The sequence below is a fragment of the Mirounga angustirostris genome, unplaced genomic scaffold (assembly GCF_029215605.1).
Source record: "Mirounga angustirostris isolate CCGP_5_RB_7025 unplaced genomic scaffold, mMirAng1.0.hap1 SCAF_14, whole genome shotgun sequence".
Lineage (NCBI taxonomy): Eukaryota > Metazoa > Chordata > Mammalia > Carnivora > Phocidae > Mirounga > Mirounga angustirostris.
The window spans coordinates 56123471-56411828 of record NW_026991722.1 but is presented as its reverse complement, the minus strand read 5'-3'; the positions used below and the strand labels follow the sequence as shown (position 1 = coordinate 56411828).

The 288358-nt window shown below is 41.8% G+C and overlaps 2 protein-coding genes across 10 annotated transcripts in view; one reads left to right on the top strand and one right to left on the bottom strand.

The window, feature by feature from the left end:
- The first annotated feature begins 51000 nt into the window (after positions 1-51000).
- Positions 51001-215226, top strand: LAMA1 (laminin subunit alpha 1). The gene is made up of 63 exons (XM_064578796.1): positions 51001-51076; positions 80686-80856; positions 81050-81162; positions 106273-106515; positions 107941-108120; positions 110524-110613; positions 114138-114255; positions 115370-115548; positions 116230-116335; positions 118332-118492; positions 119435-119575; positions 120748-120921; positions 122629-122730; positions 123916-124127; positions 124912-125023; positions 127490-127600; positions 133855-133982; positions 135389-135475; positions 136162-136373; positions 142577-142683; positions 142996-143176; positions 143776-143912; positions 144568-144804; positions 146155-146298; positions 146834-147013; positions 148218-148403; positions 148930-149057; positions 149699-149819; positions 151914-152051; positions 156603-156724; positions 158776-158862; positions 159157-159350; positions 159856-159998; positions 161906-161995; positions 163815-163926; positions 165384-165546; positions 170612-170822; positions 171017-171133; positions 171237-171400; positions 173250-173376; positions 174115-174208; positions 175806-175922; positions 177614-177796; positions 178442-178596; positions 180062-180205; positions 187202-187335; positions 188165-188315; positions 189063-189187; positions 194709-194859; positions 195494-195636; positions 196363-196506; positions 198903-199017; positions 199218-199388; positions 201622-201785; positions 202523-202708; positions 204095-204230; positions 205356-205468; positions 208644-208833; positions 209367-209525; positions 210272-210425; positions 211637-211770; positions 214078-214300; positions 214877-215226. Exons 1-63 carry the CDS (start codon positions 51001-51003, stop codon positions 215035-215037), a joined length of 9252 nt encoding a protein of 3083 aa, XP_064434866.1. The 3' UTR covers positions 215038-215226.
- A 57189-nt stretch (positions 215227-272415) lies between these two features.
- Positions 272416-288358, bottom strand: part of ARHGAP28 (Rho GTPase activating protein 28) — a 225329-nt gene continuing 209386 nt past the window's right edge. For 5 of the 9 annotated variants that reach the window (XM_064577897.1, XM_064577899.1, XM_064577903.1 and 2 more), the window contains 2 exons: positions 281508-281572; positions 272416-279403 (listed from right to left, as the gene is read on the bottom strand). In XM_064577897.1, coding sequence (XP_064433967.1) covers positions 279279-279403; positions 281508-281572 — 190 coding nt within the window. In that variant the 3' untranslated portion in view covers positions 272416-279278. Of the gene's footprint in view, positions 279404-281507; positions 281573-282673; positions 287561-288358 lie in introns of those variants that run through there. The other 4 variants (XM_064577898.1, XM_045887022.3, XM_064577900.1 and 1 more) reach the window with 3 other exon arrangements.

The window sequence follows — 288358 nt, the reverse complement described above, 5'->3', positions numbered from 1 at the left end:
CCTTGAACTGAGATGGGTGATGGCCAAGGGTGCAGTCTCCTTCAGGAGCGAAGTTGGGCTCACACCACCAGGTAAGCCACCAGGTCATAGGTGCTTGGGTAGACGGGTAACGCAAGGAAGGAGAGAAGATTCCTACCCTTATGGATCTTATATTTCAGTGTGTGTGAGAGAGAACTCGAGGGAGAAACGACAAACAGTAGATACAATAAATAAGCAAATTAAACAGTATGCTAGTGAGGAGTAGGAGGGAAATGAGAACAATGGAGCGGGGTAATGAGGTCAGGAGTGAGGGATGGAGTGGAGAGGGATTTGCAATATCAAACAGGGTGGGTCTCATAGACAAGGGGACACGTGAGCAAATCTTGAAGACCATGAAGGCTTAGTCCTGTTGCTGTCTGAGGGAAGAGCGTTCAAGGCAAAGGAAACTACAAGCGCATTGCAGAAGGCAGGAGTGTGCCTGGAACTCCAGGAAGAGGAAGGAGCCCGGTGGGGAGGACGGGAGATGAAGTCAGAGCAGCCGGGGCAGAGAGGAGCAGGGGGAGTGGGTCATGGGGGGCCTTTGTAAGGACAGTCGTGAAGCCCTTGGCTCTTACTCCACGTCGAAATGGGAAGCCATTTCAGGTTTTTGAGCAGAGGACTGTTAGGATCGGACTTAACGTTTTGAAACGATTACCTTGACACTGTAGGAGAAACAGAATCTAAATGCTAGTGGTAGAAGTGGAGAAACAGGAGCCTACCGCAGTAATCCAGGTGAGAAGCAATGCGGGCTCAGAGCAGGATGTTAGCAGTGGGACGTAGAGAAGGTGGTCTGGAAACAGCTTTAAGAGAGTCACCTAGTCTTCCTGATAAACTGAAGAAGGGGTGTTTGTATTAAGCAAGTGACAGGATGGGGTTGTAATCACAGGAGATGGGAAAGCTTGCAAGCAGAATCAGGGCTGTTTGGGGGTTTCGGAGGGATGCAGATGATGAATTACCTTTTGGACACAGTAAATTTGGGTTATCTAGTAGACATCCAAGAAGAGATGTCAAATAAGCAAATAAGACTCCAGTCTGCCCTGGAGTGCTGGGCAGACCAAATATTGGAGCCTTTGGCATATGGGTGGCATATAGTGGTCATGCCAGAAATTTTGATATATTATTTAACTTCACCAAGTTTAAAGTCAGTGGATATCTTTATGGGTTTTTTTAAAATGATACAAGGAATTTGAAACACTATAATTTTGCTTACTCCTTTTGTAGTGCATTTTTTCCTTATTTTTGTTTAATCCTACAGCATTTATTACGATTATTTTATACAGCTTATGTAGATGTATCTTTTCTCAGCATCCATTCTTTACATCTCAGATCTACACCTCGGGTCATTTGCCTTTTCCTGAAATGCATCCTTCAGAATCTCCTTAACAAAGGTTGGTTTATATCAGCCTGAAAATGATTTTATTTTACATACATTTCTGATAGATAATTTTTGCCAATTCTAAGAATACAATTCTAAATTGACATCTATTTTCTCTGAGCATGGTAAAAATACCATTTCATGTACCGGGCCGCCCACTGTTGCCTGTGGAAAAATCAGATCTCAGACGAAATGTCATTCAACTGTAGTTGGTCCGTGTTTTCTCTCTAGCTTTTCCAAAGAAGTGTTCTTCTCACCACGATACAATAAATGTGCATGTCTTTTTCTTCCTCTCTTAATTGTACTTGGAAATTTTTGGGTTTAGTCTGTGAATTGAAGGTTTGTATCAGCCTTGGAGAAATCCACAGCTATTCGCTCATCAAATATTGCCTGGGACGTGTTCCTACAGTGGACCTTGACCTTCTAGCCACCAGGTCTCTCTTAACCTCTCCGTCAGACGTGGCAGCAGGTGCTGGTCCCAGGAGCTGAACTCTGGATAATGTCTTCAGAATTAGCTTCCATTTTGCTGTCTCTTTAGAGATACACTGCTGCTAACCCAGTCAACTGTTTTCATGTCAATTATTATACATATCTTGTCTAGAAATTATTCAGTTACTTTTAAAACTGCTTTTTTATTATTATTTTAAGCTCTCACTTGTATTTTTTTTAGAACATATTAAACATTCTTACGTTACATTCTGTAGCTGATAATTCCAATAACTTGCTCTCTGGCGGGTCTGGTTCTGCTGTCTTTGTTTTTGCCGGCTCTCAATCATGGCACGGTGACACCTTGTGTGTTTGGTGATTTTTAATGTTGAGTCATATTTTCTGGAATCTTCTTTGAGGGAATTCTTGGAGGCCTCACTTAAAGGTAAATGCTTCCAAAGATCGCTTCAGTCTGCTTTTGCCCATTATCTCAGGCCATCAACCGCCCTGGATGACTATAAATTAAATTATGGTTCAAAAAATTCTGGACCACTGAAACGGAGTGAATCCAAGGTGCAAACCAGTGTAAGGCAACCTGGTAGTGATCATTTTTCAGGAAGATTTGTTCCCCTCTCTAGCTCAGGATTCAAGCTAGTCAGTTGGCTTTGCCATCCCCTGGGGGTTGGGGGTCAGTACTTTTAGTCCATACTAACATCACGTGGGTTATTGTTTGAGGTTCCAGCTTAGTACAAGGGGTTCCCCTGTTACATTTTTCTTCTTGGACCAGCCGTGAAAACCAAAGACCAAGGCACCAGGTTTGGCAAATGTACTCGGGGCTAAAATCTGACTCCTGTCTACTTTCTATTTCAGGGTCCACTTTCACTTCGTTTTTGGCCTGTTTGCCTGAGCTGCTTGTGGGTCTATCAGTACATTATAGTTACCTCGTAGCCTAGCATTTTCAGCATACGTGAGCAGAAAAATTGGTCAGGGTATCTGTTCCCAGACTGTTGGAATCCCAAAATCACAAACTCTCTATTGTCTTTTCGCCTTATTGTTAACAATTGTTGTATTATGTCAACATAGTCTCATTTACAATGATTGAAAAGATGCTAGCTTTGCAAAACACACTTCTTTTTATCATTATTATGATTATTATTTTGTCCTCATAGCTAAGTTTTGGAGAGCATATATGGAGGGAGAGGAAAAAAAAAAAAAACAGAATAAAAAAGACAAGGTCACTAAGGAGACACAGAAGGTTTTAAAAACAGGCAAATGGGAGTTAGGATCTCCTGCTTCCTTTTTTTTTTTTTTTATTTATTTGAGACAGAGAGAATGAGATGGAGAGAGCATGAGAGGGGGGAGGGTCAGAGGGAGAAGCAGACTCCCCGCCGAGCAGGGAGCCCGATGCGGGACTCGATCCCGGGACTCCAGGATCATGACCTGAGCCGAAGGCAGTCGCTTAACCGACTGAGCCACCCAAGCGCCCGATCTCCTGCTTCCTAAGCCAGAAGGAGTGAGCTCAGCTCCTGTCCATGCGGTTCTGTGGTTGGGACAGGTGCACATGAAGAGGCCTGAGAGGGATAGATCATTCCAAATAACACTGCTGGACAAAACCAGGCCTTTACATTTAGATCCCATCCCAGAAATTATACACATGAAGACATGTTGGGTTTTGACCCATCAGGTTCTGTTAATGAAAACTGATTTCTCTGAAACTCATTTTTCTAGGTATTTATATCAGAAGCTCTGTAACTGACCATGAACTATTAGATTTGGATTTTCTGCCTGGAAACCCAAACAACTTTGAGTGTTTCACTTCCTGGTTCAAAGCTTGATCTTCTCTTTGTTCATTTTATTAAATACAAAAAAAAAAAATATGGGTTTATATTAAATGTTAACCAGCTCTATGTGGCTTACATTTTATTTTTATTTTTTTTGTTTTTTGTTTTGTTTTGTTTTGTTTTTAATTTTTTTATTCTTATATTATCCCCATACATTGCATCATTAGTTTTAGATGTAGTGTTCCATGATGCATTGTTTGTGCATAACACCCAGTGCTCCATGCAGAATGTGCCCTCCTCAATACCCATCACCAGGCTAACCCATCCTCCCACTCCCCTCCCCTCTAGAACCCTCAGTTTGTTTTTCAGAGTCCATCGTCTCTCATGGTTCATCTACCCCTCTGATTCCCCCCCTTCATTCTTCCCCTCCTGCTACCTTCTTCTTCTTCTTATTTTTTTTTCTTAACATATATTGCATTATTTGTTTCAGAGGTATAGATCTGAGATTCAACAGTCTTGCACAATTCACAGCGCTTACCAGAACACATACCCTCCCCAGTGTCTATCACCCAGTCACCCCATCCCTCCCACCCCACCCCCCACTCCAGCAAACCTCAGTTTGTTTCCTGAGATTAAGAATTCCTCATATCAGTGAGGTCATATGATACATGTCTTTCTGTTTGACTTATTTCGCTCAACATAATACCCTCCAGTTCCATCCACGTCGTTGCAAATGGCAAGATCTCATTCCTTTTGATGGCTGCATAATATTCCATTGTATACATATACCACATCTTCTTTATCCATTCATCTGTTGATGGACATCTTGGCTCTTTCCACAGTTTGGCTATTGTGGACATTGCTGCTATAAACATCGGGGTGCACATACCCCTTCGGGTTCCTACATTTGTATCTTTGGGGTAAATACCCAGTAGTGCAATTGCTGGATCATATGGTAGCTCTATTTTCAACTTTTTGAGGAACCTCCATACTGTTTTCCAGAGTGGTTGCACCAGCTTGCATTCCCACCAACAGTGTAGGAGGGTTCCCCTTTCTCCACATCCCCGCCAACATCTGTCGTTTCCTGACTTGTTAATTTTAGCCATTCTGACTGGTGTGAGGTGGTATCTCATTGAGGTTTTGATTTGGATATGTGGCTTACATTTTAAAACTTAATTTGATATTGCTTGCCTCTAACCATAAGTGAATGCAATTAGACTGTGAATGAATACCACCAAAACGTGTTCATATTCAATGACCAGGAGAGTCTGAAAGAAGTGATTTCTTCTGAAAGAAGATTTCTCTTCTGTCAAGCCTTTTCCATTAGATTATCAAATCTTATATTTGATTTCTCTATGCAGTTTGTGGTTCTGTGTAACTTTGGCCTTTGGGTCTCTTTCATTTAATTTTCAAAATCTTCTGGGAATCTCTTCTCTCTCAGTGTACATTAACTTAAAATTATGCAGAATAATTCTCCATTTAGCTGAATGAGGCAACTAGAAAAGACAGTAATAAAGGTCACCAATCTCTACTAAGTATTGTTCACACTTGGAGAAAATTCTGAAAAGAAAAATTAAATATATATATTTCTTTCTTGGCAGTTTAGAATTTTCCCCAAATTCTAACTTAACCATATTTGTTAATTTCTCACAAAATAGGACCATATTTGTTCATTTCTCACAAAAATCCAGTCAAAATATTAGTCTTACCAATTGTAATGCAGTATCTGCTCCTTTTAATAAATCCTTATGATTATGTTTTGATAAGCTAAGATGAATGATTGTTCTGAGATAATCAGATTCACTTTTATCTGTGATTTTCCAGCTTTAAGAGTATTTAAACAAATCCATCGTATCATAAAGTCTTTGAGTGACAGAAAGAATAATTGATATATTGTTTAACTTACTCCTAACTGATAATTAGGATTTTCTCTTTTTTAAGATTTTATTTATTTATTTTTGAGAGAGAGAGAAGGCATGAAAGGGGGAGAAGGGTAGAGGGAGAAGCCGGCTGCCCGCTGAGCAGGGAGCCGGATGCGGGACTCGACCCCAGGACCCCGGAATCATGACCTGAGCCGAAGGCAGATGCTTAACCAAGCAAGCCACCCAAGTGCCCTGATAATTAGAATTTATCTTACAGCTTTTGATTCCCCTTGTGAAAATCTGCAATAAAATGAGGCTTACACCTGCATTTGGGCTGACTGGAGTTCCGGTTAGTGGGCATAAACATTCAGTAGCTCTATTACTTCACTAGGGGGAGTTGTTGGTCCTTCCTTACTCAGGAAACCAGCAATGGCATCTCCCATGTCTGTAGAGCTCCTTTCTGATTAGGAGTGTTTCATTATCACTTCAAGCTCAGCACAATTTTGAAAGAACTCTCTAATCATTCAGAGAGGCAGCAAAGAAGCTATGAAAGAGAAGCTGATAAACTCAATCAGATACCTTGAAAACTTCTAAAGAATGTTCAGCTGGCTTCAGGTTCAACATCAAATACTGACAACTACTCTAATACAGAAAGTAAAATTATAAAAATTCCACACTAAGAAACACATTTCATTAAAGTTGAAAGGGACTGTATGTCAAAAGTTACATGATAAGTAGTCTCAAAACTACTTATTTAAGAACAAACAGCCAAAGGGCGTCTGGGTGGCTCAGTTGATTGAGCGGCTGCCTTCAGCTCAGGTCATGATCCTGGAGTCACTGGATCGAGTCCCGCATCAGGCTCCCTGCTCAGCAGGGAGTCTGCTTCTCCCTCTGACCCTCCCCCATCTCATATGCTCTCTCTCTCAAATAAATAAATAAAATCTTAAAAAAAAAAAAAAAAGAACAAACGGCCATGAAAATGTTGTCAATTAACCAGGACTTCCTTTCTTTCTCTCTCTCTCTTTTTTTTTTTTAACTTTTTTCTTTTTCAATCCAATTCCAAGAATCTGGGTATTCCTAGCCCTCATGGCTTGAGGGTACAAAAGAAGTCCTATTATCACCAAGATCTAAATGTTTGTTAGCTTGCTAAACCCACTTTGTCACTGTAAAATCTTGGCCCTGTTTAGAAGTCTTCCCTTTGTTCTGGAATTTCAGAGCCCCAGGGAGGCTCTCCAGTGGGGAAAAGGCTCCTTCTTTTATGGTTCTGGCTTTTACTGGGGTCCGAATGGTTGGAGAGTCAGGGAGCAAACTCTCTCAGATGGTACAGGGTCTTTCTTTCCCAAGATGTAAAGGTTGAGGACACAGTCTCATGGCATCCCTGGGCCCTGGTCAGCCCGTTGTACACACACCCTTCCTTTCTGGAGGCATCCGGGCTCACAGGTGCCTTCATGGTCCTTCTGCAAGTCAATTTTTTCTACCTCCTTTCCTCAACCAGTTTGTCAGCCTTATCCATAACCTCCACATAAAGGTAAGGAAGATAATACTTTGAAAATATTAAACTAATGGATTTCTCCTTTCTTTGCCTTGGAAATTGTGTCCCATAGTAGGATTTTTGCCATTTCAGAAGGGGAGAAGGTAAACAAGAAAGGGAAAACAGGAAAATCCCCATCTGGAAAGGAAAAGGAAGTGAATAGCTGGGGCTTCTGGCCCCTGGGAATTGCACAAAGAACAGAATGGAGCAGGTGGGACACAGCAGAGAAGAGCCTTGGGATGGACTGAATTGTGTCCCCTCACCTCCCTGTGGCCCCAAATTTCCTATGTGGAAGTCCTAACCCCCGATGCCTCGGACTGTGGCTGTCTTTGGAGATCGGGCCTCTAAAGAAGTAATTAAGGTGAAATGAGGTCATATGGGTGGGCTCTAATCCAATGTGAGTGGCGTTTTTACAAGAATAAGAGTTTAGTATGCAGACTGGCACAGAAGGAAGACCATGTAAAGACACAGGCAAAAGCCAGTCATCTGCAAGCCAACTAGAGAGCCCTCCAAAGAAACCAACCCTTCTGACAACCTTGATCTTCAACTTCCAGCCCTCTAGAACTATGAGACAAGATACTTCTGTTGGCCAAGTCCCCCAGTCTGTGGTGTTTGGTTACAGCAGCCCTGCCTCTTTGGGCTGATTGATGTTTGGAGAAGGGTTGATGTGTGAAGAGGTTGAAGGGACATGGAAAGCAGATCTTCAGCCCTACAGCCCATGCAGGATTCCGGGCAGAAAACATCGCAGAGTCCTTGATCCAACATGGGGTGTCCTGTCTGTGTGCAATGAGTTGCGAAGTTGGGCACGGAAGGACAAATGCCTGGGAGGTCATTCACACCTGTGTGGGCCTCAGGGATGGTGCAAAAGGTCACTCACATGTCAGAGGGCTCCCTGGGTGGACAGCGGCTGCTGTGGAGGAGAACTCTGGACCTGGCAGGTAAGCCCGCATACTGTGCTCCCTGCCGGGGAGTGAGTGGGGGTCACAGTCAGACCCTGTCCTTTGGAGAGAGAGATGAGGCAAAGCCAGCAGGGCGCATCACCAAGCCCAGCTGAAGTGGCCAGTAAGTGGGGAGTAGCCCTTGCTGAGAGGCCACGGGTACCCTGAATGCTGCCCGGAGGGCTCAGTATTGTCTCACCTGGACACCATCTTGGGAAGGGAATGACAGGTGGGCTGTAGAATCTGAAACACTGAACTTTTCCTGAAAGGACAATGAAACTGAAACACCATTTTTTTTTTTTAAAGATTTTATTTATTTATTTGACAGAGAGAGAGTCAGTGAGAGAGGGAACACAAGCAAGGGGAGTGTGAGAGGGAGAAGCAGGCTTCCCACGGAGCAGGGAGCCCGATGCGGGGCTCGATCCCAGGACCCTGGGATATGACCTGAGCCGAAGGCAGACGCTTAACGACTGAGCCACCCAGGCGCCCCTGAAACACCATTCTTTAGCAAATGTAACCTTCCCTGCAACCCAGGGGTTGGGAACCAAGTTTACAACCCGCGTAGGCATGAGAGCAGGGGATTTAACCCCAGCAGGACACATAGCGGGCCACTATTTCTCCCACTGTACGCGCAAGTCTCATGTACCATGTGGGTGCTGGGCCCTGAAATTCCCTACTGCTGCATGATGACATTACTTGTCCCCAGTGAATGTCTCTTCTCTTTCACCTCATTTTTTTCTGTTACCAAATTCCAGCTCCCTGAAAGTACTACCCAAACAATCTGCTGATTTACAAACGAAGCTTGTGTTTACCCTGTGCTGAGGGAGGAGACTCCTAGGGAGGAGGCCAAAGCCTGGAATCTTCACCGGGATTCTGCAGTCTGGCTTAAGGTTGGTTTTCAAGTGCAGGGACCTTGATTAGGACGGCGTAACATCAATAAGGCAACGGTTAGGACTGGTGGGCACGGCAAGGCAGTGATTTTGAAACAGAGGTGTAAACCATCTATGATGCTTTCTATTGAAAAGCTGATGGGTCCTTCAGGAAGATTCTGGAATGACAAAGTAATTTGCAACCTTCTGGACAAGAGTTTTCTGGAAGAGCACAGTTACCTGAAGGAAGACAGTGGAGCGGCGAAGTCACGATAAGGCAGACAGCGAGCTGTGCTGCCGTGTGTAGGCGATCGGGCGGTAGTCTGCGGAAGGCCTCTGCAGGGAACAGCATACACACGGGCAGGGCCCCGCGGTTCTGCGCATGCGCCCTGCCGCCCTGCCGCCGGTATAAGGGATTTGGGGCGAGAACCAGGGAGATAGAAAGTTCTTTCTATTCATTTTATCAAAATCTCTACTCAGCCCTCAGCATCCATAGACATATCAGATATGCACACAAATGGGCGTTAACCCCTCAAATGGAAGCCAGGGTGGGGCGTAGGGATTTCTAGCAGCTCTAGGAAGCAATGGCCAGTGAGCTGAGCTATACAGAAAGAGGAGAAGGTGGGACATGGTGGGGCGTGTCTTCGCGTGTTTTGGGATTCACCGCTGCCTGCCCCGCTCTGCCTTCTTTCCTCAATGGCCTGTCATGTTAAGCTCCAACTAAGCCCCCGATGGACACATATTTGCAACCCTGCTCCTTCCCAAATGCAGTCACCTGATAAAATAGGAAAAGCAGCAGATGCGGAGCAAGTAGCCCTGGGCTCACCTCCCGGCAGGTTCTGGCATCACAGCTGAGAGCACGTGCCCTGGGGCAAGCAGGTCGTTGACCCTCCAGTCTCTCATTTCTCAGCTGTGCCAGCTCTTCTGGGCACTTCTGACACAACATTCACAGTCAGTTCTACAGCACTCTGCTCATGAGAGCATTCGGTGGGGGCCTGCCCTGCAATTCGCCCCCTCTCCTCTCCCCACATACCTCAAGCACCCCCTGCAAAATGCATTCTCCTTACCTCCGCCAGCCCCTTACCCCAATACTCCAACACCCACCCCGACTGTTTACCCTTCCAGTAGCTCTGGCTCCCGTCCAGGCTAAAATCTTTGTCTTAGGCCTACATGTGTCTAGTTTCAGCTCTAGTTCCAGCAAATACTAAACAAGCTTCGCGTATATACAGAAACCCCAAGGGGCCATGGGAAGATCTTTGCTTTGGAAGGGAGGGGAGTGGGGTGCTCAACTTGGGCACAAAATTTAAGGGGGCATCAAAAAACTCACCAGTCAAGATAAATCATATTTTGATGCAGTATTTTTTTAAAATCGTATCAGCAGACTATGGCCACCCAGGCTGGCTGCTTTGTTCTGTAAATAGTCTGTTATTACAGAGCTGAGATCAGGGTGAGGTGAGTGAGGCCAGGTGGTATAAGGACAGGGTCGAATCCTGTCTTTATTGACAATTTTAATATTTTTGTCCATCCTGAATTTGTATGCTCATTTTTTATTTTGGCATGATTGCATTAAGACGCAGGCTGTCTTGATGACTAAGTGTTTGGGGCGCTCCCTTTCATGTTGTACCTGGGTGAGTGCTCACTTGCCCCATCCTGGTCCCAGCCCTGCCACCACTTCTGCACTGTGTGGTCTCTGCAAAGTTGCTTGCATTCTCTGCATCTCAGTTTCCTCCTGCCTCAAATGGGGGCAGCAGTCACAGCACCAATCTCACAGAGTTATAGGGAAGATCAAATACGTTGTAAGTGTGAAGTATTTATACAAGTGGCCGAGTACTCACTAAGAGTATTTTCCTCCGGGGTGTCCTGCGCATGATGTGACTTCTTCCACTGCCTTGCATCAATCCCTTGCTTCATTCACTCACCTACTCAACCAGCATCCCTTCAGCATCTAATCTATAAATGATAGTCCACTAGGTGCTGTGCAGAATTGAATAATGTGCAAGACGTGGCCCTACACATTTATAATCTAGTCCACTGATACAGTTAGGCTGATTTCAGCTGCAAATCGCAAAACACATGATGAAAACATTACTTAGGAAATAGGGATTTATTTTTTTACAGAACAGGGAGTCTGGAGACAGGGAGAGATAGAAGATCGGTAGCATCGGGGCTCAGGGGGCAGCTTCCTGAGGGCTGCACCATGGTAGCGAAGCTTCCAAACACAGCCGCGGCTGCCAGCATCCAAAAGCAGGAGGAACAGGGTGGTGTGTGTGCGCATCATTGTATGTGTGATCTGTGCACTGTGAATTATGTGTGCACATATATATGGTCTGTGTGGTCTGTGTGGTATATATTGTGCTGTTGTATATGCGTGTTTGTGTGCGGTGTGTTTTGTGTGTGGCACGTATGTTCTGTGTAGATGTATGTGTGGTGTGTGGTATGTGTTGTATATATGTGTGCTGCATGTGTGGCGTGTTGTGTGTGTGTATTGTGTGCTGTGTCTGGGGTATGTGTTGTATGGGTGTTGTATTTGGTGTGTGTTAGGTGTGTGGTCTGTGTGGTGTGTATTGTGTGTGGCATGTGTGATGTAGATGTGTTGTGCGCGTGGTGTGGATTATGTCTGTGGTATGTGTGTTGTATATGGTGTGTGTGGTCTATGTGGTATGTGTCGTATGGATTGTGTTGCTGTGTGTACGTGTGTGCGTTGGGGGTGGGGTAGACTGCCTTCTCTGAGTGTCCCTCTTACTGGGGAACACGGCCATTCTCCAAGAGCTTCCATCAGCTTCCACCCCTGCCCCCACTCCCCTGCCCACCACTGCAGTCCTTTGCCAGAACTACCCTGAGAGGGTAGGTGGGGGGACGGGGTCCCTCCCTGCCCTTTGCCAGGGCACATTGGCATCCTGCTACAGTGAAGGAGGGGACAGGCTGTCAGGTGGGCCAGGAACAGTTCCTCCTACCGTAAGAAATGTTTCCCAGGTAGATTTTTATAATCTTCCAGAAGTTTTGTTGTTTTTTTTTTAAAGATTTTATTTATTTATTTGACAGAGAGACACAACGAGAGAGGGAACACAAGCAGGGGGAGTGGGAGAGAGAGAAGCAGGCTTCCCGCTGAGCAGGGAGCCCTATGCAGGGCTTGATCCCAGGACCCCGGGATCATGACCTGAGCCAAAGGCAGACGCTTAACGACTGAGCCACCCAGGTGCCCCTAGTAGGGACATTTTAAGAAAGGATTGCCCGAAGCAGAGAGAAGATTCATTAGTTCAGCATTTTTAGCTTCACTGATTGATATCATCAGTGTCTCTCCGAGCTCAGTTCCCACCTGGGTTAAACGCAGCCAGCAAGGCCCTGCTCAGTAGGGAATGAGGAGGAACACAGGCAGCTGTGGTAAGAGGGCAGCGTTCAGAGAGTCTCTGTCTTTGCTGTGGGCAGCCTTCCTCTACACTGGCTAACCTTCTTTAAGGCAGCAGCTATGAACCACGGGATGTACTGGTGAGCACTCCCTGCAAAGGAGGAAGGAAAGAGGACTTTCAGCAGACTGGACCAAAGGAGGCCTAGTGGGAGGGCCTGTGATCCAGGTGGGCTTCAGAGGGGGAAGATGTGGACCTGGGAGGGGTGGGGGGGAGTGTGGACCTGGGAAGGGTGGGGAGGGGAGGATATGGACCTGGGAAGGGTGGGGAGGGGAGGATATGGACTGGGAGGGGTGAGGAGGGGAGAAGGGGACCTGGGAGGGGTGGGGAGGGGAGACCTTAGACCTGGGAGGGGTGGGGAGGGGAGATGGGGACCTGGGAGGGGTAGGGGGGTGTGGACCTGGGAAGGGTGGGGAGGGGAGGATATGGACCTGGGAAGGGTGGGGAGGGGAGGATATGGACCTGGGAGGGGTGGGGAAGGGAGAATATGGACCTGGGAGGGGTGGGGAGGGGAGATATGGACTGGGGAGGGGTAGGAGGGGGGATATGAATCTGGGTGGGCTTAAATCCAGTCTAGGAGTCAGAGTCGTAAGCATCTTTGCTGAATGATTTAAAGATACTCAGTTCAGCTACAGAAAATAAGAAAAACAAGCAAAGAAGGATGAAGCTGAACGTGGAAGCAAGCCGTTTAGGAGGCACAGGTAGACATGAAGCATTGCAGGCCTGTGTGTTCAAAGCAGAGCGGGAAGAGGCCGAGGGCCAGGTGGGCACTGTCATTCCCGAGGCTCCTTTTGCATCAAGAGGCTCCATGGTCAGGAGGTGTATTGGGCCCACAGGTCTCCACCGCCCTCTGCCCAAGCGGCTTTGCCTGTGTCTCTGTCAAGCAGCAAGTGCGGGTTGGCTCCCAACTCTGCTCTGGCCCCAGAACCACATGACCTACAATGCCCCCCCCCCCGAAAAGGGAGCAGTGGGGTGGTGGGAGCAAGGGGGCAGGGGTTGGGTGGCTGGCTCTCCACCCCACTTGCGCCCGTCCTCAGGGTACTTCCCTACCCCTCTCTGTTTTCTCCCTGCTCTTTGTCCTGGGTGTAAAACCGATGTAGCCTCGTGTAGCCAGGGAGCCTTTCTGTTCCTTGGTCTCTGTAACATCTGCCTGGTGATAAACTTGGAAGTCATCCCATAGGATGACTTTATTCAGCAGGATTCGGTTGATCCGGGACCTTCCTTGTTTTAGCTCTGCCTGGATACACAGACCGTCAGGAAAGGCCAAGAATGTATTGATTCAATGCTAAAATATAGCAACAGATCTTAAAACAAAACATTGCTCTTCTTCCTTTCCTCCTCCTCCTCCCCCGTCGCATTCAAGATTATAAACCATTGCTGTGAGCCCTGCCCTGCCTTCTGTCCCCCTCTCCCCCAGTGGTGCAGGGGTGAGGTGGGGTGGGTAGACCCCAAATATATATCGGCCCCTAAGTTTCCTCCTTTATTATTAGGAAGCAGAAAAACCCAAACTGGCACCACGAATAAGAACATGCTTGTATTTCCTCTTTCCTTATTTTCACAACATCCCACCAATCACCAAGAGCTTTTGTTTGTACAGAAACTTTAATCGTATGAATCATTTTCATAACAACTTCTACCCTGCTTTGGTTTCAAAACGTCCATTTCATGTGGGAGATCAGTATTGCCGTTGTCATGTAACTGCTGATGAAAAATAAGTCTCTGAAATGCGAAGTGATTTGTATCCTATCACGTGAGAGGGTAGCAGATCAGAAATTTGCATCCAGGCTGCAAACCCCTCATGGGTGGCCTAAACAGATTTTTAGATCTCTCATCTGAAAAAAACATTTTTCTAAAGGAAAAAATTCAAAAGACAGAGAACACACATATAGGAGCCAGGCCGTAGTCAGTAAGGGGGCCACGCAGAGGTTTAGGGTCACAGGCTCAGGCTGGGACCCATGTGTTTTAGCCCAACTGGCTCATTTGAGTTTACCAAGCCTTCAGATCACACTGCCCATGTGGAAACGCCCAGGGTGGGGAGCGAAGTATCTCCATGGAGTGACCCCCCCCCAGACACATCCTGGGGGGACATTCAACAGGACCCCTGACAGGGCCGCTCCATATTCTAAGTTAAAAGAGAGCTAGGGAACATCAGAACCGGGTGTAGTGAGCATGCTCAGATCGGGCCTGGGTCAGGAGAAATTGGCTATGAGGGACATTTGGGTTCACTCGGGAAGTCGGCATACAGAAAGGTGGTGGTCAAGGTGACAGTCCCTGGAGAGGTAGTGACTGTTCGTTGAGAAGAGCAGGTCACAAAATGGCATGGACAAAACCAGCTCATGTGGGTAAAAAATCGATGTCCGTAGAAAGGACATACGCTAGAGCATTAACAGTAGGAACCCGGATTGGTGTAAACTTGGCATTTTATTTCCTTGTTTCTGCTTATTTATTCCTTATTTCTGTGTTTTCTAATATATATGTATGTATTAGAAATATATATAAACATTCTAATACATATATATAAATAATAACAACGTGTGTGTGTGTGTGTGTGTGTATGCCTTTGTAACAGTAAAAGGCTATCTTATTTAAAAAATAATAATAATTGCCTGGGATGCCTGGGTGGCTCAGTCGGTTAAGCGTCTGCCTTCGGCTCAGGTCATGATCCCAGGGTCTGGGATTGAGCCCCGCATCGGGCTCCCTGCTCAGTGGGGAGCCTGCTTCTCCATCTCCCTCTGCCCCACCCCCAACTCGTGCTCTCTCTCTCAAATAAATAAATAAAATCTTTAAAAATAATAATAATAATAATTTCCCTTAAGAGAATGAGGGAGTTTCTTGTACCAGTGCACCCATCTGCATGGGTGCTGACCTTGGGGACCCCAGGCCCCCTTCCAGCCTCCCTCCCTCCTGCTCTCCCCTCCCAGGACTCTGTATGGCCGCACTGCACTCAGCCCACATTCCCCAAATCCAAAGTCACCTCACAGGGCCGCCTACAAAGCTGCCCTTCTCCAGGCCTCAGGCTGCCAATGGTCTAATAAGCACCCTGAAGGGCTCCTGTTGTATTACCATTTCATTTTCTTTTTGACCCAAAGAGTGAAACTTTAGTGGTTCACTCAGCCATCACACACACACACACACAATCCACTGTCAGTTGTTGCAAGAAGCTAAGTGTCAGGGAGGGTCCCAGGATCCTGCCTCCCGGGCATCGCACACCTAAGCCCCCCTCTTGTTTGGGGCCAGTGGTGGGATGCCGATCTCAATATTTCATGTTAGCTGAATGATTTCTAAGAGCCCTCCCCTCCTTAACCAGAGTATCAAAGAACTCAGAGCCTATTAGCTACAGTACTATGTCAACAGGATTCGCCCCAAACTGATCTGGGCTCCAAAAGATTTTATCCTTTAAAATAATGGAATATTCCAAAAGGCAACTTGGCTTTATCTTTTCCCCCAAAGCTTTCTGAACCTGGGAAATATTAAGCTGATGCTTTAATTTCCCCTGAGAGCTTATATGCACCTTCCCTTCCCACCCACAAAGTTTCTAGAGGGTGGGTCTCATTCTCCAGCAAAGTTAGAGGCTTGAAAGCCAAACTATTGTCTTGAGAGAGGAGTTTCCAAATTCCTCAGCTCTGTCTTAGCACAGAACCAGGAGGGAGCCTGCACCACTTAGAGCAGTCCCCTGGGTTTGTGAGTTGGGAGGACAGTGGGAGATGGGCTGGGCTACTGTGCCTGGGTTTCTTCATCCACAGAAAGGGGATGATATTAAATCACCTGATAAAATATCTGTGAAGGTTAAATGAGTTACTCTACATTGTCCAGTGAGCACTTAATAAATGTCAGCCCTCATTACATGAGGTAGGGGGAGAGCTACAGTTTATTCCAAGGGGAGCTAGTAGAGAGACATCTAGAAAGAAGCAAAAAGACATCTCCTAATTTCCTCTGTCAGGGAAGCTCAGAAAGCAAAGAAAGGCACTGTTGCTCTCTACCCAACACCCACCCCTGCCCCTCAGAGGGAGAGTTCCAGAAAAGCATGTACAGGAAAGCATTAACGGGGGTAATCTCCAGATTAGTATGGCCGTGGTGGCAGTTCTGGACAAGGATCCAGGCAGTCTGCCCAAGAGGCTTGCCATGGGCTTGGTGCAGAGCAATGAGATCTCCCATAGGGGTCTGGAGGAGGGGTGCCTAGGAGACATGCTGGTGGAGAGAGGCTCAACTGTGTGTGTGTGTGTGTGGAGGAGGTGGGGGCTGATGATGCCAGGGCACTGGGGCAATCCCCAAGCTCAACAAGGCAGGCTGTGTGGGCATCAGGCACCCCAGCACCCAGGGACAGTGCCTGAGGGGCGGTGCCCACCAAGAACCAGCCTGAGGCAGAGGTTCTTCCAATACCTCACACTTGTATCCCCTGAACCCAGAACAGCTCAACTCTGCCTTAGTTGGGTCCCAAAATGCTCACAGCCTCCCCAGTACCACCTGACCCAAAGAAAGTTCTGGAAAGGACAAGTTGGAATGAAAAGATAAGATGGTTTGACCCACTGCATCTTAATCCTGTCCACCGGCTATGCCATTTATGGCCATGTGGAGATATTATAGAGTCCCTCTGCGGCCTTACAAGGGGCCTGAGTGAGGAGCTTGAGTTCCATTCGTCTCCAGGGACGTCCTCCTATGTTGGAAGGGACAAAAGCATAAAGGGAAGCTGGGGAAATGATGAATTTCCTCCCAATTACATCTCGGCTCAATTCTATTAGACTTTAGATACATTTTCTGTGTAGAGGAAGGATTAACCACTTTCTCTGAAATATAAAGCAGATAGTAAAAAGCCACATATTGATAAATTAAAGCTCACTTATAAAATCCTCATCATCAACAATTAGATTTTGAAGCAGGTTAAAAAAATACAATTTATCTTCAAACATTAAATTGGAAATGATGTGTGCAGAATATGAACTTTAATCTCTGCAACCTTGGAGCTTTACATTCTTAATCTAGTTGTCGCCTGTTTTCTTAATCTTTCTGACCTTTCATCAATGAGCAGTTTATTGCTATAGGTTTTTTGCTTTATGGTGTAATTTTTTGTTGTTGCTGTTGTTTTTAACTATTCTGGGATTACATTGTAGAGAATATCTCCTAATGGTTTTAGAGCACAATCTTTGGCAAAATAAAGTCACTGCAGGTTGATTAAGAAATTTAGAAAATTGGGGCGCCTGGGTGGCTCAGTCGTTAAGCGTCTGCCTTCGGCTCAGGTCATGATCCCAGGGTCCTGGGATCGAGCCCCGCATCGGGCTCCCTGCTCCGCGGGAAGCCTGCTTCTCCCTCTCCCACTCCCCCTGCTTGTGTTCCCTCTCTCGCTGTGTCTCTCTCTGTCAAAATAAATGAATAAAATCTTTAAAAAAAAAAAAAAGAAATTTAGAAAATTCTTCCACAGACAAGTCTGTGTTCCTGAGAGGAAAGTTTATAATTAAGATAGAGTCGGTGTCATTAGGATCATTTAAAATGCCAACTCTTCAAGAACTGAAGATAATCAAGTCAGTAGGGAGAGAACACTCTATGTGTTTACCTGGTTTTTTGGATGAGCTGACCTTGTGAGGAACAAGGTATTTTTCGCCCCCCACCGTCTCTACACCTGTACGGTTTGATCTCTATTTCCAAGGCCCGAAAGATGCCTTAAGCCTTCACTTAAGCCTATCACTTTGAAGGATTAGAACCATCTCATTTTCAGACCTTGCAAAGTCCAGACCCTCATGACTCAAAAGGCACATCTCTCGTCCAATCGGAGCTTCCCAGGGCTCAGGCCTGACACAGGTTCCGTAATGCCCCGGGGCAGGTGCGAGGAGTTAGGATGGAGACAGAAGGCTGAAGGGCGCTGCTTGTGTGGTATCAGGGGCCTGCCCCGCTTGTGGGTTCTTCAGGTACATGCCCGCCCAGCCGGGGACATCCCACACTGCTGCTCTCTGGAGGGGGCAATGACGAGGCAGGCTTTGAGTCAGTCCTTGAAGCATGGGTGGGAAGGGCCCAACAAGGGGAGGGCCAGGGTGTGGCTTCCAGGCCAGGCTCAGGTGGCTCCAACAGGACAAGTCAGGGGCAAGGAAGGACCTCCTATTACTTTCCTAGGGCTCCTGTAACAAAGCACCACAGACTGGGGGGCTTAAAACAATGGAAATGGATTGTCTCATAGTTCTAGAGGCCAGAAGTCCAAAATCAAGGTTTCGGACGGTTTATGTGTAGGAGGCCCTAGTCTCGAAGCTCCAGTGGTTGAGGTTGACATCTTTGGTGTCCCTTGGCTCTTGGCTACATAACTCCAGTCTCTGCCTCTGTGGTCACATGGCATTCTCTTGTGTGCCTGTCTCTTCTCTTATGAGGACACCAACCATGTTGCCTTAGGGGCCGCGCTGCCCCAGTATGACCTCATCTTACCGTAACCAATCACACCTGCAATGACCTTTGTTCCCAATAAGGTCGCACTCACTGAGGTTCAGACTTCATTTCTTTTTGGGGAGACACAGTTCAACCCATAACACCTGCAAAACCTTTGTTTCATGTTTCAAGTCTAAGTATCAGCAGGGCATCCATGGTATCTCACGGTCTATGCTCAGCTATCCCTTCCAGGCTTATGGTCAGCCAATGTCCTACTCACTCTATGCTCAAGCTTTGTGAACTTCTCAGTCGGGGGCACATGATGGTCTCTGTGGGCCTCTCCGTGCCTCCCTACCCCCTCAGCTGGATAAACTCTTTGTATTTCAAGCTCCAAATCACTTCCTCTGTAGGACCTCCTTCAGCCTTCGACCATCAGGAAGAAGGAACCACCTCTGCTCCGCTATATTTTCTCCAGAGCTCCACTGTAGCACTCAACATGTAATCCTCCTTAACTAGCTGCAGTCCCTTTGTACTCTGGTAATCAGTCCCTATAGATTTGGGGCTCCCTAGATGAGAGGATTGTTAGGATTGGTGGCTGTAGTCTCCACAAGCTCCTCCCTGGTCTAGTTGTAAAACACTGCATTTGGCAACTGGCCAAACAATGTTTTCTGAAAGAAGATTTGAACACCTCCCTCCAATGTGGTAAAGAGAAGGAGCTGACCTCCAGCACCACGTCTCTGATGATGGCTTCCAGAGTTAGGGCAGGGTTAGCAAGTAGGGTCTGGCAGGTAGCCAATGAAAAGTGTGGGTCCCTGAAATGAGAGATCAAGGGTTCTGGCTACTTTAGAACAATAGGGCTGTGAGGAAGAAGGAGGTAGATGGGAAAGAAGGCAGAGAAGGAAATTCTAGGTGTCTGCTATTGGAGGGAAGAGGAGCCTTTTTGTTCCTACTGTTTTCCTGGAATCCTTAGAAGGACTCAAGGAGGGAATGGAATTTGATGGATGGTTGAGCATGTTCTAAGTGTGCTACACATAATCCGGAGATAGTGTTGTTTGGTTAGTGATAGTCAGAGTATTTACAAAGACAAATGAAATGGCAGAATCACTGTATGATTCCCTATAGGAATTCACACTTGTCACTTTTGAATAGGAGGTTTGGAAACTAGCTCATCCAAGAGCAGATTTTCCTGCTGTATGGATAAGCAGCGCCATCTAGTGGCACTCTGAGCAAACAGTTGGTGGTCTGGGACACGAAGAGCCAAGTCCTTGTTCACATCAAAAACTCCATTTTGTAGGTGTTTGATATAATTTATTCCAGGCTAGGATAAAATTTGAATGAGAAAATACTTTTTGCATGGCTATAATGCCTTCAATTTAAAACTTTGAATGAGTGAAAGGAGGAAACAATATCTTTAGCTCCAACAACATTTTATCATTTGACAAATATTACCAGTTACCTACCGTGGCACTGGGCCCTGGACACACCCGGGGGTCAGCGTGGGCACAACCCTGCCCTCATGGGATGCAGTATGGGATGTTCAGAGTCATTTGTGCACACCAATATTTTAGAGAATGTTTCACACATGGGTACTCTAAGAAATTTCAGGGAGAGAAGCTTGAGATCATACAACTGTCTAGAACATTCAAAAATCTGTTTTTTGATAGATGAGAAACTTCTTATTTTTGATTTTTAAATTTTGAGGTATTGGTAAACATTACCTCTGTCTTCCCAATGGCAGGCTCATTCCTGTTCCTCCCTCCTCTCCTTGACTACAGGTACCCCCTTGGGGACTTTCCTCAGTCCTTGTCCCTCAAGCCCCATGACTAACTGTTGGGTCTAGGTTGAGGACTCATATATCTGCATCTCCTCCCCGATCTCGCATCTTACTTGCAAATCCACATTTCCAGATGCCTATCATTCATCCCCTAGATGACCTGCAGGCACCTAAAACTCAACATGCCCAAACCAAATTCATTTTCTTCTTAAATCTGTTCCTCCTCCGTTTTTTCTTTTGGTTTATGGTGTAGTGTCCACCATCTCCCTTGAGCCCAGAGATCCTGGCCCTGTTCATCCTTAACTTGTTTCCCTTCTACAACCATTAGGCACAGTCCTGGGACCTCAGGGAATGCAAAGTCTCACACAAATAATTCAGGATTCCAGCCGGTGTGTTTGCTGAAAACAACAACAACAAAGTTATTTCAAAATAGAAACAAATAAATGTGTAAATGATTACCAAACTTAGATCACATTAACTTCAAAAATTGTTATATTTAGGATTCATAAATATTTGATTACGTTAACATTGTAAGTTAGTTCTTCTTAATAGTTTCTTTGTAAGAATTCCTAAATATGGGGGATGATTTGTGAGGGATTGAGTGGATTACAAATTAAGTGAATGAATCGTTGTCAAGTAATTTCAAAAGTAATGTAATAGAACACAGTTTCTCAATTTTTACAGTAGAAAAAATGTGGATATCTTTAATGTGGGCGGCAACACAGGGGAAAAGAGAGAGGTGTTACCTAGGTTGCCAACTTCAATAGATGAGCGGAAGCTGTGTAGTACTCGGTGTTGGCGAGGGTTCTGAGGCTGAGGTCCCCTTACGTGAGTAACTGAGCTCAGTGAGTTGCATTGTCCTTTTTGGAAAGGGGGAGAAGTATATATTCAGTGTGCTGAAGCTGGCTCAAGCTGGAAATTTGCAAGCCAGTTGTTAAACGTGACCCTTATTAAAAATTAAACTATATAAGCTTAAAATTGGATAAATCCCACTAAAAACAAAGATACTAAATACTCACAACTTATCATTTCCTAATGTATTATCTACACACTTGGAGTTACTGTGTCTACTGCATTGTGTGGTAGAAGGTGGCGCTGAGCATCTCCTCTCGATTCTGCGTCTAGTGACATCATGCTGGTGGCCTGAAATCAGTCATTGTGGGAACATTTGCATCATGAAAATTGGCAGACCCTACAGATCAGGGCTTTCTCCTCAACTTCCCAGAGATAATTTCCAGAAGCAGGGTACTCCCGGTGGGAATAATGAAATAAGAGCTAACACTCACATGGTGGGTTTTATGTGGCAGGCACTGTTCTAACAGTGGTATAAAAACTATATAAATGTATTGGCTCATTTAATTTAATCATATTCTCACTACAAGTCTGAGCTAAGTACTATTAATTTGACCAGTTTATAGATGAGGAAACAGAGGCACAGAGGTGTTAAGAAACTTAATTAAAATTTCACTGGATGGGGTGCCTGGGTGATTCAGTCAGTTAAGCTGCCAACTCTTGGTTTAGGCTCAGGTCATGATTTCAGAGTCATGGGATCGAGCCCCATATTAGTCTCAGGCTCCTTGCTCAGCAGAGAGTCTGCTTATCCCTCTCCCACCCCCTCTGCTCCTCTCCTCATTCTCTCTCTCTGTCTCAAATAAATAAATAAAATAGTTTTTTAAAAAATATTCATTGGATGGTCAGGTAAAAATATATACCTGCTCCTTCGTAGGAGCTAACAGTTGTAGAAGGTAGGCAGACATGCAAAGAACAACAAAGAGTTTCCACCTTTCCCCAATGCCAGGTGTGTGTATGGGCTGCTGCCGTATTTATTTCCAGCCTGGTTAGGGGGCATGGCATTCAAGGCAGGGACAAACAATCCCAAGTCTTAGTGACATACCACAATAAGGGTTTGTTTCCATCCACACTTCCTGTCCAACACAGGGCATCTGGGGCTCAGCTCACTGCCATCTCTCAGAGTTCTGGCTGCTGTAGTTTCCATCTCAATGCATAAGTTCACAGTCACCACAGCGGGGATGAGCAGATCTAGCAACTCATGCATGGCTTCTTCAAACATCCACCTGGAAGTGAGACAGTAAATTCTGCCATGTTTCATTGCCCACATCAAGGAGATAAAGAATCGTAATCCTACCGTACCCCTGAAGAAGAAGAAATGGAATATGGGTGAACTGCCCTTAATGACTCCCGTGGTTAGAGACTGAAAATGTGTTCCCCTAGGATGGGGGACACATGACTGGTGTCAGACAAATGACTGGTGTCTGACACAGGCCTGAAAACCTAGGCACCTTGGCAGCAGGATTGAGGCTGTGGTGAGGTTGGTGTGCCTTCCCACAGTGTCCAGATAAGGAATGATGATGGTAGACAGCAGTAAGCAGCACTGAGCTTGCTCTTACCATGTGCCCGTCACTGTGCTAAGTGCTGTCCATACATGAACTCATGTCAGCCCAGACCTATCGCCCTAATCACTGGAGAGCTACAGCCTCCTTCAGAAGAAACCTGCTTGGATGGTTTCTAGTATCTATGCCTTTCCAGAATGTTGTGCAAGTTGTTGAAATGCTGAATGCCCCCAGCAAGATTCATAGACTGAGTAACCATTCTTTTGTAACAGAGCATCTTAGATGAGTGGGACCTTCCTCTACTCCCATTTTCCTCCGATTTCCAATTTTGTAGTACAGCTTCTAAAAGAGTGAGGTTGGCCAGCATTCTGTCTCCAGGACAAACGTTTGCACCCCCGTATTTGCAAAGTAGCCACAGAGCCACCTGGCCAAAGTACTTGAACTTAACCATCATTGGAGTTCAAACTTAGACAAAATTGTCTGATGGGCTGAGTGGGCTTTGATGGAGACTAGAGTGTAGAAGGAACAGTGGGATCCCAAGAGAGAACACATACTCAGCACCTGAGCATGGTGGTGGAGAGGAATGGTTTAGGGGGCCAGGTATCTAGCCTGATGGATAAGGCTTATATGAAATGCTATAACTCTTTGGGGCCACAGTGAGGGTTTCAGAGCTCCAGCTAGGGAGCAGCATCTTCATGGAAGTCTTTTGGCTTGGCCTCTCGAAGCTAAGAGAGGCCTGTAGCATCATCATCGTGATTAACACGTAGAGAGCTATGCACAGCTCTAAATCCTTCATGTACACTCACCACCACCACCATGTGAAGTAGGTACTGTTATTATATGCATTTTCTGGATGAAGACCCCAAGGCACAGAAAAATAAAATGATTTGCAGAGGTCACACAGACAAGAAGTGGGAGAGTCACATTCCAACCCAGTCAGTCTGTTTCCAGACAGTGGAGAGCTATAAATATAAAAGACAAAATGAATGGAACTACATTCTAAAGAGCAAAGAACCCCATCTGTGTAGGCTGAGATTGTCGCATTTTCTTAACAGGGTACATTGTTAAGTCTGGGCACAGGATTGGCCAAGGCAGAGGGACTTACTGAGGGAAAGGAAATGAAGCAGTGTTTATGGCCGTTTGAGTTGGCTTGACAGATGTAGACCTGGAGAGAACACAATGAATGGCAGATTTTCCATTTCCTGAAGTGTGAGGCTGGCATGTGAGGCTAGAGGGCTGAGCAGGAAAGGCAGAGCAAACTCTCCCACAGTCTCACTTTGCTTGGGAGACAGGTTCCACTGGGAGGGAGAGCCTTGCAAGGAATGTGCAACATATCTCAACCTGGAAACATCTGAAACCAGAGGTGCCTAGAGTCTAATACAGTAAATACATTTCTTTTAAAGAGAGACAGTTATGGCCAAAATTGAAAATCCTCAACAGAGAATCCAGATTTATAAAAAATTAAGTGGGCATTTTAGAACTAAAAAAAACTGCAATGAATAACTCATTGGGTAGGATTAATAAGCAACTGGACATAACAAATGATAGGAGTCTTCAAACTTGCAGAAAGGTAAGCAGAAAATATCTAAATTGAAACATAACAAGAAACAAGAGTAGAAATAACAGAATAAAGCATGAGAAACATGGGGACATAGTCAAATGGTCTAAAATAATGTGTAATTAGATTTCTAGATGGAGAAGAGAGAGACTGGGAGAGAAGAAATATTCAAAGAAATAACATCTGAGAATTTTCTAAAACTAAGGAAAATATCAACCAAGAGTCAAGTAACTCAATGGACCACAAATATAAGGAGATACACAGATAGCAATAAGCATATGAAAGGATGCTCAACATCACTCATCGTTAGGGAAACACAAAACAATAACGAGCTATCACAACATTCCTATTAGAATGGCTAAAATCCACAAAACTGACAATACTAAATGCTAACAAAGATGCAAAGCAACAAGAACTCTGAATCCTTCCTTAGGGAAGGCAAAATGGCACAATCACTATGGAAGACAGTTTGGCAGTTTCTTCAAATGCTAGACATGCTCAGGGTGCCTGGGTGGCTCAGTTGGTTAAGCAACCGACTCTTGGTTTTGGCTCAGGTCACGATCTCAGGGTCCTGAGGTCCTGAGATCGGACCCTGTGTTGGGTTCCCCCCCTCAGCAGGCAGTCTGCTCCCCCTCTCACCCCCTCTGCCCCTCCCCCCTCGTGTATGCTCTCTCACTCTCTCTCTCTCTAAAATAAATTTAAAAATCTTTTAAAAAATGCTCCTCCCATCATGGGCCCAGGCATTTACCCAACTCATTTGAAAGTGAATGTTCACCCAAAAACTAGAACCAAATACCCAGTGAAGAAAAAGCACACTCAAAACAGCAGGAAACTCTGTGGGATTTTTTTATTGCCCCTGCCCAATTCCCTGCCCAGCAGAGGGCAACACACTTAGAAGGGAGCTTCCCAGTTCCTGTGTCCTTCCCCCTCAGGAAAGAAGGAAGAGAGTTGCACTTGTTTGCAAAGTTCAGGCTTCTCAGGGAGCCTCTGGAGGAACTGGTTTCTACTTTCACTGACTCTGAGAAGAAAGGGCAACAGTGGCATTGTTCAGATATCAGTTTGGAGGCCGCTAAAAGCGTGGTGAGCACCTGGGCACCTGAAAACCACGGGAGCACTGCAGACACACAGGCCCCTGGGGGCAAGAGATTTTGCAGGCAGAGGAACACAAGGACACGGGAGGCCCTGAGAAGAAACAGGGCCAAGCTTTCCCCTTCCGTCCTCCTCCAGCCCCTAGCCACCCCCATTCAACTTTCTGCCTCTATGAATCTGACTCCTCAACGTACTTGATAGAAATAGATCCATGTAATATTTGTCCTTCTGCGTCTGGCTGGGACTTCCCTTAGCATAGTATCTTCGAGGTTCATCCATGCTGTGGCATGTGTCAGAATTTCCTTCCTTTTTAAGTCTCAGAAATGTCCCCCTGTATGTAGAGACCACATATTGTTTATGCATCCATCCGTCAGTGGACATTTGGGTTGTTTTCAAACTTGAGGAAACTGGCGGGTATGGGGAGTGAGGGCAGTCTTATGGAGGATGGTTCCCTTAAGCTTTGCAGTTTGGCCTAATTCCGGGTACTGCTGTACTTTATTATTTAATGCAGTCATTTTATTGTCTTTTAGTTTTATTTTTGGTAAGCAGTTAGGTATTCGGGATTGACATATAATGAGAAATATGCGAATAATGAGAAATTTGTTCCTGGTTCGCATTTCCTTGCAAACATTTAAATTTCAGGTATAGATTACCCCTGAGTAACTTGTATTTGGAAAAGTCTGTAAATATAGTGTTTAGGGATGTTCATCATAGACTCTTTTAAGATGTAAGTCTTGGAAACAATCTACATGTCCATTCATGGGAGCGTAGACAAACAGTGGCTTTTGAAGAAATGCAAATAGCAAGCCCATCTCTAGAGGATCCTGAACATAAAGATACATTTCCAGGTGAAAAGGACTATAGAAGAAGCTCCTTTATTTTCTAAAGTTTGGGTTCCTCCGTTAAGGGAAAAGGAGAATTTTTTCCTCTCCATCCACCTGTCTGTCTACCCCTTTCCTCGAAGAACAGAAAATGGTAATCCCATAGGTGAAGGCATTGGTGAGGTCACATATGTTGGTCAGTAGAGACACTGGGCATTAAAAGGGCCTATACTTATGAGGGATTGAGCTGTTAAAATTATTTAGGGAAGACCCAGCTAGCTCTTGCTCTCTCTCCTCTCTCTCTCTTTTTTACTTGGCCTTCTCTTCTGCTAATTCTCCTCTATAATCTCTCTGCTTAGTCCATCAGCAAGCTAATCCAAGCCTAGGTGTCCTCAAGTACTGGTCAATTCTCTCTTCCTCTTTCTTATCCCAATCGGAGCGTGCTCATCCTTGTGGCAGGCAGAGTTCTAAGAATAATCCTCAGTGACTGTTGTTCCTGCTGGTGGAAAAATAAATATGATGAAATATTATTCCTGTGATAATAATATGTTATATCACCATAGAGAGATTACCTGGGTGAGCCTAATCTAATCACACAAGTTCTTGAAAGTAGAGTTTCAGGGCATCTGGGTGACTCGGTCAGTTGAGCCTCTGACTCTTGATTATGGCTCAGGTTGTGATCTCAGTGTCGTGGGATTGAGCCCCATGACGGGTTCCTGGCTCAGCAAGGAGTTTGCTGGTGATTATCTCTCTCCCTCTCCCTCTCCCCTTCCCCATCTCTCTCTCTTTCTCTCTCTCACAAATAAATAAAAAGTAAATCTTTAAAAAAATTAAAAATAGAGTTTCCTCAAGCTGGACATAGAAGGGGAAATCAGAGGGATCTGCAGCATGAAAATGGTGCACAGTTGCTGGCTTGAAAATGGAAGAGACTATGTGTGAGGACCAGAGAGTGGCTTATGGCACTAAAAGCGACCCCAAGCCAATGTCCAGCATGGAAAAGGGGACCTCAGCCCTGCAGCCACATAAACCTGAATTCTGCCAATGACTGAATGAGCCTGGGAGTGGATTCTACCCCCCCGCCCCGAGTTTCCAAAGAGTAGCCCAGCCTGGCCAGCACCTCAATTACAGCCTTTGGGACCCTATGCAGAGAATCCACTGGAACCCATCAAGACTTCTGACCTACAGAACTGTGACTTAAATGAGTGTTGTTTTAAGCTGCGAAGTTTATGATAATGAGTTACACAGCAATAGAAAACTAATACAATGATCTTACCATCCAAAGAGCATACGCTGGTGGGATTCCACTAAGACTGTTTTCTCATCTACCAAATAGAGACGATGATGCCAGATGGGTTTGTTGTGGCTTAAAAGAGATAGTGCATATGGGGAAAACTTTGTATTTTGCAAAGCACTACATAAAAATGTGAATATCTTTGTTGACATTACTGAGCACGTACTTGAACTGGGCCAGATGGCCTGGTGTCGACTCTTTTCCAAGGAAGAAACATGTCTATGGATGTGTGTTAGATGATGTGGAGAATGTGACAGGAAAATAACCAGAGTCAAAAGCTAAATGGGACTATCTCTGAACAGTGTGAAGACTGTAGAGGTGAGGGACGACCGATCCTGCATTTTCATTCCTCTTTGCTATTTCCAAAGTCAGACCGTCCTTCTAGGTATTTGGAATGTAAATCATATCAGAGAATGAGAGCATCTTTGGCAAGTACACTGTTCTCAACTGTTTGTCTTTTCCCCTCAAAAAAAAAAAAAATGTAGGAGGGAGATTGTCCTGCTCCTTGCACTTTAATTGTCTATGTGTCGGAGATGATCTTTCAAGGCCATCTACTTCCGTGTGCTCTGTGGCATTACTGCCCGAATCGCCTGCTTCGGCCAGCACCAGGCCTTCTTATGTCTCAATCCAGGGTCCCCTGGGTTTCATGGCTATTAGTTACTCTTCCTCCTTGCCCTGAGGTGTTCAGAGATAGTCCCATTTAACTTTTGACTCTGGTTATTTTCCTGTCACATTCTCCACATCATCTAACACACATCCATAGACATGTTTCGACCAGTTGTACGCATAAGTGGGACAAAAAGCAGCATTGTTACAAATAGGTTCTCAGGACAAGCAAAGTCCAACTCCTGCACATTTGTTAGGCAGATTTTTTTTCCAAAAAAGGAATTCATTACATGCTTGACCATACCTAATTTAGGAAACAATAGGGTAACAGTAATATCTTCTGAAATAAAGATGTGTATACTTGCTTCCAAAAAGTGAAGGATCTCTTGAGGATTTTTCCATCAATTGAAAAAAAAAAAAAAAGGTAGGAGCAGCAGCAGAAGGAAACATATTTGAACCAGATCTCTCTCTCTCTCTCTTGCCCTCTCTCCCTCCCTTTCTCTCTCTCTGTATATAGATAGAGATAGATGATAGATGATAGCTAGATATCTGCCTTTATCTATATAGATATTTCAATCTATTATTAAGCAAATATTTGAAGTGAAAATATATTATTATGATGACTATACTTATTATTTGGGGAAACTTTGCTCTTTTGTTTCATTTTGCTCCCTCATCAAATTTAAATATGCACAGTATTTAATAGAATGTGCCAGATAACACAGGAGGGGCCTTGTTAGAAGTTAGGTCAATTAATGTCACCTAACATTTTGACCCATGCAGACAATCCTGAAAACTCAACTGGATTCGTTTAGCTATTCACTCAAAAGGTTTATTTACCACTTCCTTTATTTTTTTCTCCTTTAATGACATGTATTCTACTGTTCCTTTAGTGTAGATCCTACTTTGTTACCTTGCTTTTTCCTGTACAAGGAAATAAGTGCCTTGAAGGTGGGGACCAGGTCATACTTATTTCTGCACCTCTTACGATTCTTGGCACAGTGTCTCACTCAATAGATCCTTATTCGGTTCAGTATTAAAAAAAAAAAAAAATCAAAATCACCAAACCACCTAAAGGAACCAGGCTGGCAAAAATCTGGCGATACATATATTTAAAAGAACGTGTCAGTCAAGATGGTTTTGACAGCATGCAACAGAAAAGACAACTAAAATTTGTTTCAATGATTTTCAGAAATGGATCTCAGAGGGCAAGCGGTCTGGAAGTAGCTGGCTCCAGGTCGTTTAATTCAGTAACCCAGCAACATCATCAAGGACTCAGACTCTGCCTATTTCTATTTGCTTTCCTTAGTGCGTCAGCCCTGGCGGTCACAGGATGGCTACGCAATTCGAGGTACCGTATGCTCACACAGTAATGTCTAAAAGCCTTCCTTCTGTCCCTTTTTTTTACTCCTGAGGAAAACCAGGTTAAACTTATGGCAGATCTTTCCTTGTGTCTCGGCCAGAATTCAGGATTTCTGTTTCTGGCCATGATCTAGTAAGAGAGACTAGATGTAACTTCCCACATCAAGCACCTGGGAAACTGGTCAAAATATGTGAAATGACATTTTTAGACATTAAACAATAGGCAATGCGGAACTGAAATCCTTGAGGGGAGGGAGATAAATGAAGTGAGCCCTCTGTATGCTCAAGATTAGTGCATGGAGATAGTTTCCAGGACAAGGCACAGGAAGACGACTGAAATGGGGTCTGCTGGCCTCGCCGACTTGAGGAGACTGACATTGGGGTGTAGATGCCAGGCCTGCCAGGATTTGTGGGATAGTGTTCTAGACAGGAGGAGGCGAGCATTACTCCAATGCCACAACCATAAAAATCTTCTACAGTCAAAGAACACTACCCACTGATGTCCCTTGAAAGTATAGATACAAAAGTCCTCAGCAAATTTCAGCAAACTAAATCCAGTAATAGATAAAATGTGACACATTAGCTAAGACGTTGTAACTATATGGAGTTTCTCCCAGGAATGCAAGGTCAGTTTAATACAGTGGAAGATTTAAAAAAAAAAAAGAAAAGAAAAGAAAGAAAATCCATATGATCACCTCAATAGTTACAGTAAAAGTATTTCAGAATAATCAACATCTATATGATCAAAACTCTCAACACACTAGGAGAAAGAAACTTCCTCAATGTGACAAAGTACTTCTACAAAAATCACTCTCAATGGTGAAAGATGCATTGCTTTCCCAATCTGATTATGAAGAAGGCAAAGATGTCCACTCTCATCACTTCTATTAAACATCATACTAGAGCTTTTAACCTGGGCAACAAGACAAGAAAAAGAAATGACAGGCTTTAAGATGGAAACAGAGAAGCAAAACTCTTTTTTTTTTTAAGATGACATGACTGTTTATGTAGAAAATCCTATGGAATCTGCAAAAAGCTACTAGTATTAATAAGTGAGTTTAGAAAAGTCACGAAATACAAGGTTAATAGACAAAAATCATATGTGCTCCTAGTAATAAATAGTTTGAAATTAACAAAAAAACATTTACAATAGCATTGAAAAACCACGGCATAGTTGGTGATAAACTCAACCAAAAACAGTATGTGCAAAACTTATACATTGAAACTATAAAACGTTGCTCCAAGAAATCACAGAAGACCTTTGTAAATAGAGAGAGATAGGCTGCTTCATGCATTGGAAGACTTAATTTTATAAATGTTAATTGTCTTACAACTAATCTATAGATCCATGCATTCCCAATTAAAATCCCTGTAGGCTTTTGTGTGTGGTAATTGACCAACATGTTCTAAAATGTATATGGAAATGTCAAGGACTTAGAACGGTCAAAACAAATTTGAAAATGGAGAATAAATTCACAAAATATATTCCATCTGATGGCAAAACTTAATATAAAGCTATGGTAATCAAGACAGTGTGAGATTTGCATAAGGATAGAGATATGGACCAATAGAATAAGATAAAATATCCATAAATAGGCTCATCCATATATGGCCAATTGATTTTCAAAAAGGTTCCAAGGTAATTCAATGAAGAAAGAATATTCTCTTCAACAAACAGTGCTAGAACAATTAAACATCCAGATTTTTAAAAATGCATCTCAACTCTTACCTCATAAAATACACAAGATGTGGGCGCCTGAGTGGCTCAGTTGGTTAAGCAACTGCCTTCAGCTCAGGTCATGATCCTGGAGTCCCGGGATCGAGTCCCGCATCAGGCTCCCTGCTCAGCAGGAAGTCTGCTTCTCCCTCTGACGCTCCCCCCTCTCATGCTCTCTCTGTCTCTATCTCATTCTCTCTCTCAAATATATAAATAAAATCTTTAAAAAAATAAAATAAAATAAAATAAAATACACAAGATGTAACTTTAAATGGGTCACAAACCCCAGGAAATTCAGGAAATAAAACTATTAAACTAAAAACAAAGCATAGGAAAAACTTTGTGACCTTGGGTTAAGCATGATGTCATAGGCAGGACACAAAAAGCTCAAACTGTAAGAGAAAGAAAATTGACAATTTGAACTTTGTTGGAAGTTAGAACTTTTGCTCTTCAAAAGTCGCTATTATGATAAAAGTATTCTGTATTATATAGTAATGATGGATTTGTGAAAATCCATTAGGCACTTGTGAAAACCCATACAATTGTATAACACAAGGGGTGAACCTTAGTTTGTAAACATTTTAAATAATTCTTTAGTAGGTTGGGGGATTCTGAGAAAGAATACAGACTGTGTGTGACAAGAGAATCAAATGTACTATATAGGTATGAAACAACTTCATTGAGGGGGTGGAAACAAAGGTGCTGACCTAAGTAACTTTGGACAGGAATGTCGTCTAAGACAAGGTTGAAAGGAGCTTCATACAAACTCTAGTTGATACAGTTATTTCCCATGGAGGTAGGACTTAACAGTTCCGATACTGCTGATACACGAATACATTCTGACACAGGTATACTGGAGTTGGACAGTGAAGCAAAGAAATGGTAAATGGTGGTAGCCAGGTTTCTAACTGTTGGAGTATGAATTTGGGGAGAATCATAGGGAGAAAGCTAGAATGATCCATCTGGTAATGGATTAAAATTGGGCACACTGGTAAGAACTCATATTTAACCTGACATAAGTATAGATGTTTGCACATAGAAATATTTATAGATTTGCATATATACACAGGTTAGTATCTTGGTTTCTAATACCATTCTCCAATAAAAGGAACTAGGACTCCTTGGAGAAATTGCTCATGTTAGGTCTGAGTCAGGAAATCTATGAGATGAGCCCTGAGCACCTTGTACTGCCAGAAAGTAAGCAAATGCTCAAAGAACAAAACAAAACAAAACAACAAACCCACCATGATGTATGCCAAAGGAGCCAACTGAAAGAGCTCTCAGTGGCCAAAGCTGGGGAAAAAAACATTAATAAATAAAATAAATAAAGTGCTGGATTATAACCTAAAGAATAACATACTGATACTCTACAGAAGGGGGAGCATAATCCTACCCTGAAAGTGTAGGCTGTGTGGAATGTCTTGCAAAGACTACAACATGGAAAGGGGAAAGAGAATAACTTTACTTGGAGAAACCCTACAAACACTCCTTCAGCCAGCTGATTAAAGTCAACCTTAAAACAGTCATCAATCATGTACATATATAATATCATCATATGATGTGATATGATAAAAATGGCACTTTACCTCCATGCTCTTCCTCCCCAAGACCCATAACTGCAATCTAATCATGAGAAAAACATCAAATTCCAATGGAAAATATCCTACAAAATTCCTGACTAGTCCTCCTCAAAACTGTTAAGGTCATGAAAAACAAGGAAATTCTTTCACAGCCTAAGGAGACATGATAACTAAGTATAATGTGTCATATTGAATAGGATCATAGAATAGAAAAAAAGACATTAGGTAAAAACTAGAGAAATCTGAATAAAGTATGGACTGTAGTTAATAATAATATGTTGGGTGCCTGGGTGGCTCAGTTGGTTAAGCTACTGCCTTCGGATCAGGTCATGATCCTGGAGTCCCAGAATCGAGTCCTGCATCGGGCTCCCTGCTCAGCAGAGAGTCTGCTTCTCCCTCTGACCCTCCCCCCTCTCATGTGCTCTCTCTCTCTCTCTCATTCTCTCTCTCTCAAATAAATAAATAAAATCTTTAAAATAATAATAATAATATGTTAATATTGGTTAATTAATTTCAACAAATATGCCACACTAATGTAAGATGTTAAGATGAAAAAGCAAACTACCAAATGGGAGAAAATATTTACAAATCAAATATCTGATAAGATATTAATATCCAAAATATATAAAGAGCTCTTAAAACTCAATAGCAAAAAAAAAAAAATACAATTTGAAAAATGAGCAGATGATCTGAATAGACATTTTTCCAGAGAAAACATGCAGATGGCCAACAGTACATGAAAAGGTGTTCAACATTACTAATCATCAGGGAAATGCAAATCGAAATATGTACAATTAAGGAAATCCTGCCATTTGTGACAACATGGATGGCCTTTGAGGGTATTATGCCGAGTGAAATAAGTCAAACCAGAGAAACACAAATACCATATGATTTCACATATATGTGGAATCTAAAAAACAACAAAACAAATAAAATCAAAACAAAAAACCAAGTTCAGAGATACGGAAAACAGATTGGTGGTTGCCAGAGAAGGGGGACAGAGAGTGAGTAAAATGAGTGAAGGGGGTCAACGGGTACAAATTTCCAGTTACAAAATAAATAAGTCATAGGATGTAATGTACAGCATGGCAACTATAGTTAATGATACTTTATTGCATATTTTAAAGTAGCTAAGAGAGTGGATCTTGAAAGTTCTCACCACAAGAAAAAAAAATTATTGTAAATGTGTATGGTAATGGATGTTAACAAGACTTATTGTGGTGATCATTTTGCAATCTATACAAATGTTGAATCATTATGTTGTGCACCTGAAACTAATAAAATGTTATATGACAATTCTACCTCAGTTTTTTTTAAAAAAAGAAAAGAAAATCAAAAGGCAAGCATAAGCTGGTAAAAATATTTTTAAAACATATATGATAAAGGATTTATATCCAGAATATATAAAGGGCTGATACAACTCAATATTAAGAAGACAAAAACTGAATTTTAAAAAAAGGCAAGAGAACAAACACACTTTGCCAAAGAAGATATAAAAATGGCAAATAAACACACAAAAAGATGCTCATTATCATATCCGATCATTTGTTATCATTGGTAAATATAAATTAAACTACACAGAGATAGCACTACTAGAAGTGTTGGTATTAAGCAGGATGACAATACCAGATGTAAGTGAGGAGGGTGGAGCAACTGGAAAGCTTGGAAATCTTACATATTATTGATGGGAATGCTGCTTTGAAAAGCATTTTTGCAGCTTCTAAAAGCTTATATATACTTACCGTATGACTCAGAAACCCCACTCCTAGGTGTTTATTTAAGAAAAAGACAACACCGTAAGAGACTCTTAAGCATAGGAAACAAACTGAGGGCTGCTGGAGGGGAGTGGGGTGGGAGGATGGGGTAACTGGGTGATGGGCATGAAGGAGGACACGTGATGGAATGAGCACTGGGTGTTATAGAAGACTGATGAATCACTGACCTCTACCTCTGAAACTAGTAATACACTATATGCTAATTAATTGAATTTAAACAAATTTAAAAAGAAGAAAAAAGAAAACGACAACACAAAGATTTTTACTTGAATGTTCAGCAACTTTATGCATAGGAGTCAAAATCTGTAAGTCATCCAAATGGATACATTGGTTGTGCTGTACCCACACGATGGAAAGCCATTGGGCTAAAAAGGCCCAGACTGCTGAATCACTCAACAACATAGACGAATCTCAAGTGTGTTATGTTAAACGAAAGAAGATAAACACAAAGACTACACACTGTATAATTTAATTTATATAAAAACTTAGAAAAGGCTGATCTGTAGTGAAAGCAAGCAGAACAGTTGTTTCCAGAAAGTAGGGGAAGGAAATGACGGCAAAAAGACAGCAGCAAACTTTTGGGGGTGAGGAAACGTTTTCTGTCATGAGTGTGGTGGAGGTTACGTGACTGTTTACATCCGTCTGTCTTACCAGATTGTACACTTAAAATTGCTGGATTTTATTTCGCAGTTAAATATACTTAAGTAATGCTGATGAAGAAAAAACAGAGTCAAGAGCCTGACTCCAAGCCAATCTCTGGCAATCAGAATAGAATTAACCTGCTCAATCTGCATCTATCAAGGTTCACCTTTGGGTGGGAAAGAGCCACCTTCTGTCAAGCATGGACCATCTTAAACCTGGGTGACATGGGGGTTTGTTAGCAAGAAGAAAGGTGGCATTACATCTAGCAGCTTCTCCTACCCAGGGTCATATATACGGGCTTTGGAGAACACTAACGTCCTTATTTAAAGGAATCATAAATAATCCTCATTCTGTGATTAAAATCCAGCCTTCCATGAATAGTAATTACCTGTTGAACCATTCCTGATGACCAAAACTGTGTAAAATGTTACTGAAAAATAGTTATTCAATTAAAAGACACATATCAAACAAAACTTCCAAGCTCCATGAGCTGGTGATTTAGGGACAAGTAGATGGAGCTGTCCCTTGAACGCTCTGTGACATTGTGACCAGCCACATGTGCTATGTGACCTTTCAACTCCTCTTTTCCATCCCTTCATATGGGTTATTTTGTTTTCAGTCCTTGGCTGCTTCGCTTGTCCTTCTGGCTTTGAAGGGAGGACGTTTTTGGCCGAACCCCCAGAGAGGGAAGACGGGTGCTGCACTGCTCTTGAAATCTGTTTATTTTTCCCCACTACACATGTTTGGCTTCCTTCTCTAATGTCTGTGCTGAAATGTAAGACGTCTGCCTTGCGCCCGTGGTTCTCATTAAAATAGGCCTGGGCTGGTGTCCCTGTTTCTATCTCGATTTCAGGACCATAGCTTTTTATGGGTGAGTTAGAGAGCCCTGCACAACTCGTCTTCTGCTGTTTGTGATGGGTTGCCAATAGTTGTGAGAGAGTTCAGGCAGAAATTGACAGGTCGGGTACAAGCTCTCTTGAAACATCTGATATTTAAGTAAGACAATCAAGTGGAAAAGAGATCAGTGCCTTCTTCTGGATTCTTTAGGTCCTAAATACCTTAGGGATGTAGGTAATCAAAAAGCAAACAAACTTGAGCTCATTATCTCCATAACCTTTCCCTTCAAAACAGCCCTGCCTCAGTTACAGATGGGAGGCTGTGCCCTGAGCTCTCAAGAAGGTTAATAGAAGACTTTGTTGGAATAGCACTGGCTTTTAAAAAACCGTAACTAAATATATTGTCCATTATGTTCTAAAATTCACAAACAATCCATCAATGCTTTCTTTATACTTAAATGTCCATCTCTGCAGATTTCTTTTATTAGAAAACAAAAACTATGTAGCCGTTGGCACTTTCATTTTTGTCTTAGGAAACGTAAAAGCTACACTTTCAGAAGAACTGTAGTGATCAGCCTAATTTAGATACCTATTAATAGCTGGGATACTTGGTTTTTCGAAGGGTGGCGGTCAGAGCCACTGCCCAGAGCCCATGCCCAGCTACAGACAGCCCAGCCCTGGGGACAACTCCACCCAGGTCTCTGCTGTTCCTTAAGGCCTTTCTTGCCTCCAGTGAAGTTCTCATTCTACCCCTTGAATCAGTAGTGCTGTGTCCCAGGACAGACTCGGACAAAGTCCAGGCCAGAAGAAGAAGAGCCTCCCCATCCTAGCATGGAATTAATGGAGTTTCCTGGATTGGGGGTGTCTCTCACAATAAGCTTCCCTATTTACAGCATCCTCCATCTGCACAACCCCCTTCTGGGGAGCAATCCTAGCTGTGCTTTAGACCCTAACCTGACCTCACCACCCATCTCTGGCTTTCTCGCTTTCCATTTCATTTACACGCTCAGCTGGGATCCCTATACCCGTGTTCTTGTTTCTAGGTGTCTGCCCACCGTGTCTTAGAATACTATATAAGAATTTCTCTGTGGTTGTCGTTAGCACTATTTCTCCCAAAATTTCTGGTTCTCCTCCACTTATAGGCACACTATAGGATCCCACTGAAGTGAGGCATGGCCAGATGACTTGCCTTGGCCAATGGAATATAAAGGGAAAATTTAAGCATCAGTGTGTGGTTTACTTCTTTTGCTGCCTCAGTGAGTGTGGGAGCATGTGTTGAAGTGAGCCTCCATCAAGCTCCGGCCCCTGAGTTACAAAAATGAACAGAGCCCACTGCTAACCCATAATGATCAAGAGAGACACCTCTGTTGTTTGAAGCTTCTGAGGTTTGGGAGTTGTTTGTTATTGCAACATAACCTAGCGTATCCTGATGCTATGTCCTCTCTGTGACTGTGTTTTATTTCTTTGTTTTAGTATTGTACAACCTTTTTATGTCCTGTGTTTCACTGGAGCTTTTAGGACTTGGTTTACATTCTTTTTATTTTATGCCTTATTATCCCCTATTATTCTCATTGACTTCAACACCCATGTTTATGACCTGTAGTGCCTGCCCTCCTGGTCTTTAGAGCTTTTTTTCTTTATAATAGTCAGCATCCCGCAGGATTGTATCCTGGAGCTCGTTATCATAAGGTATCCACACCAAGACTGAGATCACTAAATCCAGCCTTTCTCCCAAATTCCAAACCCCTAATCCCTCTACCTGGATTTATCTTGGTCAAGCTACTTAAGTATTTTGTGTTTGGTTCTGCATTGAAAAATAAACTAAGAACCATCCCTATCTCACAGGGTTGTTATGATTAGGTGAGATAATGCACAAAAGGCCTCAGAGCAGTCAGAACCCAGCCCATTGGAAAGCCCCGTGGCAATTAGCTCTAACAATAGCCATTGTGATGTGCTGTGGGCTAGTGCTCACTACCACTCATTAGATTTGCCCTCCAATCCTGTTATTTTAAGTATTTTGTTCTAATTCTGATTTCGTTCTAATTCCTAATACACTGACTCCAATAGATCCTTTGACACTGGGGGACTCCTGTGTTTTAACTCCAAACCTCCCAGCTGTGGCATCTCCTACATCCCCCACTTTCTTGACCTGAAGTTGACTACAGACACATGAATGGGCCCAGAGAGGGCCAGCAGAAAAAGCCCTGAGCTGAGCCAGTCGAACTTCCAGCCCACAGAATCACCTCACGGACAAGAATGATTATTGCTCTAAGCCATTAAGTTTGGGTGATTTATGACATAGCAAAAACCGATTCATCTTCTAGCTGTGTGATTTTGAGCAAGTCACTTAATCTCTCTGAGTCTCTATCATTTTACTGGTAAAATAGAGATACTATTTTTTTTTCATAAGACATTATTTTTATTAAAGAAGTCATTTATTATTAGAACATATATTTCTTCCATGGTACTCCTTTCTTTAGTGGTTCACTAAAAAAGTAGTCTTTATGTATTTCATTATTGAGATACTATTTATCTTGCAGATGAGGATTAAGCAGCCAGCATAGTAAATGCTCAGTAAAGTGAGTGTGGCTCCCTATAACTTCCTGGAGTTGTCACCATTATTTCACTCTTTGACCTGACTCACTCTTACTGTCAACGGATCAGTTGTGCACCTCCTCTTCACAGAAGGCTTCCCCCACCTGCCAGTAGCTCTTTCCTTGCCTGGTTTTCTCTCTGAGCTGTAGCACTTACGTCTGGGACTTTGTGATCAAGCAGAGAAGACTCAGGTTTGGGCTCTCTGTCCTGCATTTCCTGCTGTTTCTCTCACATCTCCACTTGACTATTTGGTAAAGTCTGAACTCCAACAATCCACTGCCCTCATTATTTCCTCTCCCACTGGCTCACCTTCCCATCTAATCTGTGGTTTGTTTGTTTTCATTCTCACAAATTTTTAAATCCCCAATTTCCTTTATTGTCTGTATCCAATTAGTTACTAAGTCATGTTTCTTCCTTTGAAATCTCATTTTATTCTTTCTTCTCCGTTCCCACTGCCAGTCCTCTGTTCTATGTCCTCCCCACCTCGACCCGCATTACTATCCTAGTCACCTCCTTCCACGTCCCTTGATTCCATTCTTTCTGCTAACTGCCAGCAGATAGATTTTTCTAAGATTTTGGTCTTGCTGTTTTGTTTCTCTGCTTAAGAACCTGTAATTCAGGGACACCTGGGTGGCTCAGTCGGTTAAGCATCTGACTTCAGCTCAGGTCATGATCTCAGGGTCCTGGGGTCGAGCCCGGTGTCGGGCTCCCTGCTCCATGGGAAGCCTGCTTGTCCCTCTGCCACTGTGCCCTGTCTCTCCCTCAAATAAAGAAATAAAATCTTTAAAACACACACACTCAAAAAAAAAAAAGAACCTATAATTCACACCACCTGTGCTTCAAGATCAGATTCCTACACATTGTGGCCTCACTACAGCATCTAAACCCCCATCCCACCCCCACTAATGGCTCCATCCAAGAGTGGCTGGTATGAGCACCATCTCCCACAAACGGACACTGGCAAAGGTGAAAATGCTGATGCTTTATTTGAAAAGTGAAATCCATGGATGGCAAGAGAGAAGAGGAGGATGCAGAAAGAAGGAGGGGAGAGACAAGCAAAGCAGAGTGAGGCATTAGGTGCTGGTTCTGTTTCATGATGAACCAAAAGGAGCTCACAAGGGGCTTGGCAGGTGTATCTGCACGCTGGACTCCTCTGGACCAGCATCGAGGAGGGGTTGGGCCTTCAAGCAGCGCATGGGAGAAACAGGAGGAATTTCAGTCTGGCTCCTTTGTTTTCTATTTCTTATCCATCAGAATTGCCCCCACAGGGAGTAAAGTGCCCCCCACTTCTGGGTTTCATCTTCTGTCCCATTCATGAGCTGTTTGGGGGCCAGATCCGGCACAGTGCCATATGGTTTCTGCCAAGGCCATGTCTGAGGAGGAGCTGGAACTCTACCAGAGTGGAGGGTCCAAAGCCATGATCAGGGCCTGGCTGGTCCAGCATGGAGGGGATCTGAGGAGACCCACCAGCTTGTGTCCCCTACAGTTTGCCGGTGGCCCCACCCATCCAAACATATCCAACCCTGACGCCATCTCCTCGCTTAGGCTACTCTCCACCATCTTTTACTTTCTGTTCAGCCTCTCTGAGTCATACTGTTTCTTCTGCAACTGATTAAGTTCCACTCTCCATAAAGCTCTTCCAGACTGCCTGTAGAAGACATTTGCTATTTTGTTTTTTGTCTATTTTCTTAGGTCTCGGTTCTCTCCTTGGGTGGGGGTGATTTCCTATTGTGTAAGATGTTCTTCCCCCTTCCTCACTCCCAGTTCCTACCATGGAATGGAAGAGAAGGGGTCGATGCCTCTTCTACCCCCACTTTGGACACACGATTTAAGCTCAGTCCGTCAGTTACTGGCTCCCCAGGCTTTGGACTTGGAGCTAGTGAAACAAAGATGAAGTGAACATCTGAGGATCAGATGGCTCCCCATGCTGTAGTCTGCTTCAGCTCTACTGTTTGGGTGGATGACCTTGGCTGCAGTTCCGCTGCCTAGCATCTGGAACTCTTGGTTACTGTGTGTTCTCCAAGCCTTGTTTTCCGTGTTCCCGTGGATTCTGTGAATCCCATTCTCCCAGCCCAACTGATATCTCTCCAATTTCCTTGACTGTTTTAAAAGTGGCCAATGTCAACTTTTGTTGCTTATAACTCAGAACCTTGTTTATACCTAGTAGCTGATGTTAACTTCTGCCACCTTGGGATGTTTACAGCACTTGAGATAATTTATGTCATATGTTTAGCATATACACAAGAACGGCAACCATGTTATTACATATGTTGACTACAACAACATTATTACATACTGTTGAATACCACATTCTTGTCGTACTCAACAAATATTTGTCAAGTTTCAGGCACTGTGGGAAGTGTTAAGACAGAAGAAAATGAAAAGGGCCATGAGTTCCTTGTTTATTTATTTATTTTTAAAGATTTTATTTATTTGACAGAGAGAGAGAGAAAGCGGGCACAAGCTGGGGGAGCAGCAGAGGGAGAGGGAGAAGCAGGCTCTCCATTGAGCAGGAAACCCCATGCGTGGGGCTCGATCCCAGGACCCCAAGATCATAACCTGAGCTGAAGGCAGACGCTTAACTGACTGAGCCACCCAGGTGCCGAGTTCCTTGTTTAGTGTGAAAAATATGTTAATAAAATCAATGGAACAGTTACAACAGAGACTGTAGTGCAAAGTACGTTCACAGCACAAAGGAGCGAGCAGCCCAAGTACTGGAACAATCATGGAAGACCACCTAGGGAAGGAGATATTTGAACTGGGTCTTGAAGGAGGACCAGGAATTCAACAGGTGGGAAGAGGGAGGGATGGACATCCTTGGCGGAGGGAGCTATAGCTGCACTCTGAAATGGTGGGCTGCTCCGTGGAGAGTGAACAGTTTGGAGCAGGTAGTATGACTGCCAGGCAATTCGAAAGGCCAACTTTAATGAGTGTGGGCATGAGTTGAAGAGAGTCTGATCAACATGGTTCTCCAGCCTCATTCAGATGCCATGATGCAGTTCTGGGAGAGGGGGAGCTGGAGATTTAAGTAGAATAAATGTGATAACAGTTGTACTATATATTTTCAAGATTCAACACATAGCAGCTATTACTATTATTACCGTCATCACCACTTCTAGTAAGAGATGCTCTTATTCAGATTTTATAGAGGAGGAACACAGAGGCTCAGAGAATTGATCCATCCTGAGAGTCAGGTAGATGGTATTTTCTAGAAACACAATTTTAATCTCAGGTCTCCTAATTTCCTGATATCCAACATTGCCTTCCTGGACTAACTACTGTATCCCTGAAAGGCTCTTTTGATAAAAGAATGCTGTCCATTCCTACACCAAATCCTATTTCTTAGTAATGTCTTCTTCCGTAAATTTGAATATTATCTCTACCACTAAACCATAGTCAGGTTTACAAGTTATTTGATTATAAATTGGCTTCTTGATGAAAAGTCTGGAGAAGGTGTGAAAATGACAACAGATGGGAATCTGGAGGCAGACATGGAGAAAAAAAAGGTGTGGAAAACTGAAAATGTAGACTAGTGTAGAATGTTTGCCTCTATCCAGAGTGAAGAGAAGGAGAACTTAATAAAAAAAAAAAAACAGAAGGAAGCATCATTAACAGTGTTGGTTTGTAAGTATCTTCTTCCAAGCTGGGCAGATGAAAATGACACAGTGACAAGTCTGTTTATAAACATCTATTTCTTACTTTTCAGATAATTAGTGTCCAGCTATAAATTTCCTGTGTGCTGCTATCATTGAAAACCCTGATTTCAAAGTCTAACCTTCCTGTTGAAGGGTTTTATTGTTACAAATACCCAGCAGGCAAGGACATCCTGTGGGGTCCCAGGGACAAATGCTGCTTACTTGTCCTTGTGAACAGCTGTCTTCCAGACTCTCCCCAATTTGGCTTCCTCTTACACTTGCCAAGTTCCCTAATACCTGATTCCCTGCCAAAATATATTTTTTTTACTCTTTTCGGGTTTTGCTAGATCTTTTGGGGTTTGGGGCTGCTACTTTATTTTAATCTCTATCTACTACTTGGGTTTCAGGAAGATGTCCTCTTCTGGTTTGCATTTCCCCTCAGGGTCTGCTGTGCTTCTTCCATAGAAATAAGGAGGTGAATGCTGGTATATCTCTTCGCATGTGTCTAGCTGCCTTTTATAAACATGTGCTGACAAATCTGCTCATCTTTATTATGGTCTCACAGTAGCTGTACAATATTGCTTCCTAATCCATGTGTGATGATGATGATCATCATCGAAGAAAATAATTACTGGATACTTACTTGATGCCAGGCAGTATGCTAAGAATCTTGATTCTCACTTTTTGGTGTAGGTCTTATTTTTTTTTTCCCATTTTGCAAATGAGGACAGTGAGGACAGGAAAGTTGAGTAATTTTCCAAAGATCACCCAGTGAGTAAATGTGAGAGCTGGTATTTGGTCCCACTCTGATTCCTTCATTGTTTTGCCACTACTATTTCTTCTGTGAAACCCTTGTTAAATTCTACTTAAGTGTATTTTTTTGAGTAATGCTCTGGAAACTTAGACTTGGGAATATAAAACACTCTAAGTTCTTTAAGAAACCATTAAGCATCAGAAAGCAGATGCTACCCAACATTCTCTGTGACCAGTAATGGAAAGTATATCAATAAAAAAGCATGGATTAAGACTCAGTTTTTTTTAAAAAAGATTTTATTTATTTATTTGACGAGAGAGAGAGCACACAAGCAGGGAGAGCAGGAGAAGGAGAGGGAGAAGCAGGCTCCCTGCCGAGCAGGGAGCCCAACGCGGGACTCAATCCCAGGACCCTGGGATCATGACCTGAGCTGAAGGCAGATGCTTAACCATCTGAGCCACCCAGGCGCTCCAAGACTCAGTTTTAAGTGGCAAAATCTCAACTTAAAATGATTAAAGAAAGAGGAAAGTTAATTGGCACATGGATGTAAGGAAGGTTGAAAAGCCGAGATGGTGGCAAGTGTCAGGTGCGCCACCTACATAGGGTCTTAGATAATGACTGTGATGAGCCAACCCACAGAGGGTGGTGGCCTGGGTTTGGGTGGGGTAAGAGAGGTCACCTGGTGCAAATTGGGTCTTTTTGTGGTCGCCACAGAGCCACGGAAAGGTAATTCTCAGAAAGTATGTGGGTTAGAGATGTCCTGTACAATGGAGAAGCTAAGAAGTCTCCTTAAGAAATGATTTCTAAGAAATGTTGTCAAAGGTAAGGCCTGAACTGAATGGTGAGAAATGTTCTCATTTGACAAGGCAGTTCTGGGCAAGGCATGCTAGACTCCTGACATCAGTCATCATTTTACTTGCATGGGTCTGTGCTCTTACAAATAGTAGCAATAGGATTTTGAATAGTAAAAAATTTCCCTGACCTGGAAGCAGATATAAGACAGAATGTTTGAGGGGAAAAAAAAAGAGAAAAAATCATGTTTAACAAAAAAAAAAGAAAAAGAAAACTCTTGTGAGAAATATTGAAGCAAGGACATGAAATGTGAACCAAAATTAATAAAAAGTTAAATTCAAAATGAGAAAGATGTGTTCTACTCAGGCCTGGAGGACTCTCAGGGTAAGATTCGGCTCTGAGGCAGTATTTATTTGATTTTATTTTGACACCGACTCTTGTGGAGAAGCTACTTCATTAATCAGCTAAGCCATCTTAATAAGTTTCTATTTTTAATTTCAAAATAATCTGGTGCGAGTCATGATAATCTACTTCTATTAACTGCACAGAGGAGAGCCTGGTTATTCAGGTTATAGGATATATTAGGGGAAGACTAAGTTGCCTTTATAAAGGACTCCAAAATAGAATGGCTTAACTTAGACAATATTGTATTTCTTTCTCCCGTAATGCAGTCCAGGCAGCAGAGTGGCTCTGTTTCATAAAATACTTACTTAGCCTCTGTCTCATTGCTTCGCCATCCTCCATGAGTGGTTCACACCTATGGGACTGAAGCTGCATGGTGGAACATGTGAGCTGAAGCTGGCCAAAAGGGGACAGACCCAGCATGCAGGGAAGGAGGCCTTCTTCCATGGGAAAAGGCCTGAAGTTGCACACTTCACCTCTGTTCACATCCTGTTGGCCTGGACTTCTCAGAGTCTATTGTGGATGGAATATTTCTGTCCCCTCAAAATTCACATGTTGAGCCTCTAACCCTAAAGTGTGACTGTATTTGGAGGTGAGACCTCTAAAAAAGTAATTAAGGTTCACTGAGTCCTAAGGGTGAGGCCCTGACCTAATAGAAGTAGTGTCCTTATAAGAAGATACCAGAGAGATTTCTCTCTGTCTCTGTGCACACAGAGGAGAAAGGCCATCAGTGGGAAGGCAGCTGTCTGAAAGTCAGGAAGAGAACGGACTAGGCGGGAACCTCGATCTTGGACTTCCAGCCTCCAGAACTGTGAGAAAATAAATTTCTCTTTCTTAAGCCACCTAGTCTATTTTGTCATAGCGGCTCACACAGACTAATACAGATTCATGTCTTGCAGCAAGAAAGACCAGAAATGCAGGCCCCAGCTGGGGGATCAAGTGCTCAGAAGGAAAGAAGCCTGGATTCCAGGAGGCAACTAGCCGTGTGTCGCCTAGAGCCATAAACAGAGTCCTGCCTCTCTCTTTATAGCTGCTTTGCCCAGTTGGTTGCAGGGTTTATAGCACACCAATCCTCGCAAGAAGACCAAAGCTTAGAAACCTCTCAGTCCTTCAGAATCCCAATCCTGTCCCACCCCAGGCCCCAGTTCTCCTCTACCACTGCTCTCTGAGCCCTTCTGTTCTTCTCCTTCTCCTTAATAATTCACATCATTTCTTCAAATTCTTTCTTTTCCTGACCTTCCTTTACTACTAACACAAGGTGAATCTTCAGGATCTACTTAGAATGTAATATAGCTACTTATTATTTTCCCCCCAATACCATCTCCACTTGATTTTTGGGAGACGGTTGTTAATCTAACACACTAGTTCCCTACTGTTGCTGTGGCAAATTACCTCAAACTTACTGGCTTTAAACAACACGCATTTATTATCCGACAGTTCTGGAGGTCAGAATTCCACCATGGCCTTTCATTGGCTGAAATCAAGATAGTCTCAGTGCTGGCTCTTTCTGGAGACTCTAGGGAAGTATCTGTCTCCCTGCCTTTCCATATCTAGAAGCCTCCACATTCCTTGACCAACCGCCCCCATCCCTCTGTCTTCAAAACCAGCAATGGCAGTTTGAATCCTTTGCAACCAAATGCCTTAGGCTCTCCCGCTTTCTTACTTTGTTATAAGGGTCTCTGGGATTACATTGTGCCCACCCAGATAATCCAGAAGAATTGCCTCACCTCAAGGTCCTAGGGGTGCCTGGGTGGCTCAGTCAGTTAAGCGTCTGACCTTTAGGTCAGGTCATGATCCCGGTGACCTGGGATGGAGCCCTGCATCAGGATCCCTGCTCAGTGGGGAGCCTGCTTCTCCCTCTCCCCCTGCAGCTCTCTTGTGCGCTTGCTCTCAAATAAATAAAATCTTAAAGAAAAATACAGAAAGGTCCTAAATCTATATAATTGAATGAATCTTGGTAAATGTTTATTTTTTTTTTTAAAGATTTTATTTATTTTTTGACAGAGAGAGAGACGGTGAGAGAGGGAACACAAGCAGGGGGGAGTGGGAGAGGGAGAAGCAGGCTTCCCGCAGAGCAGGGAGTCCCATGTAGGGCTCAATCCCAGGACCTTGGGTTCATGACCAGAGCCGAAGGCAGACGCTTAACGACAGAGCCACCCAGGCGCCCCTTGGTAAATGTTTAAACCCATGCAGCAAACACCCCATTCAGGACACAAAACATTTCCTTTACCCCAGCTTCCCTTCTGTCCCCTTCCAATCAACGTTCACGCTCTCCATAGGCAGCCACTGTTTTCCTTTGACTAGTTTTGCCTGTTGCTACACTTAACATAAATGGAATTATACAGTACCTCTTGTGTCTGACTCCTTTCACTTAACATAATGTTCTTGAAATTCATTCCTGTTGTGTGAGTCAGTGGTTCATTCTGTTTTATTGCCAAGTAATATTCCATTGTAAAATATACCACAGTTTTGAAATCCATTCTATTGACAGACACATCACATGGCTTGGTTCTAGTTTGGGACTATGAATGAAGACATATAAATAGTTATGAAAAAAATCCTTATTTAATCACATCTATGAAGTCCATTTTGTCATATAATGTAACGTATTCCCAGGTTCCCACCATTAGCATGTGCACATCTTTGGGGCACCACTATTCTGCCTACTACTCCTAATTTGCCTCCTTTGTCTCCTTGTCCTGCCACATCTCAACCATGCCTAAGGCTGGGTCTCTTGATCACCTTATCTCTTGCCATGGACCCTTAAGGAGCTTAGCTTGTACTCAGCCTCTTTAGCTTTGTCCTGGATCAGACTCTGACACCATAACCCAATTTTAGTAACTGACCTCTCACCTCTTTCCTTGGAACCAAGCTCCCAGCTCTGTACTCCAGGCCTACTTCCTGGATCCTGGCATGACGCTCCTGGGCCCAAGTCCCTGCCTGGAACCTCAATTCCTTTAGAGCTAAAGGACAGTCGGGCTTATAGCAAGCCTCCCGAGAAACAGTCCTGCCCCATATTCTGGACATCATGGCTGGGTCTCTGCTATGTGGATATCAGGCCAAGCAGGAAAAACACTTGCCAGGCCGGGCTTCCTCCTCTTGCCTGGGACCATCCTCCAGTGGGCCCAGCCACCAATAATCAGACCGGGATTGCCTTTCATGCCAAAGTGGGTCAAATCTAGCTCAGGGTTTCTCAAATTTTGTTCCAGGAGATTAGGATTACCTGGAGAGCCTTAAAATATCTAGATATCAAGACTGCACCAATTGAATCAGAATCTCTGGGGAGTATGAACCAGCATATTTTTAAAAACTCCATCAATTCCATTTTGCAGGCAAGATCAAGGACAAGTGAACCAGCAATTTACTGCTCAAAGTGTGCTCTGCCTACCAGCAGATCAACATCACCTGGGAGCTTTCAAGAATACAGAAACTAAAATCTCCAACCTCAGACCTACTGCATGAGCATCTGCATTTCAACAGTATTCCTCAAGTGGTTTTGAAAAGCTCTGATCTAGCCCATCCCACTCTTTCTGAGCTCTCATTCTGAAAATGTTCATAATTGAGCTTTTTTCCTTTTAATTGAAAAATATAATAGTATTAGAAAAAAATTGAAATAATTCATCTTTATTGAGCATTTAACATGAGCTAGGCAAAGTGCTGGTGATTTAAGTACATTGGCCCATTCAATCTTTTTTTTAAAATATTTTTTTTATCTATCTATCTATTTATTTATTTATTTATTTGACAGAGACAGAAAGAGGGAGAGAGAGCACACAAGCAGGCAGAGAGGCAGGTAGAGGCAGAGAGAAGCAGACTCCCCGCTGAGCATGAGTCCTGACAGGGGGCTCCACAGGGGGCTCAATCCCAGGACCCTGAGATCAGGACTCGGCCGCTGAACCCACTGTGCCACCCAGGCACCCTAGCCCATTCAGTCTTTGGGACGGACCTCAGTAAAACCTTCCCAAGTTGCTCAGTCAATGCTTGATTCCCCATTCTATCTCTCTGCAATTTGATGTTTCTTTATATAACTTATTTTATATATTTTTTTCTTTACTTTTTTCTGTCTTAACTGCCAGGCTGAATGTTCCACAAACAAAGATGAGGACTATAATATGTCTGTCTTCTATTATCTCTACTTTGCAGATGAGGGAACTTGCCCAAGATGTTGCTTCCAATAAGTGAGGGGGAAGAATCTTGAGCCTCCTTCTGAGCCCAGTCCAAATCCTCCATCACCTCTACCCCCCACACCACCACTCACCCTCTTATCAGCTGAACACAACTCTGTTTTCTGTATGCTGCCTTCCAGGTTCTTGTTTGCACAAGTGACTATTTTATATAATGGCAATTAGAATGCCCATATTGTCTAGAATTTTGCTTTCCTCACTTAACATATCACAATGCTTTTTGCAAACTTTAAGTCTTATATTTTAAAAATGCCTATGCAATAGCCTATCACATTGATTTGCTATAAACTACTTAACCACTTAACTATTGCTTAGCATTTAGGCATTTTCACTGGTCATTTTTTGTAGGTGATTTTGAACCACACATCTTCGTGCGCCTACTTGAACTGAATTTCTACTTTCTCACAAAACATAAACATTCTTATCTCATTTTCACCTTGAACGGGCCATCCCTGAACTTTGATGGTGTGGTAGCTAATTTATCCAAGCATGCTAAAGAATGGGAAAATTTGTACTACGGTTGTTTTTTATTTTTATAAGACACATAGAATTGTGACATTTTTACTGTTCCATCTTATCTAAGCTTGTTCATTCAATCGGCTTTGGAAATTCTTTTTTCCCTTAATTACTTCTGCTTAATTTTGAGGAATGACCAATTGTGCCAACTTGCAAATTTTGACGTTTCCTATTCACTCCCCAGGTGTGCGGACCCTTTGCTTCCTCAAATCACAAGTGAGTTCCTTATCTGCAGTTCAAAGGTAAAGTCTGGCTGGAGTCTGAACTGAATTTCTAGGAGCCCAGGACATTAGGGAGACAGATGACGCCTTATGATTCCTCCTGCTGCATTTGACCTCATCCTCCGTGGTCTCAGTGCAATGATGTAGAGAAGTCTGGACCAGAAAGCAGACCTGGGGTCTTGCTCTCGACTGGACATTTGCTCACATTGGGACCTTAACCCCCTGAGTTCATTTCCTCAGCTCACAGGATGTTGCTTCCAGTAAGTGAGGGGAAGAATGTTGAGCCTCCTCTGAGCCCACTTCGGCCCCGCTGCGGCTCTACAGAATCTCACAAAATTGGTATCACAAAAGATAACCAATGTGAATGTGCTTGAGACACTCTAAAAGACATACATGTATGTGTGTAATGTCTGTGTGCATGAAGTTGTTTCAGTGCAGAAATACTTACAATTTTTATTTAATATTTAAAGGTTTGACACTTGATTAGTTATTAGATACTGATTTACTGAATCAGTTGATACTTAATACTTTGATACTTAAATATTCTAATAGTTAAAAAAACTGTATTTTAAATTTGACACTGTGATAAACATTTTCTCACTCAACCATATTGCATCCTTTTAAAAAAAAATGTTTTTTTGAAGTAATCTCCATATCCAACACGAGGATCAAACTCATAACCCCAAGATCAAGAGTCACATGCTCTACCAACTGAGCCAACCAGGCAACCCACAGCAAATCCTCTTGAAAGGCCCCAATTCTACCTTTTTGTTCTTCTATGATTTTTTTTAAAAATAATTGCTAACATAATAATATTTTATTCATTAAGTGTTTAAGGAAGTATCTTTAGAAAAACTGGAATTGCTAGAGTTGTCAAATTGATTGACACAATGAGATAAAATTATCTCCCTACCGAGCAAAAAAAAAAACAAAATGAAGACGTGGGTAGGTACTAAGTGGCTTTTAGTATGTCTTATGTTTACATTGTGAGAAAATGAGATCTACAAAGTGTTATGAATACTTTTAATAGAAAAAAAATCAGAGGAAATTAAAAATTATTTAACAGGGACCAGATGTAGTTTTAAAAAAAAGAACAAAGCAGTTGAACTCTCGTGTTAAGACTAATTTCCAAAAAAAACCCTCTTCCTCCAGCTGTAAGTAAGCTAATAATTAAGTCCAAGTGACCCTTCTTGCCTTCCTTAGATAAAGTGAGAAACAAGTTGCAACTCATTTTCAGAAGAAAAATCTTTACAAAATCCTCTGCCAACAGCCAAGGGGGAGAAGCTGGTCAGCTAAGCCCCGAGTCCCGTCCTGAGACGCGAGGCTGGCTGCCAGGAGGCAGGAGGCCCGGCCACTTTCCGAGGGAGAGGGACCCTGGTCAGCTACACCCTGGTCCCATTCCGAAGGCGGAGGCTGGCGGCCGGCCGGGGAGCGCCAGGGGCGCGACGGGCGCGGGCTGGGAACTGCAGCGGGTGTAGGCAGCCGCGGGTCCTCCAGGCTCCCGGGGCCCGGCGATGGGCGCAGAGCCGCCGTGGGACCGGAAGGGGTCAACAGGGCAAACGCTTTCTCGGAATTCACCAGCTCGCGCCAACTTCAGCAGATTTTCTCCTTCCCAGCCGCTTTCTCCGCCCACCCCCGCCCCCGCCGCCCCGACTCGGAGCGGGTCACCCCCGCCACAGCCCCCCCGAGTCGGGGACGCTCTGAGCACCGGCTGGGCGGGCGGCCAGCTGGAGTGGCGGGTCCCCGCGGGTCGCAGGGGCCGAGCGAGGGGCCCCGCGGGGGAGGGGTCGGGGCGGGGAGGGGCGGGCGCGGTGGAGGTCGGGGGGGTGTGTCCGAGGGGCCGGCTGGCTGGAGGCCGGCGCCCGGCGGGGAAGCGCAGACTCGCGCTCTGCGGAGAGGCCCCGCGCCTGGCCGTGCCTTTCTTCCCAGAGCCCAAGCGGCGGCGGCGAGATGCGTGGCGGCGGCGGCGCGGGGGTCGTGCTCCTGGCCTCGCTGCTCTGGGTCGCCGCGCGGTGCCAGCAGAGAGGTGAGCCCCGGTCCCCAGTATTCCCGGCGGGCGGCGGCAGCTGCGGGACAAAGCCGGCCGCTTTGCCGCTTCTTCGGTCGGGGCGCGCATCTTGGTTCACCTCGGACGGGGGGAATCGCACACGTGGGTCTCCCGCGCGGCCCCTGGGAAGCGTCTCCCGGGCCGGGCGGGAGAGGACTGGGGACACCACCCGCTCATCCGACCCTTGGGCTTGAAACTCCTCGGGCTCAGGGGTGGGGGGTTGTGGGGTGGGGGTGGGGGGTTCCACTCCGTTTTTTGCGATCCCGAGCGCGAGCGGCGCGGGGGGGCGGTGCGGGGGTCGGGGGCTGCGGGAGGGGCGTTGCGACCCCGCAGCGGTCCCCAGCTTGCAGTCCCCCGGCTGCGGCGGGCGGGGGTGCGGGCGGCTGACCCGGCGCGGGGAATGAATGGGAAAGGCGTCCTCTCGAGTCGCCCTCATTGTCCTGCGGTGGAAAGCCCGCTCGTCCACGGCGGGAAAAGGGCGGGCTCCTCGGGGCCGCTCGCGGCCCGGGGGGGGCTAGTGGGGACAGACCATGGTGAGAAGCGCGCCCCTGCCCGACTGTCCTGAGCCGTGGGTACTCGCCCGCGCGACCCCCCGCAGGCGGCGTCCCGGCCACAGATGCGCCTTCTGAAAGGGCACTCTGTGCAGCCCCCGAAGTGGCCAAACCGGCTCATTCCCCGTGCAGGTTTAGACCGCGGTCACCCCGGGGTGATAGAGCCAGCGGCGAAGGGACGACTTTGCACGCTTGCTCGCTGCACGGGTGCAGTGGTTCTCCTGGCAAGGTTTGGGGAGAACGGAAACCCCAAGCGAATTCTCAAGGCTTCTCTCAATGCCAGGAGAGAATGCTCCTTTCTGCGGAGCACTCCATTCCCCACTCGACTAATTGGAGACTCGGTGAAGTCTTGCCGCCGTCGCTTCTAGTTGGCTAGGGGGTCACAGTACTTGTTGACTGCATCGTCATATGTGCAACATATGACCATGGGCACATTCCCACAAATACACATTTGATTAAAAAAAAAATTCAGGTCAAAAGTAGGTAGGCGGAATGCGCAATACCCTCGTGGGAAAAATGTGTGTTTGGGCATTGTGCTGAGTTGTGAACTCTACAGCGACGTGTCCGGCTCATTCACGCAGGCATTCGTGATGAACGCACTGGACCGCAGCTGGCCACACAGCTTTGAACACCCGGCGCCGGCTCAGCGCGGACTAGGGCTGGGACGTAGAGGGAATTTACATAGTTATGCGTGCGAGAGAGGAGCCGGCCTTTCGGAGGCGAGGCTTTGGCGCTGCACGCCCAACTCCTTTCTCTCGGGTTGCTGAAAGTGAACAAGTCCCAGTTTCCCACAGGGTGGGGAGAGAGCCGCTTGGCTCAGCTTTATTGTTCTAAGAAATTAAAAGTCCTAGATTGAGGAGATGCCCCGAATGTTTTTCTTGCCCCTAGGAGCTGAGCACTTGGCGTGGGAGGTTATGAATGGTGTTTGGAGAAAGTGGGACCACATGGGGCTTTCCTGCTTAAGATGCTGTGGAAAACCACCCACCGCGGGAGTCTTTGAATCTTTCACACCGCCTTCCATATTTGCCAGTCCCCACCCCATCAGCCAACACCATGCTTCCTAAGGAGCACCTCTGAGGGAGTTTTCATTTTAAAAAATAATTTGTGTTCTACATGTATAGCGTAAATGATTAGTGAAATGATATGATATGGTCATAATAAAATCATCCTGACCCGTAGCACCGCTGAGTTGGCTATCTGGTGCCTACATTTTTTAAAAAGATCGTTATCTAACAGCACTCAGCTAATAGCAGTTCTCTATGCTGTGTCTCTCTGGATTACCTTACAACTCACAGTATAGGATCCAGTGGCTCACTAACCTTGAAATATAACCTGTTTAAAGTGAGTTATTCCTAGGTTAGAATAAGAGGTGGTATGTTTCTTAAAATAGTGCTAAGTCCACAGCTAGCCATTACATAGAATTATAATTGCTTCACAGATTGGCTCGTCAGCTTTTCTGTTTTAAATCGTCCTTTCTGGGCGCCTGAGTGGCTCAGTTGGTTAAGCGACTGCCTTCGGCTCAGGTCATGATCCTGGAGTCCCGGGATCGAGTCCCACATCGGGCTCCCTGCTCAGCGGGGGGTCTGCTTCTCCCTCTGACCCTCTTCCCTCTCCTGCTCTCTGTCTCCCATTCTCTCTGTCTCAAATAAATAAATAAAATCTTAAAAATAAATAAATAAATAAATAAATAAATAAATCGTCCTTTCTTTTTAAAAGTAAAAATAGATAGTTCCAAGTATAGAGAAAACAAATCTATTGTATGAACAGAAGAACATTTACTTCGTTCTAAACATGGCATAGTATTCAAATTTAGCATGTCTGTACTCCACAGTAGAGTATGTGTGCCTGAAGGGATTTCAAAGGCACATTTTTCTCTTCTGTAAGCTGTATTGCCACGTAAGGGCCAATAAAAAATATTGATCTTAGCAGTTGGAAACAAGGATAAGTGTAATAAAAACATCACTGCCTACCTTCTGCATATCCTGGACTTTGGCCCGCTCCTTTTCCCTTCCTCTTTTCCAGGCATTAAATATGAAGCCTACCACTGTAGTTAATAGAACATCATAAAGAATTCAGATGCCATAGAGATATGAAGTAAACATACATACTGTTTGTAATGTCTTGTGCCACTCTTAGAATTGCACTGCTACATAAGCAAGTATCATCAAATGTTTATATACCCACTCATTTCAAGGTAATCCTCCTTGAAACACTCTACCGCTTTATAAAATTCGTTCATAAAGCCCCGTGGATATTCATTATCGTCTCTGGTAAATTTGGGGGAGGGGTGACAAGCTATATCTTTAAGCTTTAGATGTTTATTCTCTGGCCTTACTAGCTGGGGGAAATTGGGCAAGTTAATTTTCCTGTGCTTTGGTGTCAGCAGCAGCAAACTGGGAACAATAATGGGGCCTCCCTGGAGAGGCAGTTAACGATGGGATGAAACAATGCAAGAAAAGTGTTAGAACAGTGTCTAGTACAGGGTTAGCCCTCAAAATATATTATCTAGGAGCATCATTGTTACTATTTTACACAGAACTTTGGGGGAAGCCCTCTTCTGAGCTATAGTCTCTGGGATGCCTAATTGTTTCAAAATTTGGAGTCTGGACTTGGAATCAAATAGTCTTGGACTTAAATACCAGGCCTGTCCCTCTGATGAGCCATGACATTGGTTAACACCTTAACAGCTCTGAATGTCAGTCTTCCTGTCTATAAAATGGGTAGGATTCACATGGCATGGTGTTGGGCAGGACATAGCGTCACAGGCATAGGATCCGTGGCGATGGCCCTTACTATTACACCTGTCATGTGCGCTCACCATCCTGGGTACCCCTACCTTTCTCATTGCCCACATTCATTCCGTCATGAAGGCTTAATGATTTTACCTCCTGGAAATCTGTGTGATCTGTCTCCACTTTTTCGTCCCCACTGCTGACTAGGCTCAGGAATTGTTTGTTTTTCCCATGAAATATTGTGATGGTTCTCTCACCAAACCTCCTTCGTCCCCTGTTCTCCCTTCTCAGCACTGCTGCCTCTGTGATTTTTCTAGAAACACCACCATATGGGCTCAGACTGGTGCCACCCACACCCCTCACTTTTTTACATGTATTCACAAAATAACAATGACGTGCATCACACTGGGGGTAAACCAAGGAGGCTATCCCAGAGCTGAGGGGCATTATTTTAGGCACATGTGTACCTACTCGTCGGCAACCAGTATTTGCACGCAGGCTGTGAAGTGCCAGACAAGTCTGCTGTTTAGGTTCTAAGGCCCTGGAAAACCTTCCTGGTCCCCTGATGCTGAAGTATTTATTAGGTATTTATTAGGTGCTCTTCCCTAAACTCCTGGGGGCCTCTCCACTTAATGCTCTTGTCATACGTATCCACTTATCATGGTGGCGTGAACAATTGGCTGGCCAATCTGTCTCGCCCACTGACTTGGGCAGGGACCGTTTTATCCATATCTGCATGGTCATTGTTTTGCAATGTTCCCAGCAGTGAATAGCCACCTGTCTTTGTTGAGTCAAATTGAAATGAATTTCTTTGGTTATGAATCAAGTAACTTCAAAACATTTTGTTGTATAGGTAACCCATGCCTATGGTACAAAAGTCAAAGGGTACTACTAAAGGGTCTGTAGAAAAAGGTTAAGTCTTGACTTTTGTCGCCTTCTTTTGAGGCAACCACTACTTTCGGTTTCTTGTGTATTCTTCCTTAGATGTCTCTTTGTGGAACTCTTAAAAGCAAGTTACTTCATGGAAACTACTTCTTCTGTAACAGTATAAAGAAGGCCCCAGTTGTTTCCTGACAAAACATGGAACAGTATTCCTCTCTCCACTGCCTCTTCCCCATTCTAACACTTCAGTGGACCCGTTGCAGGGAATTAATACATCATTTAATGAACGTACATACTTGTAAACTTGTCACCTTCAACTTGTCCCTTCCAACATGGTCTTTGACAGAAAGGTATTAGAGCAGTGTTTCCTAGATTTTATGGAATTTAAGAACTAGGTCACCAATTGATTTCATGACCTTGTACTCATTCTGAAAGTCTTGTTTACCGTGCATTAAGAAGCTATTCTTTATGCAGTAGATACTTTTTAAAAATATATTTTAGGAGATTTATGATATACAGAAGTCAAGTTTGAGAATAATTCTATTAGAAGTTTAGGATAGTGTGTTATTTATTTTACCAACTAAGTATGATTTGTTACTAGAACACCTATGGCAGACACAGAAAAATTTAATTTTTAAAAATAATTCCCAATGAATGAAGTTAAGCTTACACTTCAAATACAGAGATTAACTGGAGACAAACAGAGAGAACTCTCCATCTTAGACCTTAGATGATGTTTTTAGTTACATTCCTTAGAAATTTTTGGACAACCAAGAGAAACTATAGTTTCCTAAGAAAGATGTCTGTAACTTATTTACATGCTTGCAGATAGTTCTTTTGCTTTTTTTGTTTCCCCAATACTAATATGTCTCCATGGACAATTGGGTAAATAAATAAAGGCATTTCAAAATTAATGAGAGAAAAAAAAATCCTTTATAAGAAGTAATTGAGTTAAGGTCATGAACTTGGTCTCTGTTGGAACATGCCAGCCAGGGAGCTGTTTCAGCCCGAAGCCCCCCGCGTGACAGCAACAGCGACAGCTGGGTTCACTGCATTTTCTTGTCCTTCATGCTGGGGGTGACAGTCGGTGCCCAGAGTAACCATTTCCTAGCACAGAATCCCTCCACTTGAGTCTTTGTGTTTTCAAGGCTGGATCAGGAGAGCTTTCTTTGGGTTAACTTGTTCCCAGAGATTATGTGTCTTGCTCGGGGGCAGGAGACAGACAATGGAGGCAGTGAGAATCCCAATCAGCCCGATGGATGACATTCTTGCCTAGGTAAGCATTTATCTCAGAGTGTTCATCCAGAAACTGCGGTGTGTGGAAATACATTAAGATCCTGGCTTCAGCTTGTATGCACCTTTTTTTTTTCTTTTCTGAATTTGCTATTTGAAGTTTGCATCTCTTCATTCCTGAAGTATCTTTGAAGTCTGAAGGCAGAGTGGCTGAAATTCTTGTGCCCGAGAGCCTCCTGCGCGGCTGGTGGGAATGTCAAATTTAGATCCATGAGCATGTATAGAAAATGCCCTCGTTCCCCATTCCCTGAAGCATTTCCTGCATTTTGTTCCATTGCTCCTTAACTTCCTGCCAGAACCTCAGGAAATTCTCTATGACAATAAAGAAGATGCTGCAGTGTAGCAGATTATTTGTAGTTTAAAGAGAACATGTAGGGGGAAAAAAACCCTCACATAACAATGCTGATTATTATATAGCACACATTTAAATGTCTTCCAACCTTTTTGTAGTGACAGAGTTTTACTAACAGAAGTGATTATCTTGTTACCTGGGGGCCCAGCACTGGAACCAGCTCCAATGTCTTCCCTCCGATTTCCCCCAGTTCATGCATTCTTTCTGTTCCCTTGGTTTCATCTTCCTTTACTTTTTTTGTCCCCTTATCCAAATTGTCCCCCTGAATTTTTGTTCCTTCCTTTAAAAAAATTCCCTGATTTTTAAAAATTTTTGTTTCTCCCTATTACCATGCAAATAGTCACCTGCTGTCTGAATTGACTATTAACCAGCCACTTTTTTGTTTGTTTGTTTTTAGAGAGAGAAAGGGGGAGGGGCAGAAAGAGAGGGAGAGAGAGAATCTTACTTAAGCAGGCTCCATGCCCAGTGCAGAGCCCTCCGCAGGGCTTGATCCCAGGACCCCAAGATCATGACCTGAGCTGAAACCAAGAGTTGGACACTTAACCGACTGAGCCACCCAGACGCCCATATAACCGGCCACTTGTAATAAGTGTCTGATGCTCACACACTTTCTCCTAATCTGGTCTAACACTGTACTTAGGCTCATGCTGCTGGAGCCCTGCCTTCATCACATGCCCCCTGCTTCATCCAGTTCCAATCCTGCCCCAGCCCAGTGGCCCTCCATAATCCCTCCGGTCATTCAGGACTACGGAGGCTTAACCACACCTTTCTCTATCCTGGGCGCCTCCTTCCTCTCTGACTGCAAGTGGTATATTGACTTCCAACTGCGTGCTTTGTCCATGTTACTCCCTTATTTGAATTGCACCCCCATTTCTTACCTAAAATCTAGCCTGACCACCCATGCACGGCCTGCAGCTTACTGCCCTAGTTATTATAGCCTCAACCAACTGGCCTGTTTCTGTATTTTCTGTATTTGCACTGTTTTTTTATGATAAGTCAGGGATTGAAGTTTGCATCTCTTCATTCCTGAAGTATCTTTGAAGTCTGAACTGTCTGCCTAGCAGGCAGAGTGGCTCAAATTCTTGTGCCCGAGAGCCTCCTGCGTGGCTGGTGGGAATGTCAAATTTAGATCCATGAGCATGTATAGAAAATGCCCTCGTTCTCCATTCCCTGAAGTATTTCCTGCATTTTGTTCCATTGCTCCTTAACTTCCGGCCAGAAAAATTCTCAGGAAAATTCTCTATAACAATAAAAAAGATGCTGTCTGGTCCTGTTTTGGATGGCTTGTCTAGAGTTCTGTAAGTCAAGGTCCAAAAGAAGGGTTTTTTTTTTTCCTGCAAAGATCAAATCCTTAGCTACCAGCATTTCTTTCAATACACAGGTAACTTAAGGGTAGAGGGTTCTTGTGCTCAGACCTGAGCCTTTGGCAGTGGGAGGGTGGCGCCACCCACAAATGCTCCAGAGCTTAACAACCATAAAACCCTTACCCAGCCCCTGGATTGCCACTCCAGCCCTGAGTCCTGGCCCTGTTCTGGGCATGAGTTCCCCTAGCCCCCTATATTTCATTTCACCCAGGGGGACTAGCATTTGCAGGGCAGCAGGGGATCTGGAATCTGGAATCTGTTTCAATAAAACCTTATTCCCATTTTGGCATCCAGAGGCACCAGGACTTGAAAGGTCCACTTTCCAGTTGGTCTTCAAGCCAACTCTTTTGGGTTTCTAGTTTAAATAGGTATTTCCACAACTTTCTCTGCCACTTGGCTTTCCTTCTGTCCCAATTACTGTGTCCTGTGGTGGGCTAGCACTCTTTTCCTACCCTCAAAATTCCCCTGTCTAGCCTTCCAGCCCCTTTATTCTGAATCTTTAATTCTGGCATTTTTTTTTCAACTGAGGTATAACTGACATATTACATTATATTAGTTTCTGGTGCACAACATAATGATTCGATATTTGTATATATTGCAAAATGATCACCATGATAAGTGTAGTTAACATTCATTCCCATATATAGTTACACATTTTTTTCTTGTGATGAGAACTTTTACGATTTACTCTTTAAGCACCTTTCAAATATGCAACACGGTATTATTAACTGTGGTCACCATTCTGCACATTACCTCCCCAGGACTTGTGTATATAGTTATATGTACTAAATATATGATACTTACAGCTGGAAGTTTGTGCCTTCTGACCTCCTTCACCCAAACACTATCTTTGTCTTTGTACACCATCTAGTTTTCCCAATTCTTTACAACCACACTCCTGGATTCATGGGCATTCTCTTGTTCTGGAAGTGTGGGGTGGAGGGAGTTCGAGATATTCACTAACATGTGAAATGCCTTTGGAAGCTTCCATTGCTTTTCTTAAAGGCAGTTGGCATTTTAAATAGTTAATACCTTCTTGGAGTAGGGAATAATATTTTCTTGTGAGACTGTTTCTATTTCATGTTTCTAATTTTTGTTCCTCTGTTTGCTCATTCATTCATTCATTCATGCAGGGAACATATCTTGGGACCCTGAATCAGGAATGTACAAAGGCTAGAGTATCTTGAGGACCCCATTCTCACCTGCATTCCTTGCTATGATTCCAGGCATTTCTTGACATTCTTGGTGGACCTGTTTTTGAAGTCCACAGAATTGAAAAGTGCATAAAAAAACAAAACAAAACACAAAACGTCCTCCATGAGAAATAATGGGCAGAGCAGAAATAGAAGGATCAAAGTCTCAATCATGGATATTACCATCTATATTTTGTTTACTTAGAGTCATGTCGGTTCACATTGACCTGACTAGGCCAAGTCATGGGGCAGGGAAAAGCGGGAGATGGGGAGGCCGAGAGGTGGTCAGCATTAGCTGGAGTGACAGGAGCAGCTTCTACACGAAACACCCTGTTAGGTGACGTCTGTTTCCCTGGGCTTCCTTTCTTTTCTGGGAAACTCAGATCTCACCTGCTGGACTAGCGTGCTCCAGGTGAAGAGACACAGCACAGAAGTTTTCTCTCCGGGCTGCACATTAGATTTTAATAACATCAATGCGCAGGTCCTACCCCCAGGGAGTATAATTTATGTGGTCTGCGGTGGTGCCCAGTCATCTATACTTTAAAAATGCTCCACAGGAGGGACGCCTGGGTGGCACAGTCGGCTGAACATCTGACTCTTGGTTTTGGCTCAGGTCATGATCTCAGGGTCCTATGATCAAGCCCCTTGTCGGGCTCCAGGCTTGGTGCAGAGTCTGCCTGGGTTTCTCTCTCCTTCTCCCTCTGCCCTTATCCCCTATGTGCTCTCTCTCTCAAATAAATAAATCTTAAAAAAAAAAAAGTTTATAAAAATGCTCCATAGGTGATTTCGCTGTGCAGCAGGATTGAGAGCCATTAAATTAACTTTGTAAATTTTGCTGTACCAGTGAATGCGATCACACAGCAATGCAGGCTTGGAAAAGGGGTGCAGTACCTGGTAGTAGCCCCTACCTTATCCAAGGGGGCAGATCAGGGGCACTGACCCCACTGAGCCTGCCATCGCCTGGAGGCTAATGCCTTGTGCAGATACCAAGTGCTCAGACCCAAGCACCCTCCTTGCTCGCCTCATGTCTGTTTCATGCGATTCCCACTCCTCTGGGAAGCGGGGATGATACTAAGCACCTGAAAGTTGTGAGGGATCCCTGCACTCACAACCTGTGTCATTGACATTTGAAATATGAAATATGAATGAAATATGACATTTAGAGTCCTTCCCATCTGGGTATAAGTTCTGGCCTAGTAGGGCTGGGTAGTGGATTGATTGGATTACTGTTTCATTCTTTAAATAATTCATCCAGGGGCGCCTGGGTGGCTCAGTCAGTTAAGTGGCTGCCTTTGGCTCGGGTCGTGATCCTGGTGTCCTGGGATTGAGCCCCACGTCCGGCTCTCTGCTCAGCAGCGAGCCTGCTTCTCCCTCTCCCTCTGCCTGCCACTCTGCCTAATTGTGCTCTCTCTCTCTCTGTCAAATAATAAATAAAATCTTAAAAAAAAAATAATTCATCCAAAATTTAGTCAATCCATTCCATATATAGGCATTATCTGGTGCCATATCCCTCCCTCCCAACCCCATTAAATGGACAAGCCATAGGTACGTTTTTCTCTGGATTTATCTGGGCTGCCTCCTTCTCTCCAGATCCAATCTTCACCTTCTCATGTCGGGTGACTACAAAGTCTAGCTGTCTTTATCCATGTACTTCTCCTATCATTCTCCGATCTTGTCTTTGATGATCCATTGTACACTTGCTTTTCCTGCCTTCCTTCAGAAGTTGTTCCCCCTGCAATGTTTAGCTTATTATTTCCCTTCTAGCTCCACCCCCCAAAATAAGAGCCATTCTGCCTTCTATATCCCGCCCCCCCCCCCCCCGACCACCACACATTACACTCCCTCCACACATATCCCACATATACTGCATGGCAAACCCACACCCCTGTACTGACCTTGCAGACCAGGTCCCAGCTCAGGGTACCTGGAGAGGTAGTGTACTAACTAACCCCAGACTGCCAGAACCAGAGTCTGGACCTGGGTCCATCTCTGTGGGGGTGGGCGGGGAAGGCAAATTCTGCTGGAAGCGCCAGCCCAGCTGCAGGTGCTGAGTTGAAGTCTCATGTGGCCAATAAGAGCCCAGAAACTATTGGCATCCAGCATCCCGGTGAATTTAAGGACCATGAAGTTGACCGTGTCACCCACCCCTGTTGAATGGCTTCTCACTCTCTGTGAGCAGGACTTCCAGGGCCCCCTGTGCTCAGACCCCTCAGTGGCTTCTTCTCCCACTGCCAACCCTATTTTGGCCATTCTGAGATATCCGGTTCTCACAATGTGACGCGGTGGCTCGCATCAGTGACCTTGAACACACTGTCCATGGAAAGTCGTTTCTTTCACCTGTGGCCGTCTGGTATGCTCTGCCCCACCCCATCATTCAGGCTTTCCACCTGCTTGTTGCCATAGCAATTTGTTTCTACACCTGAAGCATGGTGTTTTGTAACTGTTAACTTGCCTGTCTCTCCTGGGGGGCAGAGAGTTTTTTTTCTTATTTCTGATCTCCAGCACAGTGCCTAGCATTTCATGTCAATTCTGTGAATACTAGTTGGGTGCATGTGGAAGGCCCAGTGCAGACAAGCAACAGGAGCAAAAGGGAATCCAGTGGGCATTGTTTAAGGATCCGGCGGATGGGTAGTTGGGATCAGGGAAGTCACTAAGCAGAGTGATCATCTCCTGGGAAACAGAGGCAGAGAAGGAACAGGGGCCAGCTCAAGAAGGCTGGGCGACAGGATTCCAGGACCAGGAACGAGTAAGAATTCAGGTAATTAAACAAGGGTAGAGGGTGGACCAACATTCTGGGGACCAAAACCTTAGCTCACATTCTGAACCAGAACACGTGATCAGGGACCACCTAGCGGCGGAAATGAGAAGTCCAGATGCTTTCGTGCTCACAGAGAGCATCCAAATATGGAGAGAGAAGAGCCACAGAATCTGGTAATCAGGAGGGGCTGAAAACTTGAGGGGATTATTGATTTTTTTTTCCATCTACAATTCAGCACAAAGAAAACATGGATTACATTTTTGTAATTAAAATAATGGCTGATGATGAATATTCAATACAGATTTAAAACTCTGATTTTATTTAACATGATCTTATTTCTAGATTTGGAGCCAGTAACGTCTAAGCATCTCAAGACAGTATAGTATTCACGCACTCAATCAACAAGTACTTACATTTCTAGAATGTTCCACACACTGGTGACCAGTGGTTTTGCATCCCCAGTGCTTGTAGTCAAATGAGCTTGAGAAATACTCAAAGAATCCTACTGAGTGTGTTCACAGTTCTGATCTGGGAGAGATTTTTGCTTCTGAAGGCCTCAACACCAATACAAGTTCACTTGCTGCTTTAGAATAATATCGCTAGAAACAGAAGGAGGACTCTGATTCACCTCTACATTTCTACTGCAATAGGGTTTCCATGTAAATAAAGTGTGTGACTTCAGGACACTCGACGGTGCATGACTTTAGCCTTGTTGGCATTTGTTAACTAGCTCTTGTAGTTATATTTTCATAATTGAGGTGTTTTTTAAAGGAACTCTACCTGCCTGCCATTGGAGCACTTTGTTTAAGTGGAAGAACAGCTGTTCTCCTCCGGGCATTCTGAGCTAAGCCATCCTTCTCTTCTCAGGAACAGAACAAAGGCATACAGAATTTATGTCACAGACGGATTTTTGTTTGGTAAAAATCACTTATTACTGAATGAAAGAATGGCCTATTCTCCTTAGAAATATGAGCATAACATCTCCCGTGTCTTTAGTGGTTTCCAACTTTGTTGGTTTCTTTTTCATTATTAGAATTGACTGAATTAAGATATGCCTCATTTAGGTGCTCAAACTTCCCTGAAAATTTGCTCATAAGACAGTCCTCTGTAAATGAAATAATTTCAAATTGAATAGGAAAATATTTCCAAAATGATATTTGAAGGAATTCGCTAGTAAAGAAAATAAACATCACTTTGGTTTCTGTTACCAACTGACCTAAGCCAATTTTGTTATACAAAATGCTTAGGTTCTTTTTCGGTGAATGATGGTACCCACTGAGAGGTTCGAGGTGCATGAGGATTCACTGCTCCCCAACAGCCTAACCCACTAGATGATGTCAAGTGCATAGCTTACACATTAAACATTATTAACATACCTTAATTAGGGCGCCTGGGTGGCTCAGATGGTTAAGTGTCTGCCTTCGGCTCAGGTCATGATCCCAGGGTCCTGGGATCGAGCCCCGCATCAGGCTCCTGGCTCAGTGGGGAGCCTGCTTCTCCCTCTCCCTCTGCTTCTCTCCCTGCTCATGCTCTCTCTCTCTCTATCTCTGTGTCTCAAATGAATAATAAAATCTTAAAAAAAAATAGTATGTTTAAAAACAAAACAAAACAAAACATACCTTAATTAGCGATCAGGTCCAAAACAGGTCATAGGCCATATGCAATGAATTTGATAGAATTTTAGCTTTCTGTCCTTTCAGGTGTGCAGACTTCTCCCTTGAATCAGCATCAAGCAATATGCACCCTTCCTTAAACACTGTCTGGATCCAGGACATCTGAGGGATCAACCCTCAGGTGGCATCCCCATCCTTCAGAATAAAGGCTACAGACTGCATGATTTTATACCCTGTACTTTGCAAGGGTGAGGAGAAACTCCGACATGTTTTAACAGTTTTATCGGGGTATAATTTACATGCCACGAAATCCTACCAATTGGATGTGTACTGCACAATGGTTTTTAATAAATTTAGAGTGTTGTACAGTTGTCCCTACAATCTGGTGTGGAATATTTCCAAGATCTCAAAAGGCTTCCTCATGCTCATTTGCACTCAGTCCCCACCTCCACCCTCCCCTCAGCCCCAACCAATCATCTGCTTTCTTTTTTTTTTTTTTAAAGATTTTATTTATTTATTTGAGAGAGCGAGAATGAGAGAGAGTACATGAGAGGGGGGAGGGTCAGAGGGAGAAGCAGGCTCCTCGCTGAGCAGGGAGCCCGATGCGGGACTCGATCCCAGGACTCCAGGATCATGACCTGAGCCGAAGGCAGTTGCTTAACCAACTGAGCCACCCAGGCGCCCTCATCTGCTTTCTGTACTTTTAGATTTGCCCTTTCTGGAAATTTCATATGCATGGAGTCATGCAGTATGTATTCTTTTGTGTCTATCTTCTTTCTCTTAACATAATATTTTCTAGGTTCATCTAGGTCGTGGCATGTATCTGGAGTTTGTTATACTTTATTGCTGAATATTATTCCATTGTGTAGATAGCCAATTTTTTTTTTTTTTTTGTAGATAGCCAATTTTTTTAGCTAGTCATCAGTTGATGGACATTTTGATTGTTTCCATCCTGGGGCTATTAGGAATAATGCTATCAACACTTGCATTCAGGTCTTCCTGTTTCATTCCTCTTGAGTGAAATTCCTAAGATTGGAATAGAGGGCATATAGTAAATTTGTGTTAATTTTCTTTTTTTCAGATTTTATTTATTTATTTATTTATTTATTTATTTATTTATTTATTTATTTTAGAGAGATAGAGGGAGAGAGCCGGGAGAGAGGAGGGACAGAGGCACAGGGATAGAATCTCAAGCAGACTCTGCCCTGAGCACAGAGCCCGACACGTGGCTCAATCTCATGACCCTGAGATCATGACCTGAGCTGAAATCAAGAGTGAGATGCATACCCCACTGAGCCACCCAGGAACCCCTTATGTTAATTTTTTTAAAGAGACTTTGAGATTCTTTTCCAAAGTGGCTGTACAATTTTACATTCCTACCAGCAGCCTATGACCATTCACGCCACATCTTTACCAACACTACATACTGTCTTTCTGATTGTAGTCACAGTGGCTGTGAAGTGGTGTTTCGTGTTTTAACTTGAATTTCCCTGATAATTTATTGAACATATTTCATGTGCTAACTAGCTATTCATGTATCTTCTGTGGTAAAAGTATCTATTCCAGGGGCACCCGGGTAGCTCAGTCAGTTAAGTGTCCAACTCTTGGTTTCGGCTCAGCTCATGATCTCATGGGTCCTGGGATCGAGCATGGTGTCAGGCTCCCTGCTCAGCAGGGAGCCTGCTTCTCCCTCTCCCCTGCCCCTCTCCCCTCCCCCCCACTCGTGCTCTCTCTCTTTCTCTGAAATAAATAAATAAATAAATCTTTAAAAAAATATCTATTCCAACATTTTTGCCTGGTTTTTATTGGGTTTTCTGTCTTTTGAGTATTGAGTTATAAGAGTTCTTCATATTTTCTTGATACAAGTCTTGTATCAGAAATATGATTTGAAAGTATTTTCTCTCAGTTTATGGCTTGTCTTTAGATTTTCTTTTCTTTTTATTTTTAATATTTTATTTTTATTTTTAAGTAATCTCTACACCCAATATGGGGCTCAAACTTACAACCCCAAATCAAGAGTCACACGGTATACCAACTAAGCCAGCCCTAGATTTTCTTAACAGTGTATTTTGTAGCACCGAAGTTTTTTTATTTTAAGTCCATTTTATCAAGTTTTTTTTTCCTCTTTTGGTGTCATCTTTAAGAATTCTTTGCCTAATCAAGGTTACAAAGATTTTCTCCTCTATCCTCTATTTTCTTCTAGAAGTTTTCAAGTTTGGCGCTTACATTTAGGTCGGTGATCCATGTTGAGCTAACTTTTATGCATGATGAGGAGGCAGGGTCTAAATTTGTTTTTTGTGTGTGGATATACAATGGTCCCAGACATTGGTTGGAAAGACAAAACTGCCTCAGCATTTTGCCAAAAATCAATTTGCCATAAATATAAGTGTATATTTCTGGGTTCTATTTTGTTCCATTGACTCATATGTATTCTCTCATGCAAACACCATGCTGTCTGGATTCCTTTGGTTTTATAGTAAGTTTTAAAATCTGTAGTTTAAGACATTCAATTTTGTTTACTTTTTTCTAAATTGCTTTGACAGTTCCAAGTCCTTTGCATTTCCATTAGTATCAGCTTGTCAATTTCTACAAAAGATGCCAACTGAGATTTTGATAGGACAGAGACTGAATCTAAAAACAGTGCAGGGAGAATTGCTGTCTATTAGTACTGGGTCTTCCTTCCTATGAAAAAATATATCTCTTCATTCATGTAGGTCTTTCTCTCAGAAGTGTTTTGTAGTTTTCAGTGTGTTGGTCTTAATTCTTCTGCTAAATTCTTTTCTGAAGTGTTTTCTTCTTTTCCAATAAAAGAAGTCGGGGACCTATGGAGAGCTGATCAAGCCCTTCTTTGGCGCGCATGTTTCCAGGACATCGCTGTTATGTGTTTGGCTTGTCAGCTGTCTGTAGCTTGCCCTTCTGGGACTGCAACCTCAGGCCATCAGAGCCTTAAGCGATCCCCATTCATTTATTCATTTATTTGTTTTCTACTGAATTTACTACTTTTACAACAACATCATTGTGTTTCCACTCTCTGCTCCAAATGGAGCCGGCGGTCAGGCCCCAGCACTGAAGCTGCTGATGCCCATGCTTGAACTGCCTTGGTAATCCACCGCGGTGGCGAGGAGCTGGGTGAGGGTGGGGCAGCCCAGACAGCAGGCGGATCTTACCCACTGGTCTTACGTGAAACTCTGGCAGCTTTGCCTAAGGAAGAGCGTCTCAATTTGTTGTTGGTCTTTGGTTGATTTCAGAGTCCTGAAATGGTTATTTTTAAGCATTTTGTCCAATTACGTAATTTTTTTTTCAGGGGAGGATTTGTCAACCTCTTTTCTATGCTATGGCCAGAAGTCTCTCTAAGAGATTTTAACGGATATAGGTACTTTGACCACCATGAATTTCTCTAGTGAGAGACCAGTTGTATTACCTATTATGCCATTAACAACCCACTGATTTTCCTAATAACCCATTTCTGATACTCACCCTACTAATTAGCAAAATGCCAGCGTTGATGGAGACAGGTAACAGACAGCATGGTGGGCACGTCTGGAATATGAGCAGTCTTCCTGACTGGAGTACCAGTGACTCTCCCTCGGAGGTACCTCACCAGTTTTAACACTAGCGGCATCTGGGTAGTTTAATCTAAGATACAGACACACACACAACTATCATACCTTATACTCAAGTATCTTAAAGTAAATTTCAGATATTATACTAGTTACCGTTTATACTTAAGCAGATGTTCATCGTGAGTCAAACCTCAGGGGACATCCTCAGTCTGACTGATTGTCAGCACAGGCAAGCGAAAGGGAACTCTGTGGGAAATGCAGTCCCCGCAAGGCAATGAACACATTTAAAGGAGTACTGTGTTGGCAGCCTGGGAGCGTGGTCCCAGAAGTTGGAAGAAGGGCTGACATTCTCCTGGAAACAAATGAGGTCCCTAAACTTGCCAACTTCTTTGGGGCGAGAGCCAGAGGAGTGGGGGAAACACAGAGGGAGGTCTGTGCTAAGGTGCGGGAAGGGGAGGGAAGGGCAGGCGAGGGAGGGCTCAGGAAGGGGAAAATAATCTGAGTGGAACCTGCAACCTGAAGTCGAACCAAAAAACTTAGAATGGGCAATGTGTGCAAACTCTAGTGGAGAGTGTAGTAAAGACGGGCCATCGGGTTTTTACTGGTTTGTTCTAAATGAAAATGTGCTACGGAAGATTTATGTCAGTGTGGTTTATTTGAGAGTCATCTGTTAATGTGGTTCAGTCTGGGTTCTGATTTCTTCATTACTAACATGTGGAAATCAAATAAACTTCCCTTGCCTAGATTATCATAATAAAATATAATATAGGGAAAAACTTAAAAAGTAAAAGGATAATAATATTAAAAATCTTATTTTAATAAGGCAAAAAAAGAAAGTGAGAGCATCAGGGGTACTGCTGTGGTGATGAACTGTGTCTCCTCACCCTGCCTCACCTCTCTCCAGCTCTTTTCTTCACCAGACCGGGGAGCTGGCCCCACCTTCTGTGAATGGCCCTGCTTTTGCCTTCAGAGACGCTCTGCAAACTCTTCCTTCTCCTTCTGTCACCTACACCCTCTCCTGGAAGCTCAAATGCAAGGTTCGGAGGGAGCCAGGGAAGAGATGTCAGACTGTGCTCTCCAGTCCACCTCTCCCCACCTTGAGCAAAGCCCCGCAGGCCTCTGAAGACACTGGTCAGAATGCCCGCCGCCTGCAGGACTCAGGCTTAAAGGGAGACTCTCTGTCAGAATTAGCCTGTGCTACGTAAATATCCTTCTCTTAAACTTTAACATTATGTTGTAAGCATTTCACCATGTCTTCAACAACATCATTTTCACCATGAGTGAACCAGGCTGGCGGCAGCATCATTCAGGTGTAACAGGGCTAAGGAATCAAACCACTGGTTTGCTTTAATAGATTTCCCTGGTTGATGCTCAGTTAACCTTGCTCCTCTAGTATGTCTTTAATTTTGGAACTCTTAAAGGTTTTCCCCCACTTTCCAGTAAGCCCAAAGCCTCAGTTTCACTGAAGCACCCCATTCCCTCTGGAAATAGTTGCCCAGTGTCTCTAAGACTTGAATGCAGGAGGGGAGTCTGAAGTTCTGGTTAAATAGCGACAGAGAAGTGCTGGGGGAGATGTGATCTTACTAATAAGCCTGCTGATCTTTGTGCCAAGGCTTGGCTGAATTAGCCAACCCCAGGGTGTTTGAGCTAGAAACAACCCAAGAGATCATTTAATCTTTCAAATCCAAAATGGCAGTCCCTAGGAGATGCTCCGTCCCAGCCCCACCTCAGACCCGCAGTCAGAATCTGCATTTTTAACAAGATCTCCAGGTGATCTGTTCATGGAAAAGTTGGAGAAGTACTGTTGTGATTCTCAACAGTTGGGTGCAGAATGGCTTTTGAATATCTTGTGCAGAGCTCAATAATAATGATCAAATTTGTGGATGCTAAACATCATCTTCTTTCTTGGATAGCATGGCATTATTAATTCAACCTTAAATCAGGATAGCTTTTTTTCATAGTACTGTTTTCATATTGTGTACACCTATCACAAGGGACCATAATATCTTTTCTACCTTCACCAAGATTAGGCTGTGATTTGCCGATGGATTTGGGGGGGGGGTAAGTGGAGGGTCCCCCATCTATCCCTGTTAAACTTCTGCTGGTTTTATTTTGGCCATGCTGGGATTCCACTAATTCCACAACCCCATGTATTCATGCCCCATACATGTGATGCCTTTTTATATCATATCTAAATTAGGATTAATAATATTGAACAAGGAAGCACTGAACACATGAGGTAGAAAACTCAAGTTCCTGTCCTCAGTTCAATATACTTTAGGTTGCTTCTCTTGTTTTTCAAGATAACTTTTTGGGAAAGTACACTGCTTCCCCCTTTTCCCCAACAGAATGCACCGGGGCCATCTTGGGCTTTCCATAGGAAATCAGTTCCTATGGGGACATCTAGGATAACCAGCAGAGAGTGACCCAGTTACTGTGACAGAGGGAGAACTGAGGGTCTGTAGAAGGATGGAGGCCAAAAGAAGGTAGGATTTAAGGAAGCGAGAAAGGTCAGTTTTGATAAAAGCTCCTGCAAGGTCAAGTAAACTGAAGGTGAATTGCAGGTTGGGTTGGGCAACATGGAAGTTGATGCCCTTGAAAAGGGCATTTTTAGTGACTTAAAGGATCAGAATCCCAGTTGAAGTTGAGTGAAGAGCAGATGTAAGGCAAGGAACTGGAAAGACAATGAATGAAATTCTTATATACACCCTCCACGTAGTAACAGCTTTTTGGGGAAAAAAATAGAGAAATGATTGCATTAAATGTATATATCTATTGAAAGAGGTAGCCTGATTTCAGAAACAATGGTACTGAAACCGAGAAAATACAGTATTATCAATCCCAGTGAGAATGCTACCAAGATAATTTAAGTCTGTGTACTTTTGATTGGAGTGTTTACTCTAGTTGTTAAATGTATTTGTCTACAGTCGGTCTCCAAGGTGAGAGCTATCTCAAATGGTTTCTTTGTTAGCAAGATGTTCATGTAGGAATGTATTGGGATAAAAGGAGCTGTAATCTGGTGGATCCAGCCACTGTGGAGTGATCGTCCTGGTTGGTGTTCAGTTACAGGTGGTAACTTGAATGCCGAATGATTTGATCAGAGGCACATGGACCCTTGGGAGGACAGTCGTCGATTGAAGCCACTACTAGGCAGATGAAGAACTAATGCAAAATGAAAATAGGGAGCCCTCTGTTCAAATTATGAAAACTTTGAGGACAGTTTCAACAGAGCATTAAACCAAGGGTGAGGCCACTGGTCTGACACCCTTGAAGTGGCCGTGGGCACATTCTTCAACAGGGAGGCCAAAGTTTTAAAGCAGAAGCAAGTAAAATCTATATAATGGAGCACAGGCAGAAGAAAGAGAAAGAAAAAAGTAAGATCTTGAAGGGCTTGTAGAAAAGTTGATCGTTTTTGGAAGTGTTTGGCCAGTTAGAGAAATGTTGAATTAATTGACATTTTTAGGTATTTAAACAAATGGTATAAGCATTGTACACATTATACATGGTGTAAGAGGCTCCGTAGCTCAGGGGTTAGAGCACTGGTCTCGTATACATGGTATAAGCAAAATATGATATGACTGCATTTTAATTCAACAGGCTGTCAATATTCAACTTAAAGGCCATACTTGCTTTTTTGACTTTCCTTTAAGTTAGTTCACTCCTGTGAGGATGTGGAAGGAGGGAGGAGGGGTCGTGCATTTCCAGGGCAGTGGGAATGATACAAAATTTTCAAAATATGTGCATATGTTGAGGAGCTTTTGTGTTTGCCTAAATGCAGTAATGTTTTCAATAGGTATTTAAATTGTTGCCCTTGGCAACAAAAGAGAAAAATACTTCCTGATGAATGAATTATAGTTTTTGTCTCTGCAACTAAACTTTTATGCTGAATCCAAACCCAGGATGTCATGGAATATAAGCATTAAACAAGCCTTTGTGGGAGGAGTAGGTGGATCCTGACGAGGTGCTGTTTTCTGCTGACAGTAGTTGTCGCTAGCTGGTTCATTCTGCTTATTCATCTTACAGTGAAAACCTCTGTCTTTGTCAAGGGCACCTTGGGTCCATTGCTATGGAAATGGAACTCGGCAAAACCCTGTGAAGGTCTTTTGCTCACCACCTCCTCTGGTTTTCCTGAGATTAAACTTCTCTTCATCTTCCCACATGAGACAAAAAAAAAAGTCAACTGTGTTAAATGTCAAACTCCTGGGAGTTTGGATTTGACTTTTCCCTTACTGATTATGTGGGATCTTTCTTTCTCTCTCCTTCTCTGCACTCCTCCCCACCTTTTCCCCCACTGTGCTAGAAAGGGCCTTGGAATCTCTAGAATATCTTAAAGCTTTTCTTTTACTAACAGCCATCAATGATTAAATTGGTTTAGCCCCAAAACCAAGTATTTGCTTTTGAGGGAGGAGGAGTGGTGGGGGGGGAGCCTTTCTCTCCCTGGTGCTGGGTTTCTGCCTTGAGCTAAAAGGGCTCCAAGCTAGAGAGGACCCCAAGTTGTCTGCATTTAAAAACGCTCCCAAGTGTTAGATTTTTGAGAAATAAAATAACTCACTGGTAACTTTTGATTCATTCTCATTGGAAACAAAAACCCTGTTTAACACTAAGCAAGCAAGCCTTTTGTATATTTCAACATTAGCCTTGATCGTATATTATTTAAACATTCTGAGAATGATGGTATTTGCTATACAAAGCAAGTTCACTTACTAGTGATTAAAATGATTTTTAGGTTATGACAAATGACTTGAAATAGGGTTGCTTTAAATGGCGCGCTCCTGTTATGATAACATGGTTGCAGGTTTCTCCCGGGAAAGGAACAGAAGAAGGTTGTCGCAAAGAGCCTCTGTCAATTGCTGGTCAGTCAGAAGTAAAAGTGGGAAAACAGTTTCTTTTGTGCTTATTTTTCACGTACACCTAATTCATAATATGCAGGTATGTTTGTGTTGTTTTCTAGAAGAAAAAAAACAAACAACATTTGAGGTAAGATGCATTTTGCCACAACTTGTAAGCAGCCTCCTGAACAAATTTTAGGGATTGGGGATATGCCCCTGTAAGTACATGGTCAGGTCACTTGGGACTGCACCTGAGCAGGACATTAACTCTTGGCTTGGCCGGGGCCCCTCTCACTCACCTTCACGACCCGCCTGGATCAGAAGGTCAGGGCCCTCCTGGCTTTCTTTGTCCAGGGATGAACTAGATTCCTGGAAGCGGAGGTGGGGGGAAAGGAGACCAGCAGTCCCCTATGCCATCAGCTCCCGATTCACAATACTTTAGATGGAGCACTTTCTCTTCCTGGGTTCTTGACCTTTTGGTACCAATGGACCCCTTTGGCAAAGCTCACAGACCCATTCTTAGCATGTTTTTAAGTGCATAAAAAATATGTTACAAAGAAAACCGAATATATTAAAATATAGGGCTGCCCCTGCATGGCTAACTCTTCGTTTTTTGTGTAACTATTCAAATGTCACCTTCTCCGAGATGTCTTCCCTTGTCACCTCAGAGGACAATGAGAGAAGATTGTGATTTACAAATGGGCACCTAACTTACAGGGATTTATAAGCACACAGTGTTGCAAAGGCAACATCAAAAAGAACAATCAGAGAAGAAGAGAGGGAGGAGGCAGGGCAGGAGGGAAGGGGGTCAAGTGTGAATAAAGTGAGCAGTCCTGCTTAGCTTTCTGCTCAGTGAGTCCCTGCCTTGGAGGGTCTGGGTTTCCTCCATGCCTCTTTCCTGATGCACATCACTCTGGGCGGAGGGTGTCTCTTCTGTTGAAAGGTAGATACTTTCCAGACTCAGTGGCCCTTAAATGCAAATGTGCTACTTCATCTAAAATGTAATCAGAGAGACAGAGATTCAAATACATGAAATGTAACCATGTAAGTCCAATTATATTTGAGGAAATTGATATTAGTGGTATCCACTTATACTATGAAAGTAATAATAACTGTTTACTGAGCTCTTAATACATTATATTAAGCCTTTTACCCCTTATCTCATGTAATGCTCACAGAAGTGCCTAGGCACTGTTCTCATGGCGTAAATAAGGAGACTAAGAAGTAAAGCCATTCAGCCATGGCCACACAGCTGGCAACTGGTAGACTTATAATTCACATCTACAGCTGTATGGCTCATGTTCTTACTCCTCACCCAACCCTGCCTTTCTTAAGCAGTGGTGATTGTAGTAGACTTGACATTCTAATAGAATTCATAGAAAACACTTGATTAGAACATTTATTTCCATCTTAAGCCTGGACATGTACAGGTTCGGCATTAAATATGCCATACATTTTTTAAAGATTTATTTATTTATTTTTAGAGAGAGAGCGGGAGAGAGCACACAGTGGGCGGGGAGGGGCAGAGGGAGAGGGAGAGAATCCTTAAGCAGATTCCCTGCTGAACGTGGAGCCCCCCGTGGGGCTCGATCCCAGGACCCTGAGATCATGACCTGAGCTAAAATCAAGAGTTGAGGCTTAACCAACTGAGCCACCTAGGCGTCCCATCCTTATTTATTTATTTATTTATTTATTTATTTATTTATTTATTTATTTATTTATAGAAAGAGAGCAGGGGGAGGGGCAGAGAGAATCTTAAGCAGGCTCCATGCTCAGTTCAGAGCCTGAAACGGGGCTCAATCCCATGACCCCAAGACCATGAGCCAAAATCAAGAGTCAGACGCTTAACTGCCCCATTAAATATGCCATATTAAATAGAACTTATTGTTTTGGAAGAATCCCAATGATGTATATTTATACACTAGGGAGTAGGCAAGAGTCAAGGAAGTGCTCTTGCCATTGGCATAGATCAGAAGCAAAGCCAACCTCTGAGCGTTCTCTGACTTATGATAAATGTATGAAACATCATTTGTTTCTCTTCTGCTCCTCTCAAGATCCAGAAGCTCTGAGGAGTGACTCCCAAAGAAACAAAAGAATGAAGGAAAGAGGAAAGAAAGGAAAGAAACAAAAGAAAGAGAAAGAAAGAGGGAGGGAGGGAAGGAAGGAAGTTACTTTATATTTCTATGTGGTTCTCTTAGCCAAAAAGATAAAAGAGTTACCAAATTACTTCTCTTTGCCTTTCTGTACATTCCATGGAGAGAAGAGTTTTTCTTATTTCATTTTCCAAATAGTGGGAGAGAGAATGGTGGACAAATTTACCTGATAGTCTATTAAGGTAAAATTTCAGAATCACAGTAATTTAGAAAAAAGGGCTCTTAAAAATACTCATTTAATAGTTGAAGAAATAGAGGCTCTGAGAGGTTGATTTGCCTGAAGACATATAGTTGGCGGTGGAACCAGGAGAAGAGTCGAGATTTAGGATCCTGGTTCTGTGCACTTGGTAGTAATCCAGGAGTGAGAGAACATTCCTTCTTTCATTTATCTTTTCTTCCATTCAGGTTTTATTGGGCATTCACACGAGCCAGATGCTAACTTAGGGCAAGTAGGATATGGTTCTGCCCCAAAGTAATTCACAGACTGATCAGAGTTGTTTTTATTTTTTGGAGAAGGATACTGAGGGGAGAAAAATGGGAGGGGGCGGGAGCTGGTATAAATGCAAAGTGCAGATGGGGCATGCTGATTAAGGGCAGAACAAAAGAAGAACATTTATCTTAGCCTGGGATTCAGGAAAGATCAGTGCTTAACTTGAAGGGTGAGTAGGGCATGATAGGTTACATGAAATGTGCAGAGGGAAGGATATTGAAATTGATTTGAAGACCAACCAGGGGAGCCCTGAAAGGATTTTAGACCAGCCTTTGCCTGAGTATACACCCTCATCCCTCTGCCTGGGTTATCTCTAACGGCATGTCTTGTTCCAGACTCTGTCCTCGAATATGTCTTAAAATATTGCTGCATTTTAAATATTATGCTTACTAGAATCTGTGAGTAGATGCTTCTCTTTCCCTTCTGACTGTGAAGCCCTAGGGTTAGGAACAGCCCAGCTCATTCATCCTGGTGTCTCAGGGAGGTGCCTGGCATAGTGCTTTGCACCGAAAAGATTCTCACTGAAAGTTTATTGAACTTAGTCAAACATTCTCATCTGCTTTTTCAGACTCATGTGGATACATTACTGAGTATGAATTCATGTTATCTTCCTAAAATTCAAGTCATTAAGAATACTTTAATACTATTAACTTAGAATATTAAGTTATTTTATGTTATTATCCTGGAATAGTGTCAAATGCTTCCAGGGTTTTTCTCTGAATAGCGCCATTTGTGGCTGTTAGAGGTGCTGTTTTTATTGTTCACCGGGGAACTACCATGCTTCAAAGAGTGCTGGCAAACAGGGTAGTTTATTTCTAATACTGGCTTTCTCTAATCAACTTACAGATGTTTAGTTGGGTAAATGGGTGGTTAGGGAAGTGAGAGGTGGGTAAATGGAGAACAAAATAGATTTGAATGTTTTTTAAAAATCACAAATCTCTTAATTCAGAAATCCGGGCCCTTCTCTGCACACCCATTTACCAAATCCAGCTGAGCTCCTCCGTTCTCAAGCTTGCATGCCATTTTGAGATGAGCCACCAAGGATGTGCAGTAAGGGATATGGAGCCTAGCTGCCTTGTTAAAAAGTATTTTTAATATCTCCTTTGCCCAAGCTCCCTGGGTGTTTCACTTTTCTTGACCCATGTTAGACTTCGGCTAAGTCTGGAACATCCTCCGTGGCTCCCTAATTTTAACTACATTAGTTGGTTGCAATTGATAGATCTGTGGCCTCATTTCTACAAAGAGCACACCCAGCATCGTCAGGACTTGACATGCCAACATATGTATTTAACTATTGACGTGGAAGGGTATGATGTATGACTGTGTAATATTTCTAATAAATATATTTTGTTTTGGTCTGACTGTGAAAAAAAAATTTTTTTTTCCAAATTTCTCCATGATTGAATAAGTGACTTTGATTCTTTTTCAAAATAAATCCTCCTGACAGCAGAAGCCACTTTGATTATTCAACCCTATAGAGTAGTCATCATTTTTAAAAACTCTATTCAGGGGAATAAAATGATCTGAAAATATTGCCACAGATCCCTTAGCTAAGAATTGCAAATCATTTTCTTTTCAGAATATCACATTGATTTTGAGTATGGATTAGTATAACATTATATACTAACATTTTATAAAACGCAAAATTTTTTTTTCCCCCAAAACAGAAAAAAAAACCAAAAAAACAAAAAACCTCATTAGAAGAACTCATGCTTTTCTTACACACAAATGCATTATGGCTCTTGACCATTGACCCCGAATCATTTGAGAAATATTAATGAAAAAGTTGTTGCAATTGGCTTTAGGGCTAGTCCACATTTTAGATACTCCAGTTTTAAGGCAGCAAAAATATTTTCTGCTGAGAAAAAAAAAATATCTAGAGCCCTCTAAAAATGAATTCTTGAACAATCTGGAAGTCTCTCGGATGAAAACTTTGGGAATTATGTGTAGTAGCATTGTGGGCTGCCAGCTTTGTGGCAGTTTTTCATCTCATATTAAGAAGGGAATTTCCAGTAGATTAACATGGTCCTGAAACGCATTTAAGAAGGCCAAATGTACTCAGGCTGTGAAGAAAGGGGATTAAAAAAAAAACTACTGGTGAATGAGAAGGAATTTATTTCATGCTCAATGGAGTTTGGCCTCATGAAGTCTTTAGCTACTGGCTAAATACGCGCCTGGAGAAATGATTCCATTGTGGGTCCTGAGTGAGGGAAAAACACAGATTAGTATTACAGTTATCACTGACTTCAGTAAATAATATCTCTCAACAAAAGTGTATAGTCTGATTTACTAAGCGCACGGCCAGGCAGTGGGAAAACTGTGCCACATATGTATCCTGATGGAGCCCTCATTCTGCCTTTGATTTTTATGCATAAAATCAAAGTTTGTTCTTGCTGGGTTCTTGATCCTGATTCTTTCTTACCCTTTGATTTCCTATCCCTCCTTCAACTTGAAGCTCCCTTTATTGAAATATTTCAGGGGTCTTTGAAATGATTCAGCAACCTGAGGGGCTTTTTTTAAAAAAAATTATTTTTAACACATGCTTTTTTTCTGGTGTGCCTTTCTACCTTTCTTTCATCTTCTAACAGATATGGTCCATATGCAACAGGGAATTGTGATTATTCTATAACTGTGAAGTGAGAGTAAATGTATTATGTAAGGAAGAATGTTTAGTGAATAGTTTTTTTCAAACACTGGCTTATCTGAGAAGAAAGATTCGGTTTTAGTGAAAGACAGCCAGGATATTTTTATGACATTAGCTATTTAAAGGTTTTCCTACTCAGCCATGCTAATGAAGGAATTTATTTTTCTTTTTATTAAAAGTATATTTAAGATACCAGCAAGGTAAGGAAATATAGAAGTTCTTTAAAGCCTATCTAGTACAAAGATCTACCTGATGCTGATTACTATAATTGAGATATTATTCAACCAAATTATGTTAGGTTTATGTTGAGTTTTGAGCTTCTTTTTCTCAGTGACTCAGGGTAGAGACTTCTGAGTACAGAGAGCAGGCGCCTTCACCACTCCCAGTTGCCCCCAGTAACTCAAGACCACCAAGGTTCTCCAGAGTGGGAAGGACCCCTGGGCAGGAAGCGGGGAGTTGCCTTGATGGGGAGCAACTGCAGGGGGAGAGTAAAGGAGAAGTGGGAACATTTGTTAGGTTACCATGTAAAGTATTTGTTGAAAGAGAAATGCTTTGCTAAATCAATTCCCGTGACCTTGGTTTCTTTTTCTTGCTTGACTAATCTGTGCAAAGGGAATGGAAAGAGTTGGTTGTACTAAAATTTAAATACATACATGTGCTATAGAGCCAGAAAAACATCATTTTAGCTATAGGGATAAAACACCAAAGTTTAAACCCATACTGTATTTTAAATGATTGGCTCATAAGACACATTCGAACCAGGTTACTAGAATAGTGTGATCCCAAAAGATGGAGAAAATTAGTATTTACCTCAGTACCAAACAGAATAAATATCAGCTCCTCCTGCCATCTAAGTACCACTCCCAAGAATTACATGTCACTTTAGGAACTCGACTGGTATAGAAAATATAAGTGTCTAACTACTGATTGATAAAAATAACCCTTTAGGGAAATATATAATTACACATAATGATTCATCTCTCTCTTCATAAAGCCTTTTTAATTAAAAAAGAAGTCCCTTTAAAGGAATATGATAAAAATAACCAACTTTAAGTTCAAAGTGAAAATATATATAATATATTAAATATTGTATATGATGTTAAGTGTGCTGTGTTTCACAGTTAGGAATAATGCTCTAGAACACAAATATTCAATAACTATTTTCTATTGAGAGGCTAAGGGTCATTCTCCTAGGATAGAACACTACTAATAGGTGGTTCTGTTTTATGTGGAAAGTGTTTGGAGAACTACCTAAAATGTTGTTTTTTAAATAGATACATAGGAAGTTTTTTTAAATGCAGTAAAATAACATTACACAAATAATCATTTTTATTTTGTAATTTCAATTACTAAATATTTGTAATAGAAAAGATCATTGAAAACATTAAACAGTACCTAAAAAATAAAAATTGACATGAATTCCTTCTATATTACTAAGATTACATTGTGCTTTTTCAGATTTCACTGGAAAAGAAATATTGCAGAGATACTATTGACTCTATGTTCTTTATAAAGAAAAGATTATCTTCTGTGATCTTAGAAGATCAAATTCGAGTCAATTAGAGAAACCCCACTTAGCTAAGACCCCCCCGCCTTTCAATGCTCTCTCTCAGTCCACAATGTCCATTTAGGTAGAATCCTTCTCCAGTGTCATGTACACCATCATTTCTAGATTTTATGGAACCATCACAGCTATTATCTTCTTTTACCAAGATAAAGCCAAGTTATAAAGAACCTAAAGGAGTTATGCTTCTCACAGTCATCCAAAAATTGTTTTCTGAATAGTTTGGACCAGTTGCTTAAAGATAAAAATCACTCGAGGCAAAAAGGAATGTACAAAGGCAAAGATTAATACTGAATTGAAGAGAATTTTGAAACCTAGATTATTGTGTTCTAAAGTTTTATTCACCAACAAAAACAGACAGTAAAGAAAGAGGAGAGGGAGGAAAAAAATCCTAGATAATTATAGGAAAGACCTTGTGAGTCCTAGCAGGAGCGACTGGAACAAAGCAAGCAGAGAATGGATGCCTTTCTTTTAAGTGAAAGGTGTTTGAATTTCATTGGCAGATACATGCATTGGATCATTTGAAACTTGTCTTAAAACCTATGTTCCCAACATTTTTTTTTATTTTAAAGATTTTTATTTATTTATTTGAGAGAGAGAGAGAGCATGAGTGGGGTGAGGAGCAGAAGGAGAGGGAGAGGGCGCCTGGGTGGCTCAGTTGGTTAAGCGACTGCCTTCGGCTCAGGTCATGATCCTGGAGTCCCAGGATCGAGTCCCGCATCGGGCTCCTTGCTCAGCAGGGAGACTGCTTCTTCCTCTGACCCTCCTCCCTCTCATGCTCTCTGTCTCTCATTCTCTCTCTCTCAAATAAATAAATAAAATCTTTAAAAAAAAAAAAAAAAAAAAAAAAAAAAGAAGGAGAGGGAGAAACAGGCTCCCCACTGAGCAGGGAGCCCGATGCGGAGCTCGATCCCAGGACCCTGAGATCATGACCTGAGCCGAAGTCAGACCTTAACCAGCTGAGCCACCCAGGCGCCACCCACAACATTTTATTATGAAGATTTTTCAATCAGAAAAGCGGAAAGAATTGTACAATGAACATCTCTCCTCCTGACCCTACAATGAACATTTTATTCTTCCTCTATCACCTATGTATCCATGTTCCATCGCTATCCATCAAACTGGCTTATTTTTTGATGCATTTCAAAGTGAGTTTAGACATCAGTGTGCTTTGCTTCTAAACTTTTAAGCATTTATGTGAGTATTTATTTATAATTCTTTTTTGTTTTCGAGTTAAGATGCACATACAGTGAAATACTCAAATCTACCCAAATTGTAGACTTGTGCCTTCTATGATTTTTCATAACAGCACATCAGTGTAATCCAAACCTTCATCGAGCCATAGAATGTAACATCACCCCAAAAAGTCCCCTTGTGTCCCCTCACAGGCAATCCCCACCCCCTGAAACCATTGTTCTGAGTATTTCCTGGTAGATGGGTTTTGCTTGTCCTAGAGTTTTATAGACATGAAACCCCTATATGAGCTGCTTCTGTGTAAGACGCCCTTCACTCGGCGCACAGACTTAAAAATCTTTTTGATTCACCTGCAAAGGGAGATTCTCTTGATTCCAAGTGGCTGAGCTGATCTGGTGAATCCTGACTTTCAGGGCTGTTTCCTGCCATCCTCAATCTTGCCAGCAACGCACACATCAGCACCAATGCAACCTGTGGGGAGCAAGGGCCCGAGATGTCCTGCAAGCTTGTGGAGCACGTGCCTGGTCGCCCCGTGCGCAACGCCCAGTGCCGGATCTGTGATGCCAACAGCGCCAACCCCAAAGGCAAGTGTCGCTCCCATTCCAAAGGACCCTTGCGAATTGATACTTCTTGAAATGAGGACTAAAGACTTCTGTTAGGAGTCATGAAGTTTGTGTTCACCTTCCCTGCTCTTCATTGCCATCAGCCTTGCAATTGGGAAGTCAAAAACTCGAAACCAAGAGCTAAGAGAAATCCATGTATGTTTTCTTTTCACAGAACGCCATCCAATATCAAATGCAATCGATGGGACCAATAACTGGTGGCAAAGTCCCAGTATTCAAAACGGGAGAGAATATCACTGGGTCACAATCACTCTGGACCTAAGACAGGTAGGTCAGGCCAGAACCATTGAAGAATGTCTCTGGGTTGCTGAACTGTACACTCTTGTGATGACCTTCAGGAAAGTCTGGCTTGTTTCTAAACATGTTTCCATTCTGTTCAGACTGTTTTTCCACCAGGTGAATTCAAGTGATGCACAGAAGTAGTCCATGGTATCAGTACTTGTCACATTTATCATTCCCAGGTATCTGTGAGGAGTGACATTGTTTGCATGTGGTTTGATGTTCTGGGAAGCTGTCAGCAGAGCATGCTCAGCGGTTCAGGATTCTCTGTCAGGCTGTGTGTCACATGTCATCAGATACCCCAGGGGAGGGGGGCCACACACGAAATTCCTTTTGAGGTTATTGTCTTGCTGTTATCACTGTACAAAGTTATTGCAGAAGGGTTGTATGTAGGTAATAAGGCTAGGAAATAAAGGGATAACATCAAGCCTGTTGGCCATGCTTCTGCCCTGTCGTGGCGTCTGTGAGGCCGAGAATAAAGCTGGAATGTTCCAGTACTTCTGTGAGCAAGCCTTCAGTAGCAGCTGGCAAAGGCAAGGTATAATTGGCTCCAGCCATACCGGTATCTTCTTGCTTTGCCTCCAGATCACATAGGAGAATGGAGAAAAATATGATCTGGGTCCCCGTGGTCCCAATACTTCTGGGAAAGGGAAGTAAAAGGGAAGAAATCTGAGTGGATGGAATGAAAAGAGAGGTGGCAGGTATTTGGGAGTTATTGTCAACATTTCTCATTTGAGTTCTCCAGAAAAGCCATTGCATGACCTTCTTATTTATTTCCATTCAATTTCTCTTACATTCGAACTCATCAATATCATGCTAAATATAAGCTTAAAGAGACAAATAGTTGAAATATGCCCTGTAGGATTGAAATAGGAATTGTGGAAATTTAATGGCAAATAATTAAAATTCTTTGGATAGGTGATAGTTTTAAAAATGTGAAGGATTTGGGGGCACCTGGGTGGCTCAGTCGTTAAGCGTCTGCCTTCAGCTCAGGTCATGATCCCAGGGTCCTGGGATCGAGCCCCACTTCGGGCTCCCTGCTCCGCGGGAAGCCTGCTTCTCTCTCTCTCCCACTCCCCCTGCTTGTGTTCCCTCTCTCGCTGTGTCTCTCTCTGTCAAATAAATAAATAAAATATTAAAAAAAAAAATGTGAAGGATTTTCAGTAGAAGAAAGAGCAATACTGTGTATATTCACATAAAAGAAACTTTGGATCTCTAATAATAACAGTAAACCAGGTAGCAGAATGCGAAGCTCAGGAGATTTTTCCCCATGTTTAGGTTCATAGTATTTATTTAAGTAAAATAACATTTTTCAATGTTTTCAGCCATATGTCTTGACATAATAGGTCATATCTTCATATTTTTAAATCTCCCTAAAGAAAAAGAGAAAAGGGGGCGCCTGGGTGGCTCAGTTGTTGAGCGTCTGCCTTCGGCTCGGGTCGTGATCCCAGGATCCTGGGATCAAGCCCCGCATTGGGCTCCCTGCTCAGTGGGAGGCCTGCTTCTCCTTCTCCCACTCCCCCTGCTTGTGTTCCCTCTCTCACTGTGTCTCTCTCTGTCAAATAAATAAATAAAATCTTTTAAAAAAAAAAAAAGAAAGAGAAAAGAGCCCCCCTTTTGGCCTGGCCTTTGTTTTTATTTCAATGGTAAGAATGTGTCTGCTGGAGATTTTGGTTTTCCCATCACTTTTTCTATTTATTTTCTTTTTTTAAGGGAAAAAAATATAGCCATTTTCACTATCAGGAATGTGATACTATATGAGTTTAGAGCCAAACTACCAGCTGGACATTTTCCATATAGATTTCAGATTCATGTTAGGCTACCATTTATCTTGCAGTGTGTCACGTTTGACTTCACTCTGAAGGGAAAGAACTCTTTTGCTTTAGGGTGAGTTGAGCCAGCTTGAGGAGTTCCAGGGGCATGTCAGTTTTAGGTCTTTAAGGCATATTTCAAAAGTAGGCATGTAATGCATAGTTAAAGACCTCTAGCATTTTTAGATATGCTTCCAAATTAAGATAATATAAACGAATTTGTAGTCCGAAATGTCTTTACTTTTTATATGGTGTAAAATCTTTGTCATGCTTTCAGTTTCTAAAAAAAGTGTATTATGCTTATATCTGAGCAAATCTCTCAGATTTGTTTATTTATTGAGCCTTTCTAATATGGACATTTTTTAATATGTAGAAAGCAAATTCCAGTGGGCATGCATATACCCACCCCCGAGATTCAGAGATTGTTAAGCATTTTGCAATGTTGGTTTCATCCTCCCAAAGTTCCCAGGTGAATGGCAGTCATTGTGATATTGTACCAATACAGTATGTTTTGTATCTTCAAAAAATAGAGATTTGTCCTGAATAGGTACCATGCCATTAGCAGCCCCGACAAAATTAGCAGCAATTTCCTAATAACTATTTCACCATCTGTATCGAATTTTCCCAGTTTATCCACCAATGTCTTGTGTAGCTTTTTTTCTTTTTTAAACCAGGATCCATAAAAACCTGATCATTAGACTTCTTAAATCTCTTCTAATTTGAATTGCTCTCTACTTTAAGAATACTGACTTTTTAAATAGACTAGGCCACTTGTCTTATAGAATATCCCATGATCTAGATTTGTTGGATTGTTTCACTGTGGTCTTGTTAACATGTTCTTTTATGCACTCTATTTCCTATAACCTAAACTCAGCTCTAAAGACTTCGTTCAATTCCAGTTAAATAATTTTGGCCAGAACACATGATCTGCAATCCTGGCTACTTCTGTTGCTCCCAAGGCTGGTTGTCCCACTAGTAAGGAGGCTAATCCATTAGGTATTGACGGTCAATCTCTCCCTTGTAAAGTTATCTCGCCTTTCCCCCCACATTTCACCCTTGTTTCCTGGGTCTTATCGACACTCAGATCTAGAGCTTGGCTACACATTCTGATGACTTCTTTCCCTTGTCAGAATCTGTGTGTTTCCCTGTCAAGCCAGCCATTATCCAGCTCCTCGTTAATTTCTAGATAATACACTCCCTGAGAGCAGGGACCCCAGCTGTATTCTTCTTCTTCCTCCTCTTCTTCTCTTTCACTTTCCTTGCCAGTTAACATTCACTGGAGCTTGCCTTATTCACTCTTGCACACCCAGGCCTTGGCAGAGTTGAGGCTCTGACTGAATCCATGCTTTGTTCCTAAACATTCCCCTCCGCTTTTTTGTTCACATTCTGATTAAAAGATGATAGTCAGCAAACAAGCCTTTTGACTGCTTTGTTTCACTTCAGTAAAAATGTAAATTCTATAGTATGGATTTCTAAAGTATAATTGTAGACAGACCTTAGTATCGTCAGGAGTCATAACAACGTCATATTGTTTTTTTTTTTTTTAAGATTTTATTTATTTATTCATGAGAGACAGAGAGAGAGACAGAGGCAGAGGGAGAAGCAGGCTCCCCGCAGAGCAGGGAGCCCGATGCGGGACCCGATCCCAGGACCCTGGGATCATGACCTGAGCCAAAGGCAGACGCTTAACCGACTGAGCCACCCAGGCGTCCCCAACGTCATATTGTAAATGTGTTCATGTAACTTAATAAATATGTCAGCTCCTGAGGTTTTACGACCAAATTACCAGCTTCATTCTGTGTTGGCAAAAGCTAAAGATTTCAATCCCTCTCTTGATTCTCTAGTTGATGACCCTGCTGAAATTCTGCCATTTGTAGCCTCTGTGTTTCGTGTTTGGTTACTTGAAAGATAAATTAAAGAAATGAGAAAAAGTGGTGTTATCAGAAAGTCCACAAATGTTGTCTAGTTTGCAGAAGGTTTTAGCAGCGCAGTGTTTGCTTTAGTAACACATTACCAGGGGGACGATTAGATTCATTTTTTACTTCTTTAAAATAATGCCTGCTATTCATTCTGGCATTGATTCACAAAATTTTTGAATTTATGTTATTAGATATTTAGCAATATCTCACTTTAAAAAATATTGCATGGGAATTAAATGAGTGTGGTATTTTTGTTTTAAGAAAAATAAGAATTAAGAGTCATCCTAACACTTGTAACGCTAACACGTTACGTGGGTAGTCCACGTAACAAACTGCTGCTCACTGTCCCATGAGCTAGAAGCTTGCTGTGCAGCTGGGCGTGAGTGAGGGATCTTTCGTGACAACTTAAAATTTTAAAGAAATCATTCTGAGTGAGGGATAGCATGCACATTTGATGGATCTTGACTTTAGTGATTGTCACCATTCTTTTAGTCCCTGCTAATTATCTGAAAATGTACTCCTTATGATAGAGGCTCTCAATCGATTGAGGCACAGGACTTTCAAAGTTAAGACACCAGGCAGAATCTTTAATCATTAGGGAAATTTGAAAATCAAAACCACAGGGCGATACCACTTCACACCCATTAACATGGCTATTACTAAAACAAAAACAAAAACAAAAGCAAAACAGCAAATAACAAGGTTCGTAAGGGTATGGAGAAATTGAAATCATTGTGCCTCACTGGTGGGAACGTAAAATGGTACAGTCCTGTGGAAAGCAGTATGGTGGTTCCTCAAGAAGTTAAACCGAGAGTTTCCACATGATCCAGCAATGCCACTTCTAGCTATATATCCCCCAAAGGAACCAAAAGCAGGAATTCAAGGAGATCTCTGCACACCCATGTTCAGAGCAGCATTATTCACAGTAGCCAAAAGATGGAAGCAACCCGTGTCTGCTAATAGTGAATGGATAGAGTGCCTCGGTGGCTCAGTTGGTTAAGCGACTGTCTTCGGCTCCGGTCATGATCCTGGAGTCCCAGAATCGAGTCCCGCATAGGGCTCCCTGCTCGGCAGAGAGTCTGCTTCTCCCTCTGACACTCCCCCCTCTCATGCTCTCTCTCTCATACTATCTGTCAAATAAATAAAATCTTTAAAAAAAAATAGTGAATGGATAAACGAAGGATGGTACATAAATAGAATGGAAGATAATCCTGCCTTCAAAAGAAAGCAAATTCTGACACCTGTAACAACACGGACGAACCTTGAAAACATGCTACTTGAAATAAACCAAACACAGAATGACAAATACTGCATGATTCCACTTACATGAAGTACCTAGAATAGTCCTGTCTAAAGAGACAGAAAGTAGAATGTTGGTTGCCAGGGCTGAGGGGAGGAGGGAACGAGGAGTTCATGCTTAGTGGGGGCAGAGCTTCAGTTTGGGAAGATGAAAAAGTTCTTGAGGCAGATGGTGGTGATGCTTGCACAACAGTGTGAATGGACTTAATGCCACTGAACTGCACACTTAGAATGGCGAAAATGGTCATTTTTGATGTTTATGTACATTTTACCACAATTTTTAAAAGTTGGCTATTGTGACATACATGCTGTTTTATATCAGCCCAGATCCATCCACTCAGGAAAACAGAAGCCACACCAATTATTTAGAGGGATGGATCTAGCACGAGGAACAGGTTAAATGGTGGTGGAGAACAGGGGAAGGGAGTACCAAGAGAACTCAGGTGGAACACCTGGGTGGCTCAGTTGGTTAAACATCTGCTTTTGGCTCAGGTCATGATCCCAGGGTCCTGGGATGGAGTCAGGCATCGGGCCCGTTGCTCAGCAGGGAGCCTGCTTCTCCCTCTCCCTCTGCTGCTCCCTCTGCTTGTGCTCTTTCACTCTCTCTCTCTCTGACAAAAAAAAAAAAAAAAAATCTTTTAAGAAAAAGAGAACTCAGGGATGCTGACACTGAAGGGGAACCTCGGGACGTGCTGGGTTATTTGCACCCGGAGGCTTGGAGGAGGCTGCCTCATCTCCCTGCCTCCCTCCTCCAGCCTTCCAGCCTCCTGCTAGTGCCTCCACTCAAAGCCCCACAAAGCAGAGTATAGAAAGGTAGGTTTGCAGTTGCTCCTCAACAAGCACAAATACTTTCTCAGTAGGTGATCCCTTTGTCAGTGTGACCATGTAAACACAGAGACGTGCCCTTGAAATCCTGGAACAGAATTATCTTATACCGCGGTTGGCCAGATCCTGAATATGCTTATAGTAAGCTTTTAGATCAACTTTGGAATGAAGATGCAAAATTTAGAATTTTCAAGTTGAAACCATGGCCTGCCTTCTGATAACATCGACAGACTAGGTGTGTCCTTAGATCTCGACCGAGAGACCATCTAGGGTGACACCTTGGTGCTGTGACTTTAAGAAGTACAGTGGTAGAGGAAAAGGGGAGGCAGTTCTGTTTATTTATGTATGTATTTATTGTTACTTTTTTATTGTGTGGCATGGTGGAGATATATAAAATGTAGTTGGGTGATATGCTTTCATAATTTATAAAGTAGAAGGCCATAGCATTAAGAATGAAGGATGTTCCTAGTCAAGCCCCTGACAAATTCCACACACTAAATAAATGTGAACTCCCTATCCTTCTGTCATATTTATGTCATATATCCACAAATGACTTTGAAGTCCCAAAGATCTTTAGATATCACCAAGGGAAACTTTAACCAAGACCTTGATATAATCTAATTGGAGTTAGCTAGTAAGATTAGGTTAAGGGATGCAATTAAGTAGATGTTGAAAAATAAATTCATAAGTCAATAATTCTATTTTTTTTTTCTGGCTAGGAAAGTAATATGGGCTCATGGTAGAAAAATTAGAAGGATCAGGTAAATGTAAAGAGGTGGCAAAACTTACAATCACTTCACTCCGAAGCAACCATGAAATTATGAGCATATTGCTTTTAGACTTTTGTATGCATTTCTGTGTATTTAATAATGCTGCAATAATGCTATCATATATTACATATTTATTATGGGTGTTACATCATCAAATCCTCATACGCTATGAGTTTGGTCCTATTATTATCTCCTTTTGACAAATGACAAAACCGAGACTCAGGGAATTCAGGTAACTCGCTCAAGGGTAGGACTCCCTGAGGATCAAGAGCCTGGGCTCTGTCTGCATCACTGGGCAATCCCATCCCTTCAGCTGAGATTTTTGACGTATATGGTAGTGTCCTGATATTTTATTTAACTTTGTAGCATGAGTGTTTCCAAACATGACTAAAACTCACTATTATATAATTTTTAAAGTTGCAGTAATATTCTTCTACACGGCGTACCCATCACTTGCATAGAATTTCCATGCCTGACACCTTAGTTGTTTTCTGTTATGGGTAATAACTTGAGCTTTCAGTAAAAAGGGATTGATCTCATATGTATGCCAATGAAGTAATGCAGTGAATGCATATCAGTTTCAAGGTTCATACTACAAGTTTGTGTTTAGTTTTATTTTGATTTTCCCATTAAAAAGGAACATTTATCACCTGTATGTGTATAGGAATCTATACATATACTTCATATATGAACATGTATATATAATGTGTATGTATAGGACTTATATAGTTGACCTTTGGACAACATGGGGCTTAGGGGTACTTATCACCTATGCAGTTGAAAATTTGTGTATAATTTTTGACCCCCCCAAAACTCAACTACCAACGTGCTGTTTACTGGAAGCCTTATAGTCAATTAGCACATATTTTTTTATGTTACATGTATTATATACATATTATATACATGTAAATATATAATATATAATATATATATAATATAGTTTATGTTACATGTATTATATATACAAACCTCTATATACTGTATTCTTACAATCAAATAAGCTAGAGAAAAAGAAAATATTATTAAGAAAATCAAAAGGAAGGAGCACCTGGGTGCCTTCAGCTCAGGTCATGATCCCAGGGTCCTGGGATTGAGCCCCACATCAGGCTCTCTGTTAAGCCAGGAGCCTGCTTCTCCCTCTGCCTCTGCCCGCCACTCCCCCTGCTTGTGCCCTCTCTCCCTGTCAAATAAATAAATAAAATCTTTTTAAAAAACAAAAAAAATCATAAGGAAGAAAAAATACATTTACAGTACTGTACTGTATTGCAAAAAAATCCATGTATAAGTGGACCCATGCAAGTCAAACCCATGTTATTTGAGGGTCAACTGTATGTAGTATATAGATTATATACAGTATACATATATAATGTATATATAATGTATGCATGTAATATATAGAATTTAATATTATAGAATTTAGAATAATATAGAATTTAGTAAGATAGTGTTGTAGCATTATATATAGTAGGTATAGAATCTATATATAGCATATTGAATCTATGTATGTGAATATACAATCTATATATTGTATATGCATATACAATGAACACATATAGGAATCTCTCTCTCTATATACACATATATACACAAGTACATAAGTATAGGCTGTAGACTACACAGCAGTTTTTTCCTCATCCATATGATTTTATCTGCTCTCCCCAGCAATCCTGGAATACAGATGTTCTCCTCTTCAGAGGTAAGCACATTGTGGCACAGGGTGGTTGAGTGACTTGCCCAGGGTTCATGGGGCTCTGTGTGCTGAAGCTGGGATTGGAAACCAGGACTTCTGGTTCCTTCCACACTATGCTACACTGTCTCACCTCTCTTGTTCTTGGTCTCTATCGCTGTTGTCCTCTGCATTATGGGGAAACTGGCCGGATCTCTTATAATTTCCTCCTGATTTAGGATAGTTCACATTCTTCCTAATCCCTCCCCCTGTTCTCTTTACTCACGTTGCTGCTAGGCGGGCCCTTTCCCTACAGTGACTGGTAGATTTGGGTGCTATCTACCGTGTGCTTTTTGGCCAAGAAGAAGGAAAATGAATCCATGTTTTGTATTCTCCTTTGAAAATGTTGAAACCTGGGCAAACAGTTTCTCTGGGGGTGGTCAGATTTGTGAGTAAAAATTGGTAATGTTCCTTTAGAAGATAAAATATGTTTTGTAAAAAAGGAAATGTTTCTTATGGCACTGAAAATAAAGCTGCCTTTTGAAGCAGTGCTTTATTTTCTGTGTAGGTTTAATTAGGAAGTAGCACTTTGTTGTGGGAACATAATCACAGAAGGGCCTTTGTTTTATACAAAACTTGAGACAATAGCTGCTTGTTTGCTGGGTTTTCTAAAACCTCATTAATTTGGATATCTGCTGTTTTTTTCCCTAAAATTTCTGAAAAGTGGACCAGAACAAGATTGAGATTTATTATTGTATCATCCAAATAGAAAGTGTTTGCTAAGCACATTGACAGGGTAAGTAAGAAAAGAACAGGCAGATTTCACAGTCTTAAGACAGAAAATCTTGTAAGATTTTTAGAACAAGAATTGCATGTAAATTGGAGCTTCTCATTGTAAGTGAGTCTTGGCTGTTCATTAAAAGAGGTCAGGCAGAGACCCTTCTTGGAAACTGTGGTAGGAATTACTGTTACCGTTTCCTTGTATGTATTCAAAGTGATTCATTGTGTTTCAGTTTTCTGTCACTTTATACTGGTCTCAACCAATTTCAGATATTAAGTTTTTCTTGAATTTGTTTGGCAAAAAGAATAGATTGGAAGAAATCTTAAGCTGTTCATTGTGATTTGGAAGTAAGCCTCACTAAATTCTTGTCCTTCAGACATTTTTATCTTTTTCATCCTGTTTTCTGCAAAGCTGCTATTCTCATAGATATGTCTTTCTTTTGTTTTCACACTTTTCTCTCATTCTATTGTTTCATACACAACTTCTCCAGTTATCTATTGCATATCTATTGTGTAAGAAATCACAGCAAACCTCTAAAACAACAGCATTCATTTTATATCTATCCCGGTTTTGATGGGCCAGAATTTCAGGAGGGGTTTGATTGAGTGATGCGTAAGGTTGCAGTCCATGGGGGTTGGAGGTGGGGCAACCGGGGAAGGAAGCCCAGGTAGCTAGGGAGGGTGCTGGGTAGCTGGGGAAGGAAGTCTGGGCAGCTAAGGAGGGTGCTGGGCAGTTGGGTAGGGGGCATCTGGGCAGCTGGGGAGGGGGTACTGAGGCACCCATGGGCTGGCCTTATCATGTGGCCTCAATAATTCTCTGGATGGCCTCTCCATGTGGGCAGGTGTGGGCTTCCTCATAGCATGGCAGCCTTAAGGCAGAGTGCCTATATGGCAGTTCAAAGCTCCAGCAGAAGGACTTCCAGAGGAAGTGGCAGAAGCTATGTCCCCATGTAGACCTGGCCTCCGAGTCATGCAGCATCGCTTCCCTGTGCTCTATGGGTCACTGAGTCACTGAGGTCAGCAGTGATTCAAGTAAAGGAAACGGGAAGCAACTGTGGCCTGTCAGGAGGGGAGGGGTAAACAATTGGACACCTGTTGTAAAATCACTGCCTCATCCTTCTGAAAACGGCTCTCTGAGGGGCTTCTCCTGCCAGCCTCCCGCAGCTTAGCCTTAGGTGCCGCACCTTTATCTTTAGGAATCCTAAAGAGCTAGAGGATCAAATGGGGATACAAATATTGTACCTTAAATTGTCCGATGTTCGTGAACAGTGAGCTGAATAAATTCAAATAACTGAGGCCAGGCTTCAAGAACTATGTGGAGTTTTGTTTCTTGGCAAGATTTACTTTTAAGCTTTAAATGATAAAGCTTACTATCAATAGTTTGCCCAACAGTCAAGCGTAAACATTTTTCCAGTTAGCACAGTTTCGTGTTCCATCCTCCTTCCCCTTTTTCTGTTTTGAATGTCAGAGTACTGGCCTTATGATGATGGTGTACGTCTCACTCAGCAGGGCCCCTTAGACTGGGCCTTGCGAAGGATTGTGGGAAATCAGCGAAGATAGTCTCAAGACTCTGTCAAAATATACTTTTCTTGTCCCCAACTGTTTTGTCTTCAAAATAAAGTTGTCTTGTATATGTATGGAAAGAAAGGAAAGTCTGTTCTGAAATCATTATTTCTTTCTGTTATACTGAAGCTAAAAAGAGATCAGTTTTCATTCCTGAAGAAATATTTCTTTGAAAAATACAGTGCAGTTGGAATCCATTGTAGCATTTGCTTTTTGCTTAACATTCTGCTCAAATTGCAACATATTTATCTCTAAAAAGTTGTAACAAATAAAAAAGCAAAGTAGCTCATGAATACCTCAGCTATACCTCAAAATAGCTCTTGTGTTTTTTAGGTCTTCAATTGGCCTTTTCTGTATGCAGAAATGTCCTTTATTTTGATATAGAAGCAGAAATTTTTTAAATACAGGAAAAACAAGAAAAAAAGTTTTTATTTAAAAAAATTTTTTTTTTTTAAAGTAGACTCCACACCCAGCGTGGAGCCCAGTGTGGGGCTTGAACTCACAACCCCAAGATTAAGACCTGAGCTGAGATCAAGAGTCGGACGCCCAACTAACTGAGCCACCCAGGCGCCCCATAAGAGAAAAAAGTTTTTTAAAAAAACCATTTGTGATTCTAATTACCAGGAATTACCTTTTGACCTATTCTATCATATCTGAGAACACCGTATATATTTAATAATTCATATCTCTGCTTATTGGGCACCAGGGTCTCAGGATTCCTTGATGAACAAGACAATGATGACATCTGGGGAAAGCTCTCAGCCCGGAAAAGTGTACATCAAACAGTAACTTCCTTATATATGTTGGTTATTATCACTGCCGCTTCACTTGTTATGTAAGGCTGAGCCTGGCCCTCCGGCCTTCAGGTCTAGTGGGGGAAATAGGCAAGTAAGCAGACCTCTTTGGTCCAGTGGTGTAGGTTGTGCAGGGGTTAAGGATGCTTGGAGAACACAAAGGAAGGGCAGCTTAGGGAAATCAGGGAGACAACCCGAAGGGAGTGAAGGAAGGGAGCAGGCGATGAGGAAAGGTACATAGCAGAGCAGCTGAGGAAAGGTGTGTTTATGGAGCTAAAATAGTACATCCAGTCCTATAATAAATGTCTTCTTTCCTTTTTCCTGTTGACTGAGATACAGTTTACACACCATGAAATGCACCCATCCTAAGGGTATAGTTGGATGGGTTTTGACACATATAGACACATGGGTAAGGCACAGCCTTACCGAGATACAGACCAGTTCCGGAACCTCCCCTGTGCCTTTCCCAGTCAGCCCTCCGCCAGCCCCCCACCTCCTGCCGCCAGAGGAAACACTGTCCTGAATGTTTCTCACTTGAGATTAGCTTGGCCTGTTACATAGTATATAAAGGGGGGTAAACGGTGTGTCGTTTTGTGTCTGGCTTCTTTTAGCCTGGCAGCTGTGCAATTCAGCCGCTGCTGCTTGTATGAGTGGTTTGGTCTTTGATTTCTGGGTGTTTTATTTCACGAATGTACCAACACTTATTTATCCATCATCTCGTTATGTTGTTTGGGTTGTTCCAGTTCTTTTTCTCAATGCCTATTTTATTTAATTTATTGAGATGTAATGAGAGATAACATTGTGTAAGTTTGAGATGCACGACTTGTTGGTTTGAGACATTTATGTATTGCAATATGATTACTACAGAGGCAATAGCTGACATTTCTATCATGTCCTGTAATTATGTTGAGAACAGTTAAGATCTAGTCTCTTAGCAACTTTGAAGTTTACTATACACTATTGTGGACTATAATCACTGTGTTATGCATTAGATCCAAGAACTTATTTATCTGCTAGTTGCTCTCATTTTTGACTGTTGTAAATAAAGCTGCCATGAACATTCTTATAAATATCTTTTTTTGGACATATGTTTTTATTTCTCTAGGGTTGGAATTGCATAGCCAAAGGGTATGTCAATATTTAACTTTATCAGACACTGACGAACCACTGTCCAGAAAGTGTCTCTAGGCGAAAAGCTCTTCTCTGTGGAATCACCGTCCTGTGCCGCCTGCTGTCCAATATTTTAGAACCCTTCTTTTATATCTTTATCTAGTTTTCTAGTTGTTTACTCCACGAGGACCAGGCAGTACCAATTTCTTCTTCATGCCAGCATCTACATTCCTGTAACAGTTTTTAATGGCAGAATAATAGGTCACCATCTGGGTACATGATAATTTATTCATCCTGTTCCCATTGTTGGACATGTAAGGTGTTTCCAATTTTATAAAATCAGGCTGCAACAAATATTTAAATATTTTTGTGACTGCAGTGCTGATTATATTTTCATGTAAATTCCAAGAAATGGGATTATTGGGTCAAAGAGCTTAAACATCTTTCCAATGTGACCTGTACTGCCTTATTTTTTCCAAAATATTGTTCCCTTTGTAGACTCACTGACAGTGAATGAAAGTGTGTGTCTCAAACCCCTCAGGAGCACAGAGATTAACATTTCCTTTCAGTTTTTGTTCCCTGCTAATTGAATAGCAGAGCCTCTATTATTATTTATTTATTCATTTGTTCATGCACTTATTCAGATGTAACATACATTTATTGACTTATGTCACTGTATTGGACATATATTTGGGAGTGCTGGGTTGAATTCAGATGCTTAAACAATATTTATTTGTTCTTGTCTATTATCTTCACATGGATAAATTATGTCACTGATTATTAATCTCTACGGGAATGGTCAAATTGCTTGTAACATGGTGGTGACATTTTTAGATATTTGCGTATCAATGCAAGAGGCACGATAGAATTTTTATATTGTAACAAAAGGGAAAAAAATGAATTAACCCTAAATATCATTGTTTTGAGAGGTGCCAAGAATAATTACGGCACTTGAGGAAAATCACTAAAAATCTGATACTGGTACCTTACATCAATTTATAAAATTGAGCATTTTATAAAGTGTTCTCCCCCAAATACTATTTCACACTAGACTTATAATGTGAGATAAGTGAAGAACATATTGATTCAGATTCACATTATTCATTGTGAGTAATGCAGTGGAATGTAGAGAAAACATTCTCCGGATTTGTCATTTTAAGCCTGAACTGGGGAAAATAACAAATTTAGTTTATAATTCTCTAGATGGTAAGAAATTAAAAATTTGTTAACTGGGTGGAGTGATTTTGGAAGTCTTACTTGATAAGTATTAGTTTCGGTGAGATGACAAAACTCCCACAGTGATAAAGGTAGAAACTCTCTAGCGACCGGGACAACAGTCCCTCTGCCTGTACATTTCCTCAGACCTGGGAGCCCTTTGAAATATTTTCGCAGAGACTCGGAGGGCACTGACCCGCTCTGGCTTGCCCTTTATGTGCCATAAGGTACGGAAATGAAGTCTGGGAAAGCTGTGAGATCAAATTAAAACCTGCAGATTATTAGCCGGGGAGTCACAGCTGTCCAAACTAAGACATCCTGAGAAGTTTGGTGAAGTCTTAAAACCACTCATTAGCCAATGGGGGTGGTGTAAGCTTTCTTTGAGTAACTGATAACTACAATAATAATGTGTAAATTGCTTTGTTCATTGCTGAAAAACTAATAGACTTTATTTTGTTGAGAAGTTTTAGATTTACAGAAAAATTGAGTGGGAAGTACCAGAGTTCCCATATACCCTTCTAGAATAGCTTTTGATAAAATGTGGGCATTTGTCATATTTTTCAAAGTAAATCATCAAGTGACTGATATAGTGCAGATTTAATCGTTCCTGAGAACTTTCCCTCTCAGATTTGGAAGGTGACTGAGAATTGTCAGACTTAAAATTTAACAGTTTCTCTCTTCTCTAATATCTTATGGCATGTTATCAGAGTGTATTTCCCTTTGTTCTTTGTAGGATAGAAGCACAAGAAAGCTAGAGAGATGACCATGTGGTAGGCCTCCATTGTAATGGCCACCATTGAGGGTTATTTCTTACTTTACACCAGAATGAGCTAGGGCCAGCAAGAAGCGGCTGCCCAGGCGTCAGCTCGTGGTTTAGGAAGTAACCCCAAGGAGGAAAGCAATCTGTCTGAACTGTGAATCTCTAGACAAGGGCCTTCTTCTCCTTTTCAAACCCTAACAGTTTGGGGCTTAGGTTTTGTATTTGGTAAAATACCATCATGCCTTACCGGAGCTCCGTGAGAACATGACAGAAATAGGGTCATGGGGAAGGTAAGAGTCCAGACATGCCCTCTGTGCTGTTTGCTTGACCTCCACATGGCTTCTTTGGTTTCTCCAGAGTTCCCTGACTGGAAATACAGTGCTCCCACTCGCGTTCAATTAAGAAATCTCCATCTTTAGGTGGAGACGAACCATGAGAGACGATCACTCTGAAAAACAAACTGAGGGTTCTAGAGAGGAGGGGGGTGGGAGGATGGGTTATTAAAAAGGGCACGTTCTGCATGGAGCACTGGGTGTTATGCACAAACAATGAATCATGGAACACTTCATCTAAAACTAATGATGTAATGTATGGGGATTAACATAACAATACAAAAATTAAAAAAAGAAATCTCCATCTTCCACGAAAAGTTGAGTCTTCATGCCATTTACTTTTCTCTCCCTATTTTCACATCTTTTTATTTCTTGAGGAAAATATACATACGGTTGCCATTTTAACCATTTTTTAAGGGTACAGTTCAGTGGCATTCAGTACCCTCACATTGTTGTACAACCTTCACCAATGTTCATCTCTAGAACTTTCTCATCATCCCAAAATGAAACTTTGTACACTAACTCCCTATTCCTCCCACCCCTCCCCAGCCCCAATTAACCATACCTCTAATTTCAGTCTCTATGAATTTGACGACTTTAGGTAACCCATGTGGGTGGAATCATACAGTTATTTGTCCTTTGTGTCTGGATTATTTCACTTAGCATCATGTCTGCAAGGTTCATCCATGTTGTAGATTGTATTAGAATTTCATTCCTTTTTAAGACTGAATAATATTCCATTATAGGGATAGCCCAAAGTTTGTTTACCCATTTATCTATTGATGGATATTTGGGTTATTTCCATCTCTTGGGTATTGTGAATAGTGCTCCTGTAAACATTGGTGTACTAGTATCTGTTTGAGCCCCTGCTTTCAGTTTTTGTTTTTGTTTTTTTAAGATTTTATTTATTTATTAGACAGAGAGAGAGCAAAAGCAGGGGGAGTGGAAGAGGGAGAAGCAGGCTTCCCACCCAGCAGGGAGCCCAACCTGGGGCTCAATCCCAGGACCCTGGGATCATGACCTGAGCCGAAGGCAGATGCTTAACTGACTGAGCCACCCAGGCGTCCCAACCTGCTTTCGGTTTTTGTGGGCATATCCAGAAGTGGAATTGCTGGCTCAAAAGGAATTCTATGATTAGTTTTTTGAGGATCCACCATACTGTTTTCCATAATGGCTGCACGATTTTACATTTCCGCCACATCTTTTTAAGTAAACAAAAGCCTTTCTACATAAGACACTTATTTAGATATTCTTTTTTTTTTTTTAAGTTTTAAATGAGATGATTTGAATGTGATAACCATCACTTCAATGCCTGACAAGTGATAGATGCTCAATGAAGTTAGATGTATCTTAAAAAAATGAGAATCTTTAAATAGGACATAGACCAATTTTCTACATAAAGAACAAAGTCTTGCAAAAACAAAAAATGCGCTCTAATCTCTCTAGTGCTAAAACTATAAATGATTCGGCTAGATTTCGTGACCAAAGGAAAGAAACACATAATTATTGTTTCTAGGAGTTGTAAATGTATAACGAATAGGCTAATGTTTAATGGAGTTAGTCAAGTACAGGTTCGCACAGATTTTCTGGATGATATCGCCAGTTGGATTTGTGAGGCTTAATAATTAGGGGCCCCTTTTACTTTCATAGAGTGAGATAAGGGAGAAGAAGAAGGGATATGAAGCTATAGGCACCTGACCATCACGAGAGCGACTGGGGTATCATGGGCCAACAGCAGTTCTAACAGCTGAAATAAAAAGAAGTTGAGTTGAGAAGCTGAGAAATTGAGAGCTCTGCTTGGCCTCTTTGTGTTTTCTTTCTCACTCACATTTGACCTTTTAGGAAACTCTTGAAGATCCACTTGACCTTTTCTGTGCTTAGGTCTTGGTCTTCAGTGCATCAGCGTCACCATCTTTCCTGATTGCCCGGCACCCGCATCCAATTGCATGATCTTTTCATCCCTGCTGACCCTGCAGCTTCCTAGTTTAAGGTCCTCTAATGGTCTAAAAGTTTGAACATGGTGCAAGGACCCACGGCCTGCCCAGTCTCCCTCTTGCTGTCTACACTCAAGCCAGGCTGGCTTCCTGCCATTTCTATACTGCTCTGTGCTTTGGCCCTGTGGGGTCTTCACTCCCCGTCCCTCTGTCCCTTCTCTCCACTTCGCTGCCGTATTGGTTGCACCTGCCACAGTCCCTGTTACAAAGCAGATGCTCAATCAATGTTTGTTGAATGAACCTTAAGTGAAAAATTGTTAGGGAACATTCCTTGCTCCTGTCCTCATGTGTCTTTATGGGGTGCATCTCTAAGAATAACATCTCTGCTTCTCTGCCCATCCCTCCTGTGCCCCAGGGGAGGAGCAGTCATTTTTCTAGCTGGCTAAAGAGCTGACCCCTCTGAGCTCCCGGAGGTCACGTCTCTGTTCTTCTTTTACTGAGCAGATTATTCTCAGGACACAGGTTCCTGACCCACAGGCCAAGGTCACTGAGCAGGTGTGCACAGGTCTGCTCAGCCTGTGACACAGAGGCAGTATGTCAGGCAGACCACTCACTGAAGCCACAACCTCCATTTTTCCTTTTCTCTGGAATATTGTTAACTTCTTTCTTCAATCTCCATGACAGATTTCTGAGCCTACTTCCACAATCAGTAGGGGAAGAAAGGAAAGCTATTTATTGTCACCTCTGCTCCAAGCTGACAAAGGGGAGACTGCATTTTGGGAAGAAGGCTAATGTAATTTCAAAGGCTAAGATATTCATAGGTGAAAAACCGGTAGAGGTTGTGGCATCAGGGGATAGGAAAGGTGCCTTTTGTATTTCTCAGATCCGAGAATGACCTCTAAATACATCAAGTGGGTTTATCTCATTCTAGGGGTGCTGGGCTGTCACGTGACACAGGATGGGGAAAAAAAGGTGAAGATCCCCACAAAGGGCATTCGGTGACATGCCTGCTGTGCTTTTGAGGTGGTTCCAACTAATCTTCCACAAAACTTAGCAAAATCATTCCAGAGCACTCAGGGAAATTGAGCCGTGGGAACAATTATGTGGAGACATACGTGGAGACAGGGAATGAAAACCAACCCCTTCCTTTTCAGTTCTGACTTCGTAAAGTGGTTCCACACTTTTCCTTTGAAATACTGCTAGTCATCCTTAAATGGAAACTGGGACATGTGGCCCATGGGACGGCTTACTGGTGGGTCCTTTTTAAAATAGCTTTTCTAGTTGATGAAAAACAGAACTGCTTCTGACAGATGTTTTGAATATCCCTTTCCCATCTTCAGATTGCTGGTTCTAGGTGACCATCTACTGTTTGGACAGGCTCTTGTGGCTGTGCCCTCCATTTGTCAGTGATCATCTTTAGTACTTTTGCTTTTCCTCAATGTCTACTTGAAGTATCTGAGCTTGCTTCCAAAGTGGCCATTCCTGATTTTCTGAGATACAAATCTTAAAAAAAATTAAGGAAAGAAACTGACTTGATCTAAATTTGTCACTATTGGTGGCCAGTTCTTCCTCTCTCCAATAAAAAGTCATAAAGAAAAGAAAGGGGGGGGCGGGGAAGATTGGATTTTGACATGTTTATTTTGCACTTCTAATGACAGCACCGAATTTAAAGAAAAACAAATCTAGTTTTATTCCAAAGTTCTCTCATTCACAAAGTTGTTTCCTTCTGTCTGTTAATTTTGTATCCTGGTCCTAAAATGAGGAGAGAACAGTAAAAGAGCCAATTAAAATATGGTAGAAATGACATTTTAAGGTAATTGTCTATAAGAGGTTTACCTAAAATGTGTATCATATGTATCCCGTGTGCCAAGGAAACTTCAACGCCCCAAACTTTGCTTGCTACTTCACAAAATTATCAACTGACTGGATGTTTGAGTGATGGATATTCTAAAATCAGAAGTGATTCGTGTCTGTGGTAGTAATTGGCTTTCCAGTAAATAATAACTTCTATATTCTTGGGTAATAAATATTAATTCAAATGATCATTTTGAATTTTATTTTCTAATAATGTCATAAGAAATAAAGCTTTGAAGCACAAATTCACTACTTTTATGGGGATAATTGAGAAATATTACTGAGCAAATACACTTAACTCTTTTTAAATATAATTTGACTCATAACCTAAAACACTTTTGTCTGCGAAAAGCTCTTTTCCGTCACGTAAGAGAGAAAACATTCCTCCAGTCACTGTTTAGTGACAACCACAGAGGCAGTAAGTGCTTGTATGGAGAATTTCCGGGGGCCGGGGCGGGGGTCCCGTGGGGTATCTGGGTCCCCTGCAGATTATGCGCCGAGGTCCAGCAGAGAGGAGCCAATCTTTCTGTGGAGAGGAGAGACTTGACTTCTCCAAGTATGTTGGAAATTAACCTCCACTGTTGGAGAGTTAGACTCTGTATTTTTCAGATGCCTGTGCCTGAGGTGGACTTAATATATTTAAGTTAAGACAGCAGCCCGCATGGAAATTCCTGTCTGGATTCCTCTGTAGAGAGTGGTGTTTGATGTACGTCTACTTTATGTGACACTGTTTATGTGCATTCCAGTGATCATTAACAAAGGCCACTTGGTGGAAAACCGTGATGAAGGTGGATTTTGAAATGGCTGTATCAGCTGCAGGTTTGGCAAGACCACAGTGACTCTGAGTCTAGTGAAAACTGCATCATCAGCTTGTGTTCAGCCAACCTTATATGGAGAGAAAAGGCAGTTTAGTCAACTATGTACAAAAAAAAAAAAAAAGCAACAGAAATATGGATTTTATTGGGCAAACGTTTAAGATTCTATATACTAACATAGAATCCCTCACTTTTTCTGTGTTAGGTGCTAATGCCTGCTTATGAATGCACACTTGGTGAATCAGAGCTTGTATTAATTTGCTAGGCCTGCCATAGCAAATACCAAAGACTGGGTGGCTTACACAAGAGAAATTTATATGCCCGGCGTTCTGGAGGCTAGAAGCAAGGTCAATGTGTCGGCAGGGTTGATTTCTTCTGGAACTTATCTTGTTGGCTTGCAGATGGCATCTCACTGTGTCCCCATGGTCACCCTTAAGTCTGTGTGCATCTGTGTCCTAATCTTTTTCTGAAGTCCCCGGTCATACTAGATTAGGGCTCACCTGCATGGCCTCATTTAACTTGAATTACCTCTTGACCCTGTCTGCAGATAGAGTCACATTCTGAGGTAGTAGGGGTTAGGACTTCAGCATATGAATTTTGGGGAGTCACGATTTGGTCAATAACATGGCTTCAGTGAGGACAAACTATGTTTAGATGCTTCATACATTCCTCTTCCTCTTTCGTAGATTTACAGCCCACAGTCCCTCTCTTGGTTTGTTTTTTGGTCTCCAATTTGGGGACCTTGAGGACTATTGAGAGATTGTGAGAACAATGCCCAGCTTCACAGCCCAAGGCCTTGATCAAGATAAGAGTTAAACATTTCCTTCCTTGAGGGACTGTCCTGAAGTTTCTCCCTGTTCTTCCATTTGGTGTTATTTTCTTGTAGACGGCTAAGCTCTCAGTATGAAAGCTGACAAGAGTTTGAGGAAAATACAAGAGCATGGTATTGCAATAATGGAAAAACTGGGTTAGTACCCACCAGTTGCCCCAGCCTGGAACTTAGCCCTTCCTTTTCCTTGCCATCTGTACCAGCATGGCATAGTGATTGAGAACAGACTGCTGGGCTCAAAGCCCTATAGTATACATTTTTTTTTAAAAGATTTTATTTGTTTATTTGACACAGAGAGAGAGGGAGTGCACACAAACAGGGGGAGTGGCAGAGGGAGAGGGAGAAGCAGGCTCCCTGTAGAGCAGGGAGCCCGATGTGGAGCTTGATCCCAGGACCCTGGGATCATGACCTGAATGGAAGGCAGACACTTAACTCACTGAGCCATCCTGGCATCCCTGTGGTATACATTTTAGTACCTGTGAGATCATGGGATTACATAACCTTTCCATGCCTCGGTTTTCTCATCTGTAAAGTGGCAGAAATAACAATAATGTACTTCATAAGAAGAATTTAGTGGTAGGATTAGAAAAGCCAATAATTCTAATGAAACATTAATAATTCTAATAAAGCACTTGGCATTGTCCCTGGCCACAGTAAGTACTCCATAAGCATTAGCTGTCATTCATCTTTGTTTCTCACACACCCTCCCATCCCCACCCCCCACCCCCGGCTCATCCCAGGCTCTCGCAATAGAAACTCCAGAGTTAGCTGCCACTGCATTTCTTTAGATATGAGCCCAGTGTTCAAGTGAACATAGGAGTCTTTTATTTGGGTATCACAAAAAGGAAGTTCAGCAACCTTAGGTGTGTGTGGACATTTGGGGGCCAGCGCTCTTATTGGGACCTGCGACTCAGTAGCTTGTCTCTTAATATCTCTATACATCAGTTTCCAAATATGTAAAATGGGCACAACAATCATTGGAACTCAAGGAGTTGTTTGGGATTAAATGAGATGATACACATAAAGTTCTTAACATGCATGAAGTCATCCTATTAGTTCTTTCCATTTTAAATGTGAAACTGGAAAACAGAAGGTAAATACATTTCATTTCAGCTGTCTTTGTGAATTTCCTTTCCTTCTATCCCTCTCTAATTGGCTGCCCCCTCATGCTGTCTCACTGGGCACCTCCAATTTTTTTTTAAAGATTTATTTATTTATTTATTTGAGAGACAGATCACAAGTGGGGGAAGGGTAGAAGGAGAGACTCTCAAGCAAACTCCCTGCTGACCTTGGAGACCCACATGGGGCTCAATCCCATGACCCCAAGATCATGACCAGAGCTGAAATCAAGACTCAGATGCATAACCGACTGAGCCACCCAGGCACCCCTGGGCACCTCCATTTTTTAGAGTCAAGTTTAACATATTCCATCAATGATGAATGATCAAGGTTCCATGATATTGGAGTTCTACTTCTATGATGAAAATATTTGTAAAGCAATTGGACAAGCAATGAGTAAAGATGAGATGTTCTCTCTTCGCTATGAAAACCGGTGGAAAACTATGAAGGATGGAGTCTGTCAGCATGCTCCAGGACAGCACTAGATCTTTGTAAAGGTGGAAGTGTCGCACCAAGCTGTATAACAAACTCTGGATATACTTTGGGACTGGTTCTAGAGGAGACAGTAAGATTAATTGCCAAGTACTTCTCAGAAGTGTTCAGTACTTCAGTAACATTAAAATTTAGTAAATCAGGGAAACATAAATTATGAAATATATGAATTATAAAATTGGGGGACAAGTTTCTTTAAAATAAACACTGAAAAATAAAACTCATGTAATTGTGTTCATGGGAGAATTTTCTGGAGATGTTTATGCTGGGACAAAATAGTCTTTGCATTATTTTAATTTTTTTTAAGATTTTATTTATTTATCTAACAGAGAACCAGCACAAGCAGGGGGAGTGGCAGGCAGAGGGAGAAGCAGGCTCCCCACTGAGCAAGGAGCCTGATGTGGGACTCGAACTTGATCCCAGGACCCCGGGATCATGACCTGAGCCAAAGGCAGACACTTATCCAACTGAGCCCCCCAGGCACCCTGCATTATTTTAACTTTTAAATGTGGTCTTAATTGATAAAAATGGTTCTAGATTTTTAAACATGGGCTATTCAGTTCTACCTTAGCAGAGACACAGTTGCTCATTTTCCTCATTACTGAAACCCGAGAACATTGTTTTACTTCTAATGTGCTTTAAAAAAAGTGATTGCATTTTGAAGGAAAATAGCACGTGAATATGGGTCGTCAAAATAGACACACTTCTATCGCTTGCAGACTGAGTTTGGTTGGAGGCTGTTGAATAGAGTTACAATAATGAAAGATAATTGTCTCTCCCAGAGAACGATTCAGTAGGTGAATGTAAAATTATTTGGCTTATGGTGGGTTAGCATTGAGGTACTCTTGTGTTCCTGGAATTGGAGAGGACTAAAATGGAAGAAGCTGACAACAAAGACCACAAAAACAAAAAACCCAGAAGCAATAAGACTCAGAATAAGTGAATAATAACTTCCTTCCCAGAACATACACATATATATGTATACAGACACACACAGACATACACTAAACACATATATGTGTGTACCCATTTATATACATATACTACATATGTATCTTAAAAATAAAAAAAAATATTTGACTTTGGTTTAAAAAAAATCACCTCTATTAATTTGGGTTATAGGAAATCTGGAGTAAATAGCAGTTCACATGGAAAAAAACATTTTTTTGTATTATTGTTGCTTGCAACCCTAACCCTAATCTAGGTTTACTAACAGAAAAGTGAATGCTTGCTAAGGCTGAATTACTGAAACAAAGGACATAATATTTTTACTATGTTTTTCCCAATTCAGAAAAACATTTGGAGTTTTATATTCAGCTCATTTTAAAGTTAGGTTGTGTCCAGAGCATCATGACAGGCAATGAGGTCTTTTTTTTTTTTTTTAAGATTTTATTTATTTATTTGAGAGAGAGAGCCCAAGAGGAGGTAGGGTCAGAGGGAGAAGCAGACTCCCTGCTGAGCAGGGAGCTTGATGGAGGACTCGATCCCTGGACTCCAGGATCATGACCTGAGCCGAAGGCAGTTGCTTAACCAACTGAGCCACCCAGGCACCTAAGGCAATGAGGTCTTTTGAAATGATAAGTATTTTCAGGTAAACAGAAAGTTGAAGCTGAGAACTTTGGATTCTGGAGATGATATATGATTGTTGTATTTAAATGTTTGCAGGAGAGTTACATGAAATGGAATCAGCATCTTTTCTGCAGCTCCAGAGAATGGAATTTATGAGGCACCTTGAGAATCAATTCAGGGAAAGATCCCCTAGCAGAGGAAATTTCCATAAAACAAAAGAACTATCTTAAGAGCAAACGAATTTCCTGTCACTGGAGTGTTCCAAGAGGGGCTGGTTGGTGGACAGATGATTCCTTCTTAGTGCTGAATTTGGGGCTGCATAGCAACAAGAGTCCCTTCCAAATCCAAGATTTACCTGGCTGGTCTCCTCATACTGTTAGTGGTCATCTACATCCTATTTTCCCCTGTATGCCAGCTCTACACTTTCTTTTTATTTCTTTCTAAATGAGTAGTTTTTAATCTTTCAGAACAGTTTTTAATGCTTACAGAAAAATGAGTGTAAAATACAGAGTCCCCTATCCCCCTCGCTCCTCTGCATCCATTCCCCTTCTTATTCACAACTTGCATTAGTGTAAAACATTTGTTTCAACTGATGAGCTGATACAGATATATTGTTACTAATTAAGTCCCTCATTTACATTATTTCACTCTTTGTGTTGCACATTCTATGGGTTTTAACAAATGTATAATGACAGGTGTCTACAATTACATATCCTACAGAATAGCTTCACTGCCCTAAGAATCCTCTGTGGTCCCTTAGTCCACTTTCCTTCCCCCCACGTTTGGCAACTACTGATCTTTTTACTGTCTCTGTATTTTTACCTTATCCAGAATGCCGTATTTGTGAAATTATATAGTATGTAGCCTTTTCAGATTGGTTCTTTGACTTAGCAACATGGATCTAAGATTCCTCTGTATCTTTTTGTAGTGTGAGAGCTTATTTCTTTTTATCACTGAATAACATTTTAGTGTACAGATGTATCCCACTTTGTTCATCCATTCGCCTTTGGACATTTTCCATTCATTTAGGTAAATACCAAGGAGTGCAGTTGCTGGGTTGTATGGTAAGAATAGGGTTAGCTTTTAAAGAAACTGACAAACTGCATTCTAAAGTGGCTTTACCATTTTGCCTTCCTATCAGCAATTCACTGGAGTTCCTGTTTTTCCACATCCTTGTCAGCTTTCCTTATTGTTCATGCTTTGGATTTACGTCATTCAAACAGGCACATACGAAGTGGACTGACTTTTTTCCCTCATATTCAGATGCATTATTTCCAAATTACTATAAGAAATACACTTAAGCTACCACTGGTGTAATGTAATATCACTATGATCATTCAGGATCCAGATGGCAAGACACCGGAAGTAAGAGAACAAGCACTTATGTTAATTTCAAAATTATTAATGATGATTGTAATAATACACATTTATTTGTGAATACTTTTTTGAGTTTATTTTGAAAAGCGATGCCACCAGGAGAACATTCACAAGACCTATTTCTGATCAACATTCATACGGAATTACACTCAAAAGCATGAGGAGGCATTGGTGGTCATCAGACAATCCTTCTCTCAAGAGGCACTTTATTTTTGAGCAGTGGCTACTGCTTCTTGATTGAGATTTCTCAGTGTCTTTGTTTCAGGTCTTTCAAGTTGCCTACATCATCATCAAAGCTGCTAATGCCCCTCGACCTGGAAACTGGATTTTGGAGCGTTCTCTGGATGGCATCACGTTCAGCCCCTGGCAGTATTATGCAGTTAGTGACACGGAGTGTTTGACGCGTTACAATATCACTCCAAGACGGGGGCCACCCACCTACAGGGCGGATGACGAAGTGATCTGCACCTCCTACTATTCTAGACTGGTACCACTTGAGCATGGAGAGGTACTGTGCCCACCGCAGTGATGTCTGTTTTTTCTCCCGAACCCTCACCTCAGATGTAAAGATAGCCGTTTTAAGAGCCAACATTGAACACTCCAAGTTAATCTCTCTTAGTACAGATTATAGGGATCTTTAATCTAACTATCTAGCTGTGTTCAAGATATTGACGGGAGTATCCTGATGATTGATGTCATAACCCATACATTTCACCTTACTGATTTCTTCCTTTCAAGAATAGCCTTCAGTCTTCTGTCTGCTGTGACTCAGTAACTCTATCAGAGCCTCTTAAAGCATTCTTTCCCATGACACCAGAGCAAGAACATTTGTTGAATTATTAGAGGGAGAGCTAAAACGCCTCTAAAAGAAGTAGTTTCTAGTTTTCTCTGTGAAGTTCTCCTCTTTGGAGGTGTTGAGGATTGGAGATAGCTTGTGAAGTATTCCAGCTCAGTGCTCACCATGCCCAGAGGGGCATACACACTTCATTAAAGTCAGAGTATGATCAAAAACAAGCCATTCTTTTTTTTTTTTTCCTTTCTTTTTTTCATTTTCTTCTTCTTCTTTTCTTAATGGAGGAAGCAGTGTGGGGGGCTGTGGGGAAGGGCAGAGGGAGAGAGAGAATCTTAAGTAGGCTCCACACCCAGTGCAGAGCCCAGTGATGGGCTCGATCTCACGATCCTGAGATCATGACTTGAGCCAAAATCAAGAGTCAAACAGTTAACTAACTGAGCCACCCAGGCGCCCCCAAAGAACAAGCCATTCTTTAGTAGCGCCTGACTTGAGATAAAACTGCAAAACCTCTCCTGACGACTCTTCACAGCAGGAATTCTGCAGCAAGCCTGCATTGTTTCAAGAGCAGAGATTAAGAGAGTGGGTATACAAAACTTTCTGGCACCTTCTCTCACTCTCCCCAGTCTGTTCTGGACATTAAGAATTTGTTTCAGCGGAGTCATAGCCTAATGATGCATGTTAAAATACCCTCAACACTGGGAGAAGTGGTCCCATTAAGTTTTCTAGCAATCTCTGAGATGCCAGAATGCATAACTTTAAATTAATTGAAGATACTTTGGAATCATGGTGTTCACAAGTAGTAATTAACAAATGTTGGGTTTCGGGCGCCTGGGTGGCTCAGATGGTTAAGCGTCTGCCTTCGGCTCAGGTCATGATCCCGGAATCCTGGGATCGAGTCCCACATCGGGCTCCCTGCTCCTTGGGAGCCTGCTTCTCCCTCTGCCTCTCTCTCTCTCTGTGTTTCATGAATAAATAAATAAAATCTTTAAAAAAAAAAAAACAAATGTTGGGTTTCTACAAGAGTCTAGTTGTTTGGTTTGATTTTAGATGGTATCATTATGTCCTGAAGTTAAACAATCAGGGCTATATTTTTGCATGCTTAAAATTGACATTCGTTCGTTTTGATGTCTTTATCTTTAGATTCATACATCACTAATCAATGGCAGACCAAGCGCTGATGATCTTTCACCCAAGTTGTTGGAGTTTACTTCCGCACGATACATTCGCCTTCGCTTACAGCGCATTAGAACCCTCAATGCCGATCTCATGACCCTCAGCCACCGTGACCCTAAAGACCTTGATCCTATTGTTACAAGACGAGTAAGTCTATGGCAGGGCTCCCCCACTGTGAAAAGTTTATTTTGTTTAAGGAAAATAGACTTTTCTTTTTGATTGGCTTTATCCTCCCAGGTTGGCCTTTTTTTTCTTATTTCACTGAAAATCATTACATATGCTTTATTTAACGTGCCACCTTTCTAAACTAGGGGATGGTTCTGACATTGTGCCCTTGGGCTCCCTCCCCCCATCCCATAATGCCATTCTGTAGTAAATGTTGTGGTATTGCTCTTCACACTGTGGTCTGACTCCACATCTGATCTTCAGCAAGTAAGCTGTTGTTTTTTCACTTAAAAGGAAATTTTAAAGTTTGAGTTATAATTTACATTCAAGAAGATGTACAGATTTTAAGTGTATAGTAAATGTACAAGGCTTGTGTGGACAAACATTTTCAAATCCCTTGGATAAACTAGGAGTGGAATTACTGAGTTATGGGGTAACTGTGTGTTTAATATTTAAGAATTTGTGAAGCCTTATGGAAAATTGTACCATTTTGCAGACCAGCAACATGTGAGAGTGCTGTTGTATGACACACTGTCACAGATTTGTGTTGTCAATCCATTTTCACATCAGCCATTCTGATGTGCATATGGTGACAGCTCCTTGTGATGTTAATTTGCATTTCCCTGATGACACATGTGAGCAGGTGCTTATTGGTATCTGATCGAATATTTTTGTCCATTTTTCATTTGGGTCATTTTGTCTCCTTATTACAGAGCTATAAAAGACTTTTAGATATTTTGTGTACAAGTCCTTTGTCAGATATCCACATTGCAAATATCTTCTCTGTCTGGAGCTTGCTTATTCACTTTCCCATGACATTTGAGAGGTTTTAATTTTAATGAAGTCCAATGTATTATTTTTTCTTTAATACTTAATGCTTTCTGTGCCTTTCTGAAAATGACTTTTTAAATTCCAGGTTTGCAAAGATGTTATGCTTTATAGTTTTAGCTTTTACATTTATTGTCTTTCAAATTAATTTTTGTGTTTGGTGTGAAGTAGAGGTCAAGGCTCTTTGTTTCCCTGTATATGCATGCAATTGTTCGGCACCATTCGTCTTTATGCCAATAACAAACTTTTTCAATTGCTGTGGTTTTTTAGACTTAAGTCTTGAAGTCAGGTACTAAAATAGTCCAAATGAGTTCTTTTTCAATATCTCTGGCAATTCTAGATTCATTTTGTCTCCTTATAAATTTTAGGATGGGTTTGTTACTTTCTGCCCCCCCCCAAAAAATCCTGCCAAGATTTTCATTGGGATTCCACTGGATTAATAGATCAGTTTGGGAAGGATTGTGGAAGACACTTTGATAATATTGGATCATCTAATCCATGAACATGCTGTATCTCTCCACCTGTCTGGGTCCTCTGTAGTTTCTCCTGGCAATGTTTTATTATTTGTTTATTAGTACATCTATTATTCAATGTATTCTTAATATACATTTTTGCCTGTTAGCCTTAATAGATTGCTTTCTAAATTTTATTTTCCATTTCTTCATTGCTAGTGTATAGAAATACAGTCCATTTTTTAATTGATTTTACATATTAAGACATTGCTAAAGTCACAGATTATTTCTAGTGGGTTTTGTTTTTTGTTTTTTGTTTTTTTTTGTTGTTGTTGTTGTTTTAGGTTTTCCCAAGTACACAATAATATCATCTACAAATAATGAGAGTTTGGCCTTACTGTGCACTTTTTATGTCTTTGATTTCTTTTTCCTTGCATTATTGAGCTGGCTGGCACCTCCCATAGATGTGGAATGGAAATGGTGAGAACAGATTGTAAGAGGAAAACACTTAATCTTTCACTGCTAGCTCTCAGGTTTTCATGGATTCCCTTTATTATGGCTGAGCAGATTCTCTTCTACTGGCTTGCCAGCTTTTTTTAATGAATGGTGGTAAATTCTGTAACATGTGTTTTGTGACTCTATTGAAATGATCAAATGTTTTTGTTCTCCTTTATTCTGTTAATATGGTGATTTACATTTACTAATTTTTGTGTGTTGAACTAACTTTGCATTTGGGGGGAAAATTCTACTTGGCCATGAGTTATTATCCTTTGTATAAAGTACTATATTCAACTGTATAGTGCTGTATTCAGTATTTTTTAGGGTTATCAGTTATGGGTTTTGAATATGACTGCCTGGTATGAGGTGCAGCCAAGTTAAGAATTTGTTTTAGACTCATTTGTTTTCTGTTGGTGAGTTCATTTGGGCATTATTTGTTTTAAATCAACACAAGGATTTTTGTGCATGAAATATAATTTAAAGTGTGTCTCTAATTATTTTTTAGGTTACCAATAACTGCTGAGCTATATGTTGGAGAGCCCAACATTTTCTTTGAACTGAAATAGAAGAGGCCTTAATTTTTATTTGTCACTTTCTTTTTCCTTAGTATTACTATTCAGTCAAAGACATTTCTATTGGAGGAATGTGTATTTGTTATGGCCATGCTAGTAGCTGTCCATGGGATGAAACTACAAAGGTGAGTTCTAGTATTTTACAGTTTATTAAAACTTTAAAATAGGAGTTACAGCTATAGTGTTTGCCTTACTGTTTTTTTACTCAAGTCAGATGTTGAAAGGTATAAAATCATGGTGCAAAAAATATTTTTCAGATAATTTAACTGATTTCATTTTTTTGAACAATTTTATTCCACTTTCTTTGGAGGATATATTTCTTTTTTGTTTTGTTTTGTTTTGTTTTCCTAGTATGTCCAGCACAAAGAAGATTTTTTTCATCATGATAAGCATACTCTTTAATCTCTATCACCTATTTCCTATTTCACCCATTACTCCACACCCCTCCCTCTGATAACCATCAGTTTGTTATCTGTAATTAAGAGTCTGTTTCTTGGTTTGCCTCTGTCTCTCTTTTTTTTACCTTTGCTCATTTGCTTTTTTTCTTAAATTCTACATGAGCATATGGTATTTGTCTTTCTCTGGCTGACTTATTTCACTTGGCATTACACTCCCTAGCTCTATCCATGTTGCAAATGGCAAGACTTCATTCTTTTTTATGGCTGGATAATATTCCATTGTATAGATACGTACTGCTTCTTCTTAATTCATTCATCTATTGATGGACACTTGAGCTGCTTCCATAGTTTGGCTATTGTAAATAGTGCTGCAATAAACATAAGGTGAGCGTCTCCCTTTGAATTAGCATTTTTGTATTTATTAGGTAAATACCCAGTAGTGCAATTACTGGATCATAGGGTAGTTCTATTTTTAATTTTTCAAGGAACCTCCATACTGTTTTCCAGAGTGGCTGCACCAGTTTGCATTCCTACCAAGAGTACAAGAGAGTTCCCCTTTCTCTGGATCCTTGCCAGCACTTGTTGTTTCTTGTGTTGTTGATTTTAGCCATTCTGACCGATGTGAGATGGTATCTCATTGTAGCTTTGATTTGCATTTCCCTGATGATGAGTGATGTTGAGCATCTTTTCATGTGTCTATTAGTCATCTGGATGTCTTCTTTGGAAAAATATCTGTTCATGTCTTCTGCCCATTTTTTAATTGGATTATTTGTTTTTTGGGTGTTGAATTGTATCAGTTCTTTATATATTTTGGATACTAACTCTTTATTGGATATGTCATTGCAAATGTCTTCTCCCATTCAGTAGGTTGCCTTTTAGTTTTATTAATTGTTTGATTTGCTGTGCAGAAACGTTTTATTTTGATGTAGTCCCAATAGTTTATTTTTGCTTTTATTTCCCTTGCCTTAGGAGACATATCTAGGAAATTGTTACTATGGTCTATGTCAGAGAAATTACTGCCTGTGCTCTCTTCAAGGATTTTTATGGTTTCAGGTCTCACATTTAGGTCGTTAATCCATTTTGACTTTATTTTTGTGTATGGTAAAAGAAAGTGGTCCAGCATCATTCTTTTGCATGTAGCTGACCAATTTTCCCAACACCCATTTGTTGAAGATACTGTCTTTTTCCCTTTGTATATTCCTTCCTCCTTTGTCAAAGATTAATTGACCATATAATTGTGGGTTTATTTCTTGGTTTTCTATTTGAGTCCATTGATCTATAGTACCATACTGTTTTAATTACTACCACTTTGTCATATAACTTGAAATCTGGAATTGTGATACCTCCTGTTTTATTTTATTTTATTTTATTTTTTTAAAGATTTTATTTATTTATTTGAGACAGAGAGAATGAGAGACAGAGAGCATGAGAGGGAGGAGGGTCAGAGGGAGAAGCAGACTCCCCGCCGAGCAGGGAGCCCGACGCGGGACTCAATCCCGGGACTCCAGGATCATGACCTGAGCTGAAGGCAGTCGCTTAACCAACTGAGCCACCCAGGCGCCGCCTCCTGTTTTACTTTTAATTTTCAGGATTGCTTTGGCTGATTGAGATCTTTTTTTTTTTTTATTTGAGAGAGAGAGAATGAGAGAGAGCACATGAGAGGGGGAAGGGTCAGAGGGAGAAGCAGACTCCCTGCCAAGCAGGGAGCCCAATGCGGGAATCGATCCAGGGACTCCAGGATCATGACCTGAGCCAAAGGCAGTCGCTTAACCAACTGAGCCACCCAGGCGCCCTGATTGAGATCTTTTATGGTTCCATACAAATTGCAGGATTGTTCTAATTCTGTGAAAAATGCTGTTGGTATTTTGATAGGGATTCCATTAAATCTGTAGATTTCTTTGGGTAGTATAGGCATTGTAACAACATTCGTTCATCCAATCCATGAGTGTGGAATTTCTTTCCATTTTTTTGTGTCGTCTTGAATTTCTTTCATCGGTGTTTTATTGTTTTCAGAGTACAGATCTTTCACCTTTTTGGTTAAGTTTACTCCTAGATGTTTTATTGTTTTTGGTGTAATTGTAAATGAGATTGCTTTCTTAATTTCCTTTTCTGCGGCTTTATTATTAGTGTATAGCAATGCAAAAGATTTCTGTACATTAATTTTGTATCCTGCAACTTTGCTGAATTCATTTATTAGTTCTAGTGGTTTTTTGGTGGAGTCTTTGGGGTTTTCCATATGTACTAACCTGCCATCTGCAAATAGAGCTTTACTTCTTCCTTACCAATTTGGATGCCTTTTATTTCTTTTATTTATTTTTTGTTTGGAAGATGTATTTCTAATTAAGTATTTACTGTGAAATTTTTGTGGTAAAATACACATAACATAAAATTTACCATTTTAACCATTTTCAAGTATACAATTCAGTGGCCTAATGATCTTTGAAGATCTTTTCTCTATAAGACTGTCAAGCTAAAACCATGCACAGTTATAAATTATGCTTATATTTTTTAAAAGAATTGTTCCCCTCCTCCCATTTTCTTCCTTTTCCATGTTTGTGGTACTAAATCAAGAGAAAAACAAGTTTACCCATTTTAACATAATACTAAGTGAATAATATGAGACCCTGTCTCCTCTTAAACAATTTATATGAAGCGGCTTGTTATTTTTCCCCCCAGTCTTTGTAATTCTCTGACTCTTGAATAGGATTATCCTCTTTTGAGGCTGAAACCTAGGAAGATCAAGAAAGTTATTAATAAGAGCTTATAAACCCTGAATATCCATGTATCTTATTTGGAAAACTTTTTGTTCATGAACCCATTTTATTTTTAGCTTTGTTTTATTCCTCCTCACTTCTGTTTGTAACCAGGTCGTGTGTGTATATTTTTCTCTAAAAATGAATGTCTCTATGCTTTGATGGAGCCATATGTCCTCAGGTATACTGTCATGCAGGATATGTGACCATGATCAGTTCTTTTAAAAATAAAGTTATGTGGGGCGCCTGGGTGGCTCAGTTGGTTAAGCGTCTGCCTTCAGCACAGGTCATGATCCCAGGGTCCCGGGATGGAGCCCTGCATCGGGTTCCCTGCTCAGTGGGGAGTCTGTTTCTTCCTCCCCTTCTGCCCCTCTTCCTGCTTGTGCACATGCTCGCACACGCTCTCTCTTTCTCTCAAATAAAATCTTAAAAAATAAATAAAGTTACAAAAAATATACAGGTTAATTCCAGATGTCATTTTGTATTCTCCATTTCTAGAAGCTACAGTGTCAGTGTGAGCATAACACCTGCGGAGAGAGCTGCAGTAGGTGTTGTCCAGGGTACCACCAACAGCCCTGGCGGCCCGGCACCGTTTCTGCTGGGAACACATGTGAAAGTAGGTCTACTGAGAATGGAAGGATGTAGTGTTTTTCCTTCTTAACATGCTTACTTTGATGATGACTTAACATTGGGACTAGGATGTAACTTGTTTTTTTAAATATTCAAATAGTTCCCAAAGTTACATACTACCTGAATACAATTTAACGTATTGAGACCTACCTGTATCTTCAGGGATTTGCTATTTTATCTCGGGTTCCTCTTCCCATATATAGATGTATTCTTTACCTAATTTGGATTTAATTTTTAAGTAGGCAATACATTCACACGATTCCAACATCCACCAATATATACAAAATATGTAGTGAAAAATATTCCTTCCACTCTGTCTCCATCCTATGTTCTTCCTGAAATTTTTATGCAAATAAAACATACATCAACATATCCCTACCCCCAATGTAGTTCATACATGGGGCCTGACATGCTTGCATGTTATTCTACATATGGCTTTTATGTTTAACAGTATGTCTTGAAAATCTTTCTGTGTTAGCAATATGAAATGCTGTTCTTATTTTTATTTTATTTATTTTTTTATTTCAATTCCAGTATAATTAACACACAGTGTTATGTTAGTTTCAGGGGTACAATATAGTGATTCAACAATTCTATATATTCATTACTCAGCGCTCATCATGATGAGTGCGTCTTCATCCCCTTCACCTACTTCACCCATCCCCCCACCCAACTCCCTTCTGGTAACCACTAGTTTGTTCTCTATTGGAGTGCTGTTTTTAAAAACAGTACCACTGAATTCCATTAAATGGATGCAATATAATTAAAATAGCTACCTATCCATGGATAGTTCATGTGTTCCCAGTCTTTTTTAACACAAACAGTGATGCGATGATTAAGCCTGTACATATCACTCATAAGTGCAGGTACGTCTGCGGGATTGTGATCCCAGAAGATAGGTTGAGGGGTCAAATGGGTGTACATGTGTATAATTTTGATGACTACTCCCAATCGTCCTCAATAAGATTGCCCATATCCTATTAAATTTACTTATTCTGGAATTTTAATTTAATTTACGGTCATAGAAACTTAGGGAAGGAAGGGTTTTCTTTATATAGGACATAATAAATATATTAATTGAGATGTTAAAATTCTCCTAGAATGTAATTGTCACAATAAAACTCAAGACTGTTACTATGATGAAAGTGTTGCAAATCAGAGGAGAAGTTTGAATACTGCTGGACAGTTCCGAGGAGGAGGGGTTTGCATCAATTGCCTGCAGAACACCGTGGGGATCAATTGTGAAACCTGTATTGATGGATATTATAGACCATACAAGGTGAGAGTGTTTCTTCACCATAGCTGAATTTCATTGCCTTTTCAAGGTGGAAAAGAGATTTCGCCAACGGTCAACTTCAATACTGGAAACTCATTCCCTTCTGTAATATTTCCTTTATATTCTTATTCTGCTAGTAGCATTTTTTGGATATCTGTTTCCTGCTCTGTTTGTCCTGTGTTCTTGCTCAGAGTAGGATGTTCACTTGTTATTTAACTTGGATTTGGGGCCCTACTGGCTGTGTAATCTTGGTTTTGTAATACTAACTGTGAATGGGAAGAGTCAGTCAAAAACTATTACAGCTGTATCTTGCCTGTAGGAAGTGCTCAGTCCATCCTCAGCTGACCTAATATGTAGTTACCACCTGGCTCCCTGTGGAGGTCTGGTCTAGGTGATGCTTATACATGGCTGTGAGAGAGAGCGGAGGGGAGCCCCATAACAGTGGTCATGAGAAAGAATGGCACTCTGCTAATGATACTGGCTACTGTCCCATCAAAAAATGTTTGGGACTTTCTGGCGTGAGCTCAAATTATTTTCCTGAGACCTACACTCCCTGGGTATACAAAATCATTATAATAGTCACATCTTGAGTGAAAAGCCAGTACCTTGTCATTGGTATTATTGTTGATATTATTGCTAATAATAATTCTAGTAAGATAGTCCAGGACAAACTCTGCCTTTCAGGTGTCTCCTTATGAGGACAACCCTTGTCGTCCCTGTGACTGTGACCCTTTTGGGTCCCTCAGTTCTGTCTGTATTAAAGATGAGCTCCAATCTGGCTTACACAAAGGTAAGTCCTTGATTGGTTTTTGTGCTTGAATTGATTTTTTTTTTTTTTTTTTGGTGGAAGATTTGTACTGGGTGGAACTATCATAATTGGATAGAAATTGAGTGATATGATTCTCTATTGATTCTTTTGTTTACAAAATACTTACCAAGCAGTTACTATGTGTCGGGCAATTCTTTAGGGCCCAGGAATATGTACTTGAACAAGATGATCAAAATTCCTGCTCACAGACAGACACTCAACGAACACGTACATGCATAATATAACTCTGGGTAGGGAGGAGTCCTGTGGGCATGAAGCAAAATTGGGAGTCATGATTGGAGGGAGATGGGGTGTAAAGAGGGCAATGTTGGGGTGATGAAATGACATTTGAGCAGATAATTGAGCATTTGATGAGAGAAAAAATAAGGCTCAGTTTAAAGCCATATGGGGAACACAGTAAATAGCAATCCCTCTATTTAGCTCTTAGAAGACACTCATAAGGCTTTTGCATACATCATCTCGCAAAGCAAACAAATTTTCCTGCTAACTTTGTAAATGTCAGTGTTCTTTCTGTTACGAAAACTGGCAAAGGACTTGCAAATACCGGAATCTCCTGAAAAGGTTGCATCTGTTCAAAGACTTCTGTGACCTCATCAAATTCTCAGTCACTAGCTGTTAAAATGGATATTGATCAGCTGGGAAGGATGTGCCAACCAGGGGGCCCACCCACAATGCGGAGGGTAATTTACACAATTGAATTAATCCTTACACAGGACTGGTAATGGGATGCTAATGGTAATGAGGATGATGTTGATTGTAGTCACAATTACCCTTGATTAGGTTCATTTTAAGAAATATATCATTTAAACATTCAGCCATAGCAGATATAAATTATTTAATGCATTTTATAGGCAAGGAAGCTGTAGCTCAGAGCAGTTAAGGGACTTGGCTGACGTTACACAGCTGAAAGTTTCAGAGCTGCCATTAAAATCAGGGATAGTGCTCATTGCCCTTTACCATTTCCCTTGTGCTTTCAAAAACAACAACAACAACAACAACAACAACAAACCAACAACAGCTTTATTTTGTGATACAGTTCACTACCATACAATTCACCAGTTTAAAGTGTATGATTCAGTGTTTTTTTGGTATATTTGTGGGTGCAACCATCAACACAGCCCATTATATACCATTTTCATTACCCCATAAAGAAACCCCTTCTCTGTTGGTAATCACTCCCCACTTCCCTCCATGCCCACCGCCCCAGCCCTAGGCAACCACTGATCTTTCTCTCCACAGATTTGCTCATTCTGGACATTTAATATAAACAGAACCATACAATGTATGGTCTTTTGAGACTGGCTTCTTTTACTTAGCATCATGTTTTCAAGGTTTATCCATGCTGTAGCCTCCATTAGTACTTTGGTCCTTTTTTTTTTCTTTTTCTTTTCTGAATACTACTCTATCGTATGTATGTACCACATTTTATATAGCCATCCATCAGTTCATGAGTATTTCATTTGTTTCCACTTTTTGGTTATTATGAATAATGCTGCTACAAACATTCATGTCTAACTTTTTTGTGGATGTATGTTTTCATTGTTCTTAGATAAATGATTAGGAGTGGAATTGCTGGGTCATAGAGTAACTCTATGTTGCATATTTTGAAAAAGTGCCAAACTGTTTTCCAAAGTCATGGTACAATTTGACATTCCCACCAGACTCTGTTTTTCATCTCTGTTTTCTTTTTTTAAACTAAGGGTTGACAAACTGTGGTCCATGGGCCGTTATCTGGCAAACCACCAGTTTTTGTAAGTAAAGTTGTATTGGAACAGAGCTATGCCCATCTGTTACCTGCTCCCAAGCACTTAGGGCAAAGTTGAGTAATTGCAACAGAGATCCTTTTGCCAAAAAGCTTGAAATATTTCGTCTCTGGCCCTTTGCAGAAATAGTTTGCCAACCCCTGCTTTAACCTTTTTACCCTCCTTTTGGGCCATTGCCATCCTTTTCTTCCCAGGGAAGTGGCCAGGTCAATGTCCATGCAAGGAAGGCTACGCAGGAGAAAAATGTGATCGCTGCCAATTTGGTTACAAGGCTTACCCAGCCTGCATCCGCTGTGAGTGCAGTCGGGCTGGGAGTGTGAACGAGGACCCATGCTCAGAGCCTTGTCTCTGTAAGGTATGCGTGGGGGTTAAAGATGACCCTGAGTTTCTTTTGAGGTATCCTAAGAAAGCAACACATTCCATAGGTTAAGGTGATCAGTTCTTGAGCAAAGCAGCAAGGTTTAAATAGAACTCTGCTTCCCCATACCTTCCTGAGAAGCATGACATTATGTCATAGTCTATGTCCTTGGCCTTAGATGGGCACCCAGTTTGCTTTTTTGGTGCCTTCTGGGCAATGGCCATCTATTCCAGAGGTATTTCTGTGACTTCCAAGATGAAACCAAATACTGCATTTCTTAGGCCTGGGCCATTATCTCTTCTGAGATTCTGTTCCAGCCTAATGTTTAGAGGAGAACCAGGTAAATACTAAATTTGTAAAAATGTCAAATAAGGCAGATATGTTATTTTGGATTTCTCTTAAAAAGAAATTGGACAATGATAAAAAACACAGTCATTGGGTACCACGGAGGTGGGGGTTTTTTGCTATCTGATATTAATATCCATTTCCCCATGATAACCATAATTTATGGGACTTCCCATTATATCTTCTGTGCTTCTTCCCATGTAAGCAGAGTCTTGAGCACATTTTATAAGTGACTGAAAATAATCTTGAGCATTTATTAATAAGACAAACAATTATATAGCCCTCCTTGGGTTTTAAAATTCTCGAAAGATCAGCAAAAATGGAAGGTTTCTAACAAAACAATATGAAAAAAGTCATTTCAATATAAATGACCGAGCTCTAGGATCCTGACCCTCATTCTTGCCTACAAAATTAAGTGGTCATAATTTCAAAATATCTGTTTTGGAAATAATGACTTCATGAGGCTTTACATCTCCTCAGAGTATCTATTTATTTACCTGTTTCTCTGGATCACCAAACACCTTTCTTGTTAACGTCACTTTATTCTATCTATCTAGACACACTGGTTTCAAATCTTTTCTCTACTCCATGCAGGAAAATGTTGAGGGAGACAATTGTGACCTCTGCAAGCCAGGATTCTATAACTTGAAGGAGAGAAACCCCGAGGGCTGCTCAGAATGCTTCTGCTTTGGCGTTTCTGACGTCTGTGACAGCCTTTCTTGGTCCATCAGTCAGGTGCGGGTACCTTCCCCGAGTCCGGATTTAAGACACGTGCCACCTCAAAGGAGCTCTCTGGGAGCTGTGTTCTAAAGCAAGGGGGCTGCCTTTCCCTGTACCACCACTCCCGGCCGTTTGTAATGACATTGGCATGGATCAGAGGCAGCCGGCTACTAAAGTGTCACAGAAGTTTCTTTCTTGGTCATGTGCTTGTTCCTACATATATTTCCCTATCCAAATAATAGGATGTTATGATACTGTAGAATGTATCATGTCTCAATTTCTTCTGTATGGAAATGCATCTGGTTGTGGGGTCAGAGGTGAGTTCTGGGACCCACTGCTCCACACTGGTCTCAGGCCAGGACATGGGTTCATGCAGAATCTTCTAGCTCAGAGAACCTGGTGAGGGTAGGAATAACAACAGGTGACATAGGGATTATGAGGGCAGACAACTGATTCCTCAGTTGTTTTGGGAATGAGGAGTCCTAGGGGGATGCCAAATGGTGCCTGGGAGGACAGTGTGATGGCCCGAGGTTAGGGAGGATGGCAGGGCACAGGGCTCATCCGTGGTAACCACCTGGCCTCCCCATGGCCATCTTGGGAAAGCTGTATTCAGGGTAGGGGGGTTGCTAGTCCCTGACTCTCCTTTCCCTCCCTCCCTCCCTCCCTGGCAGGTTGGTGAGGAGTGGGAGCAACATTGGGGAGGGAGTGGGAATCCCAATCAGTACCTAAGAATGAAGGTGAATCCCTGTGGCTACCATGCTGGGGTGATGGCTTGTCATCTCTTTGTAAATGATAAATCAGGAGGATAGGATCTGGAGGTTAATTTTACACATTTTTCAGCTTTTTGGTAAAGCTGTTCAATGCATCTATTAAGATCCTTGCTATTTTTTTTTTTAATCTAAAATATATTATCTGTGTCCATCACAGTTTTGCTCGCCAACTTGCTTATAATTGATCTGGGGATCTGGAGAGTGTTTGACTCATTCTCAAATTTTCTTGATCCTTTGACAAGTAGAAGGGTCATGAGTCGTGTGGTTCTGTGGCCACAGTGTGTTAACCCCACGGTGTTCTGTCTTTAGCTAAGCTCTCTGGGTCTGTTTCTTCATTGTAGGGATATTAGTACTGGCCTGGGTGAAATCTCAGGGGACTTCAATTTCATATTCTGAAATTCTGAATCTTTTTTTAAGGTGAAAGATATGTCTGGGTGGCTGGTCACCGACCTGATCAGTCCAAGCAAGATCCTGTCTCAGCAAGATGCGCTGGGTGGGCATCATCGGATTAGCATCAACAACACGGTGGTCCTGCAGAGGCTGACTTCCAAGTATTACTGGTTGGCCCCAGAGGCCTACCTTGGAAATAAGGTAGGGCCATCGCCAGAAGTGACATCTTGGGCAAAGATCTCAGAGCACATTAGGAAAGAACTTCTTGTTGGCAATTTAAGTCGTCTCAGGGTCACTCGAGGGTTTGACAGATAATTATACAGCATTTACTTACACCTGACTCACATGGTCTTGCTTAGCCTTGGGTGACTTTATTACATCATTAGACTATGAACTTTGTTCTTGGCCACGTTGGTCATAGGCAGGCTGCTGTAGGAAGTCTTGTCCCCTCCTCCCATGATAGGCTCTCCACTTTCCTCTGCGTTCCTGGATCACTTGGGCCTCTGTGAAGTGTTGGGCAAATCCCTGCTTTGTTTAGTTAGCCCTGTACTTTCCTTAGTCCCAGGGCTCAGTGGAGAGCCTGGCGCAGAAGGAACTTGGGCGGGACAGACTGGGCATTGGGGCTGGTGTCCTGCCAGTTTCATTATCAAGACAGACTCTTTCTCACCTAACATTCACATTTAGCAAAGATAGAATACTTCCCATTTTAAGAAAATGCAAAGTGGTGATTCTACCAAGGGGAAATTTGGTTAATATGATTTAACCTGCCATTGTCCCCTTCTTCCCTACCAATCATGCCACTTCTTTTTTTTTTCTTTTTTCTTTTTTCTTTGAGACAGAGAGGGAGGGAGGGAGAGAGAGCACGAGCGGGGGGAGGGGGTAGACAGAGAGAGAGAAACAGACTCCCCGCTGAGCAGGGAGCCCCATATGGGGCTCCCATCGCAGGACCCCAGAATCATGACCTGAACCAAAGGCAGTTTGGTTCAAAGGTTAGTTTACCTGAGTGAGCCACCCAGGCGCCCCCGATATTGCCACTTCTCTCCAGATTCTGATGATCCGAAAATATACTCCGTAGAATCTATCTCAGTGGCTCAAGCTCCGTGCTTACCTTCCCTGTGCATTTGGTTTGTTTTGAAGTAATGGTCTATGTTTCATCGTAGTGCAGGTCTTATAGCTTGGGAAGTTTCTATTTCACTTATTGGCTATATTTTAATTTTACAACTTGTTTTATTTAGACTTAGGTTTAAGTAGTGTTTATTTTGAAAACGATTCTTTTTTCCCATCAAATTATAATCCTAGAAGATGTGCTCTCTTTATAATGTGGTCTTATCACCAAAGGTCAATGATCTTTTTTTTCCTGTTAAGATCACTCTTCTAATTTTCGGGTGCAAAGACTGGATTCTGAACCTGATATTGTGTCACACACCTGTCACAAAGAACATCTCCATTTTGTATTAAAGGATACGACCAGGAGGAAAAACCTTTAGTCCATCTTTAGCCGATGAGTCCTGTTCCTTATTGTTCTTCTACAAGCAGTGCAAGGAGATCAGAATGTTGGGATTATCATCATGGATCTGACTCCTAAATCCTAAAAAATTAAGTGAAATATACGTCTCCTATGTGACTCACAGAAGTTGATGCTCGTTCACCTTGGGCTTTCTTTAAGAAGGAGCACATCTTTCTTCTGTACATTTAAATCACATCCTGCATTTTGGTAATATTGGTTAAACAACATATTCGTATAATATGCTTTCTTTTCACTGCCTTGCTGTGGACTCCCGTCTGTACCGTGGCCACTCGGACACCTTGCAGCCGGGTTGTTTCCCGACGGATCCTGGCCACCACTTCCTCTTACAGAGGGGCTGTGGTCATGTGCCCTCTGTGTTCACTCTCGCTTACCTCTTTCAGCTGACTGCATTTGGTGGCTTCCTCAAGTACACGGTGTCTTACGATGTTCCCATGGAGATGGTGGACGGGGACCTCATGTCTTACGCTGATGTTATCATTAAGGTAGTTGCTTTCACATTGCTTTGCTGTAGAGCAGAAGGGCTTCTCTGGGGGACAGTTCATGACTCCAAGTGGTAAGGGAGCCCATAGTAGCGGGGAGCACAGGGCCAGGTGGCCGTTCAGCAAGGCTTTGCCTCATCCAGGCACCACCAAGACTGGTGATAATTCTCTTTGGGCCCATTCCTGGAATTGCCTCAGGACAGCACATGGGGCTCTTCCCTCGATCCCCAAAGCTGACCCATCTTTTCACATTGAGAAGGGAGACGGGTTTGCTCTGACGTTGGAAGTACCCTGTCAGCCCTTTGAGTCCCTCTGTCTCCTCCTGCCACGTTGCCACCCACATGAACGCTTAGCCAGTAGTGCTTGGCAGTGTGGGGACGGAAGATGGGTTCCCATTTTTGTCCTCAGCCACTGTACCCTCTCTCCCCTCCGCCCCCATCACTCAAAGACCCAGCTCAACCTCGCTGGAAATTTTCCCAAAGGTAAGAAACCACCTCAGGTTCTAGTCTGCAGTGTCTGCCCCCTCTCCTGGTACCTTTATTTTTTATTTTTCTTTAAAGATTTTACTTATTTATTTGAGAGAGAGAGAACAAGTGGAGGGTGGAGGGAAGGGCAAAAGGAGAGGGAGAAGCAGGCTCCCTGCTGAGCAGGGAACCCAACATGGGATTGGATCCCAGGACCCTGGGATCATGACCTGAGCCGAGGGCAGACATTTAACTGACTGAGCCACCCAGATGTCCCTTTCTCCCAGCACCTTTAATGATGTGCACCCCCCATCCAGCCTGCGGCAAGTGGGATCGGGGTGACATAAAGCATTTTTGGGAATGGCAATTTTGTGGAAAGCTAGAGGTATCTTTATATACTTTTCTACTTTTGCTCTTCAGTTAAAGATGAGGGGTGTCAGATTCATTGCTTTGAGGAAAGCTATGGGCGCATACATGCTGTTTCTCTTCTGAGATCCCAGCACAGGACCCAGGCTTTAGATTTATTCTCTGAATCCCTCTGAGGGGAATACAAGGAAACAGCTCTCCTCCGATCATTCCGAACCAAGAGTTATAGATACGATTACATGTTTGCCCTGAGAACCTAAGCACAAATGAAAAGCCACGTTGCTGAAGAGAAATTTGCTTTTATTTTTTGATCGTGAAGTTGAATTACAAATGTATTTCCTCTTGGTTTAAATATTAGGGAAATGGACTCACTTTAAGCACCCGGGCTGAGGGCCTGGCATTACAACCACATGAAGAGTACTTGAATGTGGTCAGACTTGTGCCGGAGAACTTTCGAGATTTTAATAACAAAAGGGAGATAGATCGCGACCAGCTGATGACTGTCCTTGCCAACGTGACACATCTCTTGATTAGAGCCAACTACAATTCTGCAAAAATGGCTCTTTACAGGTGTGTCTTGAAAGAGAGGGAAAGCTCATGGGAAGGGTCCTCAATCTCGTCTTCATGTATTAATAATGATGTATTTTCAGTGTAATATATTTTCCTTGATTATTTTAAGGGTACAACTAATGGAACTGGCTGCCTTAAAAAATATTTTTATTACTATAATTTTAGTGACGATGTAAGAACAGTGGTCCATGACAAGTGTGCCTCAGTAGGAGATCATCTTGACATCAGGATCAGAAACTTTCAGGGTGATTTTCTGAGAAATGCCTGACAAGTTCACAATTGTCTGGACCACCTTGTATCTTTTTTTTACCCTCCTGATGTTAATGGTCTTAGATTTTCCTGTCTATTTAAGCTAATGTTCCCATCCTCGGTCATGTTATTACTTCCAGAAGGTCAATTTCTGGCAATGCCAGGCTACGGCTACGCATGCACGTTGGCCTAAAGCAAACACAGAATTATACATTTAAGAACAATCTCTGTATTTGAGATAGGATGATTGAATGGGTTAGTTTTTCAGAAGTGTTTCAACTCAGACTGGGCAACATCAGACCCTTCCCACAGCTGTCTGGGCGACTACTCTTCTTTGCACCAAATGTTGCAAAGGCCTTCCAGAGAATACTGACAGCTTTCAGAAATCATATTGGTGGGAAAATCTGTAGTAACTTACAAAAGTCACATCACCTTTTTGTTTGAAGAAAACTTTTAAGAATCCACCTCATCAAGATGTTAGCTGTCATTTGTAGGTAGGCGTCTGAGTCACGGGATGACTCCTGTCTATTGGTAGGTTGGATTCTGTCTCTTTGGATACAGCCAGCCCTAACGTTATAGACCTGGCACTGGCCACCGAGGTGGAGCACTGCGAATGTCCCCAAGGCTACGGAGGGCTCTCCTGTGAGGTAAGGCTCCTCTTCTTCCCTTCCTATCTCCTTTTGTTCTTTCCTAAGGAGAAAAAAAGCACATTAAAGGTGATACAATAACCCGCACTTGAATTTTAACTTTAGAAACCTAACATTTGGCTCAGACTTTGGGCAGCTTTAGGAATATTGGAAGTCACAATGTTTAAGGCAATCTGGTGCCTCTTCCAGCAGAGTCCTGGGACACGTGGAAGTGGCCTGATTTCAGTCTACCCTCTTGCCTTAGTCAACCAGAAAGTTGCACTGCCCATGCCATAGTTTGCATTTCTAAGGAGGGTTGAACTTGATTGTATCTGGACATTTACAAATCACCAGCGTGCCACCTAGAAAGCCTGGCCTGTTTTGAGACTTTTTATGGCCCCCAGCTAGGTTAACTTGGGTGACCTCTACTTCACAATGAAGTGTGTGAGAATGTGCTTACGATCACCAGTAGAAGTAATCTGTCACTAAAAAAATGTTCTGAAATATATTTTGAAATTATTTGGACCTGAATATTGATAATAACTCTCTCCTGCTGAGGACTTTCTATGTTATTTGGCACGATCCTAACCTCTTTCTGTAGGAAAGAGCTAGGAAGTAGTTATATCAGGTTCCAAGCATCATGTGCACCATCAACCACCACACGGTCCTGCCTCTCCCGTGTTTAAGACTGACTTGTCATTGACTGTGAGTTTTGGGCCGTTAACTTATGATTTGTTTTTACGAATCTTTATCAATTGTACACTTTGCAGTTAATAAAGTTGGCCTGTGCTTCATGATGTAGATTTTTAATTAAATATTTCTATTTCTATTTTAAATATTTTACAGGGTTGTTTCTTTTATGACCCCATGAACTTTTTTTTTAGATCTAAGACATGTATTTTTAGGCCAAGGAAGTATCTGTAGGATCTAAGTCCTGTGTGCTTACTGGATAAATGACCTTAAGGCTACCTCATAGTATGTGGGATGTGGGAGTGGGCTGGCTGGCAGATAAAGTAGAAGCCCAGGCTAGCTAGACCAGGAGGAGGCAGCAGTGAGCAGGTGCTGCTGGAGGACTCCAGGTCCACTGGGTTCAGAGGAAAATGCGCTGATGTGCAGGGGATGATCGCTCAAGGAAGCACACGAAGCTTAACACATAATTTTAAGTGTTTTTATCAGCCAGAAGAACTCATTCTTTCATTAGGAGCTGACTTAAGGAATCAGGCAGCTATAGGTGGGGACTGGAATTCTTGAGAGCCCTGTGGCCACCACACAGACCCCCAGGCAGCTCCCCCTCAGTGCCCATCTGTAGACTGGCCCATTGTCCATGACGGGAACGTGGTGCATGGAGGTGTTAAGGGGACTTTCACAAGGTCAGTGTGAATGAATGCATGTATATATTACTCAAATAATGAAAATGCAATTTTAATATTTTTTACAAGAGTAAAAACCAGATCCACGCCCCTCCTCCCATGGCCCCATGGGAGTATGCTGGCCTCCCAAATAATCACTCACCAGTCTGCACTCGAAACACGATTTATGTCTGGTGCAGCCCCAAGGAGCCCCGTGGCCACAGGTCTGGGAGGTGTGTCTCCCCGACTTTGAATCTTTCCATTGGCACAGTGGGCACAGGGTCTAACTGCTCCATGTTCCATATTCCATGTCTATAAAATAGAGAGAATGGTTCTCAGGGTCATCTTGAGAATGACATGAATGACTGTCTGGGATGGCCCCCTGCTCCTCCCAGGCAGGGGACAGCATCCATGAATACCACGAAAGCATGCCTGTAATGTTTGCTCAATTCACCTGATGCAGTTTAATACAGACCTACCCTTGAGCACTTTGATGGTAGTATTTAGTGACTCTTACCCAAAAGAAAACAAAATCAGGTTGAGAGGAAAATGTCCTCTTGATTGAAACACTGGTTAAGTGGCTGAGTGTTACATGATTTCTAATAATATTGCGGCAGGTACCGTGAAGATGGATGCTGACCCATTGTATCGCCACTAGGTTTTGGTGTGCGTGTTTCTACCTATAAAAAGAAATGAGGAAGGGGGCTTGGGTGGCTCAGTCAGTTGGGTATCTGACTTTTGATTTCGGCTCAGGTCATGAGATTGAGCCCCATTTAGGTCTCCAAGCTCAGCAGGGAGTCTGCTTGGGATTCTTTCCCTCTCCTTCTGCCCCTCCCCCTGCTTGTGCATGCTCTCTCTCTCAAATAAATCTTTAAAAAAAAATGAGGAACTGGATTATGGCGATGTTGCACAATTCGGTAAGTTTACTAAAAAATCAGTGAACTGTATCCTTAAAATGGGTGCATTTTATGACATGTGAATGATACCTCAATAAAGAAGTTTGGGGGGGGAAAGAAGTATGTTTCTCTACTTATGGAAATTGGAGCACTTGATGTTCCTAACCTATTGACAAGAAGATGATTTGCATGATGTACAAGGTTGCCTTCCCCCGCATGTGTCACCTGTCCCTCTCTTGCAGTCCTGCCTCCCTGGCTATTACCGCGTGGATGGAATACTCTTTGGAGGAATTTGTCAACCCTGTGAATGCCACGGCCATGCAGCTGAATGTGATATTCATGGCGTTTGCTTTGTGAGTCTGTTGCCAAGAACTCGAGTGCCCCCTCCTACCTATCCCAAAGCCATCTGCTGCGCAGAGTGGTTAAAAAAAAGTGCTTCCTCCATAGGAGATTATCCCGGCCCTTGTAGACCCCAGAGGAAATTCGCAGACTTAAGTTCATGTCATAATATGTTTCCTGCTTTTTCCTCTGCTCTTTTTTGAAAAAAAGTTACTTTGGTGAAAACGGAAAAGGGATATATAATGTCATTGCAGGTTTTTTATTAGAACAATGAATTCACTTCGTAAGATTAGAAAGCCATATAAAGGTAGAAAATATTGCCTACTGATTAAAAAGGATCAGGGCTTTTAAATGAAAGTGTTAGAATTCCTTTAACATATTACACAGTATGTCCTAAAAGGAATAATAAAACTTCTAATAATCACACTCGTTTGTGCAATATATAATGCTTTATAGTTCTTAGCTCGGGTAAACTCTTCAAACAAGTACTTCTTTCATGCAACAGGAGTTGAAACATGGCTTGACAAATATGCAGTTAATCTTGAGAATGAACTTTGGGGCAGATACAGGGCAAGACTTGTTTTTTAACTTCAATCAGGAATTCTTTTAGGCTCTTTTTGCCTGGAAGCCAGGCCATACTCCTGGATTCTAATGGATTTACTGCACAGAGATGGAGTGAATGCCTATATTAATCAGCTGAGTCCTATTCACCATACAGGGGAATGTTCATGCTCTTTCCAAAAGAGATTGATTCAGTCCCAAGGCTAGGGAAAATTAATTATCAGAGCCATGGGGAAGATCTCATCATGATGCCATGGATTGTTTAATCTTTCTAGAGCTTAGTTTTTCTTGATTCTGTAAGTAAAGCTTTCATTTTGTTCTTTGTTCATTTCATTGTTCTGGAAAGCAAGTGTCTATAGGAATTACATGAAGTGATGTTTTACACACACACTCAATCCCTCAGGATCAGTTTCCCAGAGCTTGATGAGGTTGTTGCTTTTTTTAAACGCCTCTGCCTTTCCATTTGGGTTTGTAAGGCCAGCCTTCTAGGGCGGCTGCCAACAGTTGGGGGTGTCAGCAGGCTGTGATTGTGGCACCCATGGCTTTAGGTACAGGTAAGCCAAAAGGGTATTTGCACATGCTTTTATTACTATATCTTTGCAAAAATATATACTCACACTAAAGTGAAAATGCTAAGTAGCAACCAGCCTTTAAGTTCTAATTATAATAAGTGATAATTTTTATAATTGAAAAATTTGGGGAAATAATGTTAGATTTACAGTAAGGCTGCAAAAATAGCACGGCAAGATCCTGTTCAGTCTTCACCCTGCTTTCCCTGGTGCTCACATCTTGCCTTACCAGAGTACAGTGATCAAAATTAAGAAATTCACGTGGGCACAATCTCATCAACAGAACTGTGGATTTCACTCAGATTTCATCAGATTTCCCACTCATGTCCCCTTTCCAGCCTCAAATCCAGAACACTTTGCACTTGTCGCCTTCATTCTGTGACAGCGCCTCAGTTTTCCCTTGTCTTTCATGACTGTGGCGCTTTTGAGGAGCCCTGGACATTCTCTGGAATGTCCTCCGCTAGAGCGTGTCTGTTTTCTCGTGATTAGCTAGAGGTTTTGCATTTTAGGCAGGAAGACATGAAGGTGACGTGCCCCCTCGGCACACACTGTTAGGGGATGTTAGCCCGGAACACTCGGATGAGGTGCTGTCTGCAGCCTTTTGCACTGTCAAGTTATTATTTTTACCTTTTTAAGTCATTCATGTTTGAAGGGGCAAAAATAATAAAAATTTAGATTGGACTTTAAAGCAACATAAAAACTTGGTAGCATCATTTATCTGTTTCATCTAACTTTGCTTTTTTTTTTCTATTCTATTTTACAAAGAAACCTTTGAATTCTCCCCTTTGGATAGCCATTTCTATCCCTGGGCCTTGCATGTAGCCATCCAGCTTCCCAGAGTTAACTCCTGATTTACAGGTTATCAGAGAGAAGGTTCCAATTGTTCTTAGTGCCCTATCTTTTTTTTTTTTTTTTTTTAAAGCGTGGTTTTAGATTTACAGCAAAACTGAAAGGAAGGTGTAGGGATTTCTCATAGACCTCCTGCCCCCACGCACACACAGCCTCCCATATTATCAACAGCCCCCTCCCCCCACCAGAGGGACACATTGGTGCAGTTGATGAACCCACATTGACACATCATAGCCCCCCCAATGTCCACGATTTACATTAGCTCCTGTTCTCCCAGCTCTTTCTGCTGTCCTCCCAAGGAGAAACCAGTTTGCTCTCTTCTGAAAGAGAAGAGCCTAAAGGGCAGTTGCGTATCTTGGGCCCTCATGTTTTTTTCTTTTCCATTCAAGAGAAGATGTTTTTCCTTCCTGAGGAGATGAGCATTCTCCTCCCTCAGATTCCAGCTCCACCAACAGGGCTGGTCCCTTAAAGGGATGGTGACCTGAGAAAGCGTCAAAATAGATTTGGTAGGTTTTTTTTAGCAGAACTACGTAATGGCTTTCCCAAAGAGAAAGAAAACCCTGTCTGGCCCTTTGAGCAAAGAAATCCTATCATAGATATTTTGCAAGTGGACATAATTAAATGTATTTTAATGAAACTAGTTATTTTGCATAATACTTTTAGCTCAACCATGTAGCCATTTACCAAAGCCAGCTGCATTTTAAATTAATTTGGGTTAATTATCAAAATCAAGGTCACATAGGGGATGGGGAGGAAAAAAAGAGTCTAAGACATTCCTACCAAAATGTCACCTGAGGACCAGCAGTCTGTGCGTCACCCTGGAGTTTTTTAGAAATGCAGAACTCAGGCCCTATGTCAGACCTCCTGAATCAGAATTGACATTGAACCCAGGTGATTTGTAAACAATTCAAGTTTAGAAGCCCTGGTCTAGGATAACTACATAAAACTGGTGAAAGCCTGGGGCACTTGGGTGGTGCCGTCGGTTAAGCCTCTGACTCTTGGTTTTAGCTCAGGTGGTAATCTCAGGGTCCTGGGATCAAGCCCCACATCGTCAGACTCTGCACTCAGCATGGAATCTGCTTGTGATTCTCTCTCCCTCTCCCTCTGCCCCTCCCACTCAAGCTCTCACTCTCTCTCTCTCTCCCTAAAATAAGTAAATCTTCAAAAAAAATGGTGAAAACCTGTTTAAAAGGATGTAATACAAATATTTATAGTCCCAAATTAAATTTAACCTATGGGAAAACTTTTATCAACCTCAGGAATGGTAGAAAAGTATTCAAGTTTTGAAACTGGAAATATTATTTAAACTGTTGAATGAAAAATGGCCAACAAGGTCTATAAAATGAGTGGCTCTCAGAAAAGGGGGTAAAGGGAAGTGGGTGGCAAGGTGGACCCACAGGTGGGAGCTGGGGCAAGTGAGTACAGGCAGGGGTGGGTAGAGATCACAGGAAAAAATTCTGGGTGACATCAGCATGGGGGTGGGGGTCATGGGAGGACCTGGGGAGACCAAGTCACGGGCAGAGCGGAACTTGGGAAAGAATATGGAGAACAGGCTCAGCTTTCCCTTGAGCTCTGCAGCTGCCCTATGCTTGGCGTCGCTTCCTTCGGGGCCTGCTCTGCCCATCTCGTTTCTCCTGCATACCTCCTATACGCCTGATGTGGCGTCATTCTGCTTTCTTAAAGACATGTTTTCAAGAAGGAAATAAGTCTTTCATATTTTCCCTGTATTTATCATTTCTGATACTCTTCAATCCTTGGTATAAATCCAAGATTTCATCTGGTTCCATGTTTCTACCTTCCAAAGAACTGTTTTTAGCATTTGTTTGGTGCAGGTCTGACAGCCGACAAATTCTCTCGCCTTTTCTTGACCTGAAAAAGGCTTTCTTTCATCTTTGAGTTGGAAATAGATTTTTGCAGATTTTTTTTTCAGGACTTGAAAATTGTTGTTTGCGTATGGCTTGCATTGTTTCAAGTGAAAAGTCATTAGTCATTCTTATACATGTAATTCTCTGGGTTGTCTTTTTTTTTTCCTCTGCCTACTTTTTAGATTTTTCTCCTTATGAATCACATTTGCTTTTTGTTTGTTTGCTTCTTCTCAGATCTAGTAGTTATTATCCTGCCTTTAAAAAAAAAAAAGAACAAAACCCTTATTTGGAAATCATCTTAAATGTATGCAAAAGTTGTAGGAAGAAAAATAGTACTTAGGGCACCCACCTTTTACCCAGATTCACCTTGTTGTTAACATTTTCCCCATTTGCTGTATTATTCTCATTATCTGTTTATCGAATCATAATATTTTTTTCTAAACCACTTGAGAATAAGTTGCGTACACTATGCTCATTTATCCCTAAATACTTCAGTGTGTATGTCCTGAGAATAAGGATTTTCTCTTATATAACCACAGTACATTATCAACTTCAATAAATATAACTTTGGTATCCTACTTTTTCTTTTCTTTTTTTTTTTTAAAGATTTTTTATTTATTCATTTGAGACAGGGAGATACAGAGAGAGAGAGAGAGCGCGCATGAGCAGGGGAGAGGCAGAGGGAGAGGGAGAAGCAGGCTTCCCGCCAAGCAGGGAGCCCAATGCGGGGCTCAATCCCAGGATCCTGGGATCATGACCTGAGCCGAAGGCAGACGCTTAACCATCTGAGCCACCCAGGCGCCCTATCTTACTTTTTCTAATCTACCATCCATTTTTCCATTTGGCCAGTTGACTCCATTATGTCCTTTATAGCATTTTTCCCACCATGACAGGCCCCATCTAGTTTAGGTATTGCATTTTATTGTCATGTCTCTCTAGTCTTCTTTAACCTGAAGTACAGCATTCTACAGCATTTCTTTGTCTTTTATAATGCACCTTGAAGAACACGATCATTTTTCAAAAAATAAAATGCCCCTTATTTGGCAGTCCTTCTCTTGTTTTTTCATGAATTGGTTCAGGTTATACCTTTCAGGCCAGAACACTTCATTAGTGATGCTGTGGCCTTCTCAGAGAACCACACGTGGAAGCCCACAATGTCCACTGCCCCTTGCTGATGGTGTGAATTCTGATTATTACACACGCGAGCTCTTGGTCAATTACTATATATTTACTGTTCTTTTATTTTGCAATTAATAAGCAGTGTGACGGAGACACTTTAAGACCTTGCAAGTATCATATTCATCATCAAAATTCCCCCTTAGATTTAGCAGTCTCTGATGATTCTTGCCCCACCAACACTTATATGATGTTCTCCATGCTTCTCGATTGGTACACAGCATTCTACTGTAAGCAAGAACCCTCCTTTCTTATGTTTATTTATTTACCTACTTGTTATCTGCCTGGACTCATGGATTCCAAATTCTCCCAGATGTGACTAGCGGAAGCATACTCAGTGGTTTCCGATTGCATGATGAATATTGTTCATTGTTAAGTCTCTGGATTTTGTTAAGTAACAAAAAGAACATCAGAGTTTGTTTTGGGAAGTGGTTAAATTATCATAGGTCAGCTGGATTGTTTCAAGGTTTGTTTTTAAGTTTTTTTAGGGTGGGTCTAGTATAACCTCTACTCTAGGTCAGGCGTAGCCCTACTGAGAAAGAGTTTTTCTTCTGGGGTCTCTACTGGGTGCTCTGGGCGTTTAACAGAGACTCCCCACACTGGCTGGTTACAATTCTAGTGTCCCTGGCCTCTGCGTGAGTTCTTAATTTTTCGGCTGGCTGCATGGAAATGCACTCTATACATGAGAAGCTTGTATTCGGTAGCTATTTGAAGGGGTCTCCTGTGCAGATTTCTGGAGTTCTTATTTTGTGAAGCTCCAATTCTCTGCCCAAATTCCTGCAGTTCCAGTCTCCCCAAACTCAGACCTCTATCTCCTCAACTCAGCAAGACCCTCCACATTCTGCTTGGGTCTCCGCCCTCCCCCACCTGCTTAGCAAGTGTCTTCAGGAAAAAGACATGTGATTCCAAGTCATCCTGTCACCTCCCTTCTCTCACCTTTGTTACAGTCTAGCGTCTGAAAGAAGTTGTTCAATATGTTTTGTTCCCGTTTTCTAGTTCTTTCCTACAGAAGGGCAAGTCTGGTAGCAGCTACTCTGACATGGGCAGAGTGAAAGCTTTCCATGTGTACAGATTGTACAAATTAAAATTTTGTATTTATCTGGAAACAGGCAACCCCTCCTCATGTAAGAGAGTTTGGTGACTTTTTTGAGCATTTTTTTCCCACCCTGACTTCAAGTTATTTTTTGATGAATCAGAGAATCGTTTAAGGAAGCCTGAACTGAGTCTCATCCATGCATGTGTTCTTAGGCTTGCGAGCATAACACCACCGGGGACCACTGTGAGCAGTGCGGGCCTGGCTTCTATGGGCTGCCTTCCCGAGGGACCCCGGAGGACTGCCAGCAGTGTGCCTGCCCCCTCTCCACAGCCTCCAACAAGTAAGCACGGCACTCCCACCTGTGGAGCCAGCCTAGTGTGGCCAGACCTCGTGTGTGAAGATAGTGTGCTTACCCAGTGGTAAAGATGGAGGGGTGAATTCTCTCTTTTTAAAAAGAACAAGTTCGGTGTATTAAATTATATAAGAAAGGCATGTGATGGCAAGAAAATGTGCATGCTTTGGTTCCTCTTGGTCTAATGTTGCTCCTTAATTCTTTCAGTGTATATCTGGTGTGCCTGCCAGTAGGCTAGGAGGCATAGAGTACACAGGAATGAATACAACTTTGTTCCTGGCCTTAAGGAGTTGTTGATATAATGACCAAAATATGTAAATATGAGGCTCATTGAAAATGGGCTGAATTCATTTCATGATTCAACCAGTATTTATGGAGTGCCTCCTACACACTGAGTATCATGGTAGGAGCTCGTGTATCAGAGTGTTCATCCATGGCTGCTGGTCCCATGGGACCCACCGTGTGGTCATGACTCTAGTGGAGGTGTGTCCACTGTCAGGAGAGTAGGACTCTGCCTGGAGCGACTCCGAGGAAGGCCCTGACCTGAGGCTTGAAGGATGAAGGCCACAGAGAAGGGTGTTCTGGGCAGAAGGAACCGAGTGTGCCAAGTTATGGCAACATCAAAGAGCAGGTCCTGTCTGTGAAAGCGCAGATGGTCCTTGAGCACAAGGCGGGAGTGGGGTGGGAGGAACCAGTGATGCGCAAGGCCTCCTTCGCCCTGCTGGGGCCTATGCGTCCTGCAGGCCCGGATTTGAAAACCTATTTCTCTCTCACTGACCTACACTTTAGGACTCTGCCTCCCTCCAGCCCAGAGAACTCCCCCATGGGATTTTCATTTGAAACTCCACTGTGTAAAACAGACACAACCAGCGCTACTCTGATGTAATCATAGGGCCCCCCCTGTTGCCCCCATACCTCCCTTCACAGCCCCCCTAGACCCAGGAATAGAGGTTGAGGGGACCTCAGTGAGCAGTGGGGATCCTTTGGGGAATGTTGATGGGCTGTCACATGTAAGCTAGAGCTCACTCTTGGCCACTCTGGTTGGGGCTCTGAGGCAGGCAGACCAGCACCAGAGACGGGAGCTTGGCTTGACCAGGAAGAGCATCGGAGAAGGCCTCCTGGAGGAGATGGTGGCTGAGTTGGGCACGGGGGACAAGGTGAACCCAGGCAGAGAGGGGACGAAGCGGCCTCTGGGCTGAGGGACAGGCAGGAGCAGGGAGCGTCCAGTGCCCAGGAGAGAGGCTCATGAGGTGGGCTGCATGGTCAGGCGCCGGGCTTCTGGAGTGAAGAACCGTTGAAAGTTTGTGAGGAGTGGTAAAAGACGAGGATTTTAAATGTTTAGAAATTCTGCACCACTCATTGGAAAATTGTGTTCATTTGTAATGTTCTGACAGTTTCAGCCCCACTTGCCACCTAGAGGATGGGGATGAAGTGGTCTGTGACCAGTGCGCCCCGGGATACTCAGGAGCTTGGTGCGAGAGGTACTCTGTCTGCATCACTCAACTGATTTCCAAAAGTTGCATCAAACTTTCTTTTTTAATTAAATATCAGTGATATGTGTTTTGTTTCAAATGTATAGGTAAGTATGATTTTAGCGTTTTGGTGTGTAATGATTATTTCCCATAATTATAGAGAAAAACCAGTATGCCGATTAAAAAGCCGGGGAATTTTTCAAGAACAGCATTTCAGCTCCTCGAGCTCATGTGAGTTCTCATCGATGACAATAGAAAACAGCGAGGAGCCAGTGTGTACCGTTCCCACACTGAAATATCCCACTATCTGGATAGTTCCAGAGTGGTTTGATTTAATAGCTGTCATCTGGCACCCGAAAGCCAACACTGTCTTTTCCCAGGTGTTAAGTCTCAGTGCCCAGCTCTGGCGGAAGTCCCTGGGGGAGCCACGTCACACCCACAGCATGCAGGTCCAGTTGGCCTGGAGCTGAGGGCACATCCACAGGGATTTATGGCTCATTCGGGATACATTCTCTGTCTTCACAATGAGTGAAGGAAATCTGAATGTCTGAACTTGGTGTTGCACTGCTTCCCAATAAATCTTATGGAAAAAGAGTCCGTCTGCTTTATTAACCATTCAGAGAATCCCTGGATGGTGGGGGTAGTGTCTAGAGGAAGTGCATTCATTTGGGTCCCTTTTTCAATCTTTTGTGCAGATGCGCAGACGGTTACTATGGAAACCCAACAGTGCCCGGGGAATCCTGTGTTCCCTGCAACTGCAGCGGCAACGTGGACCCCTTTGAGGAGGGTCACTGTGACTCTGTCACTGGAGAGTGCCTGAAATGCATTGGGAACACGGACGGTGCCCACTGCGAGAGGTGTGCTGACGGCTTCTACGGGGACGCCGTGACTGCCAAAAATTGCCGCGGTGAGTGTGGGGGCTGTGAAGTCAGGGCCCTTACTCATGGCCATGTGACGTCTCCATCTACTTACATGTGTCAGAAAGGGCTCAGCCTATGGGGTAACTTTATCTCGGTCGGCGCTTGTGTTAATACCAGTTTAGACCCAAGACCTCACTCTTCCCGGTGTGCCCTGCCTTAGCTTGATCCACTACCTACAGAGCAGGTCAGGTGGCCTGGAAAATTTAGGTGCCCTTCCACTGGTGGAGGAAGTGGTGCTTGATGGGACCGGGCGAAGGCCGTCCGGGGTCAGAGCCTGCAGTGTTAATGAGGGACGGGCTCAGGGGTCTCACGAGTCAGATGGGATTTCAAGATATGGGGTGGGAAATGGGAAGGCTCTATCCCTGGAGTCTCACAATCTGTTCCTGAACTACTGACTCATGTTGCTCCAGAGCTCTGCTTCCTTCCTTCCTGACATTATGGATCACTTAGAACCACTCGCTAAAGAAAGCAGGCTTTCCTATACCTGAGATGACAAACTTGTAGCCTCAGGGCTGATACAGCCCTCAGATTTTTATGCACAGCTCTTGAAGGTGTGAAAGAGTAAAAATGGCAATTTTACATTATTTTAATAATTTCCTATAAATGCGAAGTCCTGCTATGCTATTACAACATGGTGACACAAGAGGGTGCTAGCGATACAGGAGAGTTATTTTCCCAGGCACACTTCCAGAGGGAAAAGGCTTTGTAGCCTTGGGCCAGTCAACTTGATCTTGGCAGCACAGCCACCTTGATTGGTTATCATAGGAGGATAATTATGATAACTGGTATTTGTGTAAAGCTTCAAAGTCTACAGAATGCTTTCACTATACTCATGTCATTCCTTTTCGTCTTTCCTGAAAACTTGATGATTCATCACTTCGTTCATTGGTCGTCTGTTAACCATTTGTTACTTCCCAAGTACTGTCCTAAGTATCATCAGAGGAGTTGGAAAAATTTTGGCCCAGGTCTACTGGGGAGCTACATGTGATGGTGTGGAGGCAAAGCACACATGTGGATCTCAGGCTTTGGAGTCTGACTAATGTGGGTTAGAGCTGAGGGTTGGTCACAACCAACTGTGTGACATTAGGCAAATTTATTAACCTCTCTGAGCCACTATTTCCTCATACATAAAATGGACATAGTTTTATATATATATATATTATATATATATATTATGTACACACACACACATTTATATATATATATAATATATATATATATTAAGGCCTTTGTGAGAAGTAATTGGGATAAAAACTTAAAGTTCTGGAAATGAAATAAATGATAGCTATTTTAAAAACAGTGCTTTTTATTATTTTTCTATATTAATGCTGTCCAGTAGAAATGTAAATAACACATGTAATTTTAAATTTTCTAGTCACCACATAAATAAAATGACAGAGATGAAATGTATTGCAGTAATACATCTTATTTTACCCAGTTATAAAAGCAATATCATTTTGTCACGTAATCAAATTTTTAAAGTATTAATGAGATATTTGCTTTCCTTTTTAATGTTTAGTCTTCAAAATTCAGTGCATGCTGATATGAGGAATTTGAGAAACAAGAGAGATGATTGTAGGGGAAGGGAGGGAAAAATGAAACAAGACAAAACTGGAAAGGGAAACAAACCATTAGAGACTCTTAATCTCAGGAAACAAACTGAGGGTTGCTGGAGTGGAGGGAGATGGGAGGGATGGGGTGGCTGGGTGATGGACATTGGGGAGGGTATGTGCTATGGTGAGCGCTGTGAATTATGTAAGGCTGATGAACCACAGACCGGTACCCCTGAGACAAATAATACATTATATGTTAATAAAAAAAAAAAAGAAAAAAAATCAGTGCATGTTTTATAGCCTATTTCAATTAGGATGCTAGATTTTCATAAGAAACACTTGATCTGTATTTAGATTTCATAAAATTCATAGTTGCAAAAGGAAATTTACATATCCAAGTTGTTCAAATGTATTTAAGTTTTTCATCATGACCAAAAAAATCATTTTCCTTTATATTTGCATCTACATTGACAAAACTGCTTCAGTATTTTGTGTAGAAAGTAGATCTTGGTGATGAACAGAGGTGGGGAGGAGGGTCAGAACAGACAGGATTTGGGTCTGGGTCTGAGTTGTTGGCTGAAGTCTTAGTTTAAGTGACATTAGAGATTGTGTTTATCTGTTGCATCAGCCACATCTGCAGGGGTCAGGAGACCCGTGTGCGCAGTGTCGATCTGATAGGACAGGCAGCTCTGCAGGGCGACGAATGACCATCCCTGGGGTTTGCACAAAGCTCCATAAAGGTCCAGGATGGTGTGGGGCTGCCTCTGGAGGAAATGGCACTTGATGTGAGTCTTCACGGATGGGTAGGAGATGCCCGGTGGGCTGATAAGTGGTGGGAAAGTGTCGTCCAGGCCTGAGGTGCAGAGTCTGGAAAGAAGGTGCTAGAAAGTGAAAGGCAGGGTCAGGCCAGGGCAGGAGCCATGGCTGATGGGTGTGGACAGCGCTGGCCTGTGGAGGTTGTGCCGTCTGTCCCCGACTCCAGGTCACTTGAACAGGGACGGGGTCTGACCAGATCTCTGTTGAACAGTCAGTCTGGAACCGCTGCGGTGGACAGAGTGGACAAGAGGAGAGAAAAGGCCAGAAAAGAAACTTGCTGGAAAAGTTAATGAGGGCTTCCAGTAGAGCCTTTGTCATGGGGGTAAAGGTGAAGAGAGAGAAACTAGAAACTCTTGGGACGCCTGGGTGGCTCAGTCAGTTGAGCATCCAGCTCTTGATTTCAGCTCAGGTCATGATCTCAGGGTTGTGCGATTGAGCCCCACATTGAGCCCCAAGTTGAGCCTGGCATTGAGCCCCGTGTCGGGTTCTGTACTCAATAGGAAACCTGCTTGAGATTCTCTCTCTCCCTCTCCCTCTGTTCCTCCCCACCTCTCTCTCTCTCTAATAAATAAATCTTAAAAAAAAAAAAAAAGAAAGAAAGAAACTAGAAAATCTCTGTGTTGACTGGAGGGTAGAGGGGGTGGGGTCAGGACAGGCAGGATTGGGGTCTGGGTCCAGGTTGGTGGCCCAGGCAGCTGGACTCATTATAGACTGACACTGTCTGGGCTCTTTCTAGTCTCCAAACATTTACAAGTTTTATTCTTTTCTCACTTTCTCTTTCCTGTCCCCCAGCTTTGATGAGATGAATTCTTGTCATTTCTGGATATTTCACTAGAAATCCTCCCAGGCCTATAATAGGATCCCTCTTATGGACTTTCCAGAGGCCCCACGTGTGAATATACTATTATTTTTTACTAGGTTAACCCCAGTGAAAGTGTCAGTATTCAATACTGCTGACATGGGAATTCCTAGGGGTTTGTTGGGGAGGCATTTGGATATTCAGGCGTGCAGGAATCAGGGAAGAAATGGGGTCTGGAGAATCATCAGCATTGATGTGCTAGTGGGTTTGGTGCGTGTGGAATGGGTTGTCCAGTGCAGCAAGGGAGCAACCAGGGAGGGAGAGGCTGTAGGAACCCCACCAAGCTCTACTGTTAAAGGAAACTTATATGAAATGTTAAGTGGTCATAATTTTTATATTGTGGGGTTCACATGAGAACTAAAATATATGTAAATCACCTAGTAGTTACTGGAAACTATTTTAAATTAATATTATTTACACAAGCAATTTTTTTAAAGATTTTATTTATTTGGGAGAGAGAGAGAGCATGAGTTGGGGGGGAGGGGCAGAGGCAGAGGGAGAAGCAGGCTTCCTGCGAGCAGGGAGCCCGATGCGGGACTTCATCCCAGAACCCTGGGATCATGACCTGAGCTGAAGGCAGATGTCTAACTGACTGAGCCACCCGGGCACCCCTACAGCAAACAATTTTTTAGTAATAATTACTATTAGAACTGTTAGCATGGAAAGATGACTACAAATAGCTGTGTGACCTGTGGCAAATGACAATCTCTCTAAATTTTAGATTTCACAGTGGAAAAGAGAGAAAGTTATAGTGCTTCCCATGTCAGTTTGTAATGAAGCTTCAATGAAATATACTGGAAAGTGACCCAGGCACAAACAGACCGTACAATAAATACAGTTTACTGTCATCTATATTTTGTGGTGATCATATGGTGAACGTTGACTTTTCCCCGAAGGCCAGGGAAGCTTTGAATGAGACACGTGGTTGGGGTGGGGGGGCGCCGGAGGGAGAGAGACAAGAAGGAGGGAGGAAATCAGAGGTTGTCCCTCACCTCAGTGAGAGCGAAGTTCAAAAGGGAGGGAGTGGCCATGGGGCCCATCTCACAGCAAGATGAAGACCCAGAATGTGCTCTTTGAATTTGCTCCTGGGAAGTCCTGGGAGACTTCTCAGGAGGAGCAGATTCAGCAGCCAAAAGGCAGGAGGGGCAAGTTGAATGGGAAGGGAGGGCGACAGGGAGATGGGACCTCAGATAGTTAAGTTGTGTGTGTGTGTGTGTGTGTGTGTGACGTTTTCTACAGGAGACAACGGAGAATAGTTGGATGCTGAGGAGTGTTTGAAAATACAGGTTTCATTATTTAGGTATGGCAAGGCCAGCAGTGGCCAGGAGGAGGGGACACACCAAGGCATAGGAGAGGGTATTCGGGAAGCACCCAGGTTGGTCAGGAGGGGAAATGTGGGCTAGAGCCTTTGTTGTGGTTTCCTCCGGAAGGAAAGGGCAAGGCAGGGTAAGCAGGGTTAGGATTGGCTACTTTGAATAACTTCAGCAGGCTCTGGGGCAGGGCAGCTGTCCCTAATCGTCTGATGCATGGCCCTGGGGTGAGAGGTCAGAGGGATAGTGGAAGTGAAGCCCAAATGAAGGAGAGAGCCCGGTAAGGAGGCCTTTGTGGGCGTGGGCTCTGGATGGGGTTGTTTGCGTATGAAAGGCGTCTGGCAGGCCAGCTCTTCACTCGCTCTGGAAACTGGCCTTTGGAAGGGCAGTCTGTCCAGGGTCAGCAAGGCCCCCCAGGAGGCATTTTTTTTTTTTTTTAAAGATTTTATTTATTTATTTGAGACAGAGAGAATGAGATACAGAGAGCATGAGAGGGAGGAGGGTCAGAGGGTCAGAGGGAGAAGCAGACTCCCTGCTGAGCAGGGAGCCCGATGAGGGACTCGATCCCGGGACTCCAGGATCATGACCTGAGCCGAAGGCAGTCGCTTAACCAACTGAGCCACCCAGGCGCCCTCCAGGAGGCATGTTTAATACAAAAGTGAGTTGAGTGTTCAAAAGTAAGCCACAGGAACCGGCAGCGGTGCGTGGGGCCCCTAGCACTTCCCCAGCCTCCCACAGGGGGAATCCTAGATGGCCCACTTATACCGGGGAACACATCCACAGGTGTCTTGGCCACAGTCCATTATGGAGACAGAATTCCAATGCCTTTCCTCTGATCCTCAGCCTTCCAGCATCTACCACGGCTCTGGCCTCCCCTGCCAATCCTGCCACACAAAGCGTGCTTGGCTTGAGAGAATTTGTGGAGTTTTCCTTTTCTTTTAAATCATTATCGCGTATGACAGAGTGCACATTTCCTAAGTCCAAGCATTCAAAGACAGTGCACATTTCTGGGGTATTTGGTCAAGAGCTTATTAGATATTTTCAATGAAGTGCATATTGACAGCTGTGCTATAAGTATCAAACATTTCAGGAGCCATTAAATTGTATCACTTCGCAAAGGTGGGGACTTTGTAGTTTTGAACATCAGTCTTATGACTGTAGATAAAACTGAAATGTTTGACCTGAAGGTAAGTATATTGGAACTACATGGACTCGTGACTTAGAACAGGGAAATGTTTTACATTAAACTATGAAATGTAATATTACCTATCTAGATTGTTATAACTGAGCTTTAAAATATTAAATACATATAAGATCAGAATAAGAACTGATAGCTAAATTGATTTTTAAATCTCCATTGCATGTTTTTTATGAAGATTTGTTGATAAACATTGGTGGCTCATTTTTATGATTTCAAGGAATTCATGCAATTGGTTAAGATTGTTTGCTAATTCTTATCTTAATAGCTTCATTGGTTTTTCTGTGTGATGGCTCCTTCCGCCAACCCCGTAAAAGTTATTGCGAAGTAATTTCTTCTTTTAGTTTTATGATTTGAAACATGAATGTTTAAAATTTTTCCTTTGGGGATTAAGGGATCTTACTACAACCATACCCAGAAATGGGCACAAATATGTCTCTTGTGTGTGTGTTAGCCTGTGAGTGCCATGGAAAAGGCTCCCTCTCTGATGTCTGCCATCTTGAGACCGGACTCTGTGACTGCAAACCCCATGTGACTGGACAGCAGTGTGACCAGTGCTTGGTAAGACGCCTGTGGCCGTTGCAGACATGAAAGTGTTTGGGTGATGTCTATAATTGATACCTTGACCTCGGCTCGAATGACATGCCCTTCATGACTGCCAGAAAGAGCTACTGCCCCAAACACGGCTGGTGGATGCTGGGTGTCCTCACCTACAGAGTCTGTATTTGGTTTACAAAGAACTGCAGTGATGTCATGACCACTGTGTGATTCTATGAAACATCCGATGTTTGATTTGGGAAACATGCTTGTAAGTATCAGTAGCTAACTCAAATGTACTTTGACTCCCACGCTCCGGGTCCTCTTCTGCAACAGCCTGGCTATTACGGGCTGGACGCGGGGCCTGGGTGCCTGCCCTGTAACTGCAGCACGTCAGGCTCCTTGTCGGATGACTGCACCGAGGAAGGCTGGTGTCACTGCGTCCCAGGCGTAGCTGGGGAGAAGTGCGATAGGTGTGCACGTGGCTTCCACGCCTACCAGGACGGTGGCTGTACACGTAAGCTCCAGAATTCAGTATTTGAGGCTTTTTAGTAATTCCCAGACTCTTCTTTGCACTCTCCTTTGACTTCTAATTCTGTTACGTTCCTTTACTTTTTCTCTTTTTAACATGTAGGATTTCATACCTTTTGTTCTGTTTCCTGATCCCTATGCTTAATTCGTCTGTAATCTGTGGTCAGGCTTTACTGATTGTGGGGACTTAGATTAATCACTTCACTTAGCTCTAGTTTCCTCATCTGTAAAATAGAGAAGCTAATTATAATTTCCATCCAGAAGTTACTTTTTATGTTGGACGTAGAGTCCTTAACATGGCATTTGGCACACAATAAATGCTCCAGAAATACTAGCTGCATCTGTTCTTCCCACCTATTTCTATTTCTCTGTCCTGATTACCCCTTTTCTAACAACATCTCTCGACAAGGAGGAACAGCCCCCTCCCGAGAGACACGGACAGGTGTTGGGAATCACGAGGTCTCTGTTAGGAACTAGAACAGTTTAGATAATTAATCAAAGGGAGAGAACCTATAGCATCAGCTGTGACCCCTTCGATTGCATGGGGGTCCTGAGGCGTAACAACACTGTGTGTCTCTGTTGCAGCCTGTGATTGCGCTCACACACAGCACACTTGTCACCCGGAATCGGGGGAGTGTATCTGCCCTCCTCATACTCGGGGCACCACCTGTGACGAATGTGAGGACGGATACTGGGGCCACAACCTAGAGCTCGGATGCCAGGTACGCACCACCATCTGCATCTTCTTAACTGGGAAGCACTTCGTTGGAGCAAGTTTCACTCCTTCGCTTTCATCCATGCACTTGACCTTGACCTGCTGAATGGCTCCATGGTTTATATTTAAAACTCAGTATGGGTTCAGGCATCCAGGTGGAAGAAGCAGCTGCCTTAAAGTACATTATTCTAAGTTTTTTTTTTTTTAAGAACCCAGCCATGGAATTGATGGTTTGGAAACTTCAGTGCTCTTTAAACCTACGCTGCTGTGTACATGATCTTCCAGGAGGAGGGCAGAAGTCACTTTATTGGGGGGTTACAGCCCATCTTCAACGGTTCTATTTTCAATGTAGCTTTCCTCAGTTGAACTTGGATGTGGTTTGCGTTTTAAAACCAGACTTGTCTTTGATGTGTAAGATGCTGCCGCCAGGCTGGCCATCAGGTGACAGGGTCAGCCCAGTGCACATGGGCCCCAGAGAGGCACAACGGTCCAGCCTGGCAGCCGCTGCCTCCTGGTTGGCCAAGTGAATCCTTGCAGCCATAGTGAAGGAGACCCACGTATTTGTATGATGTCCCCATGTTTAGTGTTCTCCTGTAATCCCAACACGTGTGCATTATACGAATGTACAAAGCACCGTTTTATTTGTGAGTTTATTTTCCCAGGCCTGCAACTGCAGTGATGTTGGGTCCACCGGTCATGGATGCGACGCACTCACTGGCCACTGCCGATGCAAGCCTGCCTTCCGTGGCCCAGGCTGTCATCAGTGCTCCCTGGGGTACAGACACTTTCCAGACTGTGTGGCCTGTGACTGTGACCCGCGAGGGACATTGGCAGACACCTGTGATGAGGAACAGGGTCTGTGCAGCTGTGCAGAGGAAACCGGCAGCTGCTCTTGCAAGGTAACAGCCCTCGGCGTTCCGCTCTCTCCCCCTCACTCATCACTACGACTTTGGGGCTTTTAACTATTTAAATCAAGGGTGCTGGTTGAACGTCTGCCTTTGGCTCGGGTCATGATCCCACGGTCCTGGGATTGAGTCCCGTGTTGGGCTCCCTGCTCAGCGGGGAGTCTGCTTCTCCCTCTCCCTCCGCCTCTCTCTCTGTCAAATAAATAAATGAAATCTTTAACCATTTAGATCAGCAGCTAGGTTTTAGACGCTTTTTATAGTGAGTCCGCACTCCCTACCAGGTTTAAATTCCATGTAGGCTCTTCGAGAACAATGGTTGATTCTTTAAATGGAATTTTTACTGGTTATTGTGTCAGATGATAGAACTGAATCGAAACACACTGAGTTTTCTGTCAGGTGTTCCAGTCGGCTGAGCAGCCGGTCCGTCTTGAGTGTACAGCTAAAACAGGTAACACAGGGCTTCAGGAAGATCTGTGATTCGGAGCGCCTGGGTTAAGTGTCCCACTCTTGATTTCAGCTCAGGTCATGATCTCAGGTCAGCGTGGAGCCTGCTTGGGATTCTCTCTCCCTCAGCCCCCCTTAAAAGAATTTTAAAAATATAAATAAATAAATAAATAAATAGAAGATTTGTGATTTTCTAACTGGTAAGTAATTATTCTTTTGTATGTGCTGGCCAGAATGAAGGAAATTTGTGTGTTTTATTTTCCTGGCAGGTAAGATGTCAACATCATGTTTAATTCCATGTGTTTCCACTGATTTCCCCATTGTGCTTTGTTATTAGGAGGTAATTGGCTACCTCCTCTGGTCCTTTTCCAGGTGCTGGTGATACAGAAGAGAGAGAGAGTAGTGGGCTCATCAGTGACTAGGGATGAGGAAGGGAAAGCTCATCAGATACTATGGCCTGGGAGTAATGGAAACATCAGTGAACATATTTTTGGCTTACCCCATCGGCAATAGCAGCTTTCATTACAGACGGTCAGAACAGGAGGGGCCTGCCTTAGTGATCACCTGGTCCATGGCCCACCACCTGTCCAGTCATCAGAGTCACCTGGGGCCTCAGGGTGATGTCTCGAGTTCGCTCCAGGAGAGGCTCATCAGGGAATCTATATATTCCCAAAGCTTCTGAGATGATTCTGCTGATCAGCCGCATCTGGGAATCACTGGCAGTGCTGAGAGGGTGGATGTTCCTTGAGGTTAGGGAGCTTGCCTAGGGAAACAGCTGCTTCAGGGATGTTTGTGGGTCCAAAATTATTTTTGTGTTTTATTTCATTTCTGTTCGGAAGTCATGTCTCTTTTTTTTTCCCCAGGTAAAAATAAACGAGTCTATTGCTTTTTCTCCTTTAGGAAAATGTGTTCGGTCTTCATTGCAGCGAGTGTCGAGCTGGTACCTACGCCCTCCATGCAGCTGACCCTCTGGGATGTAGCCCCTGCTTCTGCTTTGGGCTGTCACAAGTCTGCTCCGAGCTGGAGGGTTATGTGAGGATGCCGGTAAGTTACACGTGCGGGAAAACGTGCTACTGTGCTGTTTCTAAACACTGCCTCCTTCCCTGCCCCCCTCCCATGGAAGTTGGGTGACCGTAGGGGAGATAGTCAAGAACTTACTTTAAATTTTGCTCTTATGGCATCAGAAATTCCAGGAAGCTAATCTGGGTTCATTATGAATCCGAGCTCTGTGTCTGCCATCCGAGGAAATAAATGAAGCTGGAACTAAAGTGCTCAGGGTTGCTCCTGAGCTAATCTATCAAAAGCTTTTGTTGGAGATAAAACTGCAATACACAACAGCTTCCTTCCTATAACTGAATCCTGCCCCAATAGAGCAATAGTTTGGCCCTAAATGCAATAGTGTAAAACACACGCAGTTTTCCTATTAACCCAGATGTTGGAGTTTGAAGAAAATGTCTTTGTTACTCCTGTTTTAATACTAAAGCTGTCTGGTCTGTGGATCAGCAGTAGAAGCTGACGAATCGAAGGTGAGGAGTGAATTCGTGCTCTCAGGTCTGTTTTTCTCCCCTTCCATGACCAGGTAACGCTGGGCTCAGAGCAGCCCCTCCTGCGTGTGGTTTCTCAGAGCAACCTCCAGGGTACGGCTGAGGGGGTGTATTACCAGGCCCCTGACATCCTCCTGAACGCTGTGACCGTCAGGCGACATGTCCATGCAGAGCCGTTTTACTGGCGGCTGCCAGAGCAGTTCCAGGGAGACCAGGTGAGGCCCCCACCTGGCCTAGAGCCAGTCCATGTTTCCCGGAGGAGACAGGTGTCACTTGAAATCACAATGGACTGTGTTAGCCGACCCTTAACCGAGGTGCTTATTCCCTCTAGGTGGAGATGGAGACGTTTAACACTTACAAAAATCCCCCCAGATGTATATGGCTCTCAAGTAATTTTCATTTGAAAGTCTTTTAGGGGCACCTGGCTGGCTCAGTCAAAAGAGCATGCGACTCCGGATCTCAGGGTCGTGAGTTCGAGCCCTTCATTTTGTGTAGAGTTTACTTAAAAATAAAATCTTAAAGTCTTTTAAAAATCACATCATGTTATTTTTCTCCTTCCTCAAGCAGTCCTTCAATAAACCCTTTTCATTTTTATTAACATAAGCTCAGGTGCTGTGGATCTTCTCAACAAATCGATACTCATTTAGGGGGAAAGTAATACCCTACTATAACAGGGTATTTAGGGCATCACTTGCATTTTTGTTTAAATAAACATTGGAATCTATGTGTGAAATCACCCAGATCTTTAAATTTGCCAGTATGTATCCAGTGTTCCCATAGCTCTAGGTCCTTTTTAATTCAAAGGAGCCTGAATATAATCAGGGCCATTACCACACTGATTTGTTACGTTTACTTCCTTTGGTGCCATGGAAAGGAAGCTGAGGGAGGTGACGTCTGTGGCCTTGATGGGGGTGGGGGCTTCATAGGTATATCCTCCTCCCCAGACTCATTGAGTTGTACACCTTAAATATGTACAGCCTTTTATATGCCAGACATGCCTCAATAAAAGTTTTTTTAAAAAACTTAAAACCTCACTTAAAAAGCTATGGCTTGAGTTAACTTAATAATCCATAATTAAGTAGAATTAAAAAGACACAAATTCCAGGGTGCCTGGGTGGCTCAGTTGGTTAAGCAACTGCCTTCAGCTCAGGTCATGATCCTGGAGTCTCAGGATCGAGTCCCGCCTCAGGCTCCTAGCTCAGCGGGGAGTCTGCTTCTCCCTCTGACCTCTCCCCTTTCATGTTCTCTCTCTCTCTCAAATAAAATCTTTTCTTTTTTTAAAGACATTCCAGACAACCGATTCCACCCTTGTGATGTATTTTTAAGACACATGATTTCTTGCAAATGACAACAGGCTTGTAATGAAATAGTTTTAAGCCAGGGCTATGTCAGAGAAGTAAATCATTTACGATCCCATAGCTCCTGGCCTACGGTGGCAGCCTGAAATACAGCGTGGCCTTCTATTCTTCCGACGGCATCGGCACCTTCAACCTTGAGCCCCAAGTGCTCATCAAAGGGGGCCGGACCAGAAAGCAGGTCATTTATGTGGACGTGCCCTCCCCGGAGAACGGAGTACGACAAGAGCAGGAAGTGGGAATGAAAGAGGTGATGATGTCCTCCTTTCCTACGCGCCCCTTAACGGTGTGGAGTTAGCTCTGGATGCAGTGGAATCCCAAAGCTGCTAATAGAGTGAGCTAGAAGACCTGGGAGTCAGAATTCCAGTGGGCTTAGCAAGATTTGTAAAAACAATTCAAATTCCATATGCTCAAGAACCGTACACTAGGCTTATGTTACCTTGGTGCGAATTGCATCCTAAATCCTTTATGTGTGAAATCGTGGTGCACACGTCTCCATCCGTGTGGATGTAATGGTGCGAAGTCTCTGGACTGGCTGGGCTCTGGCAAGTGTGCACGCGCACTCGCTGGACTCTGCGGACAGTCGGCCTCGCGGCGGGCGGTGCGCAGGTGACGCGTGTCTGCTGCTCCGTGCAGGGGGCACCGCGGCTGCTGCCCCAGGAGCTGATGGGAGAGTGGGCTCCCTTCCGGAGACATTTATAAAAGAATTACTAAATTCATAAGCCTCTGAGGATTTGTAAAATCGGAATGTAATTGAAGGTGTTTCTCATCCACAGAATTTTTGGAAGTATTTTAACTCCGTTTCTGAAAAACCTGTCACACGCCCTGATTTTATGTCTGTTCTTAGCAACATTGAGTACATCCTCATCAAAGCATCTTATGGTCAAGGATTACAGCAAAGCAGGTACTCGGAACCTTCTATAATGAAAAAAACTTTTTTTATTTGGAATAAAACTGAAGAGATTTGATTCACCCTTATTACTTCGTATCTTTATTTGTGTGTATGTGTGTGTATTTATGTTCCTCACCAAAACTTTATTAAATAGTAATATGAAATATGTGGAAAATGACCTAGATTATCCATCCTCCCATTAATGTGGATATAAAATATAAGTACATATGGTGATATCTTAGATGAGGTTAAAATATAAATGAAACAAAACAAAAAAAGTTCTATTTTCTGCCCTTAAATTTCAATGACATTTCTTTGTCATGACACATCAAGAATGCTGTCAGTTGCTCATTTAGTACTTATCCCATAAATGGAAGCTACTGGGTTATAGCCAAACTAGTGCTGCAGGAGTTGTTGCTTTGTGTAATATTATTTTTAAGTTCTAAGATGTTGGCGGGGGCCCGTCACTGTGTGATGACAGGACTAATGTGCTCTTATACATTCCCTTTATAATCGGGTAGGAGCTACTCCCAAACTTGTAGGAAAGCTCTGGCTTAATATATATGCCAATTCATTATATAATGTGCTAGATTTCTAGGAAGTGTCTTTCTCAGTATTAATGTTCCCTCTCACACTTCTTAACGGTTTCACAGAATCTCAAATATTTCAATGGAGGTTGGCAGGAAGGCTGGAGAGTTGCACCCAGGACAGGAGGTGGCATCCCTCCTGGAGAAGTGTCTCTGTCCTCCTGGCACAGCTGGATTCTCGTGTCAGGTAGGCAGACTGTGGTTAAAATCCACTACCTGTAATGATGTACTACATGTTGGCTAATTGAATTTATTTATTTTTTTAAAGATTTTATTTATTCATTTGACAGAGAGCGAGACAGCGAGAGAGGGAACACAAGCAGGGGGAGTGGGAGAGGGAGAAGCAGGCTTCCCGCCGAGCAGGGAGCCCGATGCGGGGCTCGATCCCAGGACCCTGGGATCATGACCTGAGCCGAAGGCAGACGCTTAACGACTGAGCCACCCAGGCACCCCAAGTCTAATTGAATTTAAAGAAAAAAGAAAAAAGAAAATAAAATCCATTACCTGGTTCTGAGCTGAAATAGGCTTGTTACAGCAACTCCTAAGTGATGATCAGAATTTGTATGAATTATATAAGTTTTCTCTTTGAAAAAACTTAATTATGGTTAAATACTGCATAAACATAAACTTTACTGTCCTAACCACTTTTAAGTGTATCATTCAGTAGTGCTAACTACATTCACACTGTTGTACAACCAATCTCCAGTATCCTTCATCTTGCAAAACTAAAACTCTGTACCCATTAAACACTAACTCCCCGGTCCCCTTCCCCACAGCCCCTGACAATCACCATTCTACTTTCTATCTTAGTGAATTCAACTACTCTAGGACCTTCATTTAAGTGGAATCATGCAGTATTTCTCATTTATGACTAGCTAGCCTAATGTCGTCAAGGTTCATCCATGTTATAGCATGTATCAGAATTTGTTTCCTTAAGGCTGAATAATCCATTTTATGTATGTATCACATTTTTTTTGTTAATTCATCCGTCAGTGGACACTTGGGTTAACCTTTTGCCTGTCATGAATAATGCTGCCAAGAATATGGCTATACAATATCTCTCCAAGACCTTGATTTCAGTTCTTTGGGGTTTATGCTCAAAAGAATTGCTAGGTCATGTCATAATTCTATTTTTAACTTTTTGAGTAGCTGCCATACTGCTTCCCAAAGCACGGTCCCATTTTATATTCCTACTGGCAATGCACAAGTGTTCCATTTTTTCTATATCCTTGACAACTCTGATTATTTTGTTTTTTGATAGTTCTCTTGGTGTGAGGTGGTATCTCATTGTAGTCTTGATTTGCAGTTCCCTAATGATTGATGAAAGCATCTTTTCAGGTGCTTATCAGCCAATTGTATCTTCTTTGGAGAAATGTTTATTCAAGTTGTGACACTGTGATTTATAAGAAGAAATAGCTATTTGGTCTTCATCCCCCGTTTCCTAGCACAGAGTTCTTAAATGCTTAGAATTTCCTAAGTGATGAGATCTATAAAAATGTCTTTTTTATATTCATGGGGTAACTTTTGAAAAGTTCCTAGATCATCTAAGGGTGGAGGCTGGTCACCAAAGGAACCAACCATGTGGTTGGAGAACTTTTAGTCCTTTCCCCAGACCTCAGGGGAGAGGGAAGGAGCTGGTGGTTGAATCAGTTGCCAGGGGCCAATGATCACCTCACTCATACCTATGTAAGGAAGACTCCATAAAAGCCAAAAGGATAGAGTTCAGAGAGATTCCTGGTTGGTGAATACATGTATTGACTAGAGAGGGCCTGGAAGGCCCAAGGCCCCTTCCCTGCACCTTGCCCTGTGCCTCTCTTCCATCTGGTTATTCCTGAGTTACATCCTTTCATAATAAACCAGTGACCTTGTAACTAGAATGTTTCTCTGAGTTCTGAGCTCCACTCTAGCAAATTAATCAAACCCAAGGACGGGGTCGTTGGAACCTCCAATCTGTAGCCTGTTGTCAGAAGCACAGATGACAACCTGGACTTGTGATTGGCGTCTGTAGTTGTGGGGCAGGGCCAATCTTCTAGAACTGAACCCTTAACCAGTGAGATTGGAAGCTATCTCCAGGTAGGTAGTGTCAGAATTAAATTGTGGGACACCCCGCTGGTGTCCAAACGTTGCTTGATGTGGGGAAAAAACACCCACACAACAGAACTGGTCACAGAATATATTGACCATACCTGGTGATCAGAAGTGGAATTGGTGTCAGAATCGTTACAAGCCCTCTGTCCATTGTTTTAATCGTGTTTGTTCATTTCCTTTTGCATGCGCTCAGGACTGTGCACCTGGTTACCACAGGGGGAAGCTCCCGCAAGGCGCGAGCCGAAGACCCCGCCCTCTGCTTGCCCCTTGTGTGCCCTGCAATTGCAACAACCACAGTGATGTCTGTGACCCCGAAACTGGGAAGTGTCTGGTAGGTTTGTTTGTGTGGGTTCTCAGAGGAGGCACTGAGCCTTTGAATTTCTGCTCCAGAGTCCTATGAAGTTCATGGTTTAGAGAGAGCCTAAATTTAACTAACTGTAACATACATGTAAATTTCCTTCAGAAAGGCTCAGAAGTCAGACGTTGTTAGTGCAAAATCTTTTATAAGTCTTAGTTTCATGAATTTGTTTGTGGGCATCAATTTGGGAGTTAGTTAAGTGTACTTGCAGTATTGGTGGTTATAGTCAAACTAGATGAGACCTCTCTGTCATAGAATTGGGAGGGCCACCTGGGGGTCTTAAAATACGTTAATGCCCATGTTGCAAATTTATTTCTCTCCTTGCATTTTTTTAAAAAAATACTTTCTTGATGTCTTAGTATGCTTTTGGTTCTCAGTCACCTCTCCCTTGTTAAAAAACAAAATTCAGAATTTGAGGATACAACTGGCTTTATTGAGTGATTCATGAATTAGGCAGCATCCCATCTATCAAGGTAGAGGGGAGCTCCAAGGAGTTGTACAAAACAGAAACTTTTTTTAGGGAAGAGGGTGGGGCAAGGAAGTTATCAGCAAAAAGAAAGGATTGTTCCAGACAAGGTCACTTTTCCTTAGATGGGAGGGCAGGGGTCTTATTAGGTGGATGACTTCATCTTCCTTTCTGGGGATGAAGGGCCCACGTGACAGGTTACCTCATTGATGCCGATCAGAAAATTCCTGACTGGGATACGCAGGCTGTGTTCTTTCTTGGGGTGGTTGAAACTGTAGTTAGGCTCTGTATTAGCCCCAGTTCGGTGTCTTGGCCTAAGTGATGCCATATTGGGCCTGTGGTTTTCTTTTTAACATCCTAGACCAAGATTGGTCTTAGAAACGTAAGGAGAACTCTGATCACTGCAAAGAAATGGCCCAGATGGAAGTCTTGTGGCCTTGACCAAAGACAAACCCTTGTGTCTGTGATTTACTTAATCTGACAAGGCCTTACTAATAACCTAGAATAATCTGATATTCTTTCCCTACTCTGGAAATCTCCTTTTTTTATAATAACTCTTGTAGAAACATTGGTTACTTGTATAAATTGCGCCATGACCACCTCACCTCAGGTAAAATAACTCCATGAAGGGAAATGAGCTGCTCACCAAGAAAGACCCTCCTGAAGCCTTAGAGCTCCTAGATGTGGCCTAGTCACAAGGAATGGGATGAAGGAATTAGGCAGGCTCCCAACTGGACTGCAGCCCTTCTAGATCTGTCTTCTTCTATTTGGATGCATTTTTCTTTTTTTTTTTTTTTTAAGATTTTATTTATTTATTTGAGAGAGAGAATGAGACAGAGAGCATGAGAGAGGGGAGGGTCAGAGGGAGAAGCAGACTCCCTGCTGAACAGGGAGCCTGATGCGGGACTCGATCCCGGGACTCCAGGTTCATGACCTGAGCCGAAGGCAGCCGCTTAACCAACTGAGCCACCCAGGCGCCCCTTGGATGCATTTTTCATCTGTGGAATTGAAAGGTCATTTCCATCGGGGACACTGCTGAGCTATGGCAGTGCGCAGGTGAATTTAGAAACTGAAGTACAGCATGATTTTCCTCCATTAAAAAGGTATGTGTTAACCTTTGCTGACTCCATTATATATGTGGAATTAAAGGGTTATTCCACAGGTAAAATGACCTTAATGAAGATGCAGATAGCTACAACATTATTTAAAAAAAAAAAAAAAATCCACTTTAATCAGCTCATGCTCCAGGCAAAAAGTCCTAATAGAGAAAATGAGAAAAATCTCATTTAAGGATTTAAGGAGAACTGATTTCAGGCAACTTAAATCAAGATGCAATTAGCTGGGAAGGTCTCTTGGCCAGTCATGGGGACAGAGGTCTCATGGACACTTAAAGAAGTTGATCAGTTCTTTCACGCTGCATCTTTCCTTGATGCACTGTTTTAACAAGATTAAATACTCCTAGGACATTAAATTACTACCCTGCCTTCCCTGGCCGGAATCCACCAGAACAGAGTTCTAAGATCAGCAGCTGACCTGTAGATTCGTAACCAAGAAAGAACACAGCCTACATATCCCAGTACAGGAAAGACTATCCCAGGCGAGAATTCTCCCTAACATCAACAAAGAGCGCTTTCGGACAGCTCCCGGCTCTGGGGGGAGAGGTTGGCCAGATGTTACCTGGAGCCCATAAGAGCTCTCAGCTGGATCTGTTAATTTTTACCGTACACAACAATGGATACATCTGCTGCAAAGCAGCTTAAGTCTGAACTACAGCATTCAAGCCAAGTAATTATTTAATGAATGTTTACACACCTCCAGCCATGGGAAGCTCACTCGCACAGCAGCTCAGCTCCTCTTGGGGCAGCCCTGATTATTCCTGGAATTAGTGCACTTTAACCTTTGCAGCCACGAGGACAAACCACTAGGTCAAGTTTGTGCATGAAAAATGGCAGTATCTTACCTAGCAACTTGTGAAACGGGTTAGACTCCTCTTTCACATATACATGGGCCCTGAATCTTTAGCCCTCCTGGTCAGATAGCCTCAGTTTACATACCTGATGGTTCTGTGGAATGGTTGAGTCCATGTACCATCCTGCGGTTAGAGTATCCTGCCCAGAGCCCAGTGCCTTTACCCTAGGTGTGGAAGGAGCATCTCTCTCTGACGCTAGGTGTGCCGTGAATGCAGCCCATGGGTTTTGCCAGCCTGGGCACTGCTGCCTCTGCTGAGCTAACTAGACATGAAGATGCTTACATACTTTCCACATGTTTAGCACCTGAGTCCTTGCGCTTTGAACTTGGGACCTTATCTTTTCTCTCCAGTCTTCATCTAGTGAGGTCTCCTTGTGGTTTAGTGCAACAGTATACTTCCATTTGACAAAATCCCTTAAGCACTGCCTATGGATTATTACATAGGTGGGCATCAAGACCATTTTGGATCTGATTTTGTCATTCAGTATATAGGGCATTCCCCCCCACCTCATGTCACTGAGACTTGGTATCATCATAAAAATGATTGGTCAGAAGTGTGACCTGGAAAGGAGGTAGAGGGAGACTCAGCACCTCCAAGATAGCCTGGGAGTGCCTATCCCTGGGTATCCCCTCCCAGGAGATACCACTTAATGGTTTTACAATTGAACAACTGACAAGCCTTTTCTGTGCACTTCCCACAGCAAGGAACTCATCCTACAGGTTGGTTGACATTAATGGGTTCTCCTATCCCTGCCATTCTCGGGCAGCTTGTCTTCAGTTCTCTGGAATCATGAGAACCAGGAAGTCCACAATCATGTATTTGGGGAGTTTTTGGTGCTGAAGTTGGTGTTAGCAATGAAAATCTGCTCAATCCTTGCTCATCTAATATTTATTTTTCATCAGATTTATATTGTATCATTAAAACAAGTATTTAACACATTCTTTTTAAGAGTGGTTGCAAATTTTACTTCTAAAGAGATAGCACTTTTAGGGATCACGTGGATCCTAGTAAAATCTACTTCCATCAGGTGAGATAGGAACATAATTTTAAAACAGAAAATACTGGAATATTTTTTAATCAAAAGGAACTTGAGGGGTGCCTGGGTGGCTCAGTCGGTTAAGCGTCTGCCTTCGGCTCAGGTCATGATCCCGGGGTCCTGGGATTGAGTCCCGCGTTGGGCTCCCTGCTCAGCAGAGAGCCTGCTTCTCCCTTTCCCTCTGCCTGCCGCTCTGCCTACTTGTGCTATCTCTCTGTCAAATAAATTAATTAAAAAAAAAAAAGGAACTTGAAAATAGTGTTTAAAACATATAAAAGGGTGTCTTTCTATAGCCTCTCTTGCTGCCAGGGATAGAGTCTGCTTCAGTTTGCCAGTGTTACCCGTCTTTCTATCCCTCCATCCGACACAGAATCCAGTGCCCAGGGATTGCATGGACAGTGATTCAACTGGGCCAAAGCAGATTTCACCTTGGAAATGGATGTCAACATAAACTTGCTCTTTTAGCTTCAAAAACTTTTTTAATGGCAGGATGGTAGGACCTGTCATGGAAATGATGGCCTCAAATGTAACTAGAAGTGATTTGGTTATTGCAAGAATCCACTGGTGGTGCTGTAACAGTGGGCATTTTCTTCCCTGTTTCCCAAATCATCTTATCTGTTCACTTCTTTCAGCACCCCACATGTGATCCGTGAACCCGAACCATGTGCAAAACCCATGTGCTTCAAACCAAATATATTTTAAATCCCTCTTTTAAGGAACTGAAAGTTGACTGCTCTTAGGAGCCCTGTGTGTGTGTGTGTGTATAAAATATATATTTTAGCCCTGTGTATATTTTCCATAAGAAGAATGTATTAGTAATTTATAGGCTGTATTATAATGAATGAAGGTCAGAGTTGGCAGTGTTTACAGGATTTAAAAAATATGAAGAAAAAAATGTTCTCCCTTCTCTATTTAAAAAAAAAATATATATATATATATATATATATATATATAACTACCTGACATTAACAGTGGCTTGCTTAGGTATTAGCAGGTAAGAATGATTTCTAACCATTCCCCATTCTTCTCTCCTCTTGAAACCCGGGGCTCCAGAACTGTCGGCACAGCACCGCTGGGGACCACTGTGATCTGTGCGCCCCTGGGTACTACGGGAAGGTGACTGGCTCCACTGGGGACTGTTCTCCATGTGCCTGTCCCCGCAGCGGCCCCGCCAGGTGAGTCTGCGCAGGTGTGCCCGCACGCTCGTGCCAACGAAGCTGGGCTGCTTCCTTCTTGGCCTCGTTTTCCAGGCTCTCTGGGTGGCCTGTTTTAACTAATCTCCATGTGTTGAGAAAGGCCAAGTTTAAGAGAAAGTGTTCATTATCCCAGTATTTGAAGAGAATCTTTTCAAAAATAAAGTCTGTGTTGGTATTGGGGTGTTCAAATGGAACCAAGTCAAGAAAGGATGTTCAGGTTTTGTTTCTCAGAGAATAATTTTAGCCTCCAACCTCTGTATCCAGCATACCCGAAGATGGATTGTTACTGAGTTTATGAATAATGATACAAAGAATTCAGTTCCTGTTTAATGTAAGAGAGTGGGTTAGAATTTGTATAGGCCGATGACTGATGAGGTGCAGAAATGCTCCATAGTGATGACATCAGGGCCAGGCTCTGCCTTGAACTTGTGATGCTCAGATAGAATTATCTCAACACAAAAAAAGAAGCGGAGATTTTATGTGGAAATTGGAATATCTGTGAGTCCTCTTTGGTTTAAATGAACTTGTAATTCATAAATAACATTTCATTATCGCCGAGATGGTTTGACAAGGCATTGAACGTGTACAGATAAAATACCAACTTTTGGTATACTAAAATGAAGTTTTCTTTGTAATCATTGCTTGAATCTTCTTTTATTGTCTCCAAGTAAGTGATGCTTGATGGTGAGTGCTAAATGAGAGGTACTGTTAACTTCCTTCTAAACTATCAAGCCTCCTAAAATTTATAGTCACTACTATTTAACTTTTTGTGTTAAATATGTATTATAAATTTTGACTCATCAATTCTATTCCTGTCATCTAAGTTATAGAAATATTTGCATTTGTGTGTAAAGATGGATATATTTTGGCATTGCTTATTCTCACCAGCAATTGCAAGGGAAACCGAAATACCTATGTACAGGGAATTGATTGATATATATCGTGGTGCACACCTACAGTGAAAGATTGTACAAACACTGAGACAAGAATAAGGTATATCTGTATGTGCAGAATTGGAGAAAACATGCTATTTTGGTGAAAATTCTTATCTCCACGTGTATCCATATCCATAGTTCCATGGCTATATGAGCCCAGAGACATGTTTGAAAGGATATTCCACCTCCTACTTTGCACATTTGTGTACTGTTTGAATATTTTACTTCAATCAAAAAGTTCTAACCAACACCAGAGTGCACACTAATAAATTTTACACGTTAGGAAGCGACTGTGAGGGTCAGAAACCTCTGTGTGAGCTCTGCATCTGCGAGCCCATAGCAGACGTGCTTTACTTTCTACATATCTCGTGCTTCCACTAAGCCTGCCCCTTTAGTTTTTAAAGAGGAAGAAAAAGCCCGAACTGAAGTGGGGCTGATAGAGAACCCTGTCTGTCATTCTGGAAACTCAGCACAAGTCAAAACACCAGACACCCCCCACGGTTTTTCTCAGCGGCTTGCAGGTACCCATCTGAGCCTCTAGATGGCGCAAGGCTCCTTGATAATTTAAAATGCGGAGGGAGAGGTTGTGGAGAGGAAGGAGACAAAAGCTGAATCTCTGAGTGAGGGGATCTGAAAGGATTATTACATTTTGAGTGGCTCTGTCATTTTGCTTCTAATGGCGTATCACATGGCTCCTCCATGTCATGAGCCAGGTGATAATGCCCTGCCGTCACAGAACAAGACCCTTTCCTCCTGGAAAGCTTGCTTGTTTGGTGACTAATTCATTGTCCCGTGTGGGATGGTACTGATTCGTTGCAATGTGTCCATTCTTCCCCTCCGCGCGCACACGGTTGTCACTGGACGGGTGTGCAGTGAGTATCTTTTGGATATGAGAGATGCACGTGCTTGTGTTGATCACGTGTTTGTTTTCCTTCTTTTTGCCCCCACTAGATTTTCAGCCCTGAAAATGTTGTCTGGTGTAATCCCTTCACTTTCAGAGCAGTATCGTGTATCCTAAGAGTAATGAATAAGTCGCATAAGGAAGATTTGAAGCTGTAGATCTGAGAATTCAAAACACGATTTTTTCCCTTCTAGTTTCAGCCCCACTTGCGTCTTGGAAGGCGACGCCGATTTCCGCTGTGACGCCTGCGTTCTGGGCTACGAAGGACAGTACTGCGAAAGGTACGCTAGGGGGCGCCCCGCGGAAGTCGCTAGGCAAGTCCGTCGCATTCCGACGGACAGGACATATTTACTGACGTGATTTGGGAGACTTATCAGTTTGGATGTGCGTGACTGATATGGGATCTTATTACTCTTCCGAGCCAGTATCTACATAAAATGTAGAATGAGGTCGATGGGCCCTTGTTCCTTGTATTTCATTTGGCAGAAAGGGTCGCTGTCCTTGGCGGGGAGCTGGTGTATCTGTCGGCTGGTGTTGATACTACAGTGCACACCTGTGCATCTTCCTCTCTGTAGGTGCTCCTCAGGCTATCACGGGAACCCTCGAGTGCCGGGTGGCACCTGCCAGAGGTGTGACTGCAGCCCGCGTGGCTCTGTGCACGGGGACTGTGACCACAGGTCCGGGCAGTGCATCTGCAGGCCGGGTGCCGCGGGGCTCCGATGCGAGGAATGCAAACCGAGGCACATTCTCCTGGAAAGCGATTGTGTTTGTGGGTATTCTCCTCCTCTCAGTGTTTAAAGAGCTTTCTCTCTCTCCATTGTGTTCCTGCTATGGCACCAGCAGGATTAAGTAGATGTGTCTGCAAACTCTCTGAGGAAAGGACAGACCAGGCTCTGAAAGGAAATGCATTTGGAATTCATTGCTGTTGGTCCCAGTCAAAGATCCAGAGCAAATGCACTGTGAAGGTCAGAGCGGTAGAAGAAAACACGCACCAGGCCTGGGATCCGTGCTGGGCATCAGTTGTTTCTTTCTGTGGGACCCCGGGGAAGTCACTGATCTGATTTGAGGCTCAGTGGCATCGTCTGAGAAGAGGCTCAGTACTTGCCGCTTACCTCCCGGCACACAGGTGGTGGGGGAATGAGACTGGATGTGGTTTGTGCAAGCCTTGTCCTGTACTCTGCTCGTGGATGTTATTCTTGCAAAATGGCTTGTGCAAATCCATGCAAAACTGTGCACACCACCTTGCACTGACTTCAGCTTGCTTTTTCTTCTAGCTTGTGATGATGAGTGTGTAGGTGTGCTGCTGAATGACTTAGGGGATGTTGGTGACACCATCCTCTCTGTGAACCTCACCGGTGTTATCCCTATTCCGTATGGAATTTTGTCAACCCTGGAAAATACAACGAAATCTCTCCGGGTAGGTACTGGGAATACAGAGATTGGTAGAAACCTGTGTCCCCAAGTAAGAGAGTTGGTGAGGACAGTGTTCTGTCATTCTGTCTGTCCTCTCACAAGTGTGGAAGCCTCATTCCTGGCATCTAGGCTTCTCTGCAGTGTGACTGGGGACTTCACCATCCCCACGCTAACCTGTTCTCCTATGGGACCGCTCTAATTGTTCAAGTGTTGTTCCATAGATGTCTCCATATCAATTTCTCCCCAACCGCCCTTCTGCCTTTTGGGATAAGACAGAGTCCACTCACCCCTCTGTGGATATTTGAAAGCAGCTGTCTTAATACAAATACAGAGGAAGAAAAAAAAACATGGATGGTATCTTCTTTAATGCTGGAATATGCTGAAGATCAATTGTTTTCTGTAAATGTATTATTCTTAACTGGATTTGTAAGCCACAAAATTTCTCTTCCCTAGAAGTCTATCTAAAAATCTCTGGGGGTTAAATCATAGTTTTATGTTTAGTTAAAAAGGATCTGGGTCCAAAAAAGGGGTGGGAAGTTAAGAAATTTCAGTATTTTGTATTCTGTAAGCATTTTTACTTCTAATTGGAAAAAAATGAGATTCTTAATTTTGCTTAAAACTTTGCATGAGAATTTGAGATAATCAATTCACTGTGTCATGTAGTAATAAAAAGGATAGTCATTCCTGAATGCCTTTTTTTTTTCTCTATAAAAGCTTTTCTTAGACTTAACATTTCCTTAGGGGTGTGTGTGTGTGTGTGAGAGAGAGAGAGAGAGAGAGAGAGAATCTGGCTGCTCCAGCCATCCATTCCTGTTTATAGTGGTCTTTCTCTATAGAAATAATGGCCATAAAGAAAGGTTAGGGAACTCTAAGAGATGTTTTTTATATTATTTTTCCTCAAATGGAAAAAAATGTTTTTGAAAGACAAAAAAATTCTCAAAAAAAGTTTAAATTTCCACTCACTATAGACACAATCAATCAATACTATTTTGTCATATGGACCCTAGCAATATAACTATATTTTAAATTTATCAAGTAAGATACTTAATTTAAATTTTAACTGTTTTTGAATGACTTGCTCTTATTTAAACCACTTTGTCAATTTTTTAAAAGATTTATTTATTTGAGGAAGAGAGAGAGAAAGAGAGAAAGAGCCAGGGGAGAGGCAGAGGCAGAGGCAGAGGGAGAGGGAGAGAGAGAGAGAGAGAATCCTAAGTGGGCTCCACACCCAGCACGGAGCCCAATGTGGGGCTCAATCTCACGACCTCGAGATGATCACCTGAGCCAAAATCAAGAGTCAGACACCCAACCGACTGAGCTACCCAGGCACCCCGACTTTGTTAATTTTTTAAGCAACTTTTTATGTTTATATAAAGTATGCAGGTGAACTCTTAAACTATTCATTGTTTCCACCTACACAGCCTCCGTGGGCAACTTACTTAACTCCCCTGACCCTTCACGATAGTACAGCCTCTTCCCAGGCTTGTTATAAGGCTTAAATAAAATCATACAAGTAAAAAATTAGAGGAGTGTTAGCATAAATTAAGCACTGAATTGTTAGGAATCATAAAGACTTTTCTGTATATAATACTTTTGTATTTCAGCATTTTTAAGATGTTAGCAATTATAGTGAAAACTTATATGACTCTGATACTGAAATTAAATCAGACTTACCCCAGATTCTGCATAACACAACAGACTTGGAGTTCATATCTATATAGGAAATGTAATGCAAAAAATGGCAGTACAGAAGCATGTTACTCTAATCAACACTTAAGTAAATGTGATTCATTTTATTTCTTAATGCAATTTCAAGGAAAGAAGAATTTCTGTGAACAACAAAAGTGATTTAGTCAGGAGCCAGCAAATTTATTTTGAAGCACTGTAATTTGTTTACTTTGTTCTTTTTAGGAAGCTTTATTAAAAGAAAATCCACAGAAGAAACTGGCAAAAGATCAGCTTGAAGGTGTTGCAGAACAAACAGACAATCTGCTAGGGGAGGTAAATTCTTCACCTAGAGGGCCTGCTTCCCACCCAGCCCTTGAAAGCAATTGCATTGGGGCGGTCTGGAAGGTTCTATTAAATCAGGGCAGCCTCTTCCTCCCAGGAGCAGTGCTCCAGGTACTTTGTCATCAAATTGGTTTTAACCCTGCCAGTTTCTGTGCTTTAGTGGAAAGAGACTCCTGACTTAATTTCTGCTGTCACCTCTGCCGAGGGAAGAATTGGCAGTCGCTGAGCCATCAGCCTCTCATTTCCTCCTGTGAACCGAGGGGTGGGCGGGCGGGTGTGTGGTCTCTGAGCAACACTCAGGCCCTGGGTCGCGTGCTGCTGATTTGTGCAGTTTGAATGTCAAGTGAGCCTGTTTGGATGTCAGCAGAGAATTATTTATTCTGTTCAGCCCAGGCCAGATGAATGGTTTTTAGCCACCCAAAAAAGAATCTCATTCGCAGATGGTGAGGGAAGCCTATTGTCAAATTTATAATTTTCACTTTTGAATTTCATGTGTGTGTTTGCACACTTACACCTGTGTGTGTATATAGATATGTATATGATAGTATATGTATATTCATATATATATATATATATCTAGTCTTTGTCTCTCAATACATACACACACACACACGCACCCTAAAGTATTAGGGTGGCTCCTCTTAATTTAGAATTAAGGATGATTTAGGAAGAGTTGAAGGGTTTAAATGTGGCTTTAAGTACCCCAGTGAGAGAACGTTTGGTAGGAAATGATAAGCTGATTAAAATAATTCTCTCTATCCATTAAAGAAGATTCTCTTTGGATTTTGACTAGAAAACACTTTTAGAACCAGACTAGTTACTTTATGCTCCTGAAAATTACAAACAACCTTTCCTTTTACAAATTAAAACATTCCTAATGAAAATAACAGCAGAGGACAGCTAAGTGTCTACCCTTGGGCTGCTGGCATGTTAGCCTCGTAAAGCCTCAGGAGGGTTGACATTACTCCATGTTATCAGTGAGGCTTGGGTGCTGCTAGGTCTCCAGCCACTCAGGCTCAGTTTGCCTGACTCTGTGTTCTTATTTTAAGATTTTATTTATTTTTTTTTTTTTAAAGATTTTATTTATTTATTCATGAGAGACAGAGAGAGAGAGAGAGAGAGAGGCAGAGGGAGAAGCAGGCTCCCAAGGAGCAGAGAGCCTGATGCGGGACTCGATCCCAGGACCCTGGGATCATGACCTGAGCCGAAGGCAGACGCTTAACCATCTGAGCCACCCAGGCGCCCTAAGATTTTATTTATTTATTTGACAGAGAGAGACACAGTGAGAGAGGGAACACAAGCAGGGGGAGTGGGAGAAGGAGAAGCAGGCTTCCCGCTGAGCAGGGAGCCCGATGCGGGGCTTGATCCCAGGACCCCAGGATTATGACCTGAGCAGACGCTTAACAACTGAGCCACCCAGGAGCCCCCTGACTCTGTGTTCTTAACTCCTCAACTAAATTCTCATGGTCAATACAAATTAGCAAGATTGTATTTCCATATTCTGTTTCCTTGGGTCCTAAAATGAATATAAGGTCTTCACAATGGACATGGTGGGAGTTTGTGGTTTGATAGCCAATTAGGCTCTTTAAAAAAAAAAATACCATCTTTTCTCACATAGAGTGAGTAGTAAATTATTTCATTAGCCCCTTAGTCAGTTTCCACCCTGAAATATTCACCTTGGCTTACATGAGGCAGTGTACAGCTTTACTCCAGACTCTGGGATGTATTTTGTTGCTTAAAAGAGACTGGAACACCAAAGCTTGCATATTAGTCCAAGTCAAACTAACTTGGGGCCTTTATTTTCTGTCAGCTCGCCAGAGTGTTAACGAGTAGCCAAAATGTAACCAGGGCGACTGAAAGAATCCTCAACAAGAGTCAAGACCTCATGACATTTACTGAGAGGCTGCAGATAAATATCCAAGGTAGTGTGCTCAGTGTCTGGTTTGGGGTCAATGTCTAGCTTGTGCTTATTTGGTAGGAAATGTTCCATTCACCTTATTAAACATGTGTGTGACTTGCACGCACTAGGCTTCCCAGAGCCAAAGGCCTGGAATAGCCACAGTTGGGGATCCTGAATTGTCTGGATCATAGTCTTTCATTGAGAGTTTTTTCTTTAAAAAAAAAAAAAAGGATGCTTTTTAATTTTCTTTCTAATGCCTTATATTTAGTTCCTAAGGATCAAGTAGACATCGTGCCTCTCCATCTGTTATGAATTTGTGAAATTAACACTTACTAAGTGGAGCACAGGGTGCTGGATGGTGAGCCAAACTCCCACAACAGACCACAAGAGAAAATGAAATACAGAAGTTTATTACTCACAGGTCCAGGAGGAAGTACCTGCCATGTTTTGAGGGGCCATACAGGAGAGGTCAAGGCAGGGGGCAGGCAATGAAAGGGAGAGATAGGACCTGGGCACATGCCTTTATCAAGGTTCTTTGGTGGAGTCTTTTGGGGTCCCAGGCTAAGTCTAGGTTGGTCAATCAAACCAAAACAGAGGGGATTGGGTAAGCCCCACGGAGGTCTTACCGAAGAGGCCAATAAGTAGAAGGCCCTGGGGGTGGTAGGGGAGGCTGTTGGTCACAAGTGCTGCTGGGGAGGTCATAACAAGAACTGACATTTGCTCGTGACCCTGCCGGGGCTGTCTAGGCACAGGCTTGCATGAGGGACTACTGTCCGTTTAAGGTCACTGCAGGCTGCTTGGCCAAACAAATGGATACCAAGGCAGCAACACCATGGAGTGTAGCTGAGCTAAACTCTCAACACCCACCCCTTTGCCCAGAATAGATGCTGATGGGATTTGGGGCTTCAGTGTGGTCCCAATGGATACCCGCAATATTAGAGTACTGGGATGTCTCACCTGATTTGGCTGTTAGAGTGCCATTTTCAGTTTTCTGGCTACCAGAAACATATCCTTGCTTTTCTTGTTGGATTAGTTGAAGGATATAAAAGGTACAAAATCCAATACAAATCAGACTTTATAGAGCCAGAGGTAAGGAAATTATTAGAACAAATAATGTGTTTATTAAAAAGAGTAGTATTGAGTATTGGTGGTTCATTCATGCAGTAAATATTTACCAAGTGCTTCTATGTGCAGATGTTTGTGCCAGGTGCAGGAAATGCTGAGGTAAACATGGCAACCCCAGACCTTACGAGTTTATGGACACTGGGGCAGACCAACATTAAATCAACCAGTAACCTCAAGTCCATGAGTATTTTGATAAGGGACAACCAGAGCACATTGGGATATATGGGCTGGCCTGAGGTTCAACCCATTTGGGTGAATGAAGCCGGCCTCAGTGAAGAAGTTTCTAAGTTTTTTCATTTTAGTGCTGTCCACTTTTGAGAGACCTGTTAAATGATTGATGACTTGTCTCCATAGAAATTATTGAAAAAGCAGCAACTCTAAATCAGACCTTGGATGAAGACTTCCAGCTACCCAGTTCTACTCTTCAGAATATGCAAAAGAATATTACATCTTTGCTGGAAATCATACAGAAAAGCCATTTCATGCAGTTGCACCAAAATGCCATACTGGAACTCAAGTAAGTTTCTAAATACCATTCATGACACAAGCAATTAGAGGTAGGAACTTGAATGCTGAGGGGAGGGAGATGTATGCAAGGAGGGGAAGGAAAGAACACTCTCACGGGGGCAGAATGTCATAAAGAGAGGGGCACAATTGTCAAATGAAACAATGGGTGCCATCCACTCTAAACAGAGAAAAGTATAATCAGTGCCAATATCTCTCTTTGTGCCATAGGCTTGGTTTTTCCCTGTGACTCCGGAACAATATTTCCACCTAGCACAAACAAAAGAACCTCACAATGCTATATTTATTGAAGATCAAGTATAATGCCGTAAATTCTCATGGAAGAAAATACAGTTTAGTGGCTGTTCCCTGGGCTGTAAGCTCTAAGACAGATTGACATTATGCCGAAATGATTTAACTCAGTTGTTCAAACTCTCATGGAAAACCACCCTGTGGAGTGACAGATCAGAGAATTGTGAGACATGCTCACGAGGAACTTGTATTTCCTTTCAGGCTTTTTTTTCTTAGTATTTTCACAGTTATTACTTGATGTAATGTAGCACAAGCTGTCTTTCTTCCTGGTTCTGATAAATATCTTCAGTAGGGTTTAAACAGTTACACAATATGCCATCATAGTGCCATTCCCTGTAGTGTGATATTTAACCTATATTAATATATTTTGCTATTTTAAATAATGTTGTGATGGACATCTTAGACAAAAATATTCTCCTCTATTTTACACTATTATCTTATTAGGGTAGATAATAAGAAGTGAAATCATGGAATTTGCATTTTGAAGACTCCTGACTTGCATTTCCAAATTATTTTCTAAAGATTTAAAAAACAATTCCATTACGCTTCCACCGGCAACACACTGCAAAGTTGAGCTTACGTCTTTCTTCAACATTGAATATGATTTTTGACATTGTTGTTGATTTGTTAGGTGAAAAACAAGTGTCAGATGGCATTTGGAGAGAGAACTAGTAAAATAGTCACTAGAACATTGGTGAGGGCCCAGAACTAATAATAAATGCCCCCAAGGGGAGATGAGAGGAGGGCAAGGTCCCAGGAAATGAGGAAGAGGGCTACCATCTGGGAGCACTTGCTCTGGGCTGGGGAGGGCACAGGGTTCACTGCTCTCATCTTGTCACATAATCTGCTCAGCTGCTTTGTGAGGTTGGGGAGGAGCTAGCTGGGGAAACAGGCCCAGAGACTCTAAGTACCTTGCCCGATGTTAAGCCTCCATGATAATATGAGACCAGACCACACACTTAAATCTGTGTCACTCTAAACCCTGATTTTCCAACCCAACACAGAAGGAAGAACCACTTGAGACCCAGTCTGGAAAAGACGGGTGGGTAGAGTTTTAGTGGCCAGGTCAGACACCTCTGCTACATTATGACCATGTTCCCCTGACCCTGACCACTCATGTGCATCCTCCCTTCCCCTGAAATGCATGGCAGAAGTAGGCAGTGGAGGGAAAGGGGCTCACACTTCCATGCAGGTCTTACCAGGAACCCACCATTCTTCAGGCTCAGCACTGCAATGCTCTGCTTCCCAACCATCCTTAGCTCCCCGCTGCCTCCAGGATTACATATAAATGTCGTGTATTTGATTCCAGCTCCATCCTTCTCCAGCTTGCCCAGGCTCCCTGGCTGGTCCCACTGTTTCCTGACACCATCCCCCCACCCCCGCCATGCATGGTGTGTCCTTTCATTGTTCCTTCCCTTGGCTGTGCATCAGAGTCTTATTAAAGATGCAGGAGCTTATTAAAGATGAAGATCCCCTGGAGATTCCTGGGAATCATTTGTGGGGATGTCTTCTCCCACCATTACCCCTCCACAATCAGTTCGTTCGTTCGTTCGTTCGTTCATCAGATAGATTGAAATCCCCAGGTGACAGGCACTGTGCTAGGAGTTGGGGACACAAAGGAGAACAGAGCCTTCCTGCCCACTTGGAGCTCATAGCCCAATTGGGAGGAGTTCATTTTCTAAGTATTTGCAAAGAAGGGGAGAAGGCAGGGTGGCCCCTCTCCCACCCTATTCCCTCCACACCCCTGATCTGCCTCACCTGCTAAGCCCTCCACCACCCTTTCTCTGGTATAGCTCTTTTGTTTCTATTTGGAATAAAGTTATCCGGAAGATTGCTGATCTCTCTCTTTAACTTTTGAGTGAAATCATTACTAAAGATACCTTTTATTTTTTAAAAATTTAAGAGTTCATCTATAATTTTAACCATTTATCCAAGATTCTGCATATGTGTGAAATTATTTAAGGTCTATTAAATTGATTTTTACATCCTGCATCCTATACCATGTCAACACATGATGTAGAAAAGAAACACATGAATTTTTTAGTGAGTTTGACAGATTGAAAGACAATGTCATTGGTTTTTTTTATTAGGGGACAGTATTTATCATACATGTGAATAAAAACATTTAAATTTAATCATTGTTCACTTTGTTATAAGTTCCTAAGTTAACATGTCCTTTATTAATTAATTAGAGAAGCTTGGGAAATTTTTTCTTTGAATATATAATATGGCTTTTTTTATCCTAAAGAATTATTATATTGTCCAAATTTTATTTTTTTATTTTTTAAAAAATTTTTTTTAAAGATTTTATTTATTTATTTGAGAGAGAGAATGAGAGACAGAGAGCACGAGAGGGAAGAGGGCAGAAGGGGAAGCAGACCCCCCGCCGAGCAGGGAGCCTGATGTGGGACTCGATCCCGGGACTCTAGGATCATGACCTGAGCCGAAGGCAGTCGCTTAACCAACTGAGCCACCCAGGCGCCCCTATATTGTCCAAATTTTAAAGAAAAGCCTTAAAAATCTGAATGTACTAAATATATTAAATTGATTATATTATTTGTAAAAAAAAAATTTAAGAGTTTAAAATGTGTTCTCTGGCCTCCTCTTTCCTATTTTTCATAGATAATCCCTGTGTATTTATGCCATTTCAAATTTCACAGATTATTTTAGGAATTATGTATCTGCTTTATTATAACTCTTAGAAAACTGGTCATTTACCCTGAAGTATGGCATTCTTATAGGTGAGAATATTTATCACACCTTGCAATTGCTTATCATGCTTGTATTGGTGTCCCCAAGACCATGCCCGCATTCAGAGTTTCCCTAGGACCTTCAGGACTCCCGGCCAAGATTTCTTAGGTGATGTATTAAGGATGCACAGCTGGATATACAGGGAAGAGACACAGCAGAGCCTGGAAGAATCTGTGCAGCATTCCCTAAGCTCTCTCGCCCTCATGAGGGGGTCACATCACACTCTGCCCCCAGCAAGGAAAATGCAGCACCGCATGTGTAATGTTTCTGCCTGGGGAAGGCCATTAGAAGTTCAGCATCCAAGGTGTTTCTTGGTGGCTAGCCCCATATGCACCCTCCACCTAGCACAGACCAAATTCCAGACTCCGCGAAGGAAGGCAGGTGTTCAGCATAAACCACCTTGCTTGCACAAATGGTCGAGGCAGCGAGCCACCGTTATTGGCTAGGGAACAGTGGGGCCACTTGCAAACACCAGCCACGGCTGGCAAAGGAGGGCAGAATCCGGCTTGCTGCTTCCCTGCTGCACACCGTACCACTGACAGCACACTTTACCTCACCATCGTGCCTGTGTCTCCCAGCTGTTTTCCACGCTGGGGTTCCTCAGACCTATCCAAAGCTGCCTCATTAAAGAAATGTGTCCTGGGGCGCCTGGGGGACTCAGTCAGTTAAGCGTCTGTCTTCGGCTCAGGTCATGATCTCAGGGTCCTGGGATCGAGCCCCGTGTGGTCTGAGGTCCCCAGGTGCTGCTGAGGTTTTTTGTTTTTAATCTTCATCAAGTCATTGATGATTCTGTCATTGCCTGTGATCACAGGTTAGGTGGTAAAGCCACTTCATAGATGAAAAGTTGACCTCTGTTTTAAAATTTCTCAGATTCGGGGCACCTGGGTGGCTCAGTCGTTAGGTGTCTGCCTTCGGCTCAGGTTGTGATCCCAGGGTCCTGGGATCGAGCGCCGCGTCGGGCTCCCTGCTCTGCGGGAAGCCTGCTTCTCCCTCTCCCACTCCCCCTGCTTGTGTTTCCTCTCTCGCTATGTCTCTGTCAAATAAATAAAATCTTTGAAAAAAAAAAAATTTCTCAGATTCTTTGTTTAATGGTATGAAGGGATCCATGGTCAGACATCAGAAATATATTGGATTTACTTGTGTGTTTCCCATGTACTTTTAGTTCTTGTTGCCTGTATCCTAATTATGAGAAGTTGTAAGAATGTTTAAATAATTCCTGGTGATGTTCCAACGATGTCAGTGTTTAAGTATGTACCTTTGGAAAATGTTTTCTGTCTTAGGCCAGCGTTATGATGTCTGTGGAATCTGAGGGTGACTTACAAGGCATTTTCCATGAAATTTCAAAGTTTTCCTGACAAATTGAAGCAGGAAGTTAATTGGATGTATTCAACCCCTGTGAAGGTTTATAGTGTGAAAATTGTATTATTCTGTGTAACTTTAAATTCAAAATTGATTTAAACAAGCAATTTGATAGCATATTTGCAAAAGAATAGGAAAACATATCTTTTGATTTCCTAAAGCTCGCTCTTTCCAGTGGTACAAATTAGATCTTTCTGGCATTTGAATTTTCAGTTTTTATAAAATCTATTTTTTAACTAGCTGCAGAAAAACCTTTATGTCCTCTAAATACATTTATAACTTCATAGCAAATGAAGCAAATCACTGAATGGCCTCTTTTCCATTTCTTGCTGTACTGAAAAGCATGATGGCAGTTGTCATCATCCACAGACTGTGGTCCCAATTTTCTGCATCCCGACCCACAGAAATGATTTCTTTTAATTCCTTTACTAAAATATGTTAGGAAGTTTGTGAACAAAGATTGCTTGTGAAGGACAAAGTGTAAATAGACCATGCCTATAAGCTGTCTTAGAAAAATTACTCCCTTTAAGAGGTAACGATGTGCCACTCATGATGGCAAGAAGACACAAGGGAAGGAAATGCAGTCTTTCGCTGTCCGTTCACCACAGGAGCGTTGTTGTTCAGTACTTACTACCTACACCATCTATATTTAACAGGGCTGCTGAAGCTTTATTGTCACAAATTCAGAAGAATTACCAGAAGCCACAGAGAGAGTTGGAGGTCTTAAAAGCAGCCGCAAGCAGCCTCCTCTCAAAACACACCAGTGAGCTGCAGACAGCGGGCGACCTCGCGAGGGAAGCTGAGGTGAAGGCCTGGGAGAGCGACCGCCTGGTGCACACTGCCCAGGCCAACCTGCAAGAATTCCGCGTGAGTCTTCAGAAGGACGGTCTGCTTCCTTCTCAGGGCTGGGAGCCCAGCTCCCCTATGTCAATAATACCATTTTTAGCTTCTTTCAAGATGAGCCCCAAGTTCTAACTGCAGCACATAGTGTCAGGTACTAACGTTCAGAAACTGGCTCGCTTTTTTTGAAGCATCCTCAAAGGTGATTTTTTTTGTCCCAGGAAAAGCAGCTACGTGTTCAAGAAGAGCAAAACTTGACCTCGACACTAATTGCCAGAGGGAGAAGATTGCTAGAGGCTGTCCGTGCCCTTGCAGCGGAGGAGCGGGATGCTCTGGCAGTAAGTTACAGCTCCAAGTGTCTTCACACGCCTCATACACATGTACACAGGTACATTGTTCAGTAGGTGCATATATACTCACAATCTGAATTTCTCCACATAGCAGTTAGAGCGTCACCGGGATGAGCTGCTTCTATGGACTGCCAAAATCAGGCACCACGTAGATGATCTGGTCATGCAGATGTCCAAAAGAAAAGCACTTGACCTTGTCTACAGAGCAGAGGACCATGCAGCTGAGCTCCAGAGACTAGCAGTTGCTCTGGACAGGTGAGAGCAGAACTTGCAGGAATCCCAGGGTGGGTGATCTGTGGAGCAAAGAGAGTAAGAATGGCCGCTTTGATCACAGTGTTGAGTCACTCTTCTTTTGTCTACAAATGAAGACTCCTATTTTATTCATGGGGGAAGGATTTCCTCCCATGTCTGGTAATGTAGTTATCCTTCCGCATATGATGGGGAAAATGCACACTGAACTGGATAGGAGGAAAACAAATACTATGATATCAAGACATTAAGGCCTTGTTAAGTAACTACTAAGTGCTTGGGGCTTTGTTAGGTTGGACAGAATGAAGACATTGATTTCTTTACAAATCTTGTCCTTCTGGAGCTTATGATTTGGCTGGCTTTATGCGTGGACGGAGGTTGTAGTTGCCCCAGCTGGAAGACACCATCCCCTTTATTTTCTACTTCCTGAAGGTCTACTATTGTCTTATAGTTACCTTAACATATGTTTTTAGCATTTGTTAAATATGTCCTCAACTTGTGACAAAGCGCTTCCAAATGAGAAGCATGACTTGAGGACAGTGGTTCTCAAACTTGTCTGCACTTTGGAATAAACTGGGGAACTTCAAAAATACTGCTCTTGTCACCTTGTCCTCCTCCCGCTCAAAGATTGTGACCCGGGCTTTGTCACATTTTTAAAGATCCCCATGTTATGTGATGTACAGCAAATGAAGGAACTAGTATTTCGGCCTTATCAGAGATTCACACAATATTGTGAGTTAATTGGTAAATTTATTTCTTAAAAACTTGTTACAATTATAGGTAGAAAAAGTCTGGACTCACTGGGTATCCGTGTGCTGCTCTGTGTTGGGAGGGAAAAATAAATATCTTTCCAATTTGAGGAATGCTGCCATAAAAGATTAGCTCACACAAGGAAAGCAATTAAAAATGATATAGGATAGAATGTTGCATAAATTATGTGTTGCATGGAGCATTACCACCTACACATGCTATAGGAATCCGTAATAGAAAATGGAATTAGATACTCAGCTTCTCTCTTTTCATCAGCTTTCATTATTTCCCAAAAGAGAAAAAAAATATATTCTGCCTACATACATAGCTAAGACAAAACCCATATTACCTAGTACGAATAGTAAGAGCAATGTGGTATGCTACACAAACTTAAATAACATTATTATCTTTTATCTATAAATCACCAAATTTTGCCAATCAAGTAGTAACTGCTGGTGCCTGGTTTGGGAATCACTCAACTCGATAACCTTGGGGAGAAAATGAAGTGAGTTACTCAGCAGGCAAAGATATGTCAATTGTCAGATTTCATTTTCAAGATAGAGTGAGCTGGATGAAATTGCACCATTACCAGTTGGCAAGTTCGTAAGTGACTTGCCCACTTGTAAGAGTTGAAGTTCAGATGATTCAAATATTATCTGATCTTCCTCCCAAACCTTTAGTGGATTTCATCAAATTGGTATATACCTTTTGAAGAACAAGATTCGGCATCCTTATATAAGCTTAAGGAAGCTTTTTGAAAATTAGCAAGTGCGCAGCAGGAGAGATTACAGCCAAGGCAGACGTGCAGTGGTACCCCAGACATATGTGGGGGGTCTGAAAGAAATGAAAGAATGTTAAGGGCAGCTGGTGGAAACTGATGGATGGTTAAAACCATAGGAAACAGCAGTAGCCCCTTCTTCGGGTGTTAATTAAACAGCACTTCTGAGTGTTCTCGTGACTGTAGCTACTGCTTTCCAAGATGACGGAATCCCTGTGTTGTTACTCCTTGAACTTTTCTAAGGGTGAGAAACCGGGAAGCTTTCAGGAATAGTGAGCAAGTTCCATTTAATTTGTGCCAACATCTGTAAACATGCTGCTTACACAGTGGCCTCGGCAGCGTTAGACACGTGTCCCCGAATGCCACCAGCGCAGCCCACGTCCATTCCAACATTCGGAGCCTGACTGAAGAATCAGAGAAAGTGGCAAAAGATGCTCTCGAGACAGTGACTACGGTGAGCCTGGTGAGAGCTGCCCCGGGGGCCACAGTGTGTGCCTTCCTTTTCTAGGCACTGTGGGAGATTGTTCCAGAAGGTGCTGAGCAAAGACTCAGTGGCTTAAATTCATGCTTGTCAATATTCTCGTCTGGCGAGAGCTGTTTGGCTCTGTCATCATGTGATACAAGTTTTAATTTCTTAGGGTCATAGACACTTTCTTTTTTTTTTTTTTAAGATTTTATTTATTTATTAGAGAACATGAGCCGGGTGAGGAGCAGAGGGAAAGGGAGACCCCTGATGCAGGGCTTGACCTGCGATCATGACCTGAGCCAAAGTCAGCCACTGAACCCACTGAGCTACCCTGGCCCCCCTTAAGGTCATAAATACTTCTTTACGAAGACTAGGGACTGGTGATGTGGTAATGAGGAAAATCTCACAGTTTCTTATAATGAAAGGATAATGCTTCTTGATATCTACTTGAGACATCTTCTCTTTAGAGAAATCTTCACTTAATGTCTGGGTTTTGTCTTTATATATTTAAAAATGGTTTGTGTTCTTTCTCCTCAGCCATGAATTAGGACAATTTAAATTGTCCCTACCCATTACCTAGTGGACTCCCATGTTTGGAACTAGACCAGAGACTATTCTGATAGAATTGCTGTCCTCATCTCCAGCAGGAGTCCACCTGCCCCTCCTCCCACACCCGCTCCCCCCATCTCCCCGCCATTGTCATGTTTAAAGTGTCCTGTTTTCCAGTTCTCAGAATCCCTTGTTTCTAATGGGAAAGTGGCTCTCCAGCGCAGTTCCAGATTTCTAAAAGAAGGCAACAGCCTGAGCAGAAAGCATCAAGGTAAGTTTCTAGCTTGGACTGTATTGATAAGCAGAGTGAATAAGACTCTCTGAGCATACTGCTGGAACATTCTCCTTTCCTGGGGAAATCTGAACATGAACCCTTCTTTGTCACAATGACATTCCAATTTCCTGTCATAGAAACATCATATTTAAATTTTTAGTTTTAAATTTTTATTTTAGTGACTTTTCTTAATATGCGGGCACCTCTAATCTTCCAAAGACTCATTGAGCCTTCTTTGGTACCTGAATCCTCCACACACGGTTTTAGCTCATGGGCTGTCAGTGTTTCGCAGTGTGTGTCAAGTTCTCTTTGGTTTCACATGCTCCCCTATTCATATCAACTGTTTCACAGTTTCTTGAAGAGTTGTATTATATGTGATGCATTTCTTTTGCCAATGTTGCCAAACAGGGCTAATATAATGTTAGACTCATGGTAACTTCTCATTAAATCATTATTGACTTAAATCATAATAGATTTATCAGTTTTTCAAGAAATCCCAATGCAGTGAGTTCTTCCTGAAGGGTTCAGTAAGCAATGATTTCACATGTGTAAGGGCTGTCCTGTAAACACAACACAAAATGGCAGCAGGAATCTGTGGTGTGAGAAAAACATACACTTTTCACCTTAATATATTCTAATCAAAAATATCAAGTCCCTTCCTGTAGGAGTAGACAGGGCTATAAACCAAGCTCACACCCCTCTAAGAATACTTCCATGCCTGTACTGGATCCTCCCCTAGCTGTTTGAGCCAAGGGCCCAGATGTGTGCATAGTTTTTGTTTTCTGTGAGTGACACAATTTAAATTTTATGTCATCATCTTATGGAATAGAAAGTCCCTCACACTTGATCGTAAAGCAGATGAAACACAAATTCTAGCATCGGTGTTGATGGGCCGTGGTTTCAGCTTACACGGCGAAAGGTGTGTCAGAGGCCACCAAATATGAACTTTCTGGCAATTAAAATTTTAAAACCGTCGTGTTCATCAGGTATTTTATCCATAATTCATTTTTTAACTGTGTGTCCAGCAGTGAGATGTGTGTATTATAAACAGAAATATTAAAAGTAAAAGCTTTGATCCCACAGCTTTGATCAGACTTGAAGGAGGCTGAGTTGAGCACGTGTCCTGTGTCCTGCTGTGAGAGGATGGGGGAGGGGAGGGGCCCTGGCTGGGGAAGCGGGGCTGGGCACGGGGGAAGATTCCTGAGTAGGACAACCTTTGGGGTTTTACAACCCAGAGAAGAGGGGTGGACAAGATTTAGGTATAGGCAGGAAGTTAGCGAATGATTAAGACTGAGGGATTTAAACACAAGTCTTCACCTGAGCTCTAAATTAAATTGGACATGCAATTCAAGAAGAAATATTTGGGAGAAGGGCAACAAGTGAAATAGAAAAAATGATCAAGCAAGCTAAAAACACTCTTCATTTCTATAATGAGTGGTGCTAAGTCTTGTTGGAAAAATTTCAATATTGGGGGGGTGTCTGTAGAAAGCTGTTGATTCTGTAGATGGGTCAGAGTGATGAAGGAACCTATTGCCTAAGCAACTTTTGAGTAGGTTATCCTCAAAGAGGACAATTTTCCCCCCCCTTTAAATAGGTATCACATTGAAACTGAGTGAATTGAAAAATACAACAAAGAGATTTCAAGGGAATGCTGATACAGTTACTAGGCGGACCAATGAATCACTCTTAATACTCAGAACAATTCCTGGAGGTAAGTGGAAAGGGGGTTCTTGATTTAATTAATGTTTGCTCATTGTAAAGCCATTACACAGGAGCGGAAGGAAGTCCTGCTGCGAGTCTGATTAATAGCCCTCGCTCAAAATCGAGACCAAGATGGATAGAGTTTTTACTCGCAGAGGAGTATGATTTGGAAGTGAAGATAATTATTTTTAAGTGAGTCCAGAACACCTGCACTGGAATGCTAGAATCCTATTCTGAAAGGCAGAACCTTGGGAGACTGATGCTACCCCATGAATGACTTTCTTTTAAAATGCCTTGACACAACCCTTCAATGAAAGGGTCATTCGAAGATGTCAGCAAGAAGCTGAATGTTCCCGTCTTAAGGGAAAATGCTAGTACATTATAAATGGGGACAATTAAAGAACTCTTGCTTGGTGATCTTCCTTCATGAGGCAATATAAAGCATTCTAAAATGAGTTCAGAAATCACTTTAATATTGATGGGTTGGAAATGTACTATTCATTACAATCTGAAATAGGATAACTATTTTAAAGTATAATACAAATGAGTCCAGCTGCACTGCATCATTTACATCCCCTCGACCTTCTCTTCTTTTCTTAATAAGCCTTACAAGATGCCCTAACAACTCCGGAGTTCTTTCTGTGGATTCACTGGTGAACATGGAAACCACTGTAGGGGAGCTGGGCGTGGGGCACTTTGGACTAACTTCTAACATTAAATCATGGGCACATTTTCTGACCTGGAAGTTTCTTTTCTTTCTTTTTTTTTTAAGGACACATGATAAATGTTGGTTAAATACTTAAAAGTACCTTTTCAGGGGCGCCTGCGTAGCTCAGTCAGTTAAGCATCCGACTCTTGATTTTGGCTCAGGTCATGATCTCAGGATTTTGAGATCGAGCCCCATGTTGGGCTCCATACTGGGCATGGAGCCTGCTTAAGATTCTCTCTACTCCTCCCCCCACAACCTACCCCCTTAAAAAAACAAACAAACAAAACACTTTTTTATTTGGAAGTAATTTCAAACTTGCAGAAAAGTTGCTGCAAGAGTAAAAAGAAACCTGTAGACCCTTTATCCGGCTTCTTCTAGTGTTTGTTTTTGTCCTGTTTGTGATTGGATATTTTAAACATGAATAGTAGTGCCTTTAAAAAAAAAAAGCATCACCCAGATTTTCTAAAATAACTGAATTCCACTTTATCCATAGTGACCATTTAGTCTTTATTCTGTTCTGTCTAGCAGTCAGCTGACATTGTGGGCAAATACCACTTCCTCTAGCCTACAACATGCCCAACCTACCTACAAATTTAAATTCCCCAACCTTCTTATCCACACATGGACTGATTTGAATAAGGTATTTAATGAATATGAGAAGGGAGTGATAGAAAGGAGACCAAATAAAGAAGTTTAGCTTATTAACATCTAAGACCCTGAGAACATGGCGATTAGCAGTTGATCTCACTAAGTACTGAAATTTCAATACAGAGGATTGTTACCAAAACTATTTCATTTGTCCCTAAGAGGGAGCAGTAAGGCATAGGACATGCAGTCTTACTACTGCCATTAAAAGCCAGAAGCCCCATTTTGTGCTCAGTAGCCCATAAGAAATACTGTACATGTTTCCATGAGGAGTTACATTTATTGTGGTTTATGGTTTCCCCATATATGATCACAGGGGTGCATGCTTGCATTTAAATTTATTTCAGGTGCCAGAGACAGAGGAACCAAAGTCAAAGAGCTGGCCACATCTGCAAATCAGAGTGCAGCAAGCACTCTAAAGAATGTCGTGGGATTGAGCCAGAAGCTGCTGAATACATCCACTGACCTGTCCAGGGTTAACGCCACCTTACGAGAAACTAACAGACTTCTACAGGACTCCTCAATGACCGGTACGTCCTGGTCTCCCTTCCCAGTGGGAATGTCCGCGTTGTGAGATTTTCACCTGACCTGGTATACCATGGGGTCTTGTTGACAAACAGCATCCCTAAGGAATAAAAATGCACTGATGTCGAGATTTGCATTTATAAAACAAGAGAAGGGCCTTGGGTAGGGCATGCTGCTGGCGCATTCTTCATATACAGTTGACCCTTGAACAACATCGGTTTTGACGGCACAGGTCCATTATACAGATTTTTTTTCGATAAATATAATACAGAAAATATATTTTCTTTATGATTTTCTTAATAACATTTTCTTTTCTCTAGCTTTCTTCATTGTAAGAATAGAGTATGTAATGCATGTCACTTACAAACCGTGTTAATTGACAATTTACGTTGTTGGTAAGGCTTCCAGCCAACAGTAGGCTATTCCTAGTGAAGTTTTGGGGGAGTCAGAAGTTACATGCAGCATTGCGACTGCATGGGGGTTGAGCACCCCCACCCCTGAGTTGTTCAAGGGTCAACTGTACTTACCAAAGTTTCAAGGATCTGATCATTAGGATATTATATTTTATTCAGTGCATTGGTAATAATAAATAATTCACTTCTCTTGTTTCCTCCCTGCTGCCATCTTTCTTGCCACCTGATACTTGGTAGCTCTGCTAGCTGGAAGAAGAGTGAAAGATGCAGAAACACAAGCCAGCCTTTTATTTGATCGGTTGAAGCCTCTGAAGATATTAGAAGAGAACCTGAACAGAAACCTATCAGAAATCAAACTGCTTATCAGCCAGGCCCGCAAGCAAGCAGCTTCTGTGAGTGTGGGCTCCTGTGGCTCGGGAGCTCGACCCTCCCACAGCGGGGCTCTCGGTAACTCCCGGTCTCGGGGGCTCCTATAGAGGGGACTGTCATGCCGGCCCCTGGACCTCTACTGAGTCAGCTCTTATCTCCCACATTTCTCACAGCCTTGTCTACAGTACATTTAAATCTGTGTTAAGTATATTTACTTGTGTGTGTGTGTGTGTGTGTGTGTAACCACTTACGACTTTTATTTATGGTGCCTATGCTTTGTCTAGAAAATACCTCTCTCCTGCCCTGGACAGTATATTTAAGTATACTTAAGTAGTCTCATTTTCCTTGTTTTTTGCTTCATTCAACCTGTTTCCGAATGTTAGCGAAGAGGTCTCATGTCTTTATGGAGATTTATAATTGTAGCCTAGACTCATCAGTCCACAACTATTAGCTCAGCTGCTGTAGAGCTCGTGGTCTAAGTGTTTCCATCTAAGTCTCCTTGGCCGAGTACGGCATTATTGCCAGCATTTTACCAACCCAGTGTCAGTAATCCAAGTGTTCTTCAGAATGTGTGCGCACCAAGAGCCTCATCGTCCAGGAGTCTGGTGACACAGCCTATACACACACAAATGCTCACAAATCCAGGTCACTAAATGCATCGAACAGTTGCCAGCTGGAAAAGTACAAGCTTGAGAAAATGTTTACGACCATCCATAGTGCATGGCATTGGTCGTGCTCTAAAGGGGAGGCATTTCAGGGAAATAATACTTTCAAGAGAATATGCCGTTGACATGCTGCTGGGGATTTATAGAGGACAGATGTGACCTCTGGTCTCATGTTCATCTGCCTGAACCCTGCTAGCTAAGAAAAAGCAGTTCTGGAGCCCTCCACTCCCCCTCCCCCGAGTGGCCTCAATATTGGAAAATGGCTGTCGGTTGCCATGAGTTTGGTTTCAGTGAAAGTCACCAAATAAACGTAAACCCCACAGACGTTTCTAAATGCTCTGATTAATACAAACGTATAATCTTTAAAGCTAATGTAAGAAATATATGCAACTACTTAGAGAAACGTGTAGTAAGTGCAAAAGTTGCTCTATAAATATTTCCTGGATGTATAAATAGATTATCCCTTCAGGTATTTGACACATGATCATCAAATATCCTTCCTGTGTCAGATGTAAAGATTCCAGGGTGATCTGGATAAGCTCCTGGTCTTAAGGAATTAAGTCTCACATGAGCGAGACCATTTCCTATGTAAAATACTCTTAAAACTTCAAGACTGACTTTTCTGTATTTAAGTAGTTCACCAAATAAAATAATTTTCATCACCGCCTGATCTCATGTTATGAAACACAAAGCATTATGCATCCTCAGGAGAGGAAACCTGTCTACCAGTGAAAATTGGTTCTGGAACAGTACTTTTGACCTCCTGGCGTGCTGCCAACGTGTGTCACTGAGTGATTAGGACACTTCCTCTTTCCTTTCACAGATTAAAGTTGCCGTGTCTGCAGACAGAGATTGTATCCGGGCCTACCAGCCTCCGATTTCTTCTGCTAACTATAACACCTTAAGGCTAAGTGTTAAGACAAGTGAACCTGATAACCTTCTCTTCTACCTCGGGAGCAGCACCAATGTGAGTATGGACTGTAGAAAGCAACAATGACTCTCTTAGCGTGTTATAGTTTCTGAATTGGCAGGGGTTTTTTGATGGAGAAAAAAGAGAGGGCCTTGGTGAAATCACTAATCCTTCTAAGGGAACTAAGCTTTTGCTAAACTAGTGGCATTAGATTAGAAACACAGTCCCAAACTGAATGCCTGTGAGGAGGACCGAGCTATTGAGGAGAGGGTCTTCCCTCTGCCATCTTAATTGCTAGCTGTGGGGTAGCCTTTCCTAATGTCTTCTGCAGACTCTTCAGCCCCCGAGTGTAGCCATGGGTGTATAAAGTGGATCTCGGTGGTGGTTATCAGGAGTGGAGGTATGCACTTTAATGGGCGTATCAGAATTATCCAGCTTCACCGAGGCTCCTCCACCCAATGAGATTCTGGTGGTTCCCAGAGGGGCAAGTCCCCTGTGGAAACCACTGATTCCTTTGGCTGCCAGTGGGAATGGGTCAGAACCCTTGGGGGTGTGAGAGCAGAAAATATTAACAAGCACAAATTCTGAAACGTCTTCTTGGGAGCTAAGGCACAGAACACACGCAAGTCCCTGATGTGGGATCTCATGGCTCCTGCCTTATTACGTATTTCACGTTAACTCACTGCATTCTCAGACTGGGCAAACAAGTCCAGTAAACAAGTCCTATTCCCTCTAGGCTACTGGTGACCCCCAGTAAGTGTTCCTGGGGAACTTCCTGGAAGGCACTAATATCCAACAATGGCTTAATGGTCTCTAGTACTGAGGCATGCTCCAGCTCCAGGGAGGGGAGCATTTAAAGACAAAAGACAGTTTTTTGTTTTTTAAGAATAGAGAAAATGGGGGAGGGGGGAAAGATGGCAGAGGAGTAGGGAACCCTATTTCAACTCGTCCCCGGAATTGAGCTAGATATCTACCAGACCACTTTGAGCACCCACGAAACCAGCCTGAGATGTAAGAGGATCTGGATCTCTACAAACAGAATATCGCAGGCAGTTGGTTTTGAGGTACGAAGCGGAGAGCCGTGATCCTGTGGGCAGATATCAGAGGATAAACGGCGGCGGGAGGGTGCCTGGACGTGGGGATCCTACACCACCGGTGAGTGACAGCCTTGCACTGCGGACGGGGCACAGACTCGCAGACCAGTAGCGTCGGGAAAGAACTTTAGGGCAGCCCCCGGGGTGGAAAACCAGACCGGCGGGGTCCCGCGCACACGAACTGCAGCCTCCCAGACGGAAACGCGGTGCGCCGGGGTTGTGCCGGTGAACTGCAACACCCGGGGGTGGAAACCCCAAGCAGCGGAGTCACGCTCGGCGAATTGGGAGCAGCTGGCAGTTTTAGAAGCACAAAGGGCAGAGACGTGCCCGACCAGGAGGCAGCACTGGGGGCGCTGCGGAGGGGCACACAACATAGGACGCTGCAGTTTATAGCAGCACGGACAGAAACGGAGACAGTGTGGCCTGGAGAGCTCACTGAAGAACAGACTGAGGTCTCTCTGCTCTGAGGCAGAGGGTTGGAAACGGTCTCTTCTGCTCTGACTCGTGGAAGAGACGCGGAAAGCCGCCAGGGAAAGGCGCCAGAGAACAAAAGCCCCAAAGACTGATTCCCGCTGAGCCCATCCCCCACCACAGGGGCGCAGGGCAACTCCGCCCAAACAGGGTTGTCTGAGTAACAGCGCAGCAGGTCCCTCCCGCAGAAGACAGGCTGGGAAAACAAGAGGCCAGCAACCCTAAGGTCCCAAGAAAACAGGTGCATCTTGCTTGGGTTCTGGTCAATAATTTGGACTCTATACATTCCCTCAAACACCCATCAACAGAATGACTAGGAGGAGGAACCCCCAAAACAGAAAAGACTCAGAGATTATGATTTATGCTGCAGATTTACAAATGGATGCAGATATAACCAAGATATCGGAGATGGAATTCAGGCTAGCAATTGTGAAGACAATGGCTAGAATGGAGAAAAAAATTCATGGCAACATAGAGTCTCTAAAGGCAGAAATAAAAGGTGAATTGGCAGAACTTAAAAATGCCATCAATGAGATCCAATCCAATCTAGATAATCTAATAGCTAGGGTAACTGAGACAGAAGAGAGAATAAGCTATCTGGAAGACAGTATAATAGATAAAAAGGGAAAAGAGGAGGCCAGGGAAAAACAACTCAGAATCCATGAAAATAGAATCAGAGAAATAAGTGACACCATGAGGCATTCCAATGTCAGAATAATTGGAATCCCGGAGGGAGTGGAGAGAGAGAGAGGGCTAGAAGATGTATTTGAGCAAATCGTAGCTGAGAACTTCCCTAATCTGGGGAATGAAACAAACATTCGCATCCTAGAGGCAGAGAGGACCCCTCCTAAGATCAAGGAAAACAGGCCAACACCCCGGCATGTAATAGTAAAACTTGCAAATCTTAGAACCAAGGAAACCATCTTAAGGGCAGTGAGGGGGAAGAGAGTCCTTACGTACAGAGGGAGGAACGTCAGAATAACGTCAGACCTATCCACAGAGACCTGGCAAGCCAGAAAGGCCTGGCAAGACATATTCAGGGTACTAAACGAGAAGAACATGCAGCCAAGAATACTTTATCCGGCAAGGCTTTCATTTAGAATGGATGGAGAGATGCAGAGCTTCCATGACCAGCAGAAGTTGAAAGAATATGTGACCACTAAGCTGGCCCTGCAAGAAATATTAAGGGGGGTTCTATAAAAGGAGAAAGACCCCAAGAGTGATCTACAACAGAAATTTACAGGGACAATCTATAAAAACAACGTCTTCACAGGCAACATGATGACAATTAATTCATACCTTTCAATAATCACTCTCAATGTGAATGGCCTAAACGCTCCCATAAAACGGCACAGGGTTGCAGATTGGATAAAAAGACAGGACCCATCCATATGCTGTCTACAAGAGACTCATTTTGAACCTAAAGATACATCCAGACTGAAAGTGAAGGGATGGAGATCTATCTTCCATGCCAGCAGACCTCAAAAGAAAGCTGGGGTAGCAATTCTTATATCAGACAAATTAGATTTTAAACCAAAGTCTGTAATAAGAGACACAGAAGGACACTATATCATTCTTAAAGGGTCTATCCAACACGAAGATCTAACAATTGTAAATATCTATGCCCCCAACATGGGAGCAGCCATATACATAAGCCAACTGTTAACCAAAATAAAGAGTCATACTGATAACAATACGTTAATTGTAGGAGACCTCAATACTCCACTCTCAGCAATGGACGGATCATCTAAGCAGAAAATCAACAAGGAAACAAGAGCTTTGAATGATACATTGGACCAGATGGACCTCATAGATATTTACAGAACATTCCACCCCAAAATAACAGAATACTCATTCTTCTCAAGTGCACATGGAACTTTCTCCAGAATAGACCATATACTGGGTCACAAATCAGGTCTCAACCGATACCAAAAGATTGAGATTATTCCCTGCATATTCTCAGACCACAATGCTCTAAAACTGGAACTCAATCACAAGAAAAAATTTGGCAGAAATTCAAACACTTGGAAGCTAAAGACCACTCTGCTCAAGAATGTTTGGGTCAACCAAGAAATCAAAGAAGAACTTAAACAATTCATAGGAAATCAATGAGAACGAAAACACATCGGTCCAAAACCTATGGGATACTGCAAAGGCGGTCCTAAGGGGGAAATACATAGCCATCCAAGCCTCACTCAAAAAAATAGAAAAATCCCGAATTCACCAACTAACTCTACACCTTAAAGAACTAGAGAAAAAGCAACAAACGACGCCTAAGCCACGCATTAGAAGAGAAATAATTAAAATTAGAGCAGAAATCAATGAATTAGAAACCAGAAACACAGTAGATCAGATCACCGAAACTAGAAGTTGGTTCTTTGAAAGAATAAGATCGATAAACCACTGGCCAGACTTATCCAAAAGAAGAGAGAAAGGACCCAAATTAATAAAATTATGAATGAAAGGGGAGAGATCACGACTAACACCAAGGAAATAGAAACAATTATTAGAAATTATTATCAACAACTATATGCTAATAAACTGAGCAATCTGGATGAAATGGAGGCCTTCCTGGAAACCTATAAGCTGCCAAGACTGAAACAGGAAGAAATTGACAACCCGAATAGGCCAATAACCAGTAATGAGATTGAAGCGGTGATCAAAAACCTCCCAAAAAACAAGAGTCCAGGGCCTGATGGATTCCCCGGGGCATTCTACCAAACGTTCAAAGAAGAAATAATACCTATTCTACTGAAGCTGTTTCAAAAAATAGAAACAGAAGGAAAGCTTCCAGACTCATTCTATGAGGCCAGCATTACCTTAATCCCCAAACCAGGCAAAGACCCCATCAAAAAGGAGAATTTCAGACCGCTATCCCTGATGAATATGGATTCCAAAATCCTCCACAAAATCCTAGCTAATAGGATCCAACAATACATTAAAAGGATCATCCACCACGACCAAGTGGGATTTATCCCCGGGATGCAAGGGTGGTTCAACATTCGCAAATCAATCAATGTGATAGAACACATTAATAAGAGGAGGGAGAAGAACCATATGGTCCTCTCAACTGATGCAGAAAAAGCATTTGACAAAATACAACATCCTTTCCTGATTAAAACTCTCCAGAGTACAGGGATAGAGGGAACATTCCTCAAGCTCATAAAATCCATCTATGAAAAACCCACAGCGAATATCATCCTCAATGGGGAAAAGCTGAGAGCCTTTCCCTTAAGATCAGGAACACGTCAAGGGTGCCCACTCTCACCACTGTTGTTCAACATAGTACTAGAAGTCCTAGCAACAGCAATCAGACAACAAAAAGAAATAAAAGGTATTCAAATTGGCAAAGAAGAAGTCAAACTCTCTCTTTTCGCAGACGACATACTTTATGTGGAAAACCCAAAAGACTCCACCCCCAAATTACTAGAACTCCCCCTAGAACTCATCCAGCAATTCAGTAATGTGGCAGGATACAAAATCAATGCACAGAAATCAGTTGCTTTCTTATACACTAACAACGCACTGTAGAAAGAGAAATTAGAGAAACGATTCCATTTACAATAGCACCAAAAACCATAAGATACCTCGGGATAAACCTAACCAAAGAGGTAAAGGATCTATACTCTAGGAACTACAAAACACTCATGAAAGAAATTGAAGAAGACACAAAAAGATGGAAAAATATTCCATGCTCATGGATCAGAAGAATAAACATTGTTAAAATGTCTATGCTACCCAGAGCAATCTATACCTTCAGTGCCATCCCGATCAAAATTCCAATGACATTTTTCAAAATGCTGGAACAAACAATCCTAAAATTTGTATGGAATCAGAAAAGACCCCAAATCGCCAAGGAGATGTTGAAAAAGAAAAACAAAGTTGGGGGCATCACGTTGCCCGATTTCAAGCTATATTACAAAGCTGTGATCACCAAGACAGCATGGTACTGGCACAAAAACAGACAGATAGACCAATGGAACAGAATAGAGAACCCAGATATGGACCCTCAACTCTATGGTCAAATAATCTTTGACAAAGCAGGAAAAAACATGCAATGGAAAAAAGACAGTCTCTTCAATAAATGGTGCTGGGAAAATTGGACAGCCACATGCAGAAGAATGAAACTCGACCATTCTCTAACACCATTCACAAAGATAAACTCAAAGTGGATGAAAGACCTCAATGTGAGACAGGAATCCATCAAAATCCTAGAGGAGAACATAGGCAGTAACCTCTTTGACATCGCCCACAGCAACTTCTTTCAAGATACATCTCTAAAAGCTAGTGAAACAAAAGCAAAAATGAACTTTTGGGACTTCATCAAGATAAAAAGCTTCTGCACAGCAAAGGAAACAGTCAACAAAACAAAGAGGCAACCCACAGAATGGGAGAAGGTACTTGCAAATGACACTACAGATAAAGGGCTGGTATCCAAGATCTATAAAGAACTTCTCAAACTCAACACCCAACAAACAAATAATCCAGTCAAAAAGTGGGCAGAAGAGATGAACAGACACTTCTCTGAAGAAGACATACAAATGGCTAACAGACACATGAAAAAATGTTCATCATCATTAGCCATCAGGGAAATCCAAATCAAAACCACATTGAGATACCACCTTACACCAGTTAGAATGGCCAAAATGGACAGGGAAAGAAACAACAAATGTTGGAGAGGTTGTGGAGAAAGAGGAACCCTCTTACGCTGTTGGTGGGAATGCAAGTTGGTACAGCCACTTTGGAAAACAGTGTGGAGGTTCCTCAAAAATTTAAAAATAGAGCTACCCTATGACCCAGCAATTGCACTACTGGGTATTTACCCCAAAGACACAGATGTAGGGAAAAGAAGGGCCATATGCACCCCAGTGTTCATAGCAGCAGTGTCCGCAATAGCCAAACTGTGGAAAGAGCCGAGATGCCCTTCAACAGATGAATGGATAAAGAAGATGTTGTCCATATATACAATGGAATAGTACTCAGCCATCAGAAAAGATGAATACCCAACCTTTACATCAACATGGATGGGACTGGTGGAGATTATGCCAAGTGAAATAAGTCAAGCAGAGAAAGTCAATTATCATATGGTTTCACTTATTTGTGGAACATAAGGAATAGCATGGAGGACATTAGGAGAAGGAAGGGAAAATTGGGCCGGGGGAATTGGAGGGAGAGATGAACCATGAGAGACTATGGACCTGAGAAACAGGGTTTTAGAGGGGAGGGGGGAGGGGGGATTGGTTAGCCTGGTGATGGGTATTAAGGAGGGCACGTACCGCATGGAGCACTGGGTGTTATATGAAAACAATGGATTGTGGATCACTACATCAAAAACTAATGATGTATGGTGACTAACATAATAAAGTTAAAAACTACAAAAAAAAAAAAAAATAGACAAAATGCTCCAGGAGCTCATTCTTTAACATGTTTTGGTAGTCGTGCAAACAGTCGGCACGTGAACTCATCCCAGCTCATGCCCGCACCCCAGTCTGATTTCTTGGCAGTGGAGATGCGGCGAGGGAAGGTGGCCTTTCTCTGGGATTTGGGCTCCGGGTCAACGCGGTTGGAATTTCCAGACTTCCCGATTGACAACAACAAATGGCACAGTATCTATGTAACCAGGTAGTAGAGAAAGTTCTCTCCAAGTGTTTCTTTTTTTAAAGCTGTATCTTATACGTTTGCAACATGTTCGTCACATCATATAATAGTCTTTGAAACTTCGGGGAAGTCAGATTATAGTAAAAGCATAGTTGGTTTAGATTAACTATAGAAATAAGGGCTTTTTTTCCCTTATTACAGAAGAAATAAACTTTGTCACCAAAATCAACAATCAAAAGAAGAAAAAAGATAAAAATTGGTTACGTCTAGAATGTTAGGTCTAAAGCTGAGGTGGCTATCCCAGTAAATTGTGTTCTCCCCAGTAGAGGGGAGTGAGAAGCAACACAGTAGAAATCCCACATGGCAGGTGTGGTATGTACATAGAAGAGGAAAGAAGGCAAGGATCCAAAATTCAGACACAAAGCAAAATTCTTCCTTATAAAACCTCTCTCTAGTGGTAACTCCTTTTAAGCAGGTTTAGGTATTTTTACTTTTTCATAATACTATGGTTTGTTGTTGCTGGAAATTCTTGTCTTTTGCTTTGTTATTTATGGAAATGGAGTAATACTGAAGGCAGTAGACTGTTTCAAATAGAGTTGACTCATTATTTGTAACTGGTTTAAGCAAGAAGGTAGCACGATGCAATTTATGACCTAGAAGACCTTCTCCACAAGGCTTTGCGACTAAACTGGGGGCAGGGTGGGCAAGATTGGAAGAGGGAGATCAGTGGGGGGGCCCGCTGCAGGGAACATGGGCAGAAGCAGCTGGAGGCTGCCTAGAAATAGATGCGTACATACACTGACAGACTCGGACTTCTGAAAGTGTTCTTTTTGCAATTCTTTGTGACCCTTAGATTTGGAAACGTTGGTTCATTGAGTGTAAAGGAAATGAGCGCAACTCAAAAGCCACCAACAAAAACAAGTAAATCCCCTGGAACAGCGAATGTTCTGGATATAAACAACTCAACGCTCATGTTCGTTGGAGGGCTTGGAGGACAGATCAAGGTAACTTTCCAGACATTCATCTGAACGGGACTGACAGGCTGCTTTTACCTAAAACTAGTGTGCTTAAATTATTGAATATATCCCAGGTAGATGAATATATCCCAGGTAGATGATTATTTTGCTTAATGACAGTCAATTTGCAGAGTTGGGCTGGTTTTATAAAGCAAAGGATCCTGTCAAATAAAGATCATAAATGGAAAAGAAGCCAATGTTCCGTTTTGCTATTTGAGTTTCTTTTCTAGGACTGAAACAGGAAATTCAGTATTCTGCATTCATTTCTGTAATTTCTCTTATTGCTATTCTGACTCCAGTGGTAGAATAATGGTGATTAGTGTTTAGCACCAGAGCCAGTGGGATTTATTTTATTATACCCATTATCCCCTTACCGGATCAAGTTGAGTCACCTGGATTTGGTTGCTCTAAGAGTAAGGGTGTCAGTCCCAGCCAGGCCCTCACCACTGACCAACATGCTCTGAGCCTGTTTCCTCACCTGTAAAGGGGCTTCTCTCCAGGGACCCTGGTAACCCAGGTGATCTTTAAGATCCTGTCTGGTTATCACTCGTTCTACGATTCCACTTAATACTTGGGAGAAAATCCAGTGATCACAACCCAGCCATTTTTCTGGATGTTGTTTTCTCAGACTTTGGATGTTAAATTTGAGCTCCCAGGAAGGAGTTTTGTGTGCACGGAGAATGCATTCCTTTCCCTGATCCATGTGGCTGTGTTTGTTTTGTTTGTTTATATTAGAAGTCTCCCGCTGTGAAGGTTACTCATTTTAAAGGCTGCATGGGAGAGGCCTTCCTGAACGGACAGTCCATCGGCCTGTGGAACTATATTGAACGGGAGGGCAAGTGCCATGGCTGCTTTGGAAGGTAACGGGCCCCACAATTTACTACACGGTGTCATTCACATCCAAGAGCTGCTTAGAGAATTCACATGCCCATCACGGTGGCACAGAGTTTGTCATGTCGGTCGTGATAGGTCATTTACTAATAGGAGCATGGGCATCATTTTTAACCTTAATTTAAGAGGTAGTTTTCACCGTGTCTCGTATGCTTTCATCATGGATCATACCACTGAGAAGCATCACACATCCTCTCCAACCACCTTCTGTCTCAGAGAGCCGCAGGGAAATCTTAGGGAAATCACTGTACATCTTTATTTTGAAAATATCTCCAAGGATGAGGATTTTGTTTGTGCTGCCAGTTTTTATAGATAAGTAGTTTCCCATTCTTAAATTCTAGAATCCTAGAAATTAAATGCCTTTGGCAATGGAGAACAACTACCTGACATTGTTTGGCAGATATTGATATATAATAGCAGGCATTTAATAATCTCACTGAGCTCAACAGCCCCCGTTTTACTTTCTAAAAAAATAACTGCAACCCCAGAAGTATACAAGACTCGTTTTCTAGCGCTTTCATAATTAAGACAATAGATTGCCTCTGCCATTAGAGAAATGTAACATCTGATATAATTCTGTCATCTAGGGCGCCTGGGTGGCTCAGTTGGTTAAGCGACTGCCTTCAGCTCAGGTCATGATCCTGGAGTCCCTGGATCGAGTCCCGCATCGGGCTCCCTGCTCAGCGGAGGGTCTGCTTCTCCCTCTGACCCTCTTCCCTCTCGTACTCTCTGTCTCTCATTCTCTCTCTCAAATAAATAAAATCTTTAAAAAAAAAAAAAATTCTGTCATCTAATGGGCTGCTCTGTCCAGATAGATACCTGCAATTAACACTGAGCTGTGACAAGATCAGTTGAAAGCAACTCCCATTACATTTAGAAACGTGGGCGAGTTTTCATTTTGTTACTGTCAGATCTGTTTTCTCTTAGGGCTCATAGCTTGGGATTTCAAAAAGGTTTGAGCCTTTTATTTGCTGCTTTCCCTTGACTTTGCTTGCTTTCAAAGTCATGACCAGAAGCTTGGTTATTGGAGCCTTATGACTGAAAAAAATATTAGCTTTGGAGTCTCAGTTTCTCAGGCTCCCTCTCCTACCAAATCCCTCTCAGTGACTTTGTAATAAGTCATTTCACCTCATGGAGACTTGGCTGCTTCTTCCAGAAAAGGAAAATGAAAATCCTGTTGTCCTACCTCCCAACACTGGTGATGAGCACTTATCATGATATATGTGAAAATACTCGATAAATTTGAGACACTGCACCAGTGTTCACCTCTGATCTTCCTGCAGTCACAGTCTGTTGCTTTTTAGGTGGACATCTCAGAATTATTTGCTTGACAATAAACGTGTGAAACCCAAGGTTTTGTAATTGGCAAGTGAGATCAAAAATGATAATGACCCCAGGTCTAGAACTCTAGGAGCAGAGAACTCCCCATCACTTTTTCCTCCAGCTGTTTTTTTAGCAGGGAGGTTTCCCCAGCAATTTAGTGATTCTAACTTGAAAATTGTCCTGACCCCTGGACTCTGGGCCCCACATTGACCCCAGATCATGAATCTTACTTGTGGAAAGTAACAGAGTAACTTACTTAACAGAGCTCGAAAATTTCTAATATGGAAAATGTCCCCCTACTTTAGCTGTTATAGTATCCCCAATTTCACCCATCATTTTCAGGGTTATTTTAAAACCTCTGGCCTTGAATTGCAGCAATGAGGGAATTGAATGACTGCTAGCTCTTCTCCTCTTTTGTTGGAATGAGGAAGTCAGTTGTCTATGTGGCCTTTCTTCTTCAAAGAGAAGAAAAACCTCCCACCACATGTCCAACCCCTGAGACCCCCAGCAGAACATGAAGGTTGCCACAGACCAAGAGGAGGGATTAGCGGGTACTTCCATCCTCCTGACCCTATTCCTGGAACTGGCTTTTTTGGTAGAGGGCTGACCACCCAGCTGAACCTTAGGGCCAGACTGACTGATTAGCTCAATCAAAAGTTTGATTAAATGTTTTTCTGAGTACCGAACAAATCAGCTGGCTATCCTTACATTGACTACTGTATCTAAAGTATGCTTTTTAAAAGAACACTAGTTTGATAGGATATTAATAGATACTTTTTTCTTAAAAAAAAAAAGATTTTATTTATTTATTTGACACAGAGAGAGAGAGCACAAGCAGGGGGAACAGCAGAGGGAGAGGGAGAAGCAGGCTCTCCGCAGAGCAGGGAGCCTGATGCAGGACTCGCTCCCAGGACCCTGAGCTCATTACCTGAGTTGAAGGCAGACGCTGAACCCACTGAGCCACCCAGGTGCCCCTAGATACATTTTTCTAAGTGGGGGTAGAAGGTGTGTCCTGACCATAAATGGTTAGGAAGCCCTTAGTTAAACAGTTAAGTACACTTCCTTATTGTGAGGCCATGAGAGCCTCTAATACGCTAACACGCACTAACCGTGTCCTCAGGACAGGTGGAGTTGCAGCATTCCCAAACTCACCTGGTCCCCAGCTTTTTAAAAAGCAGCATTTCAGAGTTGCTTATGTTCCATAGAACATACAGTGGCAGGTGCAGAGACAGACAAGCTGGCGCTCTCTGCCCGTGTTTGTAAATTGATTTGTCTTCATTTTAGGCAACCTCCCCTACTTATTAGACGAAGACTTTAGCTTTGAATTAACAAACTAATTCTAGGAAATGAACCACTTTTAGCAGACTGGTGATTAGAATTCAATGTGCTTTTGACCTTTTTGTGTAATCTGCCATTATTAGATCATTAGTGTGGTCCATTGATGTCCTTTAGATTTAAAAAATGATTTTCTCAGTATGAACATTTACCTTTGACTTATATTACCAAGTAAATGAACTGAAATTTTTTTTTGCTTTTTTATTCCTCTTTGAATATATGTTTATAATTATGAACGATCTCTTAAATTCTTAAAGGATATTATAAAATAAGCAACGGATTCTAACAGTTTTCATCTAAATATGGAAAAAGCCTTTTTATTAGCAGGTCTTTATTCTTGTATTAGTTATGAGTGGCTGTTGCGACAGGCTGTGTCGGGACCTTTGGGACAGACCGTCACCTGTGTTCTGGGCCCCCTGCTAGCTGTTGGCGATGTCAGCGTTAGTCACAGGAGGTGATCTCCTCCAACATCTCCTGGTCTCTAGGAGAGACACCTGTGGGAGCACAGAGGTGGTTCTCTGCGCTGCAGCGAGTGGAGGCACAGGTGAAGTGGCTTCAGAGGCCCGGGGTCCACGCAGGACCCCGCTCACTCTCGTAGAGCTGCCCCGAGTGCTGATGGGTAGTACAGCAGGCGTGACCCCCTGGCATGAGAGCTTGCATCAGAGGTTTAGTGATTCTTAACGGCTCACTGCGCTGAGAGCTGGGGAGCGAGGGTTGCTTTGGCAGTGCAGCTTTCATTTGTCCCAGAGTCCCTTGCCTGGGCAGGGGCCGGGAACTGCCTTCCTGTGGCCCACCTGGGAACAGGCACCTGGGCTCAGTGGTGAGGCTTGTGGGCCTCGTGGTTATAGAACGGAAGCATGGCCACAAGGGGACAAGCCCCAGAAGAGTGTCATTGACCTGGGAGCAAAACCTCAGGAGGTGCGCCTTCAAACATGGTTTCATTTGAATGTGTCCCTCTTTGTGGCCACTGCATGTGGCCAGGCCCTGCTGCTGGAGAGAAGCCAGAAGCAGAGCATTCCCATTCTCGAGAACAGAGAACTCACGAGCTCTGGAGAGGGACAAAGCATGCACAGCAGGACAAGACAGATTTCTGGAGTTTTGTTTGAAACCTGGTTTCTCCATTATCTTGGGTGTGGCCTTGGACAAGATATTTAATCTTTGAGGCTCAGCTTTTTTTTTTTTAACTGTTCTTTTATTTTTTTTATTATGTTATGTTATGTTAATCACCATACAGTACATCATTAGTTTTTGATGTAGTGTTCCATGATTCATTGTTTGTGCATAACACCCAGTGCTCCATGCAGAACATGTCCTCTTTAATACCCATCACCAGGCTAACCCGTCCCCCACGCCCCTTCCCTCTAGAACCCTCAGTTTGTTTCTCTGAGTCCATAGTCTCTAATGGTTCATCTCCCCCTCCGATTTCTCCCCTTCATTCTTCCCCTCCTGCTATCTTCTTACAAAAAAAAAAAAAAAAAAAAAAAGAGGCTCAGCTTTTAATAGGCAAAATGGTGACCCTTCAGGCAACTTTGAACAAAGCAGAATAATCAGAGCTAACTGGAGTGAACATTTAAGTACCAAGCACTGTTTAATTAAGAACTTTACATGTATTAAATCATGTATAGCCCTTCCTGAGAGCTTCTATTATTTTCCTTATTTTATAGATGAAGGCAATGAAGCACAGAGACATTAGGTAACTTTCCTGAGTTTTCACAGCTAGTAAATGGGGAGACAGGGATTTGAACCCCAGCAGTCTCGTTCTAGAGTCTGTGTGCTTAGCCGCATGAAACTGTGACCAGCCAAGAGACAAAGCAATGGAACATGCCTGCGCAGGAAGTCACAGGTTTCAGAATGAAATAATAGAGAATTCAGCCATAGCTTCTTCATGCAGAGTGCATTTCCTTTAAGTTATACTTCTAAGAGATGTCAAAAGACCGAAATCTTTGGAAAAAGCAGGACTGTGGGAAGCTATCAATTTGAAACCTCGGGTTTCACAAAGCACTGCTATTTTTGTTAATGGAAACAGTGTCACCGTTTGGTTACATGTCCTGCTTGGAGATGTGGCACTGAGTTTGGGTATTATGCCTTCAACTGGGAAAAGTGCAAATTCATATTCTCCCCCAAAACACCCGAATCCAGGTTTCACTGTGAAGCCCAGAAACGTGTTTTTAAAATGTATTAGGATATATTCCAGGTAAACTTACTTTGTACTTGAAGAATGAATAAAGTCAGCCTTTTGAGGTATGGGGGCAACCAGAAAACACACTGACCTGAGGAGTACTGAGGTCTACTTTAAATAACTTTGTTGTAAGCTCATCCTGCAGCTTTTGAGATTTTCATTGTTGTCAATGATTTTTTTTTTGGTAAAATGGTCCTTCTGCTATATTAGTACATATTTGTTTTCCATCATTATTCCAGGTTAGCTGAAGAATTGCTTAAAACCAGCAGAAGGTGATAAAATGTTAATATAAAAAATTACTCCGAAAGCTTTGGAATTAAGAAAGGACGGTGACATTAAAGGAAATCAGAACAAATGAAAATCTACTTGCTAAGTAGAAATATTTATAGCAGTTATCCATCCTTTGAAGACCTTTCTTCTTACTACAGTGAACACTGCCTACATTAACTTTCTTTCCCTTAGAAAGCAACTGGCATTTGTCTTGCATACTCATGGCAACATATTTTAAGATATGACTTACACCCGTTATCAAATTATGGAAATAATAGCTCTACCATAATGTTTGTGAGGGGAAGCCCTCAGGAAAGGTATCGTTTCTTCTCTTTAAGCACCTTCCTGAGAATAGATTGTGTTTCATCTACTCTGCTTTGCAGCCCCCAGAATGAAGACTCTTCCTTCCATTTTGATGGGAGTGGGTATTCGGTCGTGGAGAGAACGCTCCGGGCTACGGGGACTCATATAATTATGCTTTTTAGTACATTTTCACCCAATGGTCTTCTTCTCTACCTCACTTCAAACGGCACTGTAAGTATATACAGTGAAATTGCTATAAGGATATTTATGTTTAATGACTGCTTTATGAGCATATACAAATATAAGATATACATACGTATGCCATACTGTTTCCCCATTTTAAATATTTATTATGTTATAAATTCACTGGAGAACCATTGCAAAATACAGGAGAGCACCAAGTAGAAAAGAGCCATCCTATCATTTATAGATTATCAATGATACTTGTTATTAAATTTTGACTTTCCTCTATCTTGTTCCATGTTACTCTGATCACTGTGGCCTTCTTTGAATTCCATCTACAGGACTTTAATGTTATTTTTATCCTATTGTGGGGGTGATTTCTCTCAATCTTCTAGTTTTATTTGTAGGACTGGCCCATTTGTCGATCTAAATGAAGAAGATACAAAGATTGCACTTCTCTTACTATAGATTTTGGCAATAGTGTGTTTCTCTCCTTTATATCTGTGTAGTATTCTAGAAAGTCTTCCCAGATACTTCAGTTTCCAACAGAGACCTCTGACTGTTGGGCCAGATCCAGTTTTCGGAGTTTGACTTTGGAAGGTTTCTACCATCCACAACTTGAAAGGAAAGGGCATCTGTGAGAACGATATAGCCCTGGGTAACTCTTTTCTCTTCTTCACAGAAAGACTTTTTATCCATCGAGCTGGTGCACGGCAGAGTCAAAGTTACAGTTGACCTGGGTTCAGGACCTCTTGCCCTTATTACAGACAGACGCTATAACAACGGAACCTGGTACAAAATCGCCTTCCAGAGAAACCGAAAGCAAGTTAAGTACACAGAAGGGCAATGAGATGTTACAGGTCACCCTTGTAGGAACAGAAATCCTTCCAAAATCAGGGACACCGGAGTGGCTCAGTAGGTTAAATGTCTGACTCTTGATTTTGGCTCAGGTCATGGTCTCGGGGTTGTGAGATCGAGCCCTGCATTGGGCTCTCCACTGGGCATGGAGCCTGCTTGGGATTCTTTCTCTCCCTCTCCCCCTTCTCTCTTATCTCTAAAAACTTAAAAAAAAGAAAAGAAAGAAAGAAGGGAGGGAGGGATTGAGGAAGGAAGGAAGGAAGAAAAAAAGAAATCCTTCCAAAATCAGCAGTCTTTATTTACTTTAGCTTCTTGGGTACTCTTGAATGATATTCTGATAGAGAGCCATTGTTTTCTCTGAAATACTAAATGCCAGGATTCAGCTGGGGGAATATTAGAATTCTATTTTTTTTATGGTTTCCAAGTGTATTATGTAACATTAAATACTGTATTGGAATCAAAGATCAAATCCATTCTCTTTCCTGCCACATACATACTGCTGTCATTCAGTGATATGTATTCTGGATTCATTGACTTTTGTACAGAGGATTTTCATGTGTCCTTTAATAGTCAAGAATACTCCCTGGTCAAATGTGCAGAATGTGAAAGAATTTATAAAGAAAGAACTTATAAGTGAACTTTGTTTTTACCTTAATGTAGAAAATGATTTTCATTTTCTTGTCTCTTCTTTTTAGGAATCCTAGCAGTTATTGATGCATATAACACCAATTATAGAGAAACCAAGCAAGGTGAAACTCCAGGAGCATCTTCTGACCTCAATCGTCTAGATAAAGATCCAATTTATGTGGGTGGATTACCTAGGTCAAGAGTTGTAAGGTATATCACATGCCATAATTATGCCCATAATTGCCAGATGTGTTAGCTTCCTAGGGCTGCCATAACAAGGCACCACAAGCCAGGAGACAGACAACAGAAGTGTGCTCTCTCACAGCCCTGGAGGCTACAGGTCCAAAATTAGGGTGTCAGCAAAGCTGCTTCCTTTGGAGGGCTGTGAGAAAGAATCTGTTTCATGCCTCGCTCCTAGCTTCTGGCAACTTCAGGCATTCCTCAACTTATAGATAACATCTCCGTGTCTTATTACATTGTCTTCCCTCTGTGTGCGTCTCTCTGTGTCCAAATATCCCTTTTATAAGGATACCGGTCCTATTGGAACCACCCTTAATGCCCTCATCTTAACTTGATTACATTTGTAACGACCTTATTTCCAAATCAGGTCACACTCACAGGTACTGGGGGTTAGGACTTCATCTTTTGTGGGGGACAAATTTTAACCCATACCATCTGCCTTGATTCAAACCACTGTCATATTAATTGGGAGGTAAAGAAACCCTTCTGCAGTAAAATTAATGATTTTTCTATTTGTTGCCTTTAGAACATCTAGAAATCATTACTAATTGTTACTAATATTATATAGTATTTGGAGACCCCATTTTCCATCACAAGTTGTTCTCCTCACTAGAGATTTTAGTAGAATCTTTTTTAGGGCAAAAAAATCATGCTCTCTGCAGACTTGTCTGGATTTCCCCTTTGTGTGATGAGAATGAATAATGTATGTGAAAGCTGAAAGACCAGCATCAGGAAGGTAGAAGAAAGATGGCAGAGGAGGCAATGAAATCGTTTTGTAACACTGATTCATGTTTAGCTTTGTGACTTTACTTTAATAATTGACATAAGCTTTCTGTGGGTCATTGTCCTCAGTTTTGTAATTTTGGATTGGACAAATTAAGCCCTAAGTTTCTTTCACACCATTAAAAAAAAAAAAAAGTCCTATATGAAAGGCCAGCAGTCAAGGCAAGATGGATTCCAGGGAGTGGGATTATCAAATGTCCAGACTGAGTCGCCCAACCCAGTGGTCTTCAGGTAAGTTAGTAGCACTATCCCATCTTCCAGCTGAGTTCTTGCACGGAATCCTAATAAGCCATATGCAAGTGCAGCCACTCTGGGTGCTGTAAGTTGAACAGCCCAGATCCACTCCTCACCCCTTCTCTTTGCCAGAAAGTTCCAAGGAACACAGTTTACCACCACAGTCACCACACCCCTAGCCCATCTTGGAAATAAATTAAACTTCAGGGGAGTTGGTCACTTGCCCCAGGTCTTACCCCTCTGCCAAGATGGAGTCAGAACTGGAAGCTGGTCTCCTAATCCCAGATTCCAGATAACGTTTCCTCACATGGTGGCAGCAGGGGTGGATGCTCCTATAGCAACAAGCTGTGTCACAGCTCATCTGTACTGGACCTAAATGGACACCATGTAGACACTGGAGAAAAGGTCCCATTTTCTAGGAGGATATCCCAAATCACAGACTTTTATGCTAGAAGGAACTTTGGGTATCTATCAAGGCCAGCCTCCTCATTTACAAAGGAAGAAACTAAGATCCAGAAAGGTCGAAATCTGTCCTAAATCAAGTAGTTGCCTACTGGTCTACAGCTCATTGCTCAACACAGAGGGAGAGAAACATGAGATGAGACCCTAACTGGAAACCATGTGACTTCCAAGTTCTCCTGTGACTAGTTGATGTTTCAGAGTATAGCTTGGAGATGTTCAGTCATCTCCATATTTGGGAAATGAGAGCTTGATTACATGACAGCCTCACCCCAGCCAGCAGTGTGGCAACTTCTGTTAAGAAAAATATGGTACTGATTTGGAGTCAAAGAAATGAAGATTTGGATAATCCTAGACTTCACCAAATGCAATTATTTCCTTCAGGACAAAGCTCACGACTGTGTAGTTGGACAACGGCCAGTGACTTCTGTAGCCATGTGATCCTAGGAAATAACACTGTCCACACTTGCTTCCATGGGAGGCTTATGTCCATGTCTACCCTACATGAAACCTGGATTTCAGTCTGTGTGCCATTTTTTTTCTTTATGACTGTGTACTGTCTTTCATAATTGGCCTGTGTTTTAATGAGTATATTCAAACTGCAGTGACTATACTTTTCCTTAAAATATTAAACATTTTATCTAGGTAGTCATCTAGCTAGAATTAGCAATTCTAACTCACTGAATTCAACCCCTTTCTTTGGTCCTAAGGAGAGCATTCATTTGACCTGAAGTCTTCACCATCAGTATCCTTCTTAGAGACCTAGACATTTCTGCAGAATGAGATATAGAAGCAGCTCTTCTTTACTTGTAGATCTATTTTTATTTTTATTCCTTCTTTCAAAAATGGAGTTATAAAAGGCAAATTTTGTTCTCATGCCTTCCCCACAGGAAAGGTGTCACCAGCAAAAGCTATGTGGGCTGTATCAAAAACCTGGAAATATCCAGATCAACCTTTGATTTACACAGAAATTCCTATGGCGTGAGAAAAGGCTGTATACTAGAGGTGGGAAGCATTTTATTAATATTGGAATGAGTTTCTATAAATGTCCACTGACTTACCAATATAGTGAGGTAACAAAATCTAAGCCGGGAGTGGGGGGAGGATGGGAAAGGGATGATGGGGAGACCTGCAGTAACCCCCACTACGGGCGATGCAGCATTCAGTTGGGCCTGATGGTGCTCCTTCCTCTCTTTTGTGACCAGCCTATCCGAAGTGTTAGCTTCTTGAAAGGCGGCTACATTGAACTGTCACCCAAGTCTTTGTCACCAGAATCGGAATTGTTGGTCACATTTGCCACCAAGAACAGCAGTGGCATCATCCTGGCTGCCCTGGGCAGGCAGGGGGAGAAGCAGGGTCATCTGCAGGCCCATGGGGTGAGTAGCTCAAATGCTATTGCTATTCAGTCAGGAGCTAAGGAAGGAAATGACTTCGAGAAACACTAGGTGGAAAATGACTTAGTCATGAACATTTATTGTAGCTGTGTGGCCAGTTTGAGTGTGCATTTCAGTGAGTAGGAGTTACACTGCTGAATGTCTTTTCCCTATGAATCAGGGATTTCTCTGTTACACAATCCATTTTCCTTGTCTAGCTACTGAGAAGAAAGATACTTGCTGTCTACCTCTAATTCTTTTCAAGCTCATTCAGATGGCACAAACTGAGCTTTTTTCCACATTACAGTTGTTACTCTTTATTCTAAGGCTAAGACAGTAAATCCTTAAGTTCTGTAGAGTCTCTTAGTATACTGCTCCAGGAAGCACAATCTTCCTTATCTACAAATAGGATTGAAAGAGAAATGTGGCCTGTGATAAATACAGTGGGCCAGCAGAAGAAAGTTGGTTTTCCATATTTGTATTCCATTTTAAGAGCATAGATGATATTTAGCCTTTCCTTTGCTCAGATTTGCATATATCATGTAATCTGAAGGGGCTTTACCGAATGGTAATGTATTGTCTTAATGAAGTAGCGGCCACGTAAGTGCCGCTCGCAGCGTGCCGTCCTCTACCGCGCACGAGACTGTACAGACACTGCTGTATGATTATCACACCCACGCCACAGGCTGAATGCTGCCTCCTACATTTTGCTGAGGAGGAAATGGGTTCAGAGAACCTTGGTAACCTGCCCAAGGTCACCCAGCTGATCTAGGTCAGAGCCAGGACTGGAACACCAGTCTGCAGACCCCTCATGCCTCCCGAGCCACTTGGTGAAGATCTAACAATGACATAGTGGTGTATGGACTCCACCCATCTTTTCCTTTTTTTCCTAGTTGAGATGAAATTCATATAACATAAAAGTAACCATTTCAAAGTGAACTAAAAACTTCGTAGCATTTAATGCTTTCACAATGTTGAGAGGCCACCTCGGTCTAGTTCCAAAACATTTTTATCCCCCAAAAGAGAAGCCTGTGCCATGAAGCAGTCACTACCCATCCCTGGTAACCACCAGTCTTCTTTCTGAATCTATGAGTGAATTCCTCTGTTCTCTAGATTTCATAGAAATGGGTGCACACAGCATGTGATCTTCCATGTCTTCCACTTAGCGTGCTTTGGAGTTTCATCCACATTGTGGCAGGTGTCAGCACTTCATTTTTATGGCTGAATTGATACTCCGCTGTGTGTACACAGCATAATTTATTCACTGATGGACACTTGCGGTTGTATCTGTGTTTTGGCTATTATGAATAATGCTGCTATGAACAAGTATTCACGTACCAGTATTCATTTGAGTACCTTGAGTTCTTTTGAGTATATATACCTAGGAGTGGAATTGCTAGGTCACATGATAATTCTATGGTTCGCTTTTTGAAGAAATGACAGACTGTTTTCCTCCACCATTCTCAATAGAACCATTTGCTAATGGGTTTGCTGCTATGTCAGTAACATGGTATGTGGTCATCCAAGGCTCACAAAGATATTGTGAGATACTCATATTCCAGTTCTGCTGGTGGAGCTATTTTCAATGTGGCAAAATAGTTCTCAGAGCTTTAATAATTTCCAAACTCTTCAGCCTTTTAATCTCACTTTTAGAAATGTTAGAAACAATTTCACAGGCAAAAAGTGTTATGTATGGTAACAAAAAATTGGAAACTAAATTTTTAACAATAAAAAATTGATCAATACTTATAATGTACCTATTTGTTGGCATATAATGTGGCAATAAAAAGTATGAAGGCTATGTAGAAATGGAAATTTTTGATATGGTTAGTGATATGAGCATAATGCCGAATGTAAGTTATATGAGCAAAGATTAGAAAATCATATACAAAATATAAAAGAGTTGTGTCAGGGGCGCCTGGGTGGCTCAGTTGTTAAGTGTCTGCCTTCGGCTCAGGTCATGATCCCAGGGTCCTGGGATCGAGCCCCACATTGGGCTCCCTGCTCGACGGGAAGCCTGCTTCTCCCTCTCCTGCTCCCCCTGCTTCTGTTCCCTCTCTCACCGTCTCTGTGTCAAATAAATAAATAAAATCTTTAAAAAAAAAAAAAGTTGTGTAGATGGAGATAGTGATATTCTTAATAAATTGCTTATTTATTAATATTCCAACATTATCTTCATAAGATAATAATTTTAAAAATCACGTAGTAATATTTTTTTCTATCTGAAATCTCTTAGCAACCTTCCCAGCCCTTCTTTTCCATCACGCTGATTGGAGGCTACATTGAAGTGCATGTTAACTCTGGGGATGGAACCAGCCTGAGAAGAGCGCTCCTGCGTGCTCCCAAGGGCACGTATGGCGATGGACAAGAGCATTCCATTTCCTTGATAAGGACCGGGAGGTATTTGTGTACAAGGGCATGGTGACCTCACCAATAGGAACATTGTTAGGATACTCTTTGCAGTGAAATGATTGGGATGATTAGTATGAGGTCATGAGCATTCAGAGATTTTATAGCTCCATAATAATTCTGGAACCTTGCTAGAATACCTCCCTGGAAATTAATTTCATCTGCTTTGAAATAAGATATTTGTGGAATTTTCAAAATTGAAAAACGTTAACCCTGCTCTTTTCTGGGGCCTAGTCTACATTGTCTTAGATCAGAGTAATTCTGTGGCAAATAGTACCATAGTGTTAGTAAATAACGTTACATTAATACTAAAAAAGCAAATGGAAAAAACAGTAAATAGTAACATAGTAAACAGTAAAATATAAATAGTAAAATAGTAAGTAGTGTTATATCAACATCCCTATGTATTTCCCTCCAAAACTATAGACCAAATATTTTAAAAGCATGTTGGACATTTCATCACAGATAAAGTAAAAGAACAATAGCCTTCAAAAAGCAATTGAACTCAACAGTATTTAATAACACCTATTCATTTGGGGAGAATGTTCAATTGTAAGTTTTCATTTTCAAGATTCACCTTTTTATTCACATAGTGTCATGTTAAAAATTTATATTTCAGTATGAACTTTTCTCATTCAGTATGAACTTGTGGAATTATATATTAAAATAGACAGTTATGTTTCATTATATTTAAAAGCTTTTTTTTTTTCCCTCCTTTGACCTTTTAGAGTTATCACTGTCCAAATGGATGAGATGAATCCTGTAGAAATGAAGTTGGGCCCCTCAGCAGAAAGCAGGGCAATAAATGTATCCAAGCTGTACATAGGGGGGATTCCAGAGAGGGAAGGGACATCAGTGCTCAAGATGAGAAGATCATTCCATGGCTGTATCAAAAACCTGATCTTTAATATGGAGTAAGTATAACTGCTCTCAACATGTTTTTGCACTTCCTAGAAATCTTCTATTGCTGAGTACTGACACTGATCTATCTAATTTTGTTGTTTGAGATTGCCTAAAATCCTGTTTCTGAATAATAAGTGAACTCCATTGTTCTATCACAACAGTCACCCAAATGGATTTCATTGGATTAGAATGATGGATAGATCTGGTAATCCTAGAATTTAAAAAAAAAAAAAACAAACCACTGAACATTAGTTCGATAGGACCATCAATAAACATCAGAGGTCAAATACACTTTTGACCTGCATTTCAGGGAATAGAGAGATTTTGTGATGCAGGTTTCTTGCTGCCTTGAGCTCACTGCTTTAAGGAGCCTTTACAGCTGGGCTACTTGCAACTTCAGATTATTAATGGTTCCTCCTAAAACACGGACTGTCTAAGAACTGTTAGTCTGTTTCCTCTGGGGAGCTCACAATGAGGAAGAGAACTGTGCCCATGGGCGGTTACTTCTTCCTCACTCAGCCTCTGCCTAGGTAAGAGTGCTGGTGGGACAAAGGCTGTGCTATGAGCTGGAGGTGGAGGGGGGTGTGGAGCCAGAGTCTGCCTGGGAGAAACTGAGCATGTGCTGAGCGTCAGGAGACCGAGGTTCCCCTCCTAGCTGGGCTGCTGATTTTGCCTTGAGACTGCGAACAAGGACCTGGATCTTTGATGGTCACCGTGTCCTCTATAAAAGAATCTCTTAAGAGTCGTTGAAATTTAAAAGAATAAAACGGTATATTGGGTTTCAGCACAATTCTAATGTCAGAGCCTTGGTTTACTTATTTGTACAGTTGATTTATTTATTCACCCAGTTCTGTTTATAAATGTACCAACTGATCTGGCATCTTCTTCTTACTGAAAGCCATGAGGCCGGGAATTCCATAGGGCAGAAACGTTTCTGTGCTGTTCACAGCCATGTCCCCAGAAAGTGCCAAGAGGGTAGAGGCAGATGGGACATGTTGCAAGGGCTGCAGAGTAAAGGGAATTAGGACAAGTATACTTCATGACTTCCTGGCAGCTGTAAACCTGTCAGAAGGAAAGAAATGAGTGTTTGAGTGAGGCCAGTGTGTGCACTACTGTGAGCGCCAGAGCCAGTCTTTCCCTTGGCCCCGGCCCAGGCTGCAGGAGGGGCTGGTGGCACCTGAACTGGCTCTGGAGGGGTGGTAGCCAGGTGGACAACGTGGGGCAGGGGCAGCAAGAATCAAATGGGAGGATACCAATCGCCGTGAAGACGGTCAGCTTGGTTACCGTAAGAGTAAGAGATGAGCAGTTCGGCATGGATGTTAGTGCTCAAGAGTCAAATGACATTGGTTTATGTGTTGACTTGTAGTATCTTAATTTTGTAAACACTCTGTATCTAGACATTTGGATTTCACGAGTGCGGCTGGCAATGAACAGGTGGACTTGGATACCTGCTTGCTTTCAGAAAGGCCAAAGCTGGCTCTTCATGGAGAAGACAGTGAGCGCCTGCCACAGCCCCAGCCTTTACCAAGTCTGGTAAGAGGGGCTTTCCTTACTCTTTTTTTTTTTTTTTTAATTCAGTTAGCCAACATATAGACCATCATTAGTCTCAGATGTAGTGTTTAGCAATTTTCAGTTGCATGTAACACCCAGTGCTCATCACATCCCATGCCCTCCTTAATGCCCACCCCCCATCTAGCGCATCCCCCACAAACCTCCCCTCCAGCAACTCTGTTCTCTATCATTAAGAGTCTCTTTTTTTCTCCCTTCCCATATGTTCATCAGTTTTGTTTCTTAAATTCCACATATAAGGGAAATCATATAGTATTTGTCTTTCTCTGACTTATTTCACTTAGCATCACTCTGTAGCTCCACCCAAGTCTTTGCCAATGGCAAGATTTCATTCTTTTTGACGGCTGAGTAATATTCCATTGCATATGTATTGACCAAATATTTTTAATGGCAGTTCTTAGTTTTCATTTTCTTTTCCCTTTTTTGATTTCTCCATTTCCTTGGTTAAAAGCATGCACTCTAAGTATGTAGATGGTGGTGCAGTCACGCAAAGAGCAGTACCTTCCAACCAGAGCCAACTGTTGAGTTCAAGCCAGCTCTCTTCTTGATAGCACCACCACACGCAACCCCCCGCCCCACGCAAGCCAGAAATATGAGTCTGACGCCTCATGTGGTTCGGACTCACTCTGTGGAGGGAGCTGTCAGACAGGATGCAGGTTCCCAAGCAGACCCCCTCCCACACGGGCTCCTCTCCACCGTACCTTGCTACTGCCCTGGAGGAATTAGAGACATCACCCTCAGAGACCCTGCCGGGCCAGGGGCCTGTGGGCACTTCCAGTTTCCTGGTGCACGTGCTGGAGCTGCTCCTGCAGCCGCTGATACCCTCTGGCCCTTCCCCTGATGAAAACTCAGGGGAATTTTAAGCAAACTTGAGTGGGACTGAGGTGAAAGACAGAAGCTCCAATTGCCTTCTCAGAGATAAAGAGATAGCAAGTAAATTATTTAAAGATTAAGTCTGTGCCAACACATATTTGTAGCTGTTGGTGTTCTGATCCAATTGCTTCAGAGAGGTTTTCATGGAAAAACTTGTGTACATGTTAGTGGTGGCCCTGGCTCTGTGTGGTGAGAGTCCATCTGCATCTCTTATAGGAACGGTGTGCTGTGGACAGAGCCCCAGAGTATATCCCCAGTGCTCACCAGTTTGGCCTCATGCAGAGCAGCCATTTCGTGTTGCCTTTCAATCAGCTGGCTGTCAGAAAGAGGTGGGTATTGTTCTAAAGTCTTTACTAGGCGTCTCACTGAGAGATGGACCCGGGAGGTATTCTTCAGCAGCAAGAAGGCAGAGGACAGGAATGCAGCCTTTGTGCACAGTAGACGCTTCAGTGGGGTTCCTGTGGTTTGTCCTTACCCCTTCTGGTGAAGGCTGGTTGCTGCCTCTCTGTATGAATGTAGGAAAGTACACAGGTAGGTTATCTCTCTAAAGCACTCTTGTTCTAGAATCTCAAGTCCTCTGGATCTATCATCATCTGGACTTTCAACCCTACTCTATTGTAAGCACTTAATAATCTGATCAAATTGTCCCCCCAAACTCTCTCACTGTGCCCCTCAAACTCCCTGGTGCTTCACCAGTCTGCCCCCGATCCTTCTCGCTCTCACACCTCCTTGTCCCCAAGGACCTTTCCTTGGCTAAGCCAGTTCACATCCCTCAGAGAAGGCCTGGGACTGGTCAAGGTTCCTCCAGACTCCACATTCCTCCTCTTCTCCAAACTCTTCAGACTGTACCCATCATTACTGCCCCTTGTGATCACTGACCCCATCCCACTGGCTTCAGACCTTGACTCAGTGTCTTTGTTCCACAGCTTGGGCCATCTTTCTCCATGATTTCAACCACCCCACATCTGACCTTCCAAGTCCTCTGGTTCCTGTCTTTCAGAGGACTTTCCTCAGCCACCCTCTTCCCATGATCATACCCTGGCCTACTTTGTAAATACCCATCCCACCTCCAAAATCTCCATTTGAAGCATCCTATTAATCAACCCCCTCCTCCTCCTTTCTGCTGTTACTTTCCATCCCAGCAGCTCCTCAACTGCATCAAGACCTCAAAGCCCTCATGCTTTCTCACCACCACCTCCCTCTGCACCCCACGCAGCACAGTTTATCCCCAAACCAGATGGGCCTAGACCATTAATACCCGTGTTCCTTCATACACTGGCCCTGGGTAGAACTCCTACTTGGCTAATCCATGCCAGAACCCAAACTGGTGGTCAAGGCTGTAGAAGTGTGTATCTCTTTCTTCCCTGGTTTGACCTGAAGCCAGCAATTTCAGATGGAACCTCCAGATTACATGAACAGCCAATACAGTTCTCTCATATGTTCATGCTTTTTTACTTCTCATAGCTTCTCTTATCTCAAAACTCTGTACATTCCCACAGCCTCTCTCCATGCCCCAGCCCATGACTGCCTCAGGGAACACAGAGAACTCCCTCATCTGTCCACTACCAAAAAGAGCACCCCGCCTCCCTGCCTCTGTCCCACCCTTGTACCTCTTCCCCTGCTAACACAGAGGAGGGGTGCTACTGGCCCTCTCGCTTGCCCTCTGGAGCGCATCACCTCTCTCAGAGCCATCACCCTCATCAGCATCAGTGGTAACAAGAGGAGCAAACACTTGTGCCCAGACTGCCTTAGTATTTAACACATACACCCCAACTCAGTCCTCATAATTATCCTATGAGGAAGGTACGCTCTTTATAGACGAGGAAACTGAGGTACAGGAAAGTTAAGTCGCCTGCTCAGGGCACACAGCAGAACTAGGATTCAAACCCAGGCACTGTGTTTATGCTGGTAACCATTCCCTCTCTGGTAGTTCCTAACTTAAACTCTAAGAGACTCCACATCCCACCCTACCCCCACAGTATCCTGGCTGTATTTCAAGACTTCTTGAAAGAGTTGCTTTAAAAACAACAACAACAACAACAAAAGGCTGCCTTCTGTGGCAGTCTGCCTACCCCCCCGCCCCCTTTCCTCTCTACCCACCCAATCGGCCTCCCCTCACTTCTCGATTGCTCTTGCCACAGTTATCCCAGACCCGTTGTGCCCACATCCCCGTGAGGCCTTCCTCGCTGGGCCCTCAGCATTAGCACATGCACTGGGCTGTCTTAGCTCCACACGCTCCTGATTTCCTGCTCTCCCTGTCCTCCCCTGCTCAGTCTCCTTTGCTGGCTACTCTTCCACCAGAGAAGGCCCAGGGCCTCTTCTGTGTATTTTCCCAGGTGAACTTCCATATTTCAGTGGCTTTAAAATACCATTTATTTGCACCAGCACCCACATGTCTAGCCCTGACCTCTGCTTCAGACTCAGGAGCTGTATACCTGGCTGGCTCCTCCACGCCTCCACGTGGATTGGCACAGGCCCCTCCACATCAACATACCAAAAGAGAATTCAGTCTTCCCCCAAACCCGCTGTCCCCGTCTTTGCCATTTCTGTAGCCATCAGCACCATTCCCCTGGGTGCCTAGGGCCCTAACCTAGAGATGGTTACTTTCATTCCCTCCCTCTCCAAATTCAGTGCATCCACAAGTCCTATTGCTTCTTCCTCTGGAACATTTCGTGAATTAGTTCACCCCCTCTAGATCCCCCACATCCCTCTGGTCGAAGCCACCACGACCTGGCCTCTGGACTCTTGCAAAGCTCCCTGCCTCATGCCTGCTGCCACCCCGGCCTCATCGATGGCTTCTTCACATCGCAGGTTCCTTCGAAGATGTAAACCAAGCCCCGCCCACTCCCCTTAGTGCCATGACTCCCCACTGCACCTCAGATCTAAGTACTGCCTCTCAGAGCCCCTCATCCACGAGGGCAGGGCCACACTCTCCTTTCCTGTCCCCGTCCCTGAGCACTGTGGTGATGCTGTGCGTCCTTCTGTGGGTGGCTGCCCAGATGCCAGCCTCTGTCGGTGGCCATGTGCCGCCATCGCCCATGGAGCCCTGCTAGGGGGTTCCTGGCTGTCCCGCCAAATCAGGCCATTGTTTTCACATACTCCGTGCTGTCCGAAAACAAAATGCCGGTCTATCCTACTGAGCTTTGTGGGGCTTGCTCCTGTCGTTCAGAGCTTCCTGCCTGACTACTTAATAGAACCAACCACCAGTTCGCCTCTCATGACCCAATTTTGTTGGATAGATTTCTAATATTAGTTTTGTGGGAGAAAGGACATTCCTCTTTATTCACTGCTTCAGCCTCGCCAACTAGAATAGTTCCTGGCAGATATATATATGGGATAACCCTTAATTGGATGAATGGATGGATGAATGAATAATGAATGACTCTGCCGAGATGTTCAATATAAAGGTTGAAACAACTACTGGGTTCTTTCTCTGAGGTTATTTTTAAAAGTAAAAGTGAAAGTTTATTCCTTTCTGAGGGCCGAGCTCTTGTTTTTTCCCAGGCTCTCAGTTCAGCTAAGTATCCGAACATTTGCCTCCAGTGGTCTGATTTACTACATGGCTCATCAGAACCAAGTTGATTATGCCACACTCCAGCTACATGGGGGCCACCTTCACTTCCTGTTTGATCTTGGGAAAGGCAGAACAAAGGTCTCCCACCCTGCACTGATCAGTGATGGCAGGTGGCACACGGTATGTTCTCAGGAAGCTTGTGATCACTCATGCTAAGTTTTATTCCATCCAGTTCATGGTCATGAAATGACCTAGCTTGCTTTATGTCTAGTATCTCCCCTGTAGAATATAAGCTCCTTGCAGGCCGGGACCTTTGCGACATCCTGAAGTATCACCAGGGCTTAGCTCAGTGCCTGACACCAACAGGCACCGAGCAGACAGTGGTGGAATGAATGAAAGGTACCAGAAATGTTCTCGACTTGATGAGAAGTCAATCAGGCCCATCTGTGTATGGCGTGAATGAGCCCAAATCATGGCATTTGCTTTCTTATAAATAGGATTTGGGAGTACTTCTGTTCTAATGTGTGCTTTACCTGGGCCTGCCCCAGTCTCCTGCCAGGCTCCAGCTCCTCAACACCAACTGTAAAAATAGGAGCCATCCTTTAGGATCTCATTCAGGTTATTTACAGCTATAATGAACAGATGTTGCAAACAAATATCTGTTAATGTTTTCTCAGATTCCTTGAAAACTGGATATTCTCATTTTGTTCTAGGTCAAGACAGAGCACTTTAAAAGAAAGGGCTTCATGACGGTTGATGGCCAGGAATCCCCCACAGTGACTGCTGTGGGAGATGGGACCATGTTGGATGTGGAAGGAAAGCTGTATCTAGGGGGCCTTCCCTCTGAGTACAGGGCCAGGAACATTGGAAACGTAAGCAGCGTTTTCTGTATGGAGCCCATTTTACCTTTATTGTGGCTGTGTTTTATCTTTTTTCTTTTGTAAAGGAAAATGTTAAATTATCTTGTTTGAGCGTGGGGCTTGGCTGCATGATACAAACCTTTTAAACCTCATCCCCAGATTGGGTGTTTGGGCTTCCCCTTGGAAGCCCTTGAAGCTCAGCCAGCCTTTCCTACCTGTTAGTTAATGAACATTTCCCTTTCCACAGCCATTTAGCCTTGGTACAATTCAGGAAAGTCCAGTGGATTTGTATTTGCAGATTAGAAAACCCAGCATTCTTTTTTTTTTTAGATTTTATTTATTTATTTGACAGAGAGAGACACAGCGAGAGAGGGAACACAACCAGGGGGAGTGGGAGAGGGAGAAGCAGGCTTCCTGCGGAGCAGGGAGCCCGACGCGGGGCTCGATCCCAGGACCCCGGAATCGTGACCTGAGCCGAAGGCAGACGCTTAACGACTGAGCCACCCAGGCGCCCCGAAAACCCAGCATTCTTGATTTCCACATTACTTAATCCAAATAATAGAAAACACCTTTACTGCATTATTAGCCAAGATACTACTAGCTAGTAGCTTTCAATTAAACATTTATGTGAACTATTGTGAAAATTCGATTTTAAAAACCAAAAGCTAATATTTTAATGTTTATTGAAGTATAGGAAAAACTGACCCTGGCCCTTCTCATTAAACTTAGAGCATCTATTGTCCTTTCATTTGGTTTAGATCACCCACAGTGTCCCGGCCTGCATCGGGGAGGTGACAGTGAATGGCAAACAGCTGGACAAGGACAGCCCAATATCTGCATTTGCAGTAACCAGGTGCTATACAGTGGGCCAGGAAGGAACTTTCTTTGAAGGAAGTGGATATGCAGCTCTTGGTATGTATTATCAACATGGAAGAAATCTTTGGGTTTAGCCTGCACTCGGATATGGACCCAAGAATGATATGCTAGGACAGGACTCCTGGACAAGGCTACAGCAAGACCACAGTTAATTTAGTGTTCCAGTTTATCCGGATTTCTCAACTCTAATACAAAGCCTGCTCCCACCAGCAGTGCTGCACCTCCTGGCAGAGGGCACACATGTGGCGCTGGTTTCATCTGCATTTCCCCTAAATTTATGTAAGGCATGTTGTCACTGCTCAAGTTAATAAAGGCCTTTGACAAAAGTCAGCATAAAATATCTAGACCAGCCAGCCAAATACAAGTCAGGTTTGATGAAGAAACTGACTCCATTGAGATTGTTGAAAATATTCATCCTAAGTAGAGGAATTTAAATGTCTAAAGTGCCTTAGAATGTAAATTCCTCAAGGCTTAGAACTAGCCTTTGTAATGTATCTGGCATTCCCTCTCCATTTGGTGTCCGTATTTGCTGTTAACCTCCTATCTGCACTCAGGACCATGCTCCTCTTGGCCTCTGTTCCGCTTTCTTCTGCAGGGAGCCGCATTTATCTGGCTTCCAGGGAGGCCCTGGTGGGAGTCAGGGGGAGTCAGGGATGGGTGGGCGAGCTAGCAGGCACCCCGCACTCAGTGCTTCCCAGCTCTGGTCACCCCACCTGCTCCCAGTTCCCCTTTAACCCTGGACTGAACGACTGCCTGCTATATAGTCCCAGTTTGGTTTTTCAGCTTTCCCATCACCTAAATAAAATATCCATTTCATTAAAACCCCACTTTAAAAACACCTAGTATGGATGCTAGTATATGATGACATACCCAGTATTGGGAAAATAGAGTGGACTCTTCCCTGCTAGATGATGATGGGATTATATGGATCAAATCCTTCTGATTTTTTTCCCCTCTGTGGCTCTAGATGAAAGGATGGGCCTGCCTTGACACTAGTCTGGCTTAGCCCTGATGATGGTGTAGGTCTTCTTTAATGGCATCACTTCATCTTACAGATGAGGAAGCTGAGGCTCAGAGGGTGGAAATGACTTGCTGGTGAGGATGGAGCTGGATCAGAGAAAGAGCTAGAGCCAGGCCTCCTGAGCCAGGAGCCAAAATGCACAGCCAGCCAGCCCACGACCTCTTTGACCCTGAGCCTTCTTGGGCCAGGCTCACTCCTAACTGGGGGTTATCTTTGTATTTTTCAGTCAAGGAAGGCTACAAAGTCCAATCAGATATAAACATCACACTGGAATTTCGTACCACCTCTGAGAATGGTGTCCTCCTGGGGATCAGCAGCGCCAAAGTAGATGCCATTGGATTAGAGATTGTAAATGGCAAGGTAGGTGCTTGATCTCGATGGGGTTCCTGCTTACCCCAGTGTCAGAAACAGAGCAACTGAGAAACAGCTGAAATACCCAGATCCAAATTTCCAATGATCCATTTCAATGGAGTGGAGAAAAGGTTCAATTAATCCTAAAATGATTACAAATGACAAAAAAAAAATTGAAATTAAATTTAAAGCAAAATTACAACTATAATATACCACCTGAAAGTTGCCAACCTGATGCTCTTCCCCTCATATTTGTTAACTTGTTATTTGGAAATACAGACTGAGAGCAAGTTATAGTAACATGTACAGGGAGGTCCTCTTGCACCCTTCCCCCAGGCTCCTCCAGTGTTAGTAGCTTACATAACTCTTATCCAACATCAAACCCATGGCACTGACATTGGCACAATCCAGACTTGTTTCAGTTACACTAGTTGTATGTGTACACGTGTGTGTGCGTGTGTAGCTTTATATATTATCATATGTATTTTGTTTAGCTTTACGTCTCCACCCTCACAATTAAGACACTTAATTGTACCATTACCATAATGCTCTGTGGAGCTACCCCTTCATATCCACACCAGCTCTCTCCCTAGCCCTGGGCAACCACGAATCTGTTCTGCAGCTCTCTGTTATTTCATGATTGTTATATAAACCATATGTTGCAGTCTATATCCTCTTGAGATTGGCTTTTTACACTTAGCCTCATTTCCTGGTAGTTGACTGGGTTGTGTGTATCAACAGTTCATTTCTTTTTATGGCAGAGAATTCCATGTGATGGCATCATCTAATTTTTTTTTTTAAATGCAAAAAACAAATTTTTTCTGTAACTATTCCACCACCCTTGCTTTTCAGCCTCCAGTCCTTCTCATTTGGGGAACAAAATAAACCCAACAATTAGCAGTACCTTAGTCTCTTTTGCTTGAAAACTGCTTCGAGAGTTTCTCCTGGTTCTCATTTTTCTTCCTCACCCCGCTGGGGCCATCTGGGTGCAGGCAAGATGGGAAGGAAGAGTCCTCCTTGTCCTTTTTCTTTTCTGCAAGCTTTCTCCTGACAGTAGTCGAGGTATGGCTTGAGTCTCCTGGTTTTCGGGCACAACCTCTGTCAGTTGTAATGAGTAGTCTGAGGTCTCAGCATCACCACTGTGTGGGGGCTGAGCCTGGAGATGTGGCCAACATCCCTGGCAGATGAGGCTTCCCTCCGGTCAGCGGCACTGCTGCCTCTTCGGCCACATTCTGTGTCCCCCCCAAGGGCCATCTGAGAACTGGGGAGTTTGTGCCAGCCCCCTCCTAGGCTGTGGGGAATGGAAGAGGTCTCTCAAGTCCTCTCTCTACCTAGCTGCACTTTGCACCATTTCTCTTGCACTGGGGTCAACTTGTGTTGCTCTGGGACTAATGCTTGAATCTTCTTAAGCTACTGCCGCCTGTAAGGGAAGGAACAAGTCTTTTTGCTCTAGATTTCTCCCAATCTTATTTGCTTGTCTCTAGTAATTCTGCTTATTCCCCGCGGGGTTTCTGGCTCCTAGGACATCCTAGAATGGGGATGAGGAGGCTATAAGAAAGTGTCCCTTACCCTTCACCCCCATGTCCACACAAAGCTGCCTCTACAGCGTACTGCTTGCCTCTCTACGCTGTGGCTTACACCAGATTCTTCCTCATCTGCACTTCAAAAGAATTTTGAAAAAATGTGACATCTGAAAAATGTCATCAGAAGTGTAACAGTTGCCAAAAATGTAATTTCTGATGTATATTTTACCTCTATTATTAGCTTATTTTTCCTTTAAAACTTTGCTTAGCTGTCACCCAAAGTTTTATAATCTACATCTATAATTTGTTAGTCTACCTCGAAATACACTGGGCCACCTCACATACAGCATAAGCACCTTACAACAGTGTACTTGCAAGTCTTCCCTGCCATCTTTTGTTGCACGTCATAGATTTGTGTTACCACTTGCTGTGGTAGAGCATCTACAGTCTGTCAGAAGACCGTGAGTAAATGTCTCTTCATAGGTGCTAGTCACCTGCTATTAACTGACCCTCAGTCAACCCAACAGCTCCTGCTATCCTGACAATGAGCCACTGACTGGAGGATATAATGCAAAAACAGTGGCTCAGGCTTATTCATTCCCATGGTGGTCATTGGTCTTTTCTGTAATTTGGGGAGTAATAAAATCTGAATCCTTTCAGTTTTTCATAGTTTGCCTTCCTTTTTAGCAGAATTTTGGGATGTTATCCATTTCAAGAGCATTCTATAAATGGATTGTGTTCCTTAAATATGGAAGAATTCACCAAGATATCTACCTGTGTTTTGCTGGTTTAGATCTTGTTTCACGTTAACAATGGTGCTGGTAGGATAACAGCCACATACAAGCCCAAAGCTACCAATACTGTCTGCAATGGAAAATGGCACACACTTCAAGCTCAGAAAAGCAAACATCGCTTGGTTCTAATTGTTGACGGGAATGTAGTTCGTGCTGAGAGTCCACACACCCAGTCCACCTCGGCAGACACCAACAATCCCATTTATGTCGGTGGCTATCCTGGTATGTATGGATGTCTGCTTGGCCCATTCACTTTTAAGCGGCATTGTCACTAAGGGAAGTCTTAGTTTAGGTGGCTATAGAATAGAGATTAAGAAAAATACACGGTTTGGATGACAAATCCTTTACATTTTTAGAAAGGTTATTTCAAATACCTAGGAATTCTTGGAAAAATTAAAATAATCTACACACATAAATTCACCCTTAGGTAAGACTCTGGGAATATTGGATGCCTTGTAAAGTAAGCTAGATGACTTTACCAAGGTGACTCATCTTAGGTGACCCCCAGAGTAGGAAATCATTTTAGGGGACAAACATGATCTTCTCACAGTGATGCTGGATTTGAATTATGCATTTCAGATGTTCCAAGTAATTATTACAAATAATAAATAAGCTGTGACTCCGTTAAGGCACAGTTGTGACTTAAATTGTTTTCATTGCCTTATCCCTGAATAACATATGTGGGAGAATATTATTCTAATTTTGATAGAGAAACCACTTGATATTATTTTTGTTCCTATTGTGCTATCCATGTCATTTAACAAAATTAAACAAGATTTCTGCTTGCTTCTTTAACAGCTGATGTAAAGCAAAACTGCCTGAACAGCCAGACCTCCTTCCGGGGGTGTTTGAGAAAGCTCACTCTGATTAAGGGCCCACAAGTTCAATCCTATGACTTCAGCAGAGCTTTTGACCTACAGGGAGTTTTCCCTCACTCTTGTCCTGGGCCTGAACCCTGAACTTCAGAGATTCCCAGTTGGGAATTATTGCTTATATTTTGAGGAGAATTGTTTTTGTGCATTAAAATCTCTTCAGTTCTGATTTCATTTTCCACTCAGGTTAAGTGTATCCAGAGAAGAATTTTGTGTTTATATTAAACTAAAACCATGTATACAATAAATATCTCTACTAAATAGTTTAAAATGTAATGGAATTCATTGGCTTTCTTTTTCTTCATAAACATTGAGTCCTCTGTTGATTACTTGACAGTTTTTCATGTTTTGCATTTGAGTTTCATAAAAATAAAGTATTGAGTCTGGTCCAGGATGGCAATGTAGAAAGACCCTGAACTCGCCTCCTCCACAGACACACCAAATCTACACTTATTTATGAAGCAATTTCTCCTGAAGAACTGAGGGCAGACGGAATGGCTTCTGTACAACAGAGCACATAAAAAATGACAAGGGAGATGAATACGTGATAATGAAAGGAAGGCCCACCCCTGTGAACCACAGTGGGCAGGGACAGCACTGAGGGACCATGAGCAGATTTGTCTGCCCTAGGGCACAGAAAAAAAGCCGTAGTTTAAAAGAGCAACTAGTATATAAAAGATCCAGCCTTAGAACTCCACCAAGTGGGAGAGCTGCTGGAACTCTCTCTGGGTCAGAGGGGCTGGCAAGTGCCATGGTTTACACTCCCCCGAACACCCTGATAGCACAGACAGGAGCAGGGTCCAGGTGCCGTAGTTGACCTGCCGCCCCAGCACTGGGTCCCTAGCTCACAGCAGCCCTGGGTGTCCTGGAGCACAGAAAAAAAGCCATGGTAGAAAAGAGCCAGCCCTAAAACCCCAGCAAACAGGCAGCTGCTGGATCTCTCTCTAGGTTGGAGGGGCTGGTGAGCACCGTGGTTTATGTTCCCCATCTACCTTAATAGTGTAGATGGGAGAAAGGTGCAGGCACCATTGCTGGCCTACTGCCTCACTGAGCTAGCCCACTAGCTCACACCACTCCAGCCATCCCACCAAGGCGGCTCCAGCACAGCATACACTGCAACACCCCTGGTCAGTGCTCACTATAGCTCCAGCCATCCCAACAAGGCGACCCAGGCACAAAGTACCCCGGAACATTCCATGTCTGCACCACTTTAGCTCCAGACTGCTTGCTAGAGCACCCTGGTGCAGAGCACACTGGGCACTCTTGGCTCATGTCACTTTGACTCCAGCCACCCTGCCAAGGTGCCCAATGTGCAGAATGACCAGGAATCCCCAGCCCTTACCTGCCTTGGTTCCGGCCACAGCACCAGGGCAGCCCCTGTGCAGTGTCCCAGGACAGCCTGACCTGTGCCAGCCTTAGCTCTAGCTGCCCGCTAGGTCACCCCCTGTGCTGAGCACGCTGGGACACCCAGACTTGCACCCACTTTGACTTTAGCTGTCCTCCAAGGATGCCTTCTGGCCAGAGAGGCCTGGAACTGCCTGAGCCAATACCCACATCAGCTACAGCTTTCCTGCCAAGGTGCCCCGTGCATGGAGCACCCCAGGTCCCCCTGGCCTACATCTGCCTCAGCTATAGCCACCCCACCAGATTGCACACTGCACAGAGAGCCCTGAACCCCCCCCCCCCCCCCCAGCCCACATCCACTTCAGCTGTCCTTCCAGGGTGCCCTCTACCTGAAGCACTTTGGGACAGCCCCGCCCATGCCCATATCAGCTCTGGCCATCACACCGGGGCAACCCTAGCCCTGAGTGTCACATGATCCCCCGCCCACACCAGACACAGCTCCAGTCAGCCAGCCAAAGTCACCAGGCACACACAGTCTACACAGGAGATGACCATACACAAGACCATTCTTTCAAGTTTAGAAGTGCTATTCCACCTAATTCAGAGGATCAAACACAGAAATTCAAGCAAAATGAGAAGACAGGGGCATATGCTCTCAATAAAACAACAAGACAAAAACTCAGAGAAAGAACTAAATGCAATGGAGATAAACAATATGTCTAACAGAGTTTAAAATAATGATCTTAAAGATGCTCACCAGACTGGAGAGGAGAGTGGAATAACTCAGAATTTCAAGAGAGAAGCAGAAAATATAAAAAAGAACCAATCAAAATTGAAATTAATAACTAAAAAAATACACTCAGGGAATCAATAGTAGATGAACAGATGCAGAACAGATCAGTGATCTGAAAGACAGGGTAATGGAAAGCACCCCAGCTGAAGAGCAAAAAGAAAATAGCATTTAAGAAAATGAGGATAGGTTAAGGGCTCTCTTGGACAACATCAAGTGAACATTTACATTATAGGGGTCCTAGAAGATGACGACAACAGAGAGAAAGGAGCAGAAAACTCATTTGTAGACATAATAGCTACTGGGGAAGTAAAGGTATCCAGATTCCAGAAGTACAGAGAGTTCCAAACAAAATGAACACAAGGAACACACCTGAACACAAAATTAAAATGTCAAAGGTTAAAAATAAAGAGACAATTTTAGAGCAGCAAGAGAAACGCAAAATGTTATGTACAAGGGAAACCCTATAAGGCTATCAGCTGATTTTTCAGCAACTATCTTGCAGTCCTTAAGGGAGTGGCTGTCCTATTCAAATAGCTGAAAGGCAGAAACCTACAATTGAGAATACTCTAGCCAGCAAGATTATCATTCAGAATTTAGAGAGAAATAATTTCCCAAACTCACTAAACTGCCTTATAAGAACTGTTAAAGGGACTACTTTAAATGGAAACCAAAAGGTCTTAATTAGAAGATTATGACTAAAAAGATGTAAAATATGAACATATACATAAAAGGAGGAGACCAAAAAAGTTCTTCTGGAATGTATTCACACTTAAGTAACCATCAACTTAATATACACTGCTGTGTACTTAGAATCCTACATATTAGCCTCATGGCAACCCAAACCCCAAAACATATGATATATAAGGAGAAAGAAAGCCAAACATGACACTACAGAAAGTCCTCAATTGCAAGAAAAGAGAACAAGAGTAGAAGGGACAGAGAAGAACTACAAAACCACTAAAAACAATTAACAAAATAGCAATAACTACTTTAAATGTAAATGAACTAAATGCTCTAATCAAAAGACATATGGAGGCAGAATGGATAAAAAACAAGACCCATCTATATGATCCCGACAGGAGACTCACTTCAAAACTAAAGACACGGGCGCCTGGGTGGCTCAGTTGGTTAAGCGACTGCCTTCGGCTCAGGTCATTATCCTGGAGTCCCTGGATCGAGTCCCGCATCGGGCTCCCTGCTCGGCAGGGAGTCTGCTTCTCCCTCTGACTCTCCCCCCTCTCATGTGCTTGCTCTCTCTCATTCTCTCTCTCTCAAATAAATAAAATCTTTAAAAAAAAAAAAAAAAAACTAAAGACACATCAGACTGAAAGTGAAGGGATAGAAAAAGATATACCATGCAAATATAGTGGGGGGACAAAGCAACACTTAGACAAGATAGACTTTAAAACAAAAACTATGACAAGAGACAGAGAAAGGCAATACATGATGATAAGGGGTCAATCCAAGAAGAGGATATAACAATTGTAAATATCTATGCACCATCACTGAAACACCTAAATATATAACACAAATATTAACAGATATAAAAGCAGAGATTGACAGTAATACAATAATAGTAGGGAATTTCAATACCCCACTTATATCAAAGGATAGAATATCCAGGTAGAAAATAAGAAACAGTGTTTTTGACATATTAAAGCAGATAAACCAGACATGTACAGAACATTCCATCCAAAACCACAGAATACACATTCTTTTCAAGTGCACGTGGAACATTATCTAGACTAGACCACATGATAGGCCACAAAACAAGTCCCAATAAATTTAAGATTGGAACTGTATTGTGTATCCTTTCCAGAATGGTATGAAACAGGAAATCAACGACACACACACACAAGCAAAAAACACAAACACGTAAAGGCTAAACAACATGCTACTAAACAGTAAATGGGTCAAGAAAGAATTCAAAGAGGAAATTCAAAAATTCAGAGACAAATGAAAATGCAAACACAGTAATTCAAAATCTTGCTACTAAACAGTAAATGGGTCAAGAAAGAATTCAAAGAGGAAATTAAAAAATTCAGAGACAAATGAAAATGCAAACACAGTAATTCAAAATCTAGATACACCTCCTTAGGTAAGGGGGGGAAAAAGCAAAAATAAACTATTGGGACTACACCAAAATAATAAGCTTTTGCACAGTGAAGGAAACCATCAACAAAACAAAAAGGTAACCTACTGACTGGGAGAAGATATTTGCAAATGATATATATGATAAGGAGTTAATATCCCAAATACATAAATAACTTACACAACTCAACACCAAAAAACCCAAATAATCAGATTAAAAAATGGGCAGGGGACCTGAACATTTTTCCAAAGAAGACCCACAGATGGCCAACAGACACATGAAAAGATGCTCAACATCGCTAGTCACCAGGGAAATGCAAATCAAAACATCAATGAGATATCACCTTATACTTGTCAGAATGGCTAATATCAAAAATACAAGAAATAATACGTGTTGGTAAGGATGTGGAGAAAAAGGAACCCTTGTGCACCACTGGTAGGAATGTAAATTGGTGCAGCCACTGTGGAAAACAGTATGGAGAGTCCTCAAAAAATTAAAAATAGAAATAACAACAATCCACTAATTCCACTACTGGGTATTTACCCAAGGAAAACAAAAACACTAATTCAAAAAGATATATGCACCCCTTTGTTTACTACAGCATTATTTACAATAGCCGAGATATGGAAGCAACCCCAGTGTCCATCAATAAATGAATGGATAAAAAGAGTGAAAAGTACACATATAAAATGGACAAAAAGCAGGAACAGACCCATAAATACAGAGAACAAACGGATGCTGGCTAGAGGGGAGTGGGGTGGGGGGATGGGCAAAATGGGTGAAGGGGAGTGGGAGGTACAGACTTCCACTTATGGAATAAAGAACTAATGGGGATGAGAAGTAATAGCACAGAGAAAATAGTCAGTGGTATTATAATAACGTTATGTGGAGACAGATGGTAGCTACAGGTGTAGTGAGTACAGCATCATGTATTGGCTTATCCAATAATCACTGTATTGTACACCTGAAAATAATGTAACACTGTGTATCAACTGTACTTCAATTTTAAAAAAAAAATTGCCCTTAAAGACTGAATAGTAAAAGAAAGGAATGTCAACTACATCAATCTTAATTTGAAGAGCTGAGAAAAAAAAATCATTTTCAAACAACCAGATAAGATCCTATTTCCAAGACAAATAAAATAAGAACCCTTCTCTATTTTATACAAAGTGTCTAAAGTCTAAAGAGGCTAATATAAACGTCTGAACAGACTAGTATTCTGGCACATCCTTTCTAGAAAGTTATTTTCAACCCTAGAAAATAAAGAATGATTTTTTTAAGTCAGTAAAAAAAAATTAAATTAAAAAATAAAGTATCACTACAGCCTATAATAAATTAGAATGGAGAATGAACATTTTCATTTTTTTAACCAAAATTTTTAAGCTCTGATTTCTACAATAAACCACCAATGCTATTAATTACATTTCAGCAGAGGGCATCAGCTGTTTGCCACAGAAGACTTTAAACAGACTCCAGACAGTCACAGGGGACAAAGAGGGCAAAGGAAGGAGATGGAACCTCCTTTAGATATATTGTTTAAAAAGAGCATTTTTCAGAACAACAAAATTATATATATATATAATTATATATATAATTTTTTCCCCTTAATCGGCTACTTTTTCTAGGACAATATGTATAATTTCAAAAGGAAAAATCTTAAAGTCACACATGTATATTCTTTTAATGAACTAAGCAGTATTAAACCCAAATTTTTGATGTCTCATTTGGTTCCCCACAAATGTATTTTAGTTCTGCTCTGTGTCCAGGGCTGTGATCAAAATGGCTGCTATGGCACACACTTCAGGAAAATGATTTCCTTATTCAAATTCTTACTTGAAAAGAGGTCTCCAGCGGCGCGTGGGTAGTCAGTTGGTAAGTGTCTGCCTTCTCCTGGAATCAAGCCCCATATTAGGCTCCCTGCTCAGCGGGGAGCCTGCTTCTCCCTCCCCCTCTGCTGCTCCCCGTGCTTGTACTCTCTCTCTGGCTCTCTCTCTCAAATAAATAAAATCTTAAAAGAAAAGAAGTGAAAAGAAAAGAAAAAGAAAAAGAAAAGGAGGCCTCTACTTCACTTAGCAATGACCTACTTTTCCAATATGGAAAGTGATAGCTTCAACTTCCACTTCTGTGAGAGGTCTTAATTTGATTAACAAGGAAGGCAATTGTGGTCCTGGTCCCTGTCTCTCTTTTGTGCCTTGCTCATGTTTCTGAACCCTGGCAGCTATCTGTACCTCCTGGCGGAGGTCTCTGAAATTGGTAATTCCTTCCCAATTCAATGTCTGCTTGAAGATACTAGAGAAAGGTAACAGCCAATTGTTAACCTTTGTTGTTCTGTAGCAACCGGCAATTTAAGGAATGCAGACAAGTGCAGTCTCAAGGCAGCTGGATTGGACAGCTGGATTAGGAAAGGAGCATTAACCATCTCAGCATGAAAATACATGAGGGTCCCCTCACCGTGCAGGGGGTGGCTTTTCTGTTCATGTTTCTGTGGAAACCCTCTACGGTGGAGATGAAGGCGTGGACATTCTAGAAGCTGGGCCACCAAGCTGGGGAAGGAAGTGATCCAAACCTCATCAGAGAGCAGACTGTAGACATGCATAGAGGTTGTTCCCTTTCCCGCCTCTCCTCTCTCTCTACCTCCTTTCCATTCACCCTCACCACTTATTACTGGAGCTGAAACAGACTTTGGGCCTTTCATAGTTACAAGTATTCCCAAGGCCTCTCCTAAAAGATCCCCTCAGGGGACAATCCACTTCTCTCCCCTTAGGCCTTTCACTGAGTGCAGAGCAGAGCAACCTGGGTTTAGATGTCTCCCCTTGATGGTAAAGAACCTGAGCTCCAGGTCAGATACCTGACTCTGACTCACTGCAGGGCCTTACACTGGTTCCTTAACCTCTCTCAGTAAGGCAGGATTCAGCTCTTTATTTTTTTTGTTTGTTTTTACTTTAATATTCATTTATTGTGAAATTTCATACTTGAACACAATTACATTTTATTTTTAAATCTTTAGGTCATTGTTATCAATAAAATGTAAACTATGTTAACACATAATTATGTAAAAATCTCAATTATAACAATTTGTAATTTTGCTGATTATAAAGATAATAAAAGTTAATATTATACAGTAAATAGGTGGAATTATGAATTATGTATTTATAACATTGTTGACCCATCAACAGATACCAAGATAGATGAAAAGTAAATAAATTCCAGTTTTTTGTCAATTTGTAACTTTAAGTTATATTGTCTTAGCTTGACCTGATATAAAACAATCCTCTAGATTGTGACTTAAACAAGAGAAATTTACTTATCACAATTCTAGAGGCTGGAAGTCTAAGATTGGGATGCTAGTTGGGTTGGGTTTTGGTTAGGATTCTTTTCCTGGCTTGCAGGCAGCCACCTTCTTGCTGGGTCCTCACATGGCAGAGAGATGGAGCTCTGGTGTCTGTTCTTATATGGGCACTACTCCCATCATTAGGTCTCCACGCTCGTGATCTAAGGTAAGGATTCAGCTCTTTAGAGTTAGGTTGCCAGATAAAATACAGGAGGACACCCAGTTAAATTGAATTTCAGATAAACAATGAACCACATTTAGTAAGAGTATGTCCTAACTATTGCATGACATCCTATATGTTTTATTTGTTAAATTTGGCAACCCCACTTACAGGACCCAAGAACCTAAAAAGATTGATACTCTTTCCCTCACTGCCAAATGATTCAAAATTAAAAAAAAGAAAATCTATAGCTTAAAAGACATGCAACAAAGTTCACTGAAGTTGGTATTTTTCCCACAATACTTATTGAAACATCAGATTTTTTTCAAAACCTATCTTTGGGGACCCAAATGCTTGCTTAGTCTGCCTGTTAATCCATCACTGGTATTTCCTTAATTGTAGTAAAATATGTTATCATTATAACAATTTTTAAGTGTATAGGCCTGTGGTATTAAGTACAGTCACACTGTTGTTCCATCATCACCACCATCTGGCTCCAGGACTCATTTCATCTTGCAAAACAAACTCTGTATTCATAAAACATTAACTCCCCATTCTCTCTTTCCCCAGCCCCTGGCAACCACCATCCTACTTTCTGTCTGTATGAGTTTGACTACTCTAGTTACCTCATACAACTGGAATCATTCAGTATTGGTCATTCTGGGACTAGCTTATTTCACTTTAGCATAACATCCTACAGGTTCATCTATGTTGTGGCACGGATCAGAACTTCTTTCCTTTTTAATGCTGAGTCGTATTCCATTGTGTATATACCGTATTTTGTTTATCCATTCATCCATCAATGGGTGCTGCGGTTGCTTCCACCTTTTGGCTCTTGTGAATAATGCTACTATGAACATGAATGTATAAATATTTGTCCAAGTCCCCACTTTCAATTCTTTTGGTTATATTTTCAGAAGTGGAATTACTGGATCATATGGCAAATCTACTTTTAATTTTTTGAAGAACCATCATACTTTTTTCCACAGCATCCAGCACTGTTTTAAGCCTCAATTTTTTTCACCTGTAAAGTGGGGTTATGTTACCAAGATCAAAAAAGTACATATTTAGGAAATATTAAAACTGGCTCAAAAGGAAAGAGAACACCTGGGCAAGCCAATAACATTGACCTTAGTGAAATTCAATCCTCAGTCACACCTGCTCACAAAAAAACTCCAAAAACCAGTTGGTTTAAAGGCAAGTTTTATCAAAACCAAGAAAAAGAAAACTAACCAACTCATTTAATACAGCTGGTATAACCTTAGAAGGCCCATTCATATAATACTCTATTGATTTTCTTATACTGTCTGTCTCTACAACCATCTCTAAAATGATGCATTATAGTTAGGGATTATACACACACAGCTGAATATGGAACAACAATATATCAGCACAGGTTTATGAATTAAGTAATAATTTAGTGTTCAAACCAGATATTGAGAGGAAAATAGATAAAATGCTCTATTAGAATTGCTGGGCCAAGAAGGCATGTGTATATGCACTTTAGAATCCTGGAAATCAAAGGCTAAATTGTGGTACAATAGGATAGAATGGAAGTACCATGGGTAATCTGGGAAGGTTTAAAGAGCAAGCTTCACAGAGTGCACAATATGGGCACTGATTTGCACCAAAAACAAGATACCTAGGAATAAAACTAACCAAAGAGGTAAAAGATCTGTACTCTGAAAACTATAGAATACTTATGAAAGAAACTGAACAGAACACAAAGACATGGGAAAAAATTCCATGCTCATGATTGGAAGAACATACATTGTTAAAATGTCTATACTATTCAAAGCAATCTATACATTTAATGCAATCTCTATCAAAATACCACCAGCATCTTTCACAGAGCTAGAACAAAAATCCTAAAATTAATATGGAACCACCAAAGACCATGAATAGCCTAAGCAATCCTGAAAAAGAAAAGCAAAGTGGGAGACATCACAATTCTGGACTTCGAGCTTTATTACAAACCTGTAATCATTAAGACAGTATGGTACTGGCACAAAAACAGACATATACATCAACAGAACAGAACAGAGAGCCCAGAAATGGACCCACAACTATATGGTCAACTAATCTTTGACAAAGCAGGAAAGAATGTCCAATGGAAAAAAGTCTCTTCAACAAATCATATTGGAAAACCAGACAGCCACATGTAGAAGAATGAAACTGGACCACCTTATACCACACACAAAAATAAACTCAAAATGGATGAAAGACCTAAATGTGAGACAGGAATCCATCAAAATCCTAGAGGAGAACACAGGCAGCAACCTCTTTGACTTTGGCCACAGCAACTTCTTACTAGACATATCTCCAGAGGCAAGGGAAACAAAAAGCAAAAATGAACTATTGGGACTTCATCAACATAAAAAACTTCTGCACAGAAAAGGAAACCGTCAACAAAACTAAAAGGCAGCTTATGGAATAGGAGATGATATTTGCAAATGACATACCTGATAAAGGGTTAGTACCCCAAATCTATAAAGAACTTATCAAACTTGGGCGCCTGGGTGGCTCAGTTGGTTAAGCGACTGCCTTCGGCTCAGGTCATGATCCTGGAGTCCCGGGATCGAGTCCCGCATCGGGCTCCCTGCTCAGGAGGGAGTCTGCTTTTCCCTCTCCCACTCCCCCCTCTTGTGCTTTCTCTCTCTCTCACTCTCTCTCTTAAATAAATAAATAAAATCTTAAAAAAAAAAAAGAACTTATCAAACTCAACACCCCAAAAACAGATAATCCAGTTAAGAAATAGGCAGAAGAACTTGAACATTTTTCCAAAGAAGACATCCAGATAGCTAACAGACACATGAAAAGATGTTCAACATCACTCATCATCAAGGAAAAACAAATCAAAACCATGATGAGATACCACCTCTCACCATTCAGAATGGCTAAAATTAACAACACAGGAAACAACAGATGTGGGCGAGGATGTGGAGAAAGGGGAACCCTCTTACACGGTTAGTGGGAATGCAAACTGGTGCAGTCACTCTGGAAAACAGTGTGGAGGTTCCTCAAAAAGTTAAAAATAGAACTACCCTATGATCCAGCAATTGCACTAGTAGGGTATTTACCCAAAGGATACAAAAATATAGATTCAAAGGGGTACATGCACCCCAGTGTTTATAGCAGCATTATCAACAATAGCCAAACTATGGAAAGAGCCCAAGTGTCCACTGACTGATGAATGGATAAAGAAGAGATAGTATATGTGTATGTATATGTATATATGTATATATATGTTGTGTGTATGTGTATGTGTGCCTATACACATACACATATACCCACACTGGAATATTACTCAGCCATGAAAAAAAGAATGAAATTTTGCCATTTGCAGCAACATGGATTGGGCTAGAATGTATTATGCTAAGCAAAATAAGTCAGTCAAAGACAATATCATTGTATTTCCACTCATATGTGCAATTTAGGAAACAAAACAGATGAACATGTGGGAAGGGGAAAAAAAGAAAAAGAGAGGGGGAGGCCAACCATAATAGACTCTTAATGAGAACAAACCGAGGACTGATGGAGGGATATGGGGGATGGGCTAAATGGGTGATGGGTATTAAGGAGGGCATTTGTTATGATGAGCACTGGGCATTACATATACGTTATGAATCACAGAATTCTATTCCTGAAACCAAAAGTACATTGTATGTTAGCTAACTAAAATTTAAATAAAAATTTGGAAGAAAAAATAGGCCTATTTGTGGGCTAGAGCCCAATTTATGAAGTGCTTTCACAGGCATAGTGGTGGTTTGGTGTGGAGCAGGGTGTATGCAAGCTTGACACATAGGTCTAGTAAAGAAAGTGCACCACTGAGAGCAATTGGAGGGGGCATGGAGAGAGAACAGAGTAGATGGGGCCTGTTAACGGCCAGCCCACAAGTCAAGCAGGTAAGGAAGGAGACGCCAGGATGCCTTGTGAAGCATCAGAGTTTTCCCTCAGGGGAATGCTGTGACAAGACAGGACATCTGAAATCACAGAGTGGCTGGAGAGTGCAGCCTCTGTCAGCCATGTGAGCAAGACTAAGTGGTGGCTGACAACCAGGACAGTGACAAAGGACAAGAGAACTGTATAGGAATGTTAGAGGCCCCAGCAACATCGTAGTTTTAGGCAGTAAGAGATTATGAGGCTCAGCAGGGAGCTTGGAGCACTGAGAAAGGTGGTTCCATGAACAAGAGATAAAGTGAGAAAAATCATGAGCTTAAGCTTTGAATGTACTGAGTTTAAGAAGATGGTGAGAACATCTGACTTACAAGGTCTTAGCTGGATGGATGAAGAGAAATGAGGACAAGATGAGAAAAGAGCTGGCCAATGAGCAGAGGGCTTAGGCATTGTTGCCTCCAAGGTGTGCCAAGATCACCATGGAGTCATGGTTGAGAAAAAAATCAAGACAGACCTTAGAACTGCAATGAAGGAAAACCAGCTAAGAAACTCATTGGGCATTAATGCTCAAATGCATTTTTCTAAGTGTTGCTGGGTTTTGATGGGATTTCTTCCATAAAACAGCTATTCAGAGACTCTTCTGGATTCTGCAAATGGTTTCTCTTACCACGTGTTTTATTTTCTAAAGGTAATAAGTTTTTTAACATTACAAATAAGGAAGTCTCGCTAGATTTTTAAATAAGGATAGTGCTACTTTGGTGACTCTCATTTCTTCACCAGTAGCAGAAACTCTTTAATGGCTGATTACATATTTTAAAGGTCCACAAAAGCAGGTTTCCTCCTCAGCCATAATAAACTCGCTCCTCACACTGTTCTTTTTAGCACCATTTTTTTATTTAAATAAAATTAATTGACATATAGTGTATTATTGGTTTCAGAGGTAGAGTTCAGTGATTCATCAGTCTAATATAATACCCATTGCTCATTACATCACATGCCCTCCTTAATGTCCATCACCCAGTTACCCCATCCCCCCACCCTCTCTCCTCCAGCAACCCTCAGTTTGTTTCCTATGATTTAAGAGTCTCTTATGGTTTGTCTCCCTCTGATTTTGCCTTGTTTTATTTTTCCCTCCCTTCCAAGCTGTGATCCTCTGTTTTGTTTCTTAAATTCCACATATGAGTGAGAGCATGTAATTGTCTTTCTCTGATTGACCTTCACTTAGCATAATACCCTCTGGTTCCATCCACACTGCAAATGGCAAGATTTCCTTTTTTTTTTTTGGTGGCTGAGTAGTATTCCATTGTATATATATATACACCACTTTATCCATTCATCTGTCGATGGACATCTGGGCTCTTTCCATAGTTTGGCTATTGTGGACATTACTGCTATAAACACTGGAGTGCAGATGTCCCTATGGATCACTACATTCTTAACTTTGGGGTAAATACCCAGTAGTGCAATTCCTGGGTCATAGGGTAGCTCTATTTTCAGCTTTTTGAGGAACCACCATACTGTTTTCCAGAGTGGCTGCCCCAGCTTGCATTCCCACCAACAGTGTAAGAGGGATCCCCTTTCTCTGCATCCTCACCAACATTTGTTGTTTCCTGAGTTGTGAATTTTAGGCATTCTGACTGGTGTGAGCTAGTATTCATTGTGGTTTTGATTTGTATTTCCCTGATGCCAAGTGATGTGGAGCATTTTTTCATGTGTCTGTTGGCCATTTGGTTATCTTCTTTGGAGAAATGTCTGTTCATGTCTTCTATCCATTTCTTTACTGGATTATTTGTTTTTTGGGTGTTGAGTTTGAGAAATTCTTTATAGATTTTGGATACTAGCCCTTTATCTGATAAGACATTTGCAAATATTTTCTCCCATTCTGTGGGCTGTTTTGGTTTTATTGACTGTTTCCTTTGCTGTGTAAAAGCTTTTTATCTTGATGAAGTCCCAATAGTTCATTTTTGCCTTTGTTTTCCTTGCCTTCGGAGATGTGTCTAGCAAGAAGTTGCTGCGGCCAAGGTCACAGAGGTAGCTGCGTGTGTTCTCCTCTAGGATTTTGATGGATTCCTGTCTCACATTTAGGTTTTTCATCCATTTCATCTATTTTTATGTATGGTGTAAGAAAATGGTCCAGTTTCATTCTTCTGCATGTGGCTGTCCAATTTTCCCAACACCATTTGTTGAAGAGACTGTCTTTTTTCCATTGGATATTCTTTCCTGCTTTGTCGAAGATTAGTTGACCATAGAGGTGAGTGTTCTTTTCTGGGTTCTCTATTCTGTTCCACTGATGTATGTGTCTGTTTTTGTGCCAGTACCATACTGTCTTGATGATTAGAGCTTTGTAACAGAGCTTGAAGTCCAGCATTGTGATGCCACCAGCTTTGTTTTTCGTTTTCAACATTCCTCTGGCTATTTGGGATTTTTTTCTGGTTTCATACAAATTTTAGGATTATTTGTTCCAGCTCTGTGAAAAAAAGTTGATGGTATTTTGATAGGATTGCATTGTAAGTACAGATTGCTCTAGGTAGCATAGACATTTTAACAATATTTGTTCTTCCAATCCATAAGCATGGAACGTTTTTCCATTTCTTTATGTCTTCCTCAATTTCTTTCATGAGTGTTCTATAGTTTTCTGAATACAGATCCCTTGCCTCTTTGGTTAGTTTTATTCCTAGGTATCTTACAGTTTGGGGTATAATTGTAAATGGGATCAACTCCTTAATTTCTTAATTTCTCTTTCTTCTGTCTCATTGTTAGTGTATAGAAATGCAACTGATTTCTGTACGTTGATTTTATACCCTGCCATGTTGCTGAATTCCTGTTTGAGTTCTAGCAATTTTGGGGTGGAGTCTTTTGGGTTTTCCACATAGAGTATCATGTCACCTGAGAAGAGTGGGACTTTGTAACATAGTCTAGAAAGGAGCAGAGACAATCTGCAGAAACAATGATTTTACAGGCAATACAATGGCACTAAATTCATATCTTTCAATAGTTACTCTGAATGTAAATGGGCTAAATGCCCCAATCAAAAGACTACAGGGTATCAGATTGGATAAAAAAGCAAGACCCATCAATATGCTTCCTACAAGAGACTCAGTTTGGACCCAAAGGCATCTCTAGATTGAAAGTGAGGGAGTGGAGAACCATTTATCATGCTAATGGACATTGAAAGAAAGCTGGGGTAGCCATCCTTATATCAGACAAATTAGATTTTAAATCAAAGACTGTAATAAGAGATGAGGAAGGACATTATATCATACTTAAACTATCCAACAAGAATGTCTAACAATTGTAAATATTTATACCCCTAACATGGGAGCAGCCAATTGTATAAACCAATTAATAACAAAATTAAAGAAACACATTGATAATAATACAATAATAGTAAGGGACTTTAATACCCCACTCACTGCAATGGACAGATCATCTAAGCAGAAGATCAACAAAGAAACAAGGGCTTTGAATGACACACTGGACCAGATGGACTTCACAGATACATACAGAGCATTCCATCCTAAAGCAACAGAATACACATTCTTCTCGAGTGCACATGGAACATTCTCCAGAATAGATCACAAACTGGGTCACAAATCAGGTCTCAACCGGTACCAAAAGATTGGGATTATTCCCTGCATATTTCCAGACCACAATGCTTTCAAACTTGAACTCAACTCAATCACAGGAGGAAATTTGGAAGGAACTCAAATAGTTGGAGGTTAAAGAGCACCCTACTAAAGAATGAATGGGTCAACCAGGAAATTAAAGAAGAATTTAAAAAATTCATGGAAGCAAATTAAAATGAAAACAAAACTGTTCAAAATCTTGGGGATGCAGCAAAGGCGGTCCTAAGAGGAAGTATATAGCAATACAAGCCTTTCTCAAGAAACAAGAAAGGTCTCAAATATACAACTTAACCTTACACCTAAAGGAGCTGGAGAAAAAACAGCAAATAAAGCCTAAACCCAGCAGAAGAAGAGAATTAATAAAGAATAGAGCAGAAATCAAGGAAAAAGAAAGCAAAAGAACAGATCAACGAAAGTAGGAGCTGGCTCTTTGAAATAATAAGATTGATAAACCAACCAACACCGAAGAAATACAAACAATTTTAAGAACATATTATGAGCAACTATATGCCAACAAATGAGGCAATCTGGAAGAAATGGATGCATTCCTAGAAACATATAAACTACAAACTGAAACAGGATGAAATAGAAAACCTGAACAGGCCCATAACCAGCAAGGAAATTGAAGCAGTAATCAAAAATCTCCCAACAAACAAGAGTCAAGGGCTGGATGGCTTCCCAGGGGAATTCTACCAAACATTTAAAGAGGCATTAATATCTATTCTTCTGAAGCTGTTTCAAAAAATAGAAATGGAAGGAAAACTTCCAAACTCTTTCTATGAGGTCAGCATTACCTTGATTCCAAAACCAGACAAAGACTCCACCAAAAAGGAGAATTACAGACCAATACCCCTAATGAGCATTTGATGCAAAAATTCTCACCAAGATACTAGCCAACAGGATCCAACAGTACATTAAAAGGATTATTCACCACGACCAGGTGGGATTTTTTCCTGGGCTGCAAGGGTGGTTCAACATCCACAAGTCAATCAATGTGATACACTACATTAATATAAAGGACAAAAACCATATGATCCTCTCAATAGATGCAGAAAAAAACATTTGACAAAATACAACATCCTTTCTTGATTAAAATTCTTCACAGTGTAGGGATAGAGGGAACATACCTCAATATCATAAAAGCCATATACGAAAAGCCACAGTGAATATCATTCTGTGAGATGACTTTTCCCCTAAACAGGAACACGGCAGGGATGTCCACTCTCACCACTGCTATTCAACATAGTACTAGAAGTCCTACCCTCAGCAATCAGACAACAAAAAGAAATAAAAGGCATCCGAATCCCCACACTGTTATCTACTTTTCTCTTCCTTGGAACTGTGGCTGGAAGCATTTCTGCCCTGCCCCCAACCCAGGACTCTTTCACAACTACAACCTTTTTGTTTATATATCAGCTTCAGAATCACTTGTTCCTAATGACACAGTATCTCTAGTGCAGTTCCAAATGTCTAAATGCAGCAACAACCTCAGCAGAAAGCATCAGGACGTTTTCTTAGGTTGGACTGCACTGAAATGCAAAGTGAATGGGGTCACATCTAACACCTTCTGGTAGCCATTTTTACTTAAGTATATTCTGAAGCCTTAAGGTTTCTCTATCAAGTTAATATTTCATATAATTTCCAAAATTCCAAAAATGCCACATAAATTTCAAGTCTGTGTAGTTCATGTCTGTTTTACTGTGTGCAGTTACATAGTTATCTTCCAATGTTGTTGATGTCTTCCCTAGGCAGCCCTGTGCAGCACTGACTGTTCTAGTTAGGGACCTGTCATTGTTCTTAATGGCTCTTAGTTACAATCCATTTTCCCCTCAGACTGTATGTGCTCCTCAGTGATCCTCTAAGTTGTTTCACAGCTCCTGGAAGGTCTATATTGTGTTGGCTGTTTCTTAGGCATTTCTCTCAGAGCTAACATAATTAGGACTTGAGTAAGATTATTAGTAAGTAATTACTGAATATTAGTTTATCATTCTAAAAGTACCTCAGGAGTGTAGTTCTTCCTATAAATATCAAAACTTCTTTACAAATGTAATTCCTCTGAACCATCTAATAAGCATAAAACAAAGAGGCAAATAAGCCTCTTTCACAAGGTATTCCCAAAAGAAGTTCTAGAAGCTTAGCAGTTTTCACAATATGTAGTGAAATTTTCAGCTTAATATATCCTGAAATGTTAAAACTATCAGGATTTTTTCAAAGGGTAACAAAAGAAATAGCCCATGTTCCTTTCAAACTTTTTCAATGTTGAGCATTGGGACCCAGAGCAGTTGTCTGAAGCAAGGACTTAGATGAGAACATAATGGAAATCACTTTTTCTAACACAATTGAGAAATATTTTTCTTCTCATAGTAAATGTAATGCATAAAAAGTATTAAAGTACAAACTCCAGTTTGAATATTGAACAGCTGTGGTCTCTGTTTACATAATTAGAAGAATGTCATAGCTACGTAAAAAGGTTTTTGGCAGTTTGTTTTAGCCAGAACCATTAAAAGCATCAAGCATTTCATGAATAATTTAATTCTAGTGTTCAAAATCCAAATATGATTGTCTTTTATATACAAAAAGCAGCAAAAGCTTTGATAAAAATCGAAGAATGCATAGCTAATAGAGTTGTGTCTCTATTAGGTGGTCAGAAAAGAACAGTTAGGGAAAGAACATCAGTTGAGGGAGTAGGTGGGAACTACTGGAGGAACAGATACACCAGAGGTTAGATGTGAGGCTCTACAACCAGACTAGAAAGGTGGTCAGGATTAGGTGGAGGCAGGAAGTCAGTGAGTCTGATTAATACTATATGATTTCAATGTAATTCTGTACCCTTGAAGTCTGATTAAATTGAACGTGGAATCTAAGAAGCAGTAGGGGTGAAAAGGACAAAAGAAAAAGTAGGAATGATCTGGCAGGAGAAATTCAGTAAGGCTGGCTGGGAAAAATGTCCAAAATTGGAAGACTCTCTGCAAAGCTTTTGATCTTCTAGGTGAGATCAGAAGTAAACTGAAGAAAGCACTGCTTAATAGGCTAACCTAAAAGAGAACATTTCCCCCCTTTTATTATGTGTTATATTGGAACTGAAACAAATCGGCGGGGGGAGAAAAAGAGGAATCCTAAAGTAATAAAGTGACTAGGTGAATAAATGAATTATTGCTGACTCTTAGAGCGATCTCCAATATCAAGTGGAAAGATATGCATATCTGTATTTTTTAAATTGATTTAACAACAGAAAATGAGATAGAACTTAGGGTCTGAATATAACCTAGTTAATTTCAACATCAATAATTCTTCAGAGGCTTACAACAGGACCCAGAGGCTACAATATATAACATTTGCAATGTCCAGGTTACAATTCAAAATCTCTCAACATACAGACAACTGGGAAAACAGGATGAACTCTCAAGGGAAAATTACAGTAAACAAATGCCAATCTCAAGACAGAATTATCAAAGAAATTAAGGTAGCTATTATATCTATGCTTCATAAGGTCAGGGAAAACACATTTGATATAAATGAAAGGATACAAATTCTCAACAGAGAAATGGAAAATAGAAAAAGGAACCAATTGAAACTTACTGAACTGAGAAATACAATACCTGAAGTGAAAAAAAAATGACTGGATGGACTTAATATCAGAATACAGATGATAAAGGGTCAGTACACTTGAATATACAATATAAATTATCCAACCTGCCAGAGATAAAAGATTGAAAACAAAAAGTCAGAGTGACTGGTGTCTATAGATAGCATCTAAAGATTTAATGTAGTATAATTAGAGTCTCACACGGAGAAAAGAGATTGAAACAGATAAAAATCTTTAGCAAGAATGGCAAAATACTTCCCCAGTTTTGTGAAAGGCATACATTTAAAGATTCAAGACACTTAGCAAGTTCCATATAGAATAAACTCAAAGAAAACAATGCCTCAACACAATAACCAAACTTCTAAAATCCAAAGATAAGTAAAGAATTCTTGTGAGCAGGTGAAGAAAAAATAAAAGCACACATTACATACAGGGAAACAATGATTCAAATATCCATGAATTTCTCAAGAGAAACCATGAAGGCCAGAAGACAGCAGAACCACATATTTAATGCACTACAAGAGTTTATCAACCCAGAATTCTACATCCAGTGAAAATACGAAAATTTCTTTCAAGGATAAAAGTGGAAAAAAAAAAAAAAAAGACATTCTCAGATGAAAGAAAATGAAAATAATTAATCAAGAGCAGTCCTGCCCATACATCCAGAATATATATAAAAAACTCTTTATGACTCGGGGCCCCTGGGTGGCTCAGTTGGTTAAGCAGCTGCCTCCGGCTCAGGTCATGATCCCAGGGTCCTGGGATCGAGCCCCAGGTCGGGCTCCCTGCTCAGCTCTCTGCCTACTTGTGCTCTCTGTGTCAAAAAAATAAAATCTTAAAAAAAAAAAAAAGTTAAAAAAAATAAATTAAAACACCTCTTATGACTCAATAATAATATAAATAACCTTATTAAAAATAAGCAAAATATTTGAACAGATATTTCACAAAAAAATACGAATGGCCAACATGCAGAGGAAAAGATGCCCAACATCATTAGTCATAAGGAATATGCAAATAAAAACCAAAATGTTCCAGTCCAAGATGGCGACACAGCAAGAACCTAAACTCACCTCCTCCACAGACACACCAAATCTATACCTATTTATAGAGCAATTCCCCCTGAAGAAGAACTGAAGACTGACTTAACAACTTCTATACAGCAAAAGATAGAGAAGGGCAAGAGAGACAAAGACAAGGTAACAAAGGGAACCATCACCCCTGACAAAGATGTGAACTGCAGTGGGGAAGAATAACACTGAGGACCCTGAGCAGATACATCTACCCTGGGGCACAGAAAAAAAAAAAAGCCATAGTTTAAAAGAGCAACTAATATATAAAATATCCACCTCTAGGACCCTGCCAAACCACAATGAGACACCACTTCATACCTGTCAGAATGGCTATAATCAAAAACACAAGAAATAGCATGTGTTGGCAAGGATGTGGAGGAAAAGGAACCCTCATGCACTACTGGTAAGAATGTAAACTGGTGCAGCCACTGTGGAAAACAGTACAGCATTTCCTCAAAAAATTAAAAATAGAATTAACTGCCATATGATCCAGTAATTCCACTACTGGGTATTTAACCAAAGAAAACAAAAAAACTAATTCATAAGATATAGGCACCCATATGTTTATTACAGCATTATTTACAATAGCCAAGACACGGAAGTAACTTTAGTGTCCACTGATAAAAGAATGGATCAGAAAGATATATATATATATACACATATACATATAAATATACATACATATATATATATATAATGGAATGTTACTCTTCCTTAAAAAAGAATGGGATCTTGGGGCTCCTGGGTGGCTCAGTCGTTAAGCGTCTGCCTTCGGCTCAGGTCATGGTCCCAGGGTCCTGGGATCGAGCCCCGCACTGGGCTCCCCGCTTGGCGGGAGGCCTGCCTCTCCCCCCTCGACCCCCCCTGCCTGTGCTCCTCTCTCACTGTGTCTCTCTCTGTCAAATAAATAAATAAAATCTTAAAAAAAAAAAAAAAAGAATGGGATCTTGCCATTTGTGACAACATGGATGGACCTAGAGAGTATTATGCTAAGTGAAATAAGTCAGACAGAAAAAGATAGATACCTTATGTTTTTCACTTAAATGTGAAATCTAAGAAACAAAACAAATGAAGAAACAAACAAAAAGCAAAATCATACCTATAGATACAGAGAACAAACTGATGGTTGTCAGAGGAAAGGGGAGATGGGCAAAATGGATGAAGGGGAGTAAGTGGGAGACACAGGTTTCCGAATAGGGAATGAACAAGTCATGGGAATAAAAGGTATGGAATAGGGAATACGTACACTCAATGGTATTGGAATAAAGCTGTATAGTGACAGATGGTAGCTACACTTGTAGTGAGCATAGCATAACACATAAACTTGTTGAATCACTATGTTGTACACCACAAACTACGGTAACATTGTGTGTGAACTATACTCAAAAAACAAAACAAAAACCCCCCACAAATTGTCTCATGAGTGCTGTGAATCTAATATATGTATATATCCAGCAAATATTTCTTCATCATATAACGTTAGAATTAAGAAGAATTTTAGAAGTCATTTAGCTTGACCTCTCCTCCAACATAGGCATTTTTTCCATAACTTTTCTGACAAATGTTTGCCAGTCAAGATTTAGTTATCTGTAATAATGAGGAGTGTTGGGTGTTGGGCAGTCCATTCCCTTGCTGGATAGCTCATCATAACTCCTGCTTCTTGCTATGGTTCTTTTCAGCCTCACAGAACATGTTTACCCTACTTCCATATGACAATTCCTCACAGAGTAGGTGGCTGCTAATCTGTCCCAACTAAACACCACGTCTCATAATGATTTTTCAGATCACACTGACTAATGCATAAACACCCAAAAGTTAACAGTAGTTAACTCTGGAAGGTAAGATTACAGATATGTTTTAATTTTCTTGCTTATATGTGAATTCTAATTTTCACAATAAATATTTTACTTTAACAATAAGAAGAAAAACACAAGCTCCAACCACATACCCTCTGGAATGCTAAAAGTACTGGCAAGAATGTTGAGCAACTGGAGCTCATGTACCTTGCTGGTGGGAATGTAAAATAGTACAACTTCTATGGAAAACAGTTTAGTAATTTCTTTAAAAAATTAAATATACATACTATCCATACCAGCTATTCTGTTCTTGCTATTTATCAAATAGAAAGAAAAACATGTATCTACACAAAGACCTTTAGATAAATGTTTTTAGGAGCTTTATTTGCAGTAGCCCAAAACTGGAAACATTCCAGATGTCCATCAGTAGAATAAACTATAGTATATTCATATAATGGACTACATAGAAATAACAAGGAATAAACTACTGATATATCAACAACATGAGTGATTCCCAGAAATATGCTGAAAAAAGCCTTAATAAAAATACATACTGTATAATATCATCTATATAAAATTCTAGAAAATGCCTGGGGTCAGAGTGGAGAGAGGAATAGGTTGTATGTGGGCATGAGGAAACTTTGGGGGGATAGAACTACTGACTATCTTGTTTGTAGTGATGGCTTGATAGGTAGGTAGGTAGGTAGATAGATCAATCAAAACTAATCACCTTAACTATCTGGTGTTAAGTTTTACTTAATATATCTCAATACAGCTGTAAAACCTATGATTATTTTGGGTCTGGGCGCTGCTGATATGGAATGAATATAAAAAGCACCCTGAAGCCCAGTGATACAGCTGCCCCTCCAAGTTCCTAGAGAAGCCCAGGAGCTGGATAGCTGCCCTTCTGCCTCTTTCCTTGATCTTTCTGAAGATTCTGCAACTAGCACAGAGCCACCTTTATATTGTGGGGGGAGGGGGTAAGCTCCAATGACTCCATCCTTTTTCCATGACCTTAGGTTTTCTTCCAGAGGTTTTCCAATTTTAAAATAAGTTCTCACAGGTTCTGGGACAATGGGGAGAGTAGGAAGATCCTGAGGTCATGTAGTACCACGGACACACTAAGATAACAAACACAGCAACACAACTAACTCTGAAAATGACCCAAAATTTGGCAGAACAAACTTTCCAGAGTTAATCAGAGAGAGGAGACCACATTGCAAAGGGTAGGAGTGGCAGAGACAGTTGGGAATCAAACCTGAGGTAAGAGTAACCACAAACAAGAGGGACACGACAAAAACGGAGAAGTGAGAGGATCAGACTCCATGCCAGGTACCCCAGGCATGCGGGACTGACACTGGGAAGATGCGTCTGCATAACATGTGGCTTTGAAAATCAGCAGGGCTTAATTTTGAGAGTTTTTACAATCAGAGGGACTTAACTCTCAATACTTTAAAAATCAATGGGCTTAGCTCTGGGAGAGCTGGAGGGCTTTAAGGAACTGAGTCCTGCCCTTAAAGAGACAGCATAACAGATAACTCCACTGAGACACAGTATAGAAGTGTAGTTTGAAAAGCGCCCGGGGTAAACAGGGAGGAGATTGCTTTACTAATCTCAGAATGTGCACTGGAGGTGCAAGGATCTTTAGAAAACTACTCCAAGAACAAAAGTGCTGGTGAGCACCATTTCTCTCCTGGCCTAGATAGCAGACACTTGTGGGAATTAGCACAAACCCTCTCCCCCTATCTTGCTAGTACCAGGGGCCCTGCCCCTGCATTTACCTGCACATCCACCCCATCCAACCCACCCACGTGGCAGCCATTCTTCTAAAGCAGCTCCTGCCCTGAAGAGAGGGGAAAATAACCACACACACCAGTGCGCCCACAGTCCTAGCAGCAGAATCTTATAGCTGGCAGCACAGAAAGAGTGCCCTGCCTATCAGTCCCAAACTGGAAGACAGGAATCTGGTCTGACTGCCATCCTGCCTACCAACGAAAGCCTCTCAGGGAACAATGCAGGTTCTGCAACTGCAGCCTCGGCAAATAGCCTAAGGGCAAGCTTTTGGTCTGACTTCTCATAATGCCAGACTATAAGCCCAAGGAAGCCCCAGGCTGGCCTGTTAACAGCACGGGGACCAAACCCTGCTCAGGGTTCCCCCAACAGGCAAAGTAGGCCATTGGAACCAACTGGACTGAAGGCAAAAATGGATTAACCAAAACAGAGGGCACAACAACCCACATCGGGGACACCCTTAAAGCACATGGTTCAAGTGAACAAGGGGCACTGCATCATAGGTCACCACAGGACCTCTTCTTCACAAGATCAGGAGACATAACTGAATTTCCTAATACACAGAAATAAACACAGAGAGTTAGCAAATGAGGAGACAAAAGAATATGTCCCAAATAAAAGAACAGGACAAAAGCTCAACAAAAGAGCTAAAGGAAATGGAAATAAGCAGTATGACTGATTAAAAAAATTCAAAATAATGGTCATTAAGATATTCACTGGACTTGAGTGGAAGATTCCCATGAGATCTTCAACAAAGAAATAGAAAATATAAAAAAGAACTAGTCAGAAATGAAGAATTCAGTAAGTGAAATAAAAAATACACTAGAGGGAATAAATAGAGATTAGAGTAGGCAGAAGAATGGATCAGAGATCTGGAAGACAGAGTAATGGAAAGCAATCAAGATAAACAAAAAAAAAAAGAAAGAAAGAAAGAAAGAAAAAATGAGAATAGGCTGCTGGAAAGATGGTGGAGTAGGAGGACCTTGGGCTCACCTCTTGCCATGTGGCCACCTAGAGAGCACCTACATCAGCATAAATAACCCAGAAAGCAGCCCCAAAACTGGCAGAACAGACTCTCCACAGCCCAGCATAGACAATATTGGAACAAAATCAGAGTAGGAGACCTAAGCGAAATGGAGATAAGTAATATGTCTGATAGAGAATTTAAAGTAATGCTCATAAAGACACTGATTGGACTTGAGAAAAGAGTGCAGAACCTCCATAAGACCCTCCACCAAGAGATAGGAGACATAAAAAAGAACCAATTAGAGCTATTGGACTCACTAAATGGAAATAAAAATAGACCATCTGGAATAAATAGCAAACAAGACGAAGTAGAAGAACGGATCAGCCACCTGGAGGACAAAGTAATGGAAAGTAATCAAGCTGAGCAGATGAGAGAGGGAAAAAATATGCAAAATGAGAATAGACCCAGGGAACTCAGCAACACTGTCAAGCATAACAGTCACATGATAGGGATCCCAGAAGGAGAAGAGCGAGAAAAGGGGGCAGAAGATTTGTCTGAAAAAATAATAGCTGAAAACTTCTTGAATCTGGGGAAGGAAAGAGAAATCCAGATCCAGGAGGCACAGAGAGCCCCCAACACAACCAACCCAAAGAGGTCTGCACCAAGACACAAAGTAAGTAAGATGGCCAAAAATAATGATAAAGAGAGAATTTTAAAAGCAGCAAGAGAAAGGAAAGCAGTTACATACAAGGGAAACCCCACAAGGCTATCAGTGGGTTTTTCAGCAGAAACTCTGCAGGCCAGAAGAGAGTGGCATGATCGCTTCCAACTGCTAAAAGGAAAAATCTACAGCCAAGAATACTCTATCCAGCAAGTCTTTCATTTAGAATAGAAGGAGAGATAGAGTTTCCCAGAAAAACAAAAGTTAAAAGCAAAACCAGCCATGTTCCTGTCACACATGATGCCATCGGCCTGTGGGTCCCAAATTCACAGTCCAGCCACCCTCCTGCCCAAGTTAGCATGCACAGCCAGCCACGTGCTCAATGCCAAGTCAACACGCCTTCACCTCAGATTGCCAAGAGCTCAAACTGGCACTCTTCCCCTCAAATTCCAGTCCCTGTCCTCAAGTTTGTGCACAAAAGTGGGCAAAATTATAACAGCAGAATGAAGTAACCCAAACAGTGACACTATTTCTGTGGAATACAGAATGGATAAAAGGAGTGTGGTAGGCTGAGAACATCTCCAACAACCACATCAAAGCCAATACATACAGCATGATTCTTGTTAGTAAAAATAAAACAAACCTGGGAAGAATAAAACAAGATGAAATCAGAGAGGGAGGCAAACCATAAGCGACTCTTAAGCATAGGAAAGAAATTGAGGATTGCTGGAGGGGCAGTGGGTGGGGGCAATGGGATAACTGGGTGATGGGTATTAAGGAGGGCACGTGATGGAATGAGCACTGGGTGTTCTATGCAACTGATGAATCACTGAACTCTACCTCTGAAACTAATAATACACTATATGTTAATTGAATTTAAATAAAAAAAAGGACCCCCCCCCCCCCCCAAAAAAAATGAGAATTAGGTTAAGGGAACTCAGAGACAACATCAAGAGTAATAACATTCACATTATAGGAATCTTAGGAGGAGAAGGGAGAGAGAAGAGGGCAGAACATTTATTTGAAGAAATAATAGCTAAAAATTCCTAATCTGGGAAAGGAATTCAGACATCTAGATCCAGAGTTCACAGAGCTCCCCCCAAAAAATTAACCCAAGGAGGTGTACACCAAGACATAATAATGGCAAAAAGTAGTGATACAGAGATAATTTTAAAAGCAGCAAGAAAAAAGAAAACAGTTATTTACAAGAGAGGCCCCATAAGGCTATCAGCTGATTTTTTGGCAGAAACTTTGCAAGCCATAAGAGAGCGGCATGATATATTCAAAGGGCTGAAAGAAAAAACCTGCAACCAAAAATATTCTGTATTCTATATACTTCTAGCCTTGCTACCATTCAGAATAGAAGAAGAGATAAAGAGTTTCCCAGACAAAAGTTAAAGGAGTTCATCGTCACTAAGCCAGGCTTACAAAAAAAGTTCAAGGGAATTCTTGGAGTGGAAACAAAAGGCCATTATCAAGAAAGAAGAAAATTAAGGGTGGCTCATTCAGTTGAGCATCTGACTCTTGATTTCCACTCAGGTCATGATCTCAGGGACATGAGATCAAGCCCCACATTGGGCTCCACACTGCTGAGCACAGAGACTGCTTAAGATTCTCTATCCCTCTCTCCCCCCTTAAAAAAAAAAAAAAAGAAAACTATGAAAGGAAAAAATTTCATAGGTAAATGTAAATATATAATAAAAGCAGTAATTAATCACCTATAAAACCACTATGGAGGTCAAAGCACAAAATCAGCAAAATCAATTATATCTACAAAAATCAGTCAAGGGATTCACAAAATGAAAGCATTTAAAATATTATACCATATACATAAAATGGAGAGGCAATAAAAATTCAGTGCTTTTAGATGGGTTCAAACATAAGCAATTATCAACTTAGTATAGAGTGCTATACACATTAGATGTTATATATGCACCTAATGGTAACCACATTTCAAAAACCTATTATTAGACACACAAAAATAAGAGAAAAAATCCAAGCATAACACTAAAGAAACCCATCAAACCACAAGGTAAGAGAGCAAGGGAAGAAAAAAGAAACAGGAAGAAGTATAAAAACAGTTGTAAAACAACTAACAAAATGGCAATAAGTGCCATTTTCTTTAAATGTAAATGGACTAAATGCTCCAATCAAGACATAGGGTAACTGAATGGATAAAAAAGGAATACGCATCTATATGCTGCCTATAAGAGACTCATTTCAGACTTAAAGACACATGTAGATTGAAAGTGAAGGGATGGAATAACATTTACCATACAAATGGAAGTGAAAAGAAAACTTGGGTAGTAATACTTATCAGACAAAACAGACTGTCAAACAAAGACTACAAGAGAGAAAAGGACATTACATAATGATAAAGGAAGCAATCCAACAAGAAGATGTAACAATTTTAAGTATCTCTGTATCTAACATGGAACACCTAAATACATAAAGCAAGTATTAAGAGACATAAAGGAAGAACTGGACAGTGATAACAATAATAGTAGGGTAATTTAACTACCTACTTACCTCAATGGATAGATCATCCAGACAAAAAATTAACAAGGAAACAGTGGCTTTGAATAACACCTGAGATCAAATAGACCTAACAGATATATTCAGAACATTCCATCCAAAACCAACAAATTATACATTCTTTTCTAGTTCATATGGAACATTTTCCAGAATAGATGACATATTCAGCCACAAAACAAGACTCAGTAAATTGAAAAGGACTGAAATCATGCATCTTTTCCTACCACAATAGTATGAAACTAGAAATCAGTCACAAGGAAAAAATTGCAAGGACCATAAACACATGGAAGCTAAACAACATGCTACTAAACAGCAAATCAGTCAAGAAAGAAATCAAAGAGGAAATAAAAAAATTAATGGAGACAAATTAAAATAAAAACACAATGGTCCAAAATCTTTGAAATGCAGCAAAATGTTATAAGAGGGAAGATTATACCAATACAGGCCTACCTCAAGAAGGAAGAAAAATCCCAAATAAAAACCTAACCTTATACCTAAAAGAGCTAGAAAAAGAACAAATGAAGCCCAAAGCCAGTAGAAGGAAGGAAATAATAAATATTAGAACAGAAATAAGTGAGACAACAAAAACAATAAAAAAGATTAATGAAGGGGGGCGGAGCAAGATGATGGAGGAGTAGGAGACCTGGATCTCGTCTGGTCTCAGGAATTCAGCTGGATAGGGATCAAACCATTCTGAACACCTATGAACTCAACAGGAGATCGAAGAAAAGAATAGCAACAACTCTCTGAACAGAAAAGCGACCACTTTCTGGAAGGTAGGACGTGCGGAGAAGTGAATCCGAGGTGATATTTGGGAGGATAGACGGCGGGGGAGGGGCCTCCGTTGGCCACTTCTGGCAAGTGATAGAGCTGCGGAGCACAAAATCCGAACTTTTAGAGGTCCGCTCCGCTGAGGGAAATCGCTCCAGTGGCTAAGCGGGGGGTGGAACTGTCACGGGACAGTGTGGTCTCAAGACCCTCAGGGTCACAGAAAGACTGGGGGTGCCTGAGTGTGGCAGAGCTCCCAGGTATCGGAGCAGGGAAGCCAGCTGCAGAGACGGAGCTGAGGCATGGGCTCTCAGCTCGGGGTTGCCATAAACCGTGATCCGCGGCACAGTCGGGCCACTGCTGCTCCAGCAGGGACCCAACAAACGGAAGATCCGGGGAGATCCTCTTCCTCCCCCGGGAGGAGTGGCACGGGAGTGCACTGCAGGGATCTGCTGGGTTTGGAGACTCCACACGGGGTCAGGTGCCAGAGATAGAAATGCTCGGTCACAGGCCGGGTGAGCATGGAGTGTGGCCGGAGACCGGGGAGGGGGGAGTGACTGACTGCTTTTCTCTGGGAATGCACTGAGGAGTGGGGCCATGAGTTCTCAGCTCCTCCGGGGCGGAGATTGGGAGGCCGCAATTTTCACTCTCGGCCTCCAAAGCTGTATAGAAAGCTTGCAGGGAACAAAAGCTCCCGAGAGCAAACCAGAGCAGATTACTTAGCCCAGACCGGCAATGCCGGGGCAATTCCACCTCTGGCAAAGACATTCGGAAACCATGGCAACAGGCCCCTCCCCCAGAAGATCAGCGAGAACAGCCAGCCAAGACCAAGTTTACCGATCAATGAGAACAGCAGAACTCCAGTGCTAGGGGAATAATGCACATAGAATCCATGGCTTTTTTACCATGATTCTTTAGTCTTTCAAAGTTAATTTTTTTTTTAACTGTCTTTTTTTTTAATTTTTCTTTTTCCCGTTTTCAACCAACATCTTATCAATCGCTTTTTTAAAAACATTTTTATTTTTAATTTTTAGAGTCATATTCTATCCCTTCATAATAGTTACCCTTATTTTTGGCATATATATATAAGTTGTTCTCTCTTTAAAATTTTGAGATAGTTTCTTCTAACAGATCAAAATATACCCTAAATCTCTAGTATATGCTTTTGTTCTACTCTCCAGCCTGATCACATTATCTCAATTTTTTTTCTTTTTTTAAAAATCCTCTTCTTTCTTTTTCCAAACAACTTCTTACCAATTCCTTTTATAAAATTTTTTTAATTTTCATCTTTACAGTCATATTCCATCCCTTCATCATATCAACCCTTATTTTTGTACATATGTAAGTTTTTCTTTCTTTAAAATTTGGGAGGCACTTTCTTCTAACAGACCAAAATACACCCAAAATCTAGTCTGTGGCACTGATCTATGTACCAGCCTGATCATATTTGATCATATTCTGTTATTTTTTTGTTTTGTTTTGTTTTTGTTTGTTTTTATCTTTATCTTTTTTTACTTTTTCTTTTTTCTCTCTTTCCCTTTCTTTCCCCCTGCTTCAGGTCTTTTCTGATTTGTTTAGAGTATATTTTCTGGGGACGTTGTTACCCTGTTAGCATTTTGTTCTCTCATTAGTCTATTCTCTTCTGGACAAAATGACAAGACGGAAAAAATCAACTCAACAAAAAGAACAAGAGGTAGTACCGACTGCCAAGGACCTACTCAATACGGACATTAGTACAATGTTGGATGTAGAGTTCAGAATCATCACTTTAAAGATACTAGCTGGGCTTGAAAAAAGCATGGAAGTTATTAGAGAAACCCTTTCTGGAGAAAACAGGAACTAAAATCTAACCAACTCGAAATCAAAAAGGCTATAATGAGGTGCAATCAAATATGGGGGTGCTAACTGCTAGGATAAATGAGGCAGAAGAAAGAATCAGTGATATAGAAGACCAAATGATGGAAAATAAAGAAGCTGAGAAAAAGAGACATAAACAACTACTGGATCACGAGGGCAGAATTCGAGAGATAAGCGATATCATAAGACGAAACAACATTAGAATAATTGGGATCCCAGAAAAAGAAGAAAGAGAGGGGGCAGAAGGTATATTGGAGCAAACTACAGCAGAGAACTTCCCTAATTTGGGGAAGGAAACAGGCATCAAAATCCAGGAAGCACAGAGAACCCCTCTCAAAATCAATAAAAATAGGTCAACACCCCGACATCTAATAGTAAAACTTACGAGTCTCAGAGACAAAGAGAAAATCCTGAAAGCAGCTCAGGAGAAGAGATATGTAACCTACAATGGCAGAAACATTAGATCGGCAACAGACCTATCCACAAAGACCTGGAAGGCCAGAAAGGACTGGCAGGATATATTCAGAGCACTAAAAGAGGAAAATATGCAGCCAAGAATACTATATCCAGCTAGGCTGTCATTGAAAATTGAAGGAGAGATAGAAAGCTTCCAGGACAAACAAAAACTAAAGGAATTTGCACACACGAAACCAGCCCTACAAGAAATATTGAAAGGGGTCCTCTAAGCATAGAGAGAGCCTGAAAGCAACATAGACCAGAAAGGAACACAGACAATATACGGTAAAAGTCACCTTACAGGCAATACAATGGCACTAAATTCATATCTTTCAATAGTTACCCTGAATGTCCATGGGCTAAATGCCCCAATCAAAAGACACAGGCTATCAGATTGGATAAAAAAACAAGACCCATCGATATACTAGCTGCAAGAGACTCATTTTAGACCCAAAGACACTCCCAGATTGAAAGTGAGGGGGTGGAAAACCATTTACTATGCTAATGAACACCAAAAGAAGGCTGGGGTGGCAATCCTTATATCAGACAAATTAGATTTTAAACCAAAAACTGTAATAAGAGATGAGGAAGGACACTATATCCTACTTAAAGGGTCTACCCAACAAGATGATCTAAAAATTGTAAATATCTATGACCCTAATATGGGAGCAGCCAATTATATAAGGCAATTAATTAACAAAAGCAAAGAAACACATTGACAACAATACAATAATAGTGGGGGACTTTAATACTCCCCTCACTCAAATGGACAGACCATCTAAGCAAAAGATCAACAAGGAAATAAAGACTTTAAATGACACACTAGACCAAATGGACTTCACAGACATTTAGAACACTCCATCGCAAAGCAATGGAATACACACTCTTTTCTACTGCCCATGGAACATTCTCCAGAATAGATCACATCCTAGATCATAAATCAGGTCTCAACCAGTACCAAAAGACTGGTATCATTCCCTGCATATTTTCAATGCTTTGAAACTAGAACTCAATCAAAAGAGGAAAGTCGGAAAGAACTCAAATACATGGAGGCTAAAGAGCATCCTACTAAAGAATGAATGGGTCAACCAGGAAATTAAAGAAGAATTTAAAAAATTCATGGAAACAAATTAAAATGAAAACACAACTATTCAAAATCTTTGAGATGCAGCAAAAGCAGTCCTATGAGGAAAGTATATAGCAATACAAGCCTTTCTCAAGAAACAAGAAAGGTCTCAAATACACAACATAACCCTACACCTAAAGGAGCTGGAGAAAGAACAGCAAATAAAGCCTAAACCCAGCAGGAGAAGAGAAATAATAAAGATCAGAGCAGAAATCAATGAAATAGAAACTAAAAGAACAGTAGAACAGATCAACGAAACTAGGAGCTGGTTCCTTGAAAGAATTAACAAGATTGATAAACCCCTGGCCAGACTTATCAAAAAAAAAAGAGAAAGGACCCAAATCAACAAAATCATGAATGAAAGAGGAGAGACCACAACCAACACCAAAGAAATACAATTATAAGAACATATTATGAGCAACCCTATGCCAGCAAATTAGATAACCTGGAAGAGATGGATGCATTCCTAGAGATGTATCAACTACCAAAACTGAACCAGGAAGAAATAGAAAACCTGAACAGACCTATAACCACTAAGGAAACTGAAGGAGTCATCAAAAATCTCCCAAAAAACAAAAGCCCAGGGCCAGATGGCTTCCCAGGGGAATTCTACCAAACATTTAAAGAAGAATTAATACCCATTCTTCCGAAACTGTTCCAAAAAATAGAAATGGAAGGAAAACTTCCAAACTCATTTTATGAGGCCAGCATTACCTTGATTCCAAAACCAGACAAAGACCCCATCAAAAAGGAGAATTACAGACCAATATCCCTGATGAACATGGATGCAAAAATTCTCATCAAAATACTAGCCAATAGGATCCAACAGTACATTAAAAGGATTATTCACCATGACCAAGTGGGATTTATCCCTGGGCTGCAAGGTTGGTTCAACATCTGCAAATCAATCAACGTGATACATTAATAAAAGAAAGAACAAGAATCATATGATCCTCTCAATAGATGCAGAAAAAGCATTTTACAAAGTACAGCACCCTTTCTTGATCAAAACTCTGAAGAGTATAGGCATAGAGGGTACATACCTCAATATCATAAAAGCCATCTGTGAAAAACCTACAGCAAATATCATTCTCAATGGGGAAAAACTGAGAGCTTTCCCCCTAAGGTCAGGAACACGGCAGGGATGTCCACTATCATCACTGCTATTCAACATAGCATAGAAGTCCTAGCCACAGCAATCAGACAACAAAAAGACATAAAAGGCATCCAAATCGGCAAAGAAGAAGTCAAACTCTCACTCTTTGCAGATGATATGATACTTTATGTGGAAAACCCAAAAGACTCCACCCCCAAATTGCTAGAACTCATACAGGAATTCAGTAAAGTGGCAGGATATAAATCAGTGCATAGAAATCAGTGGCATTCCTATACACCAACAACAAGACAGAAGGAAGAGAAATTAAGGAGTCGATCCCATTTACAATTGCACCCAAAACGATAAGATACCTAGGAATAAATCTAACCAAAGAGGCAAAGGATCTATACTCAGAAGACCAGAAAATACTCATGAAAGAAATTGAGGAAGACAGAAATGGAAAAACCTTCCATGCTCATGGATTGGAAGAAAGATGTCAATGCTACCTAGAGCAATCTACACATTCAATGCAATCCCCATCAAAATACCATCCACTTTTTTCAAAGAAATGGAACAAATAATCCTAAAATTTGTATGGAACCGGTAAAGACCCCGAATAGCCAGAGGAGTGTTGAAAAAGAAAACCAAAGCTGGCGGCATCACAATTCTGGACTTCCAGCTCTATTACAAAGCTGTCATCATCAAGACAGTATGGTACTGGCACAAAAACAGACACATCGATCAATGGAACAGAATAGAGAGCCCAGAAATGGACCCTCAACTCTATGGTCAACTAATCCTTGACAAAGCAGGAAAGAATATCCAATGGCAAAAAGACAGTCTCTTCAACAAATGGTGTTGGCAAAATTGGACAGCCACATGCAGAAGAATGAAACTGGACCATTTCCTTACACCACACACAAAAATAGACTCAAAATGGTTGAAAGACCGCAATATGAGACAGGAGTCCATCAAAATCCTAAAGGAGAACACAGGCAGCAACCTCTTCGACCTCAGCCGCAGCAACTTCTTCCTAGAAACATCGCCAAAGGCAAGAGAAGCAAGGGCAAAAATGAACTATTGGGACTTCATCAAGATAAAAAGCTTTTGCACAGCAAAAGAAACAGCCAACAAAACCAAAAGACAACCGACAGAATGGGAGAAGATATTTGCAAATGACATATCAGATAAAGGGCTAGTATCCAAAATCTATAAAGAACTCATCAAACTCAACACCCAAAGAACAAAGAATCCAATCAAGAAATGCGCAGAAGACATGAACAGACATTTTTCCAAAGAAGACATCCAAATGGCCAACAGACACATGAAAAAGTGCTCAATATCGCTCAGCATCAGGGAAATCCAAATCAAAACCTCAACGAGATACCACCTCACACCAGTCAGAATGGCTAAAATGAACAAGTCAGGAAACAACAGATGTTGGCGGGGATGTGGAGAAAAGGGAATCGCCCTACACCGTTGTGGGGATGCAAGCTGGTGCAGCCACTGTGGAAAACAGTATGGAGGTTCCTCAAAAAGTTGAAAATAGAGCTACCATAGGATCCAGCAATTGCACTACTGGGTATTTACCCCAAAGAGACAAATGTAGGGATCTGAAGGGGTACGTGCACCCTGATGTTTATAGCAGTAATGTCCACAATAGCCAAACTGTGGAAAGAGCCAAGTTGTCCATCGACAGACGAATGGATAAAGAAGATGTAGTATATATATATATATATATATGTATATATATATATATATATACACACACACACACATACATACAATGGAATATTATGCAGCCATCAAAAGGAATGAAATCTTGCCATTTGCAATTACGTGGATGGAACTGGAGGGTATCATGCTGAGCAAAATAAGTCAATCAGAGAAAGATATGTATCATATGATATCAGTGATATGAGGAATTCTTAGTCTCAGGAAACAAACTGAAGGTTTCTGGAATGGTGGGGGGTGGGAGGGATGGGGTGGCTGGGTGATAGACATTGGGGAGGGTATGTGCTATGGTGAGCGCTGTGAATTATGTAAGACTGATGAATCACAGACCTGTACCTCTGAAACAAATAATACATTATACGTTAAAAAAAAGAGAAGAAGATAGCAGGAGGGGAAGAACGAAGGGGGGGAATTGGAGGGGGAGACGAACCATGAGAGACTATGGACTCTGAGAAACAATCTGAGGGTTCTAGAGGGGACGGGGGTGGGGGGATGGGTAGCCTGGTGATGGGTATTAAAGAGGGCACATACTGAATGGAGCACTGCATGTTATACGCAAACACGAATCATGGAACACTACATCAAAAACTAATGATGTATGGTGATTAACGTAACATAATAAAAAAATGTAAAATAAAAAAAAATAAAACAAAAAATAGACTCTTAGATTTAGAAAACAAACTGGTGACTGCCAGACCGGAGGTGAGTGGGGGGATGGGTGAAATAAAGTATACTCTTAAGAGTACACTTATCTTGGGGCGCCTGGGTGGCTCAGTCGTTAAGCGTCTGCCTTCGTCTCAGGTCATGATCCCAGGGTCCTGGGACCAAGCCCTGCATTGGGCTCCCTGCTCCACGGGAAGCCTGCTTCTCCCTCTCCCACTACCCCTGCTTGCGTTCCCTCTCTCGCTGTGTCTCTCTGTCAAATAAATAAATAAATCTTTAAAAAAAAAAAGAGTACACTTATCTTGAGGAGCACTGGCTAATGCATAAAATTTTTGAATCATTATAGTGTACACCTGAAACTAATATAACACTGTATGTTAATTATACTTCAAAAAATTAAAAAGTGTAGTAAAAGAAAAAAACAAAATGTGACATCCCTAAATCCTCTCTCTTTATTCCCATAGCTATTAATAACAGGCCCAATTTAAATTCCACATGGGCATCTGAAATTGATACCTCAAAGCATCGATATCTCTGCACAGCAGAATGTGAACATTCTTCCAGGGAATGCTTTCACATGACATGGCTGACCAGAGAACTGGGGGCTTCACAGTTCTTCATTAAGTGAAATATTCTGTGACTGGTGCTGCTATGGTAATTGAAAGTATTAACTATTAATTTCCATGTATTTCAGATTTCTCCAATTAATTTCCTGTCTATGAAGTGATGAGAAATGAATTTTTAATTGAGCACATGGCTAAGCCTCAGGATAGTCATTTTAAACTTATACAAATAGCAAGTAAGGACAGATAAAAGGCTTGTGTGATTGGACTCAGAACACTCTGGAAGGAAATTTTTAAAATAAATATAATTCTTCTTGGACCTCATAGGCCCATGCAGAAACGAGGAGAATATGCCAGGGAATGAATCCTAAGAATTCTGGAAGGAGTGGAATTGGGATGGAGGTAAATACAAGGCTGGGTAAGAGAATATTTATTGCTATGTGGGTACTTCCCCAGAGGAAAATAAAATATGGGCCTTGCTGAAATCAAGAGTTGGACACTTAATCTACTGAGCTACCCAGGCACCCCTAAAATTTGGTTCTTGATTTTAGTTATTTTTTTCTCTTACCAGTCTGATCTTCAGTCATTGGGAACTCATTTCAGTCATTTCAGATCATCAGTCACGGTCACTCTTTTTTTTTTTTTTTTTAAAGATTTTATTTATTTGACAGAGAGAGAGAGACAGTGAGAGAGAGAACACAAGCAGGGGGAGTGGGAGAGGGAGAAGCAGGCTTCCCACGGAGCAGGGAGCCCAATGTTGGGCTCGATTCAGGACCCTGGGATCATGACCTGAGCTGAAGGCAGATGCTTAACGACTGAGCCACCCAGGGGCCTCAATCACGATCACTCTTAATACTGTGTATTTGTAATCATAGATAGAATGGTCTTTAAATACTAAAATTCTATTTTTGCTCTAACTTAGCACTCTTCAGTGTGTGTTTTTCACAAATAAATTTCAATATATTTCATTTCCAATCACCTAAATGTGGATGCTCCTCGAATTTCCAACACTGACTTTGTTTTTGTTTTCCTGCTTTTAAGTTAGATCTGACCTATGCCTAAGGTTTAAAATATAACCTAAGTGCAAAGGATTCTGAAAGATTCAAAAAATCAATATTCACGGGGCGCCTGGGTGGCTCAGTCGTTAAGCGTCTGCCTTTGGCTCAGGTCGTGATCCCAGGGTCCTGGGATCGAGCCCCACATCTGGCTCCCTGCTCCGCAGGAAGCCTGCTTCTCCCTCTCCCATTCCCCTGCTTGTGTGTTCCCTCTCTCAGTCTGTCAAATAAATAAAATCTTAAAAAAAAATAAAAATAAAAAATCAATATTCACAATCCTCACTTCTTCAAAATCCATTTCCTGTTTTCTACTAGGCATTTCCACTTAGATGTCACCCAGCACCTCAAACTCATCTTATCTAAACAAGCCTATTCCCACCCTGACTCTAGCCCACCTAATTGGCTTCACCTTTGGATTTCCCAGTCTTTACTGGTGCCACCATCATTCTCTTAACAGGTTATAAACTCTCCCATTGTTATAAATGTTAAGATAATCTCAATACTCATACCCAACCAGTCACTCAGTACTACTACTTTTTCCTTCAAAACATTCTTTGCATTTTCATCTTTATTTCCATTTGCCAGTTTGTCTTTTTCATTCAATCATTCAATAAATATCGAGCACCAGCTATACAAAACACCCTGGCACTAGGGCAGTAAACAAAACAGACCAAATCATACCCTCCTGACTTCATCTGTCCTACGACCTTGATGTCAGTCTCATTCAGCTCAATGACTCTCTGCTCAGAGCAGCCACCTTGCACTGATAAAATACTCTGTGACCATATCACACACCTCCTCCAGTCTCTCAAGCAGCTCTGTAAGATAAATTCCACCCTCCTAAGAGTTCCAGCCCCCTACTGTTCCAGACTGTAGAGGACCATCTCTAACTCCTCACCTTCCCAAACCCTCTGTCCCAGCCCAAATGGGTTCTTCACTGTCCATGAATATGTCTTGGCTCATTCCCACTTCATTATTCTTGCCTGTTCTACTTTTCCATTCTATAATTTATGCCTGCCATCTCTCTATATATGAAGTCTAAATTATTCCTCTTCTATGAATTCTTCCCAGCCCACTTCTATCTCTCTCTTATACGTCTGAATTATTGCATCACATACAACTGACAATCAATCATAGTTTACCTGAGGGTATCTCTTACATTGCAAAGAGCTCCTTATCAATTGCATTATTATTTATCTTTAAATGGTCTTTTCCCCAGTCTTACGCAGTAATTCTTTTTTTTTTTAAGATTTTATTTATTTGAGAACAAGAGAGTGAGCAAGAGAGAGCACAAGCCCAGGGAAGAGGCAGAAGGAGAAGCAGACTTCCCACTGAGCAGGGAACCTGATGCAGGGCTTGATCCCAGGACCCTGGGATCATGACCCGAGCAGAAGGAAGACACTTAACTGACTGAGCCTCCCAGGTGCCCCTTAATCAGTGATTCTTAATTAACAATAGTTGATACAATATATGAGTGCAAAAATTTGAAATGACTCCTTCTTTGAGGAATCTTTAGTTCCGGCACAGTACCTGTTGTGTTTTTTCTGTTTCTACCGTTCCTTTAACCAACCACACACTTAAAAAAATAGAAGAGGAGGGAATACTTCTTAACTCACTCCAAGAGGCCAGCATTACACTAAGATAAAAGCCAAACAAAGATACTACATGAAAACTACAGACCAATAACCCTTACCAATATTGATGCAATAATCCTCAACAGAATACTAACAAATTGGATTCAACAACATATTAAAGGTTTATACAACATGACCAAATAGGCTTTATTCCTGGAATGCAAGGATGGATCAAGGTGTGAAAATCAACCAATACATCATACCACATTAACAGAATGAAGGGGAAAAAGTAACACACAGTCATCTCAATTGATGGAGGAAAGTATTTGACAACATTCAAGAGCTTTCATGGTTAATTTTATATGTCAATTTGACTGGGCTACAGTGTTCCCAGATATTTGGCCAATCATTATTCTGGGTGTTTCTGTGAGGGTGTTCTTGGATGAGATTAACATTGATATCAGGGAGTTTCTGTATTGGTGAACATGTGAAGTGTTGAGGAAAGGGCATGGAAGCTCCAAGCCCCTTCTCACATACCTTGCCCTATGTATCTCTTCTATATGGCTAGTCTTCAGTTATATCCCTATATGACAAAACAGTCATAGGGTCCTGGGATCAAGCCCTGCATTGGGCTCTCTGCTAGGTGGAAAGCCTGCTTCTCCCTCTCCCACTCCCCCTGCTTGTGTTCCTGCTCTCGCTTTCTCTCTCTCTGACAAATAAATAAATAAAATCTTAAAAAAAAAAAAAAAAGAAGAAAATACTGTCGGCTATTTTTCACGCAGGCCTTATCCTAATTCCTACTGGTTCCAGTTTCTCCTACCTGCTGAATGGTTAGCCAAAAGTGACCTTTTTTTTTTTTTTGTACTTTTTCTCTTACTCCTATTCATTTTCTTCCATGCTAGTACAAACAAACTCCCAGCCCTAACTTGTTCAGGCCATGCAGATCCCAGACCCCAGTCCCCCTTTTCTCTGGGATATGAGCACTTTCCACCTGGCTATTCTTCACCCTCCCAGGCTTAGATTGAGACATTTATAGAAGTTAACTAATTTGCTCTTACTTATACAGCTGGTAGGTGGCAGAGTGAAACCTGAATAGAGATTTTTGTATCTGTATACTTCTCCATGTTCCCTTGCTCTTAAGTACCACATTAAGTATGATATTGTATATTTATGTATAAGTATACATATATTTATTTTAAAAGGTAGATCATAAAGTAATGAAATGGACTTTTCTGTGTGGCTTGTGAAAAATCTACAGGTACTGTATAGATCATGTAAATGAGAAAATACATAACACTTATGCCTGATTAGAAAAGTTTCGCATGGGTTTTATCAAGTGAACATTGGTCAGCATTCTACAGAAACATTTCAAATTACAACTGCTTTTAAATATTATGTTTCAATTAGTCAAGAATGGCACATTTTATATCTAAAGATTTCCAATCCACAAATGAATTGGTTTTTTGTTTGTTTTGGATGTTTTTGTTTTTGTTTTGCCTTCAAGCGGTAACTAGACAAAGGAAATGCGCATTGCATTATATCTAATATAGGATGCAAATATAACATTAAAAGCGTAGCTCCTGCACAGACAATAAAAAGATTGATTGCATCTACAAGTACCTTTAAGAAGAAACCAAAGTTTAAAAGGAAGGAGAGCAAAGGAGGGTATTTTCATGTCTGTATGGCTAATGTGACCTGTAAACAAACCATAAGGTAGAGAAGTGGGCCTGGATCAATTACTGAAAAAAATTAACAAAAATATTCCTTTAAATTTCTAGAGTTTAGAGTTGTAGAATTTCCAAAATGCTCTTACATGTATAATCTCATTTTACCATAATGGTTTCATGCAGCAAGCAGGAAAGTGGAGGAAGGCTCAGAATGTCAAAATCCTTCATGAAATCTTTCACACCTAATAAATAATAGGGAGCATGAGCAATCTGAACATTGTTCTAAGACCTTTGGAAACAGCAACCTAGTTCCTCAATGACAACTGACAAAGTTTCATCTGGATGGTTTAAAACAAAAGTTACCTATAGGGGAGTTTTCTTTATGCCACACGAATCAAGATAATCCTGAGTTTTATTACATAAATGACTCTCAGGAATCATACGTAGAAAATGAACAACAGAAAAAAAAAGTCACAAAATTATTATTACACTTCCAAGGTGTTAAAGAAAACATGCATTCATTCAATAAATATTTACAAAGCAACTACCACATGCCAGCCACTGTGTTAGATGTTAGAGACTCCATCCTAAGCAAAACAGGTTATTTGCCCCATCCTCAAGAAATTTTCTGTCCAGTGTGTAAGGAATGGGGTGAGACATCAAGTTTTAAAAAGAAATCTCAAAACATCATGATTACGAACTTTGAAGAGCACTAAGAAAGAGCGCTATAGTCTGAATGTATCCCTCCCAATTCATACTCTTAAAGCTAACTCCCAAAGTGATGGTATTAGGAGGTGGGGCCTTTGGAAAGTGATCAAGTCAGGATGGTGGAGTCCTCATCACTGAGATTCGTGTCCTTATAAAATAGGGCCCACGGAGGGTCTCAGGCCCTTGCCCTCTTCTACCATGTGAGGACAATAAGAAGTCTGCCATCTAGAACAGGAACATCACTAACCATCTGGCACCTCACCTTGGACTTCAAGCCTCTAGAATTGTGAGAAATAAATTTCTGCTGTTTGTAAGCCACCCAGTCTATGGCATTTTTTTTTTTAAGACTTTTAAAATTTATTTGACAGAAAGCGAGAAAGCACAAGCAGGGAGGAGGGATAAGGAGAAGCATTCTCTCCGCTGAGCAGGGAACCCGATATGGGGCTCGATCCCAGGACCCTGGGATCATGACCTGAGCCGAAGGCAGACCCTTAACCCACTGAGCCACGCAGGTGCCCCCCGTCTATGGCATTCTTGCCACAGGAGGCCGAGGGACTAAGATAGGTGCTATACAAGCCTATGAAATGTACTGGGAACAGGCACTGGGGGGCAGGGAGTAGATGGGGAGACTAAAAGGTTGTTGGGCAGATTGTTCTAAAGAGGGGAGGGCGGAGAAGCATCACACGTGCCAAGAAGCGTGAAAGTTCTTCCTGGCAGCTGTCTCCAATCCCCACCTCCCTTTCTCTAACTTACTTCCATTGAGTTTCCATGTCCACAGGTCCCAGGTTACCAGCATAGGGCACAGCACCCATCTAATAGGCACTGTTCCGGGACTATTCAGCCACTCAGCAGCGGTCAGCTGTGCACTCCGGAGCAGATGCTGTGGGTGGCCCACCCATGTCCCCTGGACACTCGCCAACATACACTCCTATTGCAAGCACCGCGGCTCTTGCTGCACCCTCCTCTCTCGCCCTACGCAGGACATTAGTGGCCCTCACTCAGCCAATGAAGCACCTGTTTCGGCGCTGATTTAATTCCGGGACTCCCAGCCTCGCCCAAAGCCCCCGCTCTCCCGGGCCGGGTCTGGCCCTCACACCTCCGGCCGCGGCCCAGCCGGGATCTCCGCACGAGGCCCGGGCACTGGGAGACCCTGAATGGTCCTTGGCGGGAATAGTACCCACGGACGGGAAACTCCGCAGGCATCTCACCCGGCTGGCGGTGAGGAAACCCCACCGCGGACTGGGCCTCCTACTCACCGGGTCCTGAGTCTCAGGAATCACATGATCCGCCCGAGTGCGCGACGGCAGGGACCACGCCACGGCCCACCCTTCGCCCGTCCCCAGGGACAGTTTCCTTGGACCCTTGAAAGGAATATTTGGCCCCGCGGCGTTCGGCAGTTTCGTGTTCTCTTGGCCCTTTCCTTCTCTTCAAGTACCCAGACCGGGAAAACACGGGGCGGAGTTCTTCAAAGCCACGCCATTTGGGCCTCTGTGGTCAGGTGAGAGCGAGGACCCGCCCAGGTGCAGGAAGCGTCGACTTTCAGGCCCATCCGGCTGTTAATGGCGGGCGGGCGGGCCAACGCCGAACATGCAGAGAAAGGCGGCACCTGCCAGGGGAAGAGGGCTGGGGCGGGGCTACGGCGGCGTGGGGGCGCGGCCAGGAAACCAGAGGGCCCGGCGGGGGCGGGGCCAGCCTACCAGTGGGCGTGGCGGTTGGGGAGTGGGCGGAGTCAACCTGCAGCGGTTGGTGGCCGTTGGCTGGGCGGCTGGGAAGGGTTGCAAGGTGTGATCTTGTACCTGGGGGCGGGGTCATTTGTATCAGTTCAGTAGTAAGCAGGGAATGGTGGCTACCCCAAGTTGCAAAGAACTTCAGCTCCAAAGTGGTTATTCCGTAAAGAGAGAGGCCAGGCCACTGCAGGGCCTGAGAGGTGGGGGGAGAGAAGCTGTGAACAGTGGGTTTTCACAAAGAGATGTTGAAAGTGATTGCTGAGAAACCAGCAGGATTTCTAGTGAAGCTAGGTGTCATCCTTTCATAATCTCTTGGAGTAAATTGGAGACCGGAGTAAAATAATTCTATTTACCCAGAGTGGCCTCAGGACGATAAAGCAATCAGGAGAGGACTGGAGTGTGTGCTGTTAGTGAAGGCAGCACTGGAAGGGGCCGAACTCACCTGGCCCTCTGATGTCCTCATGGGAGTTTCTCGGAGACTCAGCAATTTGGGGAGAGGTAGGAAGCAAAAGGAAGCCCCGATCTCCAGATGAGGGCAGCTGGGGGTGTTGGGGGGCTGGGCTGTGGCCCCTCCTGGGGGAGGCTTCAGCCCTTTAGTGTGGAGTTGGGGAAGGATGCACTCAATTTGGATTCGAGGTTCCCCGTACCTTTTTTATTTCCTTGCTTCAGAGAGCATGGCCAGATGCAACAGATGGAAACTACAGGGAGGCCAACTGAGACTTGATTGAAGAAGGTAAGGACTGGGCTGAATGAGCACCCCATTCCTGGGATCCGGCAATCATTTACCAGGAAGGCTGAGCCCCTTGGTGGAAAGAGCATGGTTTTGGAAACAAGAAGTCTCTCTGCTTCTGATTTTGAGTTGGTGATTTAATTCTCCAAGCCTGTATGTCCTCATTTCTGAAATGTTGATAAGAACAGTCTCCCTGCTAAAATGAAGGGGGGGAAATCAGAGGGAGAGACAAACCAAGAGAGACTGTGGACTCTGAGAAACAAACTGAGGGTTCTAGACGGGAGGAGGATGGGGGGGGATGGGTTAGCCTGGTGATGGGTATTAAAGAGGGCACGTACTGCATGGAGCACTGGGTGTTATACGCAAACAATGAATCATGGAACACTACGTCAAAAACTAACGATGTAATGTATGGTGATTAACATAACATAATAAAATAAAATAAAATAAAATAAAAAAGACAAGAACATTCTCCCTGCTACCTCATAAACTGTGGCGGAGGTTGACTTTGATAGTTGCCAGTGAAAATGCTTTGCACAGTAGTAATTACCAGAGCTAACAATTACTCTCAGCCCAGGACTATTAAGGGAGTTTTCCACATGCAGTCTCATTTAATCCTTACATGAACTCTTTATGGTAGGTACTGTTATTATCCTCACTGTACAAATGAAGAGACTATGGCTACTGTCTGTCAGAGAAGCTAAGTAATCTGTCCAAGTTCTTATAGCAGGCTGGAGCAGAATCAAGGCTCGAATTTATTCAGACTGACTCCAGAGCCTACTCTCTCAACACTGCACTATTAAAACCTAAATCCAGTGGGGTTTTGTTGTTGTTGTTCTCAGTATTTTATAGAACCAACTCCAAACTTGGGCAGGATACTGATCTATATTTCTTCTAATTCCAACAGTGAGATTTGCTGATTCCAATAATCAACTCTACCAACAGTCCTTCCATTATTATAGCTTAATTTCTCAGAGCCTTAAATATTTTTTTACCTATAAGAGAGTTCAGTCTATATGTAAATATCCCTTTAGATGGTCCAAAGACTAAGGGAAGGTGCCTAGTAACAGAGATGAAAATTTGGCCTAGATAAAAAGAGCATAGAGGAGAATTGTGGGAAGAAGTAATATTAAATAAATTGTCTCTCAAATTGTAAACAATGAAAGACCAGTTTTTAAAAATTTCCTATCCATTGTGGGCTGATATTTTTGTAAAATAGTATAAAAAATTATTTACTAGAAAAATGAAATGAAAAAACAGAAAAACCCAGTTTTCTGCATTAAAGACTGCAGAATGAACCTGCATTTTTATTAACCATTAGAATAAATAAAACAGAAAAAAATACTGTTAAAACCAGTACACATTCATTGAAAGTATGCATATAGGTGATTAATATAAAGAATCCCTATTATACTTATAGTATTTTGTCATTCTACAAATGTGCTCACTTCTTGTTAATTTATCTAAAATATTTTGGGTTTATGACATTACTTGCTAAGGTATATCTAAGTGACTTCTATGTTGTGTTTTAAAACCGCATTAGAGAAGGGCACCTGGGTGGCCCGGCTGGTTGAGCATTCAACTCTGGATTTCGGCTCAGGTCATGATCTTAGGGTCCTGAGACTGAGCTCCATGTCTGGCTCCACACTCAGCAGGGAGTCTGCTTGAGGATTTTCTTTCTCCCTCTCCTTCTCTCTCTCTCTAATAAATTAATTAAAAAACTCATTAGAGAAATTAATCTCATAGAGGTATGTTGATTGCAATGTAAGAGGAGATTAATTTCAGCAAGTTCAAGATACTCATTTTTAACTTTGATCCGAAATGACACAAGTGATGCTGCATTTTCAAAACTAATTTTCAGTCCATCAACTAGGTCCATAATTTATTTCATAAAGTTATAGTTTTATTTCAACTACCTTTTTTTTCTTTTAATTTTTATTTAGTTATTTGACAGAGAGAGACACAGTGAGAGAGGGAACATAAGCAGGGGGAGCGGGAGAGGGAGAAGCAGACTTCCTGCTGAACAGAGAGCCCGACGTGGGGCTCGATCCCAGGATCCTGGAACCATGACCTGAGCCGAAGGCAGACGCTTAACAACTGAGCCACCCAGGCGCCCAATTTCAACTACCTTTTATTGAAATTACTTTTCAGAGCCATGATTTTCCTACATATGGCTATTCTAGTAATGAAAAATAAAATTTAAAGCATTTTGGTCAAATTTGTAAGATGTTTGTAACTTTGCAGATTGGCAATATTCATTGACAGTCATTATTAAATTATGGAACATGTCAAAAACCTGTAACACTGTTCTTCCAAGCTTCTTTTATTTTTCCCTTACAATCATATATTCACTGGCAAAACATGTTGTCATGCTTCCTTCCATGGAAGTATAAAAATCATTAAAATATTGAAGAGGGGCACCTGGGTGGCTCAGTCATTAAGAGTCTGTCGTGATCCCAGTGGATCTCCCCTGCTCATTGGAGAGTCTGCTTCTCCCTCTCCCTCTATGTGTTCTCTCTCTCAAATAAATAAATAAAATCTTAAAAAAAAATTGAAGATAGCAACAAATAAGCAAGATTGACTATCCAGTTTACACTTTCATTAGAACCAAATTAGCTTTATTTTGTAGAAACATAAGGCAAGAATTTGTCTTATAGTTCAGACATTCTTTTTTTTTTTTTAAGATTTGATTTATTTATTTATTTGAGAGAAAGAGAGAGAGACAGAAACAGCATGAGAGGGGAGAGGGTCAGAGGGAGAAGCAGGCTCCCCGCTGAGCCGGGAGCCCAATGTGGGACTCGATCCCAGGACTCCGGGATCATGACCTGAACTGAAGGCAGTTGCTTAGCCAACTGAGCCACCCAGGCGCCCCTAGTTCAGACATTCTTGACACAACTTTTCTACTCCATAAAGATCCTAATTCAGCAGGCAGTACCAGTTATGACTCAACTTCCATATTGTTACATTATAAAATGAATAATCTTCAATTTACCATATTTTTGCTGCATCACTAAGCATACTTTTTAGTTAAGCTGATATATGTCATAGCAAGACTTTTCTCCACAATGGGGGCTGTGAACCGATTACAGTCAGTTGCAAGCTCTCCATCTGGGGAACTCTTACAAAATGCTTTTCTCTCATTGCAGAGATGCCATCAGAACACATTCCTATTCTAAACTTAAATTCCAAGCACATTTGTTGACAATGTAATCATCCTTCATAGTTTTCTTCAGTTCAGAGCTAGTTGCTTGTTAGCAAGAAAGCTGGGGGGGGAGGGGTCCTGTCTTTTTACTATCATGTTCAAATTAATTCATTTTAGCAATATCTGTGTAGTTGCCAAGTTGCAGTGAAAAATAGACAATATTATATATTTTATGAGTTGGTCTTAAATCATAATAGCCAGTTTCTGAACACATCTGATTGGAAAGTGGTTCTTGAGCCTCATTTTTCCTGTGTTTCACCTAATTTTCTAAGCAAACATCTCCAATGCAATCTTTGGCTAATCTTTCAGTAATTATAAATGGATTTTTAGTTTTAGCAACCTATGGAGCAATTCTTTGTGAAGCCCCCAAAAGCTTTAATGTTTATAGTGTAATACCAAACATCTGCTTCTGTCAGCTTTTTAATTCAAAACTCTTTTTCTCAAAGAATTCTTTTTTTTGTTTTGAATTTGTTTGGTAAGTAAATGTCACTTAAGTATCAGTTTCATTCATGACTCATTAGTACTTTTCCATAAATCACACTATGGTTTTAGCACCTTGTCAAATTTACTTGCCTAATATAGCTACGAAATATGTGTGTATTTATATTAAAAATCTTAATTAAAAGCCAAAATGATGATAAAAACAAATTACAAATGAATAATGTGTACAGATTATAGGATATTAGACTATAGCTGACAGGTGTTACAATGATATGCAGCATAAGGAGGTCCTCCTGTGCATAACAAGTATACAGCTCGAGTCTCATGGCACTCACACATTCAAGTTCCAACCAAACTGCTCTGTACCCTATTCAATGAGATGAGTTCACCGATCCTGTCCTGGGGCTTTGAGGAAATATCCTGTTATTACATATACATTTCTCAGAGCTTGCTCCTGTTCTTTCTGCCTACCTCATCTTGGACCAGTAACAGTTTGCCAACTGGCGCCAAATCCCAGACCACACTTTGAATAGTATTGTCCTAAAATTTAAGATTGGCACTTGTCAAAAATGCCAACCTCTGCTGGGTGCCCAATGCTTACCTGCTAATGGATGAGAAAGGATAAGTCATTTCGTGCTCTAGTCTGGCTCAGCCCCGATGGTGGGGTATGTCTTCTTCCAAAGCTATACTTGCGTCATCTGACAGCTGAGGAAGCTGAGGAAGCTGAGACTCAGAGGGTGGAAGTGACCTGGTGGAGATGGAGCTGGATCAGAAAAGAAACTAGGGCCAGGTCTACCTGCACCTCATCCAGGAGCCAAACTGTATAGGCAGCCAGCCCAACCCAACCCACAGCCTCTTTGAGCCTGAGCTTGAGCCTTCTTGGGGGAGGGCAGGCTGGGCTGGGCTCACCCCATACTCAGGGTTATCTTTGTTAGGTGTCAGTCAAGAAAGGCAACAATGTCTGATGGGATGTAAACATCACACTGGATTTTCATACCTCCTCAGAGAACAGCCTCATCCTGGGGATTGGCAGTGGCAAAGTGGATGCCATTGGATTAGACATTATAACTGGCAAGGTAGGTGTGTAATATCCAGGATTTTTTTTCTCCCCACCATCAGTAACAGAGTAGTTAGGAAACATTAGACACACCTAGCACCAAATCCCAATTATCTACTCTAACGGAGTGGGAAAGGTCTCATCACTAACGTAGAGCTGATGACAAGGGACCTTTTAGTGACTTTGACAGTACAGAAGCTGTGTCCTTCCCCTGCTCCTGCTCAGCAGCCCATTCCCTGACCTGGTGGAGACAGAAGAAGAATCTCAACTTCCCTCCTCGGGCAGAACAGACTGACCAGAGTGAATGTTAGTGAACACCCTTCCAATGAATAAATCAGTGGTCAGCGAAGGAAGAAGGTGGGATATGGAAGGACCATATGTGCATGACCTCAGCCCATGTTTGGGCTTCCATCCAAGCTCCTGGATGGAAGGCATAAGGTTGCTAGTTGTTTTATACAGTGCCCTGCATGGCAGTCATTAAATCTATGAGGTCTCCAGACACTTAAGTTACCTTTCTTTTTCTAAAATAGAATGTTGCATCTCTACTGTCGAGTTTCACAATTGATCTGTAAGACCAGCCCTTCTCTATAGCATCTGGGGCTTTTATAGTTACAGTTGCTCACAAAGCCTCTTGTGAAAAATACTTTGCAAATGTATTTTTCCTCTTTAGCATTTCCAGAAGCACAGGGTAGAATGATCTGCTTTTAGATTTTCTAGCCTAATGGTAGAGGCTCTGAACTCAGGCAGACCTAAGTTTCTTTTCTTTTTTTCCCCCAAAGCTTCCAAAGCTTTAAAAAAAAAAAAAAGATAAAACATAACATCAAGGAAAGTAATTTATATGGCTATTTGCTATCTGGAAACAAATAGAACATGAATGGAATATTATACCACCAGACAGGTATAACATTCACAAAAGAAAAGTAGTTCAGTGGTTCTCAGCAAGGGGCAGTTTTGCCCCATAGGGGGACACTTGTCTGGACATACTTTTGGTTGTCACAATTAAGGAAGAAGGGAAAGTGTGACTGGCATTTATCTAATGGGTAGAGACCAGGGATGCTGCTAAACATCCTACCACGCCCACAACAGTCCCCCACAACAAAGAATTATCTGGCCCCAAATGGCAATAGTGTCAGGTAAAGAAACCATGATTTAGTTACATCTTTACATTTTCTTCTAAGGTAACACTTTTGTGGATTTATTGCTAGAAATTATTAATCCCTGATATTTGATTCTTTCGGGTTTTGTTCTGTGTGTAAGTACTTGTCAAAATCAGTAAGACTTTTTTCCAGTTTCCCAAATAAAGCATATTTGTAAAGTGTACAATTAAAAAGTATTGAAAGATACAAAGAACTACCAATTTGAGTACGCTAGTACTCATGCTTCTGGTAGTTTTGAGAGAAGTAGATTCTAATGTTAGCCTTACAATTTTCAGGGGAATCTTCTGATAAAGGAAGACTGCTTAGGGCAACAAACACACTTTTCAACTGAGAAGGCACCAGTACACCAGAGAAATATGTGCATTCTGAACAGTGGCGAAGTTCTTGTTTATTGTCAAGTCCTCTGATGTGATGGCCTGGCTTTAATGCTGGCCTTAGCATCAGTCTCCTATATTTTATCACCTTATCAACCCCTTGGTCACAGCAGAACCTTCATGTCTACTGAGGAGCTTTCTGAGGCGCACCAAAGTGTGAGGAGCTGCCTCTTTCACAAATTGGATTACTTCCTCCACAGACCACAGTGGAAATCCTTTGAGTACACTGAGGTCAGGTCCGAGTGTCGACTGGGACTTCAATTCTCCTGTGTGTGGATTTTCCTGACTTTAGATAATTGTCCTTGGTAGACCCCCCAATGACAATCGGTTCAGAACTGGTGATAAGCTTGATGGAGCTGACACAGGCTGAAAAGAATTCCTATAGCAAAGGTAAGAGTTTGTGGAATTTCTCCAGGTGGGGCTTGCATTAGTGGGTTTTTAAGAATGCCTTTGCTCTTCATGCATGCAGCTGTGTCATTTCCTCTTAAGACAAAACTTCTGCATCGGGTTAGCATAGCTCTACTGTCGGGTGCTTAGGGGAGTGCGGGATGGCTTTAGGTGGAGACTTCTAGCATGTCATTTGGCACTTCTGTGTCCTGATATGTCTTCTTTTGCTGATTGATTTTGATCAGTTTATTCTGAGCGAGTGTTCCTCACTGAAGGAAGATGGATAGAGCATTCCCCCACGAGAGGAGGCAGCAGCCACGTCTCCTCCGGGGAGGAGTCCATGATCGGTCCAGTTTGGAAGGCACCATCCGGCACCCTACACCAGGGGCTGGCCAGCAAGTGTAGACATCTGCAGGGCCATCTTCTGATCCAGGTGAGCACTGGAGTTTCTGTTTGTTTCCAGAGTCACAGACAGCAGATATCCCTGCAATGGTTGTCTGAGCCGTGTCATCCTTGGCCAAATGGAAGGCCAGGGGCTCTGTCTAGCAACTTCACGCAAGCTGAGATGTAGGAGAATACAAAATGGGAAGACTCTCTAAAACCCCTTTTTTCCCCTAATTTTGGGCCTTTTTAAAAGTATGTATGCTAATTTTTGTTGAGGAAACATTTTTAGGAAACATCCTTCTCAGGGGCTGACATCTATGCAGGTGGTTTAAACTATCCTGCTTTCACGACCCACCGTGCTGGTGGTTGGGAGCAGCTTTCTCTGTGGACTGCACTGAACACCCAGTCACTTTGGAAGGATCCTGTATTTCTGTCGCAGTTTTTGTAATAGCAACATTATTTCCTGATCGCTGTCAGACATCTGTCCAGGACCGTTCCCCAACTAGGAAAATATCTCAAGAATTGGACTGTAGCAATAACCAAAAGCTCCTATTTGTCAAAGGCAATATAAACTTCATCTCCTCTAACACCTACAGTAGTTGCAGGGCAGATCAGATACGATTCTGTCTAGTGCTTCAAGTTTGATTCCCACTTTAAATTATTTAAGGCCGGCTTGGGTAATTCCTTCCTAAAGAATGTCGAAGTTGTGATTTCAGATCCATTTGGAACTCATAAACGGGACATTGGCTGAGAGGACACATTCATCTGGAACTCCAGAGAAGGCTAAAGTGAAGCCTTCTTTTTTCCTGCACATGTCCCAACAGGTTGCATGCCCAAGGAATCTACAGGCCTCCTAAAGTCCTTTCCATTATCACTACAGGGCTGACTGTAATCTGCACCTGTAAATCCAGCAACTGTAGCAGTACATGCTGAAGAAACAGTGTGAAGGTAACATGCTCCCCCTTCAAACCAGCTTTGAAGTTGTTAGCCTGAGGAATCTCGGACTGTCTGAAATACTGGGAAGGAGCACCCAAAGATCCAGCCTCTTTCCAGAAACTGTTCCATTGGGAATGATAATTTTTCACAGGAGACATTCTTGATTGTCCTTCTTGACAGTCTAATGATCTTAGTGTTTTCCCTATGATAAGCCTTTCTAGTGTTTTCTGCAAAGCATGGTTGTCTCCCCCAGTCCAGTTGGCATGGGAATTCAGTGCACCGCTACCATGTTTCAGAGCCCAAGCACAGAGCCCAGACCTAGCTTTTTTTTTTTTTTTACAGCTTTATTGAGGTATAACTGACATATAATAAACTTCACATATTTAAACTATACAGTTTGATGGTTTTTAGCCTATGTATACCTCCCTGCAACCATTACATGGTGAGATAACGAACATATCACCCCCAAAGGTTTCCTCATGCACCTTAGCAATCCCTCCCTTCCAACCCTCCTTTGAATATTTAACATACTGTTTCAAAGTTGAAGACAAAAAGTGGAAAAGCTACTCTAGCCATTCAACAAGTCTGGTATAATCCCAGCTCCAAAGCAAGGTAAGGAAATTATGACAATTATAGACTGACTTTACTTCTGGACCTAGATGAGAAAGTCCTTGATGAAATACTGGTTAATTGAATTAACCAGTTATGGAAAAAATTAAAATTGCACAATTACAGTTGCACCCCATAGACTCCCCTTTTTATTCTCCAATGTATTGTATTTTTTCCCACTAAATCTTTGTTCATTTTTTCCTCACTTTTTCCTCCAATTTCCTCACAGTTTTAGCTTTAGTTGATACTCTCATTTTATCCTGACATTATAAAACCAGCTGGCCGTTTTCTCATAAGCTCCTGCAGAATGTGTCCTAGATGAGAAAAAGATGCTAGAAGGTGGCAATCACCCACACTTCAAAATGAAAGGAGCAAAGCAATGAAAGAAGTTGTATTCATTTACAATTTTCTTAGGCCCTTCTATTGTTCGTCAATCCCTTGAGTCCCCATCAATACCACTGGAATTGCCAGATATTCATTTGTCAGGTACTTCAATTTGCATCAAAGTTCCTGAAAACAAAGACTGCTTCTTTGACCTGGAGGATAAGGCCCAACAAATAGGTCTTCTATGATAAGATATTAATGTTCCATTTGGTCTATCTTTGAACATTTCTGGTATTTAGGAATGATATGTGACTGAATGTTGAGTATTTCTCAACAAATATTTACCAGTTAAGTGCTAACTTAGCACTTGAACTGTAAGGTGAGATGAAAATGGAGAAAATGCTCCATTAAAATTGCTAGGACCAAAAGGCATACATGCACCTTAAAACACTATGAAGTCAAGGGATAAAATATATTACAGTGGGATAGAAAGGAATGGGAAGGCTCTAAAAAGGTAGCTGTACCTAAGCTTTGCAGGATGTATGGTAGGAGTACCTGGAACAGCCCAGCTGACAGTGCTTTCATTGTAGTAATGGGATTGTTGGGGATGGGGTGGTGGTATGGGGACATGAGAGATCTAAGTTCCCTAGTTGAAACAGGGACGCTGGTGTAATGGGAGAGAAAGAGTAGAAGGTAGGTCAAGCCTGATCATGGAGGACCCAACAAAATTATCTCGTGCCTATTTCCAGTCAGCCCCTTCTATAAGAGACAACCACTTTTCAGATACCTACCACCATAGATTACTTCCTCTTGCTGTTGAGTTTCATATAAATGGAATCATGTAGTACATACTCTTTTTTTTTATGTTTGATTTCTTTCACACAACATGGTTTTGAAATTCGTATTTTTGCATGTATTTAAAATTCCTTTTTGGGGCACCTGGATGGCTCAGTCAGTTAAGCAGCCGGCTCTTGATCTCAGCTCAGGTCTTGATCTCAGGGTCCTAAGTTCAAGCCTGGTATTGGGCTCCACACTGGGTGTGGAGCCTACTTAAAAAAAAAAAAAAAAATTCCTTTTTATTGTTGAGTCCTACTCCATTGAATGAATTACCCACATTTCTCTCTTCTCCAGGTTTTGTCTATTATGAATAAAACTGCTATGGACATTCTTGTACACATATTTGTGTGGATATATGCTTTAATTTCTCTTGGGTAAATAGGAGTTGAATTTCTAAGTTATAGGGTAGTTGTCTGATTAACTTCATTCCATTCTACTAGTTTTCCCAAATGGTTCTCCCATTTTACATTCCCACCAGCAATGAATGAGAATTCTAACACTTGGTATTGTTACTCTTTTTAATTTGATCTATTTTGGGTATTCTTGTGATTATGTAGTACTATCACACTGTGGTTTAATTAGCATTTCCCTGATGTCTGATGATGGGTACCTTTTCACATATAGTGACCATTTCTGTGCTTTGGTGGGATACTGGTTCAAATCTCTTGCCCATTAAAAAAAAAAAAAAGGTGTCTTTTGTATTACTGAGTTGTTAGAGTTCTTTACATTTTCTGGGTATAATACACATGCACACACATTTACTCCCAATCTGTGATTTGCCTTTTCATTTTCTTAATAGTATAGTATATTGCTGAGCAGAAATCTTAAATTTTAGGAATCCAGCTGATCAATTATTCCCTATAGTTAAGTGTCTGTTGTCCTGTAGTAAAACAATATAAGTGAGAAACCTGATCCCAATCTGTCTTCTAAGGACATAGAGCTCAGGACTACAGCAAAGTCCACTGCTGTGTAGTGATAAAAGGGTAATAAAAGTGCAGAGTAACTACTACTAATGACCTGTTATAACATAAAAGCTCATAAATGACAGTCTGAATGGTGTGCATGTGATTGTTAGTTGATAAAACTCTGATGAACCTTTAAAAGAGTGCCCTTTCTACCCCTTTCCAACTTCTGTCTGGACTGTCAGAAAACATGTAATTTACCACTAGGAAGCTAAGAGAAACGTCTTTTGAGAGGCCCTAGCATCCCTGGAATTCCTGATTCTTTTCAATCTGCATGTTTGCTTTTTGCTGTTGAACTGCATTTTGCAGAGATCTTTGGAATTGAGATAATGCCCTGTGTCACCTGGCACAGCTGACAGGATTCCAAATTGATCTAGTAGAGATTGCAGCTGGGCTCAGGATAAGAACATTCTGGGATGGCCAGAAGAGGACAGCATGCACTCCTAGTTAAGAACCATGGGAATCCATAATCTAAATGTGCCCTTGAAGCAATTAACTGGGTGCCTAGGAATGATGGCTTCATTAGCCATGGAAGAGAAAAAAATGCCTCACTGGAACAGGGCAAAAAACTGTACCATAGGAGGACAAAGGCATTACTCTTCCAAACGGATTAACCTGATGCACCAAAAAAGAGAAAGGGTAGGGAAAGCATATTTCTTTGGTTTTCAGTATCATTCTCTGAGCCAAAGGCCAGGAGCTACATCCAAGGAAATAAATGAACCATTTGGAATGAAGCCGTATTTGTGTAGGGTGTGGGAAAGAGACTCAAAAAGAGACAGCCTAGTGTGCTCACCTTGAAAGAGGCAGACACAGACAAGGAGGCCCCTTGAGCTGCAAGGGCCAGATGTAGCACTTCTAGAAATGTGCAGTCCCCATGTTTGGGACTTGAATCTAGCAGTGAGCACCAGAGATGGTGCATGCCCCATTCGGGCTCCCATCCCCACTGGAGGGCCCAGAGCCCTCTGCCCACCCCAGGGAAGGCCAAAAAAGCAGATGGAGTATCATATGCCTACCTAGGGCACAGGCACTCCAGCAGCAGGGGAAGGAGCACCACGAAGTGCTCCCTGTCCACCTGTCCTCCCAGTCACCCCATGGCCCCACAATGTGCTCCTGGGTGTGGGGCCACCGGGTGCCTGACTTCTACCACAGCTGTGAACAAAGGCCTTTCATCCCCCAATCCCTGTGTAAGGGGATGATCTGAAGAAATTTGTCTGCTGGAGTTCCAACACAAGAGGACAACAGCAACACAACATCAACCACTCTGCAGCTCAGCCTGCACCAACCAATACTGGAATAGAACCCAAATCCTCTGCTGCTGTCTAGTGACAGATACCCAGAAAGCTGAACATTCTCTAAGATAATGACACACTCTTTTTAGAGGTAAAAGTTACAGAATATAAATGTTTACAAGTTCAAACCAGAAGGACCTGGGCCTACCTATGTTCTTTTATGACTAGGATATGACTGTGCTTTTAAACTTGGTCACCCCCATGGTTTACCAATGGGTTGATGTGGGCTGTGACAAGAAAGGATCCAAGGGACTCCAACAAGAGTTTTGACTTGAGGAACTAAAAAAAAATTTGCTCTAAATTGAGATTTTAAAAAACCAACATATGGTTAGAATGGATTTTGGCATAAAGATTTAAAAATTCACTTTGAGGAGCACCTGGGTGGCTCAGTCGTTGAGCGTTTGCCTTCGGCTCAGGTCATGATCCCAGGGTCCTGGGATCGAGCCCCACATCGGGCTCCCTGCTCAGCGGGAAGCCTGCTTCTCCCTCTCCCTCTGCCCCTGCTTGTGTTCCCTCTCTCACTGTGTCTCTCTCTGTCAAACAAATAAAATCTTATAAATAAATAAAAAAATAAAAATAAAAATAAAAATTCACTTTGAGACATGCCAAGTATGGAATGTTTAAATGGGGATATTTTTGCTAAGCTGGATAAAAATTATGCAGCACCATGATTTGATGTGTTAAACTATCATGTACTATTATTTGAAGTAAACATGTCCATAATCTCCAGAATAAAGGTAACTGGAGCCCCATTAAGATTAATTGGACATATACTAAATGGATTGGTCAAGAGATGAAAGGAAGATTACTGTCTCTGGAAAAAGTCAAATGCTAATGATCACATATGTATTACTTTGTATATTTGTATGTTAAGTGTGTTAAACATATGCTATGGATGGAAGGACTGTAAAAAAAAAAAAGGGGTTGACATGACCTTTTCTGTTTTTCTATGGAAATCTGATCTTTAAAGATATTTATTTATTTATTTATTTATTTATTTATTTATTTGGGCGGGGGGAGAGAGCATGAGCTGAAGAGGGAGAGACAGAGGGAGAGGGGGAAGCAGGCCTCACTGGGCAGGGACCCCAACATGGGGTTTGATGTCAGGACCCCATGACCATGACCTGAGCCGAAGGCAGATTCTTAACAGACTGAGCCAGCGAGGCAACCCTGGAAACCTGGCTTTAAATTAACTTTCTTGCTCTTTTCTTCTAGGAACCTGGTAAGAGAACATGTTAGCTATACTGCTGGGGAGTACTGCTTTTAGTAAAAGGTAGATTTTATGATGCATACCTATGCTTTAAACTGTGAGTTTTGTAACCCTTTCCTCCACGTAATGGGCGATGCAGTGTATTGATATGTGGTTCTGGCTCTAGTGGGTACAGAAAGACCAAAGAAAATAATTCCTCAGACTCATCCCTCTGTTTGAATTGTGGAGGGAGACCCTCAACCTCAGAGAAACACCTGGGACTGTCTTGCTCTGTGGAGACCTCTTTAACATCTTTGCATAATAATTTTACACGGTGTCCAAAAGATGAACAAGTTACTGTTATTTGTTGCTGTTATCAAGTGAACTTCTGAAATTTGTAAATTCTTACACTCCTTCAAACAGAGTTTGCTAATGGCACATAGGCATCCTGAGATTTTTTTTGTGAACCTTTTGCTTATAACTATGTGCAAAATGGCATGCAGTGATAACTTGCTTAACTGACATGGAGGATGTTAAATTTTTATGTTCGGTATATTTTGTGTTAACTGCACTGCTATATAATACTTCTTGAACTATGGCATTGTTGTCTGCTTTCGGCTCAGGTCATGATCCCAGGGTCCTGGGATTGAGCCAGGTATTGGGCTCCCTGCTCCGTGGGAAGCCTGCTTCTCCCTCTCCTGCTCCCCCTGCTTGTGTTCCCTCTCTTGCTGTGTCTCTCTCTGTCAAATAAATAAATAAATCTTCAAAAAATAAAAATAAAAAAGAGTTGTAGGCTTAGAGATTATACAACTGATAATAAATAATTGAGAACAGAATAACTCTGGATTGCTTATTAGAACTGGATCACTTTGCAATTCTTTCCAAAACATCTGTTGTTTGAATTGATAAGTCACTCCTTTAAAATAAGTTTTTGCAGCATTGGAAGATTTATGAAACTAGAAAATAGCTTCCACAACCCTGCTGGGCAATAGATTATTAGATTGGTGTATTCACTGATCATTAGTGATGGATATATTCTTACTGATTTTGGTACTTACATGTCCAGATTGTTATGTCATTGGGTTGGAGGGAGTGAGATGTAGTGAGGGGGGGGTCACTGATGGGAGAGAAGCCCCTGTCATCTAAGGACACAAGCTACACTCCAACAATGGTTCGCAGTGAGGAAGAATGTGGAGAGGCTGCAAAGCAAACACTCAGAATGAATTACTGTTAGTTAGAACTCATAAACAAACTGTAAGAATACACACATGCTTGCTAGTTGACATAGCTCAGGTAAAATTTCACAAGCATACCTCTCCATTCTCTTTGCTTCTTACCCCCACTCAACTTCTGTCTGAAGATATCTGGAGAAAGTGGAATTTACTGTGGGGAAGATAAAAAGAAACATCTAAGGGGAACCCCAGCATTGCCCAAACTCCTGATTCTCTTTAATCTGCTTTTATGTTTTTATGTTAAGAATTCTTTTTTCAGAAGCACCTGGGTGGCTCAGTCAGTTAAGCAGCCGGCTCTTGATTTCAGCTCAGGTCATGATCCCAGGACCCTGGGACTGAGCCCCACATTGGGCTCCCTGCTCAGTGGGGAGTCTGCTTCAGGATTCTCTCTCTTTCCTTCTCTCTCTGCCCCTTCCCCCACTCATGTGCACACATGCTCTCTAAAATAAATTAAATCTTAAAAATGTTTTTAAAAAGAAAAACATTTAAAAATTTTTTTCACAATTCTATGGAAAATTTCAAGCATAGAGAATATTACATTGAATACTGCTATGGCCATCATTTATATCATTTATATCATAAATATTTTGCTATACTTGGACTGGTGTATATCTATCCCTCTATCCTTCTATTCATTCATCAATCTGTCTTATTTTTATACATTTCAAAATAAGTTACAGACACCAATACACTTCACCCGAAATACTCCAATATGCATATCATTATCTAAAGTTCAATATTTGTGATTTGTGAATTATTTTGTTTTAACTTTTACTATACAATGAAATGCAGAAATCTTAAGCATTCACTAAGTTTTCACAAATACATCTTTATAACCCAAACACTTATCAAAATATAAAATACTGTTCCACAGAAATATAATGTAAGCCACATATGTAACTTAGAATTTTCTAGTAGCTACATTAAGTAAAAAAAACTGCTGAAATTTATAATTTATCACTTTAAGTTAAATATCTAAAATACTAGAATCAAACATGTAATAGTAAAATATTACTAATGAGATGTTTTACATTCTTTCCTACCAAGTCTTCAAAATCTGGTGTGTATTTTACACTTGGAACACATCTCAGCTCAGACTAGTCACGTATCAAGTGCTCAACAGGCCTATGTAGTCAGGGGTCCTGGCATGGGATGGCACATATAGAATGTTTCAATTTCCCAGGAAGGCCCCATGCCCCTTCCACCCAGTCTCCATACCCACCCCCACAGAGGCAACCATCATTCTGGGTTTTCTCCCCCATCATTGTTTAGCTCTGCCTGTCCTAGCATTTCATGTAAAAGGAATTGTACAGTATGTAGTCTTTTGTGTCTAGCTTCTTTCACTCAGTGTAATGTTTCTGAGATTCATTTATGCTCTTATCTGTACTCAGCAGCTGGTAGTTGTATGATTAGTCTGATTAGAAACTGCTGGACCCTTTTCCAAAATGGCTGTACCATTTTATATCAGCAATTATGAGTTCTGAGATGAACCATGAGAGACTATGGACTCTGAGAAACAAACTGAGGGTTCTAGAGGGGAGGTGGGTGGGGGGATGGGTTAGCCTGGTGATGGGTATTGAAGAGGGCACATACTGCATGGAGCACTGGGTGTTATATGCAAACAATGAATCATGGAACACTACATCAAAAACTAATGATGTAATGTATGGTGATTAACATAATAATTTTAAAAAATGAAAAAAAAATTATGAGTTCTGATTCTTCCACACTCAGAATGGTCAGTCTTTTCAATGTTAATTGTTCCGGTTGGTATGTAGTGATATCACCTTGTGGTTTATTTTGCATTTCCCTAATAGCACATGATGTTGAACATGTTTATATGTGCTTATTGGCCATTTGTGTTCTCTTCTTTCAAAGTATCCAAGTCTTATGCCCATTTCAAAAATGTGCTTGTCTTGTCACTAGTGAATTCTTTATATATCCTGAATGTCAGTCTTTTGTCAAATATATGCTTTACATATATTTCCTAATCTGTGGTTTGCTTATTTTACTTCCTAATGGTCTCTTTGGATAAGCACTCTGTATCATCTTGTCTCAAAAGCTGTAGCTTTATAGTAAGGCTTGAAATCCCTAATTTCTACCAAAAATAGTTTTTAGTTTTTAGTATACATGTTTTACATATATTTTGATAAATGTTTTCATAAGTATTTTATGTTTTTTGATGCTATAGGAAATGGAAGTTAAAACATTTATTTTCCAATTGTTTGCTGCTAATACAAAAAATACAATTAAATTTTATATAATCATCTTGTATGCCATGATCTTGGTATATTATCTTACTAGTTCTAATAGCTGAAGATACTCTAGTCTTTCCCACATACTCATTATCATTTACAGAGACCATTTTATTTCTTTTCTAATATTTATGCCTTTTCTTTCTTGCCTTTTGTACAAGATATACAGTAAAATGTTGAATTTTTAAAAAAGATTATGAACTGATATTGATTTTTGTCAAATGTTTTTTCTGTATCTATTAAGAAAGTTTTTTTTTTTTTAAAAAAAGACACATATTAAAAACCTGTCCCAAACATCAACTCAAACCAATTTAGGAAATTGTTGTTGTTAATTCGATCTATCCCCTACTTACAACCGTCCATTACTATCGTGCCATGTGGCTTTTGTATAAGACCACCACCTGGCAGGTCAGAGACAGAGAGTGGGCTCAGACACATACCTTCCGACTTTAAAGCTCTCATTCTCTCACTAGCATCATGCTGCCCTTAGACAAGCTGGATTATTATAAGAATTCTTGTGACAAGGCTTTTAGTTTGTTTTCTCTTTATTTTTATGGATAAAATGCAACATACATATTATACTTAACAATGAAAGCTGGGACTAAAGAATATTAACTTTTGAGATGGGAGACAACATAAAACATTGGCATTTCTTGTGACATTCAATTTCTAATCAGATCACATTGTTTCAGAAAATAGTTGGAAAATGAAAGAAAAGATGTTTTTAAATTAAGGTATGTGTATGTGTAAAACTATTCAAAATGTTTGAAAGAAACATTTTAATCCATGTCATATTATTTTTTATTAAATGACATATTTATGGAAAACAGCTGAAAATGCCTGTCAGAAACTAGGAACTATTTAATCCCATAATATATATTCTTTTCAGGCATGTAAAACATTTGTGAAAAACAGTTGAAATATGCTTGAAAGAAAGAAGGGACATTTTAATCTCATGTTACTTTTCAGTAAAGTGCAATATGGTGAAAGCAGTTGAAAAATGCCTGAAAGAAGAGATGACTATTAATTCCCACACCTGAAAACCTGCATTGCAACATGGTGAAACACACAAGACAGTGACTAAGGGACATGAATTCTCTCAGAGTATACCACAGGTCACAGTTAAAGAGTATTTTTGGCTTTAAAGCTTGCACTAAAAATATTTTACATCATTAAGTGTATATTATTAAACGTACACTGAAAGCTAGCTGACGTGACTTAAATAAGATGACTCAGGGACAGTCTGTAACAAAAACTGTTGAAGTCCATTAATTTTTTTCCTAAGAAAGGCAAGTGAGGTAGTTTATACTGTGTACACATTGTAATGAAATTAATATTCCAGTTTATTTGAAGATCACTGGCTTTAAGAATCATATCCCCCAATTAGCTGCTTAACAAAGGGATCCTCTTTTGCAAAATGGAGAAAACAATGAGCCAGCCCTAGGGTTTTTTCTGAATAAGTGTCACTAAAATGTTAACTTTCTCTAATACCTTCCTGGATATTATTTTCCTGACTGTACACCAAGAGCACTTGGGAGGAGGTGGGTGGGAAACAAGTAAGAACTGAATCTAGAAAGCCCAGGATCTGACTCTTCTTTTGTTTGCAAATATACAACTCATTTGACAGACTACTGTAACTATTTTAAAATAACTTTTGATAAAGCAAAGATAGTTTCAATAATTATTTGACAGACATTTTTGAATTGTAATTGTAGGGGTTTGTTTGTTCTTTAAGAATAAAATTAGTAAAAAGAACCTCTACTCATACAAAAATTAGTCTGTGTGTCTACTGAAATTCTCCTCTAATCACTTAGTTAATCCTGTGACAAAGAATAAAAGTTATATCCAAAGATATTGGTATTGACATGGCCTTCCATATTACAGTTATTTGAAAGTTGTCACACATACTTAAATACATTCAAGTGATTAATTTAAAGCTATTGAGTCAGCTAAGTCTTCGACATCTGACACCACACAGAAGTGAGTAAGAAATTCAGAAACAGTTGTTTACCTGTCATCTGTCAGCCACTTATTTAAAACTAATGACAAGTGGAGTAGATCTTAAAACCTTTAGAACTTATGTATAGGTTCTAATGTGTTTTCAGTCCAAAGATGGGAAAATTCTCAAATAAAAAATTAGATCTGTAAATCTTCTATAAAAAAAATCTTCTACAACAGAATTTAACTATTTGAAACTATAGGAAACACAATGAGAAAAATCAGTCCCCGTTTTCATGTAATACAGAGAAATATAAGATAGCTAATTTGAAGAATTTCTTCCATGGGTGAGTATAAATTACTGCCATCTTATGCCCTGGAAGTTAGCAACTGCATAAAGTAAAATGTTTCCTCCTGTTGTCTGAATTTCAAAAACAATAAAAGCATTTTTTCAGACTCTTGAAATGCATAATGTAAACTCACATGCCATCAATTAACCAAACATTGAAAACTGATGAAATGTAGGAATAAATAAAAACCTACAGGATACATGTTTATCTTCTAATGGGTTTTCAGGCACAAGAAATAAAAATTCTCAAACAAATAAAATGAATGGATATTTGAGTTTTTTATAAAAAATGTAACAAAATCCTAATGGCTAGAAACATAATTATCTACATGTTGAATATAAATAATGTTTTTAGAGATATCTAGGTATAATAATGCTGCATATAAAAGATTTCTTTTAGGGGTACCTAGGTGGCTCAGTTGGTTAAGTATCCGACTCTTGATTTTGGCTCAGGTCTTGATCTCAGGGTCATGAGTTCAAGTCCTGCGTTGGGCTCCATGCTGGGTGTGGAGCCTACTTGAAAAAAAAGAAAAAAAAAGATTTCTTCTATATGTGGGCTTAAATTATCACATCATGTTTTGAGAATTGGTAAGTAGAAACATCAGTAAAAACATCTGGTAAAAACATTTTACCAATGCTTTGGTAAAATGTTTTCTGTATTTGTAACTTTATTGTTCAAACTGCAAGAGTCATTTGGACATTAAATCTCATTAAAATTATTATAAATTCAGTGAAATATCAGTCTGTGGATTCTAATCCAAAGCACACATGTAGGATAAATGAGACTTCTGTCCCCATTTCTAGTTAACCCTAGAACTGTATCTGCAATCTCAAGATAAAAGGTAGAGCTATCTGACCCCTCAGCACATGGCAGATTTGCTCTCCATTACATTGTGGAGAACAGTGTGTTCTCACCAACTGCAGGTCTGGAAAATGGCTCTGCAGGATCTTCATAGCAAGATAGTTTCCAGCTTACCAAATATGCATCTGATTTTAAAGCCTGAGGCTAATCCATAGTGCTTGGCCATGTCTATGATTGATGAACAGAAATAATTTGCTTTTACAGCATATAAAATCTGGACATAACAGTATTTTTCAGTACTTTTGGATGAAGAGCAGCTGGATAAAGACAATTCTATATTTTTAAATTGGGGCTACAGAAGTGACTATCTATAGTTGTAAAATATTAAAAAATGATATGTTTGATCAGGAAAAGAAATCTGTGCCTGGCACAGAGAAAGCTTTTCATTGAGCACCATAATCATGATGAAAAGATAGAGGTTCTGTTGACTATTAACTACACAAAAGGTTATGAAAGCGTAAGAACACCCTCTGTCAACCTAACCTTTGCTATGGAACCTGTGCTCATAAGAGAATAAGCTTTATAAATATCAATTTTCAATAATCTACAATAGAAAAATGTTCACTTGCACCAGACGCGGACAGTCATAATACAGTACGACATACTTAACAATACAGTGTTCTTTCAACAGAAGTTCATCCTCCTCCAATTTGGGAGCAAGTCAGAGCATCAACATTGTATGTGTAACTTCAGAAACTGATTCCCTTTGAAAAGCAGATCTGAATTATTTTGCAGAGCAGAAATTATTGATATTTCTGGCATTGTTCAGAAAGGTCAACGTATGTATATAAGTATAAAAAAGACTCTCTTCCACCTCTTGTGTTTGGTAGCATCTGCTACAAAAAGGAGTGTTTTTTTATCTTTAGGTATAAGACGAAGTTCATTTCTGCTGTGAAGTCAAAGTACTAGAAATGATTAGAGTTCCATATGCTAGATTGGCCTTTCTTCTGGAACAATCACAGCATCTTTCCTTCACCATTATCAAGGAACCATAGGAGAATGCCTCAGCTCAGTCAACCAGGTCCTCCTCCACAGTTCATGTTGACAATGCTGAGAAACACCAAGAGGGTTATTGGAATAAACATGTCAAAAACAGTCTTGTTATTTTCCCTACCAAATGTAGAATCTTCTTGGCATATAATACATGATAGCTGCCATCTTGGGGGTTATTTCAAAAACTTGGTTGGGGTTTAATCACCCACTCTGCTTGAGGATTTACATGATATACATCCAATATATAAGCATCTGGATCCAAGCAATGCTGCCCTAAAGGAAAGAGAAAATCAGAGAATGTTTCTGAGAGTGCACACTTCTATGTGTGCATGTCCGTGTTGGTAAGGTTCAAATAAAGCCAAATAGTTCTCTCAGCCAAAAGTAAGTAGATAACATCTTAAAGGTTCTTTAGCAAAGCCAGTCTGCCTGCCTGCCTTATTCCTTCCCTTCTTTGTTTCTTTCTGACTGTGAAATACTCCAAATAAATCACATGTAAAATTGTGGAAAAAACAGACATACCAACTATAGAAAAATTGTTCCCTAGACTCACCACATCAATTAGGAAAATATGGCAAGAACCTGTCTAAGGTATAAACTGATCATTTATATAATAATACATGTCCTCTAATGGTTTTGCAGACAGTAACTTGACCAGGGCTAGAAAAGATTAAAATCAAGTTCATTTTAGGAATGGTCATTTTGTTTCTTTACTACGGATGCAATGCCCACAGGCAGGAAATCTAGAAATGATAACAAAAAGATCATTCCATGAGGCAAATACATTTGAAAATCTTTATGTACAGTGTGTTTGAAATGTATACCAAAGTCTCAAACAAAACTACCAATATTTGATTGCTTGCTTCATTCATTCATTCATTTATCAAATATTTCTTGAGCATTATTATATGCCAGGCACTATTCCAGGGGCTAGGGCTACAGAAATGCATCAGGTAGTCAAAAATAGTTGCCCTCAGGGCACTTACATTCCCAAAGTGGTAAAAGACAACCAGCAAATAAGCAAGTATAATATAAATTAAATCTAGTGGTGACAAGAACATGAGAGAACAACAAAGCTGGGAAGGCACACCTAGAGAAGGTGAGATCCTGGAAGGTCTCTTTGAGAAGGTGACACCGTGGCAAACACCTGCAAGAGGTGAGGGAGTGAGAAGTGAACACTCTAAAGGAGAGCATTCTGGGAAAAAGAGTAAATGCAAAGGCTCCAAGGCAAATGTGCCCGGCGACTGGATCTGCAAGGTTGGTGCTGCAAGTGGAAGTCTCGATATAATTTGAGAGGCATCTGCATTCAGGTATATTTAAAGCAATGAGATGGACTGAGCTCACCAAGGAAGTTACTTGCAGAAAGAGTTCTGAGGCTTGACCCCACAGTTTTCCATGTTGAAGGTTGAGAGGATGAGAAGTAGCAGGCAAAAGAGACTCAGGAGCTGCCAGTGAAGTGGAACAAAACCCAGAAGCTTAGGTTGTCCTTGAAACCAGGTGAAAAGTATGTTTTCAAAGAAGGGAAAGATCAACTCAGGCAGTTATCAAGACAGAACGAATGACTGGATTTCACAACATAAGAGTTCTCTGGTGGCCTCAACAAGAGCAATTTTGGTGAAGTGTTACAGGGTAATGCTTGACTGGAGTGGTTTCAAGAGAGAACAAGAGGAAAAAATTGGAGGACAGAAAATGGATTCAAGGAGTTTTTGCTGTAAAGCAGAACACAGGAACGAAGTAAGCTTGAAGGGTGTCAAGAGAGAGTTTTGTGAAGATGACAGAAATTACCAAAAATGTTGATGTAGTTGGAAATGATGCAGTTGGGAGTGAAAAGCTGATGGTGCAGGAGAGAATGGGGGGCTGGAGCAAGGCCCTGAGTGGCAGGCGGGAACACGAAGTGAGGCACATGTGGAGGTGCTGGTCATTAAGTGGGAGTTGGGGTGGTTCATCCAGACTGTGTGGAGGGCAAGCAGAAGACCTGAAGGGGAAGGCAGGATACAGACGCAAGCAGAGGCAATTTCCATTTGATTCCTTTTTGTTCCCCCTCAGGAAATAGGAAGAATGAACCTGGGCTGAGGGTGAAACCAGGGAAGTTAAACAAAAAAGGTGTCACAATGTCAACGTTCCATGATGTTCTCTGTTTTGCAGGGATCTCCAGGAAAGACTTTCCAACCCTGAGGCACACTTGAAAGACTCAAAAGTCTACTCCATATCAACTAAAATATTTACAATTAAATTTTGAAAGTATTTTAGGAAATTCATACAACTGTTCTCACAAGAGATTAAAAATTCAGAAACTTACTGATGTTGAATTTATATTTAAGAAACTTGTAAAATATGCTTTTACAACAATAGCAATTTTTTTTTTAGAGTGATCAGAATTTAGGAGTAAAAATCATTAGAGAATACTTACCTATATTTCCTCCAATTTCATATAACCGTTGATTCTGAATCTTAATGCATTCTGATGAACCATGACTGAAAAAAAAGAAAGCAATGTAATTTAACCTTCTTCCATGATCTGAGGTAAATATGCAGATTAAATAACCATGGCAACAAACAATTCCTTCTGCCTTGAATGAAATATACCCACAAATCATTATTATGATTAAAGTTATGATAAAAAACAATTTTATTGGGGCGCCTGGGTGGCTCAGTTGGTTGAGCGACTGCCTTCGGCTCGGGTCATGATCCTGGCGTCCCTGGATCGAGTCCTGCATCGGGCTCCCTGCTCGGTGGGGAGTCTGCTTCTCCCTCTGACCCTCTCCCCTCTCATGTGCACAGTCTCTGTCTCTCTCATTCTCTCTGTCTCAAATAAATAAATAAAAATCTTTAAAAAAAAAACAAAAACAATTTTATTTGTTTGACACAGCCAAGCATCCAAGGCACAGTGACGATGGGACTATTCCAAACCAAGATGGATGCTGCTGTGCCCTACAGCAACCTGGAGCCCATTCTATCCACAACTGTCAGCTTCATTTAAGAGCTGACTGTTACAGACACACCAAGGCTGGTGAAGGAGCAGCTGGATGTTTAATATTGCCTTGTCATTGGTCACATTACTCTCAGTTCAAAAGAAGTCAGGTTTCATTTCTTTTTTTGCCAAAAATTGAATGGGATTCTCTCCTCTGTCCATGCCATGTTTCTAAACTTGCCTAAAGCTTTTCAAACTGCTTAATGTTGACTTCATTGCATGTTTCTGCTCTATAGTGAAAGCAAGTCAGAGAAAATAATTGCCCAATTGCATTTTTCCACCCCAGTCTAGAATGTTGCGGTAGAGGAGTGGCTGATCTTCATCCCACCTGAGGAATAACTTTCAGCTTAGTTACTTCAAAAAGACTGACCTCAGCTCTTTGTGAGGAAGAAAGATGTGTGACCTATTTTGTTTGTTTAATTAAACATTTTGAGATCATTGCAGATTTGCTCAGTTTTAAGAAATTGCAGATAGATCTTGCAAAGTTCTAGTGTGCTGTCACAACCAGAATGTCAACATTGATTCAGTCAAGATACAGAACATTTCCCTCACCAATAGATCCCCCTTGTTTCCCTTTTATAGCCCACTCACCTCCCTCTCTGTCCTCCTTCCTACCTCCATCCCTTATCCCTGGTAACCTCTACTCTATTCCACATTTTCTAGAAGTTTGTTGTTTCAAAAATGTTATATAAATGGAAACACAGAGTATAGAACTTTTTATATTGGCTTTTTTTTCAATCACCATAAATCGCTGGAGATTCATCCAAGGTATTGCATTTTGTTGCTGAGTAGCACACCATGGTATGGATGTGCCAGTTTGTTATTTACCTGTTGGAGAACATCTGTTGGGGTTTTTTTTTTTTCCAGATTTTACTATTATAAATGAAGTTGCTTAAGCATTTGTATACAGGTTTTTGTGTGAATATAATCTTCATCTCTTTGGGATATATGCCCATGGGGTACCTGGCTAGCTCAGTCCATGCAGCATGGGACTCTTGATTTCAGAGTTCTGAGTTCAAGCCCCACACTGGGTGCAGGCATTACTTAAAAGAAAAAAATGCCCAAGAGTGTGAAAACTGGGTCGCATGGCAGTTGCGTAGTTTTATGAGAAACTGCCAAACCGTTTTACATAATGACTATACCCACCACCAATGTATGAGTGATCCCAAGATCTCTGTATCTTTGCCAGTATTTGGTGTCATCACTATTATTTATATTAGCCATTCTCAAAGATGTTTAATGATGCCACTGTGACTTTGCATTTCCCTAATGGTTAAAGATACTGAACATCTTTTCATGTGCGTATGTATCTGTATATCCTCTGTAGTGAAATGTATGTTCATGTCTTTTGCTCATCTTTATTTTTCATTTAATTTTATTTTTATAAGATTTTGTTTATTTGACAGAGAGAGAGAGAGAAAGCACAAGCAGAGGGAGTGGCGGGCAGAGGGAGAGGGAGAGGGAGAAGCAGGCTCCCTGCTGAACAAGGAGCCTGATGCAGGGCTCCATCCCAGGACTCTGGGATCATGACCTGAGCCGAAGGAAGACAATTAACTGACTGAGCCACCCAGGCACCCCTTGCTCATTTTTAAATTGGATTGCTTTTTTCTTATTGTTGAATATTGAGTTTTCTTCATATATTCTAGATACTCGTCATTTGCTGGATATGAGGTTTGTAAGTGTATTTGTCTTTTCATCCTTTTCATTGAGTCAGTATAACTTTTCAATCTTGATAATACACAATTTATCAATTTTTACCTCTTGTGGATCATGGTTTTTTTAAAAAAAGATTTATTTATTTATTTTAGAGAAAGAGAGAAAGCATGGAGGAAGGGGCAGAGGGAAAGAATCTTAAGCAGACTCCCCACTGAGTATGGAGCCCAACACAGGGCTTGAACTCAGGACCCCAAGATCATGACCTGAGCTGAAATCAAGAGTTGGTCACTCAACTGACTGAACCACCCAGCCACCCCTGGATCATGCTTTTGATGTCATCACAGACATCAAAAGGAGAAATCCTTTGTTATTTTCTAAAACTTTTATAGTTTTACATTTTACATTTAAATCTGTGATCCATTGTGGGTTTTTTTTTTTTTTTTTTTTTGGTCTATAGATGTCCAACTGCTAGAGCACCATTTATCATTTGTTTAAAAAGCTGTCTTTCATCCATTGAATTGCTTTTGTACTTTTGTCAAAAATCAGTTATTTGAGGGGCGCCTGGGTGGCTCAGTTTGTTAGCTGTCTAACTTTTGATTTCGGGTCAGGTCATGATCTCAGGGTTGTGAGATTGAGCCCCGCATCCGGCTCCGTGCTCAGCAGGGAGTCTGCTTGGGATTCCCTCCCTCTCCCTCTGCCCCTCCCCCCTTCTCTCTAAAATAAATAAATAAAATTTAAAAATTTCAGTTATTAGAATGGTCAAATTCATAGAGACAGAAAGTAGAAGAGTGGTTATACGAGTGGCTGGGGGAGGAAGAAATGAGGAGTTATTGTTTACTGTGGACAGAGTCTGAGTATGGAATGATAAAATCTCTCTGGAGATGGATGGGTGTGGTGGTAATGATTATACAATAATGTGAATGTACTTAATACCACTGAACTGTAAATTTAAAATGATAAACTTTGTTATGGGCAATTTTTTCTTCCTCTACAATCAATCTTTCTTTCTTCCTTTCTTCTCTCTTTCTCTTTTTGTCTTATTGCAAGGCTTAATCTTCTAATAGTATTTTGAATAAAAGTAGTGTTCTTGATCTTGGAAGGAAAGTATTCAATCTTTCATTGTTAAGTAGAATGTTAGTTGTAGGTGGTCTTTATCAAGTTGAGGAAGTTCTTCCCTTTTCCTAGTTCACTGAGGGTTTTAATCATGAATGGGTATTGAATTTTGTCAAATGCTTCTTCTCTATCAATTAACATGATCATATGATATTTCTCCAATCCAATGGTGGATTGCATTAATTTCTAAATTTTGAGCCAAACTTGCATACCTGAAATGAATCCCATTTGGTCACTGTAATTCCTTTAATATATGTTGGATTAGATATGCTGATTTTTTTTGAGGACTTCTGTCTCTAAGTTCATGAGAGATACTAGTCTTCAGTGTTTGTTTGGTGTCCAGTCAATACTAATTTCATAACATGAGTTAGGTAGTGGCCCTTCCTCTTCTACTTTCTGATAAAAGAATGTGCTAAATTGGTGTTCATTCTTTAAACATTTGCTAGAATTCTCCAGTGAAACCATCTGGGCTTGAAGATTTCTCTTTTGGGAAACTTTTAAAGATTCAATTTCCTTAAGGGCTACAAAACTATTTCATCTTGGTTGTCTTTTGGTAATTTGTGATTTTTGAGGAACTGGTCCATTTCTTCTAAGATTTTGATTTTGAGCATATAGTTTGTTCACAGTATTTCATTATCCTTTTAAGGGAAGCATTATATACAGTGATATTTCCTATTTTATTCTTAATATTGGTGATTTCATTTTTGTTAGTCTTTCTAGAAGTTTATCAATTTTATTGTTTTTAAAAAGAACCAGCTTTTTGTTTCACTGATCTCTATGATTTTTCTGTTTTCAATTTCACTGATTTCTGTTCTTCTATCATTTCCTCCTTCTGCTTGCTTATTTTGCTTACTTTTCCAGTTTCTAGAGGTAGAAACTTACTTGCTCTGAGATCTTGCCCTCTTTTTAGATGTAAGCATTTATTGCTGTAAATTTTTCTCTCAGTATGGCTTTAGCTGCACTGTACAAAATTTGTTAAGTTGCAGTTTTATTTTCATTCTATGTACTTTTAACAATTTCCTTTAATACTTCCTCTTTGACCCATGGATTATTCAGAAGTGTGTGGTTTAATTTTCAAGTATTTAGAAATTATCATGTTGTCTTGCTGTTATTAACATTTAGTTTGATTACTTTATGGTCAGAAAAGATATTCTGTATGATTTCAATTATTTTGAATTCATTAAAATTTGTTTTATGGCCCAGGATATGGTTTATCTCTTATGATTATATCTTGACTTATTTACAGTGTTTTTTCATATACTGCTTTGTATGGTTTTCTTTGTGGTTTCTTTGGCATTGCAATAACATATGTAACTTATCATGGACCACTGGGATTGATGTTTTACTATTTTGAGTGATGTGTAGAAACCTATTCCCATCAGTTCTCTTTACTCTCATACTTTTAAAAATAAATATTTAATTCTATTTATTCTTAGTTCTTTAAATTAAAAATAACATAAGTTAAATGAAGAGGACTGCTGATTCATATATGGATTTCATTTTTAAAACAAAGATAATCCTAATATTCTAGCATAACTAAACCTTATCTATTTTACTTTGAAATTGTTATTTACCATTAATAAGTAGTAGTTCTCCCAACTGGTAAAACTCTGACAAATGTTAAAAATGAATTTAATTTTAGAACTCTTTTATGATTCAGAGAACAATTGTGAAAATAGTATAGACAGTTTCCATATTCCCCACAACCCTGTTCCCCTATTATTAACTTCTAACATGAATATGGTACATTTGTCACAGCTAATGAATACTAATACATTATTATTAACCAAGGTTCATACTTTATTCAGATGTTCCTGGTTTTTACATAGCCATCTGTGTTCTGTTCCAGGGACCCATCCAGAATATTGCAGTATATTCAGTAATTATAATTGGTTGAATAGGGTCCCTTCCAAAACTCACATCTGCCTAGATGTTCAGAATCTGACTTTATTTGAATATAGGGTTATTTGCAGATGTAAGCAGTTAAGAATCTAGAGACGAAATCATCCTGGATGCAGGGGATCCCCTAAAATCCAGTGAATCCTTGAAAGAAGGGGAGAAAATACAGAGAAACACAAAGAGAATGTGAAGATGGAGAGATTGGAGTGATAACATCTACAAACCATGGAATGCCAAGGATGTTGGCAACCACTAGAAGCTAGGAGAGGGGCATGGGAGAGCTTCTCCCTCACAGCCTCCAGAAGGAACCAACCCTGCTGACACATTTCTTTCAGATTCCTGGTCTTCTGAATTGCGAGAATACATTTCTGTTGTTTTAAGCCACCTAGTTTGAGGTAATTTGTTATGGATTATGTAAATACTGGGAAACTAATATATAGTCATGTCTCATCAGGTCTCTTCCTCTTGACTGTGACCGTTACTTACACTTGCCTTGTTCTTTTTTTTTTTTTTTTAAAGATTTTATTTATTTATTTGACAGAGAGAGACATAGCGAGAGAGAGAACACAAGCAGGGGGAGTGGGAGAAGGAGAAGCAGGCTTCCCGCCGAGCAGGGAGCCCGATGTGGGGGTCGATCCCAGGACCCTGGGACCATGACCTGAGCCGAAGGCAGACGCTTAACGACTGAGCCACCCAGGCGCCCCCACTTGCCTTGTTCTTGATGTCTTTGACAGTTTTGAGGAGGACTCATCAGGTATTTTGTAGAATATTTCCAAACTGGGATTTGTCTGATTTTTTCTCACATTTGGCAAGAGTTATGTGTTCTTGGGAAGAAAGTGACAGAAGTGTCATTTTCATCATTTTTTATCAGGGCTACACATTATCAGTGCGACTTTATCATTGTTGATGTTACTCACCTGCTGAGGTCAGATTTCATGACTATGAAGTTATTCTTTTCCTCCCTTTACATACTCCAGTCTTTGGAGAGAAGTCACTATGCAGACAATAAGGAGGGCTGAGCCTCAACCCTTTCAAAATATAATTGTCTTGGGGCGCTTGGGTGGCTCAGGAGGTTGAGCGTCCAACTCTTGATTTCAGCTCACATCATGTTCTTGGGGTCGTGGGATGGAGCCCTGCTTTCGGCTCCTCACTCAGCAGGGAGTCTGCTTGAGATTCTCACTCTCCCTCTCCTTCTGTTCCTACCCCCTCCCCCACTCTCTCTCTCTAAAATAAATAAATATATCTTTTAAAAGAAAGGAAGGAAGAAAGTAAGCTGTCTTAAATGTGTCCTCAACATACACTGAGCACCATATCCAGTGGTGCAATTTTGCTTCAACCATCAAATATGATTTAAGAAATGCATAAAGGGGGGGCGTCTGGGTGGCTCAGTTGTTAAGCGTCTGCCTTCGGCTCAGGTCATGATCCCAGGGTCCTGGGATCGAGCCCCACATCAGGCTCCCTGCTCCGCGGGAAGCCTGCTTCTCCCTCTCCCACTCCCCCTGCTTGTGTTCCCTCTCTCGCTGTGTCTCTGTCAAATAAATAAAATCTTTAAAAAAAAAATGCATAAGGAATAGGATAATCTATTACAGTTACTACTATTTTTTACCCATTCTGATGTTCTC

Coding starts and splice junctions, on each gene's coding strand:
- LAMA1 (XM_064578796.1), top strand. CDS start 51,001: ATGCGTGGCGGCGGCGGCGCGGGGGTCGTGCTCCTGGCCTCGCTGCTC. Junction 116,336..118,331: donor CCAATCTGGCTTACACAAAG/GTAAGTCCTTGA, acceptor TTTTCTTCCCAG/GGAAGTGGCCAGGTCAATGT. Junction 161,996..163,814: donor CAGACAATCTGCTAGGGGAG/GTAAATTCTTCA, acceptor ATTTTCTGTCAG/CTCGCCAGAGTGTTAACGAG.